The sequence below is a fragment of the Anthonomus grandis genome, chromosome 12, assembly GCF_022605725.1.
Source record: "Anthonomus grandis grandis chromosome 12, icAntGran1.3, whole genome shotgun sequence".
In the NCBI taxonomy this organism is placed as follows: Eukaryota; Metazoa; Arthropoda; class Insecta; order Coleoptera; family Curculionidae; genus Anthonomus; species Anthonomus grandis.
This window is the reverse complement of record NC_065557.1, coordinates 14,926,806-15,153,742: the sequence shown is the minus strand read 5'-3', so window position 1 is coordinate 15,153,742 and position 226,937 is coordinate 14,926,806. Positions and strand designations below refer to the sequence as shown.

At 30.7% G+C, this 226,937-nt stretch overlaps 5 protein-coding genes and 1 non-coding gene across 10 annotated transcripts; 3 read left to right on the top strand and 3 right to left on the bottom strand.

The window, feature by feature from the left end:
* Positions 1–25,438: 25,438 nt before the first annotated feature.
* Positions 25,439–75,193, bottom strand: LOC126743222 (uncharacterized). 3 transcript variants are annotated; one of them, XM_050450213.1, is made up of 4 exons: positions 74,965–75,193; positions 35,131–35,326; positions 31,769–31,922; positions 25,439–26,584 (listed from the first exon to the last, which is right to left on the bottom strand). In XM_050450213.1, the coding sequence occupies exons 2-4, from the start codon at positions 35,324–35,326 to the stop codon at positions 26,536–26,538; spliced, it is 399 nt and encodes a 132-aa protein (XP_050306170.1). In that variant the 5' UTR covers positions 74,965–75,193; the 3' UTR covers positions 25,439–26,535. The 3 variants fall into 3 exon arrangements, with proteins under 3 accessions (XP_050306170.1, XP_050306167.1, XP_050306169.1); XM_050450210.1 differs by having other exon boundaries at positions 74,999–75,193; XM_050450212.1 differs by lacking the exon at positions 74,965–75,193 and adding an exon at positions 35,786–35,912.
* A 6,761-nt stretch (positions 75,194–81,954) lies between these two features.
* On the bottom strand, positions 81,955–147,884 carry LOC126743315 (myosin-VIIa). Of its 2 annotated transcripts, XM_050450345.1 has the most exons (19): positions 147,690–147,884; positions 130,657–130,851; positions 118,972–119,054; positions 91,968–92,215; positions 91,722–91,883; positions 91,495–91,666; positions 91,269–91,441; positions 90,958–91,208; positions 90,785–90,897; positions 90,597–90,727; positions 90,346–90,513; positions 88,945–89,189; positions 88,731–88,884; positions 88,420–88,676; positions 88,129–88,367; positions 87,920–88,068; positions 87,717–87,868; positions 83,057–83,334; positions 81,955–82,588 (listed from the first exon to the last, which is right to left on the bottom strand). In XM_050450345.1, exons 2-19 carry the CDS (start codon positions 130,791–130,793, stop codon positions 82,395–82,397), a joined length of 3,306 nt encoding a protein of 1,101 aa, XP_050306302.1. In that variant the 5' UTR covers positions 130,794–130,851; positions 147,690–147,884; the 3' UTR covers positions 81,955–82,394. The 2 variants fall into 2 exon arrangements, with proteins under 2 accessions (XP_050306302.1, XP_050306303.1); XM_050450346.1 differs by lacking the exons at positions 118,972–119,054; positions 130,657–130,851; positions 147,690–147,884 and adding an exon at positions 110,803–111,041.
* A 9,178-nt stretch (positions 147,885–157,062) lies between these two features.
* On the top strand, positions 157,063–157,154 carry Trnay-gua (transfer RNA tyrosine (anticodon GUA)). Its single transcript is given in 2 exon segments — positions 157,063–157,099; positions 157,119–157,154. It is a non-coding gene; the product is annotated as a tRNA-Tyr (tRNA).
* A 9,551-nt stretch (positions 157,155–166,705) lies between these two features.
* Positions 166,706–179,575, top strand: LOC126743320 (5-phosphohydroxy-L-lysine phospho-lyase). The gene is made up of 7 exons (XM_050450351.1): positions 166,706–166,873; positions 169,249–169,367; positions 175,076–175,310; positions 176,593–176,686; positions 178,046–178,474; positions 178,528–178,772; positions 179,159–179,575. Exons 1-7 carry the CDS (start codon positions 166,821–166,823, stop codon positions 179,430–179,432), a joined length of 1,449 nt encoding a protein of 482 aa, XP_050306308.1. The 5' UTR covers positions 166,706–166,820; the 3' UTR covers positions 179,433–179,575.
* A 5,474-nt stretch (positions 179,576–185,049) lies between these two features.
* LOC126743318 (telomeric repeat-binding factor 2-interacting protein 1-like) lies at positions 185,050–195,623 on the bottom strand. Of its 2 annotated transcripts, XM_050450349.1 has the most exons (11): positions 195,213–195,623; positions 190,985–191,113; positions 190,817–190,908; positions 190,659–190,751; positions 190,319–190,533; positions 189,963–190,252; positions 186,376–186,480; positions 186,264–186,322; positions 185,903–186,074; positions 185,667–185,740; positions 185,050–185,213 (listed from the first exon to the last, which is right to left on the bottom strand). In XM_050450349.1, the coding sequence occupies exons 1-11, from the start codon at positions 195,419–195,421 to the stop codon at positions 185,158–185,160; spliced, it is 1,494 nt and encodes a 497-aa protein (XP_050306306.1). In that variant the 5' UTR covers positions 195,422–195,623; the 3' UTR covers positions 185,050–185,157. The 2 variants fall into 2 exon arrangements, with proteins under 2 accessions (XP_050306306.1, XP_050306305.1); XM_050450348.1 differs by having other exon boundaries at positions 189,963–190,533.
* Positions 195,624–198,823: 3,200 nt separating this feature from the next.
* Positions 198,824–213,536, top strand: LOC126743313 (uncharacterized). The gene is made up of 10 exons (XM_050450343.1): positions 198,824–198,950; positions 199,000–199,289; positions 201,639–202,925; positions 203,000–203,209; positions 205,004–205,253; positions 205,308–205,539; positions 205,597–205,791; positions 205,847–206,112; positions 206,173–206,726; positions 210,774–213,536. The coding sequence occupies exons 2-10, from the start codon at positions 199,005–199,007 to the stop codon at positions 212,076–212,078; spliced, it is 4,584 nt and encodes a 1,527-aa protein (XP_050306300.1). The 5' UTR covers positions 198,824–198,950; positions 199,000–199,004; the 3' UTR covers positions 212,079–213,536.
* Positions 213,537–226,937: the final 13,401 nt, after the last annotated feature.

Genomic DNA, 226,937 nt, shown 5'->3' with positions numbered 1-226,937 from the left:
GCTATTATGATAATTTAAAGAAAAATTTAATTTTAGAAACACTGCTGAGCATTAATTTATCAAAAACCGAAAAATTCATTGTAATATATGATTTTCTATATTTTTGATAATTTAACATTCGGGAGATTTATTACGAAAATTAAAAAAAGAGAAATACCTATCGGAAATGTGAAATAACAAAATTAAAAAAATAAGTTAATTGGAAACAAAAGTCCTTGTTAATATTGTATGACTACCCCTATTGTTAAAAGAGACACCTGTTTGGCATGCTCCTAATTTAAATTAATAATTTGTTAATATCGTTGTACTCTATTTATTTATCGTTATTGCTTTTGCATACAGTTCCGCAACTCTTCTTTTGTCTAAAACGCTATTCCTTAATTTAAAACACGCTTTTTCAATCTAAAAAAAAAGAAACACACTCCCGAGCATAAAACACGAAACTATAGAGATCCTTTTTGATTAGGTCTTTCGTGTAAGCATGAAAAATTGATCAGGATACAATAAAACTCTTTAGCTTTATTTTACATATCTAAAGACTTAATGTACTGTGCTAATAGTGTTCTATATATCACCAATTTTAAAATGGAAATAAAACACTGTTTTTGTTTACTACATTTATTATTTAATTTTTCTGAAAATATTTACTTAAAATTATATACATAATTTATAACCATTAATTGTAACAAATTATATAAATAAGAATTAATCTTAAAATTATTAAATATTTTACTAACAGAACATATATTCAATAAAGGATGAATTGTCTTTGTTTAATAAGTACTTGTTTTTTTTTACTAATGAAAAATAAGACAGATTTTAAAAACAAAATCTAAAAAATATATACAATCTATCTGCAATACAAAATCAACTCTTTGAAAATGAAAACAACTTATTAAAGTATGGTAATGTATATTACTTATACAGGGTGTTCATTTGAAAACTTAAAAAAAAACGCCGAAATACGTCAAAAGTTTTGTCAAGGGGGACAACTTTCTAACTTAAAATTACTTCACCCGCTTTCACCCTCTGCCCTACAGGGTCATCCCCTTAAAAATTTTAAATTGCGAGTAATAACTTGTTTAAAAGGTCTTTCGAGGTCTTTTATTTTGACGTCTGATTTTTTTAAATCGGTCGATTTGTTTTCAAGAAAATTAGAAAAATCTTTGTTTATCTTAATTTGTTCAGATAGAAAAGAAAGACATGAAAATATCAGTTTTTATTTCAATAAGTGTTCAAAATGTTGCCCGTTAGGGTTTGCCAAATCTACAATTCGTTTATAATTTAAAACGGAAACTACCAACATAAACAGCCAAAGATTAGACGTGGAAAAAAAGTAAATAACAACCTGAATTTTTTTCCGCATTCTTTTCATCAACATATATCCTGGGCGAACTGTGTTTATTGTTATACCTGCTTAATTATTTATAGTTGCTAAGCAAAATAAAGAATTTATTTTGCCGTCAGTTACATTTGTGACAGTCTTGGAATAGTGAAAATTTATTGGTTGAATTGAATATTTTACTTCCAAAAAGGTTTACACACTAGCCGAAAGAGTGGAAATTATTCTAATTTATGGTGCCCAAAATCAATGTGCTCGGCAAACTGCCGTCACGTTTACCGCCAGACATCCGGAGAAGATAACTTCGCATAGGTATGTTTTGGACCTTGTTACTAACTTTACTGAAACTGGATCTGTTGCAAATAAAAAACGTGATCATCGGCGAATTTTCGATGAAGACGCTCAAGTTGTAGTTTTGGGTCATTTTGGAATAAATCCTAATACTTCATTACGCAAAATTGTTGCTGCCACTGGTATTTCATACGGCTCTGTTCACACCAAACTTCATAAATTTCATCCATTCAAAATGAAAATATTGCAAGAGTTAACCGAAGACGATTTCGATAGGCGAGTTGAGTTTTGTGAAAAAATGACTGAAGCGATTAATGATAATACTATTCATGTAAAGAATGTCTGCTTCAGTGATGAATGCACATTTTATCTAAATGGATTTGTTAATAAGCATAACTGTAGATATTGGAGCAATGAAAATCCTCATGCATTTGTAGAATGGTATACCCAGTAACCTCAAAAAATTAATGTATGGGCAGGCATTTTAGGAAATAAGTGATTGAGCCATTATTTATTAACGGAAATTTAAATGGAGACATTTATTTGGATATGTTGGAAAATACCATCAATCCGCTTATCACTGAATCCATTAAAAACCAAATCGATGATGGTGCAAACCCTATACTTGATGAGGCTGAAATATATTTCTAGCAAGAAGGCGCTCCTCCTCACTATGTTCTTCCCATTCGGCAATGGCTAGACCACGAGTTTCCAGATAAATGGATAGGGCGAAGGAGGCCTATAGAATGGCCTGCTAGATCTCCTGATATAACGCCGTTAGAGTTTTTTCTATGGGGTCATTTGAAATCTATTGTGTTTACTCCCCAACCTGAAAGTTTAGATGAACTTCATCAACGCATCATCGACAGCTGCCATGATATCTCACAACATGTTTTTGAAAATCAGTCAGGAATTTGAACGTCGCCAATATCATTGTTTGGCCAAAAACGGGCTACATTTTGAACACCTATTGAAATAAAAACTGATATTTGCATGGTTTTGTTTTCTATCTGAACAAATTAAGATAAGCAAAGATTTTTTAAATTTTCTCGAAAAGGAATCGACCGATTTAAAAAAATCAAACGTCAAAATAAAAGACTTCGAAAGACCTTTTAAACAAGCTATTACTCGATACCCCTTGCCATTTAAAATTTTTAAGGGGATGACCCTGGGGGCAGAGGTGTGAAAGGGGATGAAGTAATTTTAGGTTTGAAAGTTGTCCCCCTTGACAAACCTTTTGACGTATATCGGCTTTTTTTTTAAACAGTGGTTTTCGATAAATCCATGGTGGGAAGTTTTCAAATGAACACCCTGTATAGTATACAGGCTGTTTTTCTAATAATGTGACTAATAATTAATAAGATTAAAGATTAAGATTAAGAAGAGATTGACTAAATTCTTTTGTCTTGTATTATTGTATATGTCTATATCATTTGTATTTTTGCAATTGTAATTCAAAAGAGTGTCCCTTTAAAGAAATCAAGCAAAAAAATTCGAATAAGTTTCTATGAATATATTATGTCCTAAACGTCTTAAAACAAAAAAACTTCCTTTTTTCAATAAAGTTGATATTTGTATTCATGTATATTTCTGTATGTATTTATGTATATTCACGTATATTATATGTATTCATGTACATATATTTGAGCCATGTATTTGAATGTGTTACCGACAAAAAACTCAAAAAAATGCTTAAAATGGAGTTTGAAAAGTAATACTTTATTAAAATAATCAGATTTAGGCATTATGGACAATAACGGTTTTTATTTTTTTATGCCAAAACCGAGCATCGGACAAAAAATTAAAAAAAAAAAGAAATAAAGAAAAAGTATTTTTTAAAAAGGTCAGGTGGAGGAGGTTTAGAATTAAGAGAAGAATTAATGGTCTTATTTGTTCAATAAATGCCTACAGCTATAATATAGCTGAAGATGTACTTTTTTTCTGAATCAATAAATAAATTAATTATTTATATATAATATATTGAAAAATTGAATCTGGGTGAATGAAGCGAGAATATTTTAATTTACTTTATTTAAGTTCATGATACATATTATTCTTTAAATAAACTGGTCCTGCCAATCACAGCACTTTTGTTATTAAAATTTATAAATAATTCGTCGAATCTTCTCTAACATGCGAATTACGTCCACGTTGTAAATGTAGCAAGTTTTTTTCATTTAGGATACTCTAATCTATATTTTCTCTTTCGCAGTCTTCGGAATAGAGAGAGCTTGATGGTGCCTAATATTCATTATGCTTTGACATCATGAAATTATTTAAAATACAACACGCTATTATAACTTTTTCAATATTTTCTAATGTCAAATTAATAGCAAGGTGAAATAGTCGAAATCTCGTAGCAAGTATACCAAATAAATTCTCTACTGCGCGACGAGCTGTAGTATGTACTTAAAAATTCTTCTTTCCGTATATAGATGATTTTGACTGAATGGCTTTAGAAAATTAGTCCTCAAGGTAAATACCTCATCCCCAATAAACAAACACATATGGGAATCGTTCATTGTCATTGTGTATAGTACATGCTTTCGGTATATTAAGAAAGTTTTTTTAATTTCTTCTAAATAAGGTGATGTTTATTACGCCACCATCGGAGACTCTACCATTAGTGCTAAAATCACACATAATAAACTCATAATCAGCACTAAACATTGGTTTATCAGACACCAATTGAGTGACATTAAAAGAAATAAGAAATATTATTACTGATGGATGGTTAACTAAGTATACGAAATACGCATAGAATTTTTGGCATCGAACAGTTCGTAATTCTATGTGAAAAAGAGGAGAAGCCTGTATAGAGTCGAGAGATGGTCATATCGATTTTTTTTAAATTTCTAGTAGTATTGTATTGATTTGTTATTGCTTTTTATTCGCTTTGTCTGTTACACTATTTTTGTTGCTATTGTAACACTATTTGATTTGCCTATTTTTTTGTTGATGTAAAGAGGCCTTTTATGTTTATAATTGATTGATCCTACAAAATCATTTTTTTAGTCAATGGCCTAGTTTTTTTTAAAGTTGTATTGAAAATTCGTGGCTCAAAAAAAAGTGAATGAACATGTAATAACTAAATTTTTATACCACATTGTCCTAGGCCAAAATTCATGTCCAGAAATAAAATTTCTAAATAAAGACTATGTATGTTAAAAACTAAGCAGCCACATTTATATGAAGTTTTCGACTTAAAATCGGTACTCTGTATATCCTATATTTATGTTTTTGATTATTTGTAATCGGTGAAACTAAGAATTGTTTAAATCCAATGATTATAACTATGATAATAAGTTATCTCATCGAAATACATCACTCTTGAATCAACATTGGCATGCTATTTTGTGGAGAAAAGACTTTATTCTTTAAACAATAAGGAAAATATTCTACTAGAGAATATTTTCCTTATTGTTTAAGCAGTGACACTAATGCTTTAAACATTTTGAACCTTATTAGTTAGTTGGTTAGCAATAATATTAAGGTTTCGTAATGCCATCCAAATAAACTCATCATATATAGGTTTTGCTGCTTTTGCTAAATAAGTATGTCTTCCTCATACATCATCAGTCTCTTTAAATCTCTACCACAACCTGTGTATTGCTTGCTCTCTTGGTAGAATTCACAGCTTCTGCGACGTTCCGGATGTTCATACCACTCTGTATCATACCAACAGCTCGTAACTGTATTTTATGATAAAGGTGTTGCCTTTGCATAATGACTATGTTGCGCAAGCATAATTAAAACAAATTCTTAGGACATTGGCAAACATTATATTAGAAGAACATTATATTATAAACATTAATAAGACATTTGTTTAAAATTAGTAACTATTTATTTAAAATAATCAAGATTAACTTAAAATAATGAATATGATAAGGTATGTTCAAAGGAATATTCGTTAATTGGTTCGTCCAGAATATGGTTTTTACACTATCACTTTAGATAAATACAATTACTATCCTGCATCTGTTATGTTAACTGTTATTTTTACTAACTAACTATAAAAATTAACTTAAGGTTTTTTTTACTATCATTCAAAATATTTACTATTAATTTAAAAACCTAAAGTATCGGCATAATTTAGTTTAGACTTTTTAAAAATAGATTTCAATATAACTTTTTATTTCATTTATAATTCTTAAATGATTCGCCTATGGGTTATAGTGGTAGTTCCAATAAAAATTACCAATTAAGTGGAAAATTAAAACTAATATTATATCTATAATAATTATAATAAATTAGAAATATTTAATTTAGGATGAATATATTTCTAGATAAAATGAGAGACATTTTAAGTGCATCTTTCTCTTTTAGAAAGGCTTTAGTACAAGCCATTAAGTTCTTTATTTAGTAACTCCTCAACAAGATAATTAATTAAGATCTTATAACTTATATGTTAGTCAACACAGCTATTTAATATTTGCTTTAGAATATGCAAACATCAGACATACCCAACCTACTACTATAGATACATTAAGAGCAGTAAATCTATAATATGCAAATGTACACCATAATATATTTAACAGAGCAAGATTACAGCGTTATAATTAGGACAAGCAACTATTTGAACAATTACGCTAGCACATGGGCCGTAGCAATTAAGACGCGCTTAATAGACTAATCTTATGTGTTTTCTAGCCGCAAAGGATGTCAACACTCTCGTCTGGGTCGATGTAAGAGTATGTGTTAGAGTATTAACGAACAACAATAAAAGCGCCATTGTCTATAAAATCACTTGCTGTCAACAACATGTTGCTTTAGATAATCCTTTTGCGTATGTCCGGCAAGGGTTAATATTTGTTCTAGTGGGTTTCTTCCTGATAGGAATTACAACACGAGTTTTCGTAATGGAATTACAGATATTAAGAAAAAAACCTTTTTTTCACCATTTTATGTTATGCACGATTTACTTTACTATCCTATAATTAATCAAAAGAAATAAAAAAAATCGGATGTGCTTAAAGAAACTCCTTTTTGATGTGTGTTTCTTATCACATTTCCGTGGTCGTGCTTAAAAAAAGCGTAAAAGTTTTTTTTCTACTGCATTGCGTCAGATACTCATTTTCAAAAGTCTCAAGTAATTCTATGGAGTTTAATAACCTAATTTAAAACAACTCCCAGTGTTCTAATAAAAATCCGAACTCTATGAAAAACATCGAACTACTTTATGCACTAATGTCAAAAGTAAATCTTTTCAGCTATATTTCAAATTCACTTTAATTTCATGTTAGATGAAGAAATGGCAGTGTTAAAAAAATACGATTAAAAAAATAAGTAGTATAGCAATATGATTGGCCCTGCTATAAAAAGTTTCTGACCAGTGTCAGTTGTGATGATATCCGATTTGCATAAAAAAATCCCGGGTTCAAATTCACTCAATTTTATTTGCATTTTTAGTACTTATACATATATACATAAGGATCGTACATATTTCGAAACATTTTTTTTATGCATTAGTACTTAAATGATAGTGTGATAGTGCTCTAAATTCTTTTTTTAATTTTCTTCAATTCTAGAAAAGCCTTGTGTTTCTCGTTGTTACTCGTATGTAAACTCCCTTTTTCTTTATTCATACAAATTGTAGCTCTTTATTAAAAAAGACCATTGTATACACTTGTTACATAAATCTCTAATAAAGCGGATAGGGTGATATTGATGACTAAAAATAATAATAAAAAATGTAAATTTAATATTTGTGGCAAAATTTTAATAAAAATACAAGATTAAAGAAATTTATATTTTGATAAATATGGCATTGCGACTTCTAATTTTAAATTGAAACAAAACTTAAAAAGTCAACTTTTTCAACAAAGTTTAAAAATTAATTTAAGTGTAAAATTTAAATTTGTCAGAACATAACCTTTTATTGTTTTTTTAAATTTTCCATTCTTTAGTTCTATTATTTTGCAAATATGCGTAGCTCAAATCGTGAATAGATTACACGAGAATTGTTCTTTTTTGGAAAAAAAATTAACGACAGATTTTAATAAAGGCTTGCTGTTAAAAGAAATCGCCATTATCTGGCAATTCAAGTTGAAAGAAGTTTAGTCGGAAGGCGATATAAATGATAACTTCCTACCTTACCTGTACACTGCTGTAATCAGAGCTCGGTGGTTTGGTTGACGGCAGTTAATCCTTAAGGTCCCTGTGGTAGGAAAATAATTATACATCTATCACCAAACTAGAAGAGAAAGGAACTGCTTATTTTACTACCTCTGAACATAAAACAAATAATACCGTGTGGCCCGGTGTTCCCTTTAGTGCAGATATAACAAAAAAGAGTAGTTAAAGGAAAGAATAACCTGACCTCAACAGTATTTCAGTCGGAAGAGTTTACCATTCTAAAGGCGGCTACAAGTGAAGAAGTTAAAGGCCATCCAAGCAACTCGAACCAGGTTTAAACATGTGCAGGCGTGCACTGGAAATCGGGCGGCGAAATTTCTTTCAAAAGAGCCACCGCTCTTCAACCAACAGTCCGTGGGTCTGATCATATCGAATATGCAAGAACTAATAAAATCATACTCTCACACCCTTTTTCAAAAAATGGTGTAATGGTACGCAAGGCTGCAATTTGTCTAAATCCAGGTGGTTGAGAAGCGCTCAGCTACCCGGCGAGCAATCTGCAACTGTCTCTGACTAAAGGAAAACTACGTCTTATAACGGGCACCCATACTGGTCACAGTCAATCAAATGGTCACCGTTTCAAAATAAAATTAAGCACTAGTCCATTATGCAGACCATGCAACCATGAAGACGAGACAATGGAGCACATACTTTGCGATTGCCCTGCTCTCTCATTAATATCCGGCAAAATTCTCGGCGTATTCAACCTATCCCTTGAATAGGTATATCAGAGAGTTCCTTGGAGACGTCGCTCTCGTTGATTCGTTAAACTGGATGGCGAGCTGAGGAAGAGGTCTCTTACTCCTTCAACAGAGGCACATAATGGAGCTACTAAAGCCTAAGTGCAGTGATGTCTGCACCACCCCCTGTAGCCACGGAACACGAAGGCTGTCCCATTAATGAGCTGAGTTCCTGGACACAGCAGACTGGAAGGAAACGAGTTAGCAAGATTCGGGTCATCTTTCCCCCTTATAGATCAGTAAATCAGTTACTTAGATCGAGCCTTACCTCGATCTAAGTAAAATATATTTTTCTCATATACTCGATAACTGAGCATGAGACGAGACTAAGGAAAATTGGATAAAGAACACCATGTACCGACAGGCAAGGAAACTGAAACAAAAACCAATGAAAGCGTAGCTGCTTACTCTACCCTACTGAAAATTGGTCACTTGGTAAGAGAGGATGGTCAGCAATAAAACTTTTAGGTGTACTCACTGGACAATAGTGATTACTTACTCCTGTTATTATTATAGGCTATTTTAAGTAAATAGTTATCATTTTAAAAAAAAATAAGAATTGATTAAAAATTACTATTATTAAAAAGCTATCAGATTTTTAAAAGGATCAGAATCAACTTTCAGAAATCTCCTAATGTTCTAAATCTCCTTAGAACATTGAAAGGCTAGAATTAGTAAAAAACAACTTTGTTTGAGTTCAACATGTGCACGGGGGAGGGAGGTGTTTTGTTTAAAAACATATTTATCGAGTCTCTGTTATCAAGCTTACACGCCTTTTTAAAAAGAAGAAATTTTTAGCTATACAGTGTGGCCCAAATTGGGTGTACATGTATGTGTATCTTGGAAACTATAAGAGATAGAAAATTGGTTAAATAGGGAAAGTTGTAGGATATTTAGTTACCAATTAAGTGCCGCTTTCAGAACGATTTTATCTTTTTCCGATTTTGAAATATTTGGAAAAAGTTAAAAAATTGCATTTTTGAAAAAGGGTTGTATTTTTTATTTCAACGTATTTTTAAAATCTGTAAAAACATTGTTAGGACAACTTTTTAAGGGCAATGCATACCTAAATTCAGTTTTTATTTTTGACGTTTCGGTTCTGAGATTTCAGCGTCAACTTCTGTTTTTCTTATGGCGGCCATTTTGTTTTCTTGCTAAATTAAAAAGATCTTTTTTTCCCTTTAAAATGATGTATAACACTTTATGAAAATATTTTATTTTAATGTCAAAAAGTTACAAAGTTAATTTTTCAAGACTACGGAGGCAATTTGTCGTATAAAAAATTATCATTGTATAATGATTTAGCGTTATTTACTGACAATTCTGCAAAATATTATTTATTTGATTTCACTGTTTATGTTATTGAGTAGTTCTTATCTTGTTCATTTCATGTTCTTGTTAGGCTTAAATAGTTTTTAGTATCTAGTTCTTTTCGTTTGTTTTTAGTGAGTTTTGTTTAGAATTGTAATTTCCAAAAATCGCCATGCGACATACCAGTGAAGAAAAATTTGACATATTGAGATGTTATATTACATGTAATAGGAATGCAAATCTTGCAATCGCCAGATATTTGGAACTGTATCCTAAGAGACAACTGCCAGGTCCAAGACTATTCGCTATGCTCGTCATGAACCTTAGAATGTTGGACCATGGAAGTCGAAGACTCGAAAAGCTGCAAGTCATATAAATATACCAAGGACTACAATTCAAAGAGTTCTTAAAAAATATATTGTCCATAAAAGCCTACTATTGTTCAAGGTTTAAGGGATACAGACTACTCAAGACGATTAGAATTTTCAAACTGGTTTGTAAGGCAATGTCAAGAAATATCTAATTTCAGCAGGAAAATTATTTGGATTGACGAGACGTTTTTTAGTAATTGCGGAGTATTCAACAGGCATAATCGTCATTTTTGGGCTACTGAGAATACTCATGAAGTGGCTTAACGTAGGGTACAAGTAAGATTTATTTATTTAATGTATGGTGTGGTATGTATGGTATTAGTATTAATTATCCACTCCACAAAAGTAAAATGCCTTAAAAAATAATTGATTTTAGATAATCATCTTATTGGACCCTTTATTTATCACCAAATACTGACAGGTCAAAGATATTTAAATCTTTTGGAAGAGCAGATATTACCTGCCAAGAGAGCTATAATATCTGAAGAATAAATACGGAATGAAGTGTGGTTTCAACAAGACGGGTATCCCGCACATAATACTCGGGACGTTCAAAACTTGTTAACGCAAGCATTGAACAATAAACTTATCGCAAACCGCGGTGCTGTAAATTGGCCAACTAGGTCTCCAGATATTACACCCCTGGATTTTTATCTTTGGTTGTTATACAAGTTATTAAGTGTTATACATTATTTTAAAGGGAAAAAAAGATCTTTTTAATTTTTAAGTTGAGGATGGAATCTCAGAACCGAAACGTCGAAAACTGAAAATTCAGGTATGCGTTGTCCTTAAAAAGTTGTCTTAATAATGTTTTTACAGATTTTAAAAATACGTTGAGTTAAAAAAAATACATCTCTTTTTCAAAAATGCAACTTTTTAATTTTTTCCAAATATTTCAAAATTGAAAAAAGATAAAATCGTTCCGAAAGCGGCACGTAATTGGTAACTAAATGCCCTACAACTTTCCCCATTTAACCAATTTTCTATCTCTTACAGTTTCCAAGATACCCATACATGTACACCGAATTTAGGCCACACTGTATATCAAACACGTATAATAGTGTTAATTTAACTTATTGATGTTAGATTTTGGATTAAAAATAAAGAGTAGAAAACAACTTCGAATAAAAAAAAACTATTAACATTCTTATTTCTAAACCGCTTCTAAAAAAATTGATAGGACAACACCGCAGGCAAAAGCTGATGTCATTTGCAAAATGTGATCTTACCAAACGGCTTTGTATTTACATTTGGAATTTGTGACGTTCTGTATTTTTTCTTTAGTTTTTGCTAGAAAAAGGAAAAAGGTCTCATTTATAAGGTCTCATTATACCGCACCATGGGAAAAAGGCGATTTAAACCGATCTTTTCACAAGTAAATACCGATATTGTTATAGCAACATATCAAGGGCAAACCGTCGTCATAAACGTAGAACTATAAAAACTTTTTAAGAAATCTATAATAATTATAAAATATTTATTTTCCATAAAAATGCGTTTTACTGGATAAGTACCTTTACTCTAATGCAGTATGTTAAAAAATACATAAAGAGTTCATAAACGGTAATATTGTTTATAATTTTAAGCATATTCCTAATAATAATAAATATTTATCATGTAAATATCTTTTGACGACGTCACTGGTAAAGATTAGTTATGTGGATGGAACCGAGCGGCGTTGCGATATTGTTGCCTTTTTCTCTAATATAGGGACGTTTTTTACGTTTATTAAATTTTGAATTTTGACTTCTTTATAGAGTATCTTATCATATTTTATGAAAAAAAAACTGCTTCGTATTTTATTAAAGAGGAATAGTATTGTTTTGCGCCTGTCAAAATAAGTGACAAATTTTTATATTATAATTTTTTTTAACAGCAAACAAATAAACTGCCCATAGTTCCACGGCAATGCTAATTCTAGCCTTTCAATGTTCTAAGTTCAAATGTTTTTAAGTCAGGCAAATATTACGAATAAAGTAAATAAAGCTTCGATCTTCTCTTAATTAAATATTTTAAAATTAGAAATATTCTTAACTTGACCATATGAATTTCTTATTTTATGTCTAAAGCAACTTAAAAATTCCAATAACAATGAAGCAAGAACAGAAGAGGGAAAGGTACTCAAGTCATAATACAAGGGTACTTTATAAAGATACCATAAAGTAAAAAAAGTAAATCGAAAGATATTTTAATTTTCAGTAGAAAAAATTAATTAAATATTGGACACTCCTTACATATTACTATTTAAATATTAGGATTGACACACTTCTCTTCTTTGTAAGATACATTATATTATTTATATTCAATGTTATATAAGAACCAATCGGAAGATTTTTGAAAACTATAATTTTACATTAAGTTTTTGTCAAAAAGTCCTACATAACGTTTAGTAGCTTCAACGCGTTTTTATACTTAAATTCATCATATTAAAATATTTGACTCCTGTTATGTCGATCATAAAAATTGCTTACCGCCAGATTACCGAATTACGTATGCTCGAGCATTTTTCCATCTCGTTAAGTGTTGGTTTTTTCCCGGTGCTCTTGCAATAACCCATCCGATCTTCTCAATCCGCCACATGATTGATTGACAAACGCTTTTTAAAAACATGCCGCTATACTTTATTTCAGTTAATTCGAGGGTAAATAAACCAGAGTGACAAAAAGATCGGATTTTATCGAATTATGCGCTTGATTAATAAATTCGATTTGATTGTTGTTTGAGAAAAATTTTATTTTGACTTCATAGGACTTTTTTAAAAGTGTTAAAAATTTTAAAGTTTAACAGTAGGTATATCGTGTAAATAACCATAATTATAATGAACTCAAATTTTTTAAGTCCTTGACATACGTGAAAGATTTGAAGAAGATGCATGAGGAAGTATGAAAGTTAAGAAAGTTTAATTTTTAAGTTAAAAAGATAACAATAGAACTGGTCTCTACTGCAAAAGACTTATCCCAGGGAGAGTCATAGAAACTATCTTACACTAATTTTAGAATACCTTATTAATAATATTGTTTAAGTAAAATCCAAAAAAAAAAAATATGGTTTTATGAGGATGCACACCTAACATACATGAATAATATTTTTTAGTTGGCAGCACTATTAGATAAAAAGTAGTCAGTTTCAGCTTCATTCATTACGTAGTGCCATTTCTATTGTCGATTAAATTTATCAAGTTTTGTTTGTTTATAACAATGGAGAAAAGTGTGTTTCAAGCGGTGAATAAATAATTTAATGTAAAGGCTTTACAGCAAGAGAAATTAAAGCTGAGTTGGATGGCGGTCATGACACATCTACTTCTGCATTTGCGACTGTTTACCATTAGATAAATGAGTCTAAATACAAGAGGTAAACAGTATTTAGGACGCCCAATAAAAGTGACTACTTAAGACGATAACAGGAGCGTATTATCCGTTATTATTGCTGCGGTTAAGCCAGGAAATCAAAGAAAAACCTCCACATTGAACGAGAAAAAAACCTCTTACATCATGAGAATATGCCTGAGCATATCTTTGCAGTTGCGACGGCAAAAATTCAAAATTGGATTTACTTGATTATCTCCCGTATACTCCACATTTAGCCCCACGAGATTTTTGCTGTTTCCCAATTTGCAAAAAATGGCTTGGGGATTCACTGGGAATAAGGCGGTTTTTGAGAAAAACAAATGCTTATTTTGCTAGATTTTTGAAATCCTATTTTTTGGAAGTGATAAAAAATTTGGAAAAACAGCTGGAAAAATGTATAGAGCTGACAGGAGATTATGTTAAAAAATTAAAAAAAAATATATTGAACGATCCTTATACCTTAGACACTAATAGAAAAAAAATTGAGTTATTTCAATTGAGATTTTCGAATGTAGCAAGTGAGTAAAACGATCCCTTTGTTATCAATGATAAATTTGTCGACAATCCCATGAATAAAAAAAGACATTTTACACACGTGTGATATACAAAATTTTTTCTACTACTGAAAAATCAAAAATATCAAATTACTATACGCGCTTGTGCGTAAAAACATTACTTTAAGTCAAAATTTTCTTTGACAAATTATAAATTAAATTTCAAATAAATGTTAAATAATTTTTTACGCACTGAAACTTTATAAAGCCCGGGAATTGAGTAAAGTGAGTACTATGCACGGTAGTAGAAAACCTAATTTTTTGGATGGTTCAGGTACTAGAATAGAAATAAAAAAGTAATACTACACTCGCCGGCACAAAATTCCGCCAGCCTGAAATATTGGCCAAGTTTGATGTTTTATACATTTTTTATTTTTTATCAGATTCTCACGATTTTGCCATCAGTTTTTAGCTACATTTCCAAATCCAAAAGTGTCACTATACAAAATATTTGCAAAATGTACTTTTTACAGTAAAACTCTTCCGAACCACACCGGCTACAATGTCTTGAATATCTTGAATAATTACATTAGAAACCTCTGGATGGCGCAAGTGTCATTATGGCTTACGCAATATTAATACGCTCGTAGCGGGCAATAGTGAAATTTTTTGTTTAGTGATGGTTTAGCCAAACCCAAACTGAAATATATTACTATAAACTTCATACAGTTGTTCGGCGCGTCGTTCAACACGTCAAAATCGTAAAAGTTTTCAATTAAATAAACTTTACACAGAAAGATTAAAATTATTCGATCGAAAAAACAAGACGTCAAAAGTCTTATTGAAAATTTCTTAATACTTCAATGCTATGTATGCTATGTACACTCCTTTGATAATAATATTTTGTAATGATAATTACCCACTATATTTAATTTACCGAACGAAAATATTTTGTTTTTTACTGTCCATATTTAAAGTTGTGTTTATGTTGTATTTACCAAGTTTTTGAATATTTTGTTTTAGGAATTAATTTTTTGTTTTTGCAGTTGTTTTTATAGCCATTAATTTGGCCTTAGTGCCATTTCTGTATCAGTGATGTAAACTTTTATTGGCACAGTGTAAATTTAACCGTAGTTTAAAATTTAAACGTAAACGACAGCTATGCCATGAATTTGAATGGAAAATAACAGTGATGGTTTAAATTTTAAGCTATGGTTAAGTTCGCGGTGCATAAGTTAGTAGTTAAGATAAAAAATATTTTTTAGAAGTACCTAACTACATAATTTTTTGTTCAAGCAGTTGTGTGTAAAAATAAATGTTTCATGTTTCATTTAATATAATAATATTATGCTTTTCTACATATTTCTATTTTTTTTTTAAATTTCATGGTTTGAAAAATTTTGACAAATTCTAAAAATATTGCATATAATAAATGGAAAAGTGACACTATAAATCAAAAAACTAAAAAATAACCAAATAAAAGAATTTATTTTCCATTTCTGTTTAGTAAAATGGTTAAAGCCAAAACATCGTTCACTGTGATAAAAAAATCTTTCATTTATTATCAATATAATCACCGTTATTTGTCTTTCCATTTTGCCGAAAACTTTAAATTGCTCTCCTGAAAAATTTACATTTTTCGTATAGTGACACTTTTGGATTACATGTGCGATTTGTTGTGATTTTTTAAAATCATTTTGTAAAGTAGCATTTTTCGATTAGGCTTTATTATACAGGAGTAAAACAAGCTGTTGTTTTTTCTTTTTTTTAAGGTGGATAATTCTGTTTACATACTATTCCTTGTAATCATTGATGTATTCTATACATTTCGATTTTTGATTTATTCCATTATCTCATTTCTGCTGCGAGCTGCAAATTTTTTATTAAACCGCTGATTTGAAGCGTATTTTTATTAGGAGAAACAAACACTAAGTATATCATAAAGTTAATTTAAAAAAAACAATTTTAATAGCGTGTATTTCCTCCTCTCGCAGCAATAACAGCTTGCAGTCTTCGCGGCATCGAAAGAATAAGGTTCCTTATTCTTTCTTGAGGAATAGCCTCATATTCTTCGATCAGCGCTAGTCGTAAGTCTTGCAAGGTTTGTGGTTGTACAGGACGACGACGAACGGCCCTTTTAAGTTGATCCCAAAGATGTTCTATTGGGTTGAGATCCGGGCTACATGCGGGCCATTCCAATCTTGGGAGTCCAACTTCATCCAGATATTCGCTCACTACATGTGCAACGTGAGGTCTAGCATTATCATGCATTAATGTAAATTGGTTCCCAATGAATAGAGCAAATGGGACAACAACTTCTTGAAGGATTTCCTCAATGTAACGGTGGGCGGTTAGAGCTCCATTTTCAATAAATACAAGATTGGTGCGTGCTTCGGTAGAAATACCCGCTCAAATCATAACTGAACCGCCACGATATGAGATTTGTTCTGAAATGGTGCAGTCAGCATATCTTTCATTTCTACGTCTGTATACCCGCTCACGACCATCTGGCGTCCTTAAACAAACCCTGGATTCATCTGTGAATAGTACGTTTGCCCACTGTTCTAGAGTCCACTCAAAATGCGATCTTGCAAACCTCAGTCGGTATTGTCGAAGCCGAGGAAGTAATTGTGGACATCTTGCTGGTCTTCGTGAATAAAGTCCAGCTTCTGCTAATCTTCTACGTATCGTTCTTTCACTTACACTTACTCCATGAATTATTCGCAAGTCATTTTTTAGACACACAGCAGTAGATCTTCGATCTCTTAAAGAACTAATGGTGACAAAGTGATCATCAGCTGCAGTGGTCATTCTCCTTCTGCCAGAGCCTTGTCGTCTACTAAAAATTCCCATCTGTAAATACCTATTCCAGGCATCTCGAACTGTAGACCGCGGAAATAATCGAAAAATGCTACTTTACAAAATGATTTTAAAAAATCACAACAAATGTATCTAAAAACTGATAGCAAAATCGTGAGAATCTGATAAAAAATAAAAAATTTATATAACATCAAACTTGGCCAATATTTCAGGGTGGCGGAATTTTGTGCCGGCGAGTATAGAATAGAAAGTTAGACTACGGTTTTTTTTAGGTATCTTTAATAACATGTTTGTTTTTGATTAGATAAGTCGTTTAATGGATCTTCTGCAGTATACAAATAAAAGTTGATAAAAATGGAGAGCTTAATTTTCATTGCATCTTAAAAAATGGCAATAAAATTATGCTTTTTATGTAATGGAATAAAATACGCATTAATCAAATATATTTTTTAGAAGACGGAGAGAGTAGTATAGAAATAAGAACATAAATAAGAAAACATATTTAAAGATAATAAAATTAACAAGAAGAAGTTAGAGCAGAATAACAACAAAAAAAGAGAAAAAATTGACATAAATGACAAATAGAGAAAATTGTAGCCAAGTAAGATCCTGAAAAAATAAAAGGTCTGGAAGACTCTTAAGCTTTAACATGTAATTAAGAAAACATAAAAATAACATTATTTACATTGTAGAAGAACATAAATAAATTAACTACTATATCAATAACGTAAAGACGACATTTGAGACTATGAAAAACATGTTATTAAATCAAACTTATGATTTCTAAAGTTTGAATATTTATCCTATCTAATATCTTTTTAGCGTGAGATGTTTAAAATTACAATATCTAGTAAGTACTTCTTGATAATAATATTTGCATAAAGGCTTGATAAACTCTCTTCAAACAATATGAAAACAAGTTTGGGTAAATGACAGCTGAAAGTGTTTAACAAGTAAACTGGTAGTTATCAAAGTTTTAATAGGACACTTGTTATTTCCACGATATTTGCATGTGTTACACATTATGGAAATATGACTATACGCAAGCCGCTTAAATTTGAAATTGCTATAGTTACTACACATTTAGTTAGGGATATTACGGGATTACATGGTTTCATTGCATTTTCTGACTTTTAGCTGGGTTTCCCATTACTTTCGTAAAAACCTATCTGATTCTTTTTTTTTTGAATAATTATTAGATTTTTCAAATAACTTTTACGTTTACCTAATTTGATTTAACTTAAATACCTTTTTTAATTTTTGTAGTTGCTAACCTGAAACTATGATAAGCTAAACCAATGGCAAATAGTTTTCTTATACCACGATTACACAACTTCTCAGCGTATATTTTGTGTGTATGCGTGCCACATCGGGTATCTTTCTTTGAATGCAAAATTTAATTTAATTTAAAATGTTGATATGAATGATGATACCTTGAATAGTTTTATGAGGGAAAAGAAGAAATATTGTTTAATTTTTTAAACAGCAAACTTCTTCGAAGATAATTTAAAGCAAAAATTAGATAAAATAAAATGGTTTTAATGAAAACCATTTATAACAAATAATTTCCAAAACAGCTGATTTTTTTTGAATTAGATATGAAAGCCTTAATATCATGCATACTTACCAATTTCTTCCAGTATAGTTTTCACAATAGTTAATATAATTATCTTTTCATCTGGTAAGGAAATAAAAATAAAGAAACGTGCTTCTTATAACTGTATATTATAGTATATTATAATAATCTTAATTGGTAAATTACCTATAACATACTGTGACTAAAAGCTATGAACAATATACAAATGGATAATTTGTAAATATTTATTTATTTTGTCACATGCTAAAGCTATTGATTTTTTTTTGATCCCCAGTTCTCTCGATGAGAGTTGAAGAGAAAAATTTTATGATAATTTAGTCCTATATATAAAATATTTAAGAAAAGAATAAACAGAATAAAATACTTAAGTGTAAAAAATTTTTAGTAGTAAAATGTGTAAATAATGTTTCTTATTGCTTCAGCAAATCATTATTTTTAATAACAATCATATATTCCAATTCATTCTGTTTATTTTTGCTATTATATACAATGGTGGCTAATCAAAATATGTACTGAGAAAAGATCTCCGATGTGGAAAGATCTGGCAACTGACTAGTTTCCTGTTTTTCAGTACTTTTTGATTATGCCACCCTGTATACTAACCTGCGTATTTAAAAACATTTCAAATAATAAACACGCAAAAATGACAAAATAATCTTTATCTTATATAATATAATATAACGCAAGTATAAATTTAATATTTAATTAACTTACAGGCTATATATATTATTTTGTGATATCCTAAATTTAATCAAATTTTTCAATTTTATTCAACCAAGTATTTTATATGAAAGTTAAATAGTTAGAGAGTTAAGAGCAGTAAAATTCGTATTATTTGCCAGCTTAATATAAAAGTTATGAAAAAGAAATTGAAAAGAATTGCTGGACTATGCCTGCACGTGTCGCTCGGATTTAAAAGTAATCTAGAACTTTTAACTACCTTATGATATTTGAATACGATTTAAATTAGGACCAGTCTAATACAAAAAATCACAAAGAATGTCTGGTATTAATGTCTTTGTAATTCTAGTATTATATCCGGTTTATCGCCTTTTGGTATCGAGAACATCATCAAAAAAGCGATCATGAAAACTAAAAAAATGTCCAAAACTGATCAATCTGCTCAACAAAGGCTGATCAAGTGGTCTGCTGATACTTCTTCTACTGTTACCAATATTGTATTTATACTGAACTATTTATCATTTAAATAAGCGACGTAAATTCATCGCTAAAAATCTCCAAAATGGATACTTTATAAAATTGTAAGAATGCATCATGGCATATACTTATGATATACGTGTAAAATATATAATATTTTTTTTTTACGACTATGATCTTTCACATTACAGAAAATTTTGCTTTAAATAACAAAATGAACTATTTTCCAGAATATTTCATAACTAAAGAAAGCACAAGCTAAAGTATGGATCGTACTTTCTGGTACGTGTTTCTACTTATTACCGTCTTTAAGGCAACCAGTAAAAAAAATATACAAGGGATTACAAGAAGAGGTAAACAACTACTTTATGACAGCTAGTTATGGCGTTAGATCGGAAACAGTTCAAGTGATATATTGTATTACCTGCTTGTTTTCTAGTGGCGTGCCGTCATGGCCAACTGATTAGAAATATGTAATATTCTTTCGATAGAAAAATATTAAATTACAAATATTATTATTTTTCAGAATAGGTATTCTTGTACATAGTTATATTATTTTCAATGCTTATAATAAAATGATAAAAATAGGTTTTCATTTTAAAAGTCACTTTAGTCAGTTTATTAAATTTTATTCATATTCTTTTTTTTTACCACCGTGTATTAATAATTATGGAAATTTCCTCTAAATTTTATTAAAATTGGTTCAAAGGAATCCGTAAGCGGTAAAAAGGAACCCGACTAAAATAAATTATAAAGGTTACAAAAAATTCCAAACGTTTTTTTACATAAAGACTTAAATATATAAACAGTAAGACGAAGATCTCGGATATTGTTTACCAAAAGTATCTAGATTCTAATGTAGAATTTCAAAATGTAATAATGTATAAGGACTTCTGTTTAAAATAAGGACGTAGACATCTACTTCCGGTATAAGCGAAAAAGGTTCCATCTTGAAAATATTTTAGACAAGTTGCCCCTATAGATTTTATTATAATGGTAAATTTTCAGATTTTTGTTAATTATAGTTGTTCCACAAACGATCGATGCAGTTCCTAAAGACTCACCTCGTACAACACAAAATTATGTTTATAAATACATAAAGAAGGTTACAATGTAGAAGATATCTATAATTATTAGAGACACATATTACAGACACTTATATTAAATATAGCTAAGATAATTGGAAAGTGCGCTAAAAATAACCTTAAATTTTTAATCAATTTTAGCGTTCTATCCAATAACCAGAACGAATTTCATGAAAATAGATCAACACAAGATGCTATTTTAAACTACGATATTATCGATAAATTAAAGCCCTTAATATAAATGCAGACTGAAATACAAAAGACGTTTATTTGCCAAAGAAAAAAAATACAAAATGTTAATTACTTAATTATAATGTTAATTTCCCAGCAAATAGGTAGATGTTCGTATTGCATATGCAAGGAATAATTGAGATTTTATGCTGATGATACTGCATTTTTTTATAAAGGAAAATTATGGAACACCCTTAAACAGTTAGCAGAACAAAACCTTCTTGTGGTCATTAATTGGTTTAAATTAACCGTCCCTTAATATAACCAAAGCAAAATATATACAAGTTTTGCTTAATATTCATCATACATATATAATTTATTATATTTAATAAATTAATAATACTAAATTATCATAATTAATTAATTAGTTGAACGTACTAAGGCATGCATCGCAGGAGGCACCAGCTATCCGTGAAATACTCGGGTCAAGGTATATGATTCATGAATGCTCCCTTAGTATGGATGCTTATTTTTTCCTTTCGAAAAATAGAGATAATGATCCCACAAAAAGGTTTCTCCATTACCTTGGCGATTACCGGGTCAAAAGGAATCGGACTCCAGTGAAGAGACTGCCTCTGTATGAAAGAAAAAGCAGTTTGCACGACCGCATAATTTTTTAATATTATTGGCGGTATTCCATCAGATTTGATGGCCTTGTTAGTGTTCAAGCCTGTGAGTACTTTTTCAAGAGCTCTGTGACTAAAGACTATCTTTGGCATCGAAGAAGCCTTTTTTCTCAAATTTGATGGTGTTTTGCCTTGTGGGTCTACGGTAGAGTTTAATGCGAACATCTGACCCAGCAAGTCTGCCTTTTTCATTTCGGTCATTGCAATTGAATCATCTTCCCTAGTCCATGGTGGAGTTTTTGACCTATAGAAACCTTGACAAACTGCTTTTGCTATAGACCGAAACAATCTTGTTCAATTGGCAATTGAGACGTTTGTTCTTGACTCTCTCATTATATACTTGCACGCTTTCTTCAAGGTAGCAAATTTAACATGATTTGCAGAGCTTAGGGCCTTGCCGCCATTTGCGATAAGTAGCATTTTTGTTGTTAACTGCCTTGGTGCAACTTTTATCGAACCACGGTTTGCTGACAGAAGGGCTTTTTAAGGTATTCGGAATACAGTGCATCCCAAAAGTTATGTCTAAATTCATTTAAAATTCAGAGGTGTGTTCGAAAAAAAACCCTCGGACCCGTCGATTTTTATTTCAAGATGCGCATTTTTATACGTGAAGTTTGTATATACAGGGTTGCTCAAAAATAAGTTACGATCATCAACTTTATTTTTTCAAATGAAAGCACCTTTTTTTATTTCATCTTTGAATTTCGCGTGGAATTTTACGTATGTTTCATGCATCATGTCCTATACCTAAAGTCAAGAGTTATCGAAAAAAAGACGTATTCATGTAACAAATAAACAAAAACAAAAATTAAGTTAAATGTTCAAAATGGTTGCCATTCACGGCTTGACAATATTCAAGGCGATCAATAAAGTCTCGTTGCATATTTTCAATCATTTCCAGAGTTATGGCGCGCACTTCTCTGCGAATTCTCTCTTTCAAGTTGTCTAGATTATTTGGCTTATTAACACATACCTTCGACTTGAGGTATCCCCACAAAAAAAAGTCCATTGGTGTTAAGTCAGGCGACCTAGCAGGCCATTCGATGGGTCTTCTCCTTCCTATCCACCGATTGGGAAAGGTTTCATCCAAAAATGTACGCACAGTGGCAGCATAGTGCGGAGGAGCGCCATCTTGCTGGAAAATTAGTTCTTCGTCAGGATAGTCTGGGTCCAATGGATTTGGAAATAAAGCTAGTCATGCTGGCACTAATTCAAAATGGAGAAAATCGAGATACACTTGTCCCGTTAAAGTCTGTTCAAAGAAAAAGGGACCTATTACTCTTCCGCGCACTATTTCACACCACACATTTAGTTTTTGAGGGTACTGGGTGTTTACCTCCAATATACAATGCGGATTTTCTATTGCCCAATATCGACAATTTTGTCTGTTCACACTACCATTCAAACAGAACGTGGCTTCATCGGAAAAAAATAATATTTGTTACTAAATTATTATTTAGATAGCACATGTTTTGTAAGCGTTCACAAAACTCATTTCGCCTATCGTCATCAAATAACTCTTGCACAGGAATAACTTTGTAGGGGTGATATTTGTCCTTTTTAACTATTCGGTGAACTATAGATTTCGGCATGCGTAAATTTGTCCTAATCTGCGACAGAGGAGTGCATGGATTTTCTTCCAAAGAAAGCAAAACGTCAAGTTGTTCATTTTCATCTCGAGCAGGACAACAAGATTTCGGCAAAATGACCGAATTCTCTAAATTTAGACACTATTCTACTCACCACCTTTTGACATATCGGAGGACGATCAGGATGGATTTCATTGAATAATTGAGCAGCTTCTCTTTGAGTATGTGTTCTATCACCAAACCCAACCATGCACAGAATTTCTATTTTTTCTCGTTCCGTTAACTTTACCATTGTGAAAACCGCAACTTTGCTCGTACACTTCACACTTGACAATATTTGTTCAATATCTGAAACTATCATACAGTTTCTATGAAAATACACGGTTACCAGCCAACAATAAAAAAACACGAATGAATGGATATTGCTCTGTATAAAAATTCTCAGAGATAAGGTGACTCGTAAGGTGAACTTCAATAATAATGTTTGGTCGTCTTTTTTTCGATAACTGTTGACTTTAGGTATAGGACATGATGCATGAAACATACGTAGAATTCAAAAATGAAATAAAAAAAGGTGCTTTCATTTGAAAAAAATAAGTTGATGGTCATAATTTATTTTTGAGCAACCCTGTATATACAAACTTCACGTACAAAAATGCGCAACTTGAAATAAAAATCGACGGGTCCGAGCATTTTTTTTTCGAACACACCCCTGAATTTTAAAAGAATTTAGACATAACTTTTGGGATGCACTGTATAAGCAATCCATTCCTGCCAAAATCACTTTTGAAAAAGATCATTGGTCCTGAAACAGACACCATTCCATCGAAACGAAGAGACGGACTGTTTTAAATTTCTCCAGTTGGATGATCTTTAATACCAAACGCTACGCGGTAGGCGTGGATCTTGAGTTTTCATTTTTAGTTCACATGTTGTGGTTATTGATAATGTTCCTAGTGGTGCAAGTACGGTAATGTTGTATGATTCAGGATTCGTTGCGAGAAACAAATCCAGGAGTCTCTCTGTCTATCAGGGATTCTTCTTGGTTTCCATATAAGACATTAGGTCGTGACTAATAGCAAAGTCCTCTATATGGCACCCCTCATCATCAGTTCTATTAGAACATATTAACCAGTTAGCATTGTGGACGTTAAAGTCTCCCGCAATAACAATTTCTAGCAGCAATTGGATAGTGTGGTGAAGCGTAGAAGATTGGTGAAAAGCCTTCCGTAGTGTGTATTGCTGGGTGGTCTATAGAGGAAGCAGAAATACTTTCTGAATCTTTTGGTTGTTATTTTGAACCACATAACATCAAACTCAGGGGGTTCCAGAACTTTTTCCCGGAATTAAAATAGAGAGAGACATGTTATTTACCGCAACATACAACAACTTTTCAACATTAATTAGATCGTTTGTGAATTTGAGTCAACGCCAACGCCAAAGGAATAAATGCACCTAACTTTCATGGAAACCGCTACACTGATATGAATTTAGAATTTTAATCAATTGAACCGAACAAGGATACGAAAAATTATAACAGTTATTGCCGGCCTCGGCAGTGCAGTAGGTATAAACCTGTCTAGCAGTCGTGTGGCCCTAGATTCGAGTCCCAGACTTGGAGTGGTCGTTTGTGAGTGTCCGATTTAGCTTAGATAAAAATACAAACGTTGTTGTTTTCTATCTGAACAAATTAAGATAAACAAAGATTTTTTAAATTTTCTCGAAAATGAATTGACCGATTTAAAAAAATCAAACATCAAAATGAAAGACTTCGAAAGACCTTTTAAACAAGCTATTACTCGATACCCCTTGCCGTTTAAAATTTTAAGGGGGATGACCCTGGGAGGGGCAGAGGGTGGAAGGGGGTGAAGTAATTTTAGGTTAACAAGTTCTCTGCCTTGACAAACCTTTTGACGTATTTCGGCGTTTTTTTTTAAACGGTGGTTTTCGATAAATCCGTGATGGGAAGTTTTCAAATGAACACCCTGTATATAATCATATGTTCATTATTATCGTAAATACGTTAGTTATTCTCCTACTTTTTATACTATTCCGCTTGTATTTTGGAGCTCAAGTTAATTCGTTTAGTTTCTTTAGGGTTTTACTTACGTTTAGTTTATTATTGTCACTTATAGTTTCTAGTTTTTGATAGTTCATTTTATTTGAGTCTAATTTGGCTCCCATTTAGGTTATTTAGGTTATAATTTTTTAAATCCTTTTAGTTTTATTTTTCTAGAATTTGTATACTTGATTGCTTTGACTGTCTGAATGTAGAAAATTCTAAAAATTTTCAAATTGGTCCATAAGTCTTTAAAAGGGATCGCGTTTCGTGACATTTAATTCAGTTTTGTTGTTTACCTTAGAATAAATTGAAAGATAGTCAAAGCCAGTCAATAAAAGAAGAGTGTGTTATAAAAGAAGAGCTTACATAAAAGTGTATTATTAGAGTCAATGTGTTCCAAAAAGAAGTGTGTTTTTGATTTACGTTACAATATATTTCCATTTCCATTATATTCAGTATATGTTTTCTTAGGGTATTAAGTATCCCTACGATTGTCTCATTACTTTGATCTTGGATAATTAGATTTAATAACTAATTTCTTGTTAGAATTTCAACCATTATTAATGTCGTGGAAGACCTTTTGTCTTCATATTTGATTCTTTAGTCCACTGTACTGGATAGCCACGTATCAAGGAATGCCAAATACAGGCATATCCACTATTCTTTAGATCCACATCTTCCTAGGAGGTCTACCTTTGATTTCCTGTCATGCCTTGGCACCCAAGCGACGTCATACTATAAACTACAGTATTATCAGTTTGATTTATCTATTTTAGGGGCAATCGTATATAATAATAATTATTCTGGGATTTCTAAAAATAAAATGAAACGTATTTAACTGAACTAATAAAAACGTCCTCATAAATAAAACAAAATGAGCGTATTAGTTATTCCTGATAATACTAAATAAATTTTAATGTTAGTTGATGCCATTGATCTTATCTAAGTATATCAGAGGGTTCGTTATAATGTGTATGATTTATAATTATTTTTTTGATTTTTTCAGTTTATTATTTAGGATATCACATACGTAGGTAGTTCAATTAGGCATTAAGAATATAATGTATTAAATACAGTCTTACGTTGAACCTAAAGGTTTATAAAACTTTTCATACCCTAAAAATACTTAAATGAATTAAAAAGTCTTTACATAATAATCATAAATATTCAACTGAATAATACAATTTTTAATCTTGCTGTTTTTTTTTCGAATAATAATTTTACAAATATTTATTGAATTAAAAAAAAAGATTTGTATTACACTCTAAAAGTTTAATAAACCCTTAATGTTTCATCATTATTGTTATTTTTCCATCTAGTTTGTCATGTCACCATCTCAGCCCCATCGCAGTGGTTGTCCTAGTATTCGACTTCTCGTTTGCGTACTAAAAATATATAACGTGATTTTTGTTATTATAAAATATTATTGTTTTTAATAAAATATTTGCATATACATGTTTTGGAATTGTTTCAAAAAATTATTAACATCATATTATCCAGGGTGTCAAAAATAAGTTATTTATTCGTCAAAAGAAATTGACGCACCAAAAATCATCTAAAAGAGTTTATTATGATTGTTATTAGAAAAAAATTTGACAAATCCATTATTGGTATAAGAAAATATAGTTTTTTCTAAAAAGTCTCATTTGAATGATTTCTAAAGACTCCTTAAAAGTATCGGTTATACGAGGGCGGCCCGATAAGTTAGCTAGCCTTCAAAAGAAAAATGAAGAGTTTTTGAAAAACAACGATTTATTTATCAACATAGTTTCCTTTTGGCTTGATACACTTGCACTTTGGCACGACCAATGATTCGACTTTTTTAATCCATGGAAGCGATAACCACCTTATTTGATATCATTGAAATCTGGAGAATATGGTGGATGGGGCAACAGTACATCAGTTCATCTAATTTGGCCATGGCGATGGCAGAGATGTTAGCCTTAGTGCAAGAACACGTTTTTCTTCGTCAAATATTAATGTGTTTCTGCAACTCGGCGTCAAATCAACCCCATGATTCGTCACGGTAAAGCCCTCTGACCATTTGCTTCAGTCTTTACCTTAGAGAAGCGAAAGACTAGAATTATAGTATATAACAACTTTGTTTGAGTTCAACATGTGCACAGGGGCAAGGGGGTGTTTTGTTTACAAGCATATTAATCGATTCTCTGTTGTCAAGTTTACACGCATTTTGAAAAGAGGAAATTTTCAGCTATATATCAACACATATCATAATGTTAATTTAACTTATTGATGTTAGATTTTGGATTAAAATTAAAAAATAGAAATGGATATGTTATTCTAAGCGCAAAAATGACACCTTCAAAGCAGAAATTATTAACACTCTTATCCTTAAAACCGCTTTTAAAAAATTTGAAATGGCAAAACCACAGGCAAAAGCTGATGTCATCTTGGGAAATATCATCTTCGGAATGTCACAAACGACTTGACATTTGGCATTTCTGAATTTCTCAGTTTTTTCTTAAGTTTTTGGTTGAAAAAGAAAAAAGGTTAAGTCATTTCAGTGTTTTTGTGAATTGATGCGATAGTAAACACTTGTGCCATTTGTGCCGCACCATGGGAAAAAAAGAGGATTTAAGCCGATCTTTTCACAAGTAAATACCGATATTGTCATAACATCATATGAGGGGTCTAGTTCCAAAGTGAGCAATCTCCATTTTAGAAAAAAATTAGTTAGATGTCGCTTCGGATTCAATTTTCAGCCGTACATACAAACATAAAATTATTTTGTGCCAAAACGGGCTATATCCTACCTACTTTTAACTTTAGAAATCGGATTTAGTTCCAAAGTGAGCAATCTCCTATAATATAATAAAATCAAACCAAATAAACTTCAGAAAAAATAGTTAAAACAAAACGTTCAATCTCCAAGGCATTATAAATACAAAACATTAGTTAATTTGCAAAGTGTACAAAATCCATTTCGCGCCATTTACATCGATTCTTGACAGGTTACATCCTGAAATAATTTACTTGTTTTTATTTTTGTTGTCATTACTCTGATGTTCGTTGAACGGTGCACGTGTATTATTACCAAGCTACCACGATTTAATTGTTTCAACTTTTTAAACTATTTTTAAATAATGGAAGTTAATGTTACTCCGATACGAGATGAACAAAAAGCTCGAAAAAAATCGCGAGATTTTGCTAAGTGGAAGAAAAATATAGAAAAAACTATAAGGTAAAGTTAAACTGATTATAAACATCTTATGTAGATTCTATTGCATATTATTTTTTGTGTAGATAATTATAGTCCATACTTTCTTTCGATTTACCCAACATGTGGCCATAAAACTGGTGCATTTCAGTGCAGTTTACTTACAATGATGGAAATCAAAAAATTTCATGCAAGGTTTTACCATGTAAAAGAAAAAAAATTTTAAGATAATTTTATTTTAAAGTATTGTAAAACAGTGCCGATAAAGAGAAGACCAAAAAATTTGAAACACAAAAAAAAGCTTTTTCAAACAAACTTTTTCGTTATTAGTCAACAAAAAAGATTAGTTCCTGTATGTAAAAATGTAAATACCTATATGTAGAACTTCATTTTTCAGTTAGGTTTTACACTTTTTGAAATAAAAGTTATATTTTTAAACTCAGAATTTTATTTCATACCGTACAATCTCCATAAGATTTATTATCAAAAGGTACAATTTCCAGTACTAACTTTCAAAATGTACTTTATCCAAATATTTTTTGATAATATTTCTATAAATAAGTTTATTTGTTTAAATTAAAAAGTATAGGTACATAACTTTCCCACTATCAACTCTATATATCACAATATTCCAATAATTAAAAAATATCTTGAAGACAAAATGAGAGGTTTTTCTTTATTCCTGAAAAATTAATAAACATGGAGATTGAACACTATGGAATTAGACCCCTCATATCAAGGTACAACCGTGGTCATAAACGTATAATAATAAAAACTTATTAAGAAATCTATAATAAATATAATATATTTAATTTCCATAAAATTGCTTTTTATTAGATAAGTAACTTTACTCTAATGAAGTACATTAAAAAAACGCACAAAAAGTTCATAAACGGTACTATTGTTTAAAATTTAGAGCATAATCTATTAATAGTAAATTAATATCATGTAAATGTTTTTTGATGACGTCACTGGTAAAGATTGCTTATGTCGGTGGAATCAACAATAGCTACGTTGACAACGCGCGGATCTATTAGGTCCATGGAACAAATGAAAAGGTTGTACTAAATAAAAATGACTATTTTTATTTAGTACAATCCTGTTTACAAGGGTTGATTTTGAGGGTTCAATTAGTGCAGGGTTATCTCTAGGATCAAAATGTCAGTTGAAGGAAGCTTAGACGAAGAATTATAGGATATAACCTCTAAATCTTTCAAAGTGTTATTGTTGTTTAAGAATAATAAAAATAAACAATTTTTTTTTAAGGCTTACGCTTATCCTTCTCTTCTTCTTATTCTTTATTTTTGTGTACAAAAATAAAAACCTCCTAAGCTAACATCCAATAAAATCTCAAACTTGTCATTTTGGTACTTCAAAATAGGTCCTAGCTGTTTACACCGAAAAAAATAAATTTAATCTACCCTGTTTGGGAAGCATCAAATTGGTGTATCAGATTTGAGTGCGCTGCCATTTACACCGAAAAAATATACGTCATTTGATCCACGTATTAAATATTTGGTACAGTATACGTGTGTATACTTGTATACGTGTTGTAAACGTAGCTAATGCGATTGAGAGGCGTTGCGATGTTGTTGCCTTTTCCTCTAGGCACCTTCTTCATCTTCTTCGAGGCACGTTCTCTAGGTGAAGTCTATTGTTTTTCGACTATTTCTTGGTCTCTGGTGTGTACTAGTGGATCTATGTTGCATCGACCATCACGAACGCAGAAATAGCACACTGCTCTGAAATAGTCTCACGGTTGCTCTTGTTGCTGGAGGGACCAAACGCAGGTCCATTGTGCGGATAGCATTTCCATACAGGATATGAGCCTTTTGAGATGCCTACTGTCTCAGCTATTTCGCGCAATTGGTCTTTTGTCAATACAAGATCGTGAATTTTTGTCACGATATCCTACATGATAGTTAAACCAATTTTTGACGGTTGCCATCGAAGAAGAAGAGTTACTCTATACAGAATCCAGACGATCTTACATGCTTTTAGACATAAGAATCGAATCCCCAGCAGATATTGCCCTTTTTCCATTTTTCTAAAAACCGCGGCACGTCTGCTTCCACATGCGATCGAAACAAAAATACAAGCCCGATTCAGCTGAAGCCGTCGACAGAGCATGATAGCGGCCATCTACAAGTACCACATGAAGGTAAATTCCTCTTGCAATAGTGGCGCCATCGGGTGGTGAGGCCAAGTACTTATAGAACTGCCCTCATATAATAATATTCTGGTGTTCACGAATAATATTGTATGTATTTTCAATGTGCTGTTGAAGATCTTTCATTGTTTAGCTTAGGGAGCATGCAGGCCAAGAAATAGGTCCATCTATTACGGAATCTATTACCGTATACAGAAACTAATTATTTACACATGTTGATCATTTGGTCAAAAATATGGAGAAGTGTTATGTGTAGAAACCCCATAATCTCTTTTAAATATAAAAGAACATCATTTAGCAATTATGTCACAGAAAATCTAAGCTTCACCGGTCAAGCGAATAAAATTACGGTTCAATAAACGCGTCATTTGGCCTAACCCATCCCAAACATTTAATAATACTTGATACATAACATGAAATATTTTGACAATATACTAATTTTCTACTGCTCAGACATGAGTGCTGTAAAAATGTTATACCTCATTTCATGAAAAATTAAAAAACAGTTATCAGTATATTATCTTTCATACTTAACTATGAGAAACTAAGACTTGAGCTACTGTGGCTCTATTACTCATTTTTGAGTCACCTTCGATTATTCCTAAGACGCCTTCCTTAAGTATTTTATAGTAGTCGTTAGGCATCATGTCGCAAAGTCTATAACTAAATTAGTTATTTTATAAGGGAAACCTTTCTGCATCCAAATAACAATATGTCGTTTTTATAATTTTTTAATATGCAACTTTTATATCTCTAGGTGATTTTTGGTCAACTTCTTTTGACGATTTTTATAAGGTGCTAAATAAATATTTAACTAAATAAGTTATTCACTTTTAAAAAGTTGTTTTTTCTGCCACTTTAAAAAATTATCTAATTTTAATTTTTTTAAATAGAAAACATTTTTACTTAGGAAAATATTTTTTTCCATATATGACTGACAACAGATAGGAGAAAGAGAAAATATGTGGAAATGGAGATGTCACAGAAAGAGGCATTTCATACCTGCATAGTGGTAGAAATTAGATTCGCAAAGAGATGTAAAACGAGAATAAAAAGTAAAGTAAATAAAGCATTTTGTAAGTGTAGTAGTAGGTAAACTAAAGTAAATAACTATTTCTCCTTTTTGCTTTCTCACACCAGCAGTTTAAAAAAAAACACCCTTTTGTTAGTTTTTTTTTGCTATCCAATTTTTTAATATATTAAGAAACTTCTTAATGTTACCTTATTGAATCAAGATTCTTCGAGCTAAGTCCGCTACGAATTGGATTCCTTTCCTTGCCAATCGCGTTCAAGGTGCCCCATCTAGCGAACATTGATAATGCTCGTTTATCAGATGCTGGATATGTCTTTTGTTCTTCATCGTCATCCGTAGTGTCTGTAATAAACGTTAAATACTGGTGTATAGATTTCTTAAGTGTACAATTAACTTTAGGATTGTGTAAGTTTTTAGGGTTAATTCCAATTGAGTTTCAGTTGTTTTAAAAATATCATGATGGAAATTTTTAGAATCATAGAAACGTCAGCCAGTCACCTTTAGGTTCAGTAAAGTCAACTATATAAAGCTATATAAGATATTAATTTTAAAAAATTTAGTAATAATTTAACAGTAGTTTCTGGTGTGCGTGTCTTCCAACAGTAGCAACTTCTTATTCTACTTGCAATTTACCAATTAGTGAATAAGTTTAAATTGAATTTATTCTCTATTCTGATCAAAAACTATTACAGCGACGAAAAAATGCAGCGAACCAGAAAATGTTGCTGCTGTAAGAGCAGTTATAGCGGAAAATGCAAATCATTAATAAATCGATGTTTTCAAGCAGTTAGTCCAGAATGCGTTATACAATTTGCGTTTTTAATAAAGTATTTCGGTTAAGATCTTTAGAAGAATGTGCTAGAGCAATACTGAATATTAAGATTTCTTGGTGCATCTATCTTTCATAATTCAACAAAATAATATAAACATCAAACTGATAAAATTAAAACTTTTATTATAACCCATTTTAACCAACCAAAAATAACCCAATGAATAATCATATAACTTCCTTTTCATAAATAACTATATGATTATATAAATTTTTAAATCGGATCAATTTAAGTTATATCTTTGTTAATACTCGTAAATGAAAACTTTCAAGAGAAGTGGGTGCAGCCCTAATTTCTCTTTAAAAATATGTTTACTGTATTTTTTTAAAGTATGGACCTATAGGACATGTATATCTTTCTGAAAGAAAATTCTAAATATAAGAAATCTTAAATATATTAAACATAAACTTAAAAATATTAACCTCAAAGATTTTTAAATTCGGATCTGAACACCTGCAAATAAACATTGAACTACTGAATATTATTCTTAGGGTTTTTATATTTAAAAAGCAAAGTGGCATATATTTTATGTACGTTTTAGAGGCATTTGAAGACCTGTTTATATTTTATTTATTTCTTGTTTTATTCTAGGAAAATATTGAAATTTTCTGTTCTTTAAATCATTTTATAGGAATTTTAAATCATATTTTCTGGGTTTTTTTTGAGTTATTTTATAGGTCTTTATAGTATTTTACGTCATTTTAATGTAACTAAATGAATTTAATCTATATATGCCATGTTTGGAAGGCGTTATACACTAACTAATATAATGACAGTCATCTGAGAACGTTCTTATTGCTACGATGGCATAAAGTGACTACTTTCGACTACGGTTCGCTTTAAAGTCGGATGATCATTATATTGCAACGTTGGCTTGATACTTTGGACGTCAACTATTTGTTGCAACTTTGTATCAAATATAATTCACATAAGATTTTTATGACAGCCTGTATCCACAACTGCTCACATGCGTCTGGTGCAGTTTATGATATTATATTATCGAACCATTTTTTTAAAACTTGTGTTAAGTTCATAAGAGTTTGTGATTTATCAACCTTGGGTTATTTTCTGGATGTTAAATCATTGGTCTATGTAAACAAATGCCAATAGAAGACTTAAAGACAAACAACAGCTCTGCATTTATTTTTTTCTTAGCCTTCATACATATAAATCTTTAATGATAAAAAGTCCTTTTATTTTTCAAAATCAGCTTATTTTTACGGTGTTTTTATGGTGGTAGATTTTAAGCAATGCATTTAATTTTATTATTTTATTTTTAGGAACGCCCAATATATTATTTTGGGATGTATGAAAAGCTTACATATAGGTCCTAAACTAGAGATTTTCAAAGAAAAAGGGAATCATATTCAGTATGTCGTTCAACATGGGACATTGGGTAAAATCGAGATCATCTAAGTAAATGAGCAATATGTAATAATCTTCTAACTAAAAATGGTTTAAGATGCATTGACCTTATTGGTTTAATCAAAGTTTATAGGATAAACTATTTATTTAATTATATTTTTTTCGTATTTTATCTTTCCGCCTTCTGATCCAAGATACTTTAGAAAATATCATGATTAGACATATTAGACATATTAGACTTTAGACATATCATATTGCTCAAAACTGTCAGCAAGTCTTTATAAGCCTATTTTGGTTGTTGCATTAGCAACGCAATCCTATTTAAAAAGGTAACTTTGGAGATATAATAGTTTATTAGTTTTATTTATTAATAGCTAAGTAATTTTTTTTGCACAAAATAAAACATAAATAATTTCATACTTCATACTTTCTTTAATTAAAAGAGTTTTCTAGTTCATTTTCAGCATGATTTATAGAAAAAAAATATATAAAGGCCATTTTCGAATATGAGACTGAGAATTTTACACAATCTTATATGATTATACTGTATTGCAAGCAATATAGATATTTTAGGAGACATGCTGAAAATAAAACGATATATTTTATCAGTAAAATTAATCAATAAATCAGCTTTCATCATCAATATTCATTATAACATTTACTGCATTTTTTGACATAATTATTTACTATTCAATATTGCACATGTGGGTTGCATAAAATACGGTAATCTATTTCAGTGGTATACGAGGAATCAGGATTTAGATTACTACTTTTGTACTCTTAACAGATCATAAATAAAAAACTAGTGTAATAAAAACAATTACATCAGCTTTTTTGAGCAGTTTTATTAATAGTTTGTTTTTCTGTATTTCATAGCCTGGAGTTATAGAAATATATCTAGAGAATTATATTTATATCTACCTTTAACAAAATCATTGATATATTTATAATACATTATGAGTTTTAAGTAGTAATATTATAGATCTATTTATAATTAATCATCGTAATATGTTTATGATTTCAATTAAATTACGATCAATCTTGATGATGACACAAAATGATGCTGAAATATTTGTTTTGAAATATGTACAAAAACGATTATTATGGGTAAACTTGTCCTGAAAAAAGTTGATATGCTTATTATCATTTGCTCTGAAGAATCCAAATAGTTCATTGACATTTGAAAGATCCATTAACTAATAACTAAACATAACCATTAACTAAACTATCCAAAACTTTAAAACCAACATAAGAAAAGTTATTGTAAAGGTAGCTTTAATAATGTTATAATTGGAGTGATGAAGATAAGAAAGGGACTATAATAACAAAATATTTACAAATAAACCATAAAATACCTTTTTCGTCACTAATTTCATAAAATGGTAAATCGTCGCTGTCTCTATTAGTTTCTTGCTTGGGTTGGTCCTCTAAGTCATCGATAATATTCGTCAGTCTATTTAACCAAATTGGTTCGTCTATTGGCTCTACTGATCTTGTAGAAACATAGAACACTTGCACTAGTGTTATTAGAAGTAACTGGTGTATCCACATCTGAAAAAAAAACATTTTATTATTTATAATAATAATAATAATAATAATAATAATAATAATAATAATAATAATAATAATAATAATTATTATTATTATTATTATTATAATAATAACAATAATAATAAAAATAATAATGATGACTTTATTCTAATAAAAATTATTGCATAAGGCTAAAATGACAGTTTATTTAACAACTAGAAATTAAATATTGTATCTATAAATAATTTCAATCTTAAATAATCTCTATATGAATTTCGAGACAATTTTGGAATTTTTTTTTAAAACTTTAAGTTTGTAAGTCCTTTTAAATTATCTGGAACCCTGTTATAAAAGCTATACACTTGGTAACTAAATGATCTTTCATAAAGTGTTGTTTTATGCGGTGGTGAGATTAACTGTTTGTACCTTAAATCTAAATAATGAGCATCAAATCTGAATTTAATTTTCTGATACAAATACCTTGGTCACGCATTACAAATTATTTTATTTTATTAATAGCCATCCGATTTCTTTAATCTTTGCAGTTACACCACTATCATATTTTCTTATCGGTTTCGCGGTCGTACAGAGTAGACGTCTATACTCGTAGGAGGCGCCGGTGCTTTTGTTTTGTTTTGATTCGTTTTGATTTAATTTAAATTGTTTTGATCTAGTGTTGCTTACATTAACGTGCTATATTTTCACGGTACAAGTGTTTCCTAAAAAACTAATTAAGTTCCTGCATCAGTAAATGTTTTTGTTTTATAAACAGTTCCTGTTTTGACCAGTGCAGTGTCAGTGTTTCCTGAAGCCGGGCAGTTCAAGCAGTGAAGTGATTAGGACAGCATCAAATTTAGTTAAGGACTTTACGAAAGAAGATTTTTTAATAGTAATGTTAAATGGAATTTGTTCTTCATCTGTTTTAAAAAATTTAATTCAAAATCATGTTGATACAAACACTTTAGTGATGACAAGCCCTTATACTTATTTAAACCATAATGTTATCTATAATAGTAATAAGGCCCTTTATCGTACTTTTCATGCAAATATTATTAATCTGTATGGGATTTTAGAGTCTAATCACGCCAGTAACTTTGGTTCAGACTTCATTATTACATCATTATTACATGCACATATTTTCAAATATTTTAAAATTAATATTTCATCGAATAAATTGTCTTTGAATCATCAAATTAATGAGTCTGAACTGATTACTGATCGTGAATTGAATTCTTCTTTTTTATACACATATCCACGAAGGTTGAATCTCATGTTCATATTCTACTAGTTGAAGATTGAAATTAGCTCTTCGAAAAGCTTAAGTATCTTTATTCTTAATATACAATCCCTAAGAAACAAGATGATCCCTAAGAAACAAGATGGATGAGCTTCATCTTTTGCTGGACACATGTAATTTTCCTGATATTGACTTCTACTTCTGACTGAGCACTGGTTGAGGCCTAGTGAATGTTTTTTAATATCTGATTATGTTCCTATATCAAATTTTTGTCGTCAACAATCTGTACATGGAGGAACCATGATCTTGGCTAGGCAAACAATTGAAACGATTTTTTGTAATATTGATAAGTATGATAATCTTCTGTTAGAGAATGTTTTTGAATTCTCTCTTTCTTTTTGTAAGCGTTTTAATTTATATATTCTTTGCGTTTATAGGCCACCTACAGGAGATATTGCTATGTTTCTGGACAAACTTGATTCTCTTTTATCCCAGTTGTCCCTACACTCTAAGGTTATATTGGCTGGTGACTTTAATATCAAATACACTTATGAAACCCTGCCACGTACTTCTCTTTTAAGTATTTTAAATTCTTACGACTTGAAAATGCACGTTCTTTTTCCCACACGAATAACTTCTTCATCTGCAACTACAATTGACTATTTCTGTACAAATTTTAATGACGTTTTATACACAGTACTCCCATCTGGTATTTCCGACCATACTGTATTATCTTCATCTCATTATATGGGAAGAATTTTCAGCAGGAGAAATTTCAATGCTTTTTCTGCTGCTATAGCTTCGGTTAATTGGAATGCACTTGAAACGGCTTCTGACCCACTTACTTTATTTTTTCAAGTTCTGTGTGATCAATCAGTGCTTTCCCAAAATGAGGCTTAAAACTAAGAAACAAAAACCATGGGTTACAAGAGGCCTTAGAATTTCAGCTATAAACCTCCGTTTTTTGACTAAATTGTGCAAATATACCACAAATGAAAATATCCTTGTATATCATCAGAAATACCGTAGTCTGTACAGAAAGATAATTAAAGCAGCAAAATCTAATTATTATAGGGATCGCTTAAATATGTCATCAAATTAGATCAGTCAGGTTATTAATGATTTAAGACATTGCCATAGAAAAGTATCTGAACCGGAGTTAAGACCTGACATTTTAAACGACTATTATTGTGATATATCTAATATCTTGCTCAAGGGCATTCGTAGTAACATTGATCCCTTACACTATCTTCAACAAGTGTCGGTTGAGCATTCATTTTTCTTTCATCCTGTCGATCTTACCGAAGTAAAAAATGAAATCAAACTCCTAAAAAATCATAAATCATCTGGAGCTGATGGGATATCTTCGAGGTTGTTACTCTTTTTGCCTGATTCAGCCTTAAATGCTTTAGTTTCTGCCATAAGCAATTATTTACATATTGGCATTTTTCCTTCATGTTTAAAAGAGGCAGTGGTTATCCCCCTTCATAAGGGTGGAGATTTGAATCAGCCTTGTAATTTCCGTCCCATTTCTATTTTGTCTACCCTCTCTAAGATAGTTGAAAAACTTGCAAAAAGCAGAATTTTGTCCTTTTTACATCATAATGGCATTTTGTCTGCAAATCAGTTTGGTTTTCAAGCCGGTAAAGGGACTTATGCTACTGTTTTTAGCTTTTTGGAGAGCGTCAATGTGTCCTTGAATTCTGGAGAGTCATCGGCAGCAGTGTTTCGTGATCTATCCAAAGCATTTGACTATGTGGATCATGGAATACTGTTATCTAAGCTCGATAAATATGGTTTTAGGGGCGTAGCGTTGCGATGGCTTGAGTCCTATCTATCAAATCGTACTCAGAAGGTTATAGTGTCTGGGCGTTTGTTTGCTTCTAGATCCCTAAAATGCGGCATTCTCCAGGGTTCAGTGTTGGGACCACTGTTATTTTTACTGTATGTGGATGACTTGAGTTCATTGAAACTGCAGGGCAAGGTGGTTCAGTTTGCTGATGATACCACCATACTATGGAGCCATAAAAATTCTGATTATATTAAGACTTGTATCCTTGAAGACCTTCAGATTTTATCTGGGTGGTGCGCTTCCAACAGGCTCGTATTTAATGTAAAAAAGACGTCTATTATGGGGTTTAAGTGCGATGTTCCAAGTCTTATGTTTGACGAAAATTCCCTCTTGCAGAATAAAGAGTGCTGCAAGTTCCTAGGAATTACCATTGATGGTCGCCTTCCGTTTGAAGATCATATTTTATATTTAGCTGGGAAATTATCTTCTGGATGTTTTGCAGTAAGAATGGCTAAATGAGCTAGGAGGGGTGGTTGCACGTTCAGTGTACTTTTCACTTATTGAATCTCATATTCGGTATGGCTTGCCTTTTTGGGGTTTAACCAATAAGGGGCTACTTAACATTGTCTTTGTTATTAAAAAAAAAAAGCAGTTAGCTACCTGTGCTACCTGTGTTCTGCTAAGTTAAGAGATTCTTGCAAACCCCTCTTGATTTCTGAAAAAATCCTAACTCTTTTTTCACTCTTTATCTTAGAAACAGCTGCTCTTATTCACAAAATTCCCAAACTACCCTCTGACACTGGCCATTTGACTCGTCGTGTAGATGATGTTCCCCTACCTATTCCTACGTCTTCTCTTACCAAAAACTCATTAATTTACATAAGTAAAAAAATTTACAATCATGTTTCTCTATGTGTTAGATATATATCGGATGTTAAGTAATTTAAAAGAGAATTAAAAACGCTTTTATTGGCTAAGGCATATTACAACCTGGATGACTTTTTAAATGATAGGTTTTACCCTTGGACATGTTGGAAAGTTTTTTTTCTCCTTTTTTCTTCTCTAGTTTTGTCAACAAGTTAACCTTTATTTAGTAATTGATTGTTTTATTTAGCTATCTTTAATTCAAGTATGTTCAAAAAGTTTTGTCTTCTGGTGTTTAATTTTGTTCATTGTTTTGTCAATTTTTGAAATTGTATTTTTGTTTTGTTTTTGATTTTTTAGCTTGTAGGATGCTTGTACACAAGATTATTCTTACGTAAAATAGCACATTTTCTTTCTTTCTCTTTCTATACCTCCGATTAAACGAAAAGAGTGGTTTTGTATACGTTGAATACGCATCTCATCCTGTTTTACGAGACAGGAACTATACACTACGTCACAAAGTGCAAATTGCGAAAGAACTAGGCTCTCAGATAATAGAGATTTTATTTTGACATCTAATAATTGACGCTGATTATATATGAGTTTAAGATTTATGCCTAGAAGAAGTATGTTCGAATAAGAAAACCTGAAATTTCTTTGGATTTAGCTCTAAATAATGTTTTTTCAGAAGCACTAGCTTCTACGATTTCCTCGGGTAAAAACGAATAATACATTTGGAAATCATCAGCATAAAGATGAATACATGAGTATTTAAGGCAAGTAACCAGTTGGCAAGTGTATAGGGTGGAAAGAAGAAGTCCAAGAATTGACCCTTGTGAAACCCTGTTAAGAATATGCATTTTACTAGATTCTTGCCCATTGAGCTTTACAGACTGTAGCCGCCCCGCTAGATAACTCCTCATCAAAAGACAAGAATCAACGCTGAATCCCAGGTAATGCAAAATTGCTAAAAATAACTCATGATTAAACATGTCAAATCGTTTGAAGTAATCCAACAAGACGAGCACAGTAAGCTTACCACAATCTGTAGCTTCCAGAATATCGTCTAGATCTCTGCGGAATCTGGACTGTATGGATGGTAATATATCGTATTTGTCAGCATAACTACGTATATAAAAGTTCAAAACCCTCTCTAGGATCTTTGACATGGTTGGCAGAATGCTAATGGACCGAAGGTCTTTGAGTTCGTTAGGATTTGATACTTTTGGAATCGGATATACAGTAATATACAGGAATATACAGTCAATACAGGAATTAACTAAGTGTAAAATTATTGGCAATATATGCGGACAACAGTACCTGTGCATTTTAACTTTAATACCATTAGTACCAATGGCCTCCGATTTTATGGAAAATAATGCTTTTTTAATGTCAGTGATGTCGACTAAAGTGAAGTTAAAGTACCTGCAGTACTTTCTTATTTTGTAAAAATTTAAGGTATCTAAAAAGTTATCAGGGCTTCCGAAAGTAGCCGCATCAATAAAATACTTGTAAATATTTTCCACGTTGTCTAGCATGGCAGGAACAGTATTTTTAGGTTTACAGTACATATTTAATTTTTTAAGTACTTTCCAATTATTTTTAGGATTATCGATCGTTATATTATTCGCAAGATAAGTTTTTTTTTCAGTTTTCACTGTAATTGTAACTTGGTTCCTAAGAAGTTTATATCCCTCCAAGGGATATAAAACAAAAAACAGAAAACCCTTGAAAAGGGTTTTGAAAAGGGTTTTTATAAAGTGCTTTGTTTCTAAGGTATATTAAGTTCTTAATTTCAAAAATAATAAAGCCAGGGAGATTTTTTTTGAGATATATGCTGTTTGACGTATGGTGCTGTGTGTGTGTCAAAGAGATTAGTAAGGTAGGTGTTAAATAATTTAAGTTTATGGTTAATATCGTTGGTGTGAAAAATGCTATGAAATAATTAAGACAAAAGATCATGGTAGAAGTTTTGCTGGTTAAAAGCAGAAAACTTCAGCAGCAGTTTTAGTTCACATTTTATTAATAAGTGATCTGAGATATTAAGAGCAAGATCGACACCGGAGTTTAGTATATAGTCAAGGTTTGAACATAAAGTTAGATCTATTAGAGTAGCATTTGATTGACAATATCTACCTGTTAAAGGCTGCAGAATTGTAAAACTGAAATAAAATTTTGGGTATATATTGAGTCTAAATCCAAATCATTGATATTAAAGTCCCCGAAACAAACAAGATTATCAGATACCAGTAGATCTGGAGAGATATTTAATTCAAATTCATCTAAAAAATCTGCAAAATTGGCAAATCCTGGAGGTACCGAAAATGGATTTAATGTTTTGTATTTTTAATCCAATCCAAACTTTCTCAGAATAATTAGTTACTTGGTGGTTAAGTGTTTTACAATGTAATGTATTTCGCACATACAGCAAAATTCCCCCACCTCTGCCATGTCTACGATCAGCTCTAATAATTTTGAAACCATTAACGTTTAAACTTACATCATTTATTAAGTTAGTTTGCCATGTCTCAGTTATAGCTCGAATATCAAAATTTTCTTTCAGATAGCTTTTTATGTCACTAATTCTGGAAAACAACGATCTAGAGTTAATATGTCCGATTAGTAAAGTTTTATGTCTATTATTCATTATAAAAATAAATTTAGTTAATTTTAGAAAACAATTATTAAGACAGAGTAAAAGGTAAAGAAGTTAACCAAGTAGCTCGTTTAAGTGTTCTTCATTCTTGATAACGATATGATCGGCTCCATCCTTTTTACGCGCCATAATCTTTCCATTTTTCTGCCAAACATATTTATAATCAGCTTCATTTCTAAGAGGTATGAATTTCCTAAGAAGATTGTAAATATCTTTCGTATAAGTTGTTCTGAGATATAGATCACTACATGACTATCATCAAAACCTATATTGCTTCTGCTTCAAGTAACTTTATCTTTTTTAGTTTTAGCCTTCAGATTTTTTTTTAAGTATAAGTCTGTAACTTTGACTACTGACCTAAATTGGTTATGGGTTTTGAAATGACTAATAACTTTAAAGTTGCTTCTCAATCAAGATACATTCAGGAAGTTACATAATGTAACAAGTTTCTCGGGAGTAGAATTTTGTTGTCATCGCAAATCAAACCGCTGATACATATATTATTCTTTATTTTATCAGTTTCTTGCACGCTTACTGTTTGTTCCAATCTGGAAATCCTTTCCTTAAGTAACCGTTTTTTTTATATTTCCGAGAACATCTCCGCCATAATATTGAGAAACTGCATAGACTGCCTCATTTCTTTTATGTCATTTTATAGATCCTTTAGAATAGTTTTTACTTTATAGATGCTTTCCTCATTTTTCCTATCGGGACTCGGATAAGTCGGCATTATGGAACTATCTAGCTTGGTGTGCCAGGCTTGTCCTCCTATCATCAGTACCATCCTCGCAATGCCTTTTTTTTCTTGTTGAATAACACGGGCATCAATCTCAGTTACATTTCCGCATTCTAAGTGAAATACGCATTTGCAAGTTCCACAGAGTAGTTTTATTTTAATTTTGCCAATATTGCATTGACAAGATTTGCACATTTTTGAGTTGTCATTTTATTATTAACAACTCAGATTTATTTTTCAACTTGACAACAGCGTAAATGTTCTATTGATAAAATTATAAAAGTCCATCTAAACAAATTTTCGTCATGAAGTTTTATTAAATAAAGGTATAGAATAAAACTGTTTCTTATTTTATTAAGTACCTATCAACATAGTTAACTGTACCCCTATACCGTCCCGTTTAAAGTTTTTTTATTGTTTAATTTACCTAACAAATTGCAATTTATTTACTACACACAAAATATTTCAAACGTAAAATTGAGGCACCGTTGCCCAAACATTATTTATGTTTTTTTTATCTTGTTTGTCTTGTATTTCCTCTAAATCTACGTATTAACTAATATACAACCTCAAAAAAATATTACAATATTTATATAACTCCAAAACCTTCGCTATTACTTGAAAAATCAACTTCTCCATACACTTACGGCTGCCTCAAAGCAAATATAAGAGAATCTTGGGCAAACATTATTAGAGCAAACCGCAACTTTATTTGGAGGGACCATTGAAATGGAAAATTAAGAATTGATTTCTTACTTACGAATTGCAAAAATTGGTATTTAGCATCTTGACTTTTTTATATAAAAAAGATCTTTATATAATATCTTTAAGTTTTTAGGTATAACCAATTTTTTCTGAATTTTTTCTCACAAAGAAATTGACATTAATTGGTAAGGCATCGTATATCTTACGTTTCATAAAATTTCATATGCCTAAGTGGTTTACTCAAAAAAAATTTATGTAAATTATAAGATTTCGTCTCTCATTTACCGTTTAGCGGCTTCGTTCTTTTTTGGCTCGAAGATAAGGGATTTACCATACTAAGAGAATCATCTTTCGTTAGGAAGCACCTGAAATAAGGTCGAAGGTAATTGAATTGGCATTTTGCCCGTTCAAAATGATTTTCTTATTGGAAAATGAGAAAAAAATATGATTTGCTGGAATAAAGCTGAGCATAAACGTTCATTTAGTTTGAACTAAAAAAAATGATTTTGCGCTATAATATTAGAGTTAGAAATCGTATAATAAAAAATATTTAATTATTCTTGGAAAAACTTTTGGGGAAAATTTGGCAATAGTGATTAATTTGAATGTTGACGAATTATTGAAACCTCAATATTCAATCATTTTCATTTCGTGAAATTTAAACACTTTTTTGTGATTTGAAATAATTTTTTTTAAATATGAAAAATTTTAAATTAATTTAATTTTAAATATACAAAATTGAAAGAAATAAAACGTTTTTTTTTTATATTGGCTCACAATGCAAAAAGTTTTAGTCTGTAGTTATTCCTATAATTTTGATAAAAAGATTTTCAGTACTTTGGAATCAAGATTTCAGTTTTTTTTTAAAGTTGACACGTTTGTCTATTGCTAATAAACGTTTATGTCAATAACATTGTATCTTGCTTTACTTTTGCTTTTTTCTAATAATTGAAGATGATTTAAAGTAGCACTGAATAAGCTAAGTTAATGTTGTGATCTTACTCTTACGAAACTAAACAGGATTCTTTTTAAGGTAAATTATCCAGGTTTTCCAATAAATATTTTGCTAAATTTTTAAATTCAACAAATTCTATAATTCGAATAAATTCAACAAATTCTTAACACACTATACTATTATGTTGCTTCTTTTATTTTGTACTTTAATTGGGTACTATTTGCTCATTGATTGATAAGTAAGCAAATAGTTTAAATTTCAGTTTTTGGAGACTTGCGCTTTGAAGCGTCTTGTCTACCTGGTTTCTACAATAAATCAAGATTAGTTAAAAAACAATACAATTTGATTTTATGCCTAGAACTAAGCACCTAACTTACTAACTTGTAAGAGTCTGTATTTTAATCAAAATATTCTCTAAATTTCTAGTTTTACTTAATTAAGTAAAATCAGCTTTTAATATTTTAAAAAGGCTAGAATTCAACGCATCAGTGATTCAGGTATATATATGTATACTTATACATATATATATATATATATATATATATATGTATAAGTTATTTATCTTTTCATAATCTGTTAATGTTAATTAGACCCATTATCCGAATACATAGTTCATGGTATGACTTAATACATGTGTTGATCGTTAAACTTTTCTCCTACATTTTTCTTATTTTTTATTTAAATAAAATAGATATTGTGAATAAATTGCCAAACATCACCTGACTTTCGTTGCTGCGATTATATATCATAGAGATTATACTTGTCTGAAAAATAGTGAATAATCATTTCTGCGTGCTAGTAATAAGCATTTCCCTGGTTTTTCCTGCATAATAAAACCCTTAAATTGAAATAAAAAAGTGAAATAACTTAAGTGAAATAAATGATGCTAATCAGGTTTTAACATTTCAGTCGGATCAGACCCTCGAGAAGTTTTTATTAAGGCTATGAGAATGTATTCTAAGGGCTTTCGCTTCTTTTTTTTATAATTATTTTTGTTAGGATCTTGTCTCTACTGGGTGGGTAAGCATAATAATTATATACAAGATTTTGGAAGCTTTATATTGGTTTTTTAAATTTGTTCGTTTCGGTGTTGAATTTCTTTTTCATGTAAGTACTTTATAGTCATTTGTTTTACTATTTTACAATCTATGTCACAATTCTCAATCAGATGGTTGTGTGCCACCATAATAAATGTAATATCTATTAAAGAGATGAAATATAGAAAAAAAAACTGAGTTTAACTACGTCTTCTTCTCTTTTTATCCTCTTGAGGGCGTAGTGATAGATATAGTTTATGTATGTGTTTTCATGGGTTTCTATCTTGTGCTAGATGAATCAACTCAACTCGTGCATTGAGTGTCCCGTTATTTCTCTAGGTCTTTTTCCCTTGACCACGAGGTTTTCGATCTCATCTTTTCTTTTGGCTATGTGGCAAAGTACCTAACATACGCTTGATTGATTTGGTTAAGTAGACGCTTCTTGATTTTTAATTTTTCTCGATTAAAGGTATTTGTTCTGTGTTCCATCCATGACACTTAGAATTTGCCTGTACGCCCATAATTCGAAGGCTTCAATTCTTTCTCGACCTGTTTTCTTTAGTGTCCATGTTTTAGAGAAGTAAACATAATTAGGAAGATAAGTGTTTTGGTCAGCATTACTTTCACTGTTTTTGTAATTGTTTGATTTCTCAATTTTTTTGTCAGTATAGTTGTTGCTGATCTGGTCATTGCCCATCTTCTCTTTATTTCCTCTAAATAGCCTCTATATTTGGATATCAACGATCCCAGGTATGCAACCTCGTCCACGATATCGTATCACATCATATCTCGAAAGTAAGAATCGATAGCTGATTATTACTTTGATTTTGGTTTTGTCGATTTTTAAGCCGTATTCTCTACTATAGTTCTTTAATTTGTTTATTATATTTATTAGTTGTTCTTCCTCTGCAGCAATAATCAAGCTATCGTTCGCATACCTCAGGATGCTAATTTTTTATTTTCCAATTGATGCTCCACCTTCATAATCGTGAAGGACTTTTCTCATGAAGTATTCGCTATATATGTTGTAAAAAAGAGTTGAGAGTATGCAAATTGTCATCGACCTCATCACTCTTCACAGAAGTGACTAGTTTATGAAGTCAAATACTTTCGTATAGTCGGCAAAGCACAAATATAATTTTAAGTTGTGTTCCCTCGCTTTTTCAATAATTTGTCGGGAATTGAGTAGCTGCTCTCCGGATTTGGATTACCTAGTATGAACCCTCTCGCTTTTTTTGTGAAAGCAGAAATTTTTTCAAATGTTCATTAATGATGTAGACTAGCCCTTTGCTTGCGCGTGGAATAAGGGTTGCTGTTTTGTAGTTATTACATTCCGTCGGTGATCCTATCAATGGGAATAAATATAGATTCGCACCATTTGCGGTATTATATCTGTTTCGTAGTGTCCCATGGCTTTAAGTATTTCATCTGTGATGTTTCCTTCCTGAGTTGTCTGTCTAGCTTTTCCTACTTTCTTCTGGTTCTCTTTCTTGTGGTGTTGCTTGTTCTTTAGATGTTGTTAGCCTAACTGATTTATATAAATTTTTGAAATGTTCTCTTCATATTTCCGCTAGTATAATTAGATCGACTATAATCTTTCCGTTTGTGTCCTTTATAATTTTCTTAGTTTAAATTCTCTAGCTAGATATCGTAATTTATTATACAAATCGCGAGGCTGGGCGTGGTATTGTAGTTCTGCGCATATATTTTTTAAATGGTTGTTTTTGTTTTGACTACGTTCCTTATTTTGTTAAGATATTCAGTTATTTGTTTTTTATCTTCTTTCGTGTTTAAATCAATCTTTGCAGAATTGCCCCCATAGTCCATACTTTCCCGTTTCTTGGTTTATAGTGTGTGCATATATTTTTTAAATGGTTGTTTTTGTTTTCGGTTTATTTTTTTCTTTTTATTGCATGTTTGAGTTGTCTTCTTAGTATTAGTTTTTTAGATATACTGTGATGAGATGTATGGCCAAGTTCAGATCCAAAGCTGTGAATATTCTAATAAAGGCACTTTTTGAAAATTACCATTTAAAATTTTACTAAAAAAACTAATTCTATGTAGGTAAATAAACGCATTAATAGATATTTGTTTCAGTGAATTTATTAATATAAAGCATATCTTTAATATAGCCCAAACTATTGATTAACCTCGATGATCATTATTATGTAAGAGAATTATCCATACCAAGCTAAAACAATTATATCGCGGGGCTATCCGGCTAAAGTACTCTCATATAGCACAGCTCGACGTTTAGTGAATAGGGTTTTATCGAGAATCATGTTTTTGACAGGCCAATGCTAACACTATTGTATTATTTACCTATGTCATCCGAATATTTTGAATTAAATTAAATAATACTGATTGAATTAGAGTTTCGTCTCTATTACACAAGATTTTCTATTGGTTCTTAATATTATCCTTACACATGTTTTTTTAGAACACTTGAATTAATTTAAAGTAATAAGGTTAGTTTTCTATAAAAATTAAAAAAGTCATTACGAATGAATTGCGGTAAAGAACTAAAAAATAACAAAAATTTGTTACTTCAGTCTAAAACCACAAATACGCTCAATTTATATACTCATAGGCAAAGTCTTTTGAGGTTGCGGCTCACAGTCTCTTCTTCATCAATAAAACGAGTTTCTGATAACTTATTATATGTATCTGCACTTTTATATATCGGGGACTCTTGCGCTTTACTTGTTTTTGCATATCTACTTTTACTATATAAATCTCCTATTCTTCATAAGTTATATCACTTCAAATTTTTAGGGGGTCAATTATTGGCTTTCCTGTACATTTAACAGAAAAAATGTAAGATAACTTTTTGAAGAGACCAATATGGCAAACCCCCGTGCAAAGTTTTAAAAAATTTTAATAAGCGAATCTTGAATTATTCAATTAAATGTAATTGCAAAATTACCAAATTTTCGGTTAAGGTAAAACGAGCCACCATCAAACAATTTGTTATAAGGCTTTGTCAAATCTGATGTACAGCCGAATACAAGAAATGTTTAATGGGAAATAAACTGAAAACATTTCAGATACTTCTCAGATCAGATGTTTTCAAATATCGACTGTCTAAGCTAGCAGAGAAGGGTTTTTTAAATTAATTTAAAATTCAAAATTTTAAATCAAAAAGTCCATTGCGTAAGTGGAACTATTTTTAATATTTCCCAATAACATTTAAAAACATAAAATAATTGTATTGTAATTAGTAGAATATTTAAAAAATGTAAATCAACCGCGCCTGGTAGAATAGGTAATTTTCCTTTAGGTTGGTACCATCTGACTAACCGATATGCACGTCAATATTTTATTAGTCAACTTCTTTTGTCTATTTATAATAGTCAACTTTTTTATCTTCTGTCGCTTGTAGATATAGATTGTTTTGTTGACCAAAGAGTTTGTTAGAAATTTTGTATTACTAGTTAAATTTAATGTTTCAAATTATTACATTGAAAATGCTGCAACAAGCCATACACATACGAATGGTATAAAAACATTAAGAATTACATACCTTACTTTCACATAAAAATTACAGAGGTGCTCGAAAATAGTAATTCCTGCCTAAAAGTGATTGCTAGTGATCGTGGCATTGTATATGAAATTTTTCAGCACTTTGCAGTAGAAAATTTGTGTATGAGATGTCTCGCAGCCAAACTCGTTCTAAAATACCTAATTTCCTACAAAACCAACATCGAAAGACGGTTGCTGAGGACTTAATTTCTGAAACGTATATTGATCCGACTTTGGTGGGTCCATGAGTGAATCATGAGCCAGGTCCAAACAAATCGCGCCAAAGTCGCTGAAAAGTGAAGATCTTATTGACTGTTTTATTTGGATACCAAGGAATAGTGCTCTACAAATACCTAACACCAGGTAGACAGTCGATAAAGAATATTACCTTTCCGTATAATAGAGTTTGAGAGATGCCGAAGTTTGAAAACGTCGTAAAGGCCGACAATTCGTTTACCCTACATGAAGATAAGGAACAGCTATTAACAGCAGAGCAGAGTTATGCTTGATTATTTGATTAAACACCAAGTACAATTCATCGAATATGTACAGATTCTTAAACTAAATTACTACTTCGGGGAAAGAGACCTGAGTCCATATATAAGCAGAATACAACGAGAGAGCTAAAGGCAATTCCTTTGGCGGTCTATCACAAATATGTTGCTTCAGAGGGATGTTATTTCAAAGGAGATATAAAATAAATTTGCCCGAAAATTAAGCCGTTTTTGCCTTATTTATAACTTTCTATCTTTTTTTGCCCTTTTGAACCTACTAATAAAGGTTCTTTGCCGTGATGATTTCAATTATATTACTCTTATCATCTTCAGAAGTCAAATTTAAGTAGTGTTATTTAAATGAGCAACTGACTTTATACAGTTCTCTAGTCTTTCTATCCTACGTTAATTATCTATTTTCACCTCTAAGAAAAGGTAAGGATGATATATTGAAGCGTTTTATTTTTCTACTCCTTATGTTCACTCACGCTCCATTGATATTTCATTAATTTCAATAATTACATTAATAATTTCAGTCAACTTCTTTTATTCATATTTCTTTAAATTCGCCCTGTTAATGACACATTACTACTGTAACGCATCACTCTCCTGGTTTAATTATCCATGCTTTCTGTTGACGGTCCGTCACTCTTCTGACTTAATTAATGTTTTCTCTGATTGGTTGATATTGACAGCTCAGGCTAGAGGTGGGGTCGTTACTGATTTAGTCGGTGCTGCGTCCATTTTTCGACGACTTGCTCCCGTGTTGCTGGTAGAAGCGCACGTAAAAGGCGAGTTTTTTATTTCCGAAGTTTGTGAAGCAGGAACTGGCCAATATGGTTTGTAATTTATAGTCCTTAATCATGTTCCTTCAGGGAACTGTTTAATTTATAATTCTGGTGCAGGATGGCCAAGATTTTGATGGATAAAGAATGAAACTTAGTAAGGGTTTTAGTTTTCCGTTTTCCTCTTTATTCTTCTTCAATTGTTGATGGCTGCAGGCTTTTGATTTCCCCGGGAAATAGCTGAAAGCGGTGGAGCTGGAGCCAGAGTTAGAGCTAGTATTAGAGATTCTCAGTCCGGATAGCTGAGCTACAAATGGCATACATTCACAGCCTCGGTTTTAAAGGCTAGCCGTTCATTTCTTGGAGGAATATACAGGCCAGTTTATTCCATTTATTTAAATATTACTAACCATAGATTTGTGTCACTTATTTAAATTTTTATTAATATACCTTTTATTTCAATTTAACGTTACAAATATTTAATCAATGTCATAATTTAATACGTCAATTTCTTATCTATAATATTAGTTATTTTTTGTTCAGTATTTTTCAGTACCCTTTTTGGTAGTTAAGTAGATATAACACGGTTAAGGCTGATATGCCTTAGGTAAAAAGGTTCATGAACTTTCCCCTGCGTAATACAAATATATACAAAAAACTTTAATAATTGCAATTTATTTTTCAAGTGCTGAAATCTACCTAGTAGCGAAATCATAATTTAGATGTTACTTTTGTCAAACTTATTTTAACCATATCAACATTATTCATATTTAATTCATAATAAATTATTAACATTTAACAGTTAGAACATGAGGTGTATACATATCTTTGATGTAAATATAATTTGGTTGTATTGTTAAGATATTTTTTTTTGCCTCTTTAAATCTACTTTATCCAGGGTCATTTAATTAGTAATTGAAACCTACATACCAAGTCTTTTTCTTAGTTTTCTTTGATTAATAAAAAAAACTAAGTGGCGCCCTCTTATTTAATAGTTATAATCAAGTTTATATTCTTTAATAGCCAGTCATAAGTGAACCTTCGAACAATCCCAACCCTCCAATAATTCTGAGCTACCGTCTGCAAACTCTTGGCAAAATAGTAACACTGTAAAGTTAACGCCACAATATGTATATGTTATATAATTTATGTTTTGTAATTGGATTCTGAATCCCATTTAAAAAATATGACCACGCACTAAGCATTAATAATTTGAAAAATATCCTACTCCTACATATACCGTATTCTTCCGCTTGAATTAAATTAAGTGGAACATTTTCAAGAACTTTATAAATACTTCTTACTAAAACGGCGTCTTTAAAATCGATAGAAATTAAAGCAACAAAAGTAAAATAAAAAATAAAAAAAATATACCGAAACGTTCGTGACGTCTCATAAATAAGTGAAAAAAAAATGTTTCCGAAAAGTTGAGAAAATTGGTTTCATTAGAGATTAACCACTTTTATTCCTTCCTATCAATCGAGTCTGTGCAAAGTAATAAAAAGTTTCGAAAAAGTTTTTCCGTATTTCTTTTTATATAAAAAAGATTATAGGAGCAAGTGCTAATAATAACGAGAGAATAACTCATCAAACCATTCTCTCAACTGAATTAACATCAAGACCCTTCATTAAATGCAACACCCGATTAAAATCATTCATTTAATAATTATCACACACCCCAAGTTCATTATAAGCTCAAAGTCTCTTAGTTGCGATCGCGGTGGCTGTAAGATGGCTCGCTATTAATGTTCTCTATCACTTCTCATCTCGAGTCTGGGCTTTCCTTCTATATATAAACGTTAATTATGTAGCTCCACGAAATTTACTTAGTAGCCTCAGACCGAATGTCAATTTGAAAAGTTTCAATGCGAATATCTAGTAAAATAAAAGAGTGGTTTAGTATAACTGTCATAAATTAGTAAAAAGTTGGGGGAACTTTCAAATAGCATCATCTAATTTATCTTATTAAATTTATATTACCTAACTTATTGAGTAGTCAGTGAGATATATGTATACATTTAAATATTCGTCTGCTTACTAAATATTCCTCAACTACAATAAAACGAATAATATAAATTAACAATTTTTAAATTAGTCTAGTAACAATTATTTAAAATAAATTTATATTTATTTCTTTTTTGAGTAGGATATTTGAATCTCTAATGTTAATTATATTGGAGGATGTGTTATTGTATAAAGCAGCTGTACATTATATTACCTCACTCCAAATTATCAAAATCGTCAATAATTTTGTACACGTACTTTAGCGGTTGTTATAGTTTAAAATGGCAAAGTTGATGTAGTCTAAACTTATCTAAATATTCAATAAAAACCATCATCGATGGCTAAGCCCACGACAAGCTTTCGAAAGTAAATCATTTTAAGGTTAACTTGAAAAAATAAGGATGTTATGGAATATGTTAAGTTATATTTGAAGCAAATATTTGAAACATCTCATGATGTTTGACATGACAATATTTGCTTTTCATAATCTGAAAAAGCTAACTCAAAATATACATTTAAAGTTTCTAAAATAACTGTTTTGGTTTTTTCGAAAATACATACTTTTAATTTATACCCAACCCAACTAAAAATAATATACATAATATATATATTTATTTATTTTAGTTTATTAAAGAGAAATTCGATATCTTTTCCATAGCACGTTTTTCGTATGACGTAGTTTTTTGTTCCCGTGCATCGGTCACTCAAAAGACGTCAGGCTATTTTTAAGATTACCTGGAACGTAATTAATTAATTTTTGTTTCCTATTTATATTTTTATCGGTTCTTTGTTCTTTCACTTCAGAACATCCCCATGTATCGCCATTATGCCTTGATTATAAAACTTTTTCTCATAAAGTGATTATAGGAATCATTGAAGTTTACGTAAGATGTTTTAAGTAAGATGAGTATATTAATGGAATTTTAGCTATATTGTAATTAAAAAGCAAATACAATTTAGCAATAATGTAACATGTTATTAGGAATTGTTTACCCAAAACTGAATAAAATAGACTAACTCAATCGGGTTTTAATAGACCTTGATAGAAGCTTTATGTGACTTAATAAAAGCTTTTTCTGATCTCTTCGAACGTTGGCTATCATCAGCGGTATTTGCACCTTCTTTACTGCTTTTCTGAAAAGCGACGTTGTAGTAACATTAAACCATTGTCTGAGTTTTTTGAGCCATAAAGTATGCCTACGATCTAAACTTTTTTTACCTTGTATTACAAAACATATTTTTCGTCTCTCAATATGAGGCCAAAATAGTCAAGTTTACGTTTTTTTAATATCGAATAAAATTTCAAGGCCTTCCTCAATTCTCAGTAGAACGTATTCTGTCTATTGAACATATTCTGACTCTATGATAGCACCATATTTCAAAAGCTTCTAGCTTCTTACACCTAGTTAATTATCATGCCTCTATACCGTAATACAAAATACTAACCAGATAGCAACAAAGAACTTGAATTCGAAGCGAATTATGAAGATCGCGACTTCATATTACTGATTTCATTTTCATTAAAGATGCGCGCGCTTGTTCGATTCTTGCACGGACTTCTTGTATATTGCCCCAATTCTCATTGAGCTGGCAGCCCAGATATTTGATTGGATTGTCACGTTCGAGTTGTCTATTTGCTGGTAACACTTTTGTAATGTTTTTTTTGTTTATCATCATAAATTTTGTCTTGCCAACATTCAAATTTAGCTAAAATTCAAAAGTTTTTAGTACAACTTGACTTAGTAGCTGTTGAAGACTTTCCAGCGAGTCTGCAATTAGTACAGTATCGTCAGCATATCTAACGTTATTGATTTACCGTTATTTGTATTAGTAGTTAGTGAGACTCTCATCGTGGGTTTGAAGCACATCTTCTATTATTTTATTACTGTAGATATTAAACAACAGCTAAATATTTAAAAGGACTTGTAGAAAATTCGCATTTTCTGCAAATCCTTTTAAATATTTTAATTATTTAACACATTAAACTAATTAGTCGCTAGTCAAGTTCTTTTTAGGCAAAGTAATAAACGTTGATTTCAGCCGGTCGGAATTATGCCGCTTTTATAAATCAGGTTAAAAAGCTTAACCAAACTATTCGGAAAATCCTCATTTTGCATCAGCCTTAAAACTTCCGTGTAGATACTGTGTTGGGTTGTGTTCTTGTTTTGCTAGATTGATTTTATTTTTTATTTCTCTATTTCTTTGATTGTACAAGAAGCCGCGAGCACATACAAGCTGCCTTTTTTACTTCGTCTCTATCCATCAAATCCAAAATTTCTGTCATCCAAATCTTCTTTTTATCTCTTTTTATTACACAATTGGTATATTGTAACACAAATGTGTTGTCTTTTAAGCAATAGCATTTTTGTCCAGACCTTTTTACATTTTGCTCGGTAGAGTCATTTACTTAATTAGTGTTTTTATGCTTTTGGTTTAATTCGACTTTGACTTTATATGCTACAGTGGTATTTTGCATCGGTAATTTCCAGTCTTGGTTTTATAGTAGCAGGCTGATTTTTCTTTCAAGAAAATGGCTTCATTTTGGCTACGACTGGATTATGCTCTGAGTTTACGTCTGCACCAGGGTAAGTTTTTGCTGATTTAATGGCATTTCTGTAACATTAATTAATTAATTTAGAGTCTATTTGGTTTCTGATAATTTTCCCTGGCCTGTCCGAGCTAGATACCCAGGTACATAAGCGTCCAGCTGGAAGTTTAAAGAAAATATGGTACACGAAAATATCTCTATATTAACAAAATTCGGGAAGATGGTCGCCACACTCATTTGGTATGCCCAGACCATACCTTCAAAAAATATCTTGCCTGTATCTTGACTTGCTATTACACATTATTGTTTTATTTTAGTTAAACACAATAATTATTATTTTCATGTAAACATCACAGCTATGTAGTGTTAGAGTCTGATGATGATGTGTGAACTCATCGAAATGCATAAATCTTGACAAAAGATTGGCATTTTCATTTGTGGAGAAAAGTCTTCTCGCCCTTCCCAACCCGCTATATTATTGCCACTCCACTTCAAGAATGGACTTCTACTTACAAATAATTAAATAAGTTTTATGTGTAAGCGAATATTAAAGGATTGAAAAAAATGATAACATAACGGAAATTAAAAAAAAGATTGCTAAAAAAAGTTTTCTCCTTTGTCGGTTAAAGTTTAAATAATTAGATTAAAAACAGTAGATCCACTTTGGGACTTCAGCGAAACTTTGTAATGAAAAAAGTGTATCTTTTAAAGTAATTTAATAAATTAAAGGAAAACTTTACCAGTACAGTTAGTATTGTTCTTTTTGCATAAAAACAACATCCTAATTTTTGCTCCGTCCTAAATTATATTAACTTAGAAAAACACATTTATTAGTTAAGTAAATATTTTGCTTATTTGTTGTATGATCTATAATACTTATAATACATATAAGATTATTATTATAGAATATAACCCTAAAGATGCAATAAAAACGAATTCTTATTATTGAGTTTTTTATTTTTATAGTACAATAAAGGTGAACTTTATACCTATAGTACACTTGATATCCACAAAGTAAGAATAAAACAGTTACTTTGTATATTTTATATATTTTTCTTTTCTTACAGAGAAAAATATTCCAAAATAGTTTGCAAATATTGAAAAATCTTCATTCAAAAAGATTCAGTAGGAGATTTCTTCTTATGAACTATATAAACATTGATTTAAATTAATATTTTGAGTAGAAACGCTTCTCTAGAAAGCAATTTTATTTAAAAAGTATTTTATGTTTATTGTGCCCTTTTATTATATGCTAAGTAAATAAGGTATAATATAATTTCACAACTTTTTTGTGTGTTTGGTTTAACGCAGTTTTTATTTTAGGATTTTGTTTGGACTAAAATCTCAATGAATAGTTTTATTTATTTTTTTTAATTGATGTTTTTTATCAGATGGTAGTTTTTCTTTAACAATTCAAGTAGTTAACTCTTCCTTCTTTGGTTAGCTTTAGCTAAAGTTTTATTAGATAGTAGCATGGTTTAAAAAAAAATAGCGAAATAACAAGTACATCCATGAAGTCAGCAATGAAAACGTGTTTATTTGATTTGAATACTTCAATTATATATATTATCTTACTTAGGCTAACAAAAAAAAACAAGGCATATTTAATCAAGAATATTTACTAGTAAATATAATTTTTCGAAAAGTTCATAGTTTTGTTTTGTATTATTTCATTTATAAGCATGAATATTTGGGAATAAATAAACCATAATTATTATTATTATTATTATTATTAAATTCACGACATCACTAGTAAATTCTTTGTAATTATAAGAATGATAAGTCACAAAAAATAATAAATCAGTGTCGAAAAAAGAGAACACAAATATATTTATATAAACAAAATATAAGTAAGATATCAATTGAAAGCCATGTTAAAACATATCCTCCAAATATTACGTTATTGCGCACGAAATAAATAATACATGGTGGCCCTAACGAAAAGATCGAACCCTTATTTATTACTCTCCTGGTATATTTTCAAAAAAATGCAAATGTGAATTAAAATGAGACGTCTGTTTTAATTTCCAGGAAAACGTCTTTTTATCTTTATAAATCTTTTTACTATATAAAATAGGGTAAACCAAAAACAATATATTGCATTACACTTTGGATTTTTAAATGGAAACTTGAATTATTTTTGATATGATTGAATTATATTGATTATTATTGTTTATGAATTATTTGGGTAAATAAAATTCGTTTAACTTAGCCTAATACCGAAAATAATTGATTGCAATAAATAATAACTATGACAGAACGCTAGAACGTTTAGCATCAGTTAGTGCCATCGTATGTCAACGAAAAACTTTGTCTTTAATTTTAAATTACTAAGTCACCTACCTGGTTGTGATAAATATGAATCAATAATTAAATCTATTCAATTCAAAAAAGAGTACAAATAACAAAACTATAATTATAAAATGGGAGCATTGCAAGAGCTACTACCAGGTAGAAATGAAAAGATAAATTTCGCCCGTAAAAAATAAAACTTGTTCTTGATTTTGATATAAGATTAGAGTTTTGCGATGTTAGTGTACGTTCTATTTACCTAGTGCTGTAAATAGACATAAGAGTCGATATTAGAGTCAGTGGAATCCACATTTGTTTCGAGAAGTACACTCGCAATATCCTGAAAAAATTAATGTGTGGATCGTCATTTTCGGAAATCATATTGCCTCAAGACCTTTCTTTATTAAAGCTAACGAACGAGACGTTTTTGGACATATTATAATATCCAATTGACCCACGCATTGCCGAAATAATATTAATTATATTTGAAAATTACATTCATTTCCAGCAAGATTTATTACCGCACTATGTCTCTTTAGTACGACAGTTTTTATAGACTCATTTCTTGAATCAATGGATCGGCAGATAAGATCTTATTAAGTGGCCGGCGAGAACTCCGGATTTAAGTCCCTTAGATTACTTTGTTTAAGGATATTTGAAAAGTAAAGTTTTAATTACGAAGCCCGATTCCATTCAAGATTTTCTGGGCTGAAAGTAGTCAAATAACTCTGACTGAATATAGACATGCTTGAACTTGTCATGAATAGATTCGAACAAAATCTTTATTTCATGGAGTTAAATAGACACCATTTTCAGCACTTATTATGACTTTGACTTACCCCCTTACACCAAATTGATTTTTACTTTAACTTTAATGTAGGTGTAAACTAAGTTGTTCTTGATTTTTTTCATATTCGGAGAATTCATTACATTTTTACAATTTCATTAAAAAATCAAATAGCTCGACAACGATTAAAGATAGGCATAAACATTATTGTACAAAAGTTACATGATGAAGTTATATCATGGAAAAGCAAAAAAAAAATTATTAAAAATCTAAAGTATAACGCAATATCTTATTTTTAGACCACTCTGTATTGTAAAGCTCTATGAAAAGAAATACAGAAGCTGACAATAAACAATTAAATAAGTCATATATTAATGCAAATAGAGTATACAGAACTCAGAAGCACACTGAAAAGGGGTTTCAGGTGTAGAGCCGGAATCAAGTCCCAATGGCTTCAAAATGCTCACATATTTCAGTGTTGTTAGAATACATGCCCAAACTATGTATAATTTGGACAAACTAAAACAGTTTTTGCTAGAAAAGTGACAAAAATGTTACTTTAAATATTACCTAAGAGATGACACACACGTTAATTTGGTGTTCAATCTCAACGGCTGCGCCTTTTACAAAGAAAATATCATAATAGTGGAACGTGACGCATTTCACGATTTTACCAAGGTACGTATTAATTTTAGTAAGAAAAGTGTCATATGAGAAATTTTTTTTTTGCTTGCAAGATATAATGGTGGCTTAATATACTTTTTTGAGATGTGACCGTGTTATTTTAAAAAATTGCTATTTTTGCAAGTTGGTATAGTATTTTGTTTTAAGACACTCTTTCTCCAAAAATATGATAGATTCTTTTATTTTAAAATACATTTTTATTGTAGCGACTTTTTTATGTATGTTGTTTTATATTTTATTTGTTCTTCAATACATTATTTAGTAAAGTTGTTCGTTCTGTTTTTTTTGTTTGTTGCAGAGCTAGAAGATAAGAGTATCTCGCATTTAGATTATAATTCGGGCGATGCAGTTTAGGAAAAATGAATTAATGAATGAGGTATTCGTTTAGCATTATTGCTAGATACAAAATATGTAAAATTGTGGTAATCATAACTAATGTAAATAAAATAAAATAAATAAATAGTTTACAGTAAATAAAGAGTAAAAAAACTAATATAAAAAAAACGAGTACAAACAAAAATAAAGCTTAAGCTAAAGGTAAAATAAGCGTTGCATCAAAAAGCGTTTTATCAGTAAGAAGTGTATAAAAGTCTATAATTTTAATAAAGAATTAAATAACTCGACAACGATTAAAGATTATACAAGAGTTACTTATAAACTAATATACTTATAAACTAAAAATCTTAAGTGTTTATTTTTATTTTATTTTTAGACTACCCTGTATTGTAAGGCTCCAGATGAAAAGAAATTCGAATAAAAATCAAAATTGACTTTTCAGTGGACTAGCTTGTATATGGTTATGCAGAGGCGTTACACTATATTATCAAAGTATATAGATTTCAAGACTGTGATATTATATCCACAATAAACTTATGAGGTGCACGTAAAACAATAAAATTATTTAAAGTTTAAATAAAAAAGACATCTCAAGTTTTTTTTATATATAATTTTAAAATATACAGGGTATTAGTAAATAGTGCGAGAAACTTTAGGGTATAATTCTGTATAAAAAATTAAATATAGTTTGCTATATAAAAATGAAAAATTCTCACTCCTAATCCGCTTTAGATATATGGTGACACCATCCATTTTTTATAATTCACTTGCATCCTGCTCTGTCCTGGGCTAGTTGTTTAGCTTCGTGTAACCACAGATTTAACTAGCTAACGCAAGTTAGGTGTTGGTGTAACCCTCGATTCATCGGTATTTTTGTTTAATCCACCCAACGGCTTAAAGATCTTCCCCTAGGCATTTTTCCTTCACCTCTGCCTGTTTTTCCATTGTACTGGTTCTTCTGGTAATGTGTCCAAAATATTGCAAATTTCTCAATTGTATTTGTTTAAGCAGTCTGTCCTATACTTTGAATTGTTGTAGTACTCCTACGTTTCTCCGATGTTGAACTCAGGTTATTCTTAACATGATGCGGTACTCATATCTCAAAAGATTTGTATCTCTTCCCGAGATACAAAGTGTTACTTTTTTTGACAAGCTGATGATTTATTTCTCTAAAATCAGTTAAAATGTTAAAATGAAATATAGCGGAGTTTAAGAGGTAGCTACTGCGCAACTAATTAATTTTTAATTATAGATTAGGCGATGCCCCAATGGAAGGTGAAACACGTGTAATCCATATATTAAATACTTTCAGTTACTTTGACTTTGTGTTTAAATTTTTATTTTGTATTTTATCTACTAAGTTGCTTAGAGAGAACTATCTTAAGAAATCTGTATATAAATCTCAAATGCGATTAACAGACGTCGCTTTCCTGAGTAATATCAAATCAAATCAAATCAAAAATGGTTTATTTGTCAAAATGTACAGTTTTATAGGTCAATAAAAATTACAAAGAAAAAAAAATTACATTGACAAATAGGACTATTCTCTCGATTATAAAACCGTTTTCCCTTGTTAGCACAAGCAAAGAAGGGATGAAAAAGCCCTTTACAATTTACAGAAACAATTTTACAAAAATAAAAATAACGTTTTTATATAGGAATGCAAAGTAAGATATAGAATTAATTAACCTAAGATTTTAAGACCGGCAGCGGCAGTGCGACAACGGACGAGCGCAAGGAGAGAGGACAGACGAGGCGAAAAAAGACCCCAAAAAATAACCTCAAGATGCGTGCATCGGCCTAGGCTATTAAAAAATATACGTATGTATGTTGCGGAAAAAGAAAGAATAAAACTAAAAACGGGATTTTAAAATATAATCTCCGAACATTCCACTGAAAATTAGCATATTATATACACATGTATATCTTCTGTTACATGTTAGTATTTCTTGTATTATGTTATTATACGCATTATCACATTTTATATATCACCCTACTTGAATTAATTGCCAATTATTTGTTCCATAAGTAGTTTAGATTTTATTTGACCAGAGAAAGCTCCCAAGGGCATTTGCTTTATGTCATTGTTTAAGCCATTCCACATTTGAACAGCTACATACTTAAAAGAACGTTGAAATGCTGCGCTTCTATGCAATGGTACGATAAAAACGTTATTTCGTGTGGCATGCGCATGTTCGAATTCTTGAAACTGACTTCTTAAATTAAATGGTTGATTATTATTTACTATGCGATATACAAAATTATACATATGTAGCTTTCTTCTATTGTTCATATTTAATATTTTATTATTATTGAGATAAGGCGATATATGGTTTCTGTAGGGGATACTATAAGAGAATCTCATACAGGAATTTTGGACTTTTTGTATAATTTTTTTATTTTGTGAAGATAAAGAATTTCCATAGACTACGTCACCATAATCAAACAATGACAAAATAAGACTATCGCACAATAAGTACTTTTGTTTTGCCGATAAATTTCGCTTAAACTTAAAAAGTTTTTTTAAACGTAAATAAGCAGTTTTCGTTTTATTTTTTATGTGTAATTCAAAAGAGAGAGAGCTGTCAAATATAACGCCTAAATTTTTTGCCTCGGAAACAACAGGAATTGAAGTATTATCAATAGATATAGGATTTAAGGATAAGTTGTGTTCGAGCCTTTGCCTTATATTAAAGTTGGAGCACATAATAAGAATTTTAGATTTTGTGGCATTAAGCTTAAGATTATGATTTTCTGCGTATTTATGTAGACTAATTAAATCACTATTAAAATTTTGATAGAATAGATTTATATTATTAAGGTGAATTGGAATATAAACTTGGGAATCATCGGCATATTGTTGCAAAGTGGCGTGTTTTATTACTTTGTACATATCAGCCACGTAAATAGAGAAAAGTAACGGCGATACTATAGAGCCTTGAGGTACTCCCTGGTTAAAAGGTGTAAATTCTGAGTAATGCTTTTCAGACTGCCGAACCACCATAACACAACTGTCTCTATTACGCAAATAATCCTTGAAAAAATTTACACCGCTCTCTGAAATACCAATATATTTTAATTTTGCCAATAACATATCATGGTTAATCGTGTCAAAAGCCCTACTAAAGTCCAATAAGGCCATACATGTTGGCTGACCATTCTCCTCATTTACCCTAATATCATTTAAAATACCCACCAAACTTGTAGACGTGCTAAAGTTTTTTCTGAAACCGGATTGACAATCGGGGATAATTTTATGTTTATCAACAAAATTTGAAATTTGATTAAAAATATGTTTTTCCAGAATTTTAGATGATGCTGGTAGAATACTAATTGGTCTGAGATCTTTATGCTCTTTTGGATTTGAATTTTTTGGAATCGGTTTAATAATTGCCCTTTTCCACACATTTGGAGACTTTTGTTGAAGAATACATTCGTTAATAATATGCAATAAAGGACTTAAGCAAAAAGGCAAACACAATTTTATATCTTTTATAGAAATACCATCGATTCCCGTTGCATTTGATTTAATAGTCGAGATTATTTTAATCATATTGTCTTGGTCCAAAAGCTGGAAATTAAGTTTTATATTATTTATGGTATTATTTTGATAAAATTCAATACATTCTTTACTTGTAGTATCAGGTAGGGTAGAAACAGTATTAAAAAAATTGCCAATATCTGTTGGATTTGATATGTTAGTAGGTAGCTCGTTTTGATATCTTTTTCCTTTAGTTAAGAATAGTTTATCTGCTATTCTCCAAAATTCTTGTCCTTTTTTGTTTGATAATTGATTAAAGAATGTTATTTTTTCTCGTATTATAGCATGTTTTGTGTAGTTTCTTAGCTGTTTATAATATTCAAAATGAGGCTGAGATTTACTTTTCAGATATTTTTTATGAGCACGATCACGTAATTTGATAAGAGTTTTTATATTTTCGGTTATCCATGGACAGTATATTTTCTCTTCATATATATTTTCTCTTCAATATCACAACTTATTATGGAAAGCAATTAAACCAGCTATCTGATTTTCTTTTTGTGTTTATAATATAAATTGCTTCTTAAAAAAATTTAGATCTTCCTAAGACTATTTATAATTCACTTGAATTATAAAAAAACACTTGCTGATTTATTCTTTCTTTATTCCTGTTAATGTTACAACAACAAAAATCTTTTTATCATATTTAATATTTTTTTAAATGTTGTTGAGAAATTGTAACTTTTTCTTATTATTTTCATAGAATTCTAAGAAGGAGACAACAAATTTATTTAGAAAAATATTAGATGGATTGTACATATATTATTTATTTCTAATAATCTGTACAAAAAGATCAGATCTGCTATTACCTCTTTTAATTATCTAAAAATAAAAATAAAATCAATGAATATGTTAAGCAAAAACACCTTATTAACCGCTGACACGTGCTTTGCTATGGAGTGTTTTCTACCATCAATTAAAAAAGTTGGCTTAACTAAAAAAATGTAATTTTTAAATAAAAAATTTAATAAAAATGTTTTTTTTTATTATACATTAGGTAACCCTCTTAATTCGCAGATTCTTTCTTCAAAAGTATGGTTTAATAAAAAAATAAAAAAAATTACACAATACCATTCTTTATTTCACTAATTAAGAACTGGATATGCTATTAATTTATATCTGCTGTTTTAGCTAATTAATATTTGAATTTATAGAAATAGTGAATATTCCAGTTATAAATTAGTACTTTCCACGAATTTATAACTGGCGCAGTCGGTAGGATTTAAAAATTGATCGCCTAGTTGCTACAGGATATACCTAAAGCATATTATCAGCCAGTTATAATTTCACTTAACTTAAAATATTATATCTTTAAATACTTTTGAAAAATGTCTGCAGTTTTCATTGATTGTTAGATTTGTTTTTTAAATATTATTTAGTGCCATAGCTAGAAAATTATTTTTACAAAAGAAATTGTTTTTTTTTCAGTTTTGAGCTTAAATGTAATAAATATCCCAAAAAAGTAAAATGAAGTTTAACAATAAAATGTTTAAATTTTAAACATCGCTCTATTCACTCGCAACCATTCCGATGCTTGACATTTGCACAAACGACCTTAATTTCCTTTGCACACTTACGACATACAAAAGCGTTATTTCTTCCCTCAAAAGGAATATTTTATTTCAAAATTCCCAAGCACCGGTTGTAAAGAATTTAAATGCAGCGCCAGCTAAAATTATACGAGACTACAGTTGAAAAATTTAAGATATCTTGGTTTATTTTCCTATTGAATAAAAAGGCAGACAAGGGGAAAATAACACGTTTCAGGAAAAGCTGTTTCGTTACTTTCTGAGTCATTCAACAAGTAAATTAATTCAACCTTTTCCTTACTTTGGGATTAACGTTTAATATGGAAGTAAAATATATTTTTAAGAATTCTGTTAAAACCAGAATATAGGATTTGAGATAAAGAACAGAAAATGGAACCGATAGACACATGTCCACTCATAAGCTTCTTTAAGGAAGTACAACCAGAAAACCAAAGGAAAGGCAAGAAAAGAACACGTTAAGAAGTATGTATTTAAAAAAGTGGGGTACATACATGTGAAATGAAATTTAGAAAGGTATACGGATACGGTATACGGATTTAAAATATTACAAATCAAATATGAAATGAAATGTTATTTATATATTACGCAAATTGTACAAACAAAGTTTATATATATGTAAACAATAAATTAGTAGTAGCCTAAGATAAATTATAAAGTAAAACTCAATTTATTCATGTCGGCATACCGATCATCGTTTATATTTGTTAATAAAAGAACAGAACTGTCAATGAAAATGAATATAGGCCTTTAATTGAAATCTATCAAATTTACAAAATATTATAAATCTACTTATTACCTGAATATTCAGTATTGCCTAAGAAAATTGCTCAACATTAAAATTGTTTTAATTTTATTTTTAATTGACAAATTTTTCTCTCTTTTCCTTTAAATTTTTCTTATTAACAGTGAAAGAATTACAGAATTTAATTAAAAGGTAGCCTGGACCGTTTTGACCATATTTTTAACCTATGTTAAGCAGGTATAAGCAAGTTTTGTTGTTTTAAATTATAGCTGTGGATCTCACTGTGTCCCAAGTTAATAATTCAAAGAATACTAAAAAAAATGTGTTTGATATTTAAAAAAAAAGATACATTAAATACAATACAAAATGTTGTTTAACGTTAAAATGTTTAAGTTTAAAACTATTAACTTAAGTACTTAATTTCAGAAAATTAATAATGTAAATGTATATGGTGTCTTTAAGTTTGTATTTTTCCAGGTCAACACTAAATAATTTATAAAAACATTCCATTTACTTTTAATTTTTTAATAAAAACTTGAATGTCTTTCAATTTTAATTAAAAACAATAACTTATTTGAATAAAAAAACTTACCTAACTTTTTATTTTTTAAAACTAGATCAGAAAATACGTTTTTATTAAAAAAAAACATCAAATTTTGATTAATGAATACAAATTTATTCTCTACAATTATCAAATAAAAATACGTTTTTAGACTTTACAGATATTAAATACTATTTTATTATTTATTTTTGTTAAATAAATATTAAATACTTAATTATGAGTCTATAATTAATTTTTTAAATATATTTGTTTTATAATTAATTATTTAAATAATATTCAATAATAAATAATTTGAAAGATAGCATTGCTTTTTTTTATTTCATAAAAGCTAACTTTCAAAGATATATTATAAAAAAAATATTTAAATTAATTATAATTTATGTATTACAAAAAATTACCTCTTTCAAGATTAAAATAAATAAGAATATCGACTTTCTGTTTTAATCATTAAAATAATAGTAATTAAGCTAAACTAATAGTAATACAAAAATAAGTACTGCATAAAAATATGATTATTTGAAAATTAATTGAATAATAAAATTTTCTTATTATTTATTCTTTATTTATAATTTCCTAATTGTATCATACTAATTTTTTGATAATTCAAAGATAACATATAATGATTTTTTTTAATTTATTCGTTCAATTATCTCCAATAAAGACCAAGTTAATAATTCAAAGAATGAAAAAAAAAATTATTCAAGAAAAAATAATAATAAATGCAAATATTGCTTAATATTAATTAACAGTAAATAATTCAAATAAGTACTTAAGTATATGGTGTCTTAAAATTTGTATTTGTCTTGTAAAATAATTTAATTTAAGGACGATAGCTAATGCCTTCAGTGCCTACATGTGCCATATGAGAAATTTAATAAATTTACATTACTATTATTAAGATTATGCAATTAATTCATCCGGAAGTGAGTTGCGTAAGTTTATTGCGTTGTAGGCAAAGGACCTAATATAAAATGTTATAGAAACACAAGGCATAGGATATTTTGTTACAAAATAGAACCACGTGCTTTAAAGATTGTGCAAGAGTTTAAAATTTCGATTTATGTGTTAATTGTTTAAATGATATGCATAATGTATGTGCATTTATTTTCCACATCGTCCCTCCAATGCCAAAACCGCGAATGTGCAAATTTGTAGTTTAGAAAAAACCCCCATTTAATATTGAAATGAGCACTAAAAATACACCCTTTTTTTTAGAGTGCTGATGTATAATTAGGATTGGTCATTGTTCGAGTTGAAAATTAAATTTATATTGATTTTTAATTTTTCTATTTATTTTCTTTAGCACATTTTTCTAGAGCACATTTCTTGTCTTGGTATATAGACAAAAAAATTAAAATTTGCACGTTCGTGGTTTTGGCATTGAGGGGACGATATGATACATTTTTTTCCGAAAAGAGTCCAAAATTAATAAAGTGATTTATCTTATAGACATAATTCAAACCTAAATTTTAAAAAATCAAACCTAATTGACCTGAAAAATAAAAAAGGACTTGACCTAGTAAAATCAAACACGGAGATATTTATACAGAATACTACGCAACAGTTTGTGGATTTTTCTCGCAATTTGAGTATTTCTATTGATTCTCAACTGCAATTTGGAAGGTATGTAGAGCCTTTATATAAATAGAAATATTTTAAATTTAAATGTTAACAGATTTGCTGGTCCTTTCAATGACTATAATACTCTAATTTTTATGTACAATCATAAAAATATGACAAACAATTATGCAGAATGCTAGTGCTCGTTTAATTTTGTACGTAAAAAGATATTCGTATTACTTAAAATATTATTGATTTGAAGTGGCTTCATATGAAAAGTAAATACATATATATTATGCATATAATATTTATACAATAGACATCGAATATCATAATTTATAATTTAATCTAATTAATTTTTATAGCACATCATTAATCACAGATGTGGCATTCTTAGAACATTTTTTTATTAACTATCCAAATAAGGTTATATATGATTTGTAATATTGTTGGGTTTAGGGTTCAATAAAATAAAAGTCCAATCCTAATGGAACTTTCCGACATTTCGCAAAATATATTTGCATCTTTAGGCGAATTTAAAATGTTGGACTAAAGTTAAAAAGCAGATTCAAAATGAACATTTACACTGAAAACTTTTAGACACAGGACCATAGACAACACTATTAAAAATGAATTATCTAAATTTTTTTAATGTGATAAATTATGTTTTATTTTTACAGTATTGTCTGTATGCATGTATTGTCTGAAGTCCCGTATCTAAAAGTGTTCTGTGTAAATGTTCATTTTAAATCTGTTTTTTGACTTAAGTCCAAAACTTCAAATTCGCCCTGAAGATGCAAGTACATTTTGCAAATTTAAATAGGATTTGATTGATCCCTAAGCCCAACAATATTACAAACCATATATTCTTAGAGTACGTTAGCATAATTCATAAGTATGCATTATAAAAATTAATGATCTTAATACATACTCCTGTAGTACATCGGATAAAATATCGGTTTTTCAGAAAATTTATTTTTACGGCGAATTTTTGATATCTCGTAAGTAAATAGTGACTTGATTAAAGAGGTAATTTTTTTAAAAACATAATTCTCAAGCTTGGATATTAAAAGTTCATGACTAATCGTATCAAAGTATCTGTACTTTTAAAAATATCCCAGTTTAAAACGTTGACTGTTAGTAAGATCATCGATATAAAATAAAAATAGTTATAACGCAAAGAACTGCTACAGCACCAATATTTATATGTTTACTATATTTAAAGTTATTAAAACCAACATAATTTAGTAAGATCATAAAGGAAAGCATTTGAGTAGAAACCCAGTTCCTAACTTCTACAAAAATGTCTCTACTAGTTTTTAGATTTTCATTTTTATTTTTTTTTACGATATTATAATCTCTGTAAATATGGTTTCGTACAGTGTTTCTTAGACAATCCAAATAAGCGAAAATATATAAATTATTTTAACATCGTGCTTTACAGAGACACTGCACGTATTTTTAAATTATCTATAAATTCCACTAAGTTATACTAATGCATCACCCTTATACAGTTCGAAATCCTCTCTTTGACTTACAGAAATAAATTAAATACTCTCATTAGGAAAATTTAATTTGGTAGAACTGTAGTGGAAATTCCCAAAAACAACGACGAGTAACAAATAGAGCAAATAAAGTTACTTTGTTTTCTTTCATGGAAGAAGTTCTGGACTAATAGAACAATGAGTGCTTGTAACTTAAGTCACAGTTAATGCCTTTAAGCAATTTTTTTTACAAATATTCGAAATAATTTAATATACTCGAATGTTGTAGCATTTACAAATGATATATTTTGGTTATTAAAATATTAAAAAGTAAATTAAATTTTATACATAAAATAACTTTAAAAGTGAGTTAATGAAAACGATTGTAAGTTCTATTATCGATTAAAATTCTAGTAAAAAGCAGAAAAAATATACGAGAATATTTTGCATCCTAGTATTTTCTTAAGCAAAAGAATTGCGGAAATAAATATCCGTAAAGTTTTTCTTTCATGGCTGTCTAAGAAGTAACTCGTTGACGAGTTTTTCTTGTACTTCTTATCGTCAAGTCTTCGAAACATCAAGATAAGAGCATCTAACTCAAAATTATGGTCAAAACGTCCTCCTTCATTTTGTTTGTATCTGAGTTATGAGAGTATTTTTTATATCAAACTTTGCCCATTGTGGCTGCTTTTACGTTTGAAAGTTTTACTTAACTTTATATTTTTTATATGTAATTATAAATGCGGCATAAGTATGTATAATTGTCACCTTTATATAGTAAAAATTATAAACTTATAATTACATGCATTTTTCTTTTATCTATTTATACTAGCAACTTTATACTCTTTTAATCACGGTAAACCTCCGTAACAATATATTTTTATATTTCTTAGTATTTCTCAACTTTACCACGCGTTTCTGTAATGTCATTATTCGCAGAAATGAAGAACTTCTCTCAGAAAATTACTAATTAAATATAGGCTTCTATATACTGCTATAGTGATATTATAAACTTACGAAAAAAGCCACTTAAATGAGATTTTAGAAAAGCCTGTTAAAATAATCGTTGTATATAATCTGAGTTGAGTGTGACGAATAATATAATCGTCCGATTCAAACATAAATTATATTTTAGAAAAGCTTTACAAGATAATTGCTGTGGATTGGTCTTCGCAATCTTACTACTACTTAAACTATCCAAGATTTTTTTCGAGACATCTATACAATTAATGTATGCTATAGGAAAGACTTATTTAAAAATATTACTTCTGGCTCTTTTAACGCACCCTTAGGATATTATCATAAGTTGCTAATAACAAAGAAATTCATTTAAAAAAAATATTAGTTCTAATTTTCCGGCTAATAGCATAAAATAGCAAGTTAATACATTCACTTCTTGTATATATTGAATTATTTTACAAAAATTGGTACAAAAGTATTTTTTCTACTGGATTATTAAATAATTCTTATTTTTAATTTTGGAATCAGTATATACTAAATTGAGATTTTTAAAAAGCTTTAATACCTAAAGTATTGGTTAATTGAAATTGTAGAAAAAAGATTCATTTGGATATATTTGTTATGTTGCATGTTGTGAATATTTAATTTCAAAAATGTATTATTGTAAATAAAAATAACTTGGCTTACTTGGCATGAATCAGCTGGTTTTATTTCTGTCTTCAATTGTAATTTTAACCTTAGACGTTTTTAACAATGCAGCATTATATTTACTTATAAAAGCTATAAAATATTATTTACCAGCTAAATTTTACTTAAAATTAATTTATTTAATTTTAGAGCTTAACCATAAATTATATAATTTAAATTCTATTGCCCTTGCCTTTGTGGCTTTAAAAATGCTAAAAACGTTGAAAAAGTGAAATGTACATTTTTATAGTTTAATCTAAGTTTAAGAGAACATAAAGAATGGTATTTAAATTATGTTATTTCATTGTAAATCGATAAACTATGCAAGAAACAAGATTCAGATAGTAGGATAAAAACTAAACAGTGATATTGTTATACCTATAATTTTTATTCCTATGTCCCTATCTAAATCTGATCTATCTTAAAGAATGATACGTAAACAGTGCTTTTTCATTGGAATTACTACGAAAATACAATTTTCAGAATATTTAGAGAATATTAAAATGAAACGTTATTTAGGTAAAGTAAGCAAATTTATCTTGCAATTTACATACCTTACTGTTCGCTCAAATTTAATTCGAATTTTTAATCTGATTATTTAAATTATTAAATTAATTTACGTTTTGCTTTTTCCTAAATTTATATAGAATAACAACATTTTATATAATTATTCAACATAATCAATGTTTCTTTAACGCACACGATAATAGTATTTAAAAATACATTTTTACACATTTTTTTTTTAAATAATTAAGTTACAATATATAAATATATTAATGAAATTAAAGATTATTTACTTTTTATATTTTCAGTTCTCACTTTATTACTTTTAAAATATTTTTAATTCCTTTTAATACTTTTATTACCTATGAAAATCAAATATTTACTCTACTTGTTTTTAATTTTTTGTATTATAGAAGACATAATTATTAAACCGTTATTACAACTCATTATTTGGCTCATGGTGTATAATATTCATTTAAGTTATGCCTCATGGTAAAATATTATAAAATTAAATATTAAATATATAAAGTTCTTGGAGTTTTCTATAGGGAATTAAAAGGTATATATTACTATTAATACGTAACAGCAATTATATTAAAATTAATATTTTAGCTGCCAAGTAGAGAGAATTTTACCAGTAACAAAATGTTTAATACCGTTATTAATTGGATTCAAATTAAAATCCAGCCATTGGCCCTTTTAATACACATTAGTGTTAAATTAAATATTTATTTAGGTTTAATATAATAATTTATTTTATATCTGCTTTTACATGAGTTCACCGAATTATTAAACACAATGTATACAATGCTTTAACATTTGTAAAAAGTTTTTACGTCTTAAGTGATTACTTGCTCTAACAATTGTACAAACAAAAATGTAAGACTCGGTTGAACATAATTGGCTTGTTGCGTGCTATGAATTTTCAATTTCCTAAATGTATTTTAGTATTTCTACATTGTTATTTGTTTAGCTAATTTTTATAGCAAGAATCTAATACATCTGTATGAACATACAAAAAAAACACTATCAATATAGTTTAATATATTAAAGACGTTTTAATCTCTTTTAAACATTAAGAAGATAAATAAAAATGTTAAAAGTAAGTAAAACTAGCGGAAGACTTTGGAATCTTCACCAATCAACCAATCCTGCTGTCATTTTATTATCCGTCATATTTTAGTGGATATTATTTTTAATATTATATGCTCTTTCATTGTTAATATTTAATGATTTCTTCAATTTTTAATTTTCACCCAAGTACTTCCAGATACTAAAGCTGATGATATAAATTGGACACTTTGATTCGCAATTATTATTATATTTTTAGAGTTGGCTTGCACAAAAGAAATATATACAGAATTACGTTATACTTTTTCCAAAATTAATATAAAATATTTAATAACCAATATTTCATAGCAGATGAAAATAGTATAGCATACATATAAAAAAAGATTTTTGGAAGAAAGAAAATTTGTGGTGTTAAAGTAGTTTAATTATAATAAAAATTAATTATATATTCAATTATATTTCTTAGTTTTTATGTCTTCCTTATTCTCTTTTGTTTTTTTATTACTTTTTATTTTATTACTTCTATGAAATTTTTAGTTATTATTAAGAATAATGCTCTTAATTGCATGTTCAAATCAAACATCTAATCCTATGAGTATATTAGTTATTTAAGTTATGCATTATGGTAAAACATTGTAAAATTAAATACATAAAGCCATATTAACCATTGTAATGCGTAGAAAACGTAACAAAAAAATTACTAAACTAGTAAAATCATTTTTAAGGGTTCTACTGAAAACTAAAAGGTATACGTAACTGTATTTATGACGTGAATTATTACGTAACTACAATTATATTAAAATTTGTAAAGAATCTAAGTAAATAGAATTTGGCCGGTAACACAATGTATGATCATTAACAATTGGATTAAGGTTAAAATGTAGCCCTAATTTTGCATTAAGAAATCATTATTGTGAAATAGAATATTTATCTAAATAATTTGTTTAATACAATAATTTGATGAATTTGTTTATTACTAAAATGTACACAAAAAATTAAAGCATTTAAAAAAAACATGATACATTTATTCTAAATGTACAATTCATTTGATATCAATCAGTGCAATTTGTAGACTGTTAAAAATGTAGAAAAGCACGCTTTTAATAAATAAATAAGTTGAATGCCTAATACTAAAGTTAAATACCTGCTTTGCTAAGACAGAAAAATTGCATATTTATATAAAAACAGTGTTAGTAATTTCTTAAACAAGACAACTTTCCACACGCATGTAAAATTTATCACTTTCTGTACACGTGTTCCAAATAGAAGGGTGACTGTTGGTATCTCGAAAGTCGCGTAATTTGGAACTTATTAAAATACTAGTTAAACATTTAAAAAAATTCTGTTATTGCCAGATATATCCGAAAAAAAGAACGAAAATTAAAAAAAATCTTTGCCATTTCAAAACGCATGGAAAAATAAATTACTCTTTTTCATGGCCTTTTATTTCCCTGCATGATGGTAATCGTAAATTGATGATTTGAATCTTTTCTTCAAATTTCCGTTTAATTTCGGACATGTCCAAAAATTTCCAATTTTTTTTTCCAATTTTCAAACGACATTTTAATAAACATTAACCTACGCAACTTTGTCAAAATTTAATCGACCGATTTTACACATCTTACAGTTTCCGAGATCTCACAAAAATACAATATGTACTTTTTTTATTTAATTAAGCTGTTTAATACTTAATACAAATTACTACTTTCTTAATTATTACTTACAAAAAGTCTTAAAAATTAAAAAAAAAACTATCTACAAGTCGTATAGATAGGTGGGCGATCGAAAACATACAACGTACACTCATCCGAAAAACACACTTTAAATAGGAAATTGTTATTATTCGCCGCTCGTTTACTAATAAGTTCACAAAATTCTAAGTGACGATCAAAATAATCCTCGTGTAGTTCTAGCAACTGAACTTTGTACGGTTGGAACTTTTTTTTAATATTCTTCGGACACTTCTAGCACACGCCTCACGCCGGTCTCACTGGCTAATTTTCTTGTACTCAGTATATTATCTATGGTAACTTGACCCAATACTAATACCTCCATAGTTGTATTTACTCCACGATTTTCATTTTGTTTTTTTTATTCGTAACGGAACGTGTTTCCCGAAATTTTGCTACTAACTCGGGAACAATTTAGCCAGAAAGGTGTTTGTCAGGATGACGTTCATTAAATATCTGCGCAACCTGATTTCCACATCATTTTTAAAATAAAGTTTGATTATTTATACTCTTTTTTTAATTGAGTACACCATAATTGTTAATAAGAAATGTTAACGCACAACTCACAGAATATCTATCTAGCAACTAGCATACCTGATAGTTAAACCTCAATAAACACTTAAATTAGCCAAATTGATCTAATTGACAAATTTGACGTTTGTCGCAAGGTCTTCAGAATGTTCGAGAACAGCTTAAAGATAACTTGTATTACTATTACATATGTATGTAATAGTAATATGTATATGGAGGTTGGCGGGCAACATTTTCAGCATTTGCTTGATTAATTCGGTAAGCTTTTTTTTAATTAATTTAATCTATGCGTTTTTTAAAAAAAATATTTTTTTAATTTTAATTCTTTATATTTTCTAAACAAGTTGACCAATGTTCAAAAAATAAGTAGCGATTTATGGGGAATTAATAGCACTTTTTAATAAGGTATTATTAAACCCCCATTCTCATTTCAAAAAATTTAGGAGATCACACTCTCATTAGGAAGTTGAAGATTTTGCAATAATTTTTTGGGCAAAAGTTGTCCCCCTTACAAACAAAATTGACGTATTTTTGGGGTTTTTAAAAAATTAATTTCCCTAGCAATTAGATCTTGCGGTACGTTTTTGATGGCCCACCCTGTATAAATAATCAGTGTTGATAAAATATGAAAACAAAAACCATATTTAATTTCCTGAAACTTTATTAATTTTATATGTTAAACATTTTTAGACCTATTTATTTAAATCTTAATTAAATTAAATTCCGAAAATAACTCGCAACTCTAAGGTATTAAATCTAGTATTTCAGTTGTGTCTTATTAACAGACATTTAAATTTAATGTGTTTTTCTCGATTGATCTTATATTCTATTAAAAATTTTTCAATTTTGATTATTTTTACCGCATTATTTGCCATAGTAATGCTTTTATTTTCATTTAGTTTTTATTGACTTATATTCACTGTAGAGTAATAATACATTTTTAATGTGCGTTAAAAAAATTAATTAAAATTTAGGTAAAAAAGTCGCATTTGTAATGGATCAAGCTTTATAAAAGAAATGAATTAAGACAGTAAGAATAATAAATAAATATTGTTTTAAAAAAACGCATAACTATTTATAGCATAAAAAGTGGCATTATTATGTACATTTCTAACGTAAATTTGTAAAGGGATTATACTGTTCTTTACAGGTTTGCTATTCGATTACCCAGTAAAATATTCTCGAAAAAGTCGAAAACAGATTTAAAAAAAAAAATTCTATACAGATTGCGATCTAATTTTTTGTCATTTTTAAATATCGGTAATTTATCAGAAAGTATTTAGACATAACAATAAAGACCTACCTCGAAAAAAAAATTAATTACCAAAAAAACTTACGTTTAAACCGCGTCAAACGTTTCTCGTTTGCTTGTCGTTCCAGCGAAAACTTTTCGCGCACTCACAGATTCTCCGAGAACTCCACAACTTTTAACTGTTAAAGACCAACGCGTCACTCCTGCGAAAATGTTACGGTGTTACTGATGAGACGCCGAACGGTGAAAACGAAAGTTAAGTTAACACCATCGAAGCGGGCCCCGAGCTTTTCCCAACTAACTCAAAGTTTCTCCATGGAATGTTTGAAATTAATGATAAAACGCCAGTTTTCCACTTGTTGCCTTGGGATGGACGGGAAGCGTGCGAAAAGGCTTATGTGTTTAATTTACCGTCTCTAATGAAGTATTTTCGCTGAAGGTGTATCGGGTTCATTCACCAATGCTCGTCATGCCATTAGCACTAGTATTGGGATAAAGACATGCCTGAGTTATTTGAAACGTCAAAGAAATATAATTTAAATATAATTGGACCTTTTAGCAATTTATATCTCATTTAACTAGCTATATATTTTCATTCGTAAATACTTCGAACTTTACTGAAAATAAGCTCGTTGAACTTCTCGAAACTTTCAATTAAGTAATTTTGTAGTAAATGGATATACGGTCAAATAATATGATATCAAATATTATTTCATATTTAATTTTTTTTAAATTGTCGTAACCAATTAAATTATGCCAATGTCCAAACCTTAAATGGACGCGAGGGCAATATTTAATATACTGTTAGTGATGCAATAAATTTAAACTTTTCTTAAACTAGTTCTTAACAATGCTTTTACCCACTTTTGCGTAAATGGTATAAAATTCTAAAAGGCACTTATGAGAAAGACATTTTTCACTTTGCGATGCGCGTTAGCTTAAAAGGCTTGAAAAATATGTAAATAGCATAAAAAGCTAAAATGATTTTTTATACTGGAATCGACGGTAATAAATCAAAATGTTTTACTAATACGTTTGGGGTGGTACTAGAATTTAATTTAAAAAAAAAGAAAATTATAATTTTATGAGGGTTTCAATATTTTTTGTGAGGATCAGTATTTATTCTGAGTAACATTGGAATATAACTAACAAATAATATTTAATCAGAAGAAATAGAGAAAATAAAAAATATTTTAATTACTTTGTGACTTATTAAATTTCTTATATGCAGATACTCAAACATTGGAAAACATATAATATACTGCTATTTCCAGGCATGTCTTTTAAATACGAACTGCATAATGAGCCAGAGAAACCTGAATAATAAGAAAATTTATGAGAAGAGCTAACACAACTCTCTGTATGTGGATATTTCAAGAGCTTTCTGTAAAAAGCTTATAAAAAGTAAGAACACTGTATAGTATCTGTAAAGCTACATCAGAACATACAATCCCATATAAATAATATAAACCATACACATTTTTCATTAATTCTGTTAAGGCACGCAATTATGTTCAGTTAGTCGGCAGTCTAAAAAATTTCTGTCAATACACATGTACCGTACTTCTTGATTAATGGACTGATGTTTTTGGACAGATACGATATACGCCGTTGATTTATTGATCTGAATGTTGAAAAGAAAAGCGTTCGGGTAAAATAGAAGTTGCGAGTTAAACTAACTTCAGAGCAAGAAATTTTAGAAACATTGATATATTTCGTAAATGATCTTCTATGCCTTAAATTCTTTTAAGCCTATGCAGAGTCGCCGATTTTCTATGAACTAAATAAATCATACCACGGTAGATACAGGTTAGCTTATGCTTTGCTTTGCTCGTTTGTTTCTTTAAAGATGCTAACTTTTTTTTTAATTATGTTTATTTGGGTTAAGATTCTATCGCACATGTAGTTTATACTTCCTTACTGCAAATGCTTTATTTTTCTTTTAAAACCGGAAGTACAATGGCTAAATATGTAAATCAGCTATTTGTCTCTGTTCGCGATCTTCTATATATTCATTTTATTTATTCTTTTCCTTTGGATCTCGGGTTGCCTTGCCCTAAAGAAGCCAATGAGCAGAATCATGTATCGTTAAGTACCATCCTTATTTTTCCAGCTTCTCGACTTACGAAATATCCTGACTAGTTAGTTAGGAGTAATTCTTACGAAACTTAATTGTCCCTTTTTTATAAGCAATATAGCAAGGAACAAATGTAAATAATTTCTAAATATAATAACGTGTTTCTGTCTAAATTTAACATAATTTTCAAAAAAACAATATATTTTGCAAAAAAATTCAGCATTGAAGATGTCTCAATAATTGCAACGTATATATTTTTATTTATTATAAAACTGAAATTACGCTAAAAGGGTGAAACTATATAGAGACATTAAGAGAAACGTATTTGACATTGTAGCACTTAAAATCATATCAGTGTTAGACGGATTGCAAGTTAACATTAAACATATAAAGGAACTATAGTAATTTCTTAATTAAATATGTTGTATTTAGATTTTTAATTTTCTTTATTTTAGGCTCTAAAATAATGTTTTAAGTATAGAAGACGCACAGATATATGACAAAATCCATTGTGTAGTATAAAATATAGTGCTTATTAATTATATTTTTACAGATACATTGTAGTATAAATAATGTTGTAAAATACGAATCTTAAGAACTTCTTGATAAATGATTTTTTTATTATTGTCTGTAATATAATTATATACCGGGCGACACAGGAAAAAGGAAACACTTAATCACTATTTTACTATTCAAGAGGAACAAATGAAATTTGGTATATCGATTGAATTATTATAAGAGCATCTTTTGACTTATTTAGTTGTTTTCCGTCACTTCCAATTTAACCGGAAGTAACACTAATTTTCTTATTTTAAATGGGACACTTGGTATATTATTAGGTATTTTAATAGAAAATAATATTCTGAGAATAATGATACTGCATTTGCTACTTTTTATTTTATACTAATAAAAAAATAATTTTTGTTAATTTTAAAATGAATGCGTTGAAAGTTTTAATTTTTAATTAAGTAATCACAGAAAAATAGTTCTCGTTACATTTTATGATTTAAATCTTTTACACGTCTATTTAAAATGTTCAAAACATTTAATATAATATAAAACATACTTTATTTTTTAAATGGCACATTATTGGGAGTAACCACTTTTAAAACGCGGTTTCTTTTTCCCAATAAATTGATATAATTATTTTTTAAATCGGTTGATAGATAAACCCATAAGAAGAAATGAATTAAGTCATAAATAAACGCGTTTAATTAATAGAAATAGCATAGAAGGCTTTAATTTCTTGACTAGGAGGCTGGGTTCTGACGCATTCTTGAGTTATTTTTTAATTGACATAATACATGACATCTTGTGAAGTTCAATTATTTGTTATTCAAATATATTGGCCGTCCTTTTTGAAAGAGTTTCAATGGTTACTAATATCTGAAATCTTTACTGACTGTATTTCTGAAAAACTGATTTAAGTAATAAAACATAATGTAAATTATTATTTTTCCGTGATTACTTGAATAAAACTTGAAATTTTCTGTTTTTTGAAATGACACCTTATTCTAAAATTTAAAAAAAATAATTTTTTCTATGAACATAAAATACAAAGTGGCAAATGCGGTATCATTATTCTTAGAATATTATTTTCTATCAAAATGCGTAATAATATACCAATTGTCCCACTTAGAATAAGAAAATTAGTGTTACTTCCGGTTAAATTGGAAGTGACGGAAAACAGCTAAATTTATCAAAAGATGCTCCTATAATATATACTCGCCGGCACAAAATTCCGCCCCCCCTAAATATTGGCCAAGTTTGATGTTTTATAAATTTTTTTTTTTTATCAGATTCTCACGATTTTGCCATCAGTTTTTGGATACATTTGTTGTGATTTTTTAAAATCATTTTGTAAAGTTGCATTTTTCGATTAGGCTATATTAAACAGGATTAAACAAACTGTTGTTTTTTCTCGTAATTTCAAAAGACCCTATAGGAAAATTAAGGTGGATAATTCTGTTTACATACTGTTCCTTGTAATCTTTAATGTATTCTAAACATTTCGATTTTTGCTCCATTCCATTATCTCATTTCTGCTGCGAGCTGCAAATTTTTTATTAAAACGCTGATTTGAAGCTTATTTTTAGATAATTAATGTCAAGTTTTCGGTTAAAAATTATCGACGTTGGCTAAGGATGCAATTAATGTGACATAAAGTTTGACAGTGTCACTATTATAATTTGTTGTGTGTCAATATGGTATTAACTCCAGCAGACGTGGGTAAAATTGTTGCGTTAATAGAGGATGGCCGTAGCAAAAGTTATAACGCCGGTACTCTCAGATTTCCACGGTCTACAGTTCGAGATGCCTGGAATAGGTATTTACAGACGGGAATTTTTACTAGACGACAAGGCTCTGGCAGAAGGAGAATGACCACTACAGCTGATGATCACTTTGTCACCATTAGTTCTTTAAGAGATCGAAGATCTACTGCTGTGTGTCTAAAAAATGACTTGCGAATACTTCATGGAGTAAGTGTAAGTGAAAGAACAATACGAAGATTAGCAAAAGCTGGACTTTATTCACGAAGGCCAGCAAGTTGTCCACAATTACTTCCTCGGCATCGACAACACCGACTAAGGTTTGCAAGATCGCATTTTGAGTGGACTCTAGAACAGTGGGCAAACGTTCTATTGACAGATGAATCCAGGGTTTGTTTAAGGACGCCGGATGGTCGTGAGCGGGAATACAGACGTAGAAATGAAAGATATGCTGACTGCACCATTTCAAAACAAATCTCATATCGTGGCGGTTCAGTCATGATTTGGGCGGGTATTTCTACCGAAGGACGCACCAATCTTGTATTTATTGAAAATGGAGCTCTAACCGCCCACCGTTACATTGAGGAAATCCTTCAAGAAGTTGTTGTCCCATTTGCTCCATTCATTGGGAACCAATTTACATTAATGCATGATAATGCTAGACCTCACGTTGCACATGTAGTGAGCGAATATCTGGATGAAGTTGGACTCCCAAGATTGGAATGGCCCGCATGTAGCCCGGATCTCAACCTAATAGAACATCTTTGGGATCAACTTAAAAGGGCCGTTCGTCGTCGTCCTGTACAACCATAAACCTTGCAAGACTTACGACTAGCGCTGATCGAAGAATATGAGGCTATTCCTCAAGAAAGAATAAGGAACCTTATTCATTCGATGCCGCGAAGACTGCAAGCTGTTATTGCTGCGAGAGGAGGAAATACACGCTATTAAAATTGTTTTTTTTAATTAACTTTATGATATACCTAGTGTTTGGTTCTCCTAATAAAAATACGCTTCAAATCAGCGTTTTAATAAAAAATTTGCAGCCTGCAGCAGAAATAAGATAATGGAATGAATCAAAAATCGAAATGTTTTGAATACATCAGAGATTACAAGGAACAGTATGTAAACAGAATTATCCACCTTAATTTTTCTACAGAGTCTTTTGAAATTACGAGAAAAACAACAGTTTGTTTTACTCTTGTATAATATAGCATAATCGAAAAATGCTACTTTACAAAATGATTTAAAAAAATCACAATAAATGTATCTAAAAACTGATGACAAAATCGTGACAATCTGATAAAAAATAAAAAATTTATAAAACATCAAACTTGGCCAATATTTCAGGGTGGCGGAGTTTTGTGCCGGCGAGTGTATAAGCTTTCTGTTAAACCGGAAGTAGCAAAAAATAATAGAATATGTCAAAAGATGCTCTTATGAGTATTCTATTAATATATAAAATTTCATTTGTTTATCTTGAAAAGTAAAAAAGTTATTAAGTGTTCCCTTTTTCCTGTGTTATCTGGTATATTAATAAGCGAAGGATTAACTACAGTCTTTTTTGGTATTTATTATTGATGTGCATATTCATTCATTTGCTTAAAATAATATTAGTAAATAAAGTATTTTAGTAAAATATAGCCAGTCCATCGGGCTTTTAGATCAGATTAGACCCCTCTAATGCAATTCCACGTGATTAAAAGTAGAGATACTGTAAAATGAGTTTTTCGACTAAATTGAACTTTTAATTCAAATTCCGTTATGAAAGAGTTAGACTGGGTTAAAATATATGAAACAGACTCGAACTGAAATGCGCGGTAAAAATGGGAATTAAACTTGAAATTATGATACTATTAAATAATTATTGATTTGCTTATAGGCAACTAAAGGAAAGAATAGGAATAAGAATTGAAATTTAAAGTAAATACCAAAAATAAGTTATCTTCCTGATTCTTAGGTTTTGCTATAAAATACATGAAAATATTTTCCCTTCTTTATTACTTTTATTCTTTGCCATTTTTCAAGGCTTATGGATTGAAATAGGTCGGATGATGGAATCCATGATAGAAACTCAAATAAAACCGAATCAGATCTGAATATCCGATTTAAATGTTATAATGGAACTGGGGTAAATGTAAATTAGGTTGAATAGTTATTATATTACCCTTGAAGCCCAGCAATAACCCGTATTATCTTAATATTAAATTTTCATTATGGTCAAAAAAATTAGTTTTTAATTATTTGTTGGTAGAATGATTCGTTGGAAATAATAGTGAAATCTCTGGTATTGATATTTTCTGAATAGACTACGGATGTTTTAGTTTTCTTAATACATAATATTCTATATGCATTAAAAAACATTATGTCATTTTGATGTGAAGAAAAGGAACATATTAGTGTTTTGAATTAATTCAGAAGCAGATGGCACAGACATATTAATACGTATAAGGTTAGCAATCTTAACGTAGAATAGGCTCTTGTTAATTCTACTTTAAATATAGTAGAATATTCTAATTCTCATAAAATGTTCGTGAAATATTTTTACATATTTAAGATCAATTATAAAATATTTAATAAAAACAGTATGAACGTTCAGTCAGAAGGTTAGAACTAGTCATAGGGATATTTAACGGATGTTCAACGTTAGTATATGATGACCTTATCTAATATCAGTCCAATAAAATATGCAAATTATTTCAAAATTTATCTTTATTTAGATGCTTTGACAAACATACTAAGACTATAGATAAATATGCTATAGGTTGAAACTAAACTTAATTAAAACAAATGGCAAGGTAAACTAAATATTAAAGAACTCAAATGAAAATACTCTTTTGATATATTTTCTGCAATATCTACATGTAACTAATAAGTGTTATAGCACCACTGCAAATACAATCTCTATGGTAAAAGTTTTGTCGATATTTTGGTATTTTTTCAAAAAAGTAACACTTTTGAGTATATTATTTTATGTACAGCTTTAAGTAAGCAGGAAACCAACTTTTAGGAGATTTGCTGATTTAAATATACACCTATAACTTTTGTAAACTGCTCAGGTTTATTGTCTTATTTCGGTCAATAATTAGTGTACGAAAATAAATAAAGTTTTTTATGGCAATAATGAATTTTTTTCAATTGTTATGTGGCTTAAGCTCCATATATTGAAACGGTACATGCAGAGTGTGATTTTTATGTTCCACTATTAGGTGACCTCTTCTTTGTGAAGCGCCTACAACTAGGACACTTTCGCCTTTATAAAATACGGGCCCGTCTCCAGAAGCGTCTTCTGGGTAAGTCATTTTCATTACTCTTGTCTGTGGGTAACCTGAAAATAGATATGCGTTAAAAAATAGAAAAAAAGTGGTAAATATATTATCAAATATTTTTCTGATTATGATTAACGTATACACGACTGGTAAATTCCTTTATTGGGTGCAGAAGTATATATTCTATTATTTAGTAAAGAGAGAACAACAATGCTTTCCAGATTTATCATTTGATAAAACTCGAAGTCGATTGGACACCCCGATTGTATATTTCTGCCAATCTTCTTTCGCCACTCGGCCTTCTCTTAATTTCAATTTGTGGTGAACTCTAGTTAATTGACTAAGAGAAACGTTATTACTTTATTTTAATTTCTTATTTGAATCTGTAATTGCAAGTTAATATATCGATTTTTACCAAGACCTGACCTGGTCAGACCTATATAGCTACATAATATTTTATAAAATATTCCATTTCTGCGAAAATGTTAATCTCCATACAAAGTTTATAGATTTTCTAGGAACATTACCCAATTTGGTGTTTCCAGTAACAGTGTACGATCTACTTGGGGGTACAGGTGGCGGTCTTTCCAAATCCAGTCCAAACAAATTACAAGTTTGCTGAATGATTTTCGCGTCGCATTTTTCTGTTAAGTCTGGGGGTGGAGTACCAGCGATGGGTTGCGGGCGTGGCCTGGTACCTGGAGGTATCCCAGTTCTCGGGGCAGCAATTTTTAGAGGTCCTAGAGGCGCTATTGAATCTATATTGGGTTTATTTGTCTCTCGCCGAAGAGTTGACCAACGATATCTAGAGTTAAAAAAGATTTAAAATGGTTTTATTAGTTGTATCGTAGTTGTAGCCCTAGAATGCTCACATTGATTTATTATTTATTAACTATATCGATTTTATGGTATATCTTATTTCATAATTATTCTACAGCTGTATTCCGATTAAATTGCCATTAACGTATAATAAGTACTATATTAGTTACTTATTTAACAAAAGGTGTCGGCAAAATTAGGATTGAGTTTCATCGATTGAACTTTGAATAGATAATTAAATGTTTTTAGAAAAGTATAATGAAGTAAAAAAAATATGAAAAAGTATAGATCATAGTCACAAATAAAAAAACGACTACGACCAAAAGAAACAAACAGAAGTAAATAAGTGATAACATTAAGATAAAATTACTTGAAAAAATAGTCATAAACTCCGAGATAATAAGGTAATAACCATGGTTTCCACAATAACAAATCCCTAATTAAATAATTTCAAAAATCAAAATCCTAAGTGACTTAAGGAACCAAAATATATAACTTGTTAAAACATTACACATATCTCAAAAGTAACAATAAATCGAGAAGAAACAGGTTAAAAGAACAGAATAGAGTACAACCACGATTTTTTTTTAAATAAATGGATAAGCAAACCGAACAAGTAATTAGCCAAAGATAAAGAAGAAGCATTTTGGAAAATTAATAAACATGAAAGAAAAAAAATTGTGGAGACGAATAAAACTACCAGGATTCGTGTGCAGGTGCACATTTCACTCATACACAAAGGCAATAAAAAGTAAGTAATACAAAAAGAGAGACTTAAAGAATGACTAACTAAAAGAATTAAAGATAAAATTTCTTTTTTTCTTTAAAAGGAAAATACATAAATCAATATTAAACATAGAATTCTAAAGAACATACATTTTATATTAAGTTAACTTCAAGAGTCTCAAAAGAAAATTTATAATTGATCTTGATAATGACTACGATTAAGTCTATAATTGATCAACTCAAAAAGAAATTTTATAAAATATTATGCTAAGATAAAAATTATACAAGATGAGAAAATAGCTAAGGTTTCTTTAACTCCACTTTTTGCTCATACATAGAGTCCCATAAAATAAAAAAACTAAGCAAAAAATTTCATAATAACATTAAGGATAAAATTCATAACTTAACTAAATCTTCGAACTTGCAATGTATTTTATTTTGTCTTTTTTTATGTTCCATACATCAAAAGAACTTCAGAGAAAATCGGAAGAATTGCTAGGAAGTTTAACGTGAAAACTGCCTTACTTCAAATACGAGGTTTAGTGTCGAAGAACAAACCAGAAAGCCTAGTAGATACCAAGAACTGTATATATCAAAAACCATGTGAATGCGGGGATTCATAAAAAGCAGCATGAAAAGTGGACTTGAACAGGAGAAGTTTTCAGATCAGGAATTGCAGAACATGCTTGGTCCAACGGCCACAACATATATTGGGCAGAAGCAAAAATTCTATGCAAGGAAAAACTGGAAAAAAGGAAAATGACCAAAAATCATGCATGACCAAAAGTTACACATAACTACTCACATCATTAGTATAAGCTCGTAGAATAGTAGTTGTTAGTTTACACTTGATAACAGTTGGAGATATACACTAACCAAACCGTAGATTTAAATTTAAAAATAAAGACATGGCAACTTCGAAGATTTAGTTATTACTACTGTACCAATGTCTACCACCTTTAAAATTAAATTCATTACTTAAAAATTTAAAGATAGGATTGTATAAATTAAAATATAAAGAAAGAGCAAATGACAAGTCAGAGATTACTAGACAATAATAATTACTGGTTATTAGTTTTATGCTTTGATATACCGTACTCAGCTGATGTAGTTGTTAATTGTTTTAGGTTTAGCTCTTAACGACTGCACCACACAGATATACTTTATGACACTTATCTTGTAGATCGGTTTTAAAAATCGCGGTGTAAGTCCCTGTTTGTTAATGTTATAATTTTTTTATTAATAATGCAGTTTCTTGAATATTAAAAAAATAAAGACGGATTTAGATTAGAATTTAGAATAGAACACGATTCGCTAGGTTATACACAATTGGCCAATTTTAATCTTGGATGCTGAATTACATACAGAAGCAAAACCCTAAGTTAAGGACAAGTTAATATATTGATTTCCTCACTTAAGAACCGAGTTTGTAGGGCATATATAAGGGGACCTAGTGGAAAGAAGGAGTCATATCAGGAGTCAGTCAAATAAATTGTTGCATATCTTAAAAATAAGTTAAAATTAAGTGTTTAATATTAAAATTTAATAAATATTATTTTTTGGGTCTAGAAAGAATTTTAAGAAAGAAAATTGCTATACATGGTGTTTTAGAACTATGGGATCAAACTTCTAGGGGTTGTTCAGTGCAACAGTAGAATCTATTTGAGTATAGGAACCCATGTCCGAAAATGTGTCACTACGACACTGCGGCCCTAAGACGCGTTTAAATTTAGAAAAAATATTAATTAGAATCTGATGCATTTATTTTTACCTTTTGTATATGATACCATTATAACAATTGTTTAAAATGTCTTCCTCCAACCTCAATACACCGATTTAAACGCCGCACATGATTTCGGCGGACTACGCTAAAAATTTGATCCTCGTTTTGAATGATTTCAAATGCTGCTGTTATTCGTCCAATTAAGTCTAGCTCTGATTCTACTGGATCTACTTTTGATCTACTGGATCTACTCTGATTCTACTTCTGATTCTACTGGAGTTTCGTAGACTAAAGACTTTACATGTCCCCACAAGAAAAAATCGAGCGACGTTAAATCGGGTGACCTAGGAGCCCAAGAAACTGCTCCACCTCTGGCAATCCAATGGTGCCCAAACCGCTGAGCCAAATACTCGCGTACTTACATACAGCAAAGTGAGCCGGCGCTCCATCATGCTGAAATAACATTTGCTGTCTAACGTTTAGTAGAACATTTTCAAGGAGTTCTGGGAGAACTTCCTCCAAGAAACGCAGATAAATACGTCCTGTTAACCGTTCCGGTAGAAGGTATGGCCCAATTAAATAATCATCAACAATGCCTGCCCATACGTTGACAGACCAACGATTCTGATGTTTTCTTGGAAAAATTGCATAAGGATTTTCTTCGTCCCAAACATGCTATTCCTACTATTAAAAATACCGTCTCTTGTGAAAGAGGCTTCATTGGTCCACAAAACATATCGTAAAAAATTTGGTTGTGCAATGATGTGCTCCAAAAGCCAGCGACAAAATTGAACTCTAGGATGATAATCGGCTGCAGTCATACCTTGAACTTTCTGGAGGTGATAAGGATGGAGTTGTTGCTTGTGTAGTACCCGCCAGACAGAAGCGTTACTCGTATTCATATTCTTAGCGACATCACGTGTGCTATTTGATGGTTCATCGGGAACTCGCTGAAGCACCTCTTCAAATTCGACCGTTCTTACGGTTCGAGCAACACCAGTATCATGCACCTTGGTCTTAAACATGACTGTCTCAGCAAGCCGCCGATGAACCGCAATAAACTTTTTGTATCCAGGATGCTGTCGTTCGGGATAACGTTCATGATACAACCGCGATGCTGCTCGTGCATTGCAGTTTGTTGCTCCGTATGCCAAATGCATATCCGCCAATTCTTGATTGGTAAAGTTTTCCATTAGCAATAAATGTTTAAAAATTGTAAGCTATAAAATTTTTAAACATGACATTGAGAATTGACATTGATAAGCGTTGATTTTAAAGAATTGTTGTTATGGTATCATGTACAAAAGGTAAAAATAAATGCAGCAGATCCTATTTAGGTAATTAATGTTTTTTTATAAATTTTAACGCGTCTTAGAGCCGTAGTGGCGTAGTGACGCATTTCCGGACATGGGTTCCTATACTCAAATGGATTCTTCTGTTGCACTGAACAACCCCCAGAAGTTTGATCCCATAGTTCTGAAACACCCTGTATACATACAAATATTAATATACTCTGATACACATTAACTTATATAATAATACTTATCATTCAATAAATTATTCAAATATTTGACCAAAACATATATTTTAACCGAAAGCATTACAATATAATTAAATGAAGTGCAGTCCAGAACTCTTTATTGTCAATAAAGCATTTATGTGCAGCTTTAAACTATAATGTCTTAATTTAAGGAGAATAAAGTAATATAACCCTGGTAAAATCCAAATTAAACTATAAAGCTCCATAACACTTCAGGAAACCGACCGATAAAATCCTGCCTATTTAATACATTGTTTTATTTCATTCAAACTAATTAGGTTAAGCAGAATTTACGTTTTTTTATAAAACAAAAACATTTTGAAAATAGGTTTTATCTTTATTATCATAGAAATCATTGGAGATAACAAATTTAACTCACCGACACCTCCATCCTCTCCAACTCGATTGTATTAAGGTAGCTGCCTTTTGTCTAGTTTCATTCCGAAGAGTCTCTAAGAGTTGTCGAATTCCCTCACTTAAGAATATGTGACGTTTTCCTAAGGCCCAACTAGTTGAAACCGGACTGACTGCCTATAGTAAAAATCATTTTATCATACTTTACTTCACAATCTAGTTACTTACTTCTCTTTTAGCTAACAGATCTGTGGCATACTGTAAAATGGTTTTGCAGTCTTCAGTAACTTTTTCTTCGGTTCGACTTAGTGCGGAAAGTGGAGCCAAAAGACGATAGCGAGAATTAAAGGCTTTATATCTCATTCTATGAGGAAAACCTGAAATTTTGTTGTTATTAATATAGATCAAAAAGCAGAAACAATCAAATATCTACTTACCGCCAGCCATTAAATTGACAGTTTCCAATACCTGTAAGGATCTTATTTGCCTTACGACCATTCCTCTATCAAATCTGTTTGCCGCCTCTTGGTTGTTACTAGAGATACACCTCACAAAGTGAGGTCGTGCATGTACCAAAGTTCGAAGTAAGTTATCTAATCTAGTGTGAAAGTCTTGAGTAAGAGTTGAGACTGGTTCATCGCCATTTAGGAGGTCTGTATGTGAAGTGGGAGAAATTCTGCAAAAAAACATTTTTTGTCCCGTTTCTGCTTTTATGTAGAAATATTTACCTAAAACTAACTCCTCTTGGTACGTTTTCGACTGCATAAAGCGCTTTAAGTTCACTACCGAATAAATGTGTAGCAAATCCAAAATTGCAAGTCTGCTTGTAGAATACTGCTACTAAGTCATCTGGCACAACGTCTTTGTTTGTATCCAAGAAATCAGTAGCATCATAAATAACTCTTCCTGCAAAATGCTGAATTCCAAAAAGTCGCGAGTCCATGGATTTTTGATCGAACAGTCTTTTATTGTTTTTATGTTGCACCTAAAATTATTTATTATTTAAATAATTCCATAACCACGTAATTATTATATGCACCTTTATTTTTGAGATATACGACTCGGCAGTTCCCCGTATCGAGCACTCAACATCTAACATACTAAGAAGTCCAGTTCTTAACGAAGATATTAAATCTATACAAGGAACATTATCTACATAATCGACTTCCACTTCACAGCTTACCCCTTCATCTCTGGAAAATATTGTTAAACATATTATATTCAATCTATAGAACCGAGATATAATAAACTACCTGCAAGATTCTATGCTTGATTTAAAAATATGCGTATTATAAAAATGTTGCATGGTTTCAGCACAGAGATTGATACACAAATGCTCCAACTGTGCAGGCTTTGGATCTTCAAATCCGAACATGTCCAAGATACCTATGAAGCCATCTGTGGTGGCATGCCGAACTGCGTTATTTAAGGCAACCATTGATTTATTGCCTGCTGAACTGCTGCCATGTCCTACAGTTGATGCATGCTGGCTGGTAACCTTACAAAAAAACAACTTTTTTTTTATAATATTAAAATATTTGAAAATACTTCATCGTTTTTGAAAATTGATTCCCAAAATGGCTTAATGGAAAATTGTAAAAGTGAGAAATATATTTCCTTATTTTTTAGATATATTTTCTCCGTCCTAATAAGAATTTTAGCGTCCAAAACCAATTCTATGATGCAAATAACAGGTGTAAATTTCTAGCTACTAACACCTTCCAATCTCCAATTGCCTCTTATTATTTACTAAAATTCTATAGGATAATTCAGACAGTACTACTTACCAAATGAATGATTAAATTAAAAAAAGTCTAAAGACAACCGGAGAGTATAAACATTCTGGAAACAAATTCTGCGACCAGAAGCAACCAAAATCTTAAATTAATTTAAGATGGGAAAGTTTTAAAAAAACGCAAAATCAGATAAAATGCATTAAAGACGAAGATTCTGGTTTGGGAAAAGTGGCTGCAGAGAAATTGCATTAATGTTTAGTATCGTTTTTAGTTACATTAAATAAGCATTACCTACATTCATGAAATTTATGTAAAGAAACGTTGGTAATTGTTATATTCATCATGAGATTGCTTACTAAAATACAGGACATGTGGACGTCCTGTATTAGTAGACTGACTAACAGTAGAGTGTAGCAATGGAAAATTGAGATAGAGCATTTGAGTTGAGAGTAAATTGTGCCATAAGTCTTGACAAAGTTTAACATAGTATGACCTTAATGCTTTACTCTGCTTGTGCCCATGTATTTGCACACAAGCAGAGTATTTGGAATAAATACTGACCAATTGGTCTTTCAAATTTATTAAATACCTCTATACCTCTACTACCTCTATTTCTAAATTTACCAGTACAATAGAGGTTCCTCAGAACTCCATCTTTCAGGCTCCTATTTAGTTAATATATGCGAGTGAATTTAAACCTCGGCTACAAAACGCCTTGAGAATTTAAAGCTGATTCGAGTACAGCCAAATTTAAAAAAAATAGATTTCTACTCTAGACCTATTTGAAATAGCTGACAACTTGAACGACTGAGTATCAAAATAGTGTAAACAAAATAAAGTAATTGTATTTTTTAATTAGCAATTTTTCTAAAGTAGCTTACATTAGAAAATAAACATAGTATTTATTTATGAACTTACTTCGGCTTGGTTATGTACTGATTCATTAGAATCAGAACTCAAGGTCCCCAACGTTGATCCTAATCTTTTAAGGCTATTAGCACGCCTGACAATAGTTGCGACGGTTCTACAATAGAGAGCTTTTGCCAGACAATCTCTCGTCATATTTGACATATTAGCATCACAAACCTTTAAATTAGAAAAAACTAATTCAATAAACTTTTTCTTTAATAATTTGACAATTTTTTTAAAAATTTTGCCATATTACTTACAGATTTTACTAATTGTCCCCTAGCATTATGAGTTCGTGACGTTAAGCCCCTAAATAAAGCTGCTCCAGATACACCTAGTAAAGCTGCTACGGCATTCAGCTCTGTTTCACCTCTTACATCAACTTCCATTCCTAGAAGAGAATCAAAACTTAATTCATAAGATATTAACATGTTAAATCTATTTATACCTTTTCCATCAGAGAAGTGAACATTTCCTAAAAGTAAAACAGCAGCTAACACCCGCACAACATCCAAAAAAGGTATCCCCAGCACCCCAAGGCAAGTCTTCCATGCTTGAAACCTAAACATGTTTCTTAAATATATAAAAGTCTTAATAACATAAAAAAGTAGATTCTTTTACCTTGAAGCATCTTCTGATACATCTTGCCTAACATCGCCATGTTGCAAATACTTTAAGGTAGAAAGGCTATGACCATCCAAATTCAACTTGGTTCTGTCATCGGACGATAGCCCTGCTAACATTTGGTAAAATATATGGTAATTTTTTTCACCTGGTAATGGAGAGATCACCCTAGTTTGATCAAGGAAGTAACAGTGAATTTTTGTTCGGTAAAGGGCACCATCTGTGACTTGCACTTCAATGAATTGCCCCTAAAATATTAAACCGTTTAAGCAAAAATTTAAAAAAAATTAAATTTAACATAAACTTACGATTCTACTCGACTCTGAATTGGTAAGCGTTTTTGCCGAACCTAAAGATCTAAGTACGGTAAATGCAGCAGCCAAATGCTTAAACGCATCAGTTTCCGGACCTCCCCCAGCTACTGCAAATAGCTGTCGCAAAAGTAACATCGATGCATGGCTCTTTCCCGAACCACTCGTTCCTAATATTGATTAAACTATTAATATATACATTTCTTAGTGAGATCTAGCTTACCAGAAAGTATTATGGCCTGAGGATAACCAGTTTCAGACTGCTGCCTGACAGCTTCCTGAACTACTTTATTAAGCTGAGAGCTTAGTGCAAGACTTCTTGTACTGTTTAGGGTAAGGGGATTGCCAACATCTCTATAAGGGTTCACACAGAGGATAATGGGTCCAACGTTGGTCTAGAAATATTAGTGAGAATCCAAAATACTTAGTGCACCAAGCCTATGTACTTACATAGAATTGATTAGCTGCGAACCTCGCTTGCAAGCATTTCATAACAGCATCTTCCGTAAGTAGACCAGGTAAGTGAATGAGATCGTCAATGGCAGCTGTTGCCTTATTGTTCTGAGCTGGTGGGATCAGAATGGTAGTTGGAACAGTTTTTTGACCAGAGGACTGAAAGAAAAAAAAATTGTATGAATTGAATTATATATAATACATTCTTTCATTTATATTCGATTTTAATTAATTCGATCTTACCAGCAGTGGAGCAGTGGTCCCACCATACTGTTGCCCTCCTCTAAGTGGTATATTGGGATGTCTGGCATTAAGGGGAACTTTAGTAGGGGCTTGGATGGATGTACCACTGGTGCCACCTCCTCCTCCCTTGATGGGAGGCTGCTGAGGAGATCCCTGCACATGTAATCTATTACGTAAAGTAACCAGTTCAGTACTCAAGCTGCGTAATCGTTGTTGCAGATGGACGGCTTCGTTTGATGACGAGGCATCTGAAAAACATGGAAGCATATTAATAATCTATTTGTTTAAAGCCTTGAAGTTGTTAAATAAACTTTTCTTGAAAAAATTAGAATAATATATGTATATATACAGGGTGTTCATCTGAAAACTTCCCACTGTTTAAAAAAACCACTGTTTAAAAAAAAACGCCGAAATATGTCAAAAGGTTTGTGAAGGGGGACAACTTTCTTACCTAAGATTACTTCACCCCCTTTCACCCTCTGCCCTCCAGGGTCATCCCCTTAAAAATTTTTAAATGGCAAGTGTTATCGAGTAATAGCTTGTTTAAAAGGTCTTTCGAAGTCTTTTATAGGGTCTACCAATAAGAATGATATAAGTTTAAATTGCTAAATAATAAAAACGAATTGGTTAATTTCTATGATTGATGTTTCATGTTATAGTTTATTATGTTACATTATGTTTAAACAAAATATCATTAAGATGTCCACCTCGGCTACGGCAGCAGACGTGTAGATGATGAACCCAATTTTCAATCACTTTTGCTAACAAGTTGGGCTGAATTTCGCGAATAACCCTAGTTATGTTAACTTTTAACTCATTGATGGTTTGAGGATTGTTAGAATACACTTTCGACTTCACATATCCCCAAAGAAAAAAGTCCAGGGGAGTAAGATCACAGGACGTTGGTGGCCAGTTGATATTGGCATGTCGCGAAATTATTCGATCTTTAAAGAGCTCTCTTAATAAATTAATTGTGGCTCGGGTGGTGTGTAATGTTGCTCCGTCCTGTTGAAACCAATTCTGTTCGAAGTCTCCACCATCAAATGCAGGCCAAAGAAAGTTTGTTATCATGTCGCGGTAGCGCTCTCCGTTGACTGTCACAGTACGCCCCCCTGTATCCTCAAAAAACTATGGACCGATAATTCCACCGACATGCAAACCACACCACACAGTCACTTTTAAGGGGTATAATGGCACCTGTACTAATTTCTAGGGATTGTTCTGACACCAGAAGCGGCAATTTTGCGTAATTACAACGCCACTAAGACAAAAATGGGCTTCATCTGAAAAGATGATTTGTTTTCCAAAATCGGCATTTTGTTCCAACTGCAACAGGGCCCAGTCGGTAAACGTTCTTCGCAAACCATGGTCAGCAGGCTTCAATTCTTGAGTTAGAACCATCTTATATGAATGAAGGCCTAAGTCTTTCTTCAAAATGCGCCACAGAGACATTGGTGAAATGCCTGATTGCTGAGAACGGCGCAAAACAGACACATTGTTATTCGCGTCAACACTTTCTCTTGCAGCGGCGATATTTTCAGCGGTCCTTGCACTTTTTTGTCGCGTTGGTGCTTATTATCCAGAAGAGTGTACTCCCGTTCAAACTTATTAATTGTGCGCCTTATTGCAAGCTCAGAAGGCCGTCCACGATGGCCAAAATCTTCTCCAAGAGCACGATAACAGGCTCTAACCGATTGCGCATTTTCGTAATACCTTTTCACGATAGCTATACGTTGCTCTTGACTTAAACGATTCATGATGAAATGTCAAAGTATACTTAACACAACTGACGCTTGATCCGCGTTTTGATATATACCATTTTGCGTACATGGCCCACTAAACTTCTATCACTTCTATTGGTAGACCCATTGTATCAGGGCGTTATATCAGGAGATCTAGCAGGCCATTCTATAGGCCCCCTTCGCCCTATCCATTTATCTGGAAACTGGTTTTTGAAAATGTCGGTCAGGAATTTGAACATCGCCTATATCATTGTTTAACCAAAAACGGGCAACATTTTGAACACTTATTGAAATAAAAACTGATATTTTCATGTTTTCTATCTGAAGAAATTAAGATAAACAAAGATTTTTCTAATTTTCTCGAAAACGAATCGACCGATTTAAAAATATCAAACGTCAAAATAAAAAAAATCGAAAGACCTTTTAAACAAGCTATTACTCGATACCCCTTGCCATTTAAAATTTTTAAGGTGATGACCCTGGGGGGCAGATGGTGAAAGGGGGTGAAGTAATTTTAGGTTAGAAAGTTGTCCCCCTTGACAAACGTTTTGACGTATTTCGGCGTTTTTTTTTAAACAGTGGTTTTCGTTAAAGCCGTGATGGGAAGTTTTTAAATGAATACCCTGTATAGCTATTACATAAGAATCAAACAGAGAGCAAAAAACTTCAAGACAACACAGCGATAGTTGCCGAAGGCATTTTTTTTAAATTTCTTCAATCAGTTTTTTGTCGATATTGCATACAAGATATTTAGAACTTTTGACAATGTCAAATATCAACGTTCTATACTTCTAAATTAAATAATAGAAGATTTTCCCATGTTTGCAGCCGTGGTGCAAGCAAAGTTCATTTGAGTCGCTCCACTGCTTGATGGTCAAATGAACTGATGCGATGTCACTAAGGATCTACTTAGAGTTCCTATTGCACCATAGAGCTGATGTGTTATCAGCAAACAGCATGATCCCTTCAAGAGTCAAATGGAACAACAGACTGCGTACCAGAAGACTCATCAAGATATTCAGTTTTAAAACAAATAAGTCACACGCGAAGTTCTGCAGCCAGTTCTCATACACTTAAAGGCCTTAGACAATAGCATACTGGAGTAGTCAAGCAAGTTGAAAGAAGTTTTAACTACTCAAAGAGATTTTTACACAGATGTAAATAGCTCTCGCACGTGCGGAGCTATTTACATCTGTGATTTTTACTCTAGTTTAAGTTAATATTTTATTGTATTTTTGGGATCTGTACATTATACATGCATTTATCTGTACATTACACATGCATTTTTCGTTATGTTTTAATTGAAGGAAAGCTCCGAAAATAAGTTAAACATACCTTGATTAGTGTCCCATCTAGAAAAAGGTATCCCTTTACCAGTATGTTCACTAGTTTAAAAAAAAATAAATATAAAATTGACTTATAGTTTTATGAACTATAGCCATCCTACCATTGTAAAGAAAACATTATTTTTGCTAACTACAGGCAAGGAATAAGTCCTGGAAAATAACTTTTAAATCTCTTTGGTGTGAGGCTCCTAACAAGATATAGAGAAAGCTTCTGCAGCAATGTTCTGGGACTTACTTAGCAGCCCCTATTATACCCGGGAGAAGTTATATATAAGAATATATATACTGTTTCAAAAAAAAATTTTGTATACTTACCAAAATCTTTATCAAATTTCAAATTAAAATCAAATTTGTTTCTCTCTACAGGAATCCAAATTATCTTTTATGAAAAGTCGCAAATATAAGAAGAAAAGTTTAAAAAAGGCGTTATTTTTCTAAAATGTTTATTGTTATCCCGAAGATGCTAACATCGTTAGCGAAACACGTGTCGAGTGTAAAATAAAGCGTTTTGGTTAGTGGTAAATTTGCCTTGGAATTTAAGTGTTACACCAAAGGTTTTAACCATGGGACTGTTCTTTTTCTAGTTTTCCCACTAGTTCAGATAAAGTTGATAAATATAAAATTGTATTATATTTAAAGGATTAAATTGCAATTGCCACCCATATATAGAGCAATTAATATTTTTGATAGCTTTAAGCAAGAAGAAAATATACTAGATTGACAAGAAATTTTTAACACAATAGTAGGGGCAGCTAATTTTTAGTTTTTGTTATCAATATGAAATGGATATGCTTAATAAATAATTAACGTTTTTTATGAATTAGTTGCGTGTTAAACGTTGACTTGCAAAACAGTTTAATAATATATGCGGTCTAAAACATCTGAAATAACCCTGTCATGTCATTGTTCTAGACGCCTTATATTATTTAAAACTACCATATAAATAAAATTTACATGGTCTTTGCATTGTATAAGTACTTTACGACTGAGTACATCAAACAAGTTTAATACAAACAAAAGAAAGTAGTAAGACAACTTTGAGATGGAAGTGGGTTAGCCGCCTAGACAACTTGTTTTTTTCGACTTTTGAATTACCTCATGTCTCATGAACTGTTGACGTTTGTAAATATTTAACTTAAAACAAATATATGGGGGCGGCATGTAGACATTATGTAAAAAAAGAAGGTGGCCAAATGACGTGAAAGAGTCATGTTACATCAATGCGTTTATCGATAATTTAGCTGCCGATCCGAAAAGTAATACCGAAAATTCATGGTTTAAAATCATGACAACGGTGCGTGACGCCTAATCATCGGTCCCATCAGCTGTAATTATTGAAACTTCCTCCCAAAAAACAAGTAAAAATGATCAGTTAGTGTACCATAAATCCATTCATGGGACGGACTTTACATCGTACGGATGAAATATTCGATCGTGGTTAAATTATATGGTAACCAGAACATCTTCTGCTTTTTTCGTCGTCTTGTTTTTCTTCTTCTTCTTCTTTTGACTTCATCTGATCCTCGTGCAAAGTGCGCGCACTTGTGCCCAAAGCGAGGAATGCTATCTTTATGGCCACGGAACCTGCTCTATACTAAAAGGTGGCCCCAAGATGCTAATGTAACGGTAGGTAGTTGAGATAATGTTATGTGTATGCTTATGTGGTTCCAACGTTAATTTAGCCACACTCTTGTGTATAATAATTAAGAAATATTGCCAGTTGGTGAGGCTAATTTGGTGCGAAAAATTCCAAACGGAGGAAGCAATTTAAGTAAGATATATTTGGCCGTAGGGGTTCAAAAAAGATCAAGTTATTAAAGTTTTAAATTAAAGAAAGGTAAATATTAGGTAATTATAATTAGAAAATCTCAATACCATTGTAATCAATACTATTTTTGTAGGATATTTGAAGTTTCTAAATATCCAACAATAGTGCAGAAAATTCTTCCAAACCACATTTTTTTAAATTCTTCCTTCCCAGATTCCCATGCGGCAGAGATCTTTTCAGAGGGTTGTATTTGTTTGACCAAATTTTTGAGAACAACATTTCTTAAAGACATTGAACAAAGTTTGTAAGATTTACGTTTCAGTTTTGAATTTAATAGATCTGGGTATCCATCAAGCCAATGTCTTATGTCTCGTGAAGGATTGAATGCAGTTATTACTAATATAGTCTTAAAATTTTTAAACGCATTTTAGGAGTTATATGAAAAATGGGACATACAATTTGGGTGAAAACTTACGGATTACTTGTATATTCTAACAACTAACTTAGAAAAACAACCTGATTCGACGACTGTAGATGTATTTATCAATATTATCTTTATGGATCTTTAAGTACCTAATTTTTATAGAAATGAAATCAATGTATTTTAAATATCTACATATAATATTCTCGTATTATCCCATGATTATCCATGGGGGCTTATAAAAAATTAAAATACGCCACAACTCGCAGAAGTTTTAAGCTGTGAAAGAATGGAAATAGGTAGGTAACTAATCAGTATGCGACAAATTTATTTAAAATTAACTTAATGAAATATTTAATTTAATTTTTTTATTTTGAGTATGAAATCTAATGTTCAAATACTAAAAGTTACATATTGAAACCATTGTAATCACTTATTAGGATAATATGTTTATATATTAAATGAGATTATATATTATACATGACTTTAAATCTGATCTAATAGTACACCCTTGGCCAACGAATACCTTGGGTGCGGAAATCAATGTATTAACATTTTTAACTTCTGACAAGTCTATGTCAGAAGTTAAAAAGAGAAGGATAGCCCTTCTAATAATCCTCTAATAACTTGAGAAGGCCGAGATTTTTGTTTCGTGTTAATGCATGGATATTGTGGCATCCAAAACAGATATTTGCCAGACGTGTTTATAATGCCCTATGTATTGCTTCTCTTTATTTGTTTTCATGATAAAAAGCAGCGTAATTCTATACACTCTAATATAGGACTTATTTAATGTATGCTTGACACTTTTGAAAAATCTAATAACATCGTACAGACGTCATTTAAGTTACTTATTTATGATTTATTTATATTTTTTGGTTTTACTTAAGAACTAAGCATTGCGTTTTTAGTTATTCGATTGTATCTTATTAAAAAAGAAAAAAACTTCCACGATAATATTTTGAATTTAATTATCTAAGCCTTTTTTATAAGCATGTATACCGAAAAATATATAGATTTTAAGTAAAACTGAAAACCGGATCAAATGGGACCTAAAAAACCCACCCCTGAATTAAATAGCACTTTGCAGTTGTATAGTTCTTAAAGTTCTATTGAACATATAAGACAAGGAAAACATTTTAACGTTTCTTTTACCCCTGTTTTTTTTACATATTCAATGCCCTACTCTGACTTTTGGGAATTTCGATTTCTTTTAACATGCACTCTCCAAAATATCCATAAATTAAACTAATTGAAGCTGTTTCTTGGAGAGAGTTATCAATTTTTACAATTTACTCTCTCAATAAAGGTATGACTTATAGTATAGTCCGGAGCACAGTTTATTGCTTTTTTAAGTTTTTAATGCGTGACTTTAAATATGAAGAAGCAGCATAAAGTCAAAACATTTTATTTCCAAAAATCTCCATTGCCAAGTTTTAAAGGTTGTTTATAAAAATTTAAATCTGGTCGTTAAAATGACACATTTTCTAAAAATTATTTAACAATTATCAAAGTCGGGTTTTTTTAATTTGGTAATAAAGGCTGAAGAGATGTTATGGCCTAGCCAGGTAGTAAGAAAACGTCTAACGCCTGTAAACGAGGTCATTTTTAGGTAGATTTTGGGCCACAGACGTCTGAAGATCTAAAATAACGTTGTACGTTATAATACCCAAAAAAAAACTTCATTAATAAATTATTTAGTTAAAAATAGCTGAAAAAAGTACCATATTGATAGGTTGATTGTGGCTTTTTAAAACTTTTATAGTTTTCATATAGTATATAGTAACATATTAAAGGAAATGCACCTAATGCTACCATCTTTATGGGCTTATTCTGAATTTCAAATATTTTGTTTTTAATTTTTGAGAGAATTAATGATGTATGCCGTTCATTTAATCTTTAATATGCAGTTTTATTCTACAGTATTTTTACTAAGCAATTATTTTAAGAAGCTTAGTAAGAATAACGGAGCTAAAGGCGGATTTTATAGATCATGGCATGGCAACACTATATTTACCAGACTCTAAAGTTATTATGAAAATGTGAAATATTATTTAATAGCTTATGAAGTTTATGAAATATGACGATATTTTCCAGAATTACCCATTTTGTATATATGGTTAAAAAGTTCATATTTTAATGAAAATATGATCAAACATGAAAAATTATCGTTAAACATGAAAATAATCACTTAATTACATCAATTATATTTTTCCCTTAATCAGTTTTAGAAAACTTGCCATACTACTTACATACCTATTTTATTTTTCATTAAAAAGCTGCTTTTTTTACACTTTTACGATCTCTCCATAAATTAAAAAAAAAACTATCTTTAAAATTAAGTCACTTCTTCACGTAATTTAGTCAATAACTATCTATAACTATTTAGAACTATCTTGGTTAAAAAAAAACTGTTATTTTTGAATGAAATACTTCAATAAACAAATTTAAATAAAAAAGCAAATAAAATTTTAATATTCATTTTCCTTTGATGTAAATTTCCGGAAATCTTTTACCTGTGTGATTCATAAACAAGTCAATTCAATTAATCAATCAAATTTAACAAACCAGTTGATTCACGCTATTTTTTTAACATTGAAAGGCCATTTTTTTGTAAGGTTCTTGATCTAAAAACAAGAATCTAGTGCCTCTTAATAAAAAAAAAATTAAGAGTTAAAGGTTAATCTACTCCTACCACTTCTATCACTTTTCCTGACATTGAAACCCTCTATGGTGTTTGATAAAAATTTTTGCCCTTCTAAAGTATCAAATCTAATAATTCTGATATATTTTTTATTAAACAAAGCATAATGTCTTGTAAATTTAATTAAATTTATTCAACCGATTGATGCAATTTTATGCTAATACCTATAATTAATTATAAGTAAAACAAGCATCGTAACATTACGAACGTTTAATGCGATTGCGAAATAAAACAGCAGCAAATTGATTTAAAACATTTAAAGGAGGCAATATAACAAATGCGTTTTGTAGTTAACATATTCTCGACCCAATTTGTTACATCTAGTCATGGTGATTAGCGTATAAATAACGAGGAATCATCCAATTTAAATTGCGAACATATTAGACGATGACTGGTTTCTGTACGAGTTGCCTTTCTTAGTTCAAGGCATAGTCGACGTAACTTATAAATTGAAGAATTAGACACAAATATACATTATTAAGGTACAAGGAGAGATGGTACCGTTAGGAAACCTGTGCCGTGGCGAGAAAGTCATTATTGTCCTGAAGCTTTAATGTATAGATTGAGTGAAGAATTTAATAGAAGGAAATATAAACATCTACGTCCTGTAAAGTTATGACGCATATAAAACCAACATTAAGTTCAATTCAGAGTTACTATGTGCAGAAGTTAAAAGTACCATCAAAAGAAAAACGTTATTTTTTTTCAGAAAATGCTTTATTATTTGCAATCTTTAGCATAAACGCATAAAAAGAGTTTTTTAAAAACCTCAGCCTTACAATGACTATATTTGAAACCACATCTTTAATTATATTTTTAGTTTATTGATTTATTTAATCCTCTCTATTATTAGGACTGATTTTTAATTTCGCAAACGTGTATTATTTATTTAACTGCGGGATGTCAACCTTATTTTAGGGCTTAGTTCATGTTAGGGATATCAAACCATCAGAAGCATATTCAGTTAACACACATTTGCTTCGCCGCTCGGCTTTGAACACAAATTTGAACAAAGTGTACATTGATATGATACCAAGTATGTTACGAGTCAAAGTAACCTGATAATCCAGGTGTGTAAGACGAAAAACGCTACTTCGCTAAACGCTACCATCTTCGGTGGGTCCACTTGTGCAGCAGACCCTTCATTGACTCGACCGCAACGCATTTGGCGATACCAACTATGGGTTCCGGCCCCATCGGCACATTCGCGGATCCCAGTCTGGCAAGAGAGTCCGCTTCCTCATTACCTGCATGGCCTGCGTGGCCAGGTATCCAGACGAGCTGGACCCTGCATCCAATCTGTACCAGTTTTTTCAGGACTTTTGTGCACTCTAGTACAAGCTTGGAGCTTACCTTTGTGGCCGTGATAGCCTTAATGGCAGCTCTGCTGTCCGAGCATATTGATACGACTGTATTGCGGTGTGTAGGATTTTCTGTCCGCATTTTAATACAGCGAATACTTCGGCCTGGAAGACAGTGGCGTGCTCGCCCAGCGAGTATGCCCTACTGGTATATGGGATCCCACTACAAAGCCCTGATCCAGCTCTGTTATTCATTCTGGAGCCATCTGTGTACCAGATGGTCCCCTATTTAGCAATGCAGGTCTATTGGAATGCTGCAACTCCTCTCTGCCTGCAAAGTGCGTAACGAATCCCTCGCAGTCCACAGTCACTAGAGCCATGCAGTCACTGCCCATCAGAAGGAGAGGACATTCCTGTATGGCCCGATACCAAATATTTGCGTGACCGGTCTCGCCAGCACGTAGTTCGCCGAGGACGTATAGCCTGTACGCAGTCCTCATTGCCTCGAAGACGCCCGTCCTTTTAATAAAGGCTTGCACGTTGTTCCAGTCCAGATCTTTAAGATCTTCCCGCTGGAGTGTCGTTGCTCCGAAAATTTTCCTTCTCAGGCGACTTCACCTATCACAGATACCTAGTATGTGGTATGAAGTTTCCTTCCCTGTACCGCAATTCGGACAGAGTGGGCTTTCTCTTATACCAAGAAGGTGTAGATGCCTGTTTAGACTGTTGTGCCCGGTCAGGATTTCCACCAAGTCTTTGATACTTTGTCGGGTCTTTGTTAGCAGTCGCCTTGCTTTAGAGCCGTCATGGTCTGGTATCATTTCCTTGGCCTGTCTACATCCTTCTGTCTGGGAGATTTGTTTTTTGCTTTTTTTTTTTGAAGACCGAGACACGGTTCGGGGCCTACGAAGAGGTTAACGGAACCTTGTCTTGCCAGTTCGTCGGCCCGCTCATTGCCCTCAACACCTTGGTGTCCTGGGACCCACCTCAGTCTCACTTCCTTGTATGCTGCAAGCCTTTCCAATGCGTCTCTGCATTCCTGGACTAGCGCTGAGCTGGCCCTGGGTTTCTGAATCGCCTTTAGGGCAGCTTGACTATCGGAGTAGATGCAAATCCCCCCGTCATCTTCCAATGCCTCTCGTTTGTTGGCTACTTCAAATATAGCAAACACCTCTGCTTGGAAAACTGTGGTGTGTTTCCCTAGCAGGAAGGATTCCTCTGTGCTACTTTCCATCCTGTACACTCCGGCTCCGAATTGGCCACTGAATTGGTGCTTTTCATCCATGATCCATCCGTGTACCAGGCCTGGAAACCACTTGGCTCTTTAACTTGGTTCGCCGACCATTCTTCCCTTATCGGGATTTCGACTTGAAACCCCTTCTTTAACCTTAGTTTGCCACTTTCTGTAGTGAATCTGGATGTCAGAATTAGTATGTTCTTACACATCCTAAGAGCAATCGCCATATGGCCTTGTCCTAAGTGAACATTGCGCCACCCTCCGCTATCTCTCATCCTCTTATACGCCGCCATGGCCTCCCTCTCAATCCAGACTGGGCGGTCCGGTAGCCCAAGAAGAATATTTAGTAGTGCCGCAGGTGAGACTTTATTAAGTATATCTTACTTTAAGTATAAGATTTGTTGTATACTATAAGAGAACCTGTGTACGTTCGTTTTTTTCTCGGCATACCCCTACTTCTTCTTGATTATTCATGAGTATACAAATGCTCGGCAAAAATAGTCATTTCTCCTTTCTGGAATATCTGCAAGTTCTGGATTCAAAATCTTGCTTAATTATACTTGTATACTGAGCGATTTAACATCTTTCCACTAATTCTCAATTCCTAGTCCTCCTGACCAAACACGACAACTGAATATGGATTACCTATCACCTTAAACTGTCTAAGTGCATTCTTAGAGTATTGTGACTGCTTACAAATTTCATCCAATTGCTATACTGGCTTTATCAAGAAGTTGCTCGTTACCAGTATTTCATTAAAAGCATGGTAGATCCGTTATGTGAATGTTAAGGTATCATCCCTACTATTTTTTCAAAATTAGCTTTATAGTAGCTGATGTAAATACTATTTTTATTTTAAGTATACTGGCTTTCCAGCATATTATAGTCTCTTTAAAAAAATAGTGGGCTGGTGGAATTATCGCCTAAGTTTATCTTATAATCTCTTTTGGGTTTATCTCCTAGCCTATATGCTGTTATGAAACAACATCATACTAATAACTTAGCTCTCATGACTGTTTTTGTCTTTTATATTATAAAATAGTACAGTTCAGCTATATAAAAAATAAAATTCAACTAAAATTATGAATATGTAGCTCATTTGTTCACTCGTAATTTAGTACAGTCAATCTGTCATCTAAAAAGTGTCAATTACTTTTGTTCATAATAACGTGACTTTTTCCAAAATTTCGTCCTGAAATTTTTTTTTGCACTGTTTTAAAGATTTTCAACGTATACAACTCAAAAAAGCTCACAAAAATATTGTTTGCATTTTTTTCCAATATCTCTTTATCAAGATACAGCGCGTTTATTTTCCAAAAATTGCATTATATCAATATGAAAGGTACAATTGTACAAATGTTGTACTGTTATACAATTGTACAAAACAAAATGTACGTAATAATTTACTTGGCCTGCTCTATTTCACCTGACGTTCCCGAAGCATGTCATTTACCAAAAAATTGTGATTTTTATTAATAGTAAAATTTTTGGTTTACTTACAAATTTTTTGGATTCTGTTTCTTACGAAAACTACTCAATTTAAAGAAAAATTTCTAAGACAAAAAAATTTAGAATATCATTGTCTAAAATTACTACGCATGTAAGTCAATGAACATGCAATAACACACAAGATAGAGGGCCTCAAAATCACCAAAAATTATTTTGATGTTTTATTGTAAAATGTAATGATTTTTTTTACATTTCAAATGAGAGAGATATACAGACCAAGTTATACAACCTGTTTTATTATTTTCTTATTATCTGGGACGTACAGTAAGCGAAATATGTAAACAAGATTTAATCGCTATTAATTATTCGTTTGATGTGCAACAAAATACACAATCTGTAATGCATTATTAATCATTTGCTTTTTAAATTCATCCTTCTGAACCTTTAAATTCGCCTAAGGAATATTCAGTTACAGGTAAGTACGTAATGTAATACATTGTTACCAAAAACTAATAGTAGCTAATCTGCACTTTATCAAATATGGACATTAAATATACAGTGTGGTGACTTTAACTGGAATAAATTCAGTTAAAACTAATCAAATTTTATCTCGCAAACTTCCCGAGACCCGTCGATTTTTGTTTGTTTATTTTTTTCACATTTTAAGATTTTCAAATGGAAAGCCACTTTTTTTAAACTCTCATTGAAAAGAGCCCTTTTTCCTGATTAAATTGCCCTATTTACTTCTGTGATTATCTAAAGGAGAAATACGAAAAAAAAAACCATTAAATTATTAAAAGTCTCGAAATATTTTGTATTGAATTTTTGGCGTGTTTGTTTATTTTATTGGTATCGAGACATTTCCTGACATTATTGTAGTGTCACTGTTAAAGTGAATTTCAACCAGTTGTTAAATAAGTTAACTTATATTAAAAAAATGCCTTATTTATCCGAATCCCACAAGATTGAAATCTTAATGATGATTGGTTATGGGGACAGAAGTCGTACTCCGCTAGAGGTTGTCCACTTATTCTGGCAGAAATATCTAGATTTGCAATCTATTAACCAAGGTACAGTTAGTAAAATCGAAAGCAGATTTCGAGAAGTTGGGCACGTGAGGGATGTTTCAAGACAAAGCTCTTCTAAAATCAATGAAAACATCCAATTAAATGTATTGTTAGCGATGGAAGAAAATCCGGTAACGGCAGCCAGAAGAGTAGCTTGCGAAAACTCCATTCATCATAAATCTGTGCTAAAAATTTTAAAAAGTGCAAACAAACGACCTTATAAAATGCAACCAGTTCAAGAGTTATTGGAAGACGATCCAGATGGCAGAGTTCAGTTCTGTGTATTAATGATGAACGCCATTGACGAAAATCGCATATCTTCGGAGTGGATCCTTTTTTCTGATAAGGCTACATTCACCCTAAATGGCCATGTTAATAAGCAGAACTGTCGCTACTGGTCTGACGAGAACCCACACTGGGTAAGGGAAACTAATACACAATATCCCCAGAAAACTAATGTTTGGGCTGGCATAATTGGCAGGCAAGTTATAGGGCCCATATTCTTCAATGATACTTTAGCTGGGCAAAGATATGTAGAATTTCTTGAACATGAACTAGTTCCAGTCTTACGTGCCTTATATCCGAGTCAGTTCGATCCAGATTTGTATGATGAAAGATTCTGGATGCAACAAGATGGTGCTCCCCCACATTATGCCCGTAATGTACGCCAGTATTTAGATGACAATTTTCCAAACAGATGGATTGGTAGAAAGGGTGCAATCGAGTGGCCGGCACGTTCTTCCGATCTCACCCCACTTGATTTTTTTCTGTAGGGACATTTGAAAAGTCAAATTTATATGAGCAAACCAGGATACCTAGATGAACTCAAAGAACATATTAGGCAAGAAATCCGACAAATATCTCCAAAAGTGTTAGAAAATGTCAGAAACTAATTTTATTATCGTCTTGGGGTTTGCCAACAAGTAAATGGTGCTCATTTTGAGCATCTTATACATTAAACGCAACTTTTAATAATTTAATGGTTTTTTTCATATTTCTCCTTTAGATAATCACAAAAGTAAAAAGGGCAATTTAATCAAGAAAAAGGTCTCTTTTCAATGAGAGTTTAAAAAAAGTGGCTTTCCATTTGAAAAAAAAAGTTGGGGTTAATTTGGACTCTCCCTGTAGGTGAAAAAATACAAAAACTATCTTGAACAGTGAAAAAAAATAAACAAAAATCGACGGTTCTCAGAAATTTTCGTAGAATATCTCGCGATAAATTTTGATTAGTTTTAACTGAATTTATTCCAGTTAAAGTCACCACACCGTATGTCAAATATAGTTCCAAAAAATAATAGTGCTACTATATAAATATAAAATAATGTATTAAATGTAGACAATTTGGCTCTAAACTTTTTGTGTTTTTGTAAGAAATAGAATCCAAAAAATTTTTGAGTAAACCAAAAATCATTTAAGGAGAGGGAGAATAACACATTTTTTTAGTAAATTACCTGCTCCGGGAACGTTAAGTGAAATAGAACAGTTTCAGTAAATTATTACTTACCATTCATATTTATATAATGCGGTTTTTGGAAAATAAACGCGCTGTATCTCTATAAAGAGATATTGAAAAAAAATGCATATATTATATTTGTAGGCTTTTTGAGTTCTACACGTTGAAAATGTTTAAAACAGTGATAAAAAATTATTTCAAAATTTTGCGAAAAAGTAATTTTAGGTGACTTAAACGCTCTCTATCTTCTGCACGTTTGATTTTACAAAAAAGATCCTGGAATAAAAATTCTAGGCGATTTAATCATAATATTTTTTTTTGTTTTGGATACTTTTCCCTAAAACAAACGGTCGTTACAAAAAATCGATTACAAAAAAAATTTGAGTTTTCCAAAAAAGTACGGGAGAAAGAAATCGCAATTTTTTGTTTTTAGGCTTGTCAAAAGGAACACTAACTTTTGGCAAAGTATCAACATTTTGTCTATTTTTGTCAAAAAAAGTTACAAATTGTCTGTACCAATTGTTGCAAATGGGAGAAAAAGAATATATATTAATTTGTAATTCAGTCAATGTTAAAAAAGATCAACAGCAACTTTTTTTCTTCAAAATTATCCGTTGATTGTCATTACAGGGTTGTTTAGATATTACCATATTGAACTTATAAAATACTCCTTTCCTTCCTTTTTCTTGCTCTACATTAACTTCTTTAATAATCGGAACAAAGAAAATCTGAAACAAATTCTTGAAAAAATATCTTTTTCAAGAATTTGGTTCAGTTTTAAATTTGCTTGCATTAAATTTTAAATAACATATAAGACATAAATATATTATTATCTCAGGAGTTTAAGTAACATGAACAACATAATTTTACTAAACATTATTAGTGAAACGACTAAAATACAGCTATTGTGAAAGTTGCCTTAAGGTATAGGTAATACTCAATTATATTATTGTAGGCGAACAAATTCATTACTTAGTTTATCGTTCGTTGAAAAACCATTTATTCTTAAGAAAATGTAGCAAATGCAGTTTAATATCCCAGGTTAAAATAATGGTTATAAAAGAGTAAAGAGATACCTCATCATTACAAGTGCTACTTTTTCAAAATGCTTCCTTTGCCTTATTAAAGCTATTGGTTGATTTACAGCTAAAGCTATTGTGATTATATATCAAATTAAAAACTTATTACAAAAAGGTTAAGAGTATATCGGATATATATTTGAATTCTTAGGCTATTATATCCTTTTCGAAAGCATGGAAGTATTCAGATTTAAATAAATCTGAAAGCGACCGCGTTCCCGGAACGTTGCAGAAAAGAATGCAAATCGCGTCGTCTGCTCTCGCCTGTCAACTTTGAGTCTCGGGCGATTTCAAGTTATACACGTTGGTAGGCAAGATTTTTGAATATATTTAAGTAAATACCACTGTATGTAGTATTGAATCATTAAAAGTGTATTATTTTGAAATTGATTCTATAATAAAACTAAACTTAGGAGTTCTTATTAAAGCCATATTTGATACATGAAAAGTAATGAACTAATGAGTAGGATAGAAATTTTTCTTTATAATTATCAGGAACATTCAGCCTACTATATCACAAGTTTCAGTTTAAAGAAAACGATTGTTTTTTTCTTGACATCCTCTATTATAGAATAAACCACACAGACTCTTTAATTCACTAGTTGCAATAAGCAAGAGAGTTCTTTTATTAATATAATATCGTACCGTTCTGTTTCATTATGCTGAGAATCGAATATTCTTTGTTATATATGTTAAATTTTAAAGAGCGGAAATTTCATAGAAATATATTTTCAAGAAAGCTTTTATGTTGTACAAAAAAGCTAGAAAAAAAAACTTAATTATTTAACATTTCAAAATCTTTTAAAAAATCGGTATAGTCGAGCCTTTAACAGAAACAAGGGATTTTTATTATCATCATTTAGGCAGATATCATCAGATAGCGAAAATATGTAAAGCCCAGTTATTTGAAAAGTGCATGTATGAGTATCCTGAACGAGGATTAATTGCAATAAAATAAGATTAATTATTTATATATGTTTAACAGTAGAAAAAGTACTGAGTAAGGCTATAGATTTCAAAATTCTTATTTTTAAGGAATCATTGAAGAATATTCCTAGATAATTTTTTTTTAAGAAAACTAACTTGTTTGTTGATGTTTTTTTGTTATTTACCTCCGTATGCAATAAACTATTTTATAGATAAACATCTTATTAAATAACTTTCCAATCTAAAAAGTCCAGCACCTAATATACTAGTACTTATATAGGTGTATGCAGTTGCTAATAAATAAATAGCTTATGGATATGTCCCCATAATATTACCATATTGTTTGGCGTATAATCGTGAGAAACCACCATTGTAAGTAATTCGAACTTACCCACGTTTGAATGCACTAATTGTTTTTACTCAGATACGTTTAAGCGATTTTGATTAATGTTACGCTTTATAGGTAAAGCACAATAAGTATAACCAGTTATTCATTGTGCAAGAGTAGTTGTAGTGGATTTTTCGAGAAACCTACGCGGCTCTAACACATTTATGGCCATTTAGGTTGTTTTATGTAACATTTTCATTCTGAGTTTATATAGGCTAGGAATAGAATTATAATATTATATCTTAAGTGTAGGCTATTTCAACACGTGTTTTGCAAGGTTGTATTGGATTCGACATAGGAATCTGATACAGTATAACTTGTATATGTATATGCTCTTATCATAAAATAATATTGTTTAGTCCAGAGTTAATGTATAATTTTAATAAGTATCAAAAGACCTGCGAACTAGATACAGGCATATATAGAACAGAATATTAATAGTTAAACTTTCTTGCTTTAAAACTAAATAAATTATAGATTACGGACGAACCTTATAGATTTTAAAAAATGTATAAAAATAATGATTCAAATAGCACCTGATGAATATTATCCAAAATTAGAAGTGCATATCATCGCAATGATCAAAGTTATGATAGTAGAGTTCATATACGTAGATCAAGATTTTAACACTGACTCGTAAATATTTATTCACATCTCTTTCTATTAACGCTCTAATATTAGCTTAAATAAAAAAAGTTTTGAAATAATTGTCCAAGCTTTAATAGTGTTGATAATAAATAAAATGTTCTTCATGTAAATAGAGTACAAAAGCTGTTTAAAAAGGATTACTTATACCCTCTTGCCAGTTGGATTAATTCCTAATTAGCTCTCACAAATAATATTGGTCTTCTTATTATAATTATGCTTAAAGTTAATTTCTCCTTTATCTAACAAGTTCTAAGGACTGCTCAGATATCTTTAGTATTTCTGACTCAAATATAATCATCTATATATTTTATACGTGACTTTTTGAGTCTTGATTGTGCTATCTTCCTTCTCGCCTCCCTGACAAATCTCAATTTAAGATTTCGTCTTGATATCTTTAAAGTAAAATAAGTGTAAACATTTGAGTTCAGATCTTCACAAGATATTTCTTTAATATTATCCATCTGCTTATATCCTTAAATGTATTGATGCTTATTTTATATTTTGTACTGAGGAACTAGTAATATTTATTCAAACTGTGGTTATAATAATTATTTCATAATTAAAGTAGAGTGAACGAAATCTGTTTCCAGAAATTCTTAAAATTGTACTTTACAATACCATCAAAACCCTTAATCTTTTCAGATTAAATTTCAAAGGCAAGAGGCAATAAATAAGAAATGGATATATTCTTGTCTGAATTATGCTGCAGTCAAATTTCATTATAGAAATTGGATTCCTTTAACTTACCAAGACTTAATACTTTAATACTATGAATGGAAATCTTTTTCAAGATTTAAAAAAATATTACTTGTCAGTCAAAGTAATGGTAGTGTTCTTTGATACATTGTTAATAATAAATATTTGAAATTTATATAGCAAATTATTAACGTGATGTGATGAACCTAAAAATTTGTCTTAAGAACTTCGATACTTAAAAAATGAGTCAGTAATGACATCGCATCTTGATATGATATGCACCTGTAATTTGGTTACTTTAGGCTAAAAAGAAAAATGTTATAAAATTGATGAATTGCACTAAAATTTAATAAACTTTGACTTGAACGTAGTAGCCATAGGACATGCCATCTCTAGATGACTCAAATTGTTAATAATAATAAACGAGAAAGCCATATTAAAACTGACAAAGCACTGAGTCCAAAAATAGTTGTTTATGTTATTCTCCTATACCTACTACAACACAACTGAACCCAACCGATTAAGCAACCCCTATCTACCAATGAATGAACAGCCCAACCTCCTGCCAGCCTACATTCCTGATCTAAGTACTGGCGTATCGCCTTATACCTTGCAGCTTCTTCTCTGTCTCCCAAAACTTCTGCAGCTCAGTGAAGTATTTGTCCAAAATAAACACTTTGCTAAGTCCAAGGGTGGCCATGCCTACAGTTTATCTGAAGAACGGAATAGTATCCATTTTAATAAATCACTTTCAGTCATTTTTCATTTGAAACACGACAAAAAAGAAGAAAAAACACATCCGGCCGTTATTCTTAAGACGGTGGTACTTCGGGTGGGTACTCGCGGTTCAAATCTTAAGGTGCACTGGCTTTTCTTTGGTTGGACCGGTTGACCGCCTTCTACCTGTGTGCTCACCTCGATCGCGGTGTTGCCACCATTCCAAAACAAAATATTTGGAGTTCTTGTACTTGTAAATTGCTTTATTATGTATTATGTTTTGGGTATATAACTTCCTTAATAACGATAAGGAATTCATCCTTTTTCTTTGTCTCTTTCTCCGTTATTATTATCATCATAACTATTTGCAAGTATTAGTTTTTCGTTGGAATATGTAACTGCTTCAACTAATATCAAACAATTCATTTTTTTCCTTTTATTTTGACTATTAATATGTTCAGCATAACATTTTCCAAATTCTCATTAAATTTCATTCTTGAATTTTTATATTGACATTAGAAGGCGCTTCTTCATTTGGAAACTCATCATTAAGTTATGTTTTTCTTATGAGCGTTATAATATAAGAACCTACTCCTATGTAACCACACAGAATGTCTAACTAAAAAGTAAAAGAATTGTAATAGTTTGGAATAAAATTGAAAATGAGACAACACATTAAACATGAGTCATCAGAAGATACTTAATCCTATACACAAAAATATGTTGTTTTGTCATCGAACACATTCTTAACATCTTCAGCATTTACTTCAGCGAAAACATATTTGAGCTTTAAACATTTTTCTGAAGATACTTGGGTTCATTGATGGAGTGTTAAAACACAAGTTAATTTGATGACTACACTAAAATTTGCTCAGTTCTCCACAATTTTACTAAATTGTGCATTGGAAAAAACGACTCTCTAGAGTTAAAAAAATTGTTTGATTGCTACAATAAATGCCTCTAAATACGAAATGCGTTATTGATGTCAAGATTGTAAGAGAAATGTTTAAGTTTCCCTATATAACAATTACGTACCTTCTTGAAGCATTAATGATTTTCATTAAATATTTGTCTCTAAAAAAGAAATAATACGAAACATGTATCAAAATTTCTGTAAATTTGAAGTAAATACCCAGTAATGTAACCATTTATAAGAAGAAGGTTTTGCAAATAACCTATTTAAAATAGTTCCAACGAAATGTCTATATCTTTGTTAGATACATATATTAACTTAATGATGGTACTATTTAAAAATGTAAAAAGAGTTTTTAGCAATTTTCCCAACATAATTTCCTAAAATAATCACCTTATGGAAACTGGGTTGAGTTGCTGAACACTCTGTATATGCTTTGCATAATATAATAAATGCGCGTGTTCAAAATAAAAGAATGAGAACCTCTCGAGTGTTCTCTTTTATCCTAATCATTATACCGCGGCGGTTTTGCCCACCGATGCCCATAATCTTAAGAATACGTGTTAGAAACTAATAAACCATGGTTCGGCCGCAGCCTCCACGCTGTTGTCAACTTTCTGCTTATTTCTTAAGTTTAGTATATCGTGGAAGAACCAAGGACATCGACCAAGATTACGATGCATAAAATTTACTTCTACAAACTGGGTGGTACAGATAGTTGCCCACCCGTATTTTTGACATATTGGTTTAGATAGGGCATACACGAGCAGTTAAACAGTTTATATTTGTAGGTGATGAATTGGACCTAACCTATTGAACAGTCCTTAAAAGAAAATTGTAGTAAGGCTTATTAATTTTTGATATTTAGAGGGTAAATTCTTTAAGAGATGTGGTTGGAAGTTTAAGGAAACATAATAAAATGATTGCTAGTTTGTTCCACAAATAAAATAATTTCCTCATACATGAAGGCAAGAAAATTTAAGCAGTTCAAGTTTAAACTGGTTTTAATACACTCATATCCAATCATCAAGTCAACACTCATTTTTAGATTACGTAATATTCAGTTGTTTCATTAGCGAAGGGTATATGCAAGAGCGAATTTTCAATGGAAAATTAAGTTTATAAATTATAAAACGGAATGGCCCAAGAGAAGAATCTTGTAGAATTCCATACGGAAGCAAATACAAATTTGATCTCACTCCATTCGCCTTCTATAATTTGAGATAGGCCAGAAACCTCTTAGAAGACTGAACCGCGAAACACCATTTCATGATTAATAAAATCACATGCTTTAAACAAATTAACAATACGAGGTAAGGCACAATCACACCCTAGATCATCATCAAAATAATTTTTTTTTAAATCAAACGTTTCGGTGTTATTTCCAGTTTATTAGAAAATTCTGTATGATTTGAAACATGATGAATAAAAACCTATTCGATATAACAACGCATCAATTGAACGAAACAAATACGTCATAACTTTAGTCCAGACTCTACTGAAAAATATATAAATTTGATTACCAATACGCGGCCACAGTATCGTCATATAAATATTGTCAGAAATCCAGTCAGATTAAATATACCTATTTTTATTGAAATGTTAGAGGTCTAAAAACTAAAATCCAAGACTTGGAATACATTCATCTGTAGTATCAATATAATTTGTCAAAGTAAATTTTGGCTAAACAAGGATTTCTTAAGTAGTAAAACTGTTCTTGATTTTTATACGCTGTTAGTGTATAAAACTTAACAAAAATTTAAAAAATTGTATAAATCAATAATAATTTTGTTGTAGTTTGAACTGATGTTCCTCAGGGATGGATCTTTTCACCTACTGTCTAAAGAGGGCAAAGTACGCCCTATTTGTGCTTACTTTACAGGTATCTTCATCAGTTTGCTTATTGGATGTGGAGGTGGCAAGCAATATGCCACAGCATAATCATGTAGTGGGAATAGCTATAGCAGCTTTTCAAAAACTTTGGGCTCCCTTTAAAACAAAAATGCTGTATACACCGCAACAGCTTTTAACGCTTTACAAGGCTCAGATTCGTCCTCTTGAATAATGCTTTCTCATATGGACCTCTGCACCTAAACACACTTTGAAACTGCTTGATTCCATTTAAAGGACCTCCTTACTTCTTATAGATCCAGAGACAACTAAAAGATTAAACAGTTTAACGGATATAAGAAAGGTGGCAAGCCGCACTCTGTTTTATCGATTCCTTCACGGTAAATGCTCTTTCGAACTGGCTTTTATTAATCTACTCTGAGCTATACATGCAAGATCTACCCATCAAGCAGATGCGTCTCATAAATACCGGGTGCATCTGCAAACGCCTAGAACGTCGCTATATCGGGACTTCTTTTTATGGAAAAGTGCAAATTTGTGGAATTAACTCCTCAAGCACGTCTTTCCCGCAACATTACAGCTTGCAGAACTTACAAGCTGTAATGTGCAGTACCATAGGGTTTGCTCTTATGTGCCAGTATATTCTGTAAAAAAATAAATAGGAACGCCTCGAACGAATTTGGTAATATAATTTGGTCTGCAGTGAAAATCTGACTATAGGAGAGTTTCTTTTCCATCATCCCAAAATTAACGGAATCATTTGAAATTAGTAGAGAACTTCAAGAGAGGACGTTCAACCAGCACAAACCTGGCTATGTATGTCGTACCCTCGTGTAAGAAAAACTATTTATATTTAAAATTAAATAACTGTGTAAAGTTTTGAAGATAAGAATTTTGTTAACTTCCGTTCTCAATATTTATTAACAAAGGCAGTTTTCTGCTTCATAGCCAGTTTTTGCTTTTTGCAAGCTGAAGACTGAGCTGTGGCCGAGGTTGCAGTCTGACTTCCTTAAATGCAAATTACTAGTGAACTTGCAAGGAGAATTAACTGTTTCACCACCAGATGTAACGAAAATTGCATCTTACTAAATGTTTCCAAATGATAGCACATGACCTTTCTTCAATGCAAGGCTTTTAGAATTATAGGTTTTGATCAAAAGGAGTCGATATGTCAGGAGTTTTAAAGATCTTTATAAAAGCATTCTTAAAATCAAAATTAAAAAAAAAGAATACAAAGATTTACTTAAAATCAACAATGTTTATAAATAAAGATAAAGCTCCCAGAAAATACTACAAGGGTTGAAAGAAATCAAGAATATGTAAATCATTGGTTAGCTTTAAAGTTCGAGAAATTAATAAAGGATTTTTTGTCATAGTTTGTCCTGTTAAGGTATACGTAAAGTTTGGATGGAACGTGTATTGCGAGACGGTACATGTAAAGTGATTTGTGAAGTGAAATTCGTACAATCTATGATTGAATGGACTAACGTATAGATAATTTTTAAGTCTTTCTTCTCGATTATAAGGCTTCAAGATAAAGTATTGATCACTGTAAAACGTGTAGTAAATATACCTGCAAAATTCACGCTGAACTCTTATCAGTCAGTGGATATGAAATGTATAGTTTGGGCTTCAGACAGAGAAGAAGTACTTCAAGTTTATTCTTACAATGGCAAAGTACAGTGTTTTAATAGAGGTACTATGATTAAAATTTCTGGTACTACGTTTAATGAATCCTAGCAACTTTAGAAATAATGTGTGTAGAGTCATATGTGCAGTGACGTCTAGGTTGGAATCAAGTGGCAGTCCCAAATCTCTTATCTTTTGCACACAATCTAAACAAGTATTGTTTATATGATAAATAAAGTAACATGATTGACTTGTGCCAAATTATTGAGCTAACCCGCAAAGCGATGTAAAGTTGTTAACCCGCACAATTTGAGTTCTATCAGTAAGGTAGGTCCTCAACCAGTCCAGAAGAGAACCCAATGTGCCAGGACCAAGAAGTACTAACTGGGTAAGATCTCATTCACGCTATCAATTACTTTGGAGAAATCGATGTAAATGAAATGAATCGTGTTTAAAATACATATGGGCCAATAATCCTTCACATCCGAGGTATCACCAGACTTACGGATGGGAATCACATAATTTATTTTCCGAAAATTTGGAAAGTGATCTGTTTTTAGTGACTGATTATATATAAACCATAAAGGTCTAGAAAAGATAAAGCAACAATTTTTAACGTGTATGAATGTATGTTGTTAAGACCAGGTCTTTTGTGAGATTCAAGACTTCCTAACTCTGTGTAAACATCTGATATTGGCATAGAAAAACTGCGTAAGTTGGGAAAATTGATATTATTTGTAGAAGGTATGTTCATGGGTTGGCTGGTATACATAAAGCCAAAATAATCAGAAGAAAATTGAGTACGATCCCATTACAGCCTTTTTGTCATTGAGAAAAAACTAGGTGGAAGCTTCCCAGACCTCTGTAAAGAAATAGTGTGAGAGCAGAATTTCCAGGTATTTTGTCAGGGTCTCTAACATACTCCTCATAACAAAGTATTGTTGAAGTTTTTTATTTTATACGCAAATGGCAAAAATATTGGTAAACAAGGGGAAGTATAGGTTCTTTGTAAGTAGCCTTCTTCTAAATAATCAAGTCCTTTAGGATCCTGTGACAGTTTTCTTAAATGGTTCAAACATTTTTTTAAAGAATGTCATAAAAAATATCTATCATTTCCTTAATGGTTGTGTTAAATAAGAGGTTGTCTCATAGTACAGATTCAAGATGTTCATTGATGATGGTCAAATCTGCTGCTTTAAAGTCATAATAGTAAACAGTTCCATGTGCATTGGAACTTGTTGTAGTTGCGCTATGATAATACAAACTGCGGTGGAGGATGGCTATTATTCATGGGAACCAAGTACTTGCCAACATCTGATTTGAAGACATGGCTTTTCAATTTCATCAAGTTATACAATGAGCAAGTTTCAAACATGCGCATGATCTTATTGATTTCAGCTGGTGGTACACGCTTGTTGACTGTTGGATAAGTAGTAGAGCAAAGATCATCAATGGTTCATGTGGCTTTACGAAGATTGAAGTCACCCAGAATGAAGATCTGTAGATTGGGAAATAGGTAAGTAATCTCGCCTAGGTTATGACTGAAACATACATAATTCTTTAATGGTAAGTTGGGTGGTACATAAACACATCCTGGGAGCATCTAATGCTTTCCTATTCCTATTTTTTGCATAGACCTGTTCAATGTTGTCCTAAGATAGAATCACACAACTTGTTATTAATGTGAAAACTGCTATTAAGACGCCGCCTCCAAGACGTTTAGTATTACTTGCGGCAGCTCTTCGGTCACAGCGATATACTTTAAAAAAGTGTAGCAACCCAACCCAGCTCCCCACCATAAATCCCTAAAATATCATTAAGGCCAGTCTCGGGCAGAGCAATTACATAAAAATAGACAACTAAAACATTGCATTGTAGAGGAATAGGCTTGGTCCTGCGACCACGAACATTCTGAAAATACACAATCAGTTTTGATTTTGATAGTGATGTTCTGAAGGAGCTTGACCCATTAGGTAGTTTTTTTTACATTTCTTAAAATCCGTCAGCGCATAGTTTTCTAGCTCTCTTAGTTTTGGGGTTAAATCAAGTGTTAAATAATAATGTTTGCCTTTAAGTTTATGACGGCTTATTCTAACAGGGAAAGCATTCCTATTATTTGGCTTTTCAAAGTATGATAACCTACTTATTATAGCAGTTTATAGCATAGTACTCATAACATTCTAAAGAGAGCGGATTTACATATCATCATTAAAGAGCAAAAGATTGTTGGCTCTGTTCTGTCAATCATGAATTTGGTAAGCCATTGAACAATAAAAGAAGAGGGTTGCATATTTCACTGGATTTATTTAATTCACTTTGCTGCAAGCTAGAGATCTTATCTTTTATGGCTGAAACAGTAGCATCTACTGATTCGCGAGTTAGAATAGGAATGCTTGTGGTCAGATCATGTAAGGCAATTTTCAATCAGCTAACTCGGTCCATCAAGTCCAAGGTTTGCTTCACATTATCTACATAATCCTTACAATAAAAAGGAAAGACTCTCTTGGATAAAACTAAGGTCCTAATTTTAGTTGGTCCAGTGATGTCACCACAATATTGTCAAATGTCATTTTTGCAATGATCATAGGGGAATACAGATAACTCATTGCTCTTGTTTATGGGTTCCTAAAAATTAATGCCTTGGTGCATGTATTGCATATATTAAACATGGTAACATTTTTTTTTAAATATTTCAGCATTTCTAGAATTATTTGCCTTTTTTCTTCTTTTGGATGGTAGATGAATGATTTTTGGATATAATGACAATATTTTTTTTAATTTTATAGAAAAAACTGAGAAATACTTACTAAAATTCTGAGCTTTTAAGATAAATAATCGAATGTAAATAAATAATTTAAGAAAATATGCTCGAATAGTGTTGTTTCATTTCTTGTCTTATTTTTCCTTATAAATTTGTCATAAATTTAATATCTTTCTACTCTACTAGATTTGCAGATCTTAAATCTAACATCCGACCCATAAGACTACTCCATATATTTTTACTTGGATCCCTTTAGGCAAATGATGGTTATACCACCGATGTGTTTTTTATGGTCATCGTAGGTCAAAGAATACTACCTGATTTATAGTTATAACATGTGTAAAACCACTTAATTTATAGACGAACGTCAAAAATTTAATTTTTTGCAGTTTTCTTCTTACATTTTCTAAGATTTATTAAATGTGAAATTATTTTTCGTGACCTCAGTTTGTAAGGTTGCTTTTTTTTTTGGTTAAATATAGGTTAAAAAGAAAAAGCTACTTCAGACGATCGATTAAAATTTTTTTGTTGACGATCGATCTCTATGAAATCATCCTCAGGAATATATATTATAGATTATCTTCGTTAATAATAATAATTGTAAAACCATAATAAGCACCAGGATTTATAGGATTTTCGTGGTCTATAGTTTTTTAATGTTTTTAACCATCGACCTTGGGAGATGAATTTGAATAATAGCTGTGAGACAATCGTATTTCAAGCTTCGTTCATTTTTTGTTCAGATTTATTAAATTTTGAATATTTATTTACTTAATTCTGAAATGTACCAATGCTTAAAACAAAACGTAACTTTTATGCCTTACAAAAATTAAGCCTAAGTTTATTTGTATATAATATACATTGGATTTATATTTATATATAACATAGCATTATACATAGTACTTACCTTTTAGTTTTAAGTATATTTGAGTTTGTAATGCTCCAATGTAGTCTTGAAGTGTTTTTTGAATGATCTGCTTTTCGCGGTGCCTGCAAGTAAATAAGAATCTTAACAAAAAATGTTAATGGAATTTTTGTATTTTACCTTAAATATATGCTTAAAATATGGAAAGTCTCACTAGAATAGGTATATTATGTTATTATAGGAAAGATATTTTTTTTAGTTTTATTCTTATTTCTTATTTCAAATATTATATTTTAGTTAAAATGCAGATAATATATAAAATGACTGCAAATAAATAAAAATCTTTAAAAAAATACCTAATTGAACTTTTTTATTTTTTCTAAAGCATATGCTTAAAATATGGAGTTTCACTAGGATATATATGTTATTATGGGAAATATCGTTTTTTCCAGTATAATGTTTATTTCCTATTTCAAATATTATCTTCCACTTATGCTTTGTAATAATTTACCTTGATCTATTTATCAAATCTTTATATAGGCCAAGATTTCTTTTGCAATATTTCAATTAAATACTATATAGGCAAGCAGATCGTTGCCTGGTGAATTCACCAAAAAGTGAGTCATAAGATTGTTTTATAAAGCTTTTTGAATATATGAGTAGTTTTACTACAGAACCACTAAGTAAATCGTTAATGTACTAAGATTTAACTTTTGAGCCGAAACTTGTAATTAACATGACACATATTATTAAGAAAGAAAGAAAGAAAGAAAATGTGCTATATTACGTAAGACAACAAAATCTTGTGTACAAGCATCCTAAAAACTAAAAAATTCCAAATTTACTTTAAATTTCAAATTTCAAACAAACATAACATCTAAAACACCTTACCATAACATTTACACACATTACCAAAATTAATCATAACAAAACAGATTGAGAAAAAAAAGCATCTTTTTGATAAATTTCATTAAAAAATAAGTAAAGCTGTCAATAAAACAGAATTTAGAAGAAGTAAATTAAATTATTTAACAGGAAACAAAACTAAAACACTAAAATGATGTCAGAGCACAGGTTAAAAGGTATCATTGAAAAAATCGTCAAGGCTATAATATGCCCTGGATAATAAAAGTGACTTTAATTCCTTTTTGAATCTCTTAACTTCTAAAATTTGTCTGATACATAGAGGAACATGGTTGTACATTTTTTTGCTAAGGTATATAAGTGAGTTCTGGGTGAGGGAGGATGTAGGGATTGGTAAGGGAAAATCGTTAACCTGGCGAGTCATATGACCAGTGTTAGAGGGAGGTTTAGGATATTTATGAACAAGAGTAGCTGTTTCTAAGATAAAAAGAGAAAAAAGAGTTAGGATTTTTTGAGATATAAAGAGAGGTTTACAAGAATCTCTTAACCCAGCGGAACATAGGTATCTAACTGCCTTTTTTTAAATCACAAAAATTATGTTTAATAATCCCTTGTTGCTTAAACCCCAAAAAGGCAAGCCATAACGAAGGTGGGACTCAATAAGAGAAAAGTACACTGAACGTGCAACTACCCCTCCCAGCTCATGCCCCGCCATTCTTACTGCAAAGCATCCAGAGGATAATTTTGATGCAAGATGTAGGATATGATCTTCGAAGCGAAGGCGACCATCAATGGTAATACCAAGGAACTTACAGCTTTCTTTGTTTTGCAAGGGGGAGTTTTCACTAAACATAAGGCCCTGAACGTCACACTTAAATCCCATAATAAAGGTTTTGCCCACATTAAATACAAGCCTGTTTGCAGCACACCACTCCGATAAAATCTTAAGATCCTTAAAAAACCTGGGCTCTAACATTATCAGAATCTCTATGATTCCATAAAATGGTGGTATCATCAGCAAACTGAACCACTTTGCCCTGCAGTTTTAATGAACCCAAATCATTTACATAGAGCAAAAATAATAGTGGTCCTCACACTGAACCCTGAGGTACTCCAGTTTTAAGGGATCTGGAATCGGATAAACATCCAGATACTGTAACTCTTTGGGTACGATTAGACAGATAGGATTCCAGCCATTGCAATGCCACTTCTCTAAAGCCATAATTATTGAGCTTAGACAGCAGTATTCCATGATCTACACAATCAAATGCCTTGGATAAATCGCAAAACACTGCCGCCGCGGACTCTTCAGAATTTAAGGACACATAGACACTCTCCAAAAAGCCGAAAACAGCGTCATGAGTCCCTTTTCCTATTTGAAATCCAAACTGATTTGCAGATAAAATGCAATTATGTTGCAAAAAAGATAAAATTCTGATTTTTGCAAGTTTTTCAACTATCTTGGAGAGGGTAGATAATATAGAAATTGGACAGAAATTACAAGGCTCACTCACATCTCCACCCTTATAAAGAGGGATAACCACTGCCTCCTTCAAACATGCTGGAAAGATGCCATTATGAAAGGAATTGTTTATGGCAGAAGCTAAGGCATTCAATGCTGAGTCAGGCAAAAGGAGTAGTAATTTTGATGATATTCCATCAGCTCCAGCTGATTTATGGTTTTTTAAGCTTTTAATTGCATCTCTAACATCAGTAAGGCTAACAGGATAAAAGAAAAAAGAATTTTGAACTGACACTTGTTGAATATAATGCAAAGGATCAATATTAGTATTCACATCCTTGAGCAATAAATGAGGAATATTACAGTAATAATCATTTAAACTATTTGGTCTTACTTCTGGTTCTGAAACTTTCTTGTGAGAATGCCGGAAGTCATTTATAATTGACCAACATTCTCTCTGCCTATTTGAGGACATATTCAAGCGGTCACTATAATATTTAACCTTAGCTGCTTTTATCGTCTTTCTATATAGACTACGATATTTCTGATGATAAAGAATAATGTTTGCATTAGTTGTAAACTTGCACGGCTTAGCCAAAAAACGGAGGTTTTTAGCTGAAGTTCTGAGGCCTGCTGTGACCCATGGTTTTCTATTTTTCATTTTAAGCCTCTTTTTAGGAAAACACTGATTGATCTTGTCACATAGCACATGAAATAACAAAGTAAACGAGTCAGGAGCCATTTCAACTGCATTCCAATTAACCAAAGCTGCAGTAGAAGAAAAAGCATTAAAATTTGCTCTGCTGAAAATTCTTCCTATATAATGAGATGAAGGAAATACAGTGTTGCATGGAATCCTAGCGAGAATGGCTTCATGGTCAGAAATACCAGATGAGAGTACTCTACATGACACATCATTTAAATTTGTACAGAAATAATCAATAGTAGTTGCAGATGAGGATGTTATACGTGTGGGTGAAAGAACATGCATCTTCAAGTCATAAGATTCCAATATACTTAAAAGGGATGTATGATATGATGGCAAGCTTACATCAGTGAAGTTAATATTAAAGTCACCGGCCAATATAACTATGGAGTGTAGAGACAATTGGGATAATAGAGAATCAAGTTTGTCCAGGAACATACCAATATCTCCTGTGGGTGGTTTATAAACACAAAGAACATATAAATTAAATCGCTTACAAAAACAAAGGGAGAATGCAAAAACCTTCTCCAACAGAAAGCTATCATACTTATTAATTTTACAGAAAAAAGCTTCAATTGTTTGTTTAACTAAAATAGCTGTTCCTCCATGTATGGAGTGTTGCCGACAAAAAATTGATATGGGAATATAATCAGATATTAAGAAACATTCGTTAGGCTTTAACCAGTGCTCAGTTAGTAATACAATATCAGGAAAATCACATGAATCAAGTAGAAGATGAAGCTCGTCCATTTTATTTCTTAGAGACTGTATATTTAAAATAAAACTACTGAAACTTTTCACATGCTTATTTTCAATGTTATTTATAGAATGTGAGTGAGCTTCATCTTCTGTGTATTTATCTATAAAAAAGAATCCCTATCACAGTCAGTATCTAGAAGTCCAGATTGATTACTTGGTTTTATTGTGGACACATTTTTTGATGAAATGCTACTTTTGAAATGTTTTAAAATATGGGTTTACAATAATAATGCCAAATCTGATCCAAAGTTGCTGGCATGATTAGACTCTAAAATTCTATTTAGATTAATATTATTGGCGTGAAATATTCTATAGAGAGCCTTATTGCTATTATAAATTACATTATGGTTTGGATACATGTAAGGGCTTGTCATCACTAAACTATTGCTGTGTAAATGTATAAACTTTTTTAAAATATCGAATAATGAGCAAATACCATTTAACATTAAAATCAACATATCATTTTCTGTAAATTCCTTAACCATAGATGATGCAGTATAAATCAGTTCATTGTTTGTACTTCCTGGCTTCAGGAAACACTGGACTTTGTAGTTAGCTTCAAACTTCAGACGCAATTTCTTCAGGAACACTTAGTGAATGATATTTTTAAAAGCGCGTAAAAGCAATGTCGTGTATCCCTTGGCTAAGATACATGTTCTTAATGAATATGGGCATTTTCGATAAAGAGGTATTTTCAAAAACAGATGACTATAAATTGTTGATTTCATTAAAATTTTATAAAATCGCGAATATATCTGCAAAAAAAATCACAAAACAACAAAAGAAATCATAAAATTTTAATTATAATATTTAACTTTGGGGTTATCCGCGGTTGCAGAAGAAACAGTTAATTTATTTTAAAATTAATAAATTAGTGATAAGGAGATCATCAGGAAAACATTACACGGAATGATATGTTTTCCTTATGATTAAGTCTAAAGGTGAGGTGATATAATAAGGAGAACGTACACCACAACATATACCGATCCCGTAACTTCTTTTTCTTTTTCACGTATTTATCTGGGGTACCTAAAACAATGCAGAGCTGTGATGCAAATAGTATTACAATACCAAACCTTTTGCAGGGTTTGCAAGTTTCTGTAATTTATTTTTCTGTTCTTCATCTTTGAAATATAACCAACAGAATTGCCACTGTGAAAATTTTGACTTAAAATTAATTATTTATTTAGAAAATGTTAAAAACCAAACTATGAGGAACACCTCATATTTGTTGTTGGTAATTTTATTGTTTTTGATTTCGACCTTTCAGGATGTAAATTATCAGGCTTAAGTTAATATATACCGGCTGCATAAAAGCATTTGATCTATTTGATCATCGCTATTCTCATTACAGATTAACAGAAATATGATAAAAAAAAACAATTTTTAGATGTTCTTAAAATGATATGCATGTTATCTTTTTTTTACAGAAGGTTTTCAAGAATTTTTTAAACCTTATGTTGCAGCTGGTGTTTCCCAAGAGAGCGCTGTTGAGCCTCTATTATTTACCGTATACCTTCTAAAAAATCATTGTCCATAATAACTTCAATGAGTAATAAGAACATCTTCACAAGTTAATGTTGGTATTACCACATTACGTTGCTTTTACATTGAGAGAGTTTCTGAAAGGTAAAAGATCAGCAGACAATCTGCAATAAAAAAAAATATTTTTATAAAAAATTGATAACTAGGCAACCAATGATAATTTAATATCTGGTATGTAAATTCCAATTTGCATTACGTGATGCTCTAATTGCATAGGATAAGGAAAATAATTCAATTTCCGATGCGTTTAACACACCTGCGGTGGCTATAATAGCCACGAATAGAAATAATACAATTCCAAAGTTTATTAATTATAATAATAATAGTTATTAGGTATAACCATTTTACGTCTATATATTGTATAGGGTGCTACAAATTCTAGTACAGGAAATTTTGTAAATGATTTGCATATTCCTAAAGGAATTATAAAAGTATTGAAATTTATTATTTTTAACAACGCTTTATACATTTATAGAATAGGGTTTCATTTATGAAATAAATATTATTATTTCTATGGATCATATCTAAAGTATTTTTTCGACTGGTTTTATTAATTATTGACAAGTTAAATAAAATTAAATTAATGACGATGGTAAAATAATGTATGGTTAATCTAAATGTGGTATTGGATCGACTTGAAAACTAATTTGATAATTATATTTTTGATTGAGCATACTTTTAACCCATAATATTATAAATAAAAAATATGCTATATGCTATTTTGCATACATTTTTAAATATTATGTCAAATATTAAAAATCGATCAATTTGACATTCTTCAAAATACCAACAATTGATTATCGAAATACAGCGGGCACTTTATTAAAATATAAATAAATTAAGGTAAAAAATAATAGATCTTACAAAAAAAACAGTTTTAAAGGATAGAAAGCTAGTATCATTGTAAAATATTTAAAAAAAGTTCATATAAATAAGTGTAAATTGGTTGCGAGAGTAATATAAATAATAAATAGACAATTGGGATAAGTTTAAAACATTGTTACGATATATGAAAAAAGATATGATTATGAGTGTTGTAACCCAGTATTCAATATATAAACTCAAAACTTTATTTAGAGTTTTTAATAATTTAGCATAAAACCACATAATATAATTTTGTTTGTTACGTCAGTATCAGTGTGCTCTGATACTGACGTAACAAATAATAGTATATAGTACTAATAATATAGAGTCCTTTATTGGACTGTGGATCACCGGCTGGCTGGAAGGCTCTTGCCTATATTTTGATTTTCCTCTGAGTGGGAATTTTTGGTTTTCTTGGACTATGATTTGATTTTGTTGGGTGCAAACTTAGGTGTGCGGGAGCAAGGGATTTTTTTTTAAATTGAGGATTGGTTTTGGGGTTTGGACGGTGGGGTGTGTTGCTTTGACGAGTCAAAGCTTTGGCTGGAAGTCGGAGCTGGAAGTTCCGTCTGTTGTTTTGTTTTTATTTTGTTTTTTTTTCAATAAAAAAATTTTTTTTTGGATTTTTTCTTTTTGTTTAATTGTGAATTAAATAATCTAGTGAAATAGTTTCCTCATAGCAGTGTTCTTTCTATATGAATACTTTTGTAATATAATATTTTTGTGGTCTAATTTCTAAAAGGAATTATTTTATTGTTTTGTGTTTGCAGTCTTTTAATTTGTTTTTGAATTTTATGTATGTTTTTTACTTAAGAATTTGTCAATTTTCTCTATTTGGAGGTCGTGGTGTTTTTTATCGTTTCTTAGAAACCACGGGGTGCCCGTGATTGTTCTAAGAATTTTGTTTGGGAAAGTTTGCATTTGTTTTTGGGGCTCTGATGAATGCGTTTGACCGTATGTTAGTTTGGGTCTTATGACTTGCTTGTAGATTAGGGTTTTGTTTTATAAGTTCAGGAGACTTTTTTTGCATAGTAGACTGTATAGAGATTGAAATTGTCCGTTGCATTCTTGGATTGTTTTTTCTATATGGGTTTTGAAATTATTAATTATTAATGAAATTTTTAATTATTACCTAGTCTATCCAGGTGGATTCCTAGATATTTAGCATTGTTTGACCAAGGTAATTCACTGTTTTCTATTTTAATTTTATTTTTTGGCTTTGTTCTTTTTTTGTAAATTAGTAGGGCTTTCGTTTTTTCAGTGTTTATTTTAATTTTCCATTTTTTTGCCCATTCTAGTATAAGGTTTAGGTGTTTTTGGAGCTGAGTAACTATGTTATCTTATTTTTTTGTTGCGTTATTTATCTGTTGCAAATATGCATGTATCGTCAGCAAAGAGGGCTGTGTTTGTGGCTGGGAAGTATTGAGGGATGTCTGCTTGGTATAGATTAAATAGGTTTGAGAGCCTTGGGGGATGCCCGCTTTTATTTCTGTGAGAGATGATTGGGTGTTGTTTATTTTGGTTTGGAAGGATCTGTTTTTAAGGAAGTTTTGTATGAGTTTGACTAGATTTATATTTATTTGTTGTTGGTATAACTTTAGAAGTAGACCTTCGTGCCATACTTTATCAAAAGCTTTTTCTATGTCTAGTAGGATTAATGCTGTTGCGTTTCTTCTGTTTTTGTTATCTATTATATTTTGTATTAAGTTGCATAAGTTGCATAGTTGTATAAGTTACAAAGTTGATGTTCTGTTGAGATTTCTTTTTGAAACCCGCATTGAGTTTCTGGGATTATTTTTTTTCTCAGTTTCTTCTGTTATTTTTTAGTATTATTTCTTCAGTGGTTTTACTTAGCGTAGGTAAAAAACTTATTGGTCGCCAGTTTTCAGGATGTTTAAGTGGTTTATTTAATTTTGGGATAAGTATAATTAGAGCTTTTTTCCATTCTGATGGGAAATGGGCAGTTTTTAGGATTATATTTATTATGTGCGTAAGTTCTAGGGTTATGTTTTCTGGGGCTCTTTTTATCATTAGGTTTGTTATCCTGTCATGTCCTGGTGCTTTTTTGTTTGGCAGATTTTTAATTAGTTGAGTTATTTCATTAATAGAAACTGGTCTGGGAAGGTTTGCTGGATTTGTTGGGTATTTTTCTAGATTTTTTATAAATTTTTATGTTTTCTGTGTCAATGTCAAGATCGGGGTTGTTTTCTTGCTCAGTGGTTGCTAGTATATTGTTGGAGTTTAGTAAGGGCGGGTAGTGTGACTTTGTTTTTCCCCGAGTGAGTGTCTTACTTAGCTGCCAGATTTTTTTTTATGCTCATCGTTTTCTTCTAGCGTTTTAAGAAAATTATGCCATCGTTGTTGAATTCTTTTATGTCTAGTTTTACTTCTTTGTTTAATGCATTTACTCTTTTTTTAATTTCTGGATCTAAGTATCTTTGAGCTTGTTTCTTTAGTCTGTTCCGGGATTTTATTTTATTCTTTAGATCTTTTGGAAATGCGAAGGGATGTGTGTTGGTTATTGGAATTATGTGTGTAGAGTTTTCAAATGCTTGGATAATTGGAGATGTGAGGGTGTGCACATTTACTTCTAATTCGTTTGGGGTTTTCGCGAGCGAAAGGGGATGTGTTTGTTGTAGCAGTTCATTAAATTTTTTCCAGTTTGTTATTTTCTTTGTGTTTATTATGGATTTGTAGAAAAGATCTGTTATTTCCATGACTATTGGGGTGTGATCTGATGTGGCTAGGGAATTATCGTTTGAAATTGTTAAATTATAAGGGAGTCTAGCAAACCTTTCTTAATATTATCATTTTATCTTAACCATTTGGCAATTTTTTTCTTAAAACTAGGTGGATTTAATTTCTCTCACAATATAGGAGGAAAGAAATTAAAAATGCTGGGAACTATAAATTCAGGTGATCTCTGGCTAACACTTTCACACACGGTTCTTTGTAGGCAAACACATGTCAACCGTTGCTCTAATTTGATAGATGTGTAGCTGTTCTTTGCTTTAAAGACATCTGGGGATATGTGAGGTCAAAAGAGCTACAGCTCTATCAAATAGTTCATTTATAAAAGGATTGTAAAATACCAAAGTCGCAAATTAGCCAATTTGATGGATATTGGGGCTCCAGATATAGCATCAGCTTAATTATTTTCTTCTGTATATGCATAACAACCAATGGCTTGTGGGAAGAGCGCTACCCCACTCAATCACATCATATGTTAGTTGATTCCGTCTCAGTATTATTCCTTTGCTTTTATTAACATATATATCAAAGATCTTAGCTTTCTTGTTGCATTAGAAATATGTTTGTTCTATTTTAAGAATGAATCAACTATTACATCTAAGTATTTGACTTCATCTTTATGAGGAACTATCCAATTCTATTTTCTGTTAACGTTGTAGTAAGTTTACGTTGAGGCTTAAGTTATGTAGTTGTCCATTTGTATAATTGCTAAAATAAATAATATTTGATTTTCTTAGATTTAATGAAAGTAGACTAATAGTTCAAAAAGTACAGTTTTCTATAAGCTAACAATCCCATCTATACTTACTTGTTGCTCTCTATCTGATAGATAGTTTTAAAACAATTGCAGCATGATGCCCACATTTTCCATCCTCTAAAGAAGTCGAGAATAACACTGTATCAAATGCTTTCTAGAGATCCAAGAAATAACGAGTACCATATTTTTTATTATCTAAGCTACTACAATTATTCTTTTCTATAAACCTAGCAATAGCATCTCTGTGGATCTCTTTTGTCTAAAACCAAAGTGTCTCTCATTTATTACATTTTTTTGATCTAAGAAATCCACACTCTTTTTTTTAATAATGTTTCGAACAACTTAGGAATGTTTGATGGTACTATAATAATTTAATAGTTTGTTCTTTCATATTTTAATCCCGCTTTGTAAAGTAACTTAATCGTGGCATGCATGGAAATGGTTTGGACATTGACCTTTTTCAAATAATAAATTTAATCACATATGATATTTTATATTTTTTGAAAGAGTTTTTAGAGTATTTGGTAAATTTATTATAAATTTCAGATGAACTGTATTTTTTTAGTTGGCTCATCTTCTACTTCGCTTTTTATTGTAGGGCGTAAAAAAGATGCTAGCATTAGCAAAACTGTTATTTACAGGATTATTTTGATTATTGTGGTAACTGTTTTTTTTTGCATATTTCTAATTTTATTAGCTATTTTGGGCCTACCCGGGTAAAGTGTTTATTTAAAATTTTAGCAATTTTTAATTTATTTGTAAACTTTCTATTATTAACAAATAAAATTTCTTCTATATCAAAAGTTGATTTCATAGGTTCTTTGTTGACATATTCATTAATTGCAAACAATTTTTTTAGGGTTGTTTATGTGAGAATATATTCTCTTTATATAATGATTTTGTTTTATTCTCGTAATAAAGCTATTTTTGTTGTTAAGCTTATTGTTTCTATAAATTCATTTATTACATATTCAATGTTTTTTTATAGGTGCAATTTTTTTTGGTTTGTTTAATTTTGTTAGTAATTATCTCTACAATAATGGGATAATGATCAATTGGTTTAAGATTTCAGTTTAAGATTGTTTTACTTTTAAAAAAATATATGGTTTATGCAAGATTTAGAGTTATTATTTTCCAGAATAAATGTATAAATTAATAGTTTAAATACCTTTTTATATATATCACTATTACATATCTCAGATTCTTGTACAATATTAATATAAAAACCTTTTATTAAGATTTGTGTATCATTACTATGTACATTTCTCATGTTATTATAAAATTTAAATTAATTTTTTATATAACTGACACCAACTAAATTAACATTTATTATACGTTGATTTAGAAGGTTATAACATAATAATTCTTTAATTAAATTAAAGTTGATAATTTGAGAATTTTGATTTGATGTTAACTTATTACACCATTTTTCATAATTTTAAATTTAATTAAAAAAGACAATAATAAAAAAAATGTGAAAAAATTAATACACAATTATACACAAAATAATTAATTATTTTCAAAAAAATCGACTTTATTCTCTTTGCCTTTAAAATAGGCTTCAACCTCGATAATCACTTCTTGATTAGACTTAAATATATTTCACTGGAATATTCTTTTAAAGTCTGCAACAGTTTGTAGTATTTGAAAGTCAGATCTGGAGAGTCCGCTAGCTTGGTGATCAAGCAACTGGAAATGAAGCTTGAAATGCATGGTCCTACAAAAAAAGCGCTTTTGCCTTTGAGGATGTTTTTTCTATTTCTTCATTAATCTATTCGATGATACTCTGTAATATTCACAGTTTTCTAAGGGGACAGGACAACTTCTCACAAATTAATAAAATTGATTTATTTCTAATTTCATCAAGTCGTTCTATTAATAATTATCCTTTTACCACATAAAATTTGTAATAATACAAAACAGCAATATAAAAACTCTACCGCGGCATTCCAATCACGAAGAAAAATTATTACTTCCCACATTGCTTAATTACAAATACTGAATTCTTACAATACCTACTTGCAGAAAAAATCCGGTCTAATTCCATTTGATTTCAAGAAATAGTCGTACGCCTCTATTAACTTTAAATTTGAAATGAGCCATAGCGAATTCCTCTCCAACTGGTTGTATTCGTAAGTTTCATCTGGTCGCAGCATAGTAAGACGGCATGGTAGGAAATGGTGTGTGGGACTATGTTTATGGTTTTTTATATATCTATAAAAATAAAATTCATTAATCAATACTATATACAATAATAGAAGAAACTAGTACAAATATCGCTTTTAAATTTAAAAAAAAATATTTTATTGTTCCAATATAAATAATAGGGTATACTTGATAAATACTCCTAGATTTAAAAAATAAAATTTTAAAAGCGGCAAATCTTTTATTACTGAGACTTTTAGGCAATAAATTATGAAGAAACCTTAAAATGATTTAATCTTATCTACCAAGGTTTAGATGATTTTATTTCCAATATTTAGGTTTCTAAAACAGTTCACCTTTTCGTAGTTTAGCTTTGGCTATAAAGATAGTTGCATGACTTAGTCTCTTGAATTTTGGACTAAATTGATAAATTAGTGATTCGAGCACAATTTTTTGTTTAATTAGATTTACCGACTCTTTCCTGACTTTTTTATGTAATTCTTTAAGATGATATTAAGCAAGAACACGTTTAGAATGCTCGACGCCCTATAATTTTTTTGCAGTTTATTCGGTGGTCTATAAATATATAATTAAATATAGAATGTATTATTCTAGCCTCAGAGGTATGTTTCTATTCCATTTTGAAAATTTGTATTTCAAATCTCACGAATTCTTTTCGTATCAGAGTTTGTATGATCTCTGTGTCCTTAGTTCTTATTTAATTTTTTGCACATAATATCATTATCGTTATTAAAACTAGTGAAGTGCATGCCGGCAGCAGTTTGTATATTAAATTTTGGTTATCCAGTAGCGTCATTCATACGTTGATATATCGAAATGTTTTTTGACAAATAAGATCAAATTTGTAATTAAATTCAATATCCCCTTTCATTGTCTTTTTCCTATAAAACCAACTGTATGATATTATTCTTTACTTGTTATTCTTTAATAATGTTCTATGCCTTCTATGCCTATTATGTACGGGTCGTCTACTTTATCTTGTCCTTTTGTTGCTCAACAAGCAGAAAACACAATTTTAAACTTGTAAAAATCATCTCATAAATTTTGTAGTTTAGCTTTATACCTGGAGGCTTTTGAGCAAATAGGAATCAACTTCACCATACACGATCGCCTTTACTTTTATATTTGTGCGACTAGCACTCTAGCTACTGACTGATTAAATACCAGATCTTAATTTCAGCAGGGTTCTTGAAATCTTTATTAACATTTTGAGTATTAAGCTTGTGGTTCACTAACAATAGTAGCTTAAAAATAAGTTGTTTGGATTTTCAAGTCTCCTTAAAGACTTCTTTCGCCTTTAATATCAACTCGTTTCCTGCAGTAATAAAGCCCACCTGACGTCACTCAAATATTTTTTTCTAAAGCCGAATTAAATCATCTATTGATTAGTATCTAAGCCAATGCTAATAGAAGACTCAAGATCCCTTTCTAGCCACGATGACGGACTGTTGCAAGGTCATTGGACTCCTAAAAGAGGTAAGAAGCAAGGCTAAAAAAAGGTTTAGCCAGTGAGCATGCGCTTAGCGTTTTTTTCAATGCTATCGAGCAGGTACAATCCAAGCAAAACGACAGAGAGAGCTCTAAATCGGTATGGTAGCCCACGTAATATCAGTAACCGCGGGGGCGCTGTGGGGTGATATCTTGCAATAAAATCACATGACATTATTTCTAGAACAAATAATGAGCAATCTCCCAACAATCCACCCTGCTCGGATAGGAATGTAGGGTAGGTTGGAGGAGCAATTGAACGGATGCCCCTAAACGACCTTGACATTGGAAATAGATGATTTGATGGATGAAGATATACTTAGTAAACCCGCTAGGAGAGGATATATGACTAGGCTACACGCCGCGTAGATGTGAGAAACTATCATTAGAATATAATCATTTCTCCCAACAATGCTTGAGAGATTATGTAACATACCTCAGAAGATCTGGATACGTAAGAACTCCACAATAACAGGAGTTTGTGGCCAAAAACACAAAGCTCGCAAGACAGCAGGCATCGCGTTTACAGAGTGTATTGGATTATATTTCGGCTAACAGACCTTTTACCGAAATGATAGGAAAAATAGCTTTAAAACTATGCCAGCAATACCATACACTAAATAGAATGACGCTTTAGACGATCAAGCAACGCTGTCTGGATCGCATATGTTCTCTGGGTATCATTAAGAAGAGCTTAAAGAAAAAAGCCAGAAAAAAAATAGGGAAATAGGTTTGTGACTAAACTTCTGGCTTTCTTGATGATCCGATATCCAAAACTACACATACAACACCTGTTACCGCAGTAGAAGAATTTTGGAAGGACATCTATGAAACAACAAAGCCTTTGCAACTCGACACACCAGCTCTGAGAAACTTTAGCGCCTATTGCAGAGAATTGCATATCACGGAGCATGAAAGCGCATCAATCCCGACAGAAGAGGTTAAAGGTGCCTTATAGGCTATTAAAAACTATTTCGCACCTATTCAATACTGATACCGAAAAAAGAAGACCTACAGCAGCCAAAAAGCTATAGACCGATCACATGTCTCAACACCTGTTATAAGATCTTGCCAAGATCAAGGCTAGAATTTAATATTATCGAATATTGAGTGCAATAGACCCTGTTGTTATTAATATAAGGTAGCAACGTGGGGAAAAAAAGGGAATCAGTGATTGCAAACAAAATCTTCTAATTGACAGATGTATAACCCAAGACTCAATTCAATATAAGCGAAACCTAAGTATGGCCTGGATTAACTATAAAAGAGCGTTTGACACATCACATGAATTATTATTAAAGTCCTTCAGTTTCTCCTATTCCCATATTATGTATCGAAATGATGACACTCTGAAAATCAAAAATCTCCATAATATCAGCTCAAAAGAGCGCCTATTGCATTCGAAAGAGGTGTTTTCCAGGGCGACTCACTTAGTTCTCTGATATCCTTCTATAACATCTACTTTATGCAACTAGTGAGCACGATCTACAGCAGTCTCACGAATGAAGTTAGGGTTAGACAAATGCGCAAAGCTTAAACTAGAAAAGCGAAGATATAGGAACAACTCGCTAATCATAAAGTCCTTCGCTTTCTAGAAAATGGCAAAACATAACGTTACCTGGGTATCGAGCAAAACAGAGGTCATGACGTTAGAAACAACACTCGAAATTAAATACAGGCAACGATTACGTAAAATAAAAGGAAATTCGAATTATCTGGAATAAACAAAGTGATAGCAGTCTCAGTATTGTTTTACTCCTCTGAATTGATTAAATGGCCTAGAGAGGAGTTGTGACAGTTGGTCATTAGTACACGCAAAATGATGTATACCAATAAATGAGTACTTGTATTTCCGCTCATCAGTATCCCTTATTTACCACGTTAACAAGGAGGATGTTTTAGGTCTGCAGTATATGCACAATCGTGCTGTCTTAAGCCTGGCCTGCCAGATCGCCAATAGTGCGGATCTACTACTTCAGTTTTTGCGAGAACCCGAAACCGCCAGAATCGAAACATTACTATTTAAGGCAGCCGAGAGGCTTTAGAGGAGCTTTCAGATTCGGAATCGATCAAATGGCTATCAGTCTATTATAAGACTAGAATCAAATGCGTAACATCTGCAGTCAAGAGAGCTCAACAACAAAAGCTTCTAGAAGATCATATAAATAAGTCACTGCATAGCGTGTTTTACAGAAATGTAAACAGCCTTAAACTTTCACAAAGACTCACTTTTGAGTTCCTGAAATCAACCAGAAGTGTAAATCTGAGACCAAAGGTTTGAACACCTCAGAATAAAGATGCAGAAATCTGTAATTCTTGTGTCTCTTCGTTTATTGAGGTAAATTAATTTGGCCGAAGATCACTAACCGAGCGGCCGCGAGGAGTGGTCTTCGATACCATTGGTCTTATGCATGACGCGTTAAGGGGTCGGAGCCATAAGTAACCTCATATTGGACATTAAAAAAAATAATATGATAACATAATCATTCAAAAAATACAACTTATAATATAATAATAATAATCGTCTTTTATTAAATCAAATTAAATATTATAAAATTTTATAAATTGGTTACAATAATATTCCATGAAGGCGAAGTCTACCCTATAGCTACTCAAACTTAACTTCCAATGAATTATTTTAATCTAAATTACAAAAAAAACTATGTTGCGCTAAAAACCGCATGTAGAAAAAAAAACAACACTATAACTTAGCAGTTCCATGATAGAAACTATATAAAAATACTTATAAGGTTCTTAATTATTCCTTATAAACTTCCTTACATATTTCAATTCTTGGGAATCAGCAAAAGGGCTAGTGATGGGCCAAATCAGAATTCTCTACTTATTTTTTAAAAATTTGAGACTTTAGCCAATACTTAAATTTGCTTGTTTTAAATTGTAGGACATTAGAAGGCAAAGAATTGTATAGCTTTATAACATTATATATAAAGCTTTTTTTTTTTAAATGCGGTACTGTGCTTGGGGATGATGAACTCATCCTTATTTCTGGTATTTATAGAATGTATATTTGAGTTATAATCTTTATTTTAAAAGATGAAGCAATATTGTTTTCACAATTCATGATATTATTACAAGATGTATTCGGGTGAAGGAGCCTTCTATTTGACTTACTTAGCCACTGTATTTCTTGAATTCTGTAACTTTGATATTGTGTGAGGCACAGACCATAAACAAAGTCCATGTAATTAGAGTGGGAGAGAACAAGAGACTCGGATAATTTCTTTTTTTAATTAATATTTACAATATCTCGGCTATTATATAGTTGTTTTAAAGATACATAATCTTTTTGTATTAGATTCTTAACATGCCCCTCAAAATTTAGCTCACAATCAACTAAAAGTTCTAAATTAAGCGCAGATTGACAAATTTCCAGCTTTTCTCCTTATATATTTATTTTATTAACATTTGAAAATATATTTTTATTCTTGTGACGTCCGAAAAAAATAAGCTTTGATTTAGCAGAGTTTTAGTCTCAGTTTTAGTGCATGCTCTTGTGAAATATTAGTTATATTTTGAAGATCCCTGTTTATACTATCAAATGTTAAATCTACATTAAAAATGTTAAAATGACAGAACAGCTGTGTGTCATCCGCAAATGCTTACACTTTACGAAAATGTTATGATTTGAGTACATCAACAGTATAAATGATAAAAATCAACGGTTCCAATATAACTCCATGTGGGACACCTTTGAGTATTCCAGTGAGAGCGCACCTTGCTTTCACTTGAATACTCGTTACTCGTTTCATAGAAAAAATCATGCAATTGAGTGGCAAGGCGAACCGCTCATTTAGAAAAAAAAGCAATAACAAAGACATAACCTAGAATTAAATTAGGTCTATTTATTTTTTGTTAAATAATCTAAAAATTAAATCTAAATTTAATTAATCTAACTACATTGCGAGAATCAAGGTACAATTAATAACGCATGCAAAATTATACCAAAAGACATAAAAAATTATATGGTTTAGCAAAAAATAATGTATTAGTAATATAAATATTTAAGCAGTATTATTAACCTAATAATTCTTTAAAGCTGTTGAGTAATGAGCTTTCTTTTAGATTACTAGGTAGAACATTTTAGCAATTGGCTGCGTAATAACTGAATGACCATTTAAAATATGTTTGAAATAAAAAACTTGGAATAGTGGCGAGTGCTCCTATCATGGATATCAGACCCCTCAATAAGTGTTTCGTTCAGGTTGATGATTATTAATGACCATATAAATAACAATATTTAGGTGAACTTAAATTATAAGATCAGGCGAGTAAATAATACAAAAACTCACATAGGATAAGATTAGGAAAACAGTATTACAGAATCAATCTTCATTTAATCAGGGTAGAATACAAAGATCCGTGCATCTAAAGAGTCATTAATTTCCAAGAGCTTTTTTGAATAATCATTGAAATATGTTTTTTTAAATCTTAATTTTTCTTAAAAATTACACCTATTGAGTTTGTGGCCATAACTCTGCTATTAGTAATATTAATATTAAGTAAACATGAGAGCTTAGCAGCAAATTTTCCAAAGATTAAAAGTTGTGTTTTTAGGAACATAATGCTAAGCAGTGACATGATGATATTCTCGATCAAGATGTTGAGTAATGTGGGTTTCTGTTAAATGAGGGTCGTAATATGAAAAACTGCAATAAAGCTGAAAATCATCAATCTATTGGTGCGAACACACATGTTTTAGGTAGCCAACTGTTTTAGTATCCCCTGAGGAACCCTTCACTTAATCTGAACAACCTGTGGCAGTAATCAAAAACCACTATATTTCCTATTATTATAGAGTAACCTACCCTCAAACCAAAATATATAAGCATTAAATAGATCAATTCATAAATGACAGAAGTAAATGCTGTGCTGTAATTAAGAAACAGCAATCATGTCTGGTTATCACTGGTCACTTTAGCTATAGCGGCTGTAGTGCTGCGTAGAAATATCGAAATACATTAAAAAAAATGAAAGAAGACTTATAGACCTAAAATGAGATAAATCGCAAGAATTATTTATTTTAGCGATTAGCAAGACATTTGCAATTTCACACGGTTTTGGAAATTTTCGCTAAGGGAGAGATTAATTGATAATAAAATTTAGTTGGATAAACAAAAAGGAAAAAGAAGGTAGGTAGGTAAAAGAAGGTATAAACCATTTACCAAAACCATCCGTCCCAGTAGTGTTAGCTTTAAGTTTACGATTGATTAATTCAATTCTTTTAGTACTATTATTTCAGAATGCAAAATATTCTGGTAAATTATTAAAATAATTACGTCTATATGGTTAAAGAATCACTTGAAATTTTTACTAAAGTTATCACGATTTCTTATATCACGGGAACCACTTACTGGCTTCGTAAGTTTTCAAAAACTTTTGGGATCAGTTATAAACTGATTTTTTTCATTACGAATCGCCGGCGTTACAAAATTTCTTATATCATAAAATCCGCTATATCGTATACCTTTTTTAATTTGAGTACTATTCTTTTTATATCATAACAAATGTTGCTAGCGGCCTTAAAAAATTCTTCCAACAATTTAAAAAAAAGATTCCAAATTGATTTTGTATGTACGGAGATTAGACAAGTGAATGGATGAACCTAGAAATAGGGTACACCAATTATTATAATTTTGAGGAGATTATTGTCCAATTAACCCACCTAATTGAACAAGAAAAACTATGTAATGTAAAAACAATTTTGTTTTTTTTTGCACCACATACATGGCATTCTATGCAATGAGAAGCTGTTGTTACAGAAATGTAAGTGTAATTGCAATATTTTAATTAAGATCCTGACGTCTAAGCCTGTTTAATAAAGATAATAAGATGATTGTCAAAAATTTATAGAAAATGTTATTCTTTCTCATTCTATGAAGAGACTATAAGGAAATTTATAAAACAACAATTTCACCTGCGTTATAATTTTCCAGAACTTTATACAAATAGATATCAACATTCACTAATTCACATAAATATTGATCGTCTTCATTGGGCTAAATATTATTGAAAGTTATATTGATTCTTGGTAAGTCAATTTACGTCCAAAAACAATTAAGTTAAATGCAAACAATTTCTCAACTCAAGTGCAAAATAACATGATGAAAAGCACCGACAACATAGTTTTAACCCGTCCATCAAAAGCGACCAATAGAGCACCGAAGGCTTATGATTAGACCCGGTTCCCACAACAATTTGTGGGAGTCGTCTTTAGCGGTGATTACGGCCACAGATAATTGGCCAAAGAGCACGTTTTCAGTGAAGGTGAAATATTTGCAGGACACAAGGGTTGTATTTATCTATAATTACGTGGGGAATAATACAAGAATTACGAGATCCCGAAGACAGATAGAGAGATAGAGCGGGTTATCGTGTTATACATACACGCTCTCGGAGCATCGTAGCGGTCAGTGTTTAATTATTGATTTATATTGACATTGGTATTTTTGAACTGTATGCCTATCTGAATTAATCTGTATTATCTTTCGGTGCGGACAAATCCGTGACCTTGTAAGTAAATTGGATATAGGTTGCACAACGTAACTTGAAACTATAAATGATACATTCATTAATTGTTACCATTATCTGTGCCACAGTTAATCTAGTTTTAAGTATTTATTAAATGAATTTGAATAAATATTGTAAATAGAACGCCATTGAGGGCTCAAACCATCTATACCTGTATCTGTAATGTGCAGAAAGTAGTCCAAACATCACTGCATATAGGGCTCAGTAGGTTCTAAAGGGCATAAAGCGTTTTTGAAGGGAGATTTCCCGATCTCTTTAAGGGATCGCATATTGTAGAGAGAACAGGATAATTGCAAACTAAGGCTTTTATGTAGATGTATCTAGTAGTTCTACATGCTTCATTGTCATGTCTTCACTGTTGCATGCTGGTCGTGGTCTCGTGCTTAGTTTCAATTTTTGACCAAATAACCATTAAATTGGCAATGGAAATTAAGGAAACCTATTACAAAAGTATTTTATAGTTCTATAATAGTTTATATTGTATAGTTCTTTTTCTGAGAATATATTCCTGAAAATACATTTAGGTTGGGTGGAGGCACTAAATAGTATTATATGTTACATACATGGTATAAATAGTGGTAGTATTTACAATAGTATTAAATCTTTGCTTTTCAGTTTGAATGGTTGTCAAAACGTTAAAACATATATAAAGTGCTGGTTCTTCGCTCTTTCTTCTACAATACAAATTGAGCCATTAGTATATCAGATCGACTATTAAAAGTTACTGTTTTTAACCTATGAAGATAACTATAGAGAGAAGTCCAAAAAGATTAACAATTTTTTTTATACAAAGAATTTAAAAAATGCTGAATCAAACACTAACTAATATTTTTTGGAGGAATTTGAAAACTTGAATAAAGCCTTTGGTGAAAATTGAAATAGTCGGTAACATCTGGCAGTAAAGTAAAAGACTCAAAAATATTATAAAGTATTTACAAAATCTTTAGTGATAACATGGTAGAATAAAGCAGATTTATTAGGCTAGGTAATATTGATTTACTTAAACTAAAAAACATCACGTGGTTGGACTATTTTCTAGTTTACCTATAGGAAGCTAATCATTGAATTGTTAATTAAGAATAATCGTTGATGGAATTTGTTAATCAAATATTCAATCAAGAGTTAAAGTATGAATAAAATTTTAAATCATTGAGTGTATCTAGAGCTTGAGGTTTTTCCTTTAAATAATAAATTATTAATATTGCGACTTTAATTAGTGCTGATATACAGGCACCTGACTAGATTTTCTAATCGAAAGTGTTAAAAAGTTATTTTCGTAGTTTTTGCTGCAAAACTTGAAGCACTCGAGATAAATGCCATGTATTTACCAAACTTAATGAAATACAAAAGTGGTATGACCTAATGCCAATGAAAAATTAATATAATAATATGCATTAATACAAAAATAAATGCATAAGGACTTATATTTCAACTGGCAAGATTTTTTTAACAAAATAATTTAATAATATATTCATTTATTTTTGCAATTTTTTTCTCTCCTGAAGAGCTTCTCTATTCATTGAAGGTCTTGTATATATTTGAAACCTCTGTTAAATATTTACATAAATATCCAAAGGTCCCTAAGGCGTGGTGTATATATCATCACAGCAACCGTACGTTGTGAAAACAGTTGAATATTTCACGTTTCATATAATATGTATATCCTCGTGTGCCTTGTCGCTCACGAAGACATTCATCTTTTTTACCGCGGTATATATTATTCTTCCGAGATTTAATGTCACCAGACTCGAGTTATATCTTCATGCACTTAACTCGGCTCTTTTTCTAACGGCGCTTTTTTTCCCAAAAGTCTGAACAGTTCCTTAAATCATTTTAATTATTTAGTTGTGGGTTCTAAGAAGCCTTTATAAATGATTGAATTAACTTTTGACTTTAAGTACGTTTACTGTTGTTATCACTATTCAAGATAGCAGATGACGGTAAAGATCGAAAAATTAAAAAAAAACTTTTGCTTCAAGCAAATCTGCATGTAAGCAATATCAAAAATTATTAGAAAATCCTTAAAGAAATGAATATATTTATTCTGGGAAGATGAATCATAGTTTATTAGATATTGGTGGTCCCGATGGAATAAATGATTATGTTGTACTCAACTTTATATGCAAAACAAACAATATATGGATATTTTTATAATTAGATTAACATCTACTGATGAAGTTACTTAAGTTGCCGTGTTTTTATCCATAAAATCAGAAGCTATTGGAACTAGTAGAATCAGACTTTTAATACATCTTTATTAGGCGAAATAACTAATTTCTTGACATTACTCTCATAATTTAGATCTAGTAAACAGTTGCATAGAAACTGCTATATTCCGCACTGCATGAAACAGTTTATTTCTTTTACCCGTCCCTAAAATTTCCTAGCCTTGTAAATTCAAAGATTTCAGGATGATAAGCATCCTGCTTACTATGTCCAAGAAAGTTCAAAGAGTTTTAGAAAGCCAGATACGTATATTCACTGATCATCATAATATATTGTCTCATGCACAATTTGGCATTCGTATAAGAATCATTTATGTACAACCGTCCTTCTAAATATTACTCAACTATTCGAAAGTATTCGCCAAGTGACATTCTCAATGTTGGCTATCTTAAATTATTTGGGCATTGACAATCAGGCATTGCCCGTTAACATTAGCATTGCGTTGTTTGGTAAAGAGTTACTTGTCGGATCGCACAAAATGCATAACATTAAATAGACAGCAGTCAAGTTGTCGAGCAGTTTGTAATGGTATTCCTCAAGGATCTATACTCGGCTTACTTTATACTTCTCGACTTACTTTTTTTAATTTCCTCTCATTTTTATGCTGACCATACGTAAGTTTATTCCGAAAAATATTAATGACGCGAATTTTAAGCTTTCTGAAGATTTTAATTTCCTAGAAAAAACCTCTAAACAGCATTATTTAAGTTTGAATTCTCAAAATTGCAAGCCAGAGAGCAATACGAACATAATATTAATATTGCTATTGAACAACAATAAGTGCTAAGAATCTTGGACTAATTTTGGATGTAAATTTAAAATTGCCTGAACGTGCTAATAACTGTATTAAACGGGTATTTACTAATCTCAAACTTATATATGATTAAAAAATCATCTTTTGAGTGTTGGTCTCAAAGAATTGTTATGCGATAGTTGGTCACAATATGTAAATCGTGATGTTTTGTATACTGCATGCCTTATTGAATATGATTCGAAGCAAATACAACTAATACAAAACTCGTGTGTGTGTTTGATTGGTACTATCAGAAAGTCTGATAGGGGTATAAGTGTGAAACTGAGAAAGACCTAATGGGTACATACGAAGGAAAGAAGGAGTTTGTATTGATTGATGTTAATTATAAAATTATTCCTAATAAATTGTCGAGCTACCTGTACCAGCAAATTAAGTTTAGGCACGATGCACATGATTTAGATTTACGGCATAAATGTGTGTGAATGCCTCCTCTACATTAAACTGCTCTTTTTAAAAAATCTCGAGTTTATATATTAGAACCAATAAAAGTAAAACCTTTTCTCAAATCTAAAATAGAATTACTGAATATTATTTTGGATGTATGTATTAGTTTGTAGAGTTGTCACAATATTGTATCATTATTTATTTGTTTGTTGAACTGTGCGCATTAATCATTGCAATTCGTTTCCAACCACTCACTTTTGGATTAAGACACAAAAGTTAATTTCAATTTCGCATTTAGTTTAAATATTTTATTGCTTTAATTAATGATATTATTAGTCGATAATAGCGTTAATAATAATTGGGATTGTCTGCACTTCTCTTATTTCCGATTGTCTTTTTATCCGGTATTATAGATCCCTGTACTTCTTTTCATTAAGTTTGGCTCTTACGGTGTTATTATTAGGAATAGCTAAATCAATAAGGGTTGCCTTTCTATAAATTTTATCAATTAGTATTAGGTCAGACCTATTGTTACTTACTCGTTGGTCTACAGTACAGTGCAATCCCAATACAATTGGCGTTGTGTCCAGGATTCCAGATTTTTGCATAGTTTGGTAAGTATTTTCTGATAATTTTAGTTTAATAAAGTTCTTTTTCAGATTCCTTGGGATGAGACTAACCACTGATATCACTAACGAGACAATTTCGACACGCTCAGGCTTCCAGAGTTCCCTGATTTCGCGTTTAAGAGCTTCGTATTTTTTAATTTTTTTCTTTGATTTTTGCCCCAATATTGTAACGGTTTGAGATCGATATATCAACGAGCATAGCGTCTTTTGTTACGTTTCAATAATTGTTGTCTAATCTGTTGTGTTCGACTGTATGATCTGTGATTAGTCCTTTGTTCCAATTAATTTTATCTTTTTCATTATTATTATTATTATTATTATATCTATATTATATATATATATATTATATATATATATATATTATTATTATTATTATTATTATTATTATTATTAATAAATTATCAGATGTCATCCCAAACGGTAATCGTATTTCCCCCCTGAATAAAGGGAAAACATTTACTTATCCCAGATATCAGAAGGATTATTTTTATTTACTTGAGCATACGTTAGCACTTATACACACTTATAAACACCTTTGTAACTTCCATCCTTTTCTGATATTGAAAAGGTGATATCCTGATATTTCAACCAGTCTTTTCAATAGGCAAGAGAAATTATATCGCTTCCCTTTTTTTAAAGTGAAGGTGCAGGCTTTAAACGAACCATTACACCGCACTTTTTTAAAATGGAGTTTAATAGTATTGAAAAGTATAGAATATATAGTGTGAGATAGAAGCTTCTGGGGATATTATGAAATTCAAATATCTTCTTTGCGTAAAGTGAGAAATGATAGTTGAAACGTATTTCTAATAAAACAGGGCATTGTGGTAGACAGATGATAAAATTTATCATTATCGATGAGAATTATTACTTCGAGTTTGTATACAAATAATGAGATAAGAACATTTTTATAACCATTATGTTTAATATAATTCAGTAAGATAGTAAAAGCAATTCCTTGATATAATCAACTCTTTATCTGTTATCAAGATATCGAAAGTTATCCAGGGTAGTCCTAGGTCCTAGTATCTTGTTTAAGAGATACAAAGTTCATTAGATCAATTGCTTTCGCGATTTTTTGTTTAATTTGAAAACTGTTGAATGAAAAATTATATTCCGACGCTGTTTCGTGCTTTTATCTCATGATCTATGTTTTTAATTAATATTATTTTCAAAACCATTTCTTACGTTTTCAAAAAATGAAAGTTTTAAAGTCTAATTTTTGATTTGACGTGAATAAATGAATTGACGTAACAGTGGGCTGCCAAGGCAGTTGTGCATATAGGTCTCCTGATGGACCCGTCATGCCCCACCAGGGGTTACCAGAGCCCAACGGCCTTAGAGAAACCGATAAGGCTCTCTGGTCTGAAGGACTTAAAGTCGCTCGGTACACTGAAAGTGTTACCCAAATATTTGAACCTGGCGCGCGTGAGTGCTGGGCACTCCCCGACTACATGGTCAACGGTTTTATCCTCCTCACAGCACCATCGGCATTCCGGGTTGTCCGCAATACCGATGGTATGGAGATGGCTTCTTAAGTGCCAGTGACCGGTTAAAAGACCTGTCACTAGCCGAATTTTGCGTAAAGACGCCTAAAAAGTTAGGCGTAGTAGATTTTTGGTGAGACAGGCAGAGGGCCCACCTATGTGCGCTTTGGCCTGTCTCATACCAGGGGACTCAGTCCATCTTTGGTGGATCTGCTGGACAAGTGGACATTCATTGACGCGACCGCAACGCATTTAGCGATACCAACTATGGGTTCCGGCCCCACTGATGTTCAGTTCTAAGCACTGAACGTCATCGATTTGACGTTCAGTGCTTAGAACTGAATGCTACCATATTAACTTTTTTAAAATGTGAGTTATTTATCACGATTTGACAAAATATTTTATTTTCTAAGGAATCAATAATTTTTTCTACGTTTTATTTTTCAGAAATTTTTGGAAAAATATATATTTTTATAATTTATAATATATATATTTTTTACGGTATATTATTTAGTTTAATTTTTTTTTCTCTCCAATAATTCTCAGACACCTTTTTCGCCGAACCTCTAAACCTTAGTGTTCTAAAGATGCTAAAGAGATTTCATGAGGTACAGTCTCGTACGCCATGGTAAGACCAACAAAGACTATATTTGTTACTGTATTTGACTGTATTTGTTACTGTATTGACTGGTATTTTTAATTGTTTAAGTTTTTAATGACTTAAGATAATGTTTATAGTTAAACTAGATTATCGATTCATTCTCAGATGCTAAATTGAGTTTTCGATAAATAATTCCAAGTGATTGCAGTATTTCATGAAAACCAAAATTCTTGTGACTGAAATACTTTTTTTTCTAAATTTAAAGTACTTTATTTAATAGGATATAAAAATATGTATCATTTATTTTATTAAAATTAATACAAATTATTTAAAAAATTCTTACTATAATTATATTCAAAGTAAACTAAAGATTATTTACGGACGTAAAACAAAAAATCATTTGAATGAATTGAATTGAATTTTATTTTTTTTTTATAATTTAAAAATAAGTATAATTTTCTTAAAGCACTTTTTATATAAGTATTTTGGTTTAAAATTGATTTGCTGCAATATGCATTTTTTTTAATAAACTGCTATTATTATTATTTTAATATTAACTCATACTTATCAGAATTAAAAAATTAAGGATTTCTTAAAAGTTTCTTTTATCTCGATATATACTCCAGTTTTTAAGCATTGCTTTACTACTGTCATATTAAATTTTTTTCCAATGTTTTGTAGAACTTATTTTTTTTAAGATCTCTCCTTTACATTTTTTCACGAAACATCCATCTGCAATTCTGTTCGGCATTATTATTTAATTTACCCCAATATATAATAAACCAGTTTGAAATAATACAAAATAGTGCTATGAGACTATTTATTATTTATTTTATTTATTATTTATTTTACCTTAGTTTTATTGTGTGTTTGTGTTCTAGTTTTATTAAATTTTAACTCATTTTGTATTTTAAAATTGTATTTCAACTCATGTTTTATTATTTATTTACGTTTAGCTTAAAAATTTATTTGTATGATTTTATTTTTACATTGTATGTCTTTGTTTTTCTTACCTTTTTTTATATTCCCACTCATATGTGAATGCATAATCTTAAATATGTTTATTTGGCAACAATACTCGTACCTTATACCAGCACTATTATTGTAATATTATCCTTATTTTTTGGTTTTTTTTTGGTTATTAATTTTAGTTTATTGGTTTTTATTATTATATTAAATGCCATACTATGTATTTTATTTGTATGTAGCAGATTTTCGTAAATAAAGAAAGATTATTAACAAAAATGTAAATATAAACATAACCTTTCGATCTTTTTAACTTGTTAAATCTTAATTTTTATATTAGATACAGAAGACTTATTGATAATCTTATTGAAGAATTTTTATATACATAATTACACAAGAACCAATACTGCTCTCAGATAAGTTCTCAATTTTATAAGTGGGTGCTTACGATCGTTATAAATGTCTTTTATAAATCACAGAATAACCAACTGATTTACAGCGGAAGTAACAAAAATATTTAATCGTTTTTATGACTTTATCGAGCACACTTTAAACACTAATAAGTCTCTTATAAAACGCGATTAAACCATTCTGTTGTTATACTTATTATACATCCGCTACTTCTTAATAAAACCATAAGTTCCAAGAAATGCTTATTCTAAAATCCACAAATATTTTCTAAAAGAGTAATATTTTCTTTCAAATATTTTCTTTCTTCTTTTTATTTACCTGGCCTTTAAAAACCGTTAATTTTAAATTATTTGATTTTCTTTTAACCAAAATTCTTTTCCTTTAAAAATTATTTACACTCAATTCAATTTTTTCTGTTTAAACGAGAATTTATTATCTGGTACCCTATTTTAACAACCATAATTTCGAACTGTTTGTTACATTAACTTTTCATTTAATCATTTAATCGTTCTGTAGTCACTAATTAAAAAAAATGTTTATCTATTTCTTTTAACAATTATATTTAAGCACGATTTTAAATTTCAAATGTTCTGTTATTTAAATTTATTACTCTGAGTACTTAATAATGATAATGTTCATTAAATCTAGTGATTTTCAGCTTTTTAATAACAAAAAAAAAATTCCAGTTCCAGTACCAAAATTGTAAAATTTTGACGGCTAAGTTAAATGTGAAATTATGAGGAAAATATGACCAATCATTTTTATTAGCTGGAAGCTATAAGCAAAACCCCAAAAGATATTTTTGTTTTTTTTTGTTAAATTTTATATCTAATTATTATATTATCTTTTTGCGAGCCTGCAGCTCTGATGTGTGCATTAAATGTTGACACTACAAATCAGATGCATATATATTATGTTAGTATTAAAATCAAAGGTTTTTGGCATTTACATCAAATAAAGTTAAATTACAACCTCTAAATATTGATTTTTTTTACTGTTACCTAAGAAAAGTATATATAAATGGCGAATTTTTTATTAAAAAAAAAGTTTTTATGCTAAAAACCCTACAGATTTAGGAGTATAATAAATCTTGAAACTATAAATATAAAGCTTTATGTATTTTCTTCATTCCTAAACTACTTAAAATTGAAAAAATAGGTAACGTATTTACGCAATATACATAGTTATTTTTTAAATTAATATTTCGTTTACATAGAACTAATTTTCATTTCTTTACTTCATGATCTTTCAGTCCATTTAATTTTACATTTTATAAATCGATTTAAAAAAAACGAATATTTTTGATGATTAAATAAAAAAGGGTCACTTACGCCGATTCTGCAACTAAAAACTAACTCTTCTTCAGCATCACATAACTTGACCACATTCAAAACGCCTTTTTATTAATCATTAAAAAACGGACATAATCGCTCAGTTAATAAAAAATCCACACAATGCCCTCTTCTTTAAGATTTCAAATCTCGAGGATACGCGCGGGTCGGATTAAATAAAATCAACACAATCAAGCCGTATGGGAGCTTTAGGAGGGCTTAAGCGCCGCGACATGCGGATCGAAATACTTAAAACATTGTTCTTCATCCTCTTGTATCTTCGTATTCTTCGGTCTTCGTTGGTACCGATGTTGCCAAACTGTATAGTTTTTAGTTCTTGTTTCGGATAGCTTAAGAAAAGTTTTTTTAATTGAACTCATCAGTGATTAACGCCTTGCGTTTTTTAAGATGCAGGTCAATAGAACAGTGATGCAGTTAAAAAAATGTCTGTTTGCGGAGGTTTTGACCTTAATTACGATGTCCTCAGGGCGATCTCAGTAATCCACTGTAATGAAAAAGGCCTTTTAAAAGACAACCGTAACATGTTGTGAGATTTTATTTTGTTTTCCCTCCACAAAACGACGATGTATTTATTATGCTATTTATACATGAAGAAAGTCTGATGAGGATGGTAAAAGGATACTGATATTTTGGAAGTGCTTAATTTACTTGACAAGGAGCAAGAGCAGATATGATTAGCTGATAAGTAGATTGTTGTTGAAATATTGAAAGTTAATGAAGTAGGATTTAGCTGTATTTCAGAAGAAAGAGAAACCAGTAACGTGACCAGATCCTTGGGCGCTAAAAAAATTTTAAGTTACACAAGTTATTTTGCCAGCTAGTAGTAGTAGTAGTAGTAAAGGTGGGGGAGCTAGAGCTCGGCAAGTAGGCCTGAGCAGTCCCTTTTCGCCAACCCCAGAATCACCCACCCCTACGCCTCCACTCTCAATGCGCGGTCTTCACTGAGTCGGTCCATCCTTTTAATAAAAGCTTGCACGTTATCCCAGTCCAGATCTTTAAGATCTTCCCGCTGGAAAGTCGTTGCTCCGAAAATTGTCGACTCCGCCTATAAGAGATACCTAGTATGTGGTATGAAGTTTCCGCCCCTGTACCGCAATTCGGACAGAGTGGGCTTTCTCTTATACCAAGAAGGTGTAGATGCCTGTTAAGACTATTGTGCCCGGTCAGGATTCCCACCAAGTCTTTGATACTTTGTCGGGTCTTTGTTAGCAGTCGCCTTGCTTTAGAGCCGTCATGGTCTGGTATCATTTCCTTGGCCTGTCTACATCCTTCTGTCCTTCTCCAATTCTTCCTTGTTTTTTCCCTGGCCCAATTATTAAGTGCCTGGGAGATTTGTTTTTTGCTAAGGCCGAGACAAGGTTCGGGGCCTACGAAGGGGTTAACGGAACCTTGTCTTGCCAGTTCGTCGGCCCGCTCATTGCCGTCAACACCTTGGTGTCCTGGGACCCACCTCAGTCTCACTTCCTTGTGTGCTGCGAGCCTTTCCAATGCGTCTCTGCATTCCTGGACTAGCGCTGAGCTGGCCCTGGGTTTCTGAATCGCCTTGAGGGCAGCTTGACTATCGGAGTAGATGCAAATCCCCCCGTCACCAATGCCTCTCGTTGTTGGCTACTTCGAGTATAGCAAACACCTCCGCTTGGAAAACTGTGGTGTGTTTCCCTAGCGGGAAGGATTCCCCTGTGTTCGTTTCCATCCTGTACACTTCGGCTCCGGCTGAATTGGTGCTTTTCATCCATGATCCATCCATGTACCAGGCCTGGAAACCACTTGGCTCTTTAACTTGTTTCGCCGACCATTCGTCCCTTGTCGGGATTTCGACTTGAAACCCCTTCTTTAACCTTAGTTTGCCACTTTCTGTAGTGCATCTGGATGTTAAAATTGGTCTGTTCTTACACATCCTGAGAGCAATCGTCATAGGGCCTTGTCCTAAGTGAACATTTCGCCACCCTCTGCTATCACTCATCCGCACGTGCCGCAGGTGTTGTACTTGCCAGCTAAGAGTTAAATAATTTATGAAAAACAATGCAGAACATAACTTCTTTCTCAAATAGCCTGTACTGCATCCAAAGCGTATACTATATGTATTCCTTAACTTATATTCAACTATGTCTTAAACGAATCATTCCGGAATAAAATTGAAGAAGATACGCAAATAATTAATACTAAAATAATATTTTGCGCGGCGTAAACAAGGGGAAGATGCTATAAAGATACATAACATGTATTATTTGCAAGATATTGTGAAAAATGTAAGTGACTAAAGATATAGTTTTAAATTAGAAGTAGTGTATATTTCCTTTTCAGTTGTTCAAGAATATATAACAAACGTTATTGATAGTATAGAGAAGACTAAAGTCTTATTATAAGAATAGAGAATTAAATATTATCCACTTAAATGTTAGAAGTTTAGGTAAAAATTTTGAGATTTAATTGGCATATCTAGAATTTCTAAATAAAAACTTTAATGTAATTGCACTCTCCGAAACTTTTAGCTTAAAAGATAACAAAAATAACCTAAATACACCAGATTATATTTTCTGTTATAATGAATGTACAATTAATAAAAATGATAGATTTGCTTCTTATATTAAATCTTTGTTAAAAGCGGTTGAAACTGTAGAGATAAATAACTGTAAATTTCTTCGGGCAATTCTAAATAAAAACTCCTGTGAAATAGGTATTACTGGAATATATGTTACGACATACGACAATATGATTTAATTCAACATCTTGAATGTTAAATTGAATTGAAGTGCTGATGCGAATATTGATATAATATATCATCTTTAAGCTTTAGAAGCAAAATAAATGAATTTACTAAAATAGATGGGACACATAACTCATATTTAGCTCATTATTTTATAAAAATATTAAAAAAAATGCAAGTATTATTAGAGGCGGACACTCAGGCCACTTTCCTATTTTACTCAATATCATCTTAAAAGAAGGAAACTCGAATTTAAATAATTATAAAAAGAAAATTGATGATTAAATATATTTCTTTGATAAAAAAACTGGGAAAGCGTTCTTGAAGAAAAAGGATGAAGTAAATGTGCTCATTTATTTATTGGAAAATTAAAATTATACATTTATTTTTCTACAAAAGAATCTTATGTTAAATGCTAATAAAGAAAGCAAAAATCTTGGTTGATGGGTAATTTATTAAGGTGTATACGAGGGAGAGATAGGTTAAAAAAATATCAGCAAATAACCTAAACAATTTAAATGCCAAGCAAATGTTTATAAATTACCGAAAAATGTTGACAAAAATACTGAGTAAAGCTAAAGCTATAAATTTTAAACAAATTTTTGAAACTTGTAAACAAAATCCAAAAAAGTTGTGGAATAACATAAAATATGCCACCAATCAAAATTCGGCTAATCCGAAAATAACTAGTGTATTGGTCGAGTTAGGTTTGGTAACAACAGATCAAAAAATATCTGAAGAATTTAATAAATACTTTAGTACGGTAAGGCAAAAACTAGCCGCTAAAATAAAAAAGTCTCAAAACTATATTATTAATACAGAAAATAACTGTAAAAATATTTTTTTTCTAAAACGTATTTTGCAAATTGAACTTATTACTGTAATTGGATCTTTGGAAAATAGTGATTTAAATATTGATGATGGCATATCTCATACTTTTATAAAGAAATATTTGATAGCACTACTTTTACATCTGGTAAATATTATCTTTGAACCTCGAGTTAACCCTGAAATATTTTAAAATACAATAGTTATACCACTTCATAAATCAGGCGCAAGGGATGAGTTACAAAAACAGACCCATATCTTTCATCAACAGTATAAGTAAGGTTGTAGAAAATGTAGGTACCTAAAATGCAAATCAGTATGATTTTTAGACAGGTATGGGAACTGAGAATGCTTTAATCAGAGTAACTAATAAAACAATTAATACTTTTAATACCAATACAAAATGTATATATAAACAATATTCTTAGGCCTGGCTAAGCCCTTTGATACTGTGCCACACCGCATCTTACTGGAGCGCTTAAAAGCTAAATCTATAAAAGGAATACCATTAAATTTATTAAAATCATTTATCAAAAAGCGTTACCAACAAGTTAAGATAGGTGAAGTTTACAGCAGCAAAATTTTGGTTGGATGTGGTGTGCCACAGGTCTAATATTGTTCACTCTCTATATGGATAGTATATTTTCGATCATTACAACTATACAAGTTGTGTGTTACGTTGATGATACCGCTCTGATAGTGAGGACTGGCGCATGAAATGAGGTATTTCAAAAAGGCGAACAAGTCCTTGGTAAGGTTAAAAAATGGCTAGATTGTAGTTTATCATCGCTTAATATTAACAAGACTCATTTCATGTGTTACTCCATGATAAAAGTAGGAATGCCTTGTAACTTTGGGCCTGTTAAAATTCATGATAGTGATTGTAATAATTTAAAACCTTGTAATTGTGAGCGGATTAGTGCAGTGAACGAAAAAAACTATTTGGGTGTCTACTGCGATAGGCATCTAAAATGGGAGACATAAATTCTATATCCTAAGACAGTATTTGTCGCATACAACAATACTAAATATACTCGTATATAAAGGTTTGGTAGAATCGATAATTAACTATGGAATTTGTATTTGGGGGTTTGCCAGTAAGACTTTCTTGCTTCTTTCCTATTGTTGAAATTACCCAGAAAAAAATTAAAAAGGTATCTCTTTTAAAAAATGTAATGCATCCTACCGATTTATTATCCCAAGAATTTAATTTATTTACCATTATCAAATTATATTTTAAATCAATAATTACACTCCTTAGTAACCAGAAAATTGACATTAATACATCAATCCACTCAATACCTACTAAATTTGCACAAAATAAATCAATAATTCTATTATCTCCAGTGCATTATACCGCAGTTCAAAAAAGTATGGTCAAAGTTTACTGAATAAAATACTATAGTAATTACTATATACTAAAATACTATATGTATTTTATTCAGTAAATTTTGGTATGGTATACTTAGCTCCCAAAATATTGTATAATCGGTTGCCCATGTATTATTATTATTATTATTATTATTATTTTAACTAATGCATATCTTTCTAAATAATATTATATACAACAAACCATTAAGTAACTATAAATGAAAGCAACAGAAGAACTTGATATTTTAAGAAAGAAATAAATCAGAGTATGTTAATATTGTTCTTCTTTTTTCCGACCTATTGGGTTCCTTACGCCAGATGTTAATGATTTCTTAGTGTGATAATTAATCGCCCTATAGAATCTACACAAAAGCTGGTTTTGTCACTGACAAATAAGTAAATGGATTTTATGCACGCAAACACTCTTTAGATACTTACTCTATATATCGTACTATTTGATATATAAAGTGATGTATAATACATACAAAATAGCGGGTCTTGGGATATTATGATGATGGATACCTCTATCTTAATAATAAAAAATATATCGGTGTGTACGACTTTCGCCCTGGATCATTGTAGGGCTAATGAAAATGGCTCCTTGCAATATAAAAAATCTAGTTTAATACGAAAATAAAATTTACATAACCGAAATGTTGCTATAAGTTCTTAAAAAGGATTAGTAGGAGAGGCATATATAATTTCCGGCAAGAAAAATATAAGATTTTTTTTTACTAAAATTGTCTGGAAGAAATAGTATTATGTATCTGATGGTAAATCAACGGGGAAGAGGGTAGCGAGAAACAGTTTTTAAAAAAAATAATTATATTCAAATATAAACAAATAAATTATTTTTTACTACTCCATACATAATATTTTCTTGTCTCCTCCTCCCAAAATTTTCTTGTAAATCTGCCTCTGTGCCTTTATTTCTTCATTTTGAAAGTAGTTTTCATTCAACTGCATCGACGAAATATATCAAGAGCAGTCGATTCCAAGAAATACAAAAACTAATTTAAATTGAACAATAGCGTCAACGCCGAATTTTTTTAAACTCTTTTAAGTGTTGACGGGTAAAAATAAGTTTAAGTATAGATGTTTGACTCAAACTTTCCTTCTTTAAATTTGATTCTGTAAAATATACTATAATTTCTCCGTTCAGGCGTTTTAACATGACTAATTCCAACTTCAACCATCTTGAAAAAATTATTTGTAATTTATTTCAAGCAGTTGAAATGTTATTTGAAATAAGAAAAATTTGCTTCTAAACTATAATACGGAACAAAGTCAATATAAAAGCCATCTCTTTAAAATAGATGGCTAAATAAATAGTTATAATAAATAAATAATGCGAAAATGTAGGTTGGTTAGTTGGTTAGATTTATTTAAAGATCTACTTATGTTTATTTTAATAGTTTCACTTCAGGGTCTAGCTTCCAGTATTCATTTTATTTGGGGGCAATTTAATTATTTAGAATACTTTACATATATATATCCCTATTTCCTTTGGTACGGTCTGCTCGGTTGTCTGCGGCAACAGAGGTAGTAGGTAATATTTTTCAAATGTACATTTGTTTTTGATTTCTTTTTTTTTTGTTTTCGAAGTCAAACTTGATCTTTTTTTTACATTGTTTGACTTCTTTTTGTAAATCAATGTCAAAATTAGAATTATTATATTTGTTAATAGTTTTAAAAAAATAAATATATTTAGTTTCTTGAAAAGAAACTGCTTGTAAGAGAATCAATTACACTATCTACTACTTAATTCTTTAGCCCAAATGACAAAAAATTACCATTTACTTGTGAATCGTTATGAATATATGAATATATATCATATTTTTGAAATAATTATTTTTTTAAAACTTAAAATATAATTAATTAATAAATTGTTATGCTCTTAAATTAAGTTTTATTGGAATATTTTAATTAGGATTTATAAATGTGGCAGGTAAATTTTGCATCAAGTTTTTGAATGTTCAAATTATCTATATATCTTTAAATTTATATCTTTTATTATAACTATTAAATATAGGTTTTTGTAAAATATAGAAAAAAGATGAAATATATAATTATATTATAACTAGCTAAAAATTTACCACTTATGTTATGACAAAGTGAATTACAAATTTTGTTAATTAAGTTATTATTAATTGAAAAAAAGTGAATGACCATTAAAAATAAAACATATTAATAAGATTCAAGTTTTTCGTGTACTTTCTTTTTTAATTTCGCTTTATAAATAACTTCATACTAAAATATCTTCAATTTTGTAGTATCCGAAATTATATGAAAAAAATATGAAAAAATTATATAAAATTGGTTCTATATAAAATATTATATATAAAATATTATATAAAAAAGGTTCTGCTTCGAAGAGAAAAATATATTTAAAAAAAATTAATTTCAAATAATAGAAAGTTACTTTAAGTACCTAGAAGTGACCAAAGCATTATTGTTTTTAAAGAGTTTTGTATTAAAATTGTATAATATAAAATTTGGTTGTGGTAAGTTAGGTAAAGGTGGAATATTTTAATTATACAGTCAGTAAAGTTAAGAAATCAAAATCAAGTTTATTGTGCAAATATTATATATACAAAAGGTCATTCGCATGAAACGATCTTCGATAAACATGCAACATTGAATTATGTGAGGAAAACTTGAAAAGAAAATGGTAGACAAATAAAAAAAAAATACGTAAAACTTAACGCTACTTGTACTACAACCTAGACGTACTGTCTTAAAAGGAAAAAAAACAAGTAAATCAAGTCATTATCTGTTGTAAAAACTTGGTGTATTAATTTTTGAAAGAACAATGACCAGAGCCAGCCATTAGCAAATAATTTGCATTAAGAAATATAACCACTGGGTAGGCAAAGCAGCTTTTATATTTTCTTATATGGTAAAAGAGGTTTCCAAGTTAGCCACGTTTTTAAGGCTAAGGTTATGTAAAGCGCCCATTGCAATTAAATATTCAGTAAGATAATATAATGAGATGCTTTTTATAATTCGATAACAAACATAGCAAAGTAGAGGTTAACACAAAAATTGTTAAGTGCTTATTGGAGACATTTAATATATATGGTCATATTTATGCCCTCTATATACAAAACGCATACCCACATTTCTAACTATGTATATTTTCCTTTGATACTTTTCTGTGAGAAGGCGGTAATAAACTGAACGACAGTAGTCTAGCTGTAGTACGATCAGGGATTCCACTAAGAGAAATTTAATCCCTTTTTCCGATAAAAATATTTTTAAAAGGATAATAACTGTTCAGTTTTATTCAAACAGAGTGAAGCTTTTTTCGAATGCGTTGCTAAAAATTAATCGCAACATGAATAATTACAAGGTCCAGATTTCTATAAGCGCTTATGAGTTTAGCCCTTATTACCATCTTTCTTGGCATTAATCAACAAACCATACCCAGATCACCAGTCAAAGATGTTTTCCAGCTCACTAATAATACTAGCGTATCTTTTGCAATAATTTTCAGGATTAAATGATGAAAGAAGCTGAATGTTATCGGCATATAGGCGAGCATTGAGGAATCTGAGATGGTAAGTCGTCAGTGAAAAAGTATAAAAAGTATGGTACCAAAAATGTATCCCTGAGGTACTAGATAAGTAAAAGATATTGAAAATCAGGCCTAGACCCATCAATCTCTATAACCTGCCTTCTATGCCTACAGCCACAAGCTTGACCAAAAAATAAAAAAGTGCAGTTTAGCAATCAGCATCATATCATGGTTAGTAAGATCAAATGCCTTACTGTAAACTAAAGGTACAAGACAGGAGACTCTTGATTCTCTTGATTGAGGATATTCACCATTCTGCAAACAATTTAAAAAAAATAGTCTCTATCACAGAGGTCCCAAAAATAATAAGCCTGGCAAAAAGTTTAAAGACGTGATATCCTGTAATGATCTAAAATTTTAAGGTGTAACTTGATCAGGGCAACATAGTATTGAAAGAGTAATATTAAGTTCTAAATCTACTGGTATGGCGCAATATCTATGCTGGCAAAGTAGCAATTTATTATTATTAGGCTTTGACCAATTTTTTTTCGAATTATTTCTTATCCAATTCAGTTAGAAAGTAAGACTTTTTATTTAAATTTTTTGTATGCTTTTTAAAAGCTTTTTCTTACTTTTCTGTTAAAAATGTCGCAAATTTGTACCGAGATTTTTATGGTGAAGCTTAAAAACTAGGTACACAATTTATTTAAAAAAACATAACCAAATGCTTATGAAGAAAGCGAATTTGTGATTCATATTTCGTCAGATTTCCTATGCATTAGAAGACCTCACACCGTAAAACATACTATAAAGATTAATATCGGTAACTGGATTTTAAAAGGAACAAAATCCCTTATGTAAACGCACTCAAATATCCAATATAAATTCAATTGTCGCTGATAACCAGCTTGATCGAAACAAACATTCAACCTTCGATAGCTCAGTTGGTAGAGCGGTGGACTGTAGTGGAATTTGTAATGCGGACATCCATAGGTCGCTGGTTCAAATCCGGCTCGAAGGAAACTCTTTTTTATTTTTGTACCTAAAATAATAAAAATTGAAGTATTATATGCAAATATTTTCCCTTTATTTATGATACATAAATTAAACTGTAGATTACTATTATCAACAAATTTTAGACCGTTGTTTGTCCGTTGTGTAGCTTAATTTAATTAATAATATTAATTTAATGTTGATCTTTGAGTTAAAAGTAACTTGAAAGTAAAAAGATCAACATCGACTAAATAATGCTTTAAAAATATTTTTTTTTTAATTACAAATGTAAGTAATATTTTATTTACATTTGATAGTACACGGTTTACAAGTTATTAACAATATGAAAGGGAAGGTAAAGAACTAGCTAGAGCAATAGGACGTCTAAGATTTTAAGCCACCTTAAAAGTAGTTGAAATTGATTAATTAAAAGAAACTGTTATAGTTATTGCATTAAACTCCTTCAATTAACTACTTATGCAGAAATTGCTTTGATGTTACCGCACGTCATTATTGGGCTTCAAACCCTTTAAATGCAATGAACGCGCCAAAGTTATCTATATATAATAATTTATTTATATCCAATTTCGTAATAATAAAAGTAACAAATATTTATTATTTAATATTTACTGTAGATTAATTTAATGTATGAAGTCCATTAAAACTAATGTGAGCTGGTCGTTAAATTGATAACGGAAAAAATGTTATTATAGGCTGACTATTATTTTAGCATATAAAAGTTTAATATAAGTCACTCGTTAAAATAGTAAATGACAAACATTAGCCAAATGCTTACTATTCATCATTTTATATATCCTATTGGTCTAGCATTAATATTAGTTTATTGAATAAACATACTTTTTCAATATTTAAGGATCTTTTTCGTTTAATGTACCTTTAATTAAATCTGTAACAATTTAAAATATTTTTTACTGGTTTCAGTCACTAATTTTTAATTAACTGCTCAGATATTATTTAATAACGGAATAACAATAATTTACAATCACTTTTCGTTGATTTAACATTGGTTTAATATGTGTTATTCGCTACATTAATAACAGACTATTAGCCTAATACTCAAAATTTTTTGTCTGAAAATACCACATACAACATTTGGTAAACTTAGACTGTTCATTATAATTATATTACCCGTCATCGCATATATGCATAACTTAAATGGATAAAAAGATTAATTTTAGACGCATACTTATTTTACATGAATCTTTTTAACCTTGCTTAAGTACTTTTAGACAAACATTTTTTTTGACACTTTATTTACTATAATTATAAAATATAAAAATGCTGATTTTACATATTATTGTTTATATATATATATATATATATATATATATATATATATTATATTTTTTTCTAAACTCGAGGTTAGGTATTACTACTTCAGATTTGTAACATTATCGTCTCAGACTTCGCGCAACCGGATCAAAGGTAAAAAAATGATAATTATATTTAATTCATTTAACCCACAAAATCCTTCAAGTAATAATTTTCTTATTTAAACAATAATGTATAAAATGATAAAATAAATTAAAATATCCTTGCTATCAGTGATTGTGAAAAAAGTCGGCCGAGTTCCAAAAGCGTGCACGATACACGTGATGTACAGCATGTGATAGATGGGTTTATTTACACTTTATACACTACAAACAGTGTCAACATATAATTTAGTAAATAATTTCATTTGCATATTAAACTAGTTGTTAAATAGTGTTCTTTTTTTAATTTCGAATTTGGGAACCCTATTTTACAAATAGAATGACACGAAACATCAAGCCAAAAAGGTGGATTTGTTAATTAGTAAATTAAAGAAAAATATCAGGTACACTTTAAAGTTAAAAAAAAACATCTGGACGTACTCGAAAATAAAATTAAACTAAAATATGTAGACCATTAAGTTGAAAAGTAGCCACGTCTTAAAAGTTTAGTTTAGAACTTAAAAAATAAGTATCTCCTTGGAAAAATATATTACTATAGTAATGGATACTACTCCTATAAGCTTACTGGAAACTTTCCTGCGTTTGCTAAAACATTAGTCTTGTGATTTAAGAAGCTAATCTAAAATCAGAAACTAAATAGGACAGGCATGTAAAGGCGCTAAACCAATTTCAGGATGATTAGAAATAAAGAAATTAGATGAGAAAAGTTAATTTTAAAAAGAACATTAACATCGTTATGAAAATGTAAATATATTAATTATTCTCAGTTTTTTACTATTTTGCTCTTATTTTATAGTTTAAATTGATTACTTAAATTCATTTAGGTTTCTACTTGTATTTAGTTTGTTTGTAGTAATGTTTTCACTTATAGGGTCTAGTTTTTTACAGTAGTTCATTTTGTTCAAGGGCCTCATTTGGGCCGCAATTTAGCTTATTTTATTGTTAAATAGTTTGTTATTTTATTGCAAAATTTTTAAAAATTTATTGTTAAATTTTGTAGACTTTGTATACTTGCTTGCTTTGATTCTTAATGTTCTCTTGAAATTATTGGCCTCTAAAGGCAAAAGCAATTTAAATACTTCTAAGCATTTCCAAATTAAAGTTTCTAAAAGATTCTGTTTCGTAACATATTAATCAGTTTTATTGTTTATCTTTTAAAACAATTAAACGATAGTCAACACGAGTCAGGTGGAAGTTGTAATCTGACGTTGTCAATAAAAAAAGTGTGTTGAATGTTCCGGACAGGAGTATGTTCCTGAGTCCGTTATTATTTTTTCCATTTTCAGCGATCATCGTCTCAGACGCAAAGAATGTGAAAGATCATAATAAAATGACACATGTCATATGTAGTGGTTTAAATTACCTATATAATTTCTAATGATAATAGTAATAGATAATAATTAGATAATACTCTTAATAGTTATATAGAGTACCGTGAAATGGGGTGAATAGAAACTGCTGGTTGAATAGCAACAAAAACGGGAAACTTCTTTTAAAAAAAATCAACATCGGAATTGAACCTCCCAACGCTTCAAATTTGTTCTCAAACGGTCAACAGATGTCGCCATAACTACTTTAACAGGCCAAATATGTTTTATGTTGGCAGCCCTGATTGCAGTACCAACCACTCGTCGGAGTGAACACATGTGCTTTTTTCATCACTAGCAAAACTTTATTCACAGTGGTTAGTTAAAAATAGGTAAGACATTGAGTTTTTGGTTAAAGTAGCTGTAAGGTGTCTGGTTTACATTGCTTATTTTAGAAATTGCTTGTCTTGCTTATTTTTTTTGCTATGATGTAATATAATACATAACGTCACTTTTAGGTAATTTTTGGGCGAATAGAAACACGCTGTTTCTTTCCACCCCATAATTGTTTTTTCTTTTGCAGGAAAATGCCTCGCGTTTATAAACCAGAACCTCGAGGTAAAACATATAAGAAAATTGATGAAAAATCTCTAAAAATAGCCCTTGCTTCAATTGACAACGGGATGAGTTATAGAGTGGCTCACGAAACATACAACATTCATTATTCTGTGCTTTATCGGCACCACAAAAACCGAAATCTAAAGCATCATGGAGGACAAACAGCCCTAACCAAACAAGAAGAAGATATTTTAGTCCATCAATTAATAGTTTGTTCCGATTGGGGGTATCCACTTGGGCGTCAGGATGATGATAAAAATTACCTAAACAATAGAGGTAAAACAATAACAAAATTTAAAGATAATATTAATAGCAGATATATAAGGCAGAGACTTTGTCTGTTGTTTTTTAAAACGTCACAAGAATGAATTAAGATCTAGAATCTGCCAAAATATCAAGCGCTCAAGAGCTGCTGTTTCTCCCAATACTATCAATGCTTATTTTGACAATTTAGCCACGCAGTTGAAAAATGTACCGCCATCAAACATAATAAATTACGACGAAACAAATTTAACTGACGATCCGGGTAGAAAGAAAATAATCTCGAAAAGGTGCTGTCGCTATCCAAAACGTATTTGCAATACGTCGAAGTCAGCCGTTTCTATTATGTAAGCTGCTTCAGCTGATGGAAAATTGTCCATACCATCTATATCCATACCAACCATACTTGGTTTACAAAGCTAAAAATTTGTATACATCTTGGACAGTTGGAGGACCAAAGGACGTCAGATTTAATAGATGTCCATCAGGTTGGTTTGATGCGATCCTTCTCAGATTGGGTAGAGAGAACTGTCATACCTGCAGTAAAAGATCTTCCGGGAAAGAAGTACTTAATTGGCGACAAACTGAGTTTACATTTTTCTACAAGTACGGTATCTCTTTGCGAAGAAAATAATATTTCATTTATCTTCCTCCCGGCTAACTCTACTCATCTGACCCAGCCTCTGGATGTGGCATTTTCCCGCCCTCTTAAAATAGCTTGGCGACAGATCCTTGAAAAAACATACAATCTGGGTTTAGAAACTGTGGAATTTTTCCACTAGATAGGGATCAAGTCTTGGGACGCCTTCCGCAGCAAAATCTTGACGAGACAAATGATGAGCATCCGAACATTGAAGAATGAGATATGGCGATGGTCAAAATGCGAAGAATCAACGTCGTAAAATTCAAGTTCCTGCTGGCAAAAGCGTTACAAGTGCAGATTTTTAAAGCACGTTGGATGAAGACGATCAAGAGGATAATGATTTGGAAAGACGTATGAAAACCTTAGATGAAGATTCAGACCCGGAAATGAATTTGCCCCTTAGTAATTTCATGCAAATAATGGCAAAAGCTCAAGATCATTCTTCAAGTGAAGACTCTGAAATGGAAAAAGATCAAGATCATTCTTCAGATGCAGACTCAGAAATGGACACTTCACTACCAAGTTTCACCAAAAAGTCTGAGAATAAGTTGGATACAAATAATTCATCAGCATCAGTCTGCTTTGAGGGTAAATTGTTCTGATGTGTTTCTCCTATTTCGCTTGATTTAATAGATAAACGAACTTGGCTTCTGGTGTGTTTTCCAACAAAATATCGAAATAGACAAAGAAATAAATATTTTATCGAACAAGTCATTAATATTACAGAAAATGACATTGAAGCCACTTTCTTAAGAAGTCGCCCCATCAAACACTCGTCAGGATATATTTATGGATTTTCAGAAGTTCCGGATGTTTCCACCTTTCATTTTAGCCAGGTTGTTGGAGAGGTTTTCTCAGTTCATGACGAGATAGAAGCATCTACATCAAGAAGAGACATTTTAAAATTTAATTTGCATCAGAGTTGTTTAATTTAAATAATATATTTAATCTTGTTATATTTCTATAGAAATAAATGTTTTTTTTTGTAAAATTGGTGTTTTTGTCAGTTGTTTTTATGTATTTATATTTTTTTATCAATTTAAAATTTTTTTCAGGTGTTCCTGTTCGCCCTCGTGTGAGTAGAATAGCAAATTTCTAATTCAAAAAGAAATAGAAAAAGAGCATTTTTATTTTTTTTGTGGAAAAACCTCTATTTAAAAAAAAATCTATTATGCGCTTTTTGATCTACAAGTCGAGACTTGTAGATTCCTTATTTTTTATTGTCAAAAAGGTGACTACCATGTTAGCAACAGAGTAGGAAAGGTCCAAAACTGTTTCTATTCACCCCATTTTACGGTAGATAAAAAGAAAAGCTTTCTAAAATTTTTAGGATTTTGCCTTCTTTACCTAATTTTCAGTAAACTTATTAAATAAAATATTTTTCCATTAACAAACATGAGTATTCTCAGACTTCAGAATCATAAAGGATCATAAAAAAATGATGAAATTGACCCAGGTAACGTAAAATATATATTATTTTATAATTATTCAATCGGTTTCAAAGAAATAAAATGTTGTAGAGAAATGCATTTTACAAATATTAATAAAGTAACTAGTACTAAAAACTAAAGAGATTATCAGTTTTAGGATACAAAGTTCTAATGTTCTTACTGTTTGTATTTGTAAGTAAGTATAATACATTGTTATATGTGTTAAGAAATACATTTAATGTAATGTATTAGAGGAGCAGTTTGTTAAATCTTTATGATATAATAGGACATTGGTCAATTCACATAGTTTTATTAAAAACTTTACATAAAATTTCAAAGAAACAAATACTTTTGAGAAAAAATTTTTGACTTTCTGGAAGTTACGAAACATCAAAGTTAAATTTACAGTATAAATTTATAGTAAACTATATAAATACGATTATCCAGTAAACGTGAAAAACCTTATTTGGTATAATACAACAAAGTTATTATTTAATTGGCCAATGCAGTTCAAGCATTTTAGGATTTTCTGGTAAGGAACCAGTTTCCTAAATGGGGTGAAAGGTGGAATTATAGTGTTTATTAAGTCAATTAAATATTTCAAATTTCCTTAATGCCTGCTGTAAAAAATTTTGAGCAAACATTGACATAAACCTGATAGAAACTCAAAGAAACATTTTAAGAGCTTTTTTTAATAAAAGTTTATAGTGTTAAAAGAAACAGGCAAATGATATATAGTAAATTAAAATATGTTTTCATAACATCCGAATCTTAACAATTATCTGTGATTCATTTAATTCAAATTCTCAAGTAGACCTGATATTTATATATTTTTCAAAGGCCTTTCACCGTCTTGACTATGGATTCTTATAGGTAGTTTTGGCCAGTCCAGTATTGTGGCTTTTCCTTAAGAAGTCTTATTTAATGGATCGTTCACAATTAATAGCGTCACAGTTCAGTCAGAATAGTTGCCACATCAGATGTACCCCAGGGTTCTATTTTGAGACCCTTCTTTTTCAATATATTTATAAACAGGATTTCTGTAAATCCTTAATTATTTGCTGACGATCATAAAATATATGTCCAAATCATCTCTGACTGGATTGTACTTAAGGAAAATCTAGACAAAATAAATTCCTGGCTCAAAAATAATAATCTATCTCTTAACCCTTCTTACTCTTACTCTTTTACGCAGAAAAAAAATCAATGATTCTTATATCTCCTATAAAAGATAAACCAGTACCTAGATTAACAGAATTTACGGATTTGGGGCATATTTTTGATTCTGCTCCTATATTAATCAAACATATAACCGACTTAGTTGTCTGTAGTTATCGAATGTTACGTTTTGTCATACGTAATACTCAGAAATTTAATAGCAGTTCTACATTAACAATGTTGTACGTTGTTTTTTTTTTAAATCATACTCAGGAACTTAAGAATACACAACGCAAATTCCCGAAGTATGTTTCATTTAAGTACAGTTCTGGATTTACACTAGGGGCAGTCGGGGCAAGTGCCCAGTGCTGCAGAATTTTGAGGGGCGGCAAATCTCAAGAAAGAAAAGAAAATATTTTCAACGGTTATACTTATAAATTATCATGGGGAATGTTTACATGTCAAATATAAAAAGTAAAATTTGCTTTAATGAAGTAATTGCGAAGATATCATCGAACAGTTTGCAACACAAAAAGTCAGACGCGGCTTTCGATGAAAACGACACGCTTATATACATCTTTAGATTTCTATAGCTGTCAGATCGTTTTTCGAAACAGTTAATAATATTTTCATAGTCTACATGATCAAACAAGTCTGTAATTAAAAATCCGTCTCCATTTTGCAATTGTATTAAATGACAGAACATTTTACATCCTTCAATTCTTAATAAAAAGTATTTTTCTCCTGTTATTTTATATATTTTTTGTCTTCGTGATAAAAAAAGACGAAATTTAATTTTTTCAAAAGTTATGTTACTTTTTCTCAAAGTTAACTTAGGTTAAAAATGGAACGTTTGACTCTTAAAAGTGTAAAAAAAAGATGGAATAAAAAAATTATTCATTCAGCTTATTACAGATCCTATGAAGCAAGAGATAGATCGAACGATAAAATATAAGTTTATTTACATACAAGAATTTTTATCTGTAGAAACTTAAATAGAATTTGCTACTTCTAGATCGTTATTGATAAGGCACAGTTCACAGGCCACAAAAATAATCTTGTAACTTTTTACTGTTTATTTTGCTATTCATGTTTTGCAGAAAACACAATAATATGTACATCTGTGATATAAACGTAAATGTACAAAATAAATCAGTTAACCAGCAACAAATAACAAACCTCAGCATACGATTTTACCTACCCTAACTTCGCAAGCTAAAATCACCTCAAAGAAAGGGCGGCATTTTTCACAGTGGTCAAGGCGGCATTTTTTGTAAATCCGGGCCTGTTTAAGTCCAACAGAGTCCCTCCAGAGATCACAAGAGGAATTATTAGATAGATTTTCACTACTTTCCATTAAAGATAGACGTAAATCAGCTGACCTACAACTTTTGTTTAAGCTGATAAACAACTTGTGTGACTCGTTTAATTCTAGCACTGCACGAATTAAAAATTTTCACTTTTCTTAGACATGCTGGATTTGGGAAAGTGGTATATGCTATAGTTACTTAGTTATTTATAGTTTCGCTAATGATAGATGAGGCTATTCTAGTGATTCTAGGGAAATCTGTAAGGTAGTGTAATGAAAATAAATTAAATTAAATAAAGCATCTATTTAGGATTGTACCTTATGATTTTCGTGACTCTAAAGAACTTGAAATAACCTACGATCATAGCCATTCTGCATTAAATGGTAAAAACAAGGATTCGTATCACATCAATATAATAAGCTAACGAAGTTTTTAATCAAAATTGACAAGGTAGATAGTTTTTACAACTGTACTATTAAGACAGGCCACCCCACCTCTAAGATCTGAAGCTTTTTACAAGAATAAAGAGAGCAAATATGCTGCCTGAATCTCTGATACCACCCAAAATAGAAACATTATTTATGTGAACAAACATAGCATATTTCGAAACTTATTGAAAAACATTATGGACATTATAGTTGAAAACAAGATAGTTATAGATATAGATAGACTCTAGCCTGTGGAAATCTTATAGACAATACACCAAGACATACACACAGGAAAGAAAAAATGCAGAACTTGTGATTTCATAAATATAAATTGGATATTTTATACATTTGTATAAAATTGATTCTCGTAATGCAGATCATGTTTTTTTTGTAAGTATGGATGTCATTATCATTCAATATCTGAATACACATGAATAATAAGTTTTTTCTATCATTAGATATTGCATCTCAAGATTTCGAACTTTGCATAATTACATAATAAGCACATCTGAAAGTATGGCGGAAACTTAAGTAATTCTAAATAATCTTAAAATTAAATTAAAACATGCATAAAATAAAATTTCGTAAAGCTTCTACGCCTAAAATAATTAATTAAGGCGCTCATTAACGAGGCTCATTCACCTTAAAAATAAAGCAGAAATGCGCTTAATTTAGCTAATTATAGCATTTATCGCGGATTTTCTAATCATTTTAGCAACACTGACGAAAGCTCCGTGTCTATACACTTTGCTTAAGTTCATCTTTAAAAATGAACTCAAAGAAACGAAAAACAAAACCAGTTTTCGAAAAACAACGCCAGCATTAATGGCTTTTTCCTTTATTTAACAATGTAATTTCTGTTTGCCAGTATATAATACGCTAATCTATTTTCGACTTTATCAACACAAATAATTTTATTAGGAAACTACCGTGGGCAAATATTTGCGCGCGCACTCATCGGTCGATTATAAATATTATAAACTGTACCTTTGTATTAAGCATTTTAGCTTCATTAGTTGCTAACTTAGTTGGTGACTCTTTTCAAAGTACTTTTTAATTTACTAAAATAATATTTAATTAGTATAATGGAAGTTTTTCCTAAAAAAGAAACCATCGCCCTTAGGCAGAAATTGATTGGGTAAGTTCTTTATTTGTTAGTAAATAATTTTTTGAAGAACAAAGGTTATTTTGAGAGGTTTAAGAAAAAACTTTATCTTTGCAAAGAAATGCCAACATTGCTTTGAAAATTTATATCAATATTTGTTAATTTATCTTAAACTCTGCACTTTCAGTTTATTTTTCTAAATTTTCGGAAATTTAGATATTAAATGTTAAATAACGGTTTCTTTTGTTACTGTTGGTTTTCTTGTAAAGACATGACTGACGTGATTCCTATTCCCAAAGTTAATATGGGTCCCGTCATTATCGATCTGGGAGCATTTTTCTTTCATCTTTATCTAAGATTCTTGGAAGGATTATATTTGCTTAAATAAATACGAATATAAGCCAACCGGGGTATTACGCTACTATAGGTTCTCCCTTCGATATTTTAGATAGAACTATTCTTTGTCAAAGGCTCAAATATTTTGGCTGTTCAATTTAATCAAAAGTCCTTAACAGAGAGGAGCTAAAAAGTTTGTAATGGATCAAAAGTTTGTAATTATTTCCATGTTCAGAAAAATATTTCTCAGGGAATCACTTTTATTTTTCTTATATACCTGTAATTTTCAGAGTTATTTATTTAATAAATACTCGTTCTCGCCAATATGCGGATTATACTCAAGTTTATTTACCATTTTCTAGGGGTCAGAATTTTTGTCTTAAATTTCGCTACAATTGTTGGAAATTTGACCATGTAATGTCTTTATTGGAAGTATCCAAGTAGTTATATCTAGAAGAATGGTATCTTGTGCATTTCTCTACTGTAACTTACAGAATTATATTCTCAACAACTGCCACATATCTTTTAAATAAAGTTTTATTAAATAAGTTTTTTTTTAATTTACTGCTAAGTTTACAAAATCGTTAAGCTATAAGGAAGTTGTTATTGCTATTGCTCTTTCTAGTGGGTTAAAATCTGCTATCCTACTCTATCCAACTTTAAACATAAAATTAAAAAGACTATTCTTTGAAAGCGCTCGTGAAATTCAACCAATGTTTCAATATCGCCTATAGTGCCGGATATCCTATTTAATTGTTTATTTTGTAGCCTTAATATAATTCTTCCATTTTTTCTACTATTCTTGTTTTCTCCTTTTATTACATTATTTGTATTAGTTGTTCAAATTTATTTTAAGTTAGAAGTATTATTTCATGAAAATATTTTTAGTTGCACAGTTAGATATGGTTGTCTAGACTTAGGTTGTAAAACGTGATAACTAATCTATACCTTAAAAAATAAATAAATAAAATTGTGCTAATATCGGTATAACTATAAATATATTTTATCCAGAATAAAGCTTAAATTCTCCATATATAAAGTAAAGCTAAATTTTACATATAAATCTCAAGTGCTTGTTGAAAAAATATGATACATAAAATATTGATGTTTTTCTTTTCTTGTGAAGTTAATCATTTTTTCACAAAAAATTTTACCAAAAAATAAGAATTTTTTGAAGTAAATAAATGATGTACAAGAAGAAATGGTGTGTTAGAAAATTAAATATTCAGGTATGTAATAGCAGGACATTCATGGTTAGAAATCCAAGCATTAATTAAAGACTTCTTGGCGAAAAATGTATATTACACAATTCTATATAATATTCATAAGATACATTATCATAATTTTACTAATACTGCCGAAATACTATTTTTTATTTTCACTCAATAACCTCTAGGCTTTTTTTGGTACAAATTAATAAACATTCATTTCTATTATTTGCTATCAAGATTTCACTTAATAATTAATTGTTATTAAATAATCGAGCCTAGCAACTACATGAAAAATATTAGATAATAAAATTAAGTTATAAGATAAATTTAAGTCTGTTTCCATTTAAATTAGGTCATTCAAAGGCATTGAAATAAAGGACATACTATTCACGTGATAAGGACGGTTTATAAGAGCAGATTTAAGAGAGGCTTTTAATTGTTTATTGAGTATTAGATAACAAAATTTTATAAAATGATTGAGTTTTGTTTGTGGTAATTAGATAAGCTCTTTAAACTTTTGGCTGAAATTAAATAATCTTTTAATAATGATCTTAAATTAATTTATTAGTGTCGAGATTTTAAAGCTTTTTTAATAATAATTACTTATATTGACTTTTGGTATCTATGGAACAAAGTTGTAGGATTAGGATAAATATGAACAAGACTTGTTTTTTTTTTAAATATGCCGATGTTTCAATCATTTATTTTTAACTTCTTAAGGGCTATTTTTTTAGATTCAGAAGCTGGTCAACTACAATATTTATACAAAAAATGTTTTTTACTCTAATGAAACGCTTAATGCACTACTATCTTAATTTATAGGTGTAAATCGTTTATACAGTATATATTTCTTATTTTTAGCCCTTCCTGTCAACTATTCTTTAAAAATGACCCGCTAAAAATCGTGCGTGCAAAGGGCCAATATATGTACGATGAAAATAATAATGAATATTTGGACTGCATAAACAATGTAGCACATGGTAAGTTATTTTATTTTTAATAATTTCTCACTTGTCCAACACAAAATACATTGATTGAGATGTCTAATGGACTGTTTAAAATTTTAAAATTAATAAACGACAAGAAGTTGTTGATAAAAAAAATAGAAAAATATAAGTACCAAAAAATTAAAGGCCTCCCTTTCTTATAATAATTTTATTATCGCTAACAAATTCAATAAAATGCTCACTTTCGGATGTAATTGAATAAACAATACAAAAAATATATATAACTTCCGTTTTTCTTTTAAATATAATATTACCTGTTCGATTCTGGTAATAAAGTGTATTGACAAAAGTGCAAGGAAACAAATTCAAATTAAATAATAGAATATTTGCTGTCAAATTTTTACGTTTTATTTTTGATAAAAACAAAATTTTGTGTTGATCTGTGATCAAGCTTTCTTATGAAATATTCCAAAAATAATTTAATCAAAAGTCACTTTGATAATTTAAAAAAATTATATTTTTTTTATTCTGACCTTATTCTCAAGAATATTAACACATACACATATTATCCTCTACAATGTCGTATGAAATTTATCAGCAGTCGTTTCGTCTTCAGGCCACTTTATCCACCAACATTATCTATAATCATTTATAAGTTTATAAGTTAACCTAACTCGGCCATAGTTTTCTCGTCTTTAATCTAGTCAATGAAAAATTAATTTTTATTAAATTTTAATAATTTATCCTCTTAATCAAGCTTGAACATTTAAATGAATTAAACTGGTACACAACACAAGCGCAAACTCCTAAGTGAGTTCAAAAATTACCTGTATTTTGCTCCACTATATTTTGTTTTAAAGATATTGGAAAAGAAAATATTTTTGCACGGATACAAAAATTAAAAAATATTTTATTTATTTTAGTTATATAATATATATATTTATTTTAGTCTTACCACCACTGACACATTAACCAAGTCTTCATACACTCAGTGACGTAAACTTTTTTATTGGATGTTTTAATTCAAATAATTTTGTCAATTATTCCGAAAATAATTAAAAATGTATTTCTTTTTTGATAAAATTTTATCATTTTATGAAATTCAATCTCTGCTATATCTGCCCAAATATATCAAAACATATTTGCCTCGTTTTTGCTGATGATTTTCACCGTTTTAAGGAAGACATGTCTTAATTTCACTGATGTTTCCTAATCAAAATAACAAAAAGTTTTGTATATGTACACGCCCGAAAATTTATTTGATAAAAATTGTTAGTAAGTTACAAACAAATAATTGAAATCAACAAAAAATGTATATATTAATAAAACTTGTATGAGATTTCATGTCATTTAATTTGTTGCGAACAAAATTTTAATATACAAACCAAAATCCCCAACCCTAAACAAAATGAAACTACTTAAGAAATAAACAATTACATATATGGCACATTTTGAATAAAGGCATATCAAAGCTTCAGAATCTTTTAATACAATGAAAAATAGACTTTGTTAATAAAAAAAACTAATGTACATGAATATAGATTTCGCTCTATCATTGATCCTTAAATTCAAGTACCGAGTCTTTTGTCTTTCAAATACGTAATTTTTTGCATGAAAAATTAACTACAGACCTGTTGATTTATATTAGATTAATTTGAAATTTAGATACAATATAATAAAGACCACTAAAAACTATGTTTTTTTTTTCAAATTCAAGTATAGTTTAAACTATTATGCTTATCTAAATGGCAATAAAAAATTCCTAACGCTCTTCAATGAGCCTAAAGTTTTTTTTCTGTATACCAGTGTTATATGAACTACTTTGGATAGCTATTGAACTAATTTAACCCCTAATTAAATAATCAAAACTTGTACTAGCATTAATATAAAAAAATCTGGTTATTAATAAATCATTAACAACTCAGACACATTAAGTTTGTATTTGATGAAATTAAATTGATTATGATAGTGTAAAAGCAAAACGTCTATTTCTAAATCATTTTAGAATATCTATAAGAAATAAAAAAGAATCAGATTTTCTTTGTAACTACTTCTATAGAAAAAAGAGTTAGTGCAAAAATGTATATGTAAAAATTCTGTATATGTTTATATAACGTTGCCTGAAATTAAGTCAGTGTTTTATTCTTGAAGATTGATTAATTTAGCAAAGTTGACGATTTTTTGCTTCTGATTAACATATAATTGAATAAATATCTCAGTTAATAAAGAAAAATGCAGAAAAATTACTGTACTAATTCAATAAAAGATCTTCAAAATTTAAAAAAATGAACAATAGTTCATTTGATGATTAAATACACGATTCAAAAACATAAAGGATATATTCGCATCGTAGACAATTACACGCCTAAATAAATGATATCAATTGCATATTTCTGTTTGCAAATTGTGACGTCAGTTTGTGCGTTTCAAAATGTAATCTTTTAATTTAATGCAAACTTTTTATCTGTTTAAAGCTCACAATAAGACGCTTATAATTTAAATAATAAACTATAATTCCTTGGTTTTATCGGCATGACCGCAGTTATCACGCAGTAGTTTTCCTCATTATCATTATAGATAACGGTTAAATCAGCATTTTCTACTGTAAAAAGTAATTATGTGCCAATATTAAACTACTTATCACTCGGATATTTAGTAACTTTCCAGTCGATAGGCATTTAATGTTATTTTAAGCGAGAATTGTTATAAATAAAGAAATTAGACTAACGACCTTATTCTGATTTCGATTTCCAGACAATACAATTAGGCAACAATGCGCTAATAATAACTTTCATTTGTTTATACATCTATTGTTTAATAATTAATTTATTGGTTTATAAGATAAGAGAACATTTAACCGATATACATTAAATTTTAAGATTAAATAAGTAAATAAGTAAAAGTTTATTGAAAAAAGTGTTTATTTAAGATAAGGGTTTTAATAGGCTTATTAAGAAACTAGACGCCAATCTTAATCTTTATTACCTATTTTTGATTCAAATGAATTATAAATAGGTTCATATTCAGTCCAAAGCCTTTTTTGCTGTATGTAGTCAAGTGAAAGATAAGTTAATCTAAGAGAAACCTATACTCAAAACTATTGCGTTATTTAAAATTTATAAAATAACAAGTGATTTAACATTTTTCCATGTATTGTGCATAAGTTAAACTTAAGTTACAAAACCAATATCAAAATTAAGAAAAAACTGAGCGACTTATTATGTTTTCGCAATTTTTAGTGTTTTTTTTTTCATTCTTTAAAAATATTTGTTAATTGACTAATAAGAAACCATATTTAGTATGTTTTTATGAAAATCCCATCACAAAACGTTAGGAATAGTCCTTAATTTATCAAAAAAAGATGCTGGTTAGTTCTCTATAAACTACCTCTTGAAAAATAGTCTTGGTCATGTTTAGAAATAGAAACAATATTTTATTTACGTTCGAAGTATATTTAAGTTTCCTCTATGTATTTTTTCAATGAATATTCTTTATAGACGTTAATTTTTCATAGCGTGTGAATGAAATTTCTAAGAATGTGCGTAATGCTAATTAAGAAGATGCAGAGGATTAGCATGTTATCGAAATCGATTTATATTTACTTATTAAGTTTTAAAATATTTAAGTCATACTGCATAACATTCTTTTTAAAAACGGTAAAATTAAAATGCAAATTTACCACACATGCATTTGAAGCCGTAATATACTAATTGTGTGAGCGCATTCGATCTTTCTGACCATGGAATCCTATTTAGGCGAAGGGTGGGCTTTTCCAGGGAGACATATCTGTTATTTGTCTCTTATCTCTCAGATCCAATATTCTATAAGGTTCATAAAGATTGCCAGTTATTTTTCAGAAAAATACAAATATATCAAAAAAATAATTGCTTCGTTTTTGCTAATGATTTTCATCGTGTTAAGGAGACATTTCTTAATCTCACTGATGTTTTTAGCTCTAAGAGGATTTCAACTCACAGGTTTTCGAAAAATAAAATGAACTTTAACACTGATAAATGATTTACGTTTACTTATACTAGAAAGTTAAATTTGATAAACTTTAGGCTATTATTATCAATGACTCTGTATTGACAAAAAAGCAGGAAATTAGGACCTGGGTGTACACTTGAAATACAATTGAAATGTTACCTCCCATTACGATTGTATTATGAATAATGTAACTCCAAAAAAAGAGACAATACCTACCGTTATCTTATTTTTTACTAAAGTATGCTTGCTGGATTCATATAGTTACAAAAACTATATGAAGAGAAAAACACATTGAGGTTTTCATTTACTATATTTTAAATAACATAAAGTACCAAAGCAGCACATTTATTAACTTACATTACTTATAACATTACATTATTAAACATTTATGTACCTTAGATGTAAGGTTAATCGTAGAAGTAACCATGATGCACTGTTTATAAAAGTCTATGAAAGTTGAATTTTTTAAACGCAATGTATGCAAAATAATGTGATATATTTTAGATTTGCCTTGATTTCAATATATCTATATGCATTATATTACATATTATTACTGTTCTATGAAGAATTTTCATTTATTCTATTTTTTATTTTTAACCTGTTATTATTCTGTTATATATTACTTCTTTTATCTCCTGATATTCTTATACTGTAATTACCTTTTGTAAGAATTGTGTTATATGAATTGAATCAATAAGTAAAAACTTAAAATAAATTTTTGAACCGATTAATAAAGAGTAAGTAAAACAAATATATTTATTAACTTAGCAAAACACTTCCATAGCAATAAGCAGTTATTAAAAATACCTAACGAAAAGCTCCCAAATAGATAGTTTTAAATTCTCCTACCTATTGATTGCTAATTCTTTGTGAAAGAATTGATATTATCAGTAATTAATATATATATATATATATATATATATATATATATATATATATATATATATATATAACCTCAGTTGATGTAATTAAATCCGATAGTGTTCAATAAATTAAATTACTAGCACATGGTGAATCATACTACATAAGGAGATATTCCAAAGATATTTATTAACTGAAAAAAGAACATACAAAAATTGATTGAAAAATGGATTTCTATTTCAATGCACACATAACTTTATCTATATACGCCACTTTGTTTTATATAGAACACAATGCAAACTAGGAAATTCGTAGATTTTTTACTTTGATTTTATTTCAATAAGAGTTAAGCTAATAATACTTTCTATATGAAATATAATTAGCTTCATGGAGACTAACATATATTTTGTTATTGTAAATTAAATTCTAAATAATATAGTTATTGACCGATTTTAGGATTGAAAGAAGACCGCCATTTTCTCAAAGAGACCCAGATTCAATATTTTAAAGGGAACTACACAAAGTTTCGGTCTCAAAAGTATTTATTAATTCTCACAGTAGGTTACACGTGTTTTGCTCATATTAAGAGCATCATCAGACCTTAAAAATCGACTACAAACAGTCCATGCTTTACGGTCACATTATACATACACACGATTATCGGATGTAACGTAAATAATTATAGCCCAACAACCACCTGTACGCGTTTCGTGGTTATTATTATTTAATCCGTAATAAATTAATTAAGTCCTATATAAGGCCCACCATGATATATTTCATCATAATTTGCCAATAACCTGGAGTAAATTTAACACTAATTATTAATAGTGAACCTAATTATTATGATTCCTTTCTCAATTTCGCCATTTTCATACATTACTTACCTGTTTTAGTTGGCCACTGTCACGACTCAGTAGTAAACGCCGGCAGCCACCAAATGGCACTTTTAAGCACCAACAATCGCTATCTTCACGACAATATTGTAATCTGCGCTCAGAAAATCGTTGATACGCTTCCCGATAACTTGGAGGTCTGTTTCTTCGTTAATTCCGGCTCAGAAGCCAACGATCTAGCTCTGAGACTAGCTCAGATCCACACGGGCAATAAAGACGTTATCACCCTTGAACAGTAAGTAGCGTTTATTCGTGCATGTTTATTGTGGGTCCATTTCAGAGTTCGCCGTCCAGAGGACAGACGATCCGCTCTTGTGATGAGGAGGGCGTTCGATTATTTGTCGTCATATCTTGATTAGGGTTGTGCTAGTTTTACGGAGTAGAATGAAACATGAGACGTATCCAAAAAAATGTATAGGGAGAGTCAACGTGTGCGCGGAGTAGTTTATTTCTGGACTATTGTATAATTGGAGATTTTTCATATTTTAATAATAGTTTGCAATATTGTGGGTGTTTATTAAAAACAGATGCTGCAAAGCTAATTTTATTCGAATAAAACACGCAGTTATTCACACAATTGCAACAAAAAGCAATCTACTTTTTGGAATCACCCAGTATATTATAAACTATTTTTAAAATATAAAGAGTATTAAATTATTATTTAGTCCAGGAGTACGTTATCGTCAATTATTTTCAGGTTAATAATCTACTCCGCGCACTTGTTGACTCACCCTGTACATCTTGATGTATAGACTAATACTAATTTTGGTACCTCCCATGTTTAATACCCATAAGATGATATATTAGGAGATTTGCTACGAAAATATGAAAAGTGAAAATTTTCTAACAAAAAAAAGCAATCTCCTCGAAATCATCGTTGTGGTTTAGGTAACTTTTGAGTTTTTTCCATTTTAGACGTAGCTTTAACATCTGAAAGAGCCCCTTCTAATGTATGTGTTTTTGTTTTTCTCTTCCAGTTTAAATAAATAATCAACGGGAATCAATGACTCGATCTACAGGTTATCCGACAAACTGAAGACAGCAGGCCTTTGATGTTTGCCTGTACTGTACTCACTCTAGTGCCTGCCAATATGTACTAACTGCACTATTTGCGACTTGATTTTTACATTGTCTATAAAACACATTTCTTATGTAAATGCGTGTGAAGGTACTAGTCTATGTTTAGATATTATGCGTGTCACCTTAAAAATTGAAAAACACTCGAACCGTGTTGCAGGAACACAGTTTAGATTTTAAGAATTGCAATGTTAACTTATAGATTGTTATACGATGCATAATATCTTTAGGCTAGTTGTAGTAGAAATTCAAGTATTCAAAACTGATTTTAAGAAACCGATCTTCATTTGCAAAAACTTCCTCACTCGTCTTTATTGAATGCTTAATCAACCGATTAGAGCGCGTTTTCATTCATAATAATTATCAGTTTTGGATAAGGATGGAATTTTTTCTGGGGATTGGGGTTTATTAGGTAGATTCGACCACCTATATTTTTTTAGCGCTTACCATGGCCACTTGACATCTTTAATTGACATTTCTCACTACAAGTTCGGCCTCCCTGGAGGTGTTGGCCAAAAGGAACATGTGCATCTGGTAAGTTGGCTTAACTCAAACATATGTTTTAAAGAAAATAATTAGTGATTAAGGGAGTCAGACTGGCCCCGAAATATGAGCTCTTTACTTATGTGTCTTACCAATCATGCAAATCAGAATATGAATGCACTCTATAGTATATTAAATAAAAATGTTGAATCATATTTCCCTAAGGAGTATTAATAATAATAGATTCCCTTTACAGTTTTTAGGAGAAACAATGAAGTTAATAAAATACATATAAAGAATAAGTTATATAAATAGTGGAAGATTATATTGATTTTAAATTGTTTTTTCTCTAACCAAGGTGCAAAAAGCTTTGGAAAGTCTACTTACTTGAAGGGTGCAGGACCAGATGATATTCTAGCCATTTTTGTAAGGTTATGGTTCGCCTCCTCTTTCCTTGTCACTAACTATTATTCAACTAGTCTCTTTCATCTAGAATCTTTCTGATCCTTAGAAGGCATCAGCAATTATTCCAATACACAAAAGTAATGAAAGAAATTATGTCAATAATTGTAAATAAGTATGCTAATTATAAGCTCAAATAATTCGAAAAGTTGGTTTATACCATACATTTTTCATTTTGTGAATGGGTAATCACTATCGTGTATTTAAAATTGCATACAACAGTCAACAGTATAGTTCATCTGCAAAAAAAGGAACTTGTATTAAATCTCACTGATTTTTTCAAATTATTTTAGTAAGATATTTGATGAAATTCAATTGATCTGCGGAGATGAGTTTAAATCGTATTTATAAATTAATCACTTTTATAGGATCTACCTTTAGAGATTCTACCCAGATGCAGGTTTGATTTACTTAATATTGAACATTTGGTGTGGTCGAGCAAAACCAACACCAACTTTTACTGTTTTTGATCCAGCACCAACTTGACGTATTAGGTGGGAGCATAACTTTCTCAATAACTCATATAAGAGAGATTCTTGCAATTCAAACACTTTGTGAGTTAAAGCCAATTTTATAAACTAAGATCCAATACCAGACATTCATTTATTCAATGCTTGAGAGTTTGAAATGTATATTGCAACATCAAGATACAAATCAATCTGTCAACTTCTATGTGAATATTTCGTGCAATTAGGTCCTGTAAGCGATTCGAAGCCCTAGTAGGCAGTCGAACTTCTTTACATTCCTTTATCTCATGCGTATTCTAGACCTTTTTCAATGACGCCATATTCAACCGTTACACTTTTGCACATTTCTCAATATCGAAACTTCGCAAAAACAGTCTGCTTCATTTTTCGTTTTGTCATCTCCTTGTTTACTAAATTTAAAGCACCAGAAAACTTTATTGCAAATTTCTTAAAAACTATGTGTAATAAAATATTCTTTTAGGCATCCTGTCCAGATACATACCGAGGAAAATACCGTGATGACCAGTACCCCGCCGAAGAACTGGGAACTTTGTACGCCAACGACGTGAAGGACCTATGTAACATTGCTCAAGAAAATGGAGGAGGTGTATCCGCATTTATCGCGGAAAGTTTGCTAAGCTGCGGAGGACAAGTTATACCGCCGAAAAGCTACTTCAAGCAAGTCTACGAACACGTAAGGAAAGCTGGAGGAATTTGTATTGCCGATGAGGTCCAAGTAGGATTTGGACGAGTAGGCAAGAACTGGTGGGCTTTCCAAGACTACGATGTGAAACCAGACATCGTTACGATGGGTAAGCCAATGGGAAATGGACATCCTGTTGCTTGCGTGATTACCACAAGGGCAATCGCTACTAGTTTCTTCAATACCGGCGTTGAATATTTCAATACTGTAAGTTGGTTACTTGAGGTGTTAGAGCTTGTAAACTATTTTGTTCTTTGCAGTATGGAGGTAATCCGGTTTCCTGCGCAATTGCCAACGCCGTTTTTGACACAATCGAAAGAGAGAATCTTATAGAAAATGCACATGCCGTAGGTAAATACCTTCTTGAACGTTGTCAAATGTTGGGACAAAAGCATAAGTACGTGGGAGATGTTCGGGGAGTGGGACTTTTTGTTGGAATTGATTTAGTCGAAGACAGAGAGACAAGGAAACCACATAAACAATGTGCACAGATGGTTGTGCAAAGGTGAGACTTTTGATAAAGCATTTTTTTGTACAAGTTGCTTTTAATGCCCATACTAAATAGCAGTCAGAATTTTACTACATACTGAAGATCATAGTGGCACCTTGTGTGTTGGTCTAAAAACATATTTTATTCATCTAATTTTTAAACTGGTTAAAATGTTCTTAAGTGTAGCTTTTTCACCATCTTCAACTTCTGGCATAATATACTTAGACATATGAATATTGGGTAGTAAAGTTGAACACTTTAATGAATGTGAAAATTTTAAACTTAAAAAAAATTGCTTGCCTTAATTAATTTGTAATATATTTACCGTACTTTAACCTCATTATTCTTGACAATATTAATTATAATAATCTTAATTTTAACTCCAATTAATTAATTTTTAGAATGCGAGAAGAGCATATCCTAGTAAGTTCAGATGGGCCAGATTGCAACGTAATTAAGTTCAAGCCACCAATGGTGTTCACGAAAGAAAATGTAGATAAATTAGTGTCAACGTTAGACGAAGTGCTTAAAGAATTCAGACAAAAGGAGAAACTAGATGCCAAGATGAAAAGTTTACAAAATCTGGTGCCATCTATTATTGCAGAGCATGCCAGCAAAGGGCAAAGACAGCCAATGGTCAGACCTAGTTATAAGGAGAACACCAAATCTATATAGAGTATTTATTTTAATTGTTAGTTTATTTTTTTAATGTACAGATTAAGGCTCTAGGTATTTTTTTATTTATTATTTTGTTCGTTGAGGATGTTATTTTATTTTTACTTATATTAAGTAATAAAAACTAAACTTTTTCACTACAAGGTGTTTTTATTTGGAATAGAACAATCTACTATTAAACAGCGTATGCGATTTGTACTTCGTGTAATTTGTTACCTACTAGTATTCATGAAAAGTATGGTATTGAAATGTTTTATAATTTTTGTAATGGAATGACCGACTTCTGTTTCCTTATTTCATCAAGCAATTCAGGTAATATTTTTTATTAATGGTATTGAATTCTGGTGGGCCATCCATGGAATTCAATATTCTATGTTGCTCTAATGTTATGGTTACCACACGTCTTATTACAAGTTATTCCGAAGAAACAGGAAATCATTTGTTTAGATATGCTTCGTGCACGAATTACTTTTGTCGGATTTAACTGGGCTAAAATACGGTGGTTTCATGCTCAAAGGCGTAAATGTAAGATTCGTCACCTACGAGGATATTATGCACAGATTTTGATACTCCGCAACTGTTTTAAGAGCGAAAAAATTTTTTTCACGATCAAATATTCAAACAATGATGATCTTTCTTGAATAGTTCCTGAACACAACAGATTTTGGTCGCCTCAACATCGACTTGTCGAAAGATACCGCACAAAGTGTTTATGCGTCATCTCCATCTTTTCATTGAGACAAAATATTTAGGTCCACATTGAAATAAAAATGTCATAAAAATTTTATTGCATGAGACATTTATTTCATCATGGGTTTTCACAATGAGGATAAAATTTCTTCACAGGTTTCAACTCACAAGTTTTCGCGATAGTTTGAAATTTTTGGTTCATGAGACACGTTGTACTATATTATGCTGTTTCCACCAGTGATTTGATTGTTTGTGCGTATTTAGAAGCGATGGTTACAAAAAAAGATCGAAGAAGAGCTGCAGCTTATTATTATTTAATAGCTTCCCGAAAAAAAAGATCTCATAAATTTTGGGTACGCGATTGGATTAAGCAAAGAGAAACACACAATCTAATGACTAGCTTATTGGAAAAGTTACAACTAGAGGATCAGGAGTGTTACAAAAATTTTCTCAGGATGTCGGCGGCCGATTTTCAGTATTTACTTAGCAAAATAAAACCTGCGATAGCAAAACAGAATACATTCATGCAAAATTCAATTCCAGAAGCTGAGAGATTAGCCCTGAGTCTTTGGTTTCTAGCAACAGGTAAGTAGTTATTAGCCCTTTTCGTATTTCACAATGGGACGGCTTTAGAACCGTTCAAAGCAGCAGACCAAATATTGACAAATGTTATTATTTTAATGACATTACTATGACATTTAGTCAATTGCTTTGAACCGTTCTAGAAACATCCCAATAAGAAACCCGAAAAAGGCCAATATTTTTAAAGAACTGATTTTATGATAAATATATATATTTTTTTTGTAGGTGATAGCTACCACTCACTTATGTATTTTTTTCCTATACCTGTTTGTACTATATCAAGAATAATACCTGAAGTGTGCTCCGCAATTTATAATATTCTAAAAGAAGAATACCTACATGTAAGTTCCATAAATTATATTTATTACAAAAGTTGTTTTTTTACATTTTAAATAAAGCAGATCCGCTTTCCTCATAATACTTCACAAGACTAATGTCATTATCCTCATCATCGACAATGTCTTCTACTGGGGTATCATTAACTGCTGGTGCCAATAAAGGATTATTTACACAAATGGATTGAAACTGTGAAGGTTTATTATAAGTTAGGTGTTAAGGAATGTTTATTAAGTTGGCAGCTGCAACTGTGAAGAAATATCGCTTGAAATGGCTGGATCTTCATTAATAGACATCTGCGATTGAGACAAATTATCATTATGTAGCCTGGACTCATAGCTGTCATTCATATTTAAAATGATTCGCTGTATTTCTCGTTTTGCATGCATCTGCAAATCATGAGCTTTCAAATGCACGTTTCGCAATTCATCCGTCACATAGTCTCCAAATATTTCAAAGGAATCTGCGGTCTTCGACATAACTCCAAGACATCGGTCCAGCAAGACTTGCTCTTGGTCTTTTTTTTTCTTTCTTCTCAAGCTTAAAGATGTGGTTGTATCTTGAGACATACAAGATGACGGTAACACGTGATGTAGAAGCCACTGGAGTGTTGTAATTCGAAGCATCTGACGTTGAAGAGTCTCGCAAAACTTCTTTGCTATACTTTGAATAATTACTTCCTTGATCTTCTGATAAATTACTCTGTGAGTTATCATCAGTCATATTGTCCTCGTTTGTCTAAAAACAAAACATTGTTTCAGGAACATAGTACCTAAAATTATTACTTATTTAGATTATACGTTTTTGCTTAAGCATGTTTTATTTATTTGCAGACACCAACTACTGAAGAAGAGTGGTTAAAGATTTCACAGCAATTTGAGGATAAATGGAACTTTCCGAACTGCTTAGGTGCTCTTGATGGTAAACATATACATATTAAAGCACCTCAACATAGTGGAAGTCTCTATTTTAATTATAAAGGCATGCATAGTATTGTTTTGATGGCATTGGGCGACGCTGATTATAAATTTATACACCTACATTAATGTTGGAAGCGTGGGCCGAATTTCTGATGAAGGAGTTTTCAATACGTGCTCCTTGGCAAGAAAACTAGATAGCAATAGTTTAAATATTCCAAAGCCTAGGCTATTCCATTTGTTATCGTCGCAATCTTACGCGTTTCGAAATATGCATGGTGGACAAAGGGTTTTTAATTATCAAGGGTCTCGTGGACGTCGAATAATTGAAAATTGTTTTGGTTTAGCTTCAGTTAGATTCCGTGTTTTAAGAAAACCAATTGAATTGGACCCAGGAAAAGTTTCCCCCATAGTGTCGGCAATATGTGTTTTGCACAATTTTTTAATAACCCGTTCTCAAAGACTTTACGCCCCTTATGGCAGTTTTGGTATTGAAAATTACCAAAATGGCAATATTCATCCGGGTGAATGGCGGCAGGAAATTTTTTTTTGGAAAAACGCTCGGATCCGTTGATTTTTATTTTTTAATGCGGTCTTTTCTATGGCAAATTCATATATACAAGGTAGACAAAAAATAAGTTGGGACCATAAACTTTATTTTTTTAAACGGAAATACCGATTTTTTAAATTAATTTTTGAATTCTACTTATTTCGACGGGTCCGACCGTTTTTCCAAAAATCAAATCACTAAATTTTAAATGAATTTATTTATTATTTCTGGGGCTCACTGTATAAGTGCATTAGTCTTCGCCATTATTTTTGCAGCACCTTGTAAACTTAATTAAAAAAAACATACTTACCAGTGAGTCAATTGTAGTTTCATTGATACCAGTTGTTGGCAAAAATCTTAAAGCATCATAAAACTCACATTTTATAACAATATTATCACCTGTAGACTCAACGCTTTTAGTGTTTTTACGTTTTCTATTTATGCTCTGAAGCTGGCACCGAAGGCTATGAATTTTACTGTTAACTTCTTGAGTTGATATTCCCATAGCATTTGAAATAGCATCAATCGAGTACTAGAATTTCGGTTTTATATTGCTCTAATGAGCAATCCCATAAATTCGAATGGATTAATTTTAAATTTAAATTAAGACAATTAATTTTAATGTAAGTTCTCTTGACCAATTGACACTACACGCTTTTCTTTTCATTTATTTCATTCATTTTCATTAAGCAAAGTCGAACTCACAAACACAGAATATCGGTTTTGTTGACAATAGTGAAATTCACGTATAGCAAGTGGGAAAAATATTTCAAATGAAACACGGCGCATATCACGTATACACGTTGAGACTTGTTCATGAAATAAATGTCTCGTGAAATAATGTGTCATGAAATTGTTAACAATATTTCACATATTTCAAGAGTGTTTCCACTATGAAACTTGAAATTTTTGACTCATGACACAAAAATTTCATGAAAAACTTTCATCGTGGATCTGCACCTTTAAAAACACAATTTGTGCTCAAATGGCTACCATTTTAAATAGGGTAGGTGTTAAAAATGTGAAACTTTCAGTTAGAAACGTGAAATGATGCCTAGTTAGTATTGCCAACGCTGAAAATATTTTTTTTTGAAAAATCGTTATTTTAACAAATTTATTGGTTTACAGTTCATTTTCAAAACATAGCGAAACCTCCTATCAGTGTTTGAAACACTGGCCTCGCCTAACAAATTATAATAAAATATGTATATTAAATTCGCAAAAAAAGCAGTTTCCTTAATAAATATTACTTAATTATTAGATTTAAAGTCTTTTAATTTTTGGAAGAAAAATATTATAATTAATATCCTTTAAAAATCTAGGTAAATTCTTACAGATTTTAATAGCATCTATAATCAGATTTCTTAAGCTTATATTAGTCCTAGTGATTTGATAAATATTATGTTGAGACCTTGTGTATGGTAATTATGCACATCACAGTAACATCTAATCTTTATGTTACTTCTTTGCTGACCATGTAGAATCTTATAAATCATTTTACATTGTTCTTTTCAAAAACTTCTTTTAACTTATGTAAATTTAATTCTAAAAAAATTGTGTTGGTACTAGTGAACCAATCATAGTTAAACAACATTTTAACAATTATGTTTTGTAATATTTATGCTTTACTAAAATTAGTTTGACCACACATACCCCAAATTGGCAAAAAGCATCTAAAGTGTGTCAGGAAAAGTCAGGCGTTATAAACCTTGAACTTACTTTTCTTGGTCAACCAGTTTTTAATCTTATACAGTACAGAAATCATGGAAACTATTTTTTTCAAGATTCTGGTCCTGTGTTGTCCCCAGTTCAAGCTTTCAGTCATAATCAATCCCAAATATCTTACAAAAGGCACCTTTTCTAAAGATACCCCAATAATATTTAAATTAAGGCCATTTCTAAGTTTATTTTCAGTTCAAATACAATATACTTGGTCTTATCAATATTAATTTTTTATTTATTTGAGAAAAGTCATTCAAGGCAGATATTTAGGTCATCGTTTATATGATTATTGAGAGCTAGTTCATCCGTTCCACTGTAAAGTAGAAGAGTGTCATCTGCAAAGGTGAAATATCTTGCCTTTAAATTATCGCATTTAATAAGTACATAAATAGAGTATAACAAAGGGACTGACCCCTGTGACAAACTATAACTACTTGAGAGACATTCACTACTTGTGTTTTTTTACTTTTACATACTGCTGTCTATCAAGCAAATATGTTTTTATTTATTTATACACAACACCTCTAAACCATATATTTGATAGTTTTTTTTAATAAAATATTTATACTTACCACATGAAAAGCCTTTCTCAAATTAATGAAGACAACAATCTGTTTATTATCTAAGGCTCTTGAGATAGAGTCAACGAAATCCAACAGCAGCAGTGTGCTACGGTTTTTCTTTATAAAACCATATTGAAAATTGTCAAATAACTGATGAGCATTAATAAATTTTATCATTCTTTTTTTTATTACGTTCTCTACCATTCTAGAGAATATACTTACAACTGAAATAGGAAAGCAAAAAACAACATCGACTGGCCTGATCCTTAAAAGTAGGAATTTATTTAATAATTTAATATTTCAAGGCAAAAAAAAGAATATATAAAAGTAGTTACTAAATGGTACTCTGTTGAAATTTGGCAATGTCAGCCCGGCCATAAAGGTCTGATTTCCACGTCCTTTAATTTTGAGAAATGTTGAGCTAAAATTAAAATTCACTTTAGTACAGGTAATGTTTTTATCACCAAGTAATATTTTTAAATTCTATTCAGTCTAGTAAAAATACTTATTATATCTGCCTTGCGGCCGGCAAATCTTACATATCAGGATCTGATTTTTAAGAGTTCAAACTCAAATAATTTATTATTACTTTAAAAACGACAGAAAGCGTAATTAAAATAATTTTTATTAAATCTAAGTATCTTTTGCACGTGAAACATTATTTTTTATAAAAAATGGGTAGTATTCGGGACATTCTTTTTAAATATATTTCTTTACTTTTTATTTAAAGATATCAAAGACAGAATGAAATAATATTGATTGACATTCATTTGGGCTTGACTCTATCATCATAAGCCATTTATGACGTTATAGGGTGAAAAACTATTGTTCAAATTTTATGAATAAGTATTATAGTGCGTATTTCGTAACTCACCTCCAATAGCAAAGGGATTAATCTTCAATCGTTGATTTTTCTTGAAATCCCTCGCGGCTTTTATTAATTGCTCCCTAATAAGAAGATAAATTCATATAATATGTAGAAATGCCAATTGCATAAAGGATAGCATCGTAAATGTACGAAAAACTATTATAAGTATAAATGAAATAAATATAATGAACAAATATTTCATGCCCTAATTCCTTCACTTGAATTGGTGATATTTAACTTACTCTTGACTTGCTCTAAGTTCATGCGCTTTAATCCTTTTTATTTCAACATTTTTTTGCCTTTGTAGGTCTTTAAGTATTATTGCTGTATGGCTTTGCTCAGGGGTACTCGGATTCGATTTGTCAGTATCAACGCTATCATCATCATCCTCATCTGAAGTCAACCATTTTGCCACTAGAAATATAGAAAAAAATCATAATAGTGCTTAGGGCAGGATTAAATCCTTTATCCTTTACCGCTCATAATAAGGGGCATAATAAGGCAAATAGAAAAGAAGCAGCGTTGTAAAAACCATGTAAAGAAATAAAATTGTATGTAAAAAATATATAACATAATTAAAATATTTTTAAACAAACATCTTACCTTGGGAGTTTATCTTTTGTCTTCTTCGTCTTCGGGGTGATGCATTTTCCGAAAGAGACCTAAGACGAAAATAAAATGGGTTGCTTATAGTATACGTAAACACACATTTTACCTTTTTTCCGTTACAGCTGCGGATCTAGAACTTCTTTTAGGACTTTCATCATTCAATTTTTTCCCAACCCAACCCAGTTTTTGCGGGGTCCGTGTACAGTGTGCCCTGTAAAATGTTTATATTTTTGCAATTTTGCCTTCTTCTATTATTTGCTATCAAATGTGAAAAACAACATTGTTTACAAATCTTCGTACAACTATTAAGCATACATTCATAAAAAAATGATTAAGTGTGTCATCTAAGCGTATTATTTACATCTCAACATTCGTTCATTGGTTTCTAAAAATATATGGCAGAGATTTAATAAATTCGACACTCTTACAAATAGTTTGGAAGGTAATTTTTAGCTACATTTAAATAAAAAACTGTTAACAAGGGAAAAACTGTAATAACTCATAATATTTTAATAGAAACTTATGATTTTCTGTTAATTTCTTGCGTTCTCAAAATTCATTAAAAGTAACTGTTTAGAAGATATTTGTTATTAAACTGGTCAAACTTTTATTAAAATCTTGTATATATTTTTTTAAATATTTGTGTATGTTACAACTAAAAAATATTAGATAATACTAGAATAACACGTATAAAAGCTGAATTATGGACGGAAAAGGAACAAATCTCCTCTTAACTAAAAATTTAAAACACGTCAATCTAGATAAACAGGGGGACAATTAACTATATATTTGCACCTCCAGCTAACCTCACTTTGATATGTCAAATGGAAACCCCATCGTATGACACATCATTGTGAGTAGCATTAAAATGTGTATTGAACCGTTAAACCAAAAAAAAAATTAAATCGGTTCACGTACTAGTGAATAGTGAGCTAAAATGTCTGATAATAATGAATATTTCATCGATGGCATACTTTGGTATATCAAAGGGCTATCCTATAGTGTCATAAATCATTTTAAAGGGCATACAATTTATCACCTTAGGGCTTCTGCTTCGGGATATTTCTAATTTCACAATTATACCGGGTGGTGCATCGCCAAGCTGGCTATAGGAAATCCCATATAAATTATGATACTTTCAAATATTGGCTCCCTCATATATTTCACAGAAAAACTGTATTAGACTTTTTTAAAGTTGCGAGTAAGCCACCATATCAAATTTCAATACTTTCTAATAAGCGATTTAGGATTTATTTAAAAAAAAAGTAACAGATGAAACCGAATCGCCAAATTATCAAAATGTTATTAGTATCTTTTTATTTAGTGGTCAGTATGAATAATTATTACACTAATCAAGAGAAAAGAACTATGATTAAGTGGTACTACATGGGGAATAGTTTTCGAAATGTCTTTAAAATGTTCTCTGTGACTTTCCCTTATAGGCATTTTCCAAGTAAAACAACAGTGCCAAATATTGTTAATAATTTTGAGACTAAGGGTATAGTAATTAGTAAATACAAATGCTCAGAGCCAAACAGTAATGATGGCAGAGTTGGAGAATATAATTCATATTTTGAAATGTTACTTCGTGTTGAAGAAAATAAAGGAATTAGCAGCAAAACTCTTGGAGAAGTTATAGGAAAGGATCATAGTACAGTATTGCGCAGAATGAAAAAATACAAATACCATTCCTTTAAATATCAAAAACATCAGGAACTAAGGAAAGGCGATGAAATCCAAAGAGTAGATTTCTGTTTTGAAGGTATGGAACGGGCGAATAACCACAGGGATTTTTTAGGAAATGTTTGTTTTACGGAGGTTAGTTACCTTAAATAATGACCCAAATGTTCACAATTTTCCTTACTGGAGTAAAGAAATGAAAACAGATATGTTCTTAGATAAAAGGATTTTTGTTATTCTTCTTTATACCCTCTCCAATATTTCTATATCTTTGATATTAAATTGCTTCCACACTGGAACTACATACTCAAGTTTTGGCCTTAAATAACTTTTATAGATCTTCATTGTCGAGTTAGCTTCTTTTGCCATTTTCACAATATGATTTGCCCATTTGAAATCTGCTATTCCTAGGTCATCCTGTTTGGATTGTTTGGTCCGATTCTAAGTGCTGTGCATTTCGATTTCTGACCATGCTTCTACTGTCTAAAGATCTATTTTTAGCTGCTCTGCATGAGGAAAAGGTTGTGCATATAGTTTAGTATCAACAGCAAAAAGTTCAACTGTTGCATCTTTGATATTTACAAGCTCAATAAGACACACAATAAACAGTAATGGCCCCAATACCGACCCCTGGATGACTCCGCTTGTTACGAGATGGTTATCTGACATGATTCCATTCACTTTCACTTGGTAGTATCTATTTGTTAGCATATCAGCAATAATATTCAGTAGGGATTCTCTTACTTGAAATTGTTAGAATTTTATTAATAACAAGTTGTGTGGGACTTCTAACGATTGTTGGCTGACTGCTATCATGATTTTTAATCATTTAGACATTCTATTTATTGTAGTAGAGCGTTTGAGAATATGGACTTATATGGCTGTAATGGTGCTACTAGATTATTCTCCAGAAAGAAGATTGTTAATTCTTGGACAACTATTCCATGCATTTGAGGATTACAACTACGATAGACTGATTGGACGGTAACTTTCTGGTTTAGGTCTGTTTCCATTTTTGAGTGGCATTGTTAGTGTAGAAAGTTTCCATTGACCTGGAATCTTTCCTACCTCTATACACTCTTGCATCGCTGCAGCTAACACTGGACTTTGTGTTTCAGTTCAGCCTTGAAGAAAGATTTTAGGTACTCTGTCTAGTCCTGGACTTGATTCCTTGTTAATTTTTTTGACACCTTCACTCACTGTTTCTTTAATGAGGTGGTCAAATGTTCCAATTTGTAACTAACTCTATTGGTTGGCTGCTGCATATTACTATCTTGATACATTTGAATAAAAGCTTTAGCCTTCTTGTCAGATGGAACAATCTCTAGAGTATCCCAATTTATGTTAGCTAAAATTGTGTCAAAAGAAGGAGTCTATTCAGTTGTATAAAAACAAGGTCAGTAATTTTAATTTCCATCTGTTGTGTTCCAGAAAAACCAGCTTACAAGATGTGTGAACAAACTCGACATTGATAAAGTATCACTGGAAAAAAAATCTTTACTTCAAATTGCTACTTTACCTCCGTTTTTTATTAAAAATTACTAATTTCTTTATCTTATAAATAAAACAGACACTTGTCTGCTTTATTTTTATAATTACTACTATTTTTTTTGGAAAAAATGTCAAATGTACCATTTTGGCCGACTAGCACTAGATCAGATCTAGTATTATCCAGATAAACCATGAAGTTATTAAAAATTTACTTGCTGTTTGCACGTGAATTCGTTAATTACCAATCTATCCAGATAAAACTAGATTTATCCCATTTAAGGTTTTAATCTAATATATGAGTAATTAAAAAACGAGAAAAGTACAATGTCTTGATAAGAAAAAAACAGTTTCATAAGTAGATATTTAAAATAAAATTACAACTTTTGTGAATAAGGAAGTATCAACGGTAATTATATAGACCTCTTATTTCATTTTATAATTCATCCATTATTTATAAATCTTAAGAGATTTTGATTTTGTTAATATTTACACTTCTATTTAACAACAATAATCCATACATACCCTATATTACTGATATAACCATTTGCCTTCCCAATTGTCTTCATTGAGAGCTCTTCAGAAGACTCACTTGTTATTGAAGGCTGTTTTGATCCTTGACATTGTTTTTCCTGGTCTATTTGATTTTCAGTGTTTTTTGCGCCATTATTTATGTTTGAGCGCGAATCACCATCTGTAGGACTTTCTTTATTTTGCAATTTTTCCTTTTCTGTTTGAACGTTATTAACACTTGAGTCATCACCTGAATGTTTTGGAATAGCTTCAGAGGTGAGCTTGGATCTGACTTTGGTTCCCTGAGATTTTGTCATACATAAATTCTTATTCCTGGCTATGCTACCACTATTTGAGTCACCACTCACTGATTCAGTTCTTGAAGATATTTTCCTTTGAGTGCTTTGAATATTTGATACACCTGGCTGGGATTTTTCAACATCCTTGTCAATGGGTTCCTTTGCTTTGCTCAATTCTGGTTGTGATGATGGAGATTTTTCAATATTTAAAATTGCACTAAAACCCTTTGAACGAGTCCTCTCTACACTTTCTGTAGATGACATTTCTTCTTTGGATTTCTTGCCTATTTGTAAAAGAGATATTTTATTTACCTGAGAGCTAACTTGAGAATCCTAATTAACTTAATGCTTGATGATACAATTGGTTAAAATTTTTTTTTTAAATAATGCTTATGTATCTGGTTATTACCTATTTCAGACCTTTTTCTACCATCTTTTTCCTCATCACTACTGGAAATTATGTGATTAAGCCATCCCCCATTTGCTTTATTTTTTTCAGCTCCTAATTTATTGAGGTAAAAGACAAAACATTAGAAAATATTTGCTTATTATTAGCCTTAGCCATACCTCTTTCAGATTCTTTTCTAGTATTGCGTTCCTCATCACTACTTGAACATATGGGTGTAATCCATCTCTTGTTTGATTTGTTTTTAGGTGATCTACAATCAAAATAATATTCATACAACATGTCCCCTATACTGTATGAACTAAATTACATTAATTAGAATTACTTACATTTTCTTTTGTGGGGGTGATCTCCTTTGACTAATGTTTTTTAAATGTGGCTTCATTGTGTTATTGATCTGGAACTTCCATACCTGCTTTAGCATATTGAGTTCTTTGGGAGTAATTTCATATTGTGGCCTATAAAAAAATATAAATTAAATTAAACCAAATAACATATAGATGAATTAAATGCCAAAGTAATTTTTTTTTAAAGTGACTCTTTCTATGTTCTGATTTAATTTGTTTTGAAATTGTTCCAATTTTTTTCCAATAAAGAGTTTGAACAGTTTTCTAACATTATCGGATAATTGAAAGCTGTCCAAATATAAAATATGGATATTTTTTAAATTATTAATGCATAGAAATAACTCCCTATTTTTTTATTCCTCTTTATTCAATATGAACTTTAAGACACTTTTCTTGTATCCAGATAGATAAACAATGATCTGATTTAAAAGCTTATGGTGTTATAATTTGGTAAGTAATTTAAAGTAATCATAATAAATAACTAATAAGTAAATTAATCTTAATTTATTAAATGCAATAATTAAAGATTAACAGATTAAGAATTGCAATTTACTTTTAAATTACCATGACCCTTTATAATTTCCCATTTTTTTACTTAATACTTATTAAAATATAAGTATGGCAATGTATGTATGGGCATGTAGTTTCAGTGTCACTACTGGAGATGTTAATGCTATACAACACATCAAAAGTTTGTGAGAATTGTAATTCTAAGTTTCCCTTTGTAAGTTCTGCCTGTGCATTTTATACTCCTTAAAAGTTTCACACAGATACCAAAAAAGTTAAAATAATTATGGACTGCAAAGCAGATTTTCTCCTCAATAAAAATCTAATATTTATTAAACATATTTCAAATTCTAATTTGTACAACATATTAAAATTACACTTTGATTTAGACTTCAATTTGTACTGTAGTGGGATAAGTTTCCTCATGACATCACAAATATGTAAAACATAGAAGAAAGTAATTTTAAATATGAAAGATTTTTTCTTAATTTTAGATGTTGTTTTAATGAAAAAAAAAATTCTATATGCATATTTTATTATATATGTACCTAATATAGGTTTTCTAATTCTACCATTATAATGTTTTGATTTTTTGGCTATATTGTTATTGTGTAGAGGAAGAAATTCTGGGCAAGAAAAACTGCTTTAAGTAACTAGAGAAATCAGATTCCTCCATTATGCATGTACTAAATACCAGTATCTATTTTTATGTATAAAGCCATTTCCAGTTTGAGTTTAAAAATTAGGTTTTTAGTTCACAAATTCAATTTAGTCTAAGAATTTTTAAGCCACAAACTGCTTGTTGCTTTTTATAAATTGCTAGAAGAATGATTATTCTTCTATGGAATAATAGTCTAGGGTGGTGCCTATAATACTCTTATTAACCCTTTAAAAACAATACAAAATTGCATACTGTAAAGCATGGTCAAAATGTGCCATTTTTCCAGATTTTTATGATATGAAAATATTGCTGGTAAAAATTTAAATATATAATGTCCCTTAAAAGAAATTATCAAAATAAGTTTAGTTCTTTGAAAAACTTGTTTTTTTGTGGCACATTTTGGACTCAGCTTTTCAAATTCAAATTCATATTGTTTAATAAGGATGTCTACATTTGAAATGCAAAACAAGACAGAGTTATACTGGTGGTCCTCAAATGAATTTTTTATACTGGAAATTAAGTCAAGGATACCCAAAGCAGTATTTGTATTGTTTTGAAATCCAAATTGACTTTCATAAAATAAATTATATATTTAAAAATACTCTATGTATATAATAATATGGCAAAAACTATTTGTTTTTGCTATACATATTTCTAGAATTTTTGAGGTCATTGCGATGAGAGAGATATCTAGGCATCTATACCATCTATACTATACCACATTGGTTTTCAATGCATATTCAATAAAGAAGGTCAAGTGGCATAATCAGACCTTATACAGTATCGGACAAACATTAAGCGACGCTATAATATTCCTAAAAAACTTTGTGACTGTACCTCGTATAATTAGGAACAATTTTGTAGTATCAGTATATACCTTTGTTAACCATATTTAAACATTCTTTGCCTCTTGTGATGAATAGCAAGAGATTAGTAAATTGTTGTATGTTTTTATGCATTTTTTCATGCACAAAAATAAAGCGACTTGATCGATATTGTTCATACCAGTCCATTAGTAGATAAACATCGGTTTTGGTAGGTACCAAATCTATATTCTGTTTAAAAATGCCTCGTGGTAAAAGTGTTTCTATTGATCTTAAAGAAAGAATTATTGCATCGTATAAGATGGGAACACCACAATACGTAATAAAACAAAAACTAAGGGTTTCAAAATCTGTTGTGTCGAGGACCATTCAGAGCTATTGAATTAGAGGAAAAGTAGTTAACCGAAAACAGACGGGTAGACCAAGAAAAACTTCAAAGAAACTGGATAGAAAAATTAAAGGGATCTCCCAGGCAAATCCTTTTCTGTTAGCAAAGCAAATTCTGGCTGAAGCTGGGGGCTCTAATGTCTCCTCTCAAACGATACAGCACAGACTAGTTAAAGCAGGCTTAAAAGCATGCAAACTTGCCAAAACACCATTTCTTAGTAAGAAGAATATTAAAGCACATCTTCTGTTTGCAGAACAACATGCTCACTGGACACCAGAGCAATGGAAAAAAGTACTTTTTAGTGATGAGTCAAAGTTTAATTTGTATAAAAGTGATGGTGTTCAATATGTTCGTCATATTGCAGTGGCCAGCCCAATCGCCCGATCTTAACCCAATTGAAAACCTGTGGGAAATTGTGGATAGGCAACTTAGAAGTAAAACCTATAAAAACAAAGAGTACATTTTTGAAGAAATTAAAAATATATGGAAAAAAATTGATCAAGATATAATTGGTAATTTAATTTCTTCCATGCCTCAAAGGTGCCGCCAGGTAATCGCAAGTAAAGGCTTGTGGACTAAAAATTAAGGGAGCAATCTGATAATGTTTTCTTTTATTTTTATTGTAGTGTCACTTAATTTTTGTCGTATAGAAATATTTAACTTTTCTTTTTCTTTTTATGATCTTCTTTATACAAAAGAATTTGGGATGTTCTGTAATAAATATAGAAGAAAGAAAGAAAGAAAGAAAATGTGCTATATTATGTAAGACAACAAAATCTTGTGTACAAGCATCCTAAAAAAATCCTAAAAAATATATGTTGATTAATGAGTGTATTTTTTTTATTGACTTTTAATTCTTCTTGGGTTTTGGTTTTTTAATAAAAGAAAAAAACTGTATTGTCGCTCTATTTTTGTCTGATACTGTAGCTGTGGTAATAATGATGTCAAAAATTTGAAAAATTCAAATGTCTGTGTGAATACACACACAGTGGCACATTTTGACACATGCAGGCACATTGTAACCCCATTCTATGGTACTCATAATTATTCTATAAAAACCTGGATTATATGGTTATATGACTCATAAACTGAATAATACTGAAATAACTAACATTATTACTATATATATTTACACCATTTGTAACTATCTTTTTAAAAACTTTAACAGATGGCAACATGTTAATCACAAATACAGCACAAGAAGTATTACAAATAATCTTTTAAGTATACCAATGACAAACAAAAATAATAACCAGAGATTTGTAGATTATTCTGCTTTAAAATTCTATAACCTAATTCTGAAAAACATAAAAGGTACTTAAAAATAGAAGCTATATAAAAATAGCTGCAAATAATTGTAGACAACTTGAAGAAATTTACTTTTATTGATAACATCAAATTTGTCACTATTACTCAACTAGGTTTACTATTAACTAGCTTTAATCATTATTACTTTAATTCTAAGAAGTGTCCAAAAGTAAAATGAACAAAAAATTACCTTTCAAAATTGTGTTAAAAACATGCAAGATTTCTAAAATTATTATGTAGTAAAAGTACAAATACTTAAGGTAAGCACCTATGTGCATAATAGTTATATAATGTTAGCTAATAATTTGCAATATATTTGAAATATGTACAAGTTATAAATACAAATAAATAAAGATGGAGAGCAAAAACATAATATAATAGTAATGTGTAAAATTGTATTTTTATTAAATGAATTACAATTTCTAATTTAAACCTATTGTCAGAAGCTTATTGCAAGAATAAAAATATTGCAAACAGTGCACTTTGTAAAATACTTTAGTGTAGAAAATGCATTATAAGTACCTGTTAAGATCTGCTATGATGGATCTCTTAAAACGATTTTTCATACTTTGCCATGTTCTTTCAGGACACACTCCATCTGCTTCCATTTTTTGCCATAAAGTGTTGCCCCCAACTTCTGAAGCAAAATCATTGTCAATGATATATCGAATTATGTCTCTTTCCTCAGATACAGTATATGGAAGTCTTAAATGCTTTTCTGCATTGCCCATATTTATATTTATAAAGAAAAAATATTTAAAAAGGTGTTTTTAAAATTAGGTAAAGAATATTATTTCACCCTTTATTAACGTTTGAGCTTAGAGAAGTTAAATATAATACAAGGATAATTTAAATTTGTATGTTTGTATAATAACAATACTTTTATGCTTTTAAAAATTTTTGTTGACTGTTGATATTTCTTTTCCCATTGTTATGGATATTTTGACAATATTGACGGCTGACATTACGTCATAAAATCGTAATGGTAAATTCTAATGGCAATAAAAAGGCGGAACGGAACGAACAAACGGAAACGGACGTCACGATGGCAAATGCGAGATTTCAATGTAGACTTGTATTATTTTTCACTTTCTTGCATTCGTACCCTTTAAAAATAACTAAAATAAAGGAAAAAACCTAAGTCTGTGTCTTAACATTCAAACTAGTAAGGAAGCTAGACCTTGAAGGATAGCATCCTTTAAGTTCTAGCTTCCTAGCATAACCCTCCAAACCACGTCCAAATAGGCAATGTTGTTTGTAGCTTCTAGGGATTTTTAAAGTTTTACGATATTTACAGTTTACACCACTGTAGACATTTTTCTGGGTTCACCAGAGTTTTGTGGATGCAAGTTAGATTGCGATATAATTTTACCCAGTGTCGCAATGTTTAAGTATTGTGTAATCTTATATTATAGGTAAGTGTAAGAACCTACATAAGTATTAGGGGTCAGTTCTTTTACAGGGTGGCCCATCGAAACCAGTTCAGCAAGGTTTGGGGCCCTTTTTCACAAAAAATGTAAAAAATGCTTTTGCAAAAATGCTGCTGATTTTTGATTTTAAGGGGACAATTTTTTCAAATATTTTCAACCCCTTAACATCAACCCCTTGGCGGGAGTTGCAACCACTCTCAAAATCATAATTAGCAGTAGAGGTCAAGTCACAGCTTATTTTAAAGGTCTTTTTATTCTAGTTACAACTGCCAAGTTTGAAATTGCTAACTTGAGTTTTAGCAGTATGACAGCTTGTCAAAGATTTTGATACGAGTACAATACCATTGTTTAATACTTTTAGCGCTATTTTTTAAAGGTTCTTAATTTGCAAAATAAGAACGCTCACACCCGTCGATTTTTGATTTTAGAAAAATCGATTTTTGTTTAAATTTAAACCACAAATTAATAAATGCCAATGTTTCGATATATATTGACCCTTCTTCAGAACAAACAAAAAAATTAAAGCTCTTCGTTAGATTGTAAAAATTGGAATATAGCGGTATTTTTTTGATGATTCAATTTGACTTATTATTTTTTAAAGGTATTAAACTGCTGGCATGTATTTTGTGTTTTTCCACTTGCCTTTCATATTTTCATAAACTCCAAGATTTGTATAGAATCCAAGATTGCTCGTGCATTAAAACTGCATTGCACTGGTCAAATTATAAAAAAAATATATAGAAACAAGATGAATTCAGCTGTATATTGAGCTTCACTGGGTAATTTATTTTTGGTCTCTAATGTCCAAAAATAAAAAGCATATTTTAAAGTATAAATTTATAAAATCAATCAAAAAATAAAATCTTTACCCATTTTTCCATATTGTCCATCTAGGATACTATGGTATTACTAAAGATCTTGATGCAGTTTTTAACTTTCAATCCGACAGCATATTATGTTGTCGACTGCTGCTCTATGTGATAAAAAGTGAAAACAGACATTGTAATGTTCTATACATCTTGGAGTCAAATAAAAAGATATTATTTTATTTATGTCAACAAATAGAGTCTTTATCGGTGTTTTTTCTATCGCCCAAGTTTCAGATGTAAGATGTAAAATATATATTGTTTTCAAGGCCTTTTAAATTTTTACGTAAACATAGCGCTTTATTCGCGAAAGCGATTCCTAACAAATCTGATGAACAACTAAGCACGCGTGATTTAAAACATGGTTGTGATTTAAACTTCTCCACGAACACGTTTTGTAATATTTTGTATGCTGTTTTGAACTTTTGAATTAACAAACGACATAAATTAGCTAAATCACGTTAGTTTTTAAAACCGCAGTAAAATCGAGGTCATATACATGACTAATTTACTTTTTAGTAAATTAGTCATGAAAAAAATGTATGAAAGGATAGCTAAAGAAACGAGGAACAAATTAAATTAAAATATAACAGCTATTATTTGTGAAATGTATAATATCTTTTAAGGGACATTACTAATAAAACGAGTAGAAAATAATTCGTTTGTGCTTTTAATAAATTTTCTTTGACCTTTATGCATTGACGATAATATTTTGTAATATTTTATATAAATTCTACTGTGTACTACTACAAACTTTGTTTTTTATAGAATAAAGTTTCTAACTAAATTAAGTTTTAAGCTTATATGGTACATTAAGAAATTTGGATGAATTTTTATGTTTTATTTAGTGTTTTACCAAACTTATATAAATGTTCAATTTTATTACATAACATTATAATTGTTTGCTACAATTTGTTTTACAATATAGTAATACATTTTTTGAATATCTTTTGTTTAATTTCTAAAACCCAGACCAAATGTATTTGGTAGGAAATGTATGGATCTTTCAGAAATTATAGTATGCGAATAGAAAAAGTAATAAATGGAGGACCCTGTTTAATATGGAGACAAGAAAAGAAAAGTCCCAATTTAACACTTTTTCAATCTGCCTACTGTAATTTCCGAAAAAACCACACGTTTCCGAGTAATTTTAAGCGCTCGATAAAGTAGAGCGAAATTGAAATTTTCCGCCAGTCACAAACTCGTTTTTCATTTTCGTTTCCAATTAGACGACACTCAGAGGGCGCAATATTCAATCGACGGTTCACTGCTCTATTGGCTCTTATGGAAGTTTCCCATTCAAGCAGTATTAATCTATGATGCATAACCAAGAAGAGTTCGCATGCTCTAACCGTGTGTCTTTAAATTAGTTTTTTACTTACTATGCTAACAAAATTAAAAAAAACTATTAACATAGTTAAATATAATAAAAATATTATATAAGCTCTGAGTATTTTCGCAACTGTTTGCATGGGTAATGAAGTTCCTCGTATCAATGGAATGCTCACAATACTTGCTTCTTAACAAACACTCTATGAATGGATCATCATCTTAAAGGAGGCCATTCTTAACGTTTGTTAGAGAAGCATGACGGAAACTGATATTTCAATCGCTTTTGTTGGACAACTTCTCGCTTGTCGCCTGCTAAGTATCGTGAACAATTTTTGTCGCGCAATTAATGCGCTTGCAAGCCTAATCGTACCCTTACATTGAAGCAAGCGCGCAATTATGTTATCGACTCACAGATCGCACCTTTATGCCTTCGGTTTCTGTAACGGTTAAATCTGTCAATGTCGACAATGACATATATGATTTTTAATTTTGATTGGGATGGTATATTGGAATTCTCCCAGTTTGGTGTTTAATTATTTAAAGAGTTTAAACATAAATATTAAATGACCCAATATGCTTTACGAATAAATAATAGTACATGATTGGTTATGCATAGTGTATCTGATATCAAGGTAATATATTTTTACAAAAATTATACTGCTACTGTTATTTTACTTTTAGATAACATGGGAGACCAAACCAGGATAGATAAAATCTATCAGACTGCTAGAAATGGAGAATTTACAAAAGTTTTGCCATTAATTGATGCATCAGCATTGTCAAGAGCAAATGCCTTTACTATATTATTAGCTACATCAGATGCCTGTTATCGTAAATCTCAGAAATGTAATTTAGAATCACTTGAAAAACTATTAAATGCCCTAATGTCCTATATAGATGATCTTGATGAAAAGTATTTGTATAAATATTTTGTGGCAACGTTTCACATACTTAATATCCTTTGCAAACAGGTAAGTGTGTATAATTTCATTACCAGAAATCAAATTATGTCTGAAATATATGAAGACATTCATAGTTTTATATGTAAACATTGACTGGTACTAGAAAACCTAAAAATATCAGTAATAATAAAATTTATTTTATGCTAATTTTGTAGGAATAGGATTGATAGAATTAATCTCTAGTAGAGAAATAATCTTAAAGGAATATTCAGAACATACAAATTGAAAAAGTGATAAGTTTCAATAAGCATAAATCCATACCTTCATTATAAAGGTGTCAAAGATAGGATTTTAAAGATTTAAAACATCTACATGACTGCTTACTAGCTACATGACTGTTGATATTTTTTGAATTACTAAAATCATTTTATACTCATCATCTCAATTTAAAATATGTCAAATATGGAAGCGAAAATTAGCATAGTAAAGGGGAAGAAAGGTGGGCAGCAAAAATCTGTTTTGCCTGCAGTGGTTAGATAAAAAATTAAGAAGCCATTAAAAATAATAGTCATTCTTTGTATATTAGTAATGTTTTCTTATTTCCTAAAAATTGATGTTTAAACACTATATTTTGAAATCTAATATTAATATATTAATATATAATCGCATATCTAAGATTATATATTAAGATAATAACATTTCTAAGAGACAACCTGTTTATGAGAAAATTCACCATTAGTTAATTCACATTATTAAAATTAATACAAAATTGCACTTCCAAAAATACAGATTTATTGTGTGTAATTTTTGTCTATTTTATTTTATATTTCTTGGATCCTAGTTTGTCTATAAGATTATTTGAATGCCTTATGTGATAAAGTGATGTTGAGGGCTGCTCTATATCTTTACATGACACAACCCCCTAATAAGAAATCTAAAACTCTGTAGAGAATGACACCTTTATGAGTAGAAATATCTCTGTTGAAATATATGTGTTCAGAAACTCTTTTTTAGATGTTTCAGTTTTGTAGCCATACAAATGTGGAATTATTTACAAGGAATTGTGCATAGAATTACTCTTTTTATTGATATTAAAAGGTTTCTTTTTGAATTTCAAATCATTAATTTTAGAATTTCTTGATTAATCTTGAAAATAATAATAATAGAAGTACAATTTCTATAGTGTGCATTGTTGATATTAAAATATTTCTATTTTGTTGATGAAAGTGGGATAATTGAAATATCCTGTAGAAATACACACTGAGCAAAGAAAATCTTTAACCATCTTTCTCTCAAAATTAGATCAATAGACTGCCCTGTTCCAGCTAAGAAGGCTTTAAAAGAAAGATTGGTCTTAAAGGCCTGTTGTATTCTGGAGGAATATTTTAATGTTAATGTTTTATGTTATATAAGCAAGTGCCATATTTCAGAGGGTATTTAATATTACAGTATTTTAACATATAACACTCATGTTAGGAAATATATTAATATATATAGTTTTAGGTAATATATATTACAGCATTTTTGGTGGTTATCAATATATATCTAAAAGTATCTACTCTCCACCTTTGTATCTGTTGTTGTTTTACTTATTTATTTGTTACATGTATCAACAGCTATGAAACCACATAAGGATACTAACTTTAGATACTATTAAATGTACTCATGAAATAAATTTAAAAAAATACAAAAACAAGTAAATACCTATAATAATGCAGATATTACCAACACCAATACATATTACAGGTCATTTCAGTTCTGTTTTAATTAACTTAGTATTATTGTCTTAAACTGATTTTTACTTTAGATAAATATTATATTATATATTAGATGTGTTCAGAAAAAGAAGTGTATTATGAGATACAATAAAATTTATTTAATTTTTTAACTGCAACCTGACTGCAGAAATATTAAATTGCATCTTACCAATTGTGCCTCTCCCAAAATTCTAAATATAGTGTCTTAATAAACTCAAAAGAAAATATTAAATACTTAAGAATTGACTTTGATCAATGTATGACATGGCTTAGGCACATGAAAGAAGTAAACATACAATTTAAAAAAATTCTCTACAAGTTTTACAAACTCAAGGAATAAGAAACTGTAAAGCCTTGGTTAAGTCTGTACTGTCATATGGTATATCAACAAGGGAAGCAATACATAATAGTACTCTTAACTCCCTGACAACCATACAAAAATACATAGTAATATTATTTTGTGTAAAATTTGATTATATAAAATTATAAATTAGCTGAAATCCTTATACAAGATATTGGCTATTCCCAAAAACCTTTGAAAAAGGAAAATTATTTATCTATACACTTATACACACTTGAAATTCTTCATGTAAACCTTGTAGTGTGCTTTTGGAATTTAAACCAATTAATAAACATAACTAACTTTATTTTTTATTTCTAGGTTGCCATCAAGGACTTAGCAAAACTAGAAAAGATAATTTATCCATCCTTTTTGAAGACTGAAAATCTATTAAAAGATTCAAAAATTGTTTCTACATACACAAGTACTATAAATGTTCTATCACAATCTATCAATTCACTTGCTGCATCTAAAAACAAGAAATATAATTGCTACATTTTGCCAATTTTTACCAGTATTCTTAAAGCTCAAAAGAGTCTAGACAGCCACAAAGATTTCTTTAGATTAGTAGATATATGCTTTAATCAGCTCCATCACTTAGGTGCTCAGGATCAACTGCTATCATTTTACAAGATTATATTGAAAATACTTGGGGATGATCCTGTAAAATTCAAGGAAAATGCTGATTCTATTTTGGTCCAGTTGATTCCTATTTACTCAAAAATTGTATGTGATCTAATCATTATTCCTAAACCAAATCATCTAAATATCTTTCTACAAGCTATTCAAAGTGATATAAAAAAGGCTGATTATTACAATTGCCATTTAATCTTTCAAGTCATTGAATTCTTACAGTGTCTTGGAAATGAGGAAATTGAAGCACATATAGAAGAGGTTAAAGGCACTATGGAACATTTTAGAAATACACGAAAGAAACTCTTTGACAATATTATTCACTGCTTAGATCAACCGATTTTGGAAGTGCTTAAAATCTACACAAACAGGGAAATAAAAACATGGAAGCAGTTAAAGGCCGATTCTATACAGGCACTTCTTAGTTTTCTCATGGATAATGTTCTTTGCCATTCAATGCTCACACCCAAAACATGTAGCTGTGGCTGTGCCATATCAAAAAACTATTTTACTCCCGCTAAAATAGGTTGTCAAATGACTCATTTACTAAAATTATTCTTAGATGATAATGCTGAGGAATTACGTGAAACTAAGGAGTTTTTCTCACAGATAGGCAAATGGGTGGGATACATCTATAACATTATCAAAAAAATAAAAAATTCTAACTGCAGCAAGTGGAAATTTATATACACAGATCTGTCTAGCTCAGTTCACAACATGGCCCTAGTTCTGTACAAAGCTGAAAACTTATCCTATAAGAACTTGTGCATTCAGTTCATTAAAAGCTCTTTGGAATTTGAAGGATTGCGACCTGAACTGCTAAAGCTTCATACCAATACGTTTGCATTTTGCGCTTTGAGTGAGAATCAGTCTAAAAGTGATAATACCATGGGAGCTATGGGATTGATAGCACTGCATTGTCTTTTGTATCCGGAAAATAGTAATCGTTTGTTTCAGGATTGGATCAAATTAAAGGTATGATTTTCAAATTATAAACAAAATGTAATAATTCTATAAATGTAATTAATTTTATCCTGATTTCCATATAGGTAAAAAATAAAAAAGACAATGATATACAAGAACAAACGTTGGTTTCGGCTCTTCATAGGCAGGCAAATCAACTGAAAAATATTTACGACTTTGAGAAGTTATTTACCAAAGAAAAAAAAGTAGAATTGCTCATATTTGAATTGACTCAATATAAAGCAGTGTGGAGTAGTAAAACCTCGATGTTGGCAGCTTTGGATCATCTAACTGAGGTAATATTTTTTTTAACTTTTAGCTGCTAAGTTACTATATATCATGAAACAATTACAGGACGATTTTAAATTAATATGGTATAAGCCTTTTTTAGATCAGAACTTTGCCTTTGCTATAATTGGTATAAAAAAATATAAAATTACTTGGTAGTATGGTCAGAAAATATGTTTTTGAAGAAATAGCTGATATTCCACTTCATGGACATAACTTATTTATTTCATTATTATTTATTATAATTAACTTCGATAGTTATCAAACTTAGATTTATAAAATAAGAAAAAAGTACTGAGTAAACTCAAATTACAAAAAATTCATTGTCATTTTGCTGACCAAGGAAAAGTGGATTATCGAATAAAAACTGCACAATATTCTTCTTTTAACGATCTAATTTTACTGTTTTAGCAATTAATGATAAACGTTTCGCTAATATTTACTTTCTTAGGATCCTGACATCTTGACATTTACATCCTAACAGTTATCAAAATATTAGGTAAAAAGCTGTTATAAACTGTCATTCTAGAGTAAAGAGATTCTAAAAAAAGTATAATTTTTTAGAAAATTTTTCTTTTTAATAAAAATAAAATTACTTTGGAAAGTTTATAAATTATTCAAGAAAGCCGAGATATTTTATAATGGTGACATACATCTATATGTAGAGAATGAAGGGTACAGATTGTACATTTTATGTATTAGAGACCCTTGATTACAACCCTATAAAAGCTATTAACAGACTTCGCATTTCGTATTTAAATAGTTATGTGCACATTTTCCAAAAATATTGTGCTGTCATCTGCAACCCTTCTGAAAATAGAGAGATGGTACAGCATGCTGTACAGCTGCTTGATAAAGAACTGTCAAATCTAAAATCCAAGAAAATATTCGATAATATATGCATATAACTTTTAAGCAGTAGTTATGACACAGATATTTATAAAGAAGTTTGTTTAAGTAACGGCCTTCATTTTGCTAATGGAACTATCTACGCGTTGCTGCTTATAGGCACTTGTGACAAATTTCTTGATGCATTGTCTGTAATTGGAAATTCTATTAGTGATCACGATTTACAAGTTCAAATGTTATGTACAATACTCAGCAAAGCAATAATTATAGAACATATTATGTATGACAAAATAGACACAAAATAGATAAATTATTTCTTCTTCTAGAACAGCTTAATTTTCCAGACATTATTGCCATTACTGAACTGTATTAACATCAATTGTATCAGGCAAAGTAGTTGTTGTCATCATGTGTCCAGAAAAAAATATGTCTGGCGGTGACTATATAATTTCGTTCTATCTCCTATAAGATACCGTGTTCTATTATTTTAGACAAAATTGTCACAAAACTTCTTAAATCGGTTTCAAATGCCAGGGTTCTGTAGGGTTGGGATTTTAGGAAGGGGTATAATCAGCTCCATTTCCCAAATAATTGGAAAAGTTTTGTACCATTTTAAAAGGCTAATTTTTTTTTGTTTTAAAATACCATATAAACACTTATCAGCAGATTTAACTTTAAAATTAAATTTACTCTTGATGTGCCCTCTATATTTTTGTAAAACTGGAGTTTCTATCAAAAATCTATTCATGGTATCAACATTACTTAAGTTTCCGGAATTGGATTTTTAAAAGCTTAAGGCAACCCTAAATACCTTTTGAATAATTTTTATTTAATCTAAATTATACACTAGCTTTTGCCCTTTTAATTGTATTATTCGTAAAATTTCGTAAATATTAATAATATTCCCAATTATAGAATTTTTAGGTAAATGAGAAAGTTAATAATTGTTGTAGGTTGCTGATATTCTAACTTTGTCCAAAGTCATCCTAGAAATATACTGCGATGATAAAATAAGTAGAGTGAGTAGCCCAGATATGGCCTCAGTTTGTTCAAGAATCATTAAATGTATGAATGCACATTTAGAAAAGAACTGTACAATTGAAGTCAGGCTCGCAATGGCCGTCTTGTATTATTACTATTTCAAGGTAGAATTCCTAACGATTGTTGATAAAAATGTTGAAGAAATGGAGCAAACCATGCAGGGTAACATAAAAAAATACACATAATGGTAGCTGATAATAACTAATATTTCTTTAGCCATTGGGTCGGCTAAGGAATCAGAAAAAATAGAGCTGGTGCCCAAGGATGCGAACGATGAATGTGATATAGTGTCAGCCTATTCAAATTTACAACTGAGTAAATTTTTACCAATATTAAAATTGCTCGATAAATGCGTCGAACATTTTGGTGAAGTAAACATTCAAGATATTGGAAGTGATATTTCCAAAAATATTGCTAAATTTTTGATAGTTGTTGCTTTTGAATATAGGTAAAACATAATTGCTTGTATTTAAATTGTCATATCGAATTATGATTTTTTTTTTAGGTTGCAACGTTTTTCAGTAAAAAGCCTTCAGGCATTTAGCATGTCAATGAGTATAGCTCGAAACATTCAAGAGTCTGAAACTCATTTGTTAGCTCTTAGTTACTTGTTGGAAACTGCTGATATACAAAGGGAAGAGGTGAAAAATTTAGTTCAAGAAGGAGATCAATTACTAAATGACATAGAAAGTGACGAATGGTATGTTTTATTTTCTCATACTTTACTTTATATAAATTAATAACAGATTTTCTAGCTTTAATAAAACCATTGCAATCTACTACCTATGCAAATCAAAGTTATACATTAATATGGATCTTTTACTTTCATATGAGTTTTGGAAAAAAGCGCAAGCTCATTGCGAAAACCAAGAAATGCTTCAGGCTGAACTACAAGTCCTTTTATTTAAATTAACGACAAGAAGTTGTGAATTGATCCCGAGAGAACACGAACGAAGTCCCATGACTTTGAAATTACATAATGCTTATGATAAATGTATCGAGTGTTATAAGAAAACTGTTTGTAAGTACATTTAGAATAACTGTTCAAAACTATTATTATTTATAAATATTTATCTTTCAGTAACTTCCCAAGATTTATGTATAGTTTTCGATACATGGTACGAACTAACAAAGATCTATGATCAAATGGGTGAACCTCGGAGATTACGTGCCTACTCAAAAAAATCCGTTTTACTAACCCAAAAAATCATAATTCCCCTTCGATGCGTTGAATTTCTTCTTTTGTTGGCCCAATGCGACGCATCAACCGTAAGCTTCAACTTTTGCACGGTAAAACTAAAGGGAATCGACGATATTTTCTCCTTAAGTAAAACCAAGGAAGTTTCAAAGGACCTCATTCCAGAAAAGCTGGGTTGTATAAATGACAAATTAGACAACGATATAGACAACTGCACAGACTTAATTCGAGAATTAGCGTTGGATATGCCCAGGCATACAAGGCAATTCTCCCCAGGATCTCCCAGTTTAATAGTGGAAGGTTTTAAGTTTCCTCGCTTTTTAAGCCACCAGAAGGATTGCTTATGTTTCATGTGTATGTGCTGGGATTTCCAGAAGTTGCTGTTATGGAAATATCGACTAAATGCGTTGATCAACATGTATGAAAAACAAGATAAGGTAGGTACAATAATAGGATTTTTAAAAATGTTATATAGTATAAGTGTTCTTTTTTCTAAAACATACTAACTGCTGGTTTAAGTTTAAAACTACTGGATGTTATAAAGAAGCATTAATGCTGTTTCAGTTAAAGGCTTAAAATGAGTTGTGAAAAAAAATGAAACGTGTGTAGTGATTCGTTCGGCCAATATTGGACGGCCGGCAAATTTCTAATAAACCACGACGATTGTCAAATTTATTGATATTTTCATAAACATATAGTTTTTTAAGTTGCTTTAACTTACAACCATTCTTTTAACCAAACGGGTTTCTGTTATCGTTTCTTTTCATCATTCACTTATAAAACAATCGATTTTCACCCGGCTAGTATCGTGCCCTTTCAAAAAGATCAGTCCGTTATTCAAATAGTTAACGTATGTTTTGAACACAGTAGGCGGAGCATTGAATTGCTAACATATACAAGATATTCCATTTGAAACATCACAGATGATGCTAAATTTTTAAAATTTCTATATTGCCAAAAAAGAATTTAATATCCAGATAAGCATATATAAAGATAATAAATGAAATAATTCAATTCCTTTTTTTACAAGTAGCACTTTTTTATTTGATTTTAAAGATATACAAATTTAATAATATATATTTTTTATTTAGTAAAACTTTACTAATTTGTTCCTGTACATGGGTGGTTTTCAAGATGCAGGGTGTCAAATATTTTCATTTTGTTTTTTGCATGTTCTGCATAATTTCCTAAATAATTCCGATTTCTGAACGAAAAGCGGTACCTGGGTTTTTTTGACTATATTTTTCTGGAGAATGAATATTATTTTCTCAGAGCTAATACAGTTTTATGAAGTCAGGGCTTCACATGGTTTTATTTGTATACAGGTTGTACCAACTCTATTTACACACGATTACTTTTCGCCTCTATATATGATATGCAAAAGTTAAAATAAGTGGTCGTTTGGAAATACTAATATTGTTGACAGTATTGGTAAATGTATAGAGTGATTCGAAAACAAAGTTTTCATTGTCACGTAAGTTTTTTAAATCGAACGCCCCTTTTATATTCTATCAAATTTTTACTCTTTATTTAATTCTACATCAAAAATATATAATTAAATTATTTAGAAGAAGTTCCTCTAGCAGAACGATGTAATATGTGGCTTGAACAAGATGGTTCCCCACCTCACAACTCGCAGATTGTATAATATGTTCCTTGACAATTGATTTGAAAGATACTGGATGAGAAATAGAGGTCCTGTGAGGTCATTAAACACCGCTAGATTTTTTCTTGTGGGAATATGACAAGCTTACACTGAAGAGCTAAGAAATTTTGAGTATTTAAAAAACAAAATTACACGTGCTTGTAGAGCAATTCCGGAAGAAGTAATAAGAAGCGCCTGTACCACTAAGCTAATAAAAAGGTACGAAGTGGGTCAATCCGAGAATGGTCAGCAGTTTCAATATTTAATAAAAGTTTTTTAAAATTATTTTAGTTTTATAATCGTTTTTAACTGTTTTAATAGTAGATGGAATAGGAATTAAATAAGATCATTATAATAAACAATTATCTCATAAACTATTATAAATTTTTTATGTAGAATTAAATAAAGAGTAAAAATCTGGTAAAATATACAGAGCGTTCCATTTTAAAAAAATTACTTGACTTTGTTGAGACACTCACATTTACCAATACTGTCAAAAATTGAAAATGCAACAAAACATATATGTAACTATATGAACCGATAATAGATCATTTATATGAATGACTTATCTTGCGTATCATTCCAAGCTCGAATTAAAAGAGAATTGTCTCAATTTTTTTCAATAAAGAATTTTATTCACAGCATTTGCCATGAAAAAACTATGTGTCTTTATAAACTAAGGGAGAAGGGGGGAGGGTCTGGAAAAAGTTACGATATGCTAAGCGGGAGGGGGAGAGAAAGGTCCAAAAGTGGCCAAAGTCGGGCTATGTAGTTAATGGACTTTCAAAGGCTCATGACTTTTTGTACAACCTTATATATATCTTTGGTCTAAGAAATAAATTCCTTAATTATTTTTGCGCGAAAAAGTACTCATGTACTCTCACTCATTAGATGTCGCTAGGAGCAACCGTTTTCGAAATATTTGAGTTTGAAATAATTGATGCCTGTGATTATAAAGAAGTGAAACAATTCTAATAAGTTTTCTTTCTGTTGTCATGTAAAAATTCAAACTTATTACAATTATGACGTACATTTGCGTAGTAGGTAGCTCATAGAAATGCTTATAAAGCATTTCCATGAGCTCGTTTGTATCAGGACCGTTACCCGACTAGCGTAATTCCAAGATCAAAAACTTTTTCTAGGATTCACGTTGGGTTAAGAGAAACAGGAACACTTGAAAAGCACCTGTCACCAAATATTGAAAAGGCAGTCCTTAATTTAGTATAAGAACAACCGGAAATTAGCATCAGAAAACTAGCATTTACGTTAAATATTTCTTATTTTCTCGTATGGAAAATTTTAGTTGACAATTTGTTATATCCCTATCATGTTAAAAGAGTTCAGGCACTGCTGCCTTGTGACTTTCCCTTACGTATAAACTTTTGCCGTTGATTTCTCCAATGCCTTTATTTAAAAAAAAATCATAACGGTCATATATGGTCAAATGAAAACTCACATGCAATACAGGAATCCCATTTTCAAGAGTTTCCTGTTAACGTGGGGGCAGGAATCGTGGGAGAGTATTTGATAGGTCCATTCTTCTTGAGGATTTGCCTACTTTACTAGAAAATCTTAGACTACGGAAGGAGATGTGGTCTATGCTTGATGGTGTCCCGCCACATTTTAACATCCAAGCGCGAGAGTTTTTGAATCAAAATTTCAATAATCTTTGGATAGGTAGACTTTGTCTAGCTAAGGAAAGGTACAGCACGTGTTGTTCGGCTCATCGCCCCGATTTGCATATAAACAGTGCTATTGCGTTAATTCTTATATTTGTGTTCTGTGTCTTTAAATTAAATTAAATTAAATTAAATTAAAAAAAGGCGCGCGTTATTAGGGGGTGGAAGGGTCTCAACCATGGCCTGTTATGTCGCCAGACCTTAATAGTTTGACCTTATTATTTTCTTTTGGAACATCTACAAACCTTAGTTTACCAAAAACCTATTTAACATAAAGGCATCAAATAATGACTCTCGTAAAACGATTCAAAATACTGCAGGAATTTTCTAAAGAGTACACGAATCAATGAGGAGAAGATTGGATGAGTGCATACAGACAGGAGATGCACATTTCCAACCTATATTGTGATTTTGATTCATCTGTACAATTTTCTTTACAAATATTTAATTTTGATTAAAAAACATTATTTTATAGAACTGTTTCACTTTTTTAAAACACATGCATCCCTTATTTCAAACTCATATATATGTCAAACATTTAAAGGTATTGTTTAAATAGAATAATCTCCATACCTCATATAAACAATTTCATAATAGTTCAATTTCTAAAATAGGTTTACAAGTATAATATTTTATTTATGCATCAGCAATTACAAACCTTACAATGCTAATGTCATGACCTAAACCTAATAATATTAGAGCCAAAAATTAGCAGTAAAGTAACTTTTTTACAGTTGATCCTATGGGTAAGAGGTATATCAAATACGAGTTTGTAAACTAAAGTTACTGTGGTTTTTTCTTAAGGAACTTTTTTTCCTATAAACCAATTTTTGTTAGGTCGAAAATTCGCGTCGAACCCCAACGACGTGGCAATAATCAATAATCATCTAAATTATTTCTTTATTTTTTGAGTAGTACAGTCAATGTCAGAGAGCATGGTACAAATGCAAAGTTGTACCATGCTCCATAAACGCGTTTTTTAATTAACATATCAATAAGTCGTCTTTTTTCATTTATGAACCCCTACGAAAACTTGAATACAATAAGAGTAGGTTTTTAAAAGTATATAATAAATGAATTACCTTATTTCTACCGTCTATTTTATGTTTTATTTCTCAGTTCGTTAATGTTTTAAAATACGTTTTATCATTGAATTTTAGATGGCTGAAGAATTTGTCGCTGGCTCACTCACACTCTACAGACGGCTGCTTCAAAACGAAGATAGCTATAAAATAAAGACAGCAAAAGTCATACCCTCGGGACTGGTTCCGAATCTCGAAGATATCTTTGTAGAACCATATGCCAGCATCCTGTACGACTACAGCTATCACATGTCAAGAAAAAAAAGCAAAGATAAGGCTCTTGAAATAAATCACAAAATCATTGAGGTCCTGAAACCAAGAAAGGCTGAATATGTGTATTTATACAAAGAAGCTCTTTTGCAAAGAATCAGTTACATAGCAGCTACGCCAAAACTGGAGCTGAAGAAGGAGGAGATTGCAGGATCCTTTATTAGCAATAACAAAGTATTTCAAACTCCGATTAAAAAGAAATCTGAAGTTACGATTAAAATTCAGGCACCAGATTTTGTCACTCCCAAGCCGAAAATAGGTAAAAAATGTAACCTGTTTGGTCCTGAAGACAGTTTTAAACAAAAAGAGCGCAACCCATCGTACGATGAAGATGTATTTGCTCTTCCAAAAACCAATATTAGAAACCGATTGGTTCCTTCAACCCCAGTATCTTTCGGCACTCCTAAAATTCAAATATTTACATCTGAACCAATCAAAACATACAGCAGAAAGAAACCTGGCCCTGAAAAGGCTGAGCAAGTAGCGAGTTCTTCAAATGGTATAATTCAAGATGAAAATGAACCGACTCGGGTTTCGCCCATCATTGCTGGTTCGACAATGAATAATGCTCAAGGGGCAATACAAGGTACACAATTAAAACCGACGATGGCTCGTCTTAAAAAAACAATACTAAACGATCAACTTCTAACTAACAAAGTAGTTTTAGAAGAAAAAAATTATGAGGAAAATAAACCTTCTGCTGTATCGCCAATTTTGACCGGGTCAATGATGAGCGTTCAGCATAATGCCGCTCAAAGAGCAAAAGCTAAACCTCTTTTAAAACCAACCAAGACTCGTCTTACCACAATTAATAAAGATTTAGAAGAAGCTTCTGCTGTTAACACTGATATAGTAGAACTGAGCCCGGATGCAACAGCTAGCAAAAAGCAACGGGAGCTTTTACTAGAAAAAGTTAAATCGTCCATTAAGAAATCGGCAAAGACTGCGAAGGGTGAAAGGACAACCAGAAAAGAAATAAAAACAAGGAAAAATTTGTTAACAGATTTCCTTGAAGATAAAGATCATGCGGTAAGTAGTGATAAAGGAGAGAGTGTGGATATTTCCAAACCCAAGGGTGCTGTAAGACGATCGGCTAGAAATAGGATGTTATAATTTTTAATTTAAACCGTTTTAAACAAATTAAAATAATTTTTTAGCTTAAAGTTGAAAAACTATGTAAATAGAAATTTGTTTGCAAATAGGTTTCATATTCTGTATGCTTTATTCAAAATCATTATAGCATTATTCCTGATATAACAGTGTGTTGAAAATACATTTTTTGCGTGTTCCAAGAAGTAGTAGTTGTAGTTTGTTATGAAATGAGTTAAAATATATCCTAACAGATTCAAAAATTTTCTATTAAAACAAAACTTTATTTTTTTGGAAGGCATATATATACAGGGTATTACCATATTTTTTTTTCTAAAATGTTATATCAGGATCTTTTTTTTTTTGGTAGAATAAAATTTTAAGGTGCCTTAATGTGCCATATTATATAAATACATAATATATTAAAGTGGGTTGTTGTATTGTACAATAAAAAGTTCCTTAGAATTGATGTTAATAGTACGTACTTTAGATTTTTGACGGTACGGGTTAAAAAAGCTCTACCCATGGCATTTTAAGAGTGAATCATCAATGAATAAAAGTTCTTATAAATAAATAATGTAACTTGGTTATATACAGAGTATTATGAAAATAATAATTTTTAAATGTTCTTGGGGAGTTCCTCTAAATATATCATTAAACATTATTTCTCATTATCTTCAGTTATTATCGATGTGACCATGCTTTTTTGGAATGGTTTGTATGTATTTATGAATAGCGTCATCGAGCGACAACTTCATAAACCATTACAGGGTGTCCCGCGAGATAAGAGACAAAATGTCCCTAAGAGGGATCAGAGACTTTATGTAAATTCGAGTCGAAAATGTCCCATGAACATCAGTCCTCAAAGGCGCCCTTATCGATATTATAATTTTTTTTTAGTTTAATTGTGGCAATGGGACGAAAACTACAATACTGCAAAAAATTATTTTATCCAACAAATATTTCAATGTGTTTATCTCAAGACAAAAGCTATTAAATTAAAAAAAAAATATATATCCCATATTCGATTTGAATTTACATAAAGAATATGTGGAGATTTATCTCTTACCTTATGGAAGACCCTGTATATTTAATAATAAATTATAATTTTCATTTTGTTTTAAAGTGTATACTATTTTTTCTACAATAATATTCGCAGTAAATACCGCACAACTGATAGTGGTTAAAAATTGTGATAAAAGTTCCTCCTAGATATATGGAGATATGTAGTTCCTAATATGGAGCTTTTTCCCAAATTTTTCTTTCACTTTTGTTTTTTAATATATTCGACCAAAGAATTACTTCTTAAGGCTTGTGGGCAGAGCTTCTAGACAATCCACAAAAATAGTTTAATTATTGTTATAAAAATTTCGATTGTAAAATGAATTTAAAACAACATTTTTTCAAAATATATTGTTAAGATAATCGCTTGTATTTGTGATGTTTTATATAGAAAATGTGTAAATAAAATTATGAAACAGATCTTGAAAATGAAGTTTATGTACCGTTATGTTCAGTGCCTACTGACCATATATCCATATATACCCGTGACGCAAAGCATTTACGCCCATGTTTTTTCCCATCTGTCAGTAATTTATGGTTAAATATGTTTTGTTGTTTTTTAAGGGCACAAATTCAATAACTTAAAATATTTAACTACAGTCTGGTTGGACCACCATGTATTTTTTTATATACTTATCCAGTCAACGATTTGCGATTAATGAAATGCATCATCAGTACTAAAAAAAAAATATCGATAATTAATTGTAAAGCCTAAATAATTAAACAATTTTTAGAATAAAAAAAGAAGTTATATAAATTTAAATACTAATATATATTTTACAAAAAAAGTGCGAATTTTCTTAAGCCTCTTATTTTTATCCTTAAAACCCATATTTTACCAGGGCATGAAAAAACAACAATTTTTCGAATAGCAATATTTATTATGTATTAAAATAGGTTAGAAAGGAAGATTATGACACAAAAAAAAAGTTACATTCAAAAAAGGGCATGTTGCGTTTTCGCATGATTGGCTAAATATATGAACAAAAAAAAACGTAATTTTACTATTTATGGTAACGCTCAAAACAATCGGTATGGAGGGTGTTTGAAATAAAAGCGACTCAAATTTATCTTAATCGGATTTTTATTTCGTTAAAAACACAGACTGTACATCACTGGTTCAATTAACATTTATCACGGTATTAAAACACATAAAATGGTAAATTCTGCTGATATAAAATATCATTACAATCCACGACGGCCACGGACTTAAACTTATGTCATCGCAACGAATACTAATCGACAACCAAAACTTAACTAAACTACCAAATACGTACAAATATTATTTTTCAAGCCGGGAAGAAGATACTCGGAAAACCGTCTGGCTCTTTTCGCAAGAAGAAGGAGTTTTCGTACGGTCAAAAATGTATTAAACTTAAATATTATTTAAAGTAGCAAATTTTCTTAACATCCCCCCCGCCTTGAAAGAATCCAGACTTTCAACAAACCACAAAATACTTGTAAGATAATAAACCCTAACACCTAACATATCTTACTTTCTTCTTACATAAAACAGTTACAAACATGACTATGTTGACATATACTAACATAGTCTCAAAACAACTGTAAACCTAACTAAACGTAATTAAATTAAAATTAACACATTACACAAACAACACGCACCCGTTATTTTATATCTGCTTCGATTGGAAGCGGACACAACTTAGAAAAAGAACGAGTAACTTCACCACGTAAAGTTTTAAGAGTTGCAACACGACTGGTTCCATCGACACCTGGATAAAGCCGTAATACTCGTCCCATTCGCCAATCCAAAGGTGGAATATTGTCCTCCTTGATCAAAACCAAGTCACCCTCCTTTAACTTGTCCTTACTGTGCTTCCACTTGACACGATTTTGAAGTTCAGCCACATATTCCTTACACCACCTAGACCAAAAGCTCTGCTGCATTTGTTGCAGCTTTTCAAAACGCGCTAACCTGTTTTCACTAACACTAAGTAAGTTCTTATCAGGTACCGAGGTAAGCCGCCTACCTATTAAAAAATGTGCAGGGGTAATTACATCCAGATCGCGAGGATCGGATGACATCGGAGTTAAAGGACGTGAATTGACAATGGCCTCTATTTGACACAAAATCGTTGTAAAGTCTTCATAACTTAAATTATGATTGCCAACCACCCTTTTTAAATGATATTTGACAGTTTTGACGCCTGCCTCCCAAAGGCCTCCAAAATGAGGCGAGTAGGCAGGAATGAAATGCCATTCTATACCCTCATCTTTGACCAACCCTTCCAATTTGGATTGATTATCCTCTAAAAAATGACCAAATTCTTTTAATTTTGAAGAGGCTCCCAAAAAGTTTTTACCATTGTCAGAGTGAATTTCACTTGGTTTTTCCCTACGCGAGACAAACCTTCTAAGTGTGGCTATAAAAGCCTCTGTTGACAAACTTGTGACAACTTCTAAGTGTATGGCACGTGTCGTGAAACACACAAATAAACATATATAACCCTTATATAATCTATTACCGCGACCTTGTGCAATCTTTAGATTAAACGGCCCCGCAAAGTCCACCCCTGTAATATTAAAAGGAGGCTGAATCGTTAAACGTGATTTTGGAAGATTTCCCATTTGAATCCCAAGAAATAACGGCTTAACTCGCGCACATACCACACATTCGTAAATTATTTTCTTTACTAAATTTCTCCCCCCAATAGGCCAATACCTTTCTCTTATGGAGCTCAATACCGTCTGAGGACCAGCATGTAGCAATATTTTATGTTCGTGCCTCACAATTAGCCTGGATAAAATATGTTTACTACTTAATAGGGCAGGAAACTTCTTGTCATACTCAAAACCTGACAACATCAACCTACCACCGACTCTCAAAATACCATCTTTGTCAAGAAAAGCATTTAACCCTGACAATTTACCTTTTTTTATGAATTGACCTTTCTTTAGAACAGCCAACTCCTTAGAAAAACTTTCACTTTGAGCAATTTTCACTAATTCCCTCTCAGAATTTCTTAATTCGTCCACAGATAACTCTCCAAAACGACGCAATTTCCCAAGTTTATTGCTCCTACAGTTATCCACAAATCTTTTACACCAAGCAAAAATCCTCTTTAATTTATCAAAATCTGAAACCTTATTAAGTAGCTCAAAGGGAATATTCTCAACACAAACATGAGCCTTGATCTTTTTTCTGGTTTCTGGAAGTTTATCCAAACTCACAATTCCTACATCTTTAACAAAATATTCCAACTGTCCCAACCAATCAGGACCATTAAACCACATCTTGTTGTTTTTTAACTTAGATGGAAAGACACCCCTAGACACCAGATCAGCGGGGTTATCTTCAGATTTTACATATCGCCATTTGTCACAATCTACCAAAGTTTGTATCTGAGCCACTCGATTTGATACGAACTGATTAAACTGATTTGCCGGCGACCTAATCCAACTTAACACTACAGTTGAATCACACCATAAAATCATTTCATCAAAATGTAGCACCTTTAATTCTAAAACCTCCTGAACCAGTTTTGAGAGTAATAATGCAGCTGACAGTTCCAATTTTGGTATAGTTAAAGCTTTTATTGGTGCCACTCTACTTTTAGCACATAGTAATTTAACCTGCAAACAACCTAAACTGTCAACGGTTCTGATATAGACGCAAGCCCCAAATGCATTTTGACTTGCATCAGAAAACCCATGCAATTCCATCCTTTTTGGATTTTCACATGACATAAATCTGGGAATTAAAAGACTATTAAATTCCAACATTTCACTTTTAAACCTTAACCACTCATTCCTTAACTCTATTGGAATTTCATCATCCCACGACAATTTAAGCAACCACAGTTTCTGTAAGATGATTTTAGGAATTATGATACTGGCACTTAGCAAACCCAACGGGTCAAATATCTGAGCGATGTCAGAGAGTATTTTTCTTTTACTTATCACATCATTATTCAACGAAGATCCAATTTTATACGTAAACACGTCCAAAGAACAGTTCCAAAATAGTCCTAATGTTTTGGTTTTTTCACCTTCACCTAGATCCAACACAACATTATGCCCTTCTATATCTGGATTATCTGGACCCATCTGACTCAAAAAAACCTTGTTATTGGAGCAAAACTTTCTTAACTCGAAACCTGCTGATATTAAAATACTAGAAGTCTCTTTACACACCTCTATTGCCTCTTCTAGAGATGACGAACCGGAAATGAGATCATCCACGTAAAAATCAGCATTTATCATTCTAGAAGCATTCGGATGACTCGCCTGGTAGTCCAACGCAAGCTGCTTTAGACACCTGACGGCTAAAAAGGGGCTAGATGTTAAACCAAAAACCACCGTGTTTAAATCATAGATCTCAACCTCTTCAGATGGATCATTTCGCCACAAGACCCTTTGTAATGACCTCTGATCATCCCTCAACCAAATCTGCCTGTACATTTTCGCAATATCTGCGCAAAATGCCACCTTGTTTTGCCTAAATCGTAACAGAATCGACAACAAATTATCCTGTATTTTAGGTCCAACATATTGTAAGTCATTAATGGAGACGCCACTGCTTGACTGTGCCGACCCATCATACACAACTCTTAATTTTGTTGTAGAGCTGTCCTCTTTAATCACTCCATGATGTGGAAGAAAGAAAGACACCTCATCCTCCTGAAAATCACTAGTCTTAGTCATGTGGCCCACTCTTTCATATTCGGCCATATATTCGCCATATTGCTTACGCAACGACTCACTTTTTTGAAACCTTCTTTCCAAGGAAAATAATCTTTGCAAAGCCATTTGTTTTGAATCTCCAAGTTTATCTACAGAATCTTTCAAAGGAATAGTCACCACAAATCGACCATCCTCACCACGAGAAGTTGTAGAAACAAACAAATTTTCACACATTACCTCCTCAGAAGACAAATTCTCATTTTTTGTCAATCCTGGTTCCTCCCATTGCCAAAACTTTTGCAACTGATTTTGCTCATCCAAATCCATTGCAAAATTACAAATAGTTTTAGAATTTTTCCCACCAGATATATTATTTTGGAACTCTCCAGAAATAATCCAACCCAAACATGTCTTTTGGAGGCATGGCATACCATTGCCCAACGATATTTGCCCATCTCGCACGAGTTTCCAAAAAAATCCAGCCCCAATCAGCATGTCAACCTCTTCTGGGATATGGAAGCCTGGATTTGCCAGCTGAATATTTCCAGGGATATTCAGTGCCTTCAAATTGACCTCATAAAGTGGAAGTTCCTCACTTATGCTCGGAATTATTAAACATGAGATTGAAGCCTTAAAGTTACCCAAACTAGACAAAAATTCAACCTCACACCTTTTTTTTACATTGCATGCGCTTTGACTAATCCCTACCACAGAAACGTCGACTGGTTTACCCTGCAACCCTAACCTGTTATACATCTTTTCCGTCAGAAAGTTGCTCATCGAACCCGAATCCAATAAAGCCCTGCATTCATGTAGTTCACCATAGACATCCTTAACCTTGACCACCGCTGTTGAGAGCAAAACCTGTTGGCCGCGATACCCACAATTTTTACCGCTACTCGTAGACATAGTGATAGTGGTCTGCTCTGTACCTCCACTCGTAGTACTAACAACAACTTCCTGGCCCTTATTTACCTGAGCACTACTCCCCTCTAAGGAGGCCCTAGAGTAGTGTAATAATGTATGATGATCCATACTACATTTTGCACACTTAGGTGCAGTACACTTCATACTAAAATGATTAGAGGAAAAGCAGCACATACAAAGCCTATTTCTTTTTACAATACTAACTCGAATTGGAACAGGGAAATTCAAAAACCTTTTGCAATTTACCAGTTCGTGAAGGTCTTTACACACTGGACACTTCTTACCAACGCTTAAAAATGCCTTTTGTTCCTTGGGTTTACGCCAGTTACCTGAAATGTGATCTTTCTCTACCTTGGGACTCCTAGAATGTTCTAGAGTTTCCAACAGATCAGCCCTACCTTTAATAAACTCTTTAAAATCTGACAACAAAGGAGTTTCATTTTTAACCTTAAGGCTCTCCCACTCTTTTAAACTAATACGATCTAACTTAGAGGCTAAATGATGAATTATTAAATCATCCCAAGATTGCACCGGTCTACCCAAATTTTCTAATGCCCGCAAATGTTTCGACACCGTATCACACAAGTTTCTCAAGCCCTCAGAAGACTCATGTCGCAAAGGAGAAACCTCAAAAATTCCCGAAATGTGGTTTTGGATAAGTATTCTTTTATTATTAAATCTTTTACATAATGACTCCCACGCTATGTTGTAATTTACGGCGCTAAACTCAATAGATTCGATTACTTGCTTAGCAGACCCCAATAACTGCGCTCTCAAATAATGAAACTTCTGTACTTCACTTATACCCTGATTTTTATGGATTAAACTCTCAAATGTGTCTTTAAATTCCAGCCATTTATTATAAGACCCATCAAAAGTTGGAATATTAATTAACGGTAATTTAACACTATTTGAAAGATTTTCCGTAACCACATTGCGAACCGCGTTGTTCACATTTAAACTTGCCCCAGAATTCATGTTTGAGGGTGCCTCATATACACTTGAAATATCGCTTTTATTATCCCCGTCCTTACGAGATTTTAATATCTTTTTTGCCCTACTCACCGCTTTAAAATAATCATTTTCAAAAGCATCCCTCTCACTAAGCCTCAATTCAAAATCTTCTTCATTAGAATTTAATTCTATCTCAGTTTGATAACCCTCAAACTCCCCAAAGATTTCCTCAATTTTGTTACATCTAGTTTCTAACTCTATAAGAAGGGTTTCATCTAAAAGCTCATTTTCCCCCAAATTAGAAACTTTATCCTCAATTTCTGCCAAATATTTTCTGAAAAGAGTGATTCGCCCCTTCACAGCCCCTCGCTTTTTAATTAACAATTTAAGATCTTCCTCCATTGTACAATTCTATATAAAAGCCCTGTATCCTAATACGTAACGCAAACACAAATATGCAACAAAATTTATAGTAATATAGAGGCCACAAAATTCTTAACCTATGTTACCTGTTCTTTACTATTTTTCACCAAATCTTACTCGACACACTCCACACTACGAAGCAATGTCCAAAAAAGTCCACTTTTTTAAGCCACTTGGCGCTTAAGAGCCCACACAATAAGGAATAAGGCCACCAGCTACCAACACCTCCTGGGTTCCCACAAATAAACCCTTCAAATAGCGTACAGCTCTTCACAGCGCGTTTAGTATCCACAGCAAAACGCTTAATAAGCCAGCTATTTGTAACTTGCCTCTCACAATAGACAAATTCCCAAATTAAACAAATTCCAAGTCCGGGCCTGACTATTTACGATTGGAAAGTCCACACTGGAATTCACACATCAAATTCACTTTCCAATCCCCAAATTGTGTTTACCAATTTATACCGTTTTATCCAAGAACCAATCGTGCAACACCATGCACGAAAACACTAAAAGTTCACATGGAAGGACCCAAAAACCAAAAATCCGAGCTCGAAGACCAAAAATGTTTGAAATAAAAGCGACTCAAATTTATCTTAATCGGATTTTTATTTCGTTAAAAACACAGACTGTACATCACTGGTTCAATTAACATTTATCACGGTATTAAAACACATAAAATGGTAAATTCTGCTGATATAAAATATCATTACAATCCACGACGGCCACGGACTTAAACTTATGTCATCGCAACGAATACTAATCGACAACCAAAACTTAACTAAACTACCAAATACGTACAAATATTATTTTTCAAGCCGGGAAGAAGATACTCGGAAAACCGTCTGGCTCTTTTCGCAAGAAGAAGGAGTTTTCGTACGGTCAAAAATGTATTAAACTTAAATATTATTTAAAGTAGCAAATTTTCTTAACAGAGGGGCACGTTGCATTTTTTACATAAAAATACCGTTCGACTACTACATATTTTGCATCTACGTCTGGAGTGGAGCGATTTAGTGATAATATGACCGATATTATCATATCATATCTTTACTCAAGAACTGCCCTAGGGGTAGTAATAGATGTACGAATGGAAGATTCAGTTTTTATCAGGCGAAGAGCAATGTACGATTTAAAGTCTAGTTGACTAATATTTTTGTCACTGACAATGTTATAAACCTTCCAACAATTGACTAAAGTGCTATCTATAGTGTTAACGAACAAAGGCCACCACCACTTTTTTCCAGATATCCCTTATTCTATAATTGGCTATCCCGTTATGGTGGAGATCTACTCCCCCCATGAATTTGTGGTACATCTTGATAACATTAGGTTGCTGAATAGGATTGCCTTTTTTTGCTTTACGGTCATACCTTTTAGCTCTGTATAATGGTTCGTCATTGTAATGGTTACTTATTACTGTGACCACTGAATTATCGTTCCATCTAACTAATGAGACCCCACTGACAGTGTCATGTGCCGAAATGTAGTAGCCGCGTTTTTGTTTAGAAACACTTTTGGTCCCTTCTAAAGGACAGCGGAGGGTTCTGTTTTCCCTTATAGTTCCGCTCGCAAAATAACCTTTATCGGTAAGATATGAAAATAATTGAAACGAAGAAAAATAATTATCAAAAAATACCTGATGCTTCATTGGGTCATTCACTATAGACAATAAATCAACAACGACTTGCCCACCCATACCCATACATAAAATCTGTATTATTTTTGTTTATTTGGATTTGCTCCTGCGTATTGAATAAACTGATATAAATAACCGTCTGACGAACAAATACACCATAATTTAAAACCAAATCTAACGGGTTTACCCCTAATAAACATTTTGCAGGAGTGCCTGCTAAAGTAAGGAACCATTTGTTCGTCAATGGACAGACAGTGTGAAAATATACCAAACTGCAACATTTTCTGATTTATGAGATCAAAAAATGGCCTAAGGTTACAAAACTTGTCATTTTTATCTAATTGTGCGTTATCTGACAAATGGAGGTTTTTTTTTATATTGTAAAATTTATTTCGACTCATACATTTTTTCATAATGTCTATCCCCTTGTCTTCATCAGTTGACCAATATAGTTGTGTTTGTGGTAGTTTATGATAACCTGTAAATATTAGCAGTCTTATAAACTTTACTAATTCATGTTTATCCAACTCAAAATCATGTCGATTATTGTCTTTTGCATATTTTTCCGAAAATGTTACAATAAGATTTAATACTTGGTCATCAAAGAACAAAAAGAAAATGTCTAAAGGTGACTTTCCGTGGAGTAAATCTACCAATTTCTCAAACGCAGGGCCTTCATTCGAAATAAGCTGGGACATCATAGGAATTGAACACTTTTTCCATTTTGGTTCCCTACTTTGATATTGGCTGGTGTTAGACCTTTCGATTTTCCGTTTCTTTTCTGCCAAACTCTCATCATCAGACGAATCCCAGTCAAATTCATTGTCCTGTCTTATCTGTAATTCAAATGTGCCCGCTATGTCCACATCATTTTGGCTGTTTTTTTCGTTTACAGCAATTACATCGTCATCTATATTTTCTTCGTGAGTCAAGCTATTTGGTTCTGGAGGAATATAAACATCAATTTCAACTAAAATAATTTCCGTTTACATAACAGGCCTAACAAAAATACTTAGTAGATCTTACCAACATCTCCGGAACGTTCTGCTTCCAATTCATCTACTACTTCATATAAAGCACTCTCCAGCTCTTTTTGCGTAAGAAATTTAGGCATGTTTTTCAAAAATACACATACACTTAGCACCGATTAAAATTTAATATTACTAAAAACTTTCTTACACATAAACAAGCCTAAACCGCAATATCTATAGCTGATACCGTTGGCAACTCAAGCGCTATTTCGACCAAAATACAGATAACGTATTTTCCCAGTGATGCGTTTTCGCAACATTTACAATTTGGAGTATTTTGGAATTTGTAACATTTTTTTGTTGTCAGTAAAAAAGGTAAATACACACATGTGTTAGCAATACGATTCAGCTAAACAAATCTCGCCTGTATTATGCTTACCAATATCAAACAATAATATTCGAAAGTATGTTTAGACATTAAAAATTGCTTGAATTGGAATAAAAATTTAAAAATCAAAACACTGGTTTATTTATTGAGTGTTTTAAAAATCTTTTTAATTCAACCTTAGTAAATACTATAGTAACGTTAGATATTTCATTTTTTATTTTGTTTATATTATAAAAAAAAATTAATATGACTGTTGCGTTTTCGCATCATTGGTAAAAAATAGGTTAACCGATAGATATTGCTTCGATCGAGAAATCTTTGAAAGCAATAATAAAAATATTAATTTTACGATCAGAGGAATCCTGAAAATGACTTATATTTTTGCGAGGAATAAACGTAATTTTTGAAATTTTCTTTCTTACTTTATCTTTTTCTGTCTGACTAATTTACTACTTCTATTAGGTATTTTTCATTAAAAAAGAAAAGAAAACATGAGGTTAAGAGGGAAGGTAACTGTAACGAACAGTATTCAGATATTCTGAATATATCGATTTATAATTGAATTTGAGAAGAATAGAAATTAAAACACTGCAAGAAAAAGATTATAAAAGCCATTTAAAATTCGTTATATAGAGAAAATAATCGAATCTACATGAACAGATGATAGGATAAATACTTATAAGTTTTGTATTGAAAATAAAAGTTCTTCAATCTATATTTTTGTTTCAATTTTAGGTCTCAAATTAAAATCATAATAAAAGGATTTTAAAACCAACATATTGATAATTTGTATTGCTTTTCAACTTAGAGCTTAAAGGAACGTACAGAAAATTTCTTATCTTAAAACTTACAAAACTTGGGATCTTCTTTGAGTACCTACAATAGATTTATCATTAATACTAAAACCACCCAAAATTCTAACAAACAAAAAAGTTTTATAGGTATATCTGTTTTCAGTTGGAATCAAATTTAGTAAGACGGCTTAAATATTTTTATATCAGAGGATATTAGTAAATTACACAATCTAGTGTTTTGTTTAAAATGCAATTTTTTTAAATACTTTATTTTATAATCTTCTTTAATTTAATTTTTTCGTTTGAGGCAAAAAAATATTGTCTCGTATTGTAAAAATCTATTTTTTATATGTTAAACGAATCTTATGAAAAACTAGATAATTCAAACTTTACTTAACCTACTTATAGGCTTCTATATACTATAACTGTTGTATACTATAAGGTGTTGCCGCCAGGCGGGACAGGAAATCCATGTAATTTTTATAGGGTCTAATATTGGCGCTCCTAATAATTTTAGAGAAAAAATGTATTAAAGTAATTTAAAGAGCACTAAAATCTGCAACCAAGATAACTTTTAATTTTGTAGGTTTGCTTGCTTAGAAGTTATTGGCGAAAATCTTAGTGAAAAATTTGTTAAAAGTAATTAAAATATAAGAATCATTGATGTAAATTGTGATCTTATTTAAACATTATCAGAATGTAATTAAACTAACATATGAAATGATTGAATATCATTGGTTTTTAATTACTGGCTATGCTAGTTAAATGCAATGAAATTTCCGAATGAAATTTCCGGAGAAATTCGGATTGAATTATTGACTTTTTAATTACGTCCCCTAATGGCCGAATTTTAAACATAAAAATAATTTCTACTTATTTGGACAACCTTAAAGTAGAATTAGAATATTATTTAAACAACCTTAACCCACATTTGATTTAACTTGATGTAGTATTCATTGTCATAAAGTATTATAATTGTTTAAATACAATTGTTTTATTTACTAAATATTATATTGAAGTCTATTTGAATGGTATTTGGGCTTTCGAATTAATTCAAATATAGTCATATGGAAACCAAATCAAAAATCCCATAAAAATTTGCGATCCAGATATTTACTTTCTGAAGTACGGATGGATACATTTTGTGCGACTTTGACTTTGAAAATTGAAAGGAGTCGAAAATGCCAGCCAGAGGTGAAGGACAGGATTTTTTTTATAAATAAAACAAAAATATATTGGGTTATCTTATTTATTATAGGTTTTAAACATAAATAAATATTAAGAAAATATTTCTGTAGGTGGGTCATATAATAAAATACATAATAACCCAGTAAAACTATCAAAAACATCACAAAATAATTTTTTCTGCATGTAAAAGGAACAAAAAATAAGAGTAAGTAGGTACATATATACGAATTCGAAATACCTATTAACTTAGTTATGTTATTGTCAATTTCACAGCAATGTTATTTCCATAACTAATTTTAGTTATAGTATTAAAACAAATTAATTTTTATCTAAAAATAGAATAATTACATTAAAAAATACTTGCACCACATGGGAAACTTTTTTATTATTGATTTCTAAAAAAAACTTAGTAAAAGATGGTACCTTAACCCAATTTCTTAGTCACTTCCGGCATTGTACCATTAAAATAGACTTTTTAAAAGTAAAAGTAGAAAATACTTATTTCTGAAAATTTACATAAAAATGCATATATCAATAGGAAATCGTTTAGATATCCAAACTGCCACCATGGCGTCATGATAAATTTTCATTATTTTATACAACAAAACATAGGGAAAATATTGTATAAATTAACTTACCTGCAAAAACTTGTATTCAGGAGTTCAACCCCCAGGAAAGCAGCAAGTTGTTCATTATTTATACGGATACTTACTTAAGACAGAATAATCACGACCTACACAAGCAATCCCATTATTTAACCATGAATAATATTGTGGATTATCTTTTGATTGTTTTTAATTTTAGCTATCGTTCAATTGAATATAAGGTGCATTGAAATTATGGTAACGATAGTGCGTTAACCACAGTAATGTTTAAAGCAAAGAGAACATTAATATTCACCAAAAGACACTTTTAACTTAACCTAACTTAAGCTGTAATTGCAATAAAAATCGCAAATTTTTCCTTGATTACATAATTACAAAAAAGTACAGATTTCCCTTAGTTTTAAATATATAGAATCATTTACATAGTAAGATATTTCCATTTAATTCTATTTTGATATGGTCCGAATATAATACCTGTAAAGCATCAATTATTTCTCCTTAATTGTCTCAAACATATTTAATTAAATAAACTTTAATTTTTATTGGATAAATGAAAAAAGCACACAATCAAAGCCTTATTATTTAATATATTAAGAGTGTTCTTTCTGTGTATCGCTTAAGGTGAGAAAGATAGGTAAGGGTAAACTTTCAAGTAATAATAACATTATTACAAGCCAGTAACATTCCCGAATAGTAAGCGTAGTGTGCGCCGGGCAACCATCCATGTTATACACCAAACTTGATTTTCTTCGGCAAGATCATTTAAACCCTGCAAAATTTGTTCCTCAAGTAGTTCTAAATAATAATTTTGACTTAAATTTGAAAAAGAATGGCCCTAAAATGCCGCGTCCGAGAATCCCCGCCCAAACATTAACTTTCTGTGGATACCGAGTTCGTGTTGTTACATATCTATGCTGATTTTATTTATCCCAATATCGATAATTTTGAATGTTAGGTTCATTGTTTAAAGTAAAAGTGCCTTCATGTGTTAAGCAAATATTTTTTATAAAATCCCTATCCATGTTTGCCCTTTCCATGATATCCAAACAGAACTTCTGCCGCCGTAATTCATCCCCATCTCTTAAGCTCCTGATGCTTTCCATATTTGTACGAGAAATATTTCTGTTTTTTCTTAAAGCCCGACACGCAGTTGTATGATCAATGACCATGATCTCTCCAAGATTCTTGTAAATCCTGCAAGTCTTATCTTTTTGTTGCCTTTGATTATTGTTTCGTTCATTGTTCGCCTCACATTTGCAATTATTTACTACAGAGCCCTTTTACTCAAA

Bases quoted from the DNA above. Each gene is read 5' to 3' on its own strand.
- LOC126743318 (XM_050450348.1), bottom strand. From the start codon at position 195,421: ATGGGCAATGCAGAAAAGCATTTAAGACTTCCATATACTGTATCTGAG. The intron at 191,114-195,212 runs GTACTTATAATG...ATTTTTTTATAG, and splicing joins ATCATAGCAGATCTTAACAG to GCCACAATATGAAATTACTC. The intron at 186,075-186,263 runs GTAAGATGTTTG...CTATATTTCTAG, and splicing joins ACAAAAGATAAACTCCCAAG to TGGCAAAATGGTTGACTTCA.
- LOC126743222 (XM_050450213.1), bottom strand. From the start codon at position 35,326: ATGTGGATACACCAGTTACTTCTAATAACACTAGTGCAAGTGTTCTAT. The intron at 31,923-35,130 runs GTATTTTATGGT...CGTTTATTACAG, and splicing joins TGAAATTAGTGACGAAAAAG to ACACTACGGATGACGATGAA. The intron at 26,585-31,768 runs GTAACATTAAGA...ATATATTTTTAG, and splicing joins AAGAATCTTGATTCAATAAG to TACGCAAACGAGAAGTCGAA.
- LOC126743315 (XM_050450345.1), bottom strand. From the start codon at position 130,793: ATGCTGCGACCAGATGAAACTTACGAATACAACCAGTTGGAGAGGAAT. The intron at 91,442-91,494 runs GTAAGCTAGATC...AATCAATATTAG, and splicing joins TCAGGCCATAATACTTTCTG to GAACGAGTGGTTCGGGAAAG. The intron at 88,069-88,128 runs GTAAGTAGATAT...ACAAAATTTCAG, and splicing joins TGTCAATTTAATGGCTGGCG to GTTTTCCTCATAGAATGAGA.
- LOC126743313 (XM_050450343.1), top strand. From the start codon at position 199,005: ATGGGAGACCAAACCAGGATAGATAAAATCTATCAGACTGCTAGAAAT. The intron at 199,290-201,638 runs GTAAGTGTGTAT...TTTTATTTCTAG, and splicing joins TTAATATCCTTTGCAAACAG to GTTGCCATCAAGGACTTAGC. The intron at 205,254-205,307 runs GTAACATAAAAA...ATATTTCTTTAG, and splicing joins AATGGAGCAAACCATGCAGG to CCATTGGGTCGGCTAAGGAA.
- LOC126743320 (XM_050450351.1), top strand. From the start codon at position 166,821: ATGGAAGTTTTTCCTAAAAAAGAAACCATCGCCCTTAGGCAGAAATTG. The intron at 166,874-169,248 runs GTAAGTTCTTTA...TCTTATTTTTAG, and splicing joins CTTAGGCAGAAATTGATTGG to CCCTTCCTGTCAACTATTCT. The intron at 178,773-179,158 runs GTGAGACTTTTG...ATTAATTTTTAG, and splicing joins GCACAGATGGTTGTGCAAAG to AATGCGAGAAGAGCATATCC.